The sequence below is a fragment of the Chlorocebus sabaeus genome, chromosome 18 (assembly GCF_047675955.1).
Source record: "Chlorocebus sabaeus isolate Y175 chromosome 18, mChlSab1.0.hap1, whole genome shotgun sequence".
Classification (NCBI taxonomy): domain Eukaryota; kingdom Metazoa; phylum Chordata; class Mammalia; order Primates; family Cercopithecidae; genus Chlorocebus; species Chlorocebus sabaeus.
The window spans coordinates 27,363,693-27,652,050 of NC_132921.1; positions in this window are offsets into that span (position 1 = coordinate 27,363,693).

The window sequence follows — 288,358 nt, forward strand, 5'->3', positions numbered from 1 at the left end:
GGGCTTCCAAATATCACTTTGCCAATTCCACAAGAACAGCCTTAGCGAAAGGCTTCTTGAAGGGAAAGATGTAACTCTGTTAGATGAATTAACAGTACACAGAGCAGTTTCTCAGAAAGCTTCTTTCCAGTTTTGAACGGAAGATATTTCGTTTTTCACCATAGCCCTCTATGGGCTTCCAAATATCCCTTTGCCAATTCCACAAGAACAGCCTTAGCGAAAGGATTCTTGAAGGGAAAGATTTAGCTCTGTGAGATGAATTAACAGAACACAGAGCAGTTTCTCAGAAAGCTTCTTTCCAGTTTTGAACGGAAGATATTTCCTTTTTCACCATAGCCCTCTATGGGCTTCCTAATATCCCTTTGCCAATTCCACAAGAACAGCCTTAGCGAAAGGCTTCTTGAAGGGAAAGATGTAACTCTGTGAGATGAATTAACAGAACACAGAGCAGTTTCTCAGAAAGCTTCTTTCCAGTTTTGAACGGAAGGTATTTCCTTTTTAACTGTCGCCCTCTATGGACTTCCAAATATCCCTTTGCCAATTCCACAAGAACAGCCTTAGCGAAATGCTAATTGAAGGGAAAGTTGTAACTCTGTGAGATGTATTAACAGAACACAGAGCAGTTTCTCAGAATGGTTCTTTCCAGTTTTGAACAGAAGATATTTGCTTTTTCACCATAGCCCTCTATGGGCTTCCAAATATCACTTTGCCCATTCCACAAGAACCTCCTTAGTGATAGGCTTCTTGAAGGGAAAGATGTAACTCTGTGAGATGAATTAACAGAACACAGAGCAGTTTCTCAGAAAGCTTCTTTCCAGCTTTGAACGGAAGATATTTCCTTTTTCACCATAGCCCTCTATGGGCTTCCAAATATCACTTTGCCAATTGCACAAGAATAGCCTTAGCGAACGGCTTCTTGAAGGGAAAGATGTAACTCTGTGAGATGAATTAACAGAACACAGAGCAGTTTCTCAGAAAGCTTCTTTCCACTTTTGAACCGAAGATATTTCCTTTTTCACCATAGCCCTCTATGTGCTTCCAAATATCACTATGCCAATTCCACAAGAACAGCCATAGCGAAAGGCTTCTTGAAGGGAAAGATGTAACTCTGTGAGATGAATTAACAGAACACAGAGCAGTTTCTCAGAAAGCTTCTTTCCAGTTTTGAACGGAAGATATTTCCTTTTTCACCATAGCCCTCTATGGGCTTCCAAATATCCCTTTGCCTATTCCACAAGAACAGCCTTAGCGAAAGGCTAATTGAAGGGAAAGATGTAACTCTGTGAGATGAATTTACAGAACACAGAGCAGTTTCTCAGCATGCTTCTTTCCAGTTTTGAACAGAAGATATTTGCTTTTTCACCATAACCCTCTATGGGCTTCCAAATATCACTTTGCCAATTCCACAAGAACAGCCTTAGCGAAAGGCTTCTTGAAGGGAAAGATGTAACTCTGTGAGATGAATTTACAGAACACAGAGCAGTTTCTCAGAAAGCTTCTTTCCAGTTTTGAACGGAAGATATTTCCTTTTTCACCATAGCCCTCTATGGGCTTCCAAATATCACTTTGCCAATTCCACAAGAACAGCCTTAGCGAAAGGCTTCTTGAAGGGAAAGATGTAACTCTGTGAGATGAATTAACAGAACACAGAGCAGTTTCTCAGAAAGCTTCTTTCCAGTTCTGAACGGAAGATATTTCCTTTTTCACCATAGCCCTCTATAGGCTTCCAAATATCCCTTTGCCAATTCCAAAAGCATAGCCTTAGCGAAAGGCTTCTTGAAGGGAAAGATGTAACTCTGTGAGATGAATTAACAGAACACAGAGCAGTTTCTCAGAAAGCTTCTTTCCAGTTTTGAACGGAAGATAATTCCTTTTTCACCATAGCCCTCTATGGCCTTCCAAATATCCCTTTGCCAATTCCACAAGAACATCCTTAGCGAAAGGCTTCTTGAAGAGAAAGATGTAATTCTGTGAGATGAATTAACAGAACACAGAGCAGTTTTTCAGAAAGTTCTTTCCAGTTTTGAACGGAAGATATTTCCTTTTTGACCATACCCCTCTATGTGCTTCCAAATATCACTTTGCCAATTCCACAAGATCAGCCTTAGCGAAAGGATTCTTGAAGGGAAAGATGTAACTCTGTGAGATGAATTAACAGAACACAGAGCAGTTTCTCAGAAAGCTTCTCTCCAGTTTTGCACGGATGATATTTCCTTTTTCACCGTAGCCCTCTGTGGGCTTCAAAAATAAAACTTTGCCAATTCCACAAGAACAGCCTTAGGGAAAGGCTTCTGGAAGGGAAAGATGTAACTCTGTGAGATGAATTAACAGAACACAGAGCAGTTTCTCAGAAAGCTTCTTTCCAGTTTTGACGCAAGATATTTCCTTTTTCACCATAGCCCTATATGGGTTCCAAATATCACTTTGCCAATTCCACAAGAACAGCCTTAGCGAAAGGCTTCTTGAAGGGAAAGATGTAACTCTGTGAGATGAATGAACAGAACACAGAGCAGTTTCTCAGAAAGATTCTTTCCATTTTTGAACGGAAGATATTTCCTTTTTCACCATAGCCCTCTATGGGCTTCCAAATATCACTTTGCCAATTCCACAAGAACAGCCTTAGCGAAAGGATTCTCGAAGTGAAAGATGTATCTCTGTGAGATGAATTAACAAAACACAGAGCAGTTTCTCAGAAAGCTTCTTTCCAGTTTTGAACGGAAGATATTTCCTTTTTCACCGTAGCCCTCTATGGGCTTCCAAATATCCCTTTGCCAATTCCACAATAACAGCCTTAGCGAAAGGCTTCTTGAAGGGAAAGATGTAACTCTGTGAGATGAATTAACAGAGCACAGAGCAGTTTCTCAAAAAGCTTCTTTCCAGTTTTGAACGGAAGATATTTCCTTTTTCACCGTAGCCCTCTGTGGGCTTCCAAATATCACGTTGCCAGTTCCACAAGAACAGCCTTAGCAAAAGACTTCTTGAAGTGAAAGATGTAACTCTGTGAGATGAATTAACAGAACACTGAGCAGTTTCTCAGAAAGTTCTTTCCAGTTTTGAACGGAAGATATATCCTTTTTCACCATAGCCCACTATGGGCTTCCAAATATCCCTTTGCCAATTCCACAAGGACAGCCTTAGCGAAAGGCTTCTTGAAGGGAAAGATGTAACTCTGAGAGATGAATTAACAGAACACAGAGCAGTTTCTCAGAAAGCTTCTTTCCAGTTTTGAACGTAAGATATTTCCTTTTTCTCCATGGCCCTCCTTGGGCTTCCAAATAACCCTTTGCAATTCCACAAGAGCAGCCTTACTGAAAGGCTTCTTGAAGGGAAAGCTGTAACTCTGTGAGATGAATTAACAGAACACAGAGCAGTTTCTCAAAAAGCTTCTTTCCCGTTTTGAACGGAAGATATTTCCTTTTTCACCGTAGCCCTCTGTAGGCTTCCAAATATCACTTTGCCAATTCCACAAGAACAGTATTAGCGAAAGGCTTCTTGAAGGGAAAGATGTAACTCTGTGAGATGAATTAACAGTACACAGAGCAGTTTCTCAGAATGCTTCTTTCCAGTTTTGAAAGGAAGATATTTCCTTTTTCACCATAGCCCTCTATGGGCTTCCAAATATCACTTTGCCAATTCCACAAGAAAAGCCTTAGCGAAAGGCTTCTTGAAGGAAAAGATATAATTTTGTGAGATGAATTTACAGAACACAGAGCAGTTTCTCAGAAAGCTTCTTTCCAGTTTTGAACGGAAGATATTTCCTTTTTCACCATAGCCCTCTATGGGCTTCCAAATATCCCTTTGCCAATTCCAGAAGAACAGCCTTAGCGAAAGGCTTCTTGAAGGGAAAGATGTAACTCTGTGAGTTGAATTAACACAATACAGAGCAGTTTCTCAGAAAGCTTCTTTCCAGTTTTGAACGGAAGATATTTCCTTTTTCACCACAGCCCTCTATGGGATTCCAAATATCCCTTTGCCAATTCCACCAGAACAGCCTTAGCGAAAGGCTTCTAGAAGGGAAAGATGTAACTCTGTGAGATGAATTAACAGAACACAGAGCAGTTTCTCAGAAAGCTTCTTTCCAGCTTTGAACGGAAGATATTTCCTTTTTCACCGTAGCCCTCTGTGGGCTTCCAAATATCACTTTGCCAGTTGCACAAGAACAGCCTTAGCGAAAGGCTTCTTGAAGGGAAAGATGTAACTCTGTGAGATGAATTAACAGAACACAGAGCAGTTTTTCAGAATGCTTCTTTCCAGTTTTTAACGGAAGATATTTCCTTTTTCACCATAGCCCTCTATAGGCTTCCAAATATCCCTTTGCCAATTGCACAAGAACAGCCTTAGCGAAAGGCTTCTTGAAGGGAAAGATGTAACTCTGTGAGAAGAATTAACAGAACACAGAGCAGTTTCTCAGAAAGCTTCTTTCCAGTTTTGAACGGAAGATATTTCCTTTTTCACCATAGCCCTCTAAGGGCTTCCAAATATCCCTTTGCCAATTACACAAGAACATCCTTAGCGAATGGCTTCTTGAATTGAAAGATGTAACTCTGTGAGATGAATTAAGAGAACACAGAGCAGTTTCTCAGAAAGCTTCTTTCCAGTTTTGAACGGAAGATATTTCCTTTTTCACAATAGCCCTCTATGGGCTTCCAAATATCACTTTGCAAATTCCACAAGAACAGCCTTAGCGAAAGGCTTCTTGAAGGGAAAGATGTAACTCTGTGAGATGAATTAACAGAACACAGAGCAGTCTCTCAGAAACCTTCTTTCCAGTTTTGAACGGAAGGTATTTCCTTTTTCACCATAGCCCTCTATTGGCTTCCAAATATCATTTTGCCAATTCCACAAGAACAGCCTTAGCGAAAGGTTTCTTGAAGAAAAAGATGTAACTCTGTTAGATGAATTAAAGGAACACAGAGCAGTTTCTCAGAAAGCTTCTTTCCAGTATTGAACGGAAGATATTTAATTTTTCACATAGGCCCACTCTGGGCTTCCAAATATCACTTTGCCAATTCCAAAAGAACAGCCTAAGCGAAAGGCTTCTTGAAGGGAAAGATGTAACTCTGTGAGATGAATTAACAGAACACAGAGCAGTTTCTCAGAAAGCTTCTTTCCAGTTTTGAACGAAAGATATTTCCTTTTTCTCCATGGAACTCCTTGGGCTTCCAAATATCCCTTTGCAATTCCACAAGAACAGCCTTAGTGAAAGGCTTCTTGAAGGGAAAACTGTAACTCTGTGAGAGGAATTAACAGAACACAGAACAGTTTCTCAAAAAGCTTCTTTCCAGTTTTGAACGGAAGATATTTCCTTTTTCTCCATGGAACTCCTTGGGCTTCCAAATATCCCTTTGCAATTCCACAAGAACAGCATTAGTGAAAGGCTTCTTGAAGGGAAAGCTGTAACTCTGTGAGAGGAATTAACAGAACACAGAACAGTTTCTCAAAAAGCTTCTTTCCAGTTTTGAACGGAAGATATTTCCTTTTTCACCGTTGCCCTCTGTAGGCTTCCAAATATCACTTTGCCAATTCCACAAGAACAGCCTTAGCGAAAGGCTGCTTGAAGGGAAAGATGTAACTCTTTGAGATGAATTAACAGAACACAGAGCAGTTTCTCAGAAAGCTTCTTTCCAGTTTTGAACGGAAGTTATTTCCTTTTTCTCCATGGCCCTCCTTGGGCTTCCAAATATCCCTTTGCCAATTCCACAAGAACAGCCTTAGTGAAAGGCTTCTTGAAGGGAAAGATGTAACTCTGTGAGATGAATTAACAGAACACAGAGCAGTTTCTCAAAAAGCTTCTTTCCAGTTTTGAACGGAAGATATTTCCTTTTTCACCATACCCCTCTATGTGCTTCCAAATATCACTTTGCCAATTAAACAAGAACAGCCTTAGCGAAAGGCTTCTTGAAGGGAAAGATGTAACTCTGTGAGATGAATTAATAAAACACAGAGCAGTTTCTCAGAAAGCTTCTTTCCACTTTTGAACGGAAGATATTTCCTTTTTCACCATAGCCCTATCTGGGCTTCCAAATATCCCTTTGCCAATTCTACAAGAACAGCCTTAGCGAAAGGCTTCTTGAAGGGAAAGATGTAACTCTGTGAGATGAATTAACAGAACACAAAGCAGTTTCTCAGAAAGCTTCTCTCCAGTTTTGAACGGAAGATATTTCCTTTTTCACCGAAGCCCTCTGTGGGCTTCCAATTATCACTTTGCCAATTCCACAAGCACAGCCTTAGCGAAAGGCTTCTTGAAGGTAAATATGTAACACTATTAGATGAATTAACAGAACACAGAGCAGTTTCTCAGAAAGCTTCTTTCCAGTTTTGACGGAAGATATTTACTTTTTCACCATAGCCCTCTATGGGTTCCAAATATCACTTTGCCAATTCCACAAGAACAGCCTTAGCGAAAGGCTTCTTGAAGGGAAAGATGTAACTCTGTGAGATGAATGAACAGAACACAGAGCAGTTTCTGAGAAAGCTTCTTTCCAGTTTTGAACGGAAGATATTTCCTTTTTCACCATAGCCCTCTATGGGCTTCCAAATATCACTTTGCCAATTGCACAACAATAGCCTTAGCGAAAGGATTCTTGAAGGGAAAGATGTAACTCTGTGAGATGAATTAACAGAACACAGAGCAGTTTCTCAGAAAGCATCTTTACAGTTTTGAACCGAAGATATTTCCTTTTTCACCATAGCCCTCTATGTGGTTCCAAATATCACTATGCCAATTCCACAAGAACAGCCTTAGCGAAAGGCTTCTTGAAGGGAAAGATGTAACTCTGTGAGATGAATTAACAGAACACAGAGCAGTTGCTCAGAAAGCTTCCTTCCAGTTTTGAACGGAAGATATTTCCTTTTTCACCATAGACCTCTATGGGCTTCCAAATATCCCTTTGCCAATTCCACAAGAACAGCCTTAGCGAAAGGCTAATTGAAGGGAAAGATGTAACGCTGTGAGATGAATTAACAGAGCACAGAGCACTTTCTCAAAAAGCTTCTTTCCAGTTTTGAACGGAAGATATTTCCTTTTCACCGTAGCCCTCTGTGGGCTTCCAAATATCACTTTGCCAGTTCCACAAGAACAGCTTTAGCGAAAGGCTTCTTGAAGGGAAAGATGTAACTCTGTGAGATGAATTAACAGAACACAGAGCAGTTTCTCAGAAAGCTTCTTTACAGTTTTGAACCGAAGATATTTCCTTTTTCATCATAGCCCTCTATGTGCTTCCAAATATCACTATGCCAATTCCACAAGAAAAGCATTAGCGAAAGGCTTCTAGAAGGGAAAGATGTTACTCTGTGAGATGAATTAACAGAATACAGAGCAGTTTCTCAGAAAGCTTCTTTCCAGTTTTGAACGGAAGATATTTCCTTTTTCACCATAGCCCTCTATGGGCTTCCAAATATCCCTTTGCCAAATCCACAAGAACAGCCTTAGCGAAAGGCTAATTGAAGGGAAAGATGTAACTCTGTGAGATGAATTAACAGAACACAGAGCAGTTTCTCAGAACGCTTCTTTCCAGTTTTGAACGGAAGATATTTCCTTTTTCACCAAAGCCCTCTATGGGCTTCCAAATATCCCTTTGCCAATTCCACAAGAACAGCCTTAGCGAAAGGCTTCTTGAAGGTAAAGATGTAACTCTGTGAGAGGAATTAACAGAGCACAGAGCAGTTTCTCAAAAAGCTTCTTTCCAGTTTTGAACGGAAGATATTTCCTTTTTCACCGTAGCCCTCTGTGGGCTTCCAAATATCACTTTGCCAGTTCCACAAGAACAGCCTTAGCGAAAGACTTCTTGAAGGGAAAGATGTAACTCTGTGAGATGAATTAACAGAACACAGAGCAGTTTCTCAGAAAGCTTCTTTCCAGTTTTGAACGGAAGATATTTCCTTTTTTACCATAGCCCTCTATGGGCTTCCAAATATACCTTTGCCAATTCCACAAGAAAAGCCTTAGCGAAAGGTTAATTGAAGGGAAAGATGTAACTCTGTGAGATGAATTAACAGAACACAGAGCAGTTTCTCAGAATGCTTCTTTCCAGTTTTGAACAGAAGATATTTGCTTTTTCACCGTAGCCCTCTATGGGCTTCCAAATATCACTTTGCCAATTCCAGAAGAACAGCCTTAGCGAAAGGCTTCTTGAAGGGAAAGATGTAGCTCTGTGAGATGAATTAACAGAATACAGAGCAGTTTCTCAGAAAGTTCTTTCCAGTTTTGAACGGAAGATATTTCCTTTTTCACCATAGACCTCTATGGGCTTCCAAATATCACTTTGCCAATTCCACAAGAACAGCCTTAGCGAAAGGCTTCTTGAAGGGAAAGATGTAACTCTGTGAATTGAATTAACAGAACACAGAGCAGTTTCTCAGAAAGCTTCTTTCCAGTTTTGAACGGAACATATTTCGTTTTTCACCATACACCTCTATGTGCTTCCAAATCTCACTTTGCCAATTCCACAAGAACAGCCTTAGCAAAAGGCTTCTTGAAGGGAAAGATGTAACTCTGTGAGTTGAATTAACAGAACACAGAGCAGTATCTCAGAAAGCTCCTTTCCAGTTTTGAACAGAACATATTTCGTTTTTCACCATAGCCCTCTATGGGATTTCAAATATCCCTTTGCCAATTCAACCAGAACAGCCTTAGCGAAAGGCTTCTAGAAGGGAAAGATGTAACTCTGTGAGATGAATTAACAGAACACAGAGCAGTTTCTCAGAAAGCTTCTTTCCAGTTTTGATCGGAAGATATTTCCTCTTTCACCATAGCCCTCTATGGGCTTCCAAATCTCCCTTTGCCAATTGCACAAGAACAGCCTTAGCGAAAGGCTAATTGAAGGGAAAGATGTAACTCTGTGAAATGAATTAACAGAACACAGAGTAGTTTCTCAGAAAGCTTCTTTCCAGTTTTGAACGGAAGATATTTCCTTTTTCACCATAGCCCTCTATGTGCTAACAAATATCACTATGCCAATTCCACAAGAACAGCCTTAGCGAAAGGCTTCTTGAAGGGAAAGATGTAACTCTGTGAGATGAATTAACAGAACACAGAACAGTTTCTCAAAAAGCTTCTTTCCAGTTTTGAACGGAAGATATTTCCTTTTTCACCATAGCCCTCTACGGGCTTCCAAATATCACTTTGTCAATTGCACAAGAACAGCCTTAGCGAAAGGCTTCTTGAAGGGAAAGATGTAACTCTGTGAGATGAATTAACAGAACACAGAGCAGTTTCTCAGAAAGCTTCGTTCCAGTTTTGAATGGAAGATATTTCCTTTTTCACCGTAGCCCTCTATGGGCTTCCAAATATCTCTTTGCCAATTGCACAAGAACAGCCTTAGCGAAAGGCTTCTTGAAGGGAAAGATGTAACTCTGTGAGATGAATTAACAGAACACAGAGCAGTTTCTCAGAAAGCTTCTTTCCAGTTTTGAACCGAAGATATTTCCTTTTTCACCATAGCCCTCTATGTGCTTCCTAATATCACTATGCCAATTCCCCAAGAACAGCCGTAGCGAAAGGCTTCTTGAAGGGAAAGATGTAACTCTGTGAGATGAATTAACAGAACACAGAGCAGTTTCTCAGAAAGCTTCTTTCCAGTTTTGAACGGAAGGTATTTCCTTTTACACTGTCGCCCTCTATGGGCTTCCAAATATCCCTTTGCCAATTCCACAAGAACAGACTTAGCGAAATGCTAATTGAAGGGAAAGATGTAACTCTGTGAGATGAATTAACAGAACACAGAGCAGTTGCTCAGAAAGCTTCCTTCCAGTTTTGAACGGAAGATATTTCCTTTTTCACCATAGACCTCTATGGGCTTTCAAATATCCCTTTGCCAATTACACAAGAACAGCCTTAGCGAAAGGCTAATTGAAGGGAAAGATGTAACGCTGTGAGATGAATTAACAGAACACAGAGCAGTTTCTCAGAATGCTTCTTTCCAGTTTTGAACATTAGATATTTGCTTTTTCAGCATAGCCCTCTATGGGCTTCCAAATATCACTTTGCCAATTCCACAAGAACAGCCTTAGCGAAAGGCTTCTTGAAGGGAAAGTTGTAGCTCTGTGAGAATGAATTAACAGAACACAGAGCAGTTTCTCAGAAAGCTTCTTTCCAGTTTTGAACGGAAGATATTTCCTTTTTCACCATAGCCCTCTATGGGCTTCCAAATATCACTTTGCCAATTCCACAAGAACAGCCTTAGCGAAAGGCTTCTTGAAGGGAAAGATGTAACTCTGTGAGATGAATTAACAGAACACAGAGCTGTTTCTCAGAAAGCTTCTTTCCAGTTTTGAACGGAAGATATTTCCTTTTTCACCATAGCCCTCTATGGGCTTCCAAATATCACTTTGCCAATTCCACAAGAACAGCCTTAGCGACAGGATTCTTGAAGGGAAAGATGTAACCCTGTGAGATGAATTAACAGAGCACCGAGCAGTTTCTCAAAAAGCTTCTTTCCAGTTTTGAACGGAAGATATTTGCTTTTTCACCGTAGCCCTCTGTGGGCTTCCAAATATCACTTTGCCAGTTCCACAAGAACAGCCTTAGCGAAAGGCTTCTTGAAGGGAAAGATGTAACTCGGTGAAATGAATTAACAGAACACAGAGTAGTTTCTCAGAAAGCTTCTTTCCAGTTTTGAACCGAAGATATTTCCTTTTTCACCATAGCCCTCTATGTGCTTTCAAATATCACTATGGTAATTCCACAAGAACAGCCTTAGCGAAAGGCTTCTTGAAGGGAAAGATGTAACTCTGTGAGATGAATTAACAGAACACAGAGCAGTTTCTCAGAAAGCTTCTTTCCAGTTTTGAACGGAAGATATTTCCTTTTTCACCATAGCCCTCTACGGGCTTCCAAATATCACTTTGTCAATTGCACAAGAACAGCCTTAGCGAAAGGCTTCTTGAAGGGAAAGATGTAACTCTGTGAGATGAATTAACCGAACACAGAGCAGTTTCTCAGAAAGCTTCGTTCCAGTTTTGAACAGAAGATATTTGCTTTTTCACCATAGCCCTCTAAGGGCTTCCAAATATCACTTTGCCCATTCCACAAGAACAGCCTTAGTGATAGGCTTCTTGAAGGGAAAGATGTAACTCTGTGAGATGAATTAACAGAACATAGAGCAGTTTCTCAGAAAGCTTCTTTCCAGCTTTGAACGGAAGATATTTCCTTTTTCACCATAGCCCTCTATGGGCTTCCAAATATCACTTTGCCAATTGCACAAGAATAGCCTTAGCGAACGGCTTCTTGAAGGGAAAGATGTAACTCTGTGAGATGAATTAACAGAACACAGAGCAGTTTCTCAGAATGCTTCTTTCCACTGTGAACCGAAGATATTTCCTTTTTCACCATAGCCCTCTATGTGCTTCCAAATATCACTATGCCAATTCCACAAGAACAGCCTCAGCGAAAGGCTTCTTGAAGGGAAAGATGTAACTCTGTGAGATGAATTAACAGAACACAGAGCAGTTTCTCAGAAAGCTTCTTTCCAGTTTTGAACGGAAGGTATTTCCTTTTTCACCATAGCACTCTATGGGCCTCCAAATATCCCTTTGCCTATTCCACAAGAACAGCCTTAGCGAAAGGCTAATTGAAGGGAAAGATGTAACTCTGTGAGATGAATTAACAGAACACAGAGCAGTTTCTCAGAATGCTTCTTTCCAGTTTTGAACAGAAGATATTTGCTTTTTCACCATAGCCCTCTATGGGCTTCCAAATATCACTTTGCCAATTCCACAAGAACAGCCTTAGCGAAAGGCTTCTTGAAGGGAAAGATGTAACTCTGTGAGATGAATTTACAGAACACAGAGCAGTTTCTCAGAAAGCTTCTTTCCAGTTTTGAACGGAAGATATTTCCTTTTTCACCATAGCCCTCTATGGGCTTCCAAATATCACTTTGCCAATTCCACAAGAACAGCCTTAGCGAAAGGCTTCTTGAAGGGAAAGATGTAACCCTGTGAGATGAATTAACAGAACACAGAGCAGTTTCTCAGAAAGCTTCTTTCCAGTTTTGAACCGAAGATATTTCCTTTTTCACCATAGCCCTCTATGGGCTTCCAAATATCCCTTTGCCAATTCCCAAGTAAAGCCTTAGCGAAAGGCTTCTTGAAGGGAAAGATGTAACTCTGTGAGATGAATTAACAGAACAGAGAGCAGTTTCTCAGAATGCTTCTTTCCAGTTTTGAACAGAAGATATTTGCTTTTTCACCATGGCCCTCAATGGGCTTCCAAATATCCCTTTGCCAATTCCACAAGAACAGCCTTAGCGAAAGGCTTCTTGAAGGGAAAGATGTAACCCTGTGAGATGAATGAACAGAGCACAGAGCAGTTTCTCAAAAAGCTTCTTTCCAGTTTTGAACGGAAGATATTTGCTTTTTAACCGTAGCCCTCTGTGGGCTTCCAAATATCACTTTGCCAGTTCCACAAGAACAGCCTTAGCGAAAGGCTTCTTGAAGTGAAAGATGTAACTCTGTGAGATGAATTAACAGAACACAGAGCAGTTTCTCAGAAAGTTCTTTCCAGTTTTGAACGGAAGATAATTCCTTTTTCACCATAGCCCTCTAAGGGCTTCCAAATATCACTTTGCCAATTCCACAAGAACAGCCTTAGCGAAAGGCTTCTTGAAGGGGAAGATGTAACTCTGTGAGATGAATTAACAGAACACAGATCAGTTTCTCAGAAAGCTTCTTTCCAGTTTTGAACGGAACATATTTCCTTTTTCGCCGTAGCCCTCTGTGGGCTTCCAAATATCACTTTGCCAATTCCACAAGAACAGCCTTAGCGAAAGGCTTCTTGAAGGGAAAGATGTAATTCTGTGAGATGAATTAACAGAACACAGAGCAGTTTTTCAGAAAGTTCTTTCCAGTTTTGAACGGAAGATATTTCCTTTTTCACCATACCCCTCTATGTGCTTCCAAATATCACTTTGCCAATTCCACAAGAACAGCCTTAGCGAAAGGCTTCTTGAAGGGAAAGATGTAACTCTGTGAGATGAATTAACAGAACACAGAGCAGTTTCTCAGAAAGCTTCTTTCCAGTTTTGAACCGAAGATATTTCCTTTTTCACCATAGCCCTCTATGTGCTTCCTAATATCACTATGCCAATTCCCCAAGAACAGCCGTAGCGAAAGGCTTCTTGAAGGGAAAGATGTAACTCTGTGAGATGAATTAACAGAACACAGAGCAGTTTCTCAGAAAGCTTCTTTTCAGTTTTGAACGGAAGGTATTTCCTTTTTCACTGTCGCCCTCTATGGGCTTCCAAATATCCCTTTGCCAATTAAACAAGAACAGCCTTAGCGAAATGCTAATTGAAGGGAAAGATGTAACTCTGTGAGATGAATTAACAGAACACAGAGCAGTTTCTCAGAAAGCTTCTTTCCACTTTTGAACCGAAGATATTTCCTTTTTCACCATAGCCCTCTATGTGCTTCCAAATATCACTATGCCAATTCCACAAGAACAGCCTTAGCGAAAGGCTTCTTGAAGGGAAAGATGTTACTCTGTGAGATGAATTAACAGAACACAGAGCAGTTTCTCAGAAAGCTTCTTTCCAGTTTTGAACGGAAGATATTTCCTTTTTCACCATAGCCCTCTATGGGCTTCCAAATATCACTTTGCCAATTCCACAAGAACAGCCTTAGCGAAAGGCTCCTTGAAGGGAAAGATGTAACTCTGTGAGATGAATTAACAGAACACAGATCAGTTTCTCAGAAAGCTTCTTTCCAGTTTTGAACGGAACATATTTCCTTTTTCGCCGTAGCCCTCTGTGGGCTTCCAAATATCACTTTGCCAATTCCACAAGAACAGCCTTAGCGAAAGGCTTCTTGAAGGGAAAGATGTAACTCTGTGAGATGAATTAACAGTACACAGAGCAGTTTCTCAGAAAGCTTCTTTCCAGTTTTGAACGGAAGATATTTCGTTTTTCACCATAGCCCTCTATGGGCTTCCAAATATCCCTTTGCCAATTCCACAAGAACAGCCTTAGCGAAAGGATTCTTGAAGGGAAAGATTTAGCTCTGTGAGATGAATTAACAGAACACAGAGCAGTTTCTCAGAAAGCTTCTTTCCAGTTTTGAACGGAAGATATTTCCTTTTTCACCATAGCCCTCTATGGGCTTCCTAATATCCCTTTGCCAATTCCACAAGAACAGCCTTAGCGAAAGGCTTCTTGAAGGGAAAGATGTAACTCTGTGAGATGAATTAACAGAACACAGAGCAGTTTCTCAGAAAGCTTCTTTCCAGTTTTGAACGGAAGGTATTTCCTTTTTAACTGTCGCCCTCTATGGGCTTCCAAATATCCCTTTGCCAATTCCACAAGAACAGCCTTAGCGAAATGCTAATTGAAGGGAAAGTTGTAACTCTGTGAGATGTATTAACAGAACACAGAGCAGTTTCTCAGAATGGTTCTTTCCAGTTTTGAACAGAAGATATTTGCTTTTTCACCATAGCCCTCTATGGGCTTCCAAATATCACTTTGCCCATTCCACAAGAACCTCCTTAGTGATAGGCTTCTTGAAGGGAAAGATGTAACTCTGTGAGATGAATTAACAGAACACAGAGCAGTTTCTCAGAAAGCTTCTTTCCAGCTTTGAACGGAAGATATTTCCTTTTTCACCATAGCCCTCTATGGGCTTCCAAATATCACTTTGCCAATTGCACAAGAATAGCCTTAGCGAACGGCTTCTTGAAGGGAAAGATGTAACTCTGTGAGATGAATTAACAGAACACAGAGCAGTTTCTCAGAAAGCTTCTTTCCACTTTTGAACCGAAGATATTTCCTTTTTCACCATAGCCCTCTATGTGCTTCCAAATATCACTATGCCAATTCCACAAGAACAGCCATAGCGAAAGGCTTCTTGAAGGGAAAGATGTAACTCTGTGAGATGAATTAACAGAACACAGAGCAGTTTCTCAGAAAGCTTCTTTCCAGTTTTGAACGGAAGATATTTCCTTTTTCACCATAGCCCTCTATGGGCTTCCAAATATCCCTTTGCCTATTCCACAAGAACAGCCTTAGCGAAAGGCTAATTGAAGGGAAAGATGTAACTCTGTGAGATGAATTTACAGAACACAGAGCAGTTTCTCAGCATGCTTCTTTCCAGTTTTGAACAGAAGATATTTGCTTTTTCACCATAACCCTCTATGGGCTTCCAAATATCACTTTGCCAATTCCACAAGAACAGCCTTAGCGAAAGGCTTCTTGAAGGGAAAGATGTAACTCTGTGAGATGAATTTACAGAACACAGAGCAGTTTCTCAGAAAGCTTCTTTCCAGTTTTGAACGGAAGATATTTCCTTTTTCACCATAGCCCTCTATGGGCTTCCAAATATCACTTTGCCAATTCCACAAGAACAGCCTTAGCGAAAGGCTTCTTGAAGGGAAAGATGTAACTCTGTGAGATGAATTAACAGAACACAGAGCAGTTTCTCAGAAAGCTTCTTTCCAGTTCTGAACGGAAGATATTTCCTTTTTCACCATAGCCCTCTATAGGCTTCCAAATATCCCTTTGCCAATTCCAAAAGCATAGCCTTAGCGAAAGGCTTCTTGAAGGGAAAGATGTAACTCTGTGAGATGAATTAACAGAACACAGAGCAGTTTCTCAGAAAGCTTCTTTCCAGTTTTGAACGGAAGATAATTCCTTTTTCACCATAGCCCTCTATGGCCTTCCAAATATCCCTTTGCCAATTCCACAAGAACATCCTTAGCGAAAGGCTTCTTGAAGAGAAAGATGTAATTCTGTGAGATGAATTAACAGAACACAGAGCAGTTTTTCAGAAAGTTCTTTCCAGTTTTGAACGGAAGATATTTCCTTTTTGACCATACCCCTCTATGTGCTTCCAAATATCACTTTGCCAATTCCACAAGATCAGCCTTAGCGAAAGGATTCTTGAAGGGAAAGATGTAACTCTGTGAGATGAATTAACAGAACACAGAGCAGTTTCTCAGAAAGCTTCTCTCCAGTTTTGCACGGATGATATTTCCTTTTTCACCGTAGCCCTCTGTGGGCTTCCAAATATAACTTTGCCAATTCCACAAGAACAGCCTTAGGGAAAGGCTTCTGGAAGGGAAAGATGTAACTCTGTGAGATGAATTAACAGAACACAGAGCAGTTTCTCAGAAAGCTTCTTTCCAGTTTTGACGCAAGATATTTCCTTTTTCACCATAGCCCTATATGGGTTCCAAATATCACTTTGCCAATTCCACAAGAACAGCCTTAGCGAAAGGCTTCTTGAAGGGAAAGATGTAACTCTGTGAGATGAATGAACAGAACACAGAGCAGTTTCTCAGAAAGATTCTTTCCATTTTTGAACGGAAGATATTTCCTTTTTCACCATAGCCCTCTATGGGCTTCCAAATATCACTTTGCCAATTCCACAAGAACAGCCTTAGCGAAAGGATTCTCGAAGTGAAAGATGTATCTCTGTGAGATGAATTAACAAAACACAGAGCAGTTTCTCAGAAAGCTTCTTTCCAGTTTTGAACGGAAGATATTTCCTTTTTCACCGTAGCCCTCTATGGGCTTCCAAATATCCCTTTGCCAATTCCACAATAACAGCCTTAGCGAAAGGCTTCTTGAAGGGAAAGATGTAACTCTGTGAGATGAATTAACAGAGCACAGAGCAGTTTCTCAAAAAGCTTCTTTCCAGTTTTGAACGGAAGATATTTCCTTTTTCACCGTAGCCCTCTGTGGGCTTCCAAATATCACGTTGCCAGTTCCACAAGAACAGCCTTAGCAAAAGACTTCTTGAAGTGAAAGATGTAACTCTGTGAGATGAATTAACAGAACACTGAGCAGTTTCTCAGAAAGTTCTTTCCAGTTTTGAACGGAAGATATATCCTTTTTCACCATAGCCCACTATGGGCTTCCAAATATCCCTTTGCCAATTCCACAAGGACAGCCTTAGCGAAAGGCTTCTTGAAGGGAAAGATGTAACTCTGAGAGATGAATTAACAGAACACAGAGCAGTTTCTCAGAAAGCTTCTTTCCAGTTTTGAACGTAAGATATTTCCTTTTTCTCCATGGCCCTCCTTGGGCTTCCAAATAACCCTTTGCAATTCCACAAGAGCAGCCTTACTGAAAGGCTTCTTGAAGGGAAAGCTGTAACTCTGTGAGATGAATTAACAGAACACAGAGCAGTATCTCAAAAAGCTTCTTTCCAGTTTTGAACGGAAGATATTTCCTTTTTCACCGTAGCCCTCTGTAGGCTTCCAAATATCACTTTGCCAATTCCACAAGAACAGTATTAGCGAAAGGCTTCTTGAAGGGAAAGATGTAACTCTGTGAGATGAATTAACAGTACACAGAGCAGTTTCTCAGAATGCTTCTTTCCAGTTTTGAAAGGAAGATATTTCCTTTTTCACCATAGCCCTCTATGGGCTTCCAAATATCACTTTGCCAATTCCACAAGAAAAGCCTTAGCGAAAGGCTTCTTGAAGGAAAAGATATAATTTTGTGAGATGAATTTACAGAACACAGAGCAGTTTCTCAGAAAGCTTCTTTCCAGTTTTGAACGGAAGATATTTCCTTTTTCACCATAGCCCTCTATGGGCTTCCAAATATCCCTTTGCCAATTCCAGAAGAACAGCCTTAGCGAAAGGCTTCTTGAAGGGAAAGATGTAACTCTGTGAGTTGAATTAACACAATACAGAGCAGTTTCTCAGAAAGCTTCTTTCCAGTTTTGAACGGAAGATATTTCCTTTTTCACCACAGCCCTCTATGGGATTCCAAATATCCCTTTGCCAATTCCACCAGAACAGCCTTAGCGAAAGGCTTCTAGAAGGGAAAGATGTAACTCTGTGAGATGAATTAACAGAACACAGAGCAGTTTCTCAGAAAGCTTCTTTCCAGCTTTGAACGGAAGATATTTCCTTTTTCACCGTAGCCCTCTGTGGGCTTCCAAATATCACTTTGCCAGTTGCACAAGAACAGCCTTAGCGAAAGGCTTCTTGAAGGGAAAGATGTAACTCTGTGAGATGAATTAACAGAACACAGAGCAGTTTCTCAGAATGCTTCTTTCCAGTTTTTAACGGAAGATATTTCCTTTTTCACCATAGCCCTCTATAGGCTTCCAAATATCCCTTTGCCAATTGCACAAGAACAGCCTTAGCGAAAGGCTTCTTGAAGGGAAAGATGTAACTCTGTGAGAAGAATTAACAGAACACAGAGCAGTTTCTCAGAAAGCTTCTTTCCAGTTTTGAACGGAAGATATTTCCTTTTTCACCATAGCCCTCTAAGGGCTTCCAAATATCCCTTTGCCAATTACACAAGAACATTCTTAGCGAATGGCTTCTTGAATGGAAAGATGTAACTCTGTGAGATGAATTAAGAGAACACAGAGCAGTTTCTCAGAAAGCTTCTTTCCAGTTTTGAACGGAAGATATTTCCTTTTTCACAATAGCCCTCTATGGGCTTCCAAATATCACTTTGCAAATTCCACAAGAACAGCCTTAGCGAAAGGCTTCTTGAAGGGAAAGATGTAACTCTGTGAGATGAATTAACAGAACACAGAGCAGTCTCTCAGAAACCTTCTTTCCAGTTTTGAACGGAAGGTATTTCCTTTTTCACCATAGCCCTCTATTGGCTTCCAAATATCATTTTGCCAATTCCACAAGAACAGCCTTAGCGAAAGGTTTCTTGAAGAAAAAGATGTAACTCTGTTAGATGAATTAAAGGAACACAGAGCAGTTTCTCAGAAAGCTTCTTTCCAGTATTGAACGGAAGATATTTAATTTTTCACATTGGCCCACTCTGGGCTTCCAAATATCACTTTGCCAATTCCAAAAGAACAGCCTAAGCGAAAGGCTTCTTGAAGGGAAAGATGTAACTCTGTGAGATGAATTAACAGAACACAGAGCAGTTTCTCAGAAAGCTTCTTTCCAGTTTTGAACGGAAGATATTTCCTTTTTCTCCATGGAACTCCTTGGGCTTCCAAATATCCCTTTGCAATTCCACAAGAACAGCCTTAGTGAAAGGCTTCTTGAAGGGAAAACTGTAACTCTGTGAGAGGAATTAACAGAACACAGAACAGTTTCTCAAAAAGCTTCTTTCCAGTTTTGAACGGAAGATATTTCCTTTTTCTCCATGGAACTCCTTGGGCTTCCAAATATCCCTTTGCAATTCCACAAGAACAGCATTAGTGAAAGGCTTCTTGAAGGGAAAGCTGTAACTCTGTGAGAGGAATTAACAGAACACAGAACAGTTTCTCAAAAAGCTTCTTTCCAGTTTTGAACGGAAGATATTTCCTTTTTCACCGTTGCCCTCTGTAGGCTTCCAAATATCACTTTGCCAATACCACAAGAACAGCCTTAGCGAAAGGCTTCTTGAAGGGAAAGATGTAACCCTGTGAGATGAATTAACAGAACACAGAGCAGTTTCTCATAAAGCTTCTTTCCAGTTTTGAACGTAAGATATTTCCTTTTTCACCATAGCCCTCTATGGGTTTCCAAATATCACTTTGCCAATTCCACAAGAACAGTCTTAGCGAAAGGCTTCTTGAAGGGAAAGATGTAACTCTGTGAGATGAATTAACAGAACACAGAGCAGTTTCTCAGAAAGCTTCTTTCCAGTTTTGAACGGAAGATATTTCCTTTTTCTCCATGGCCCTCCTTGGGCTTCCAAATATCCCTTTGCAATTCCACAAGAACAGCCTTAGTGAAAGGCTTCTTGAAGGGAAAGATGTAACTCTGTGAGATGAATTAACAGAACACAGAGCAGTTTCTCAAAAAGCTTCTTTCCAGTTTTGAACGGAAGATATTTCCTTTTTCACCATACCCCTCTATGTGCTTCCAAATATCACTTTGCCAATTAAACAAGAACAGCCTTAGCGAAAGGCTTCTTGAAGGGAAAGATGTAACTCTGTGAGATGAATTAATAAAACACAGAGCAGTTTCTCAGAAAGCTTCTTTCCACTTTTGAACGGAAGATATTTCCTTTTTCACCATAGCCCTCTATGGGTTCCAAATATCACTTTGCCCATTCCACAAGAACAGCCTTAGCGAAAGGCTTCTTGAAGGGAAAGATGTAACTCTGTGAGATGAATGAACAGAACACAGAGCAGTTTCTGAGAAAGCTTCTTTCCAGTTTTGAACGGAAGATATTTCCTTTTTCACCATAGCCCTCTATGGGCTTCCAAATATCACTTTGCCAATTGCACAACAATAGCCTTAGCGAAAGGATTCTTGAAGGGAAAGATGTAACTCTGTGAGATGAATTAACAGAACACAGAGCAGTTTCTCAGAAAGCATCTTTACAGTTTTGAACCGAAGATATTTCCTTTTTCACCATAGCCCTCTATGTGGTTCCAAATATCACTATGCCAATTCCACAAGAACAGCCTTAGCGAAAGGCTTCTTGAAGGGAAAGATGTAACTCTGTGAGATGAATTAACAGAACACAGAGCAGTTGCTCAGAAAGCTTCCTTCCAGTTTTGAACGGAAGATATTTCCTTTTTCACCAAAGACCTCTATGGGCTTCCAAATATCCCTTTGCCAATTCCACAAGAACAGCCTTAGCGAAAGGCTTCTTGAAGGGAAAGATGTAGCTCTGTGAGATGAATTAACAGAACACAGAGCAGTTTATCAGAAAGCTTCTTTCCAGCTTTGAACGGAAGATATTTCCTTCTTCACCATAGCCCTCTTTGGGCTCCCAAATATCACTTTGCCAATTGCACAAGAATAGCCTTAGCGAACGGCTTCTTGAAGTGAAAGATGTAACTCTGTGAGATGAATTAACAGAACACAGAGCAGTTTCTCAGAAAGCTTCTTTCCAGTTTTGAACGGAAGATATTTCCTTTTTCACCATAGCCCTCTATGGGCTTCCAAATATCCCTTTGCCAATTCCACAAGAACAGCCTTAGCGAAAGGCTAATTGAAGGGAAAGATGTAACTCTGTGAGATGAATTAACAGAACACAGAGCAGTTTCTCGGAAAGCTTCTTTCCAGTTTTGAACGGAAGATATTTCCTTTTTCACCATAGCCCTCTATGGGCTTCCAAATATCACTTTGCCAATTCCACAAGAACAGCCTTATCGAAAGGCTTCTTGAAGGGAAAGATGTAACTCTGTGAGATGAATTAACAGAACACAGAGCAGTTTCTCAGAAAGCTTCTTTCCAGTTTTGAACGGAAGATATTTCCTTTTTCACCATAGCCCTCTATGGGCTTCCAAATATCACTTTGCCAATTCCACAAGAACAGCCTTAGGGAAAGGATTCTTGAAGGGAAAGATGTAACTCTGTGAGATGAATTAACAGAACACAGAGCAGTTTCTCAGAAAGCTTCTTTCCAGTTTTGAACGGAAGATATTTCCTTTTTCACCATAGCCCTCTATGGGCTTCCAAATATCCCTTTGCCAATTCCACAAGAACAGCCTTAGCGAAAGGCTTCTTGAATGGAAAGATGTAACCCTGTGAGATGAATTAACAGAGCACAGAGCAGTTTCTCAAAAAGCTTCTTTCCAGTTTTGAACGGAAGATATTTGCTTTTTCACCGTAGCCCTCTGTGGGCTTCCAAATATCACTTTGCCAGTTCCACAAGAACAGCCTTAGCGAAAGGCTTCTTGAAGTGAAAGATGTAACTCTGTGAGATGAATTAACAGAACACAGATCAGTTTCTCAGAAAGCTTCTTTCCAGTTTTGAACGGAACATATTTCGTTTTTCACCATACCCCTCTATGTGCTTCCAAATATCACTTTGCCAATTCCACAAGAACAGTCTTAGCAAAAGGCTTCTTGAAGGGAAAGATGTAACTCTGTGAGTTGAATTAACAGAACACAGAGCAGTATCTCAGAAAGCTCCTTTCCAGTTTTGAACAGAAGATATTTCGTTTTTCACCATAGCCCTCTATGGGATTCCAAATATCCCTTTGCCAATTCAACCAGAACAGCCTTAGCGAAAGGCTTCTAGAAGGGAAAGATGTAACTCTGTGAGATGAATTAACAGAACACAGAGCAGTTTCTCAGAAAGCTTCTTTCCAGTTTTGATCGGAAGATATTTCCTCTTTCACCATAGCCCTCTATGGGCTTCCAAATCTCCCTTTGCCAATTGCACAAGAACAGCCTTAGCGAAAGGCTTCTTGAAGGGAAAGATGTAACTTTGTGAAATGAATTAACAGAACACAGAGTAGTTTCTCAGAAAGCTTCTTTCCAGTTTTGAACCGAAGATATTTCCTTTTTCACCATAGCCCTCTGTGTGCTAACAAATATCACTATGCCAATTCCACAAGAACAGCCTTAGCAAAAGGCTTCTTGAAGGGAAAGATGTAACTCTGTGAGATGAATTAACAGAACACAGAACAGTTTCTCAGAAAGCTTCTTTCCAGTTTTGAACGGAAGATATTTCCTTTTTCACCATAGCCCTCTACGGGCTTCCAAATATCACTTTGTCAATTGCACAAGAACAGCCTTAGCGAAAGGCTTCTTGAAGGGAAAGATGTAACTCTGTGAGATGAATTAACAGAACACAGAGCAGTTTCTCAGAAAGCTTCGTTCCAGTTTTGAATGGAAGATATTTCCTTTTTTACCGTAGCCCTCTATGGGCTTCCAAATATCTCTTTGCCAATTGCACAAGAACAGCCTTAGCGAAAGGCTTCTTGAAGGTAAAGATGTAACTCTGTGAGATGAATTAACAGAACACAGAGAAGTTTCTCAGAAAGCTTCTTTCCAGTTTTGAACCGAAGATATTTCCTTTTTCACCATAGCCCTCTATGTGCTTCCTAATATCACTATGCCAATTCCCCAAGAACAGCCGTAGCGAAAGGCTTCTTGAAGGGAAAGATGTAACTCTGTGAGATGAATTAACAGAACACAGAGCAGTTTCTCAGAAAGCTTCTTTCCAGTTTTGAACGGAAGGTATTTCCTTTTTCACTGTCGCCCTCTATGGGCTTCCAAATATCCCTTTGCCAATTCCACAAGAACAGCCTTAGCGAAATGCTAATTGAAGGGAAAGATGTAACTCTGTGAGATGAATTAACAGAACACAGAGCAGTTTCTCAGAAAGCTTCTTTCCACTTTTGAACCGAAGATATTTCCTTTTTCACCATAGCCCTCTATGTGCTTCCAAATATCACTATGCCAATTCCACAAGAACAGCCTTAGCGAAAGGCTTCTTGAAGGGAAAGATGTAACTCTGTGAGATGAATTAACAGAGCACAGAGCAGTTTCTCAAAAAGCTTCTTTCCAGTTTTGAACGGAAGATATTTCCTTTTTCACCGTAGCCCTCTGTGGGCTTCCAAATATCACTTTGCCAGTTCCACAAGAACAGCCTTAGCGAAAGGCTTCTTGAAGTGAAAGATGTAACTCTGTGAGATGAATTAACAGAACACAGAGCAGTTTCTCAGAAAGCTTCTTTCCAGTTTTGAACCGAAGATATTTCCTTTTTCACCATAGCCCTCTATGTGCTTCCAAATATCACTATGCCAGTTCCACAAGAAAAGCCTTAGCGAAAGACTTCTTGAAGGGAAAGATGTAACTCTGTGAGATGAATTAACAGAACACAGAGCAGTTTCTCAGAAAGCTTCTTTCCAGTTTTGAACGGAAGATATTTCCTTTTTCACCATAGCCCTCTATGGGCTTCCAAATATACCTTTGCCAATTCCACAAGAAAAGCCTTAGCGAAAGGTTAATTGAAGGGAAAGATGTAACTCTGTGAGATGAATTAACAGAACACAGAGCAGTTTCTCAGAATGCTTCTTTCCAGTTTTGAACAGAAGATATTTGCTTTTTCACCGTAGCCCTCTATGGGCTTCCAAATATCACTTTGCCAATTGCACAAGAATAGCCTTAGCGAACGGCTTCTTGAAGGGAAATATGTAACTGTGTGAGATGAATTAACAGAACACAGAGCAGGTTCTCAGAAAGCTTCTTTCCACTTTTGAACCGAAGATATTTCCTTTTTCACCATAGACCTCTATGGGCTTCCAAATATCACTTTGCCAATTCCACAAGAACAGCCTTAGCGAAAAGATTCTTGAAGTGAAAGATGTAACTCTGTGAGATGAATTAACAGAACACAGAGCAGTTTCTCAGAAAGCTTCTTTCCAGTTTTGAACGGAAGATATTTCCTTTTTCAGCATAGCCCTCTAGGGGCTTCCAAATATCACTTTGCCAATTCCACAAGAACAGCCTTAGCGAAAGGCTTCTTGAAGGGAAAGATGTAACTGTGTGAGATGAATTAACAGAACACAGAGCAGGTTCTCAGAAAGCTTCTTTCCACTTTTGAACCGAAGATATTTCCTTTTTCACCATAGACCTCTATGGGCTTCCAAATATCACTTTGCCAATTCCACAAGAACAGCCTTAGCGAAAAGATTCTTGAAGTGAAAGATGTAACTCTGTGAGATGAATTAACAGAACACAGAGCAGTTTCTCAGAAAGCTTCTTTCCAGTTTTGAACGGAAGATATTTCCTTTTTCAGCATAGCCCTCTAGGGGCTTCCAAATATCACTTTGCCAATTCCACAAGAACAGCCTTAGCGAAAGGCTTCTTGAAGGGAAAGATGTAACTCTGTGAGATGAATTAACAGAGCACAGAGCAGTTTCTCAAAAAGCTTCTTTCCAGTTTTGAACGGAAGATATTTCCTTTTTCACCATAGCCCTCTATGGGCTTCCAAATATCCCTTTGCCAATTCCACAAGAACAGCCTTAGCGAAAGGCTAATTGAAGGGAAAGATGTAACTCTGTGAGATGAATTAACAGAACACAGAGCAGTTTCTCAGAATGCTTCTTTCCAGTTTTGAACGGAAGATATTTCCTTTTTCACCAAAGCCCTCTATGGGCTTCCAAATATCCCTTTGCCAATTCCACAAGAACAGCCTTAGCGAAAGGCTTCTTGAAGGTAAAGATGTAACTCTGTGAGATGAATTAACAGAGCACAGAGCAGTTTCTCAAAAAGCTTCTTTCCAGTTTTGAACGGAAGATATTTCCTTTTTCACCGTAGCCCTCTGTTTGCTTCCAAATATCACTTTGCCAGTTCCACAAGAACAGCCTTAGCGAAAGGCTTCTTGAAGTGAAAGATGTAACTCTGTGAGATGAATTAACAGAACACAGAGCAGTTTCTCAGAAAGCTTCTTTCCAGTTTTGAACCGAAGATATTTCCTTTTTCACCATAGCCCTCTATGTGCTTCCAAATATCACTATGCCAGTTCCACAAGAAAAGCCTTAGCGAAAGACTTCTTGAAGGGAAAGATGTAACTCTGTGAGATGAATTAACAGAACACAGAGCAGTTTCTCAGAAAGCTTCTTTCCAGTTTTGAACGGAAGATATTTCCTTTTTCACCATAGCCCTCTATGGGCTTCCAAATATACCTTTGCCAATTCCACAAGAAAAGCCTTAGCGAAAGGTTAATTGAAGGGAAAGATGTAACTCTGTGAGATGAATTAACAGAACACAGAGCAGTTTCTCAGAATGCTTCTTTCCAGTTTTGAACAGAAGATATTTGCTTTTTCACCGTAGCCCTCTATGGGCTTCCAAATATCACTTTGCCAATTCCACAAGAACAGCCTTAGCGAAAGGCTTCTTGAAGGGAAAGATGTAGCTCTGTGAGATGAATTAACAGAACACAGAGCAGTTTCTCAGAAAGCTTCTTTCCAGTTTTGAACGGAAGATATTTCCTTTTTCACCATAGAACTCTATGGGCTTCCAAATATCACTTTGCCAATTCCACAAGAACAGCCTTATCGAAAGACTTCTTGAAGGGAAAGATGTAACTCTGTGAGATGAATTAACAGAACACAGAGCAGTTTCTTAGAAAGCTTCTTTCCAGTTTTGAACGGAAGATATTTCCTTTTTCACCATAGCCCTCTATGGGCTTCCAAATATCACTTTGCCAATTCCACAAGAACAGCCTTAGGGAAAGGATTCTTGAAGGGAAAGATGTAACTCTGTGAGATGAATTAACAGAACACAGAGCAGTTTCTCAGAAAGCTTCTTTCCAGTTTTGAACGGAAGATATTTCCTTTTTCACCATAGCCCTCTATGGGCTTCCAAATATCCCTTTGCCAATTCCACAAGAACAGCCTTAGCGAAAGGCTTCTTGAATGGAAAGATGTAACCCTGTGAGATGAATTAACAGAGCACAGAGCAGTTTCTCAAAAAGCTTCTTTCCAGTTTTGAACGGAAGATATTTGCTTTTTCACCGTAGCCCTCTGTGGGCTTCCAAATATCACTTTGCCAGTTCCACAAGAACAGCCTTAGCGAAAGGCTTCTTGAAGTGAAAGATGTAACTCTGTGAGATGAATTAACAGAACACAGAGCAGTTTCTTAGAAAGTTCTTTCCAGTTTTGAACGGAAGATATTTCCTTTTTCACCATAGACCTCTATGGGCTTCCAAATATCACTTTGCCAATTCCACAAGAACAGCCTTAGCGAAAGCCTTCTTGAAGGGAAAGATGTAACTCTGTGAGATGAATTAACAGAACACAGAGCAGTTTCTCAGAAAGCTTCTTTCCAGTTTTGAACCGAAGATATTTCCTTTTTCACCATAGCCCTCTATGTGCTTCCAAATATCACTATGCCAATTCCACAAGAAAAGCCTTAGCGAAAGGCTTCTTGAAGGGAAAGATGTAACTCTGGGAGATGAATTAACAGAACACAGAGCAGTTTCTCAGAAAGCTTCTTTCCAGTTTTGAACCGAAGATATTTCCTTTTTCACCATAGCCCTCTATGGGCTTCCAAATATCCCTTTGCCAATTCCACAAGTAAAGCCTTAGGGAAAGGCTTCTTGAAGGGAAAGATGTAACTCTGTGAGATGAATTAACAGAACACAGAGCAGTTTCTCAGAATGCTTCTTTCCAGTTTTGAACAGAAGATATTTGCTTTTTCACCATGGCCCTCTATGGGCTTCCAAATATCCCTTTGCCAATTCCACAAGAACAGCCTTAGCGAAAGGCTTCTTGAAGGGAAAGATGTAACCCTGTGAGATGAATTAACAGAGCACAGAGCAGTTTCTCAAAAAGCTTCTTTCCAGTTTTGAACGGAAGATATTTGCTTTTTAACCGTAGCCCTCTGTGGGCTTCCAAATATCACTTTGCCAGTTCCACAAGAACAGCCTTAGCGAAAGGCTTCTTGAAGTGAAAGATGTAACTCTGTGAGATGAATTAACAGAACACAGAGCAGTTTCTCAGAAAGTTCTTTCCAGTTTTGAACGGAAGATAATTCCTTTTTCACCATAGCCCTCTAAGGGCTTCCAAATATCACTTTGCCAGTTCCACAAGAACAGCCTTAGCGAAAGGCTTCTTGAAGGGGAAGATGTAACTCTGTGAGATGAATTAACAGAACACAGATCAGTTTATCAGAAAGCTTCTTTCCAGTTTTGAACGGAACATATTTCCTTTTTCGCCTTAGCCCTCTGTGGGCTTCCAAATATCACTTTGCCAATTCCACAAGAACAGCCTTAGCGAAAGGCTTCTTGAAGGGAAAGATGTAACTCTGTGAGATGAATTAACAGTACACAGAGCAGTTTCTCAAAAAGCTTCTTTCCAGTTTTGAACGGGAGATATTTCGTTTTTCACCATAGCCCTCTATGGGCTTCCAAATATCCCTTTGCCAATTCCACAAGAACAGCCTTAGCGAAAGGCTTCTTGAAGGGAAAGATGTAACTCTGTGAGATGAATTAACAGAACACAGAGCAGTTTCTCAGAATGCTTCTTTCCAGTTTTGATCGGAAGATATTTCCTCTTTCACCATAGCCCTCTATGGGCTTCCAAATCTCCCTTTTCCAATTGCACAAGAACAGCCTTAGCGAAAGGCTTCTTGAAGGGAAAGATGTAACTCGGTGAAATGAATTAACAGAACACAGAGTAGTTTCTCAGAAAGCTTCTTTCCAGTTTTGAACCGAAGATATTTCCTTTTTCACCATAGCCCTCTATGTGCTTCCAAATATCACTATGGTAATTCCACAAGAACAGCCTTAGCGAAAGGCTTCTTGAAGGGAAAGATGTAACTCTGTGAGATGAATTAACAGAACACAGAGCAGTTTCTCAGAAAGCTTCTTTCCAGTTTTGAACGGAAGATATTTCCTTTTTCACCATAGCCCTCTACGGGCTTCCAAATATCACTTTGTCAATTGCAGAAGAACAGCCTTAGCGAAAGGCTTCTTGAAGGGAAAGATGTAACTCTGTGAGATGAATTAACAGAACACGGAGCAGTTTCTCAGAAAGCTTCGTTCCAGTTTTGAACGGAAGATATTTCCTTTTTCACCGTAGCCCTCTATGGGCTTCCAAATATCTCTTTGCCAATTGCACAAGAACAGCCTTAGCGAAAGGCTTCTTGAAGGGAAAGATGTAACTCTGTGAGATGAATTAACAGAACACAGAGCAGTTTCTCAGAAAGCTTCTTTCCAGCTTTGAACGGAAGATATTTCCTATTTCACCATAGCCCTCTACGGACTTCCAAATATCACTTTGCCAATTGCACAAGAATAGCCTTAGCGAACGGCTTCTTGAAGGGAAAGATGTAACTCTGTGAGATGAATTAACAGAACACAGAGCAGTTTCTCAGAAAGCTTCTTTACAGTTTTGAACCGAAGATATTTCCTTTTTCACCATAGCCCTCTATGTGCTTCCAAATATCACTATGCCAATTCCACAAGAACAGCCTTAGCGAAAGGCTTCTTGAAGGGAAAAATGTAACTCTGTGAGATGAATTAACAGAACACAGAGCAGTTGCTCAGAAAGCTTCCTTCCAGTTTTGAACGGAAGATATTTCCTTTTTCACCTTAGAACTCTATGGGCTTCCAAATATCCCTTTGCCAATTCCACAAGAACAGCCTTAGCGAAAGGCTAATTGAAGGGAAAGATGTAACGCTGTGAGATGAATTAACAGAACACAGAGCAGTTTCTCAGAATGCTTCTTTCCAGTTTTGAAGAGAAGATATTTGCTTTTTCACCATAGCCCTCTATGGGCTTCCAAATATCACTTTGCCAATTCCACAAGAACAGCCTTAGCGAAAGGCTTCTTGAAGGGAAAGATGTAGCTCTGTGAGATGAATTAACAGAACACAGAGCAGTTTATCAGAAAGCTTCTTTCCAGCTTTGAACGAAAGATATTTCCTTTTTCACCATAGCCCTCTTTGGGCTCCCAAATATCACTTTGCCAATTGCACAAGAATAGCCTTAGCGAACGGCTTCTTGAAGGGAAATATGTAACTGTGTGAGATGAATTAACAGAACACAGAGCAGGTTCTCAGAAAGCTTCTTTCCACTTTTGAACCGAAGATATTTCCTTTTTCACCATAGACCTCTATGGGCTTCCAAATATCACTTTGCCAATTCCACAAGAACAGCCTTAGCGAAAAGATTCTTGAAGTGAAAGATGTAACTCTGTGAGATGAATTAACAGAACACAGAGCAGTTTCTCAGAAAGCTTCTTTCCAGTTTTGAACGGAAGATATTTCCTTTTTCAGCATAGCCCTCTAGGGGCTTCCAAATATCACTTTGCCAATTCCACAAGAACAGCCTTAGCGAAAGGCTTCTTGAAGGGAAAGATGTAACTCTGTGAGATGAATTAACAGAGCACAGAGCAGTTTCTCAAAAAGCTTCTTTCCAGTTTTGAACGGAAGATATTTCCTTTTTCACCATAGCCCTCTATGGGCTTCCAAATATCCCTTTGCCAATTCCACAAGAACAGCCTTAGCGAAAGGCTAATTGAAGGGAAAGATGTAACTCTGTGAGATGAATTAACAGAACACAGAGCAGTTTCTCAGAATGCTTCTTTCCAGTTTTGAACGGAAGATATTTCCTTTTTCACCAAAGCCCTCTATGGGCTTCCAAATATCCCTTTGCCAATTCCACAAGAACAGCCTTAGCGAAAGGCTTCTTGAAGGTAAAGATGTAACTCTGTGAGATGAATTAACAGAGCACAGAGCAGTTTCTCAAAAAGCTTCTTTCCAGTTTTGAACGGAAGATATTTCCTTTTTCACCGTAGCCCTCTGTTTGCTTCCAAATATCACTTTGCCAGTTCCACAAGAACAGCCTTAGCGAAAGGCTTCTTGAAGTGAAAGATGTAACTCTGTGAGATGAATTAACAGAACACAGAGCAGTTTCTCAGAAAGCTTCTTTCCAGTTTTGAACCGAAGATATTTCCTTTTTCACCATAGCCCTCTATGTGCTTACAAATATCACTATGCCAGTTCCACAAGAAAAGCCTTAGCGAAAGACTTCTTGAAGGGAAAGATGTAACTCTGTGAGATGAATTAACAGAACACAGAGCAGTTTCTCAGAAAGCTTCTTTCCAGTTTTGAACGGAAGATATTTCCTTTTTCACCATAGCCCTCTATGGGCTTCCAAATATACCTTTGCCAATTCCACAAGAAAAGCCTTAGCGAAAGGTTAATTGAAGGGAAAGATGTAACTCTGTGAGATGAAATAACAGAACACAGAGCAGTTTCTCAGAATGCTTCTTTCCAGTTTTGAACAGAAGATATTTGCTTTTTCACCGTAGCCCTCTATGGGCTTCCAAATATCACTTTGCCAATTCCACAAGAACAGCCTTAGCGAAAGGCTTCTTGAAGGGAAAGATGTAGCTCTGTGAGATGAATTAACAGAACACAGAGCAGTTTCTCAGAAAGCTTCTTTCCAGTTTTGAACGGAAGATATTTCCTTTTTCACCATAGAACTCTATGGGCTTCCAAATATCACTTTGCCAATTCCACAAGAACAGCCTTATCGAAAGACTTCTTGAAGGGAAAGATGTAACTCTGTGAGATGAATTAACAGAACACAGAGCAGTTTCTCAGAAAGCTTCTTTCCAGTTTTGAACGGAAGATATTTCCTTTTTCACCATAGCCCTCTATGGGCTTCCAAATATCACTTTGCCAATTCCACAAGAACAGCCTTAGGGAAAGGATTCTTGAAGGGAAAGATGTAACTCTGTGAGATGAATTAACAGAACACAGAGCAGTTTCTCAGAAAGCTTCTTTCCAGTTTTGAACGGAAGATATTTCCTTTTTCACCATAGCCCTCTATGGGCTTCCAAATATCCCTTTGCCAATTCCACAAGAACAGCCTTAGCGAAAGGCTTCTTGAATGGAAAGATGTAACCCTGTGAGATGAATTAACAGAGCACAGAGCAGTTTCTCAAAAAGCTTCTTTCCAGTTTTGAACGGAAGATATTTGCTTTTTCACCGTAGCCCTCTGTGGGCTTCCAAATATCACTTTGCCAGTTCCACAAGAACAGCCTTAGCGAAAGGCTTCTTGAAGTGAAAGATGTAACTCTGTGAGATGAATTAACAGAACACAGAGCAGTTTCTTAGAAAGTTCTTTCCAGTTTTGAACGGAAGATATTTCCTTTTTCACCATAGACCTCTATGGGCTTCCAAATATCACTTTGCCAATTCCACAAGAACAGCCTTAGCGAAAGCCTTCTTGAAGGGAAAGATGTAACTCTGTGAGATGAATTAACAGAACACAGAGCAGTTTCTCAGAAAGCTTCTTTCCAGTTTTGAACCGAAGATATTTCCTTTTTCACCATAGCCCTCTATGTGCTTCCAAATATCACTATGCCAATTCCACAAGAAAAGCCTTAGCGAAAGGCTTCTTGAAGGGAAAGATGTAACTCTGGGAGATGAATTAACAGAACACAGAGCAGTTTCTCAGAAAGCTTCTTTCCAGTTTTGAACCGAAGATATTTCCTTTTTCACCATAGCCCTCTATGGGCTTCCAAATATCCCTTTGCCAATTCCACAAGTAAAGCCTTAGGGAAAGGCTTCTTGAAGGGAAAGATGTAACTCTGTGAGATGAATTAACAGAACACAGAGCACTTTCTCAGAATGCTTCTTTCCAGTTTTGAACAGAAGATATTTGCTTTTTCACCATGGCCCTCTATGGGCTTCCAAATATCCCTTTGCCAATTCCACAAGAACAGCCTTAGCGAAAGGCTTCTTGAAGGGAAAGATGTAACCCTGTGAGATGAATTAACAGAGCACAGAGCAGTTTCTCAAAAAGCTTCTTTCCAGTTTTGAACGGAAGATATTTGCTTTTTAACCGTAGCCCTCTGTGGGCTTCCAAATATCACTTTGCCAGTTCCACAAGAACAGCCTTAGCGAAAGGCTTCTTGAAGTGAAAGATGTAACTCTGTGAGATGAATTAACAGAACACAGAGCAGTTTCTCAGAAAGTTCTTTCCAGTTTTGAACGGAAGATAATTCCTTTTTCACCATAGCCCTCTAAGGGCTTCCAAATATCACTTTGCCAGTTCCACAAGAACAGCCTTAGCGAAAGGCTTCTTGAAGGGGAAGATGTAACTCTGTGAGATGAATTAACAGAACACAGATCAGTTTCTCAGAAAGCTTCTTTCCAGTTTTGAACGGAACATATTTCCTTTTTCGCCTTAGCCCTCTGTGGGCTTCCAAATATCACTTTGCCAATTCCACAAGAACAGCCTTAGCGAAAGGCTTCTTGAAGGGAAAGATGTAACTCTGTGAGATGAATTAACAGTACACAGAGCAGTTTCTCAAAAAGCTTCTTTCCAGTTTTGAACGGGAGATATTTCGTTTTTCACCATAGCCCTCTATGGGCTTCCAAATATCCCTTTGCCAATTCCACAAGAACAGCCTTAGCGAAAGGCTTCTTGAAGGGAAAGATATAATTTTGTGAGATGAATTTACAGAACACAGAGCAGTTTCTCAGAAAGCTTCTTTCCAGTTTTGAACGGAAGATATTTCCTTTTTCACCATAGCCCTCTATGGGCTTCCAAATATCCGTTTGCCAATTCCAGAAGAACAGCCTTAGCAAAAGGCTTCTTGAAGGGAAAGATGTAACACTGTGAGTTGAATTAACAGAACACAGAGCAGTTTCTCAGAAATCTTCTTTCCAGTTTTGAACGGAAGATGTTTCCTTTTTCACCATAGTCCTCTATGGGATTCCAAATATCCCTTTGCCAATTCAACCAGAACAGCCTTAGCGAAAGGCATCTAGAAGGGAAAGATGTAACTCTGTGAGATGAATTAACAGAACACAGAGCAGTTTCTCAGAAAGCTTCTTTCCAGTTTTGATCGGAAGATATTTCCTCTTTCACCATAGCCCTCTATGGGCTTCCAAATCTCCCTTTGCCAATTGCACAAGAACAGCCTTAGCGAAAGGCTTCTTGAAGGGAAAGATGTAACTCTGTGAAATGAATTAACAGAACACAGAGTAGTTTCTCAGAAAGCTTCTTTCCAGTTTTGAACCGAAGATATTTCCTTTTTCACCATAGCCCTCTATGTGCTAACAAATATCACTATGCCAATTCCACAAGAACAGCCTTAGCGAAAGGCTTCTTGAAGGGAAAGATGTAACTCTGTGAGATGAATTAACAGAACACAGAGCAGTTTCTCAGAAAGTTCTTTCCAGTTTTGAACGGAAGATAATTCCTTTTTCACCATAGCCCTCTATGGGCTTCCAAATATCCGTTTGCCAATTCCAGAAGAACAGCCTTAGCGAAAGGCTTCTTGAAGGGAAAGATGTAACACTGTGAGTTGAATTAACAGAACACAGAGCAGTTTCTCAGAAATCTTCTTTCCAGTTTTGAACAGAAGATGTTTCCTTTTTCACCATAGTCCTCTATGGGATTCCAAATATCCCTTTGCCAATTCAACCAGAACAGCCTTAGCGAAAGGTTTCTAGAAGGGAAAGATGTAACTCTGTGAGATGAATTAACAGAACACAGAGCAGTCTCTCAGAAAGCTTCTTTCCAGTTTTGGACGGAAGGTATTTCCTTTTTCACCATACCCTTCTATGGGCTTCCAAATATCACTTTGCCAATTCCACAAGAACAGCCTTAGCGAAAGGCTTATTGAAGGGAAAGATGTAACTCTGTGAGATGAATTAACAGAACACAGAGCAGTTTCTCAGAAAGCTTCTTTCCAGTTTTGACGGAAGATATTTCCTTTTTCACCATAGCTCTCTAAGGGTTCCAAATATCACTTTGCCAATTCCACAAGAACAGCCTTAGCGAAAGGCTTCTTGAAGGGAAAGATGTAACTCTGTGAGATGAATTAACAGAACACAGAGCAGTTTCTCAGAAAGCTTCTTTCCAGTTTTGATCGGAAGATATTTCCTTTTTCACCATAGCCCTCTATGGGCTTCCAAATCTCCCTTTGCCAATTGCACAAGAACAGCCTTAGCGAAAGGCTTCTTGAAGGGAAAGATGTAACTCTGTGACATGAATTAACAGAACACAGAGTAGTTTCTCAGAAAGTTTCTTTCCAGTTTTGAACTGAAGATATTTCCTTTTTCACCATAGCCATCTACGGGCTTCCAAATATCACTTTGTCAATTGCACAAGAACAGCCTTAGCGAAAGGCTTCTTGAAGGGAAAGATGTAACTCTGTGAGATGAATTAACAGAACACGGAGCAGTTTCTCAGAAAGCTTCGTTCCAGTTTTGAACGGAAGATATTTCCTTTTTCAACATAGCCCTCTATGGGCTTCCAAATATCACTATGCCAATTCCACAAGAACAGCCTTAGCGAAAGGCTTCTTGAAGTGAAAGATGTAACTCTGTGAGATGAATTAAGAGAACACAGAGCAGTTTCTCAGAAAGCTTCTTTCCAGTTTTGAACGGAAGATATTTCCTTTTTCACCATAGCCCTCTACGGGCTTCCAAATATCACTTTGTCAATTGCACAAGAACAGCCTTAGCGAAAGGCTTCTTGAAGGGAAAGATGTAACTCTGTGAGATGAATTAACAGAACACGGAGCAGTTTCTCAGAAAGCTTCGTTCCAGTTTTGTACGGAAGATATTTCCTTTTTCAACATAGCCCTCTATGGGCTTCCAAATATCTCTTTGCCAATTGCACAAGAACAGCCTTAGCGAAAGGATTCTTGAAGGGAAAGATGTAACTCTGTGAGATGAATTAACAGAACACAGAGCAGTTTCTCAGAAAGCTTCTTTCCAGTTTTGAACCGAAGATATTTCCTTTTTCACCATAGCCCTCTATGTGCTTCCTAATATCACTATGCCAATTCGACAAGAACAGCCTTAGCGAAAGGCTTCTTGAAGGTAAAGATGTAACTCTGTGAGATGAATTAACAGAACACAGAGCAGTTTCTCAGAAAGCTTCTTTCCAGTTTTGAACGGAAGATATTTCCTTTTTCACCGTAGCCCTCTGTGGGCTTCCAAATATCACTTTGCCATTTCGACAAGAACAGCCCTAGCGAAAGGCTTCTTGAAGGGAAAGATGTAACTCTGTGAGATGAATTAACAGAACACAGAGCAGATTCTCAGAAAGTTCTTTCCAGTTTTGAACGGAAGATATTTCCTTTTTCACCATAGCCCTCTATGTGCTTCCAAATATCACTCTGCCAATTCCACAAGAACAGCCTTAGCGAAAGGGTTCTTGAAGGGAAAGATGTAACTCTGTGAGATGAATTAACAGAACACAGATCAGTTTCTCAGAAAGCTTCTTTCCAGTTTTGAACGGAACATATTTCCTTTTTCACCGTAGCCCTCTGTGGGCTTCCAAATATCATTTTGCCAATTCCACAAAAACAGCCTTAGCAAAAGGCTTCTTGAAGGGAAAGATGTAACTCTGGGAGATGAATTAACAGAACACAGAGCAGTTTCTCAGAATGGTTCTTTCCAGTTTTGAACAGAAGATATTTGGTTTTTCACCATAGCCCTCTATGGGCTTCCAAATATCACTTTGCCCATTCCACAAGAACAGCCTTAGTGATAGGCTTCTTGAAGGGAAAGATGTAACTCTGTGAGATGAATTAACAGAACACAGAGTAGTTTATCAGAAAGCTTCTTTCCAGCTTTGAACGGAAGATATTTCCTTTTTCACCATAGCCCTCTATGGGCTTCCAAATATCACTTTGCCAATTGCACAAGAATAGCCTTAGCGAACGGCTTCTTGAAGGGAAAGATGTAACTCTGTGAGATGAATTAACAGAACACAGAGCAGTTTCTCAGAAAGCTTCTTTCCAGTTTTGAACGGAAGATATTTTATTTTCACCAAAGACCTCTATGGGCTTCCAAATATCCCTTTGCCAATTCCACAAGAACAGCCTTAGCGAAAGGGTAATTGAAGGGAAAGATGTAACTCTGTGAGATGAATTAACAGAACACAGAGCAGTTTCTCAGAATGCTTCTTTCCAGTTTTGAACAGAAGATATTTGCTTTTTCACCATAGCCCTCTATGGGCTTCCAAATATCACTTTGCCAATTCCACAAGAACAGCCTTAGCGAAAGGCTTCTTGAAGGTAAAGATGTAGCTCTGTGAGATGAATTAACAGAACACAGAGCAGTTTCTCAGAAAGCTTCTTTCCAGTTTTGAACGGAAGATATTTCCTTTTTCACAATAGCCCTCTATGGGCTTCCAAATATCACTTTGCCAATTCCACAAGAACAGCCTTAGCGAAAGGCTTCTTGAAGGGAAAGATGTAACTCTGTGAGATGAATTAACAGAACACAGAGCTGTTTCTCAGAAAGCTTCTTTCCAGTTTTGAACGGAAGATATTTCCTTTTTCACCATAGCCCTCTATGGGCTTCCAAATATCACTTTGCCAATTCCAGAAGAACAGCCTTAGCGAAAGGATTCTTGAAGGGAAAGATGTAACACTGTGAGATGAATTAACAGAACACAGAGCAGTTTCTCAGAAAGCTTCTTTCCAGTTTTGAACGGAAGATATTTCCTTTTTCACCATAGCCCTCTATGGGCTTCCAAATATCCCTTTGCCAATTCCACAAGAACAGCCTTAGCGAAAGGCTTCTTGAAGGGAAAGATGTAACCCTGTGAGATGAATTAACAGAGCACAGAGCAGTTTCTCAAAAAGCTTCTTTCCAGTTTTGAACGGAAGATATTTGCTTTTTCACCGTAGCCCTCTTTGGGCTTCCAAATATCACTTTGCCAATTCCACAATAACAGCCTTAGCGAAAGGCTTCTTGAAGGGAAAGATGTAACTCTGTGAGATGAATTAACAGAACACAGAGCAGTTTCTCAGAAAGTTCTTTCCAGTTTTGAACGGAAGATATTTCCTTTTTCACCATAGCCCTCTATGGGCTTCCAAATATCACTTTGCCAATTGCACAAGAACAGCCTTAGCGAAAGTCTTATTGAAGGGAAAGATGTAACTCTGTGAGATGAATTAACAGAACACAGAGCAGTCTCTCAGGAAGCTTCTTTCCAGTTTTGAACGGAAGATATTTCCTTTTTCACCATAGCCCTCTATGGGCTTCCAGATCTCCCTTTGCCAATTGCACAAGAACAGCCTTAGCGAAAGGCTTCTTGAAGGGAAAGATGTAACTCTGTGAAATGAATTAACAGAATACAGAGTAGTTTCTCAGAAAGCTTCTTTCCAGTTTTGAACGGAAGATATTTCCTTTTTCACCATAGCCCTCTATGTGCTTCCAAATATCACTATGCCAATTCCACAAGAACAGCCTTAGCGAAAGGCTTCTTGAAGGGAAAGATGTAACTCTGTGAGATGAATTAACAGAACACAGAGCAGTTTCTCAGAAAGCTTCTTTCTAGTTTTGAACGGAAGATATTTCCTTTTTCACCATAGCCCTCTACGGGCTTCCAAATATCACTTTGTCAATTGCACAAGAACAGCCTTAGCGAAAGGCTTCTTGAAGGGAAAGATGTAACTCTGTGAGATGTATTAACAAAACACGGAGCAGTTTCTCAGAAAGCTTCGTTCCAGTTTTGAACGGAAGATATTTCCTTTTTCACCGTAGCCCTCTATGTGCTTCCAAATATCACTTTGCCAATTGCACAAGAACAGCCTTAGCGAAAGGCTTCTTGAAGGGAAAGATGTAACACTGTGAGATGTACTAACAGAACACAGAGCAGTTTCTCAGAAAGCTTCTTTCCAGTTTTGAACCGAAGATATTTCCTTTTTCACCATAGCCCTCTATGTGCTTCCTAATATCACTATGCCAATTCCACAAGAACAGCCTTAGCGAAAGGCTTCTTGAAGGGAAAGATGTTACTCTGTGAGATGAATTAACAGAACACAGAGCAGTTTCTCAGAAAGCTTCTTTCCAGTTTTGAACGGAAGATATTTCCTTTTTCATCATAGCCCTCTATGGGCTTCCAAATATCCCTTTGCCAATTCCACAAGAACAGCCTTAGCGAAAGGCTAATTGAAGGGAAAGATGTAACTTTGTGAGATGAATTAACAGAACACAGAGCAGTTTCTCAGAATGCTTCTTTCCAGTTTTGAACGGAAGATATTTCCTTTTTCACCAAAGCCCTCTATGGGCTTCCAAATATCCCTTTGCCAATTCCACAAGAACAGCCTTAGCGAAAGGCTTCTTGAAGGTAAAGATGTAATTCTGTGAGATGAATTAACAGAGCACAGAGCAGTTTCTCAAAATGCTTCTTTCCAGTTTTGAACGGAAGATATTTCCTTTTTCACCGTAGCCCTTTGTGGGCTTCCAAATATCACTTTGCCAGTTCCACAAGAACTGCCTTAGCGAAAGGCTTCTTGAAGGGAAAGATGTAACTCTGTGAGATGAATTAACAGAACACAGAGCAGTTTCTCAGAAAGCTTCTTTCCAGTTTTGAACCGAAGATATTTCCTTTTTCACCATAGCCCTCTATGTGCTTCCAAATATCACTATGCCAATTCCACAAGAAAAGCCTTAGCGAAAGGCTTCTTGAAGGGAAAGATGTAACTCTGTGAGATGAATTAACAGAACACAGAGCAGTTTCTCAGAAAGCTTCTTTCCAGTTTTGAACGGAAGATATTTCCTTTTTCACCATAGCCCTCTATGGGCTTCCAAATATCCCTTTGCCAATTCAACAAGTAAAGCCTTAGCGAAAGGCTTCTTGAAGGGAAAGATGTAACTCTGTGAGATGAATTAACAGAACACAGAGCAGTTTCTCAGAATGCTTCTTTCCAGTTTTGAACAGAAGATATTTGCTTTTTCACCATAGCCCTCTGTGGGCTTCCAAATATCCCTTTGCCAGTTCCACAAGAATAGCCTTAGCGAAAGGCTTCTTGAAGTGAAAGATGTAACTCTGTGAGATGAATTAACAGAACACAGAGCAGTTTCTCAGAAAGTTCTTTCCAGTTTTGAACGGAAGATAATTCCTTTTTCACCATAGCCCTCTATGGGCTTCCAAATATCACTTTGCCAATTCCACAAGAACAGCCTTAGCAAAGGCTTCTTGAAGGGGAAGATGTAACTCTGTGAGATGAATTAACAGAACACAGATCATTTTCTCAGAAAGCTTCTTTCCAGTTTTGAACGGAACATATTTCCTTTTTCGCCGTAGCCCTCTGTGGGCTTCCAAATATCACTTTGCCAATTCCACAAGAACAGCCTTAGCGAAAGGCTTCTTGAAGGGAAAGATGTAACTCTGTGAGATGAATTAACAGTACACAGAGCAGTTTCTCAGAAAGCTTCTTTCCAGTTTTGAAAGGGAGATATTTCGTTTTTCACCATAGCCCTCTATGGGCTTCCAAATATCCCTTTGCCAATTCCACAAGAAGAGCCTTAGCGAAAGGCTTCTTGAAGGGAAAGATATAATTTTGTGAGATGAATTTACAGAACACAGAGCAGTTTCTCAGAAAGCTTCTTTCCAGTTTTGAACGGAAGATATTTCCTTTTTCACCATAGCCCTCTATGGGCGTCCAAATATCCGTTTGCCAATTCCAGAAGAACAGCCTTAGCAAAAGGCTTCTTGAAGGGAAAGATGTAACACTGTGAGTTGAATTAACAGAACACAGAGCAGTTTCTCAGAAATCTTCTTTCCAGTTTTGAACAGAAGATGTTTCCTTTTTCACCATAGTCCTCTATGGGATTCCAAATATCCCTTTGCCAATTCAACCAGAACAGCCTTAGCGAAAGGTTTCTAGAAGGGAAAGATGTAACTCTGTGAGATGAATTAACAGAACACAGAGCAGTCTCTCAGAAAGCTTCTTTCCAGTTTTGAACGGAAGATATTTCCTTTTTCACCATAGCCCTCTATGTGCTTCCAAATATCACTTTGCCAATTCCACAAGAACAGCCTTAGCGAAAGGCTTCTTGAAGTGAAACATGTAACTCTGTGAGATGAATTAACAGAACACAGAGCAGTTTATCAGAAAGCTTCTTTCCAGCTTTGAGCGGAAGATATTTCCTTTTTCACCATAGCCCTCTATGGGCTTCCAAATATCACTTTGCCAATTGCACAAGAATAGCCTTAGCGAACGGCTTCTTGAAGGGAAAGATGTAACTCTGTGAGATGAATTAACAGAACACAGAGCAGTTTCTCAGAAAGCTTCTTTCCACTTTTGAACCGAAGATATTTCCTTTTTCACCATAGCCCTCTACGTGCTTCCAAATATTACTATGCCAATTCCACAAGAACAGCCTTGGCGAAAGGCTTCTTATAAGGAAAGATGTAACTCTGTGAGATGAATTAACAGAATACAGAGCAGTTTCTCAGAAAGCTTCTTTCCAGTTTTGAACGGAAGATATTTCCTTTTTCACCGTAACCCTGTATGGGCTTCCAAATATCCCTTTGCCAATTCCACAAGAACAGCCTTAGCGAAATGCTAATTGAAGGGAAAGATGTAACTCTGTGAGATGAATTAACAGAACACAGAGCAGTTTCTCAGAAAGCTTCTTTCCAGTTTTGAACGGAAGATATTTCCTTTTTCACCATAGCCCTCTACGGGCTTCCAAATATCACTTTGTCAATTGCACAAGAACAGCCTTAGCGAAAGGCTTCTTGAAGGGAAAGATGTAACTCTGTGAGATGAATTAACAGAACACAGAGCAGTTTCTCAGAAAGCTTCGTTCCAGTTTTGAACGGAAGATATTTCCTTTTTCATCGTAGCCCTCTATGGGCTTCCAAATATCTCTTTGCCAATTGCACAAGAACATCCTTAGCGAAAGGCTTCTTGAAGGGAAAGATGTAACTCTGTGAGATGAATTAACAGAACACAGAGCAGATTCTCAGAAAGCTTCTTTCCAGTTTTGAACCGAAGATATTTCCTTTTTCACCATAGCCCTCTATGTGCTTCCTAATATCACTTTGCCAATTCCACAAGAACAGCCTTAGCGAAAGGCTTCTTGAAGGGAAAGATGTAACTCTGTGAGATGAGTTAACAGAACACAGAGCAGTTTCTCAGAAAGCTTCTTTCCAGTTTTGAACGGAAGGTATTTCCTTTTTCACTGTCGCCCTCTATGGGCTTCCAAATATCACTTTGCCAATTCCACAAGAACAGCCTTAGCGAAATGCTAATTGAAGGGAAAGATGTAACTCTGTGAGATGAATTAACAGAACACAGAGCAGTTTCTCAGAAAGTTCTTTCCAGTTTTGAACGGAAGATATTTCCTTTTTCACCATAGCCCTCTATGGGCTTCCAAATATCACTTTGCCAATTGCACAAGAACAGCCTTAGCGAAAGTCTTCTTGAAGGGAAAGATGTAACTCTGTGAGATGAATTAACAGAACACAGAGCAGTCTCTCAGGAAGCTTCTTTCCAGTTTTGAACGGAAGGTATTTCCTTTTTCAACATACCCTTCTATGGGCTTCCAAATATCACTTTGCCAATTCCACAAGAACAGCCTTAGCGAAAGGCTTCTTGAAGGGAAAGATGTAACTCTGTGAGATGAATTAACAGAACACAGAGCAGTTTCTCAGAAAGCTTGTTTCCAGTTTTGACGGAAGATATTTCCTTTTTCACCATAGCCCTCTATGAGTTCCAAATATCACTTTGCCAATTCCTCAAGAACAGCCTTAGCGAAAGGCTTCTTGAAGGGAAAGATGTAACTCTGTGAGATGAATTAACAGAACACAGAGCAGTTTCTCAGAAAGCTTCTTTCCAGTTTTGATCGGAAGATATTTCCTTTTTCACCATAGCCCTCTATGGGCTTCCAGATCTCCCTTTGCCAATTGCACAAGAACAGCCTTACCGAAAGGCTTCTTGAAGGGAAAGATGTAACTCTGCGAAATGAATTAACAGAACACAGAGCAGTTTCTCAGAAAGCTTCTTTCCAGTTTTGAACCGAAGATATTTCCTTTTTCACCATAGCCCTCTATGTGCTTCCTAATGTCACTTTGCCAATTCCACAAGAACAGCCTTAGCGAAAGGCTTCTTGAAGGGAAAGATGTAACTCTGTGACATGAGTTAACAGAACACAGAGCAGTTTCTCAGAAAGCTTCTTTATAGTTTTGAACGGAAGGTATTTCCTTTTTCACTGTCGCCCTCTATGGGCTTCCAAATATCACTTTGCCAATTCCACAAGAACAGCCTTAGCGAAATGCTAATTGAAGGGAAAGATGTAACTCTGTGAGATGAATTAACAGAACACAGAGCAGTTTCTCAGAATGGTTCTTTCCAGTTTTGAACAGAAGATATTTGGTTTTTCACCATAGCCCTCTATGGGCTTCCAAATATCACTTTGCCCATTCCACAAGAACAGCCTTAGTGATAGGCTTCTTGAAGGGAAAGATGTAACTCTGTGAGATGAATTAACAGAACACAGAGTAGTTTATCAGAAAGCTTCTTTCCAGCTTTGAACGGAAGATATTTCCTTTTTCACCATAGCCCTCTATGGGCTTCCAAATATCACTTTGCCAATTGCACAAGAATAGCCTTAGCGAACGGCTTCATGAAGGGAAAGATGTAACTCTGTGAGATGAATTAACAGAACACAGAGCAGTTTCTCAGAAAGCTTCTTTCCAGTTTTGAACGGAAGATATTTTATTTTCACCAAAGACCTCTATGGGCTTCCAAATATCCCTTTGCCAATTCCACAAGAACAGCCTTAGCGAAAGGGTAATTGAAGGGAAAGATGTAACTCTGTGAGATGAATTAACAGAACACAGAGCAGTTTCTCAGAATGCTTCTTTCCAGTTTTGAACAGAAGATATTTGCTTTTTCATCAAGCCCTCTATGGGCTTCCAAATATCACTTTGCCAATTCCACAAGAACAGCCTTAGCGAAAGGCTTCTTGAAGGGAAAGATGTAACTCTGTGAAATGAAATAACAGAACACAGAGCAGTTTCTCAGAAAGCTTCTTTCCAGTTTTGACGGAAGATATTTCCTTTTTCACCATAGCCCTCTATGAGTTCCAAATATCACTTTGCCAATTCCTCAAGAACAGCCTTAGCGAAAGGCTTCTTGAAGGGAAAGATGTAACTCTGTGAGATGAGTTAACAGAACACAGAGCAGTTTCTCAGAAAGCTTCTTTCCAGTTTTGATCGGAAGATATTTCCTTTTTCACCATAGCCCTCTATGGGCTTCCAGATCTGCCTTTGCCAATTGCACAAGAACAGCCTTAGCGAAAGGCTTCTTGAAGGGAAAGATGTAACTCTGTGAAATGAATTAACAGAACACAGAGTAGTTTCTCAGAAAGCTTCTTTCCAGTTTTGAACCGAAGATATTTCCTTTTTCACCATAGCCCTCTATGTGCTTCCAAATATCACTATGGAATTCCACAAGAACAGCCTTAGCGAAAGGCTTCTTGAAGGGAAAGATGTAACTCTGTGAGATGAATTAACAGAACACAGAGCAGTTTCTCAGAAAGCTTCTTTCCAGTTTTGAACGGAAGATATTTCCTTTTTCACCATAGCCCTCTACGGGCTTCCAAATATCACTTTGTCAATTGCACAAGAACAGCCTTAGCGAAAGGCTTCTTGAAGGGAAAGATGTAACTCTGTGAGATGAATTAACAGAACACGGAGCAGTTTCTCAGAAAGCTTCGTTCCAGTTTTGAACGGAAGATATTTCCTTTTTCACCGTAGCCCTCTATGGGCTTCCAAATATCTCTTTGCCAATTGCACAAGAACAGCCTTAGCGAAAGGCTTCTTGAAGGGAAAGATGTAACTCTGTGAGATGAATTAACAGAACACAGAGCAGTCTCTCAGAAAGCTTCTTTCCAGTTTTGAACCGAAGATATTTCCTTTTTCACCATAGCCCTCTATGTGCTTCCTAATATCACTATGCCAATTCCACAAGAACAACCTTAGCGAAAGGCTTCTTGAAGGGAAAGATGTTACTCTGTGAGATGAATTAACAGAACACAGAGCAGTTTCTCAGAAAGATTCTTTCCAGTTTTGAACGGAAGATATTTCCTTTTTCACCATAGCCCTCTATGGGCTTCCAAATATCCCTTTGCCAATTCCACAAGAACAGCCTTAGCGAAAGGCTAATTGAAGGGAAAGATGTAACTTTGTGAGATGAATTAACAGAACACAGAGCAGTTTCTCAGAATGCTTCTTTCCAGTTTTGAACGGAAGATATTTCCTTTTTCACCAAAGCCCTCTATGGGCTTCCAAATATCCCTTTGCCAATTCCACAAGAACAGCCTTAGCGAAAGGCTTCTTGAAGGTAAAGATGTAATTCTGTGAGATGAATTAACAGAGCACAGAGCAGTTTCTCAAAAAGCTTCTTTCCAGTTTTGAACGGAAGATATTTCCTTTTTCACCGTAGCCCTCTGTGGGCTTCCAAATATCACTATGCCAATTCCACAAGAACAGCCTTAGCGAAAGGCTTCTTGAAGGGAAAGATGTAACTCTGTGAGATGAATTAACAGAACACAGAGCAGTTTCTCAGAAAGCTTCTTTCCAGTTTTGAACCGAAGATATTTCCTTTTTCACCATAGCCCTCTATGTGCTTCCTAATATCACTATGCCAATTCGACAAGAACAGCCTTAGCGAAAGGCTTCTTGAAGGTAAAGATGTAACTCTGTGAGATGAATTAACAGAACACAGAGCAGTTTCTCAGAAAGCTTCTTTCCAGTTTTGAACGGAAGATATTTCCTTTTTCACCGTAGCCCTCTGTGGGCTTCCAAATATCACTTTGCCATTTCGACAAGAACAGCCCTAGCGAAAGGCTTCTTGAAGGGAAAGATGTAACTCTGTGAGATGAATTAACAGAACACAGAGCAGATTCTCAGAAAGTTCTTTCCAGTTTTGAACGGAAGATATTTCCTTTTTCACCATAGCCCTCTATGTGCTTCCAAATATCACTCTGCCAATTCCACAAGAACAGCCTTAGCGAAAGGGTTCTTGAAGGGAAAGATGTAACTCTGTGAGATGAATTAACAGAACACAGATCAGTTTCTCAGAAAGCTTCTTTCCAGTTTTGAACGGAACATATTTCCTTTTTCACCGTAGCCCTCTGTGGGCTTCAAAATATCATTTTGCCAATTCCACAAAAACAGCCTTAGCAAAAGGCTTCTTGAAGGGAAAGATGTAACTCTGGGAGATGAATTAACAGAACACAGAGCAGTTTCTCAGAATGGTTCTTTCCAGTTTTGAACAGAAGATATTTGGTTTTTCACCATAGCCCTCTATGGGCTTCCAAATATCACTTTGCCCATTCCACAAGAACAGCCTTAGTGATAGGCTTCTTGAAGGGAAAGATGTAACTCTGTGAGATGAATTAACAGAACACAGAGTAGTTTATCAGAAAGCTTCTTTCCAGCTTTGAACGGAAGATATTTCCTTTTTCACCATAGCCCTCTATGGGCTTCCAAATATCACTTTGCCAATTGCACAAGAATAGCCTTAGCGAACGGCTTCTTGAAGGGAAAGATGTAACTCTGTGAGATGAATTAACAGAACACAGAGCAGTTTCTCAGAAAGCTTCTTTCCAGTTTTGAACGGAAGATATTTTATTTTCACCAAAGACCTCTATGGGCTTCCAAATATCCCTTTGCCAATTCCACAAGAACAGCCTTAGCGAAAGGGTAATTGAAGGGAAAGATGTAACTCTGTGAGATGAATTAACAGAACACAGAGCAGTTTCTCAGAATGCTTCTTTCCAGTTTTGAACAGAAGATATTTGCTTTTTCACCATAGCCCTCTATGGGCTTCCAAATATCACTTTGCCAATTCCACAAGAACAGCCTTAGCGAAAGGCTTCTTGAAGGTAAAGATGTAGCTCTGTGAGATGAATTAACAGAACACAGAGCAGTTTCTCAGAAAGCTTCTTTCCAGTTTTGAACGGAAGATATTCCTTTTTCACAATAGCCCTCTATGGGCTTCCAAATATCACTTTGCCAATTCCACAAGAACAGCCTTAGCGAAAGGCTTCTTGAAGGGAAAGATGTAACTCTGTGAGATGAATTAACAGAACACAGAGCTGTTTCTCAGAAAGCTTCTTTCCAGTTTTGAACGGAAGATATTTCCTTTTTCACCATAGCCCTCTATGGGCTTCCAAATATCACTTTGCCAATTCCAGAAGAACAGCCTTAGCGAAAGGATTCTTGAAGGGAAAGATGTAACACTGTGAGATGAATTAACAGAACACAGAGCAGTTTCTCAGAAAGCTTCTTTCCAGTTTTGAACGGAAGATATTTCCTTTTTCACCATAGCCCTCTATGGGCTTCCAAATATCCCTTTGCCAATTCCACAAGAACAGCCTTAGCGAAAGGCTTCTTGAAGGGAAAGATGTAACCCTGTGAGATGAATTAACAGAGCACAGAGCAGTTTCTCAAAAAGCTTCTTTCCAGTTTTGAACGGAAGATATTTGCTTTTTCACCGTAGCCCTCTTTGGGCTTCCAAATATCACTTTGCCAATTCCACAATAACAGCCTTAGCGAAAGGCTTCTTGAAGGGAAAGATGTAACTCTGTGAGATGAATTAACAGAACACAGAGCAGTTTCTCAGAAAGTTCTTTCCAGTTTTGAACGGAAGATATTTCCTTTTTCACCATAGCCCTCTATGGGCTTCCAAATATCACTTTGCCAATTGCACAAGAACAGCCTTAGCGAAAGTCTTATTGAAGGGAAAGATGTAACTCTGTGAGATGAATTAACAGAACACAGAGCAGTTTCTCAGAAAGCTTCTTTATAGTTTTGAACGGAAGGTATTTCCTTTTTCACTGTCGCCCTCTATGGGCTTCCAAATATCACTTTGCCAATTCCACAAGAACAGCCTTAGCGAAATGCTAATTGAAGGGAAAGATGTAACTCTGTGAGATGAATTAACAGAACACAGAGCAGTTTCTCAGAATGGTTCTTTCCAGTTTTGAACAGAAGATATTTGGTTTTTCACCATAGCCCTCTATGGGCTTCCAAATATCACTTTGCCCATTCCACAAGAACAGCCTTAGTGATAGGCTTCTTGAAGGGAAAGATGTAACTCTGTGAGATGAATTAACAGAACACAGAGTAGTTTATCAGAAAGCTTCTTTCCAGCTTTGAACGGAAGATATTTCCTTTTTCACCATAGCCCTCTATGGGCTTCCAAATATCACTTTGCCAATTGCACAAGAATAGCCTTAGCGAACGGCTTCATGAAGGGAAAGATGTAACTCTGTGAGATGAATTAACAGAACACAGAGCAGTTTCTCAGAAAGCTTCTTTCCAGTTTTGAACGGAAGATATTTTATTTTCACCAAAGACCTCTATGGGCTTCCAAATATCCCTTTGCCAATTCCACAAGAACAGCCTTAGCGAAAGGGTAATTGAAGGGAAAGATGTAACTCTGTGAGATGAATTAACAGAACACAGAGCAGTTTCTCAGAATGCTTCTTTCCAGTTTTGAACAGAAGATATTTGCTTTTTCATCAAGCCCTCTATGGGCTTCCAAATATCACTTTGCCAATTCCACAAGAACAGCCTTAGCGAAAGGCTTCTTGAAGGGAAAGATGTAACTCTGTGAAATGAAATAACAGAACACAGAGCAGTTTCTCAGAAAGCTTCTTTCCAGTTTTGACGGAAGATATTTCCTTTTTCACCATAGCCCTCTATGAGTTCCAAATATCACTTTGCCAATTCCTCAAGAACAGCCTTAGCGAAAGGCTTCTTGAAGGGAAAGATGTAACTCTGTGAGATGAGTTAACAGAACACAGAGCAGTTTCTCAGAAAGCTTCTTTCCAGTTTTGATCGGAAGATATTTCCTTTTTCACCATAGCCCTCTATGGGCTTCCAGATCTGCCTTTGCCAATTGCACAAGAACAGCCTTAGCGAAAGGCTTCTTGAAGGGAAAGATGTAACTCTGTGAAATGAATTAACAGAACACAGAGTAGTTTCTCAGAAAGCTTCTTTCCAGTTTTGAACCGAAGATATTTCCTTTTTCACCATAGCCCTCTATGTGCTTCCAAATATCACTATGGAATTCCACAAGAACAGCCTTAGCGAAAGGCTTCTTGAAGGGAAAGATGTAACTCTGTGAGATGAATTAACAGAACACAGAGCAGTTTCTCAGAAAGCTTCTTTCCAGTTTTGAACGGAAGATATTTCCTTTTTCACCATAGCCCTCTACGGGCTTCCAAATATCACTTTGTCAATTGCACAAGAACAGCCTTAGCGAAAGGCTTCTTGAAGGGAAAGATGTAACTCTGTGAGATGAATTAACAGAACACGGAGCAGTTTCTCAGAAAGCTTCGTTCCAGTTTTGAACGGAAGATATTTCCTTTTTCACCGTAGCCCTCTATGGGCTTCCAAATATCTCTTTGCCAATTGCACAAGAACAGCCTTAGCGAAAGGCTTCTTGAAGGGAAAGATGTAACTCTGTGAGATGAATTAACAGAACACAGAGCAGTCTCTCAGAAAGCTTCTTTCCAGTTTTGAACCGAAGATATTTCCTTTTTCACCATAGCCCTCTATGTGCTTCCTAATATCACTATGCCAATTCCACAAGAACAACCTTAGCGAAAGGCTTCTTGAAGGGAAAGATGTTACTCTGTGAGATGAATTAACAGAACACAGAGCAGTTTCTCAGAAAGATTCTTTCCAGTTTTGAACGGAAGATATTTCCTTTTTCACCATAGCCCTCTATGGGCTTCCAAATATCCCTTTGCCAATTCCACAAGAACAGCCTTAGCGAAAGGCTAATTGAAGGGAAAGATGTAACTTTGTGAGATGAATTAACAGAACACAGAGCAGTTTCTCAGAATGCTTCTTTCCAGTTTTGAACGGAAGATATTTCCTTTTTCACCAAAGCCCTCTATGGGCTTCCAAATATCCCTTTGCCAATTCCACAAGAACAGCCTTAGCGAAAGGCTTCTTGAAGGTAAAGATGTAATTCTGTGAGATGAATTAACAGAGCACAGAGCAGTTTCTCAAAAAGCTTCTTTCCAGTTTTGAACGGAAGATATTTCCTTTTTCACCGTAGCCCTCTGTGGGCTTCCAAATATCACTATGCCAATTCCACAAGAACAGCCTTAGCGAAAGGCTTCTTGAAGGGAAAGATGTAACTCTGTGAGATGAATTAACAGAACACAGAGCAGTTTCTCAGAAAGCTTCTTTCCAGTTTTGAAACGAAGATATTTCCTTTTTCACCATAGCCCTCTATGTGCTTCCTAATATCACTATGCCAATTCGACAAGAACAGCCTTAGCGAAAGGCTTCTTGAAGGTAAAGATGTAACTCTGTGAGATGAATTAACAGAACACAGAGCAGTTTCTCAGAAAGCTTCTTTCCAGTTTTGAACGGAAGATATTTCCTTTTTCACCGTAGCCCTCTGTGGGCTTCCAAATATCACTTTGCCATTTCGACAAGAACAGCCCTAGCGAAAGGCTTCTTGAAGGGAAAGATGTAACTCTGTGAGATGAATTAACAGAACACAGAGCAGATTCTCAGAAAGTTCTTTCCAGTTTTGAACGGAAGATATTTCCTTTTTCACCATAGCCCTCTATGTGCTTCCAAATATCACTCTGCCAATTCCACAAGAACAGCCTTAGCGAAAGGGTTCTTGAAGGGAAAGATGTAACTCTGTGAGATGAATTAACAGAACACAGATCAGTTTCTCAGAAAGCTTCTTTCCAGTTTTGAACGGAACATATTTCCTTTTTCACCGTAGCCCTCTGTGGGCTTCAAAATATCATTTTGCCAATTCCACAAAAACAGCCTTAGCAAAAGGCTTCTTGAAGGGAAAGATGTAACTCTGGGAGATGAATTAACAGAACACAGAGCAGTTTCTCAGAATGGTTCTTTCCAGTTTTGAACAGAAGATATTTGGTTTTTCACCATAGCCCTCTATGGGCTTCCAAATATCACTTTGCCCATTCCACAAGAACAGCCTTAGTGATAGGCTTCTTGAAGGGAAAGATGTAACTCTGTGAGATGAATTAACAGAACACAGAGTAGTTTATCAGAAAGCTTCTTTCCAGCTTTGAACGGAAGATATTTCCTTTTTCACCATAGCCCTCTATGGGCTTCCAAATATCACTTTGCCAATTGCACAAGAATAGCCTTAGCGAACGGCTTCTTGAAGGGAAAGATGTAACTCTGTGAGATGAATTAACAGAACACAGAGCAGTTTCTCAGAAAGCTTCTTTCCAGTTTTGAACGGAAGATATTTTATTTTCACCAAAGACCTCTATGGGCTTCCAAATATCCCTTTGCCAATTCCACAAGAACAGCCTTAGCGAAAGGGTAATTGAAGGGAAAGATGTAACTCTGTGAGATGAATTAACAGAACACAGAGCAGTTTCTCAGAATGCTTCTTTCCAGTTTTGAACAGAAGATATTTGCTTTTTCACCATAGCCCTCTATGGGCTTCCAAATATCACTTTGCCAATTCCACAAGAACAGCCTTAGCGAAAGGCTTCTTGAAGGTAAAGATGTAGCTCTGTGAGATGAATTAACAGAACACAGAGCAGTTTCTCAGAAAGCTTCTTTCCAGTTTTGAACGGAAGATATTCCTTTTTCACAATAGCCCTCTATGGGCTTCCAAATATCACTTTGCCAATTCCACAAGAACAGCCTTAGCGAAAGGCTTCTTGAAGGGAAAGATGTAACTCTGTGAGATGAATTAACAGAACACAGAGCTGTTTCTCAGAAAGCTTCTTTCCAGTTTTGAACGGAAGATATTTCCTTTTTCACCATAGCCCTCTATGGGCTTCCAAATATCACTTTGCCAATTCCAGAAGAACAGCCTTAGCGAAAGGATTCTTGAAGGGAAAGATGTAACACTGTGAGATGAATTAACAGAACACAGAGCAGTTTCTCAGAAAGCTTCTTTCCAGTTTTGAACGGAAGATATTTCCTTTTTCACCATAGCCCTCTATGGGCTTCCAAATATCCCTTTGCCAATTCCACAAGAACAGCCTTAGCGAAAGGCTTCTTGAAGGGAAAGATGTAACCCTGTGAGATGAATTAACAGAGCACAGAGCAGTTTCTCAAAAAGCTTCTTTCCAGTTTTGAACGGAAGATATTTGCTTTTTCACCGTAGCCCTCTTTGGGCTTCCAAATATCACTTTGCCAATTCCACAATAACAGCCTTAGCGAAAGGCTTCTTGAAGGGAAAGATGTAACTCTGTGAGATGAATTAACAGAACACAGAGCAGTTTCTCAGAAAGTTCTTTCCAGTTTTGAACGGAAGATATTTCCTTTTTCACCATAGCCCTCTATGGGCTTCCAAATATCACTTTGCCAATTGCACAAGAACAGCCTTAGCGAAAGTCTTATTGAAGGGAAAGATGTAACTCTGTGAGATGAATTAACAGAACACAGAGCAGTCTCTCAGGAAGCTTCTTTCCAGTTTTGAACGGAAGGTATTTCCTTTTTCACCATACCCTTCTATGGGCTTCCAAATATCTCTTTGCCAATTCCACAAGAACAGCCTTAGCGAAAGGCTTCTTGAAGGGAAAGATGTAACTCTGTGAGATGAATTAACAGAACACAGAGCAGTTTCTCAGAAAGCTTGTTTCCAGTTTTGACGGAAGATATTTCCTTTTTCACCATAGCCCTCTATGAGTTCCAAATATCACTTTGCCAATTCCTCAAGAACAGCCTGAGCGAAAGGCTTCTTGAAGGGAAAGATGTAACTCTGTGAGATGAATTAACAGAACGCAGAGCAGTTTCTCAGAAAGCTTCTTTCCAGTTTTGATCGGAAGATATTTCCTTTTTCACCATAGCCCTCTATGGGCTTCCAGATCTCCCTTTGCCAATTGCACAAGAACAGCCTTAGCGAAAGGCTTCTTGAAGGGAAAGATGTAACTCTGTGAAATGAATTAACAGAATACAGAGTAGTTTCTCAGAAAGCTTCTTTCCAGTTTTGAACGGAAGATATTTCCTTTTTCACCATAGCCCTCTATGTGCTTCCAAATATCACTATGCCAATTCCACAAGAACAGCCTTAGCGAAAGGCTTCTTGAAGGGAAAGATGTAACTCTGTGAGATGAATTAACAGAACACAGAGCAGTTTCTCAGAATGCTTCTTTCCAGTTTTGAACAGAAGATATTTGCTTTTTCACCATAGCCCTCTATGGGCTTCCAAATATCCCTTTGCCAGTTCCACAAGAACAGCCTTAGCGAAAGGCTTCTTGAAGTGAAAGATGTAACTCTGTGAGATGAATTAACAGAACACAGAGCAGTTTCTCAGAAAGTTCTTTCCAGTTTTGAACGGAAGATAATTCCTTTTTCACCATAGCCCTCTATGGGCTTCCAAATATCACTTTGCCAATTCCACAAGAACAGCCTTAGCGAAAGGCTTCTTGAAGGGGAAGATGTAACTCTGTGAGATGAATTAACAGAACACAGATCATTTTCTCAGAAAGCTTCTTTCCAGTTTTGAACGGAACATATTTCCTTTTTCGCCGTAGCCCTCTGTGGGCTTCCAAATATCACTTTGCCAATTCCACAAGAACAGACTTAGCGAAAGGCTTCTTGAAGGGAAAGATGTAACTCTGTGAGATGAATTAACAGAACACAGAGCAGTTTCTCAGAAAGCTTCTTTCCAGTTTTGAAAGGGAGATATTTCGTTTTTCACCATAGCCCTCTATGGGCTTCCAAATATCCCTTTGCCAATTCCACAAGAAGAGCCTTAGCGAAAGGCTTCTTGAAGGGAAAGATATAATTTTGTGAGATGAACTAACAGAACACAGAGCAGTTTCTCAGAAATCTTCTTTCCAGTTTTGAACAGAAGATATTTCCTTTTTCACCATAGCCCTCTACGGGCTTCCAGATCTCCCTTTGCCAATTGCACAAGAACAGCCTTAGCGAAAGGCTTCTTGAAGGGAAAGATGTAACTCTGTGAAATGAATTAACAGAACACAGAGTAGTTTCTCAGAAAGCTTCCTTCCAGTTTTGAACCGAAGATATTTCCTTTTTCACCATAGCCCTCTATGTGCTTCCAAATATCACTATGCCAATTCCACAAGAACAGCCTTAGCGAAAGGCTTCTTGAAGGAAAAGATGTAACTCTGTGAGATGAATTAACAGAACACGGAGCAGTTTCTCAGAAAGCTTCGTTCCAGTTTTGAACGGAAGATATTTCCTTTTTCACCGTAGCCCTCTATGGGCTTCCAAATATCACTTTGCCAATTGCACAAGAACAGCCTTAGCGAAAGGCTTCTTGAAGGGAAAGATGTAACTCTGTGAGATGAATTAACAGAACACAGAGCAGTTTCTCAGAAAGCTTCTTTCCAGTTTTGAACCGAAGATATTTCCTTTTTCACCATAGCACTCTATGTGCTTCCTAATATCACTATGCCAATTCCACAAGAACAGCCTTAGCGAAAGGCTTCTTGAAGGGAAAGATGTTACTCTGTGAGATGAATTAACAGAACACAGAGCAGTTTCTCAGAAAGATTCTTTCCAGTTTTGAACGGAAGATATTTCCTTTTTCACCATAGCCCTCTATGGGCTTCCAAATATCCCTTTGCCAATGCCACAAGAACAGCCTTAGCGAAAGGCTAATTGAAGGGAAAGATGTAACTTTGTGAGATGAATTAACAGAACACAGAGCAGTTTCTCAGAATGCTTCTTTCCAGTTTTGAACGGAAGATATTTCCTTTTTCACCAAAGCCCTCTATGGGCTTCCAAATATCCCTTTGCCAATTCCACAAGAACAGCCTTAGCGAAAGGCTTCTTGAAGGTAAAGATGTAATTCTGTGAGATGAATTAACAGAGCACAGAGCAGTTTCTCAAAAAGCTTCTTTCCAGTTTTGAACGGTAGATATTTCCTTTTTCACCGTAGCCCTCTGTGGGCTTCCAAATATCACTTTGCCAATTCCAGAAGAACAGCCTTAGCAAAAGGCTTCTTGAAGGGAAAGATGTAACACTGTGAGTTGAATTAACAGAACACAGAGCAGTTTCTCAGAAATCTTCTTTCCAGTTTTGAACAGAAGATGTTTCCTTTTTCACCATAGCCCTCTATGGGATTCCAAATATCCCTTTGCCAATTCAACCAGAACAGCCTTAGCGAAAGGTTTCTAGAAGGGAAGAATGTAACTCTGTGAGATGAATTAACAGAACACAGAGCAGTCTCTCAGAAAGCTTCTTTCCAGTTTTGAACGGAAGGTATTTCCTTTTTCACCATACCCTTCTATGGGCTTCCAAATATCACTTTGCCAATTCCACAAGAACAGCCTTAGCGAAAGGCTTCTTGAAGGGAAAGATATAACTCTGTGAAATGAATTAACAGAACACAGAGTAGTTTCTCAGAAAGCTTCTTTCCAGTTATGAACGGAAGATATTTCCTTTTTCACCATAGCCCTCTATGTGCTTCCAAATATCACTATGCCAATTCCACAAGAACAGCCTTAGCGAAAGGCTTCTTGAAGGGAAAGATGTAACTCTGTGATATGAATTAACAGAACACAGAGCAGTTTCTCAGAAAGCTTCTTTCCAGTTTTGAACGGAAGATATTTCCTTTTTCACCATAGCAATCTACGGGCTTCCAAATATCACTTTGTCAATTGCACACGAACAGCCTTAGCAAAAGGCTTCTTGAAGGGAAAGATGTAACTCTGTGAGATGAATTAACAGAACACAGAGCAGTTTCTCAGAATACTTCTTTCCAGTTTTGAACGGAAGATATTTCCTTTTTCACCGTAGCCCTCTATGGGCTTCCAAATATCTCTTTGCCAATTGCACAAGAACAGCCTTAGCGAAAGTCTTCTTGAAGGGAAAGATGTAACTCTGTGAGATGAATTAACAGAACACAGAGCAGTTTCTCAGAAAGCTTCTTTCCAGTTTTGAACGGAAGATATTTCCATTTATACCATAGCCCTCTATGGGTTCCAAATATCACTTTGCCAATTCCACAAGAACAGCCTTAGCGAAAGGCTTCTTGATGGGAAAGATGTAACTCTGTGAGATGAATGAACAGAACACAGAGCAGTTTCTCAGAAAGCTTCTTTCCAGTTTTGAACGGAAGATATTTCCTTTTTCACCATAGCCCTCTATAGGCTTCCAAATATCCCTTTGCCAATTGCACAAGAACAGCCTTAGCGAAAGGCTTCTTGAAGGGAAAGATGTAACTCTGTGAGAAGAATTAACAGAACACAGAGCAGTTTCTCAGAAAGCTTCTTTCCAGTTTTGAACGGAAGATATTTCCTTTTACACCATAGCCCTCTATGGGCTTCCAAATATCCCTTTGCCAATTCCACAAGAACATCCTTAGCGAAAGGCTTCTTGAAGGGAAAGATGTAATTCCGTGAGATGAATTAACAGAACACAGAGCAGTTTCTCAGAAAGTTCTTTCCAATTTTGAACGGAAGATATTTCCTTTTTCACCATAGACCTCTATGTGCTTCCAAATATCCCTTTGCCAATTCCACAAGAACAGCCTTAGCGAAAGGCTTCTTGAAGGGAAAGATGTAACTCTGTGAGATGAATTAACAGAACACAGAGCAGTTTCTCAGAAAGCTTCTTTACAGTTTTGAACGGAAGATATTTCCTTTTTCACCTTAGCCCTCTATGGGCTTCCAAATATCACTTTGCTCATTCCACAAGAACAGCCTTAGCGAAAGGCTTCTTGAAGGGAAAGATGTAACTCTGTGAGATGAATTAACAGAACACAGAGCAGTTTCTCAGAAAGCTTCTTTCCAGTTTTGAACGGAAGATATTTCCTTTTTCACCATAGCCCTCTAAGGGCTTCCAAATATCCCTTTGCCAATTCCACAAGAACAGCCTTAGGGAAAGGATTCTTTAAGGAAAAGATGTAACTCTGTGAGATGAATTAACAGAGCACAGAGCAGTTTCCAAAAAGCTTCTTTCCCGTTTGGAACGGAGGATATTTCCTTTTTCACCATAGCACTCTGTGGGCTTCCAAATATCACTTTGCCAATTCGACAAGAACAGCCTTAGCGAAAGGCTTCTTGAAGGGAAAGATGTAACTCTGTGAGATGTATTAACAGAACACAGAGCAGTTTCATAGAAAGCTTCTTTCCAGTTTTGAACGGAAGATATTTCCTTTTTCACCATAGCCCTCTATGGTTTCCAAATATCACTTTGCCAATTCCACAAGAACAGCCTTAGCTAAAGGCTTCTTTAAGGAAAAGATGTAACTCTGTGAGATGAATTAACAGAACACAGAGCAGTTTCTCAGAAAGCTTCTTTCCAGTTATGAACTGAAGATATTTCCTTTATCACCGTAGCCCTCTATGGGCTTCCAAATCTCCCTTTACCAATTGCACAAGAACAGCCTTAGCGAAAGGCTTCTTGAAGTGAAAGATGTAACTCTGTGAGATGAATTAACAGAACACAGAGCAGTTTCTCAGAAAGCTTCTTTGCAGTTTTGAACTGAAGATATTTCCTTTTTCACCATAGCCCTCTATGGGCTTCCAAATATTCCTTTGCCAATTCCACAAGAACAGCCGCAGCGAAAGGCTTCTTGAAGGGAAAGATGTAACTCTGTGAGATGAATTAACAGAACACAGAGCAGTTTCTCAGAAAGCTTCTTTCCAGTTTTTAACGGAATATATTTCCTTTTTCACCATAGCCCTCTATGGGCTTCCCAATATCCCTTTGCAATTCCACAAGAACAGCCTTAGCGAAAAGCTTCTTGAAGGGAAAGATGTTACTCTGTGAGATGAATTAACAGAACACAGAGCAGTTTCTCAGAAAGCTTCTCTCCAGTTTTGAACGGAAGATATTTCCTTTTTCACCGTAGCCCTCTATGGGCTTCCAAATATCACTTTGCCAATTCCACAAGAACAGCCTTAGCGAAAGACTTCTTGAAGGGAAAGATGTAGCTCTGTGAGATGAATTAACAGAACACAGTGCAGTTTCTCAGAAAGCTTCTTTCCAGTTTTGAACGGAAGATATTTCCTTTTTCACCATAGCCCTCTATGGGCTTCCAAATATCCCTTTGCCAATTCCACAAGAACAGCCTTAGCGAAAGGCTTCTTGAAGGTAAGGATGTAACTCTGTAAGATGAATTAACAGAACACAGAGCAGTTTCTCAGAAAGCTTCTTTCCAGTTTTGACGGAAGATATTTACTTTTTCACCATAGCCCTCTATGGGTTCCAAATATCACTTTGCCAATTCCACAAGAACAGCCTTAGCGAAAGGCTTCTTGAAGGGAAAGATGTAACTCTGTGAGATGAATGAACAGAACACAGAGCAGTTTCTGAGAAAGCTTCTTTCCAGTTTTGAACGGAAGATATTTCCTTTTTCACCATAGCCCTCTATGGGCTTCCAAATATCACTTTGCCAATTGCACAAGAATAGCCTTAGCGAAAGGATTCCGGAAGGAAAAGATGTAACTCTGTGAGATGAATTAACAGAACACAGAGCAGTTTCTCAGAAAGCTTCTTTCCAGTTTTGAACGGAAGATATTTCCTTTTTCACCATAGACCTCTATGGGCTTCCAAATATCCCTTTGCCAATTCCACAAGAACAGCCTTAGCGAAAGGCTAATTGAAGGGAAAGATGTAACGCTGTGAGATGAATTAACAGAACACAGAGCAGTTTCTCAGAATGCTTCCTTCCAGTTTTGAACAGAAGATATTTGCTTTTTCACCATAGCCCTCTATGGGCTTCCAAATATCACTTTGCCAATTCCACAAGAACAGCCTTAGCGAAAGGCTTCTTGAAGGTAAAGATGTAATTCTGTGAGATGAATTAACAGAGCACAGAGCAGTTTCTCAAAAAGCTTCTTTCCAGTTTTGAACGGAAGATATTTCCTTTTTCACCGTAGCCCTCTGTGGGCTTCCAAATATCACTTTGCCAGTTCCACAAGAACTGCCTTAGCGAAAGGCTTCTTGAAGTGAAAGATGTAACTCTGTGAGATGAATTAACAGAACACAGAGCAGTTTCTCAGAAAGCTTCTTTCCAGTTTTGAACCGAAGATATTTCCTTTTTCACCATAGCCCTCTATGTGCTTCCAAATATCACTATGCCAATTCCACAAGAAAAGCCTTAGCGAAAGGCTTCTTGAAGGGAAAGATGTAACTCTGTGAGATGAATTAACAGAACACAGAGCAGTTTCTCAGAAAGCTTCTTTCCAGTTTTGAACGGAAGATATTTCCTTTTTCACCATAGCCCTCTATGGGCTTCCAAATATCCCTTTGCCAATTCAACAAGTAAAGCCTTAGCGAAAGGCTTCTTGAAGGGAAAGATGTAACACTGTGAGTTGAATTAACAGAACACAGAGCAGTTTCTCAGAAATCTTCTTTCCAGTTTTGAACAGAAGATGTTTCCTTTTTCACCGTAGTCCTCTATGGGATTCCAAATATCCCTTTGCCAATTCAACCAGAACAGCCTTAGCGAAAGGTTTCTAGAAGGGAAAGGTGTAACTCTGTGAGATGAATTAACAGAACACAGAGCAGTCTCTCAGAAAGCTTCTTTCCAGTTTTGAACGGAAGGTATTTCCTTTTTCACCATACCCTTCTATGGGCTTCCAAATATCACTTTGCCAATTCCACAAGAACAGCCTTAGCGAAAGGCTTCTTGAAGGGAAAGATGTAACTCTGTGAAATGAATTAACAGAACACAGATTAGTTTCTCAGAAAGCTTCTTTCCAGTTTTGAACCGAAGATATTTCCTTTTTCACCATAGCCCTCTATGTGCTTCCAAATATCACTATGCCAATTCCACAAGAACAGCCTTAGCGAAAGGCTTCTTGAAGGGAAAGATGTAACTCTGTGATATGAATTAACAGAACACAGAGCAGTTTCTCAGAAAGCTTCTTTCCAGTTTTGAACGGAAGATATTTCCTTTTTCACCATAGCAATCTACGGGCTTCCAAATATCACTTTGTCAATTGCACAAGAACAGCCTTAGCGAAAGGCTTCTTGAAGGGAAAGATGTAACTCTGTGAGATGAATTAACAGAACACAGAGCAGTTTCTCAGAATGCTTCTTTCCAGTTTTGAACGGAAGATATTTCCTTTTTCACCGTAGCCCTCTATGGGCTTCCAAATATCTCTTTGCCAATTGCACAAGAACAGCCTTAGCGAAAGACTTCTTGAAGGGAAAGATGTAACTCTGTGAGATGAATTAACAGTACACAGAGCAGTTTCTCAGAAAGCTTCTTTCCAGTTTTGAACAGAAGATGTTTCCTTTTTCACCATAGTCCTCTAAGGGATTCCAAATATCCCTTTGCCAATTCAACCAGAACAGCCTTAGCGAAAGGTTTCTAGAAGGGAAAGATGTAACTCTGTGAGATGAATTAACAGAACACAGAGCAGTCTCTCAGAAAGCTTCTTTCCAGTTTTGAACGGAAGGTATTTCCTTTTTCACCATACCCTTCTATGGGCTTCCAAATATCACTTTGCCAATTCCACAAGAACAGCCGTAGCGAAAGGCTTCTTGAAGGGAAAGATGTCACTGTGAGATGAATTATCAGAACATAGAGCAGTTTCTCAGAAAGCTTCTTTCCAGTTTTGAACCGAAGATATTTCCTTTTTCACCATAGCCCTCTATGTGCTTCCTAATATCACTATGCCAATTCCACAAGAACAGCCTTAGCGAAAGGCTTCTTGAAGGGAAAGATGTTACTCTGTGAGATGAATTAACAGAACACAGAGCAGTTTCTCAGAAAGATTCTTTCCAGTTTTGAACGGAAGATATTTCCTTTTTCACCATAGCCCTCTATGGGCTTCCAAATATCCCTTTGCCAATTCCACAAGAACAGCCTTAGCGAAAGGCTAATTGAAGGGAAAGATGTAACTTTTTGAGATGAATTAACAGAACACAGAGCAGTTTCTCAGAATGCTTCTTTCCATTTTTGAACGGAAGATATTTCCTTTTTCACCAAAGCCCTCTATGGGCTTCCAAATATCCCTTTGCCAATTCCACAAGAACAGCCTTAGCGAAAGGCTTCTTGAAGGTAAAGATGTAATTCTGTGAGATGAATTAACAGAGCACAGAGCAGTTTCTCAAAAAGCTTCTTTCCAGTTTCGAACGGAAGATATTTCCTTTTTCACCGTAGCCCTCTGTGGGCTTCCAAATATCACTTTGCCAGTTCCACAAGAAATGCCTTAGAGAAAGGCTTCTTGAAGTGAAAGATGTAACTCTGTGAGATGAATTAACAGAACACAGAGCAGTTTCTCAGAAAGCTTCTTTCCAGTTTTGAACCGAAGATATTTCCTTTTTCACCATAGCCCTCTATGTGCTTCCAAATATCACTATGCCAATTCCACAAGAAAAGCCTTAGCGAAAGGCTTCTTGAAGGGAAAGATGTAACTCTGTGAGATGAATTAACAGAACACAGAGCAGTTTCTCAGAAAGCTTCTTTCCAGTTTTGAACGGAAGATATTTCCTTTTTCACCATTGCCCTCTATGGGCTTCCAAATATCCCTTTGCCAATTCAACAAGTAAAGCCTTAGCGAAAGGCTTCTTGAAGGGAAAGATGTAACTCTGTGAGATGAATTAACAGAACACAGAGCAGTTTCTCAGAATGCTTCTTTCCAGTTTTGAACAGAACATATTTGCTTTTTCACCATAGCCCTCTATGGGCTTCCAAATATCCCTTTGCCAGTTCCACAAGAACAGCCTTAGCGAAAGGCTTCTTGAAGTGAAAGATGTAACTCTGTGAGATGAATTAACAGAACACACAGCAGTTTCTCAGAAAGTTCTTTCCAGTTTTGAACGGAAGATAATTCCTTTTTCACCATAGCCCTCTATGGGCTTCCAAATATCACTTTGCCAATTCCACAAGAACAGCCTTAGCGAAAGGCTTCTTGAAGGGGAAGATGTAACTCTGTGAGATGAATTAACAGAACACAGATCAGTTTCTCAGAAAGCTTCTTTCCAGTTTTGAACGGAACATATTTCCTTTTTCGCCGTAGCCCTCTGTGGGCTTCCAAATATCACTTTGCCAATTCCACAAGAACAGCCTTAGCGAAAGGCTTCTTGAAGGGAAAGATGTAACTCTGTGAGATGAATTAACAGTACACAGAGCAGTTTCTCAGAAAGCTTCTTTCCAGTTTTGAACGGGAGATATTTCGTTTTTCACCATAGCCCTCTATGGGCTTCCAAATATCCCTTTGCCAATTCCACAAGAAGAGCCTTAGCGAAAGGCTTGTTGAAGGGAAAGATATAATTTTGTGAGATGAATTTACAGAACACAGAGCAGTTTCTCAGAAAGCTTCTTTCCAGTTTTGAACGGAAGATATTTCCTTTTTCACCATAGCCCTCTATGGGCTTCCAAATATCACTTTGCCAATTCCAGAAGAACAGCCTTAGCAAAAGGCTTCTTGAAGGGAAAGATGTAACACTGTGAGTTGAATTAACAGAACACAGAGCAGTTTCTCAGAAATCTTCTTTCCACTTTTGAACCGAAGGTATTTCCTTTTTCACCATAGCCCTCTATGTGCTTCCAAATATCACTATGCCAATTCCACAAGAACAGCCTTAGCGAAAGGCTTCCTGAAGGGAAACATGTAACTCTGTGAGATGAATGAGCAGAACACAGAGCAGTTTCTAAGAAAGCTTCTTTCCAGTTTTGAACGGAAGATAATTCCTTTTTCACCATAGCCCTCTATAGGCTTCCAAATATCCAATTGCCAATTCCACAAGAACAGCCTTAGCGAAAGGCTTCTTGAAGGGAAAGATGTAACCCTGTGAGATGAATTAACAGAGCACAGAGCAGTTTCTCAAAAAGCTTCTTTCCAGTTTTGAACGGAAGATATTTGCTTTTTCACCGTAGCCCTCTGTGGGCTTCCAAATATCACATTGCCAGTTCCACAAGAACAGCCTTAGCGAAAGGCTTCTTGAAGTGAAAGATGTAACTCTCTGAGATGAATTAACAGAACACAGAGCAGTTTCTCAGAAAGTTCTTTCCAGTTTTGAACGGAAGATATTTCGTTTTTCACCATAGCCCTCTATGGGCTTCCAAATATCCCTTTGCCAAATCTACAAGAACAGCCTTAGCGAAAGGCTTCTTGAAGGGAAAGATATAATTTTGTGAGATGAATTTACAGAACACAGAGCAGTCTCTCAGAAAGCTTCTTTCCAGTTTTGAACGGAAGGTAATTCCTTTTTCACCATACCCCTCTATGGGCTTCCAAATATCACTTTGCCAATTCCACAAGAACAGCCTTAGCGAAAGGCTTCTTGAAGGGAAAGATGTAACTCTGTGAGATGAATTAACAGAACACAGAGCAGTTTCTCAGAAAGCTTCTTTCCAGTTTTGACGGAAGATATTTCCTTTTTCACCATAGCCCTCTATGGGTTCCAAATCTCCCTTTGCCAATTGCACAAGAACAGCCTTAGCGAAAGGCTTCTTGAAGGGAAAGATGTAACTCTGTGAAATGAATTAACAGAACACAGAGTAGTTTCTCAGAAAGCTTCTTTCCAGTTTTGAACCGAAGATATTTCCTTTTTCACCATAGCCCTCTATGTGCTTCCAAATATCACTATGCCAATTCCACAAGAACAGCCTTAGCGAAAGGCTTCTTGAAGGGAAAGATGTAACTCTGTGAGATGAATTAACAGAACACAGAGCAGTTTCTCAGAAAGCTTCTTTCCAGTTTTGAACGGAAGATATTTCCTTTTTCACCATAGCCCTCTACGGGCTTCCAAATATCACTTTGTCAATTGCACAAGAACAGCCTTAGCGAAAGGCTTCTTGAAGGGAAAGATGTAACTCTGTGAGATGAATTAACAGAACACGGAGCAGTTTCTCAGAAAGTTCGTTCCAGTTTTGAACGGAAGATATTTCCTTTTTCACCGTAGCCCTCTATGGGCTTCCAAATATCTTTTTGCCAATTGCACAAGAACAGCCTTAGCGAAAGGCTTTTTGAAGGGAAAGATGTAACTCTGTGAGATGAATTAACAGAACACAGAGCAGTTTCTCAGAAAGCTTCTTTCCAGTTTTGAACCGAAGATATTTCCTTTTTCACCGTAGCCCTCTATGTGCTTCCTAATATCACTATGCCAATTCCACAAGAACAGCCTTAGCGAAAGGCTTCTTGAAGGGAAAGATGTAACTTTGTGAGATGAATTAACAGAACACAGAGCAGTTTCTCAGAAAGCTTCTTTCCAGTTTTGAACGGAAGATATTTCCTTTTTCACCATAGCCCTCTATGGGCTTCCAAATATCACTTTGCCAATTCCACAGGGACAGCCTTAGCGAAAGGCTTCTTGAAGGGAAAGATGTAACTCTGTGAGATGAATTAACAGTACACAGAGCAGTTTCTGAGAAAGCTTCTTTCCAGTTTTGAACGGAAGATATTTCGTTTTTCACCATAGCCCTCTATGGGCTTCCAAATATCCCTATGCCAAGTCCACAAGAACAGCCTTAGCAAAAGGCTTCTTGAAGGGAAAGATGTAACACTGTGAGTTGAATTAACAGAACACAGAGCAGTTTCTCAGAAAGCTCCTTTCCAGTTTTGAACAGAAGATATTTCTTTTTCACCATAGCCCTCTATGGGATTCCAAATATCCCTTTGCCAATTCAATCAGAACAGCCTTAGCGAAAGGCTTCTAGAAGGGAAAGATGTAACTCTGTGAGATGAATTAACAGAACACAGAGCAGTTTCTCAGAAAGCTTCTTTCCAGTTTTGAACGGAAGGTATTTTCTTTTTCACCATACCCCTCTATGGGCTTCCAAATATCACTTTGCCAATTCCACAAGAACAGCCTTAGCGAAAGGCTTCTTGAAGGGAAAGATGTAACTCTGTGAGATGAATTAACAGAACACAGAGCAGTTTCTCAGAAAGCTTCTTTGCAGTTTTGACGGAAGATATTTCCTTTTTCACCATAGCCCTCTAAGGGTTCCAAATATCACTTTGCCAATTCCACAAGAACAGCCTTAGCGAAAGGCTTCTTGAAGGGAAAGATGTAACTCTGTGAGATGAATTAACAGAACACAGAGCAGTTTCTCAGAAAGCTTCTTTCCAGTTTTGATCGTAAGATATTTCCTTTTTCACCATAGCCCTCTATGGGCTTCCAAATCTCACTTTGCCAATTGCACAAGAACAGCCTTAGCGAAAGGCTTCTTGAAGGGAAAGATGTAACTCTGTGAAATGAATTAACAGAACACAGAGTAGTTTCTCAGAAAGCTTCTTTCCAGTTTTGAACCGAAGATATTTACTTTTTCACCATAGCCCTCTATGTGCTTCCAAATATCACTATGCCAATTCCACAAGAACAGCCTTAGCGAAAGGCTTCTTGAAGGGAAAGATGTAACTCTGTGAGATGAATTAACAGAACACAGAGCAGTTTCTCAGAAAGCTTCTTTCCAGTTTTGAACGGAAGATATTTCCTTTTTCACCATAGCCCTCTACGGGCTTCCAAATATCACTTTGTCAATTGCACAAGAACAGCCTTAGCGAAAGGCTTCTTGAAGGGAAAGATGTAACTCTGTGAGATGAATTAACAGAACACAGAGCAGTTTCTCAGAAAGCTTCCTTCCAGTTTTGAACGGAAGATATTTCCTTTTTCACCGTAGCCCTCTATGGACTTCCAAATATCTCTTTGCCAATTGCACAAGAACAGCCTTCGCGAAAGGCTTCTTGAAGGGAAAGATGTAACTCTGTGAGATGAATTAACAGAACACAGAGCAGTTTCTCAGAAAGCTTCTTTCCAGTTTTGAACCGAAGGTATTTCCTTTTTCACCATAGCCCTCTATGTGCTTCCAAATATCACTATGCCAATTCCAAAAGAACAGCCTTAGCGAAAGGATTCTTGAAGGGAAAGATGTAACTCTGTGAGATGAATTAACAGAACACAGAGCAGTTTCTCAGAAAGCTTCTTTCCAGTTTTGAACGGAAGATATTTCCTTTTTCACCATAGCCCTCTATGGGCTTCCAAATATCCCTTTGCCAATTCCACAAGAACAGCCTTAGCGAAAGGCTAATTGAAGGGAAAGATGTGACTCTGTGAGATGAATTAACAGAACACAGAGCAGATTCTCACAATGCTTCTTTCCAGTTTTGAACAGAAGATATTTGCTTTTTCACCATAGCCCTCTATGGGCTTCCAAATATCACTTTGCAAATTCCACAAGAACAGCCTTAGCGAAAGGCTTCTTGAAGGGAAAGATGTAACTCTGTGAGATGAATTTACAGAACACAGAGCAGTTTCTCAGAAAGCTTCTTTCCAGTTTTGAACGGAAGATATTTCCTTTTTCACCATAGCCCTCTATGGGCTTCCAAATATCACTTTGCCAATTCCACAAGAACAGCCTTAGCGAAAGGCTTCTTGAAGAGAAAGATGTAACTCTGTGAGATGAATTAACAGAACACTGAGCAGTTTCTCAGAAAGCTTCTTTCCAGTTTTGAACGGAAGATATTTCCTTTTTCACCATAGCCCTCTATGTGCTTCCAAATATCACTATGCCAATTCCACAAGAAAAGCCTTAGCGAAAGACTTCTTGAAGGGAAAGATGTAACTCTGTGAGATGAATTAACAGAACACAGAGCAGTTTCTCAGAAAGTTTCTTTCCAGTTTTGAACGGAAGATATTTCCTTTTTCACCATAGCCCTCTATGGGCTTCCAAATATCCCTTTGCCAATTCCACAAGAAAAGCCTTAGCGAAAGGTTAATTGAAGGGAAAGATGTAACTCTGTGAGATGAATTAACAGAACACAGAGCAGTTTCTCTGAATGCTTCTTTCCAGTTTTGAACAGAAGATATTTGCTTTTTCACCATAGCCCTCTATGGGCTTCCAAATATCACTTTGCCAATTCCACAAGAACACCCTTAGCGAAAGGCTTCTTGAAGGGAAAGATGTAGCTCTGTGAGATGAATTAACAGAACACAGAGCAGTTTCTCAGAAAGCTTCTTTCCAGTTTTGATCGGAAGATATTTCCTTTTTCACCATAGCCCTCTATGGGCTTCCAAATATCACTTTGCCAATTCCACAAGAACAGCCTTAGCGAAAGGCTTCTTGAAGGGAAAGATGTAACTCTGTGAGATGAATTAACAGAACACAGAGCAGTTTCTCAGAAAGCTTCTTTCCAGTTTTGAACGGAAGATATTTCCTTTTTCACCGTAGCCCTCTATGGGCTTCCAAATATCCCTTTACCAATTCCACAAGAACAGCCTTAGCGAAAGGCTTCTTGAAGGGAAAGATGTAACCCTGTGAGATGAATTAACAGAGCACAGAGCAGTTTCTGAAAAAGCTTCTTTCCAGTTTTGAACGGAAGATATTTGCCTTTTCACCGTAGCTCTCTGTGGGCTTCCAAATATCACTTTGCCAGTTCCACAAGAACAGCCTTAGCGAAAGGCTTCTTGAAGTGAAAGATGTAACTCTGTGAGATGAATTAGCAGAACACAGAGCAGTTTCTCAGAAACTTCTTTCCAGTTTATAACGGAAGATACTTCCTTTTTCACCATAGCCCTCTATGGGCTTCCAAATATCACTTTGCCAATTCCACAGGGACAGCCTTAGCGAAAGGCTTCTTGAAGGGAAAGATGTAACTCTGTGAGATGAATTAACAGTACACAGAGCAGTTTCTGAGAAAGCTTCTTTCCAGTTTTGAACGGAAGATATTTCGTTTTTCACCATAGCCCTCTATGGGCTTGCAAATATCCCTATGCCAAGTCCACAAGAACAGCCTTAGCAAAAGGCTTCTTGAAGGGAAAGATGTAACACTGTGAGTTGAATTAACAGAACACAGAGCAGTTTCTCAGAAAGCTCCTTTCCAGTTTTGAACAGAAGATATTTCTTTTTCACCATAGCCCTCTATGGGATTCCAAATATCCCTTTGCCAATTCAATTAGAACAGCCTTAGCGAAAGGCTTCTAGAAGGGAAAGATGTAACTCTGTGAGATGAATTAACAGAACACAGAGCAGTTTCTCAGAAAGCTTCTTTCCAGTTTTGAACGGAAGGTATTTTCTTTTTCACCATACCCCTCTATGGGCTTCCAAATATCACTTTGCCAATTCCCCAAGAACAGCCTTAGCGAAAGGCTTCTTGAAGGGAAAGATGTAACTCTGTGAGCTGAATTAACAGAACACAGAGCAGTTTCTCAGAAAGCTTCTTTGCAGTTTTGACGGAAGATATTTCCTTTTTCACCATAGCCCTCTAAGGGTTCCAAATATCACTTTGCCAATTCCACAAGAACAGCCTTAGCGAAAGGCTTCTTGAAGGGAAAGATGTAACTCTGTGAGATGAATTAACAGAACACAGAGCAGTTTCTCAGAAAGCTTCTTTCCAGTTTTGATCGTAAGATATTTCCTTTTTCACCATAGCCCTCTATGGGCTTCCAAATCTCACTTTGCCAATTGCACAAGAACAGCCTTAGCGAAAGGCTTCTTGAAGGGAAAGATGTAACTCTGTGAAATGAATTAACAGAACACAGAGTAGTTTCTCAGAAAGCTTCTTTCCAGTTTTGAACCGAAGATATTTACTTTTTCACCATAGCCCTCTATGTGCTTCCAAATATCACTATGCCAATTCCACAAGAACAGCCTTAGCGAAAGGCTTCTTGAAGGGAAAGATGTAACTCTGTGAGATGAATTAACAGAACACAGAGCAGTTTCTCAGAAAGCTTCTTTCCAGTTTTGAACGGAAGATATTTCCTTTTTCACCATAGCCCTCTACGGGCTTCCAAATATCACTTTGTCAATTGCACAAGAACAGCCTTAGCGAAAGGCTTCTTGAAGGGAAAGATGTAACTCTGTGAGATGAATTAACAGAACACAGAGCAGTTTCTCAGAAAGCTTCGTTCCAGTTTTGAACGGAAGATATTTCCTTTTTCACCGTAGCCCTCTATGGACTTCCAAATATCTCTTTGCCAATTGCACAAGAACAGCCTTCGCGAAAGGCTTCTTGAAGGGAAAGATGTAACTCTGTGAGATGAATTAACAGAACACAGAGCAGTTTCTCAGAAAGCTTCTTTCCAGTTTTGAACCGAAGGTATTTCCTTTTTCACCATAGCCCTCTATGTGCTTCCAAATATCACTATGCCAATTCCAAAAGAACAGCCTTAGCGAAAGGATTCTTGAAGGGAAAGATGTAACTCTGTGAGATGAATTAACAGAACACAGAGCAGTTTATCAGAAAGCTTCTTTCCAGTTTTGAACGGAAGATATTTCCTTTTTCACCATAGCCCTCTATGGGCTTCCAAATATCCCTTTGCCAATTCCACAAGAACAGCCTTAGCGAAAGGCTAATTGAAGGGAAAGATGTGACTCTGTGAGATGAATTAACAGAACACAGAGCAGTTTCTCACAATGCTTCTTTCCAGTTTTGAACAGAAGATATTTGCTTTTTCACCATAGCCCTCTATGGGCTTCCAAATATCACTTTGCAAATTCCACAAGAACAGCCTTAGCGAAAGGCTTCTTGAAGGGAAAGATGTAACTCTGTGAGATGAATTAACAGAACACAGAGCAGTTTCTCAGAAAGCTTCTTTCCAGTTTTGAACGGAAGATATTTCCTTTTTCACCATAGCCCTCTATGGGCTTCCAAATATCACTTTGCCAATTCCACAAGAACAGCCTTAGCGAAAGGCTTCTTGAAGTGAAAGATGTAACTCTGTGAGATGAATTAACAGAACACTGAGCAGTTTCTCAGAAAGCTTCTTTCCAGTTTTGAACGGAAGATATTTCCTTTTTCACCATAGCCCTCTATGTGCTTCCAAATATCACTATGCCAATTCCACAAGAAAAGCCTTAGCGAAAGACTTCTTGAAGGGAAAGATGTAACTCTGTGAGATGAATTAACAGAACACAGAGCAGTTTCTCAGAAAGTTTCTTTCCAGTTTTGAACGGAAGATATTTCCTTTTTCACCATAGCCCTCTATGGGCTTCCAAATATCCCTTTGCCAATTCCACAAGAAAAGCCTTAGCGAAAGGTTAATTGAAGGGAAAGATGTAACTCTGTGAGACGAATTAACAGAACACAGAGCAGTTTCTCTGAATGCTTCTTTCCAGTTTTGAACAGAAGATATTTGCTTTTTCACCATAGCCCTCTATGGGCTTCCAAATATCACTTTGCCAATTCCACAAGAACACCCTTAGCGAAAGGCTTCTTGAAGGGAAAGATGTAGCTCTGTGAGATGAATTAACAGAACACAGAGCAGTTTCTCAGAAAGCTTCTTTCCAGTTTTGATCGGAAGATATTTCCTTTTTCACCATAGCCCTCTATGGGCTTCCAAATATCACTTTGCCAATTACACAAGAACAGCCTTAGCGAAAGGCTTCTTGAAGGGAAAGATGTAACTCTGTGAGATGAATTAACAGAACACAGAGCAGTTTCTCAGAAAGCTTCTTTCCAGTTTTGAACGGAAGATATTTCCTTTTTCACCATAGCCCTCTATGGGCTTCCAAATATCACTTTGCGAATTCCACAAGAACAGCCTTAGCGAAAGGGTTCTTGAAGGGAAAGATGTAACTCTGTGAGATGAATTAACAGAACACAGAGCAGTTTCTCAGAAAGCTTCTTTCCAGTTTTGAACGGAAGATATTTCCTTTTTCACCATAGCCCTCTATGGGCTTCCAAATATCCCTTTACCAATTCCACAAGAACAGCCTTAGCGAAAGGCTTCTTGAAGGGAAAGATGTAACCCTGTGAGATGAATTAACAGAGCACAGAGCAGTTTCTGAAAAAGCTTCTTTCCAGTTTTGAACGGAAGATATTTGCCTTTTCACCGTAGCTCTCTGTGGGCTTCCAAATATCACTTTGCCAGTTCCACAAGAACAGCCTTAGCGAAAGGCTTCTTGAAGTGAAAGATGTAACTCTGTGAGATGAATTAACAGAACACAGAGCAGTTTCTCAGAAAGTTCTTTCCAGTTTATAACGGAAGATACTTCCTTTTTCACCATAGCCCTCTATGTGCTTCCAAATATCACTTTGCCAATTCCACAAGGACAGCCTTAGCGAAAGGCTTCTTGAAGGGAAAGATGTAACTCTGTGAGATGAATTAACAGTACACAGAGCAGTTTCTGAGAAAGCTTCTTTCCAGTTTTGAACGGAAGATATTTCGTTTTTCACCATAGCCCTCTATGGGCTTCCAAATATCCCTATGCCAATTCCACAAGAACAGCCTTAGCAAAAGGCTTCTTGAAGGGAAAAATGTAACACTGTGAGTTGAATTAACAGAACACAGAGCAGTTTCTCAGAAAGCTTCTTTCCAGTTTTGAACAGAAGATATTTCTTTTTCACCATAGCCCTCTATGGGATTCCAAATGTCCCTTTGCCAATTCAATCAGAACAGCCTTAACGAAAGGCTTCTAGAAGGGAAAGATGTAACTCTGTGAGATGAATTAACAGAACACAGAGCAGTCTCTCAGAAAGCTTCTTTCCAGTTTTGAACGGAAGGTATTTTCTTTTTCACCATACCCCTCTATGGGCTTCCAAATATCACTTTGCCAATTCCACAAGAACAGCCTTAGCGAAAGGCTTCTTGAAGGGAAAGATGTAACTCTGTGAGCTGAATTAACAGAACACAGAGCAGTTTCTCAGAAAGCTTCTTTGCAGTTTTGACGGAAGATATTTCCTTTTTCACCATAGCCCTCTAAGGGTTCCAAATATCACTTTGCCAATTCCACAAGAACAGCCTTAGCGAAAGGCTTCTTGAAGGGAAAGATGTAACTCTGTGAGATGAATTAACAGAACACAGAGCAGCTTCTCAGAAAGCTTCTTTCCAGTTTTGATCGTAAGATATTTCCTTTTTCACCATAGCCCTCTATGGGCTTCCAAATCTCACTTTGCCAATTGCACAAGAACAGCCTTAGCGAAAGGCTTCTTGAAGGGAAAGATGTAACTCTGTGAAATGAATTAACAGAACACAGAGTAGTTTCTCAGAAAGCTTCTTTCTAGTTTTGAACCGAAGATATTTACTTTTTCACCATAGCCCTCTATGTGCTTCCAAATATCACTATGCCAATTCCACAAGAACAGCCTTAGCGAAAGGCTTCTTGAAGGGAAAGATGTAACTCTGTGAGATGAATTAACAGAACACAGAGCAGTTTCTCAGAAAGCTTCTTTCCAGTTTTGAACGGAAGATATTTCCTTTTTCACCATAGCCCTCTACGGGCTTCCAAATATCACTTTGTCAATTGCACAAGAACAGCCTTAGCGAAAGGCTTCTTGAAGGGAAAGATGTAACTCTGTGAGATGAATTAACAGAACACAGAGCAGTCTCTCAGAAAGCTTCGTTCCAGTTTTGAACGGAAGATATTTCCTTTTTCACCGTAGCCCTCTATGGACTTCCAAATATCTCTTTGCCAATTGCACAAGAACAGCCTTCGCGAAAGGCTTCTTGAAGGGAAAGATGTAACTCTGTGAGATGAATTAACAGAACACAGAGCAGTTTCTCAGAAAGCTTCTTTCCAGTTTTGAACCGAAGGTATTTCCTTTTTCACCATAGCCCTCTATGTGCTTCCAAATATCACTATGCCAATTCCAAAAGAACAGCCTTAGCGAAAGGATTCTTGAAGGGAAAGATGTAACTCTGTGAGATGAATTAACAGAACACAGAGCAGTTTATCAGAAAGCTTCTTTCCAGTTTTGAACGGAAGATATTTCGTTTTTCACCATAGCCCTCTATGGGCTTCCAAATATCCCTTTGCCAAATCTACAAGAACAGCCTTAGCGAAAGGCTTCTTGAAGGGAAAGATATAATTTTGTGAGATGAATTTACAGAACACAGAGCAGTCTCTCAGAAAGCTTCTTTCCAGTTTTGAACGGAAGGTAATTCCTTTTTCACCATACCCCTCTATGGGCTTCCAAATATCACTTTGCCAATTCCACAAGAACAGCGTTAGCGAAAGGCTTCTTGAAGGGAAAGATGTAACTCTGTGAGATGAATTAACAGAACACAGAGCAGTTTCTCAGAAAGCTTCTTTCCAGTTTTGACGGAAGATATTTCCTTTTTCACCATAGCCCTCTATGGGTTCCAAATCTCCCTTTGCCAATTGCACAAGAACAGCCTTAGCGAAAGGCTTCTTGAAAAGAAAGATGTAACTCTGTGAAATGAATTAACAGAACACAGAGTAGTTTCTCAGAAAGCTTCTTTCCAGTTTTGAACCGAAGATATTTCCTTTTTCACCATAGCCCTCTATGTGCTTCCAAATATCACTATGCCAATAACACAAGAACAGCCTTAGCGAAAGGCTTCTTGAAGGGAAAGATGTAACTCTGTGAGATGAATTAACAGAACACAGAGCAGTTTCTCAGAAAGCTTCTTTCCACTTTTGAACGGAAGATATTTCCTTTTTCACCATAGCCCTCTACGGGCTTCCAAATATCACTTTGTCAATTGCACAAGAACAGCCTTAGCGAAAGGCTTCTTGAAGGGAAAGATGTAACTCTGTGAGATGAATTAACAGAACACGGAGCAGTTTCTCAGAAAGTTCGTTCCAGTTTTGAACGGAAGATATTTCCTTTTTCACCGTAGCCCTCTATGGGCTTCCAAATATCTTTTTGCCAATTGCACAAGAACAGCCTTAGCGAAAGGCTTTTTGAAGGGAAAGATGTAACTCTGTGAGATGAATTAACAGAACACAGAGCAGTTTCTCAGAAAGCTTCTTTCCAGTTTTGAACCGAAGATATTTCCTTTTTCACCGTAGCCCTCTATGTGCTTCCTAATATCACTATGCCAATTCCACAAGAAAAGCCTTAGCGAAAGGCTTCTTGAAGGGAAAGATGTAACTTTGTGGGATGAATTAACAGAACACAGAGCAGTTTCTCAGAAAGCTTCTTTCCAGTTTTGAACGGAAGATATTTCCTTTTTCACCATAGCCCTCTATGGGCTTCCAAATATCACTTTGCCAATTCCAAAAGAACAGCCTTAGCGAAAGGGTTCTTGAAGGGAAAGATGTAACTCTGTGAGATGAATTAACAGAACACAGAGCAGTTTCTCAGAAAGCTTCTTTCCAGTTTTGAACGGAAGATATTTCCTTTTTCACCATAGCCCTCTATGGGCTTCCAAATATCCCTTTACCAATTCCACAAGAACAGCCTTAGCGAAAGGCTTCTTGAAGGGAAAGATGTAACCCTGTGAGATGAATTAACAGAGCACAGAGCAGTTTCTGAAAAAGCTTCTTTCCAGTTTTGAACGGAAGATATTTGCCTTTTCACCGTAGCTCTCTGTGGGCTTCCAAATATCACTTTGCCAGTTCCACAAGAACAGCCTTAGCGAAAGGCTTCTTGAAGTGAAAGATGTAACTCTGTGAGATGAATTAACAGAACACAGAGCAGTTTCTCAGAAAGTTCTTTCCAGTTTATAACGGAAGATACTTCCTTTTTCACCATAGCCCTCTATGGGCTTCCAAATATCACTTTGCCAATTCCACAGGGACAGCCTTAGCGAAAGGCTTCTTGAAGGGAAAGATGTAACTCTGTGAGATGAATTAACAGTACACAGAGCAGTTTCTGAGAAAGCTTCTTTCCAGTTTTGAACGGAAGATATTTCGTTTTTCACCATAGCCCTCTATGGGCTTCCAAATATCCCTATGCCAAGTCCACAAGAACAGCCTTAGCAAAAGGCTTCTTGAAGGGAAAGATGTAACACTGTGAGTTGAATTAACAGAACACAGAGCAGTTTCTCAGAAAGCTCCTTTCCAGTTTTGAACAGAAGATATTTCTTTTTCACCATAGCCCTCTATGGGATTCCAAATATCCCTTTGCCAATTCAATCAGAACAGCCTTAGCGAAAGGCTTCTAGAAGGGAAAGATGTAACTCTGTGAGATGAATTAACAGAACACAGAGCAGTTTCTCAGAAAGCTTCTTTCCAGTTTTGAACGGAAGGTATTTTCTTTTTCACCATACCCCTCTATGGGCTTCCAAATATCACTTTGCCAATTCCACAAGAACAGCCTTAGCGAAAGGCTTCTTGAAGGGAAAGATGTAACTCTGTGAGCTGAATTAACAGAACACAGAGCAGTTTCTCAGAAAGCTTCTTTGCAGTTTTGACGGAAGATATTTCCTTTTTCACCATAGCCCTCTAAGGGTTCCAAATATCACTTTGCCAATTCCACAAGAACAGCCTTAGCGAAAGGCTTCTTGAAGGGAAAGATGTAACTCTGTGAGATGAATTAACAGAACACAGAGCAGTTTCTCAGAAAGCTTCTTTCCAGTTTTGATCGTAAGATATTTCCTTTTTCACCATAGCCCTCTATGGGCTTCCAAATCTCACTTTGCCAATTGCACAAGAACAGCCTTAGCGAAAGGCTTCTTGAAGGGAAAGATGTAACTCTGTGAAATGAATTAACAGAACACAGAGTAGTTTCTCAGAAAGCTTCTTTCCAGTTTTGAACCGAAGATATTTACTTTTTCACCATAGCCCTCTATGTGCTTCCAAATATCACTATGCCAATTCCACAAGAACAGCCTTAGCGAAAGGCTTCTTGAAGGGAAAGATGTAACTCTGTGAGATGAATTAACAGAACACAGAGCAGTTTCTCAGAAAGCTTCTTTCCAGTTTTGAACGGAAGATATTTCCTTTTTCACCATAGCCCTCTACGGGCTTCCAAATATCACTTTGTCAATTGCACAAGAACAGCCTTAGCGAAAGGCTTCTTGAAGGGAAAGATGTAACTCTGTGAGATGAATTAACAGAACACAGAGCAGTTTCTCAGAAAGCTTCGTTCCAGTTTTGAACGGAAGATATTTCCTTTTTCACCGTAGCCCTCTATGGACTTCCAAATATCTCTTTGCCAATTGCACAAGAACAGCCTTCGCGAAAGGCTTCTTGAAGGGAAAGATGTAACTCTGTGAGATGAATTAACAGAACACAGAGCAGTTTCTCAGAAAGCTTCTTTCCAGTTTTGAACGGAAGATATTTCCTTTTTCACCATAGCCCTCTATGTGCTTCCAAATATCACTATGCCAATTCCAAAAGAACAGCCTTAGCGAAAGGATTCTTGAAGGGAAAGATGTAACTCTGTGAGATGAATTAACAGAACACAGAGCAGTTTATCAGAAAGCTTCTTTCCAGTTTTGAACGGAAGATATTTCCTTTTTCACCATAGCCCTCTATGGGCTTCCAAATATCCCTTTGCGAATTCCACAAGAACAGCCTTAGCGAAAGGCTAATTGAAGGGAAAGATGTGACTCTGTGAGATGAATTAACAGAACACAGAGCAGTTTCTCACAATGCTTCTTTCCAGTTTTGAACAGAAGATATTTGCTTTTTCACCATAGCCCTCTATGGGCTTCCAAATATCACTTTGCAAATTCCACAAGAACAGCCTTAGCGAAAGGCTTCTTGAAGGGAAAGATGTAACTCTGTGAGATGAATTTACAGAACACAGAGCAGTTTCTCAGAAAGCTTCTTTCCAGTTTTGAACGGAAGATATTTCCTTTTTCACCATAGCCCTCTATGGGCTTCCAAATATCACTTTGCCAATTCCACAAGAACAGCCTTAGCGAAAGGCTTCTTGAAGTGAAAGATGTAACTCTGTGAGATGAATTAACAGAACACTGAGCAGTTTCTCAGAAAGCTTCTTTCCAGTTTTGAACGGAAGATATTTCCTTTTTCACCATAGTCCTCTATGTGCTTCCAAATATCACTATGCCAATTCCACAAGAAAAGCCTTAGCGAAAGACTTCTTGAAGGGAAAGATGTAACTCTGTGAGATGAATTAACAGAACACAGAGCAGTTTCTCAGAAAGTTTCTTTCCAGTTTTGAACGGAAGATATTTCCTTTTTCCCATAGCCCTCTATGGGCTTCCAAATATCCCTTTGCCAATTCCACAAGAAAAGCCTTAGCGAAAGGTTAATTGAAGGGAAAGATGTAACTCTGTGAGATGAATTAACAGAACACAGAGCAGTTTCTCTGAATGCTTCTTTCCAGTTTTGAACAGAAGATATTTGCTTTTTCACCATAGCCCTCTATGGGCTTCCAAATATCACTTTGCCAATTCCACAAGAACACCCTTAGCGAAAGGCTTCTTGAAGGGAAAGATGTAGCTCTGTGAGATGAATTAACAGAACACAGAGCAGTTTCTCAGAAAGCTTCTTTCCAGTTTTGATCGGAAGATATTTCCTTTTTCACCATAGCCCTCTATGGGCTTCCAAATATCCCTTTGCCAATTCCACAAGAACAGCCTTAGCGAAAGGCTTCTTGAAGGGAAAGATGTAACTCTGTGAGATGAATTAACAGAACACAGAGCAGTTTCTCAGAAAGCTTCTTTCCAGTTTTGAACGGAAGATATTTCCTTTTTCACCATAGCCATCTATGGGCTTCCAAATATCACTTTGCGAATTCCACAAGAACAGCCTTAGCGAAAGGGTTCTTGAAGGGAAAGATGTAACTCTGTGAGATGAATTAACAGAACACAGAGCAGTTTCTCAGAAAGCTTCTTTCCAGTTTTGAACGGAAGATATTTGCCTTTTCACCGTAGCTCTCTGTGGGCTTCCAAATATCACTTTGCCAGTTCCACAAGAACAGCCTTAGCGAAAGGCTTCTTGAAGTGAAAGATGTAACTCTGTGAGATGAATTAACAGAACACAGAGCAGTTTCTCAGAAAGTTCTTTCCAGTTTATAACGGAAGATACTTCCTTTTTCACCATAGCCCTCTATGGGCTTCCAAATATCACTTTGCCAATTCCACAAGGACAGCCTTAGCGAAAGGCTTCTTGAAAGGAAAGATGTAACTCTGTGAGATGAATTAACAGTACACAGAGCAGTTTCTGAGAAAGCTTCTTTCCAGTTTTGAACGGAAGATATTTCGTTTTTCACCATAGCCCTCTATGGGCTTCCAAATATCCCTATGCCAATTCCACAAGAACAGCCTTAGCAAAAGGCTTCTTGAAGGGAAAGATGTAACACTGTGAGTTGAATTAACAGAACACAGAGCAGTTTCTCAGAAAGCTTCTTTCCAGTTTTGAACAGAAGATATTTCTTTTTCACCATAGCCCTCTATGGGATTCCTAATATCCCTTTGCCAATTCAATCAGAAGAGCCTTAGCGAAAGGCTTCTAGAAGGGAAAGATGTAACTCTGTGAGATGAATTAACAGAACACAGAGCAGTTTCTCACAATGCTTCTTTCCAGTTTTGAACAGAAGATATATGCTTTTTCACCATAGCCCTCTATGGGCTTCCAAATATCACTTTGCAAATTCCACAAGAACAGCCTTAGCGAAAGGCTTCTTGAAGGGAAAGATGTAACTCTGTGAGATGAATTTACAGAACACAGAGCAGTTTCTCAGAAAGCTTCTTTCCAGTTTTGAACGGAAGATATTTCCTTTTTCACCATAGCCCTCTATGGGCTTCCAAATATCACTTTGCCAATTCCACAAGAACAGCCTTAGCGAAAGGCTTCTTGAAGGGAAAGATGTAACTCTGTGAGATGAAGTAACAGAACACTGAGCAGTTTCTCAGAATGCTTCTTTCCAGTTTTGAACGGAAGATATTTCCTTTTTCACCATAGCCCTCTATGTGCTTCCAAATATCACTATGCCAATTCCACAAGAAAAGCCTTAGCGAAAGACTTCTTGAAGGGAAAGATGTAACTCTGTGAGATGAATTAACAGAACACAGAGCAGTTTCTCAGAAATTTTCTTTCCAGTTTTGAACGGAGGATATTTCCTTTTTCACCATAGCCCTCTATGGGCTTCCAAATATCCCTTTGCCAATTACACAAGAAAAGCCTTAGCGAAAGGTTAATTGAAGGGAAAGATGTAACTCTGTGAGATGAATTAACAGAACACAGAGCAGTTTCTCTGAATGCTTCTTTCCAGTTTTGAACAGAAGATATTTGCTTTTTCACCATAGCCCTCTATGGGCTTCCAAATATCACTTTGCCAATTCCACAAGAACACCCTTAGCGAAAGGCTTCTTGAAGGGAAAGATGTAGCTCTGTGAGATGAATTAACAGAACACAGAGCAGTTTCTCAGAAAGCGTCTTTCCAGTTTTGATCGGAAGATATTTCCTTTTTCACCATAGCCCTCTATGGGCTCCAAATATCACTTTGCCAATTCCACAAGAACAGCCTTAGCGAAAGGCTTCTTGAAGGGAAAGATGTAACTCTGTGAGATGAATTAACAGAACACAGAGCAGTTTCTCAGAAAGCTTCTTTCCAGTTTTGAACGGAAGATATTTCCTTTTTCACCATAGCCCTCTATGGGCTTCCAAATATCACTTTGCGAATTCCACAAGAACAGCCTTAGCGAAAGGGTTCTTGAAGGGAAAGATGTAACTCTGTGAGATGAATTAACAGAACACAGAGCAGTTTCTCAGAAAGCTTCTTTCCAGTTTTGAACGGAAGATATTTCCTTTTTCACCATAGCCCTCTATGGGCTTCCAAATATCCCTTTACCAATTCCACAAGAACAGCCTTAGCGAAAGGCTTCTTGAAGGGAAAGATGTAACCCTGTGAGATGAATTAACAGAGCACAGAGCAGTTTCTGAAAAAGCTTCTTTCCAGTTTTGAACGGAAGATATTTGCCTTTTCACCGTAGCTCTCTGTGGGCTTCCAAATATCACTTTGCCAGTTCCACAAGAACAGCCTTAGCGAAAGGCTTCTTGAAGTGAAAGATGTAACTCTGTGAGATGAATTAACAGAACACAGAGCAGTTTCTCAGAAAGTTCTTTCCAGTTTATAACGGAAGATACTTCCTTTTTCACCATAGCCCTCTATGGGCTTCCAAATATCACTTTGCCAATTCCACAAGGACAGCCTTAGCGAAAGGCTTCTTGAAGGGAAAGATGTAACTCTGTGAGATGAATTAACAGTACACAGAGCAGTTTCTGAGAAAGCTTCTTTCCAGTTTTGAACGGAAGATATTTCGTTTTTCACCATAGCCCTCTATGGGCTTCCAAATATCCCTATGCCAATTCCACAAGAACAGCCTTAGCAAAAGGCTTCTTGAAGGGAAAGATGTAACACTGTGAGTTGAATTAACAGAACACAGAGCAGTTTCTCAGAAAGCTTCTTTCCAGTTTTGAACAGAAGATATTTCTTTTTCACCATAGCCCTCTATGGGATTCCAAATATCCCTTTGCCAATTCAATCAGAACAGCCTTAGCGAAAGGCTTCTAGAAGGGAAAGATGTAAATCTGTGAGATGAATTAACAGAACACAGAGCAGTCTCTCAGAAAGCTTCTTTCCAGTTTTGAACGGAAGGTATTTTCTTTTTCACCATACCCCTCTATGGGCTTCCAAATATCACTTTGCCAATTCCACAAGAACAGCCTTAGCGAAAGGCTTCTTGAAGGGAAAGATGTAACTCTGTGAGCTGAATTAACAGAACACAGAGCAGTTTCTCAGAAAGCTTCTTTGCAGTTTTGACGGAAGATATTTCCTTTTTCACCATAGCCCTCTAAGGGTTCCAAATATCACTTTGCCAATTCCACAAGAACAGCCTTAGCGAAAGGCTTCTTGAAGGGAAAGATGTAACTCTGTGAGATGAATTAACAGAACACAGAGCAGTTTCTCAGAAAGCTTCTTTCCAGTTTTGATCGTAAGATATTTCCTTTTTCACCATAGCCCTCTATGGGCTTCCAAATCTCACTTTGCCAATTGCACAAGAACAGCCTTAGCGAAAGGCTTCTTGAAGGGAAAGATGTAACTCTGTGAAATGAATTAACAGAACACAGAGTAGTTTCTCAGAAAGCTTCTTTCCAGTTTTGAACCGAAGATATTTACTTTTTCACCATAGCCCTCTATGTGCTTCCAAATATCACTATGCCAATTCCACAAGAACAGCCTTAGCGAAAGGCTTCTTGAAGGGAAAGATGTAACTCTGTGAGATGAATTAACAGAACACAGAGCAGTTTCTCAGAAAGCTTCTTTCCAGTTTTGAACGGAAGATATTTCCTTTTTCACCATAGCCCTCTACGGGCTTCCAAATATCACTTTGTCAATTGCACAAGAACAGCCTTAGCGAAAGGCTTCTTGAAGGGAAAGATGTAACTCTGTGAGATGAATTAACAGAACACAGAGCAGTTTCTCAGAAAGCTTCGTTCCAGTTTTGAACGGAAGATATTTCCTTTTTCACCATAGCCCTCTATGGGCTTCCAAATATCACTTTGCCAATTACACAAGAACAGTCTTAGCGAAAGGCTTCTTGAAGTGAAAGATGTAACTCTGTGAGATGAATTAACAGAACACTGAGCAGTTTCTCAGAAAGCTTCTTTCCAGTTTTGAACGGAAGATATTTCCTTTTTCACCATAGCCCTCTATGTGCTTCCAAATATCACTATGCCAATTCCACAAGAAAAGCCTTAGCGAAAGACTTCTTGAAGGGAAAGATGTAACTCTGTGAGATGAATTAACAGAACACAGAGCAGTTTCTCAGAAAGTTTCTTTCCAGTTTTGAACGGAAGATATTTCCTTTTTCACCATAGCCCTCTATGGGCTTCCAAATATCCCTTTGCCAATTCCACAAGAAAAGCCTTAGCGAAAGGTTAATTGAAGGGAAAGATGTAACTCTGTGAGATGAATTAACAGAACACAGAGCAGATTCTCTGAATGCTTCTTTCCAGTTTTGAACAGAAGATATTTGCTTTTTCACCATAGCCCTCTTTGGGCTTCCAAATATCACTTTGCCAATTCCACAAGAACAGCCTTAGCGAAAGGCTTCTTGAAGGGAAAGATGTAGCTCTGTGAGATGAATTAACAGAACACAGAGCAGTTTCTCAGAAAGCTTCTTTCCAGTTTTGATCGGAAGATATTTCCTTTTTCACCATAGCCCTCTATGGGCTTCCAAATATCACTTTGCCAATTCCACAAGAACAGCCTTAGCGAAAGGCTTCTTGAAGGGAAAGATGTAACTCTGTGAGATGAATTAACAGAACACAGAGCAGTTTCTCAGAATGCTTCTTTCCAGTTTTGAACAGAAGATATTTGCTTTTTCACCATAGCCCTCTATGGGCTTCCAAATATCCCTTTGCCAGTTCCACAAGAACAGCCTTAGCGAAAGGCTTCTTGAAGTGAAAGATGTAACTCTGTGAGATTAATTAACAGAACACAGAGCAGTTTCTCAGAAAGTTCTTTCCAGTTTTGAACGGAAGATAATTCCTTTTTCACCATAGCCCTCTATGGGCTTCCAAATATCACTTTGCCAATTCCACAAGAACAGCCTTAGCGAAAGGCTTCTTGAAGGGGAAGATGTAACTCTGTGAGATGAATTAACAGAACCCAGATCAGTTTCTCAGAAAGCTTCTTTCCAGTTTTGAACGGAACATATTTACTTTTTCGCCGTAGCCCTCTGTGGGCTTCCAAATATCACTTTGCCAATTCCACAAGAACAGCCTTAGCGAAAGGCTTCTTGAAGGGAAAGATGTAACTCTGTGAGATGAATTAACAGAACACGGAGCAGTTTCTCAGAAAGCTTCTTTCCAGTTTTGAAAGGGAGATATTTCGTTTTTCACCATAGCCCTCTATGGGCTTCCAAATATCCCTTTGCCAATTCCACAAGAAGAGCCTTAGCGAAAGGCTTCTTGAAGGGAAAGATATAATTTTGTGAGATGAATTTACAGAACACAGAGCAGTTTCTCAGAAAGCTTCTTTCCAGTTTTGAACGGAAGATATTTCCTTTTTCACCATAGCCCTCTATGGGCTTCCAAATATCCGTTTGCCAATTCCAGAAGAACAGCCTTAGCAAAAGGCTTCTTGAAGGGAAAGATGTAACACTGTGAGTTGAATTAACAGAACACAGAGCAGTTTCTCAGAAATCTTCTTTCCAGTTTTGAACAGAAGATGTTTCCTTTTTCACCATAGTCCTCTATGGGATTCCAAATATCCCTTTGCCAATTCAACCAGAACTGCCTTAGCGAAAGGTTTCTAGAAGGGAAAGATGTAACTCTGTGAGATGAATTAACAGAACACAGAGCAGTCTCTCAGAAAGCTTCTTTCCAGTTTTGAACGGAAGATATTTCCTTTTTCACCATAGCCCTCTATGTGCTTCCAAATATCACTTTGCCAATTCCACAAGAACAGCCTTAGCGAAAGGCTTCTTGAAGGGAAAGATGTAACTCTGTGAGATGAATTAACAGAACACAGAGCAGTCTCTCAGAAAGCTTCTTTCCAGTTTTGAACGGAAGGTATTTCCTTTTTCACCATACCCCTCTATGGGCTTCCAAATATCACTTTGCCAATTCCACAGGAACAGCCTTAGCGAAAGGCTTCTTGAAGGGAAAGATGTAACTCTGTGAGATGAATTAACAGAACACAGAGCAGTTTCTCAGATAGCTTCTTTCCAGTTTTGACGGAAGATATTTCCTTTTTCACCATAGCCCTCTATGTGCTTCCTAATATCACTATGCCAATTCCACAAGAACAGCCTTAGCGAAAGGCTTCTTGAAGGTAAAGATGTAACTCTGTGAGATGAATTAACAGAACACAGAGCAGTTTCTCAGAAATCTTCTTTCCAGTTTTGAACGGAAGATATTTCCTTTTTCACCGTAGCCCTCTGTGGGCTTCCAAATATCACTTTGCCAGTTCCACAAGAACAGCCTTAGCGAAAGGCTTCTTGAAGGGAAAGATGTAACTCTGTGAGATGAATTAACAGAACACAGAGCAGATTCTCAGAAAGTTCTTTCCAGTTTTGAACTGAAGATATTTCCTTTTTCACCATAGCCCTCTATGTGCTTCCAAATATCACTTTGCCAATTCCACAAGAACAGCCTTAGCGAAAGGCTTCTTGAAGGGAAAGATGTAACTCCGTGAGATGAATTAACAGAACATAGATCAGTTTCTCAGAAAGCTTCTTTCCAGTTTTGAACGGAACATATTTCCTTTTTCACCGTAGCCCTCTATGGGCTTCCAAATATCACTTTGCCTATTCCACAACGACAGCCTTAGCGAAAGGCTTCTTGAAGGGAAAGATGTAACTCTGTGAGATGAATTAACAGAACACAGAGCAGTTTCTCAGAATGGTTCTTTCCAGTTTTGAACAGAAGATATTTGGTTTTTCACCATAGCCCTCTATGGGCTTCAAAATATCACTTTGCCCATTCCACAAGAACAGCCTTAGTGATAGGCTTCTTGAAGGGAAAGATGTAACTCTGTGAGATGAATTAACAGAACACAGAGCAGTTTATCAGAAAGCTTCTTTCCAGCTTTGAACGGAAGATATTTCCTTTTTCACCATAGCCCTCTATGGGCTTCCAAATATCACTTTGCCAATTGCACAAGAATAGCCTTAGCGAACGGCTTCTTGAAGGGAAAGATGTAACTCTGTGAGATGAATTAACAGAACACAGAGCAGTTTCTCAGAAAGCTTCTTTCCACTTTTGAACCGAAGATATTTCCTTTTTCACCATAGCCCTCTATGTGCTTCCAAATATCACTATGCCAATTCCACAAGAACAGCCTTAGCGAAAGGCTTCTTGAAGGGAAAGATGTAACTCTGTGAGATGAATTAACAGAATACAGAGCAGTTTCTCAGAAAGCTTCTTTCCAGTTTTGAACGGAAGATATTTCCTTTTTCACCGTAGCCCTGTATGGGGTTCCAAATATCCCTTTGCCAATTCCACAAGAACAGCCTTAGCGAAAGGCTAATTGAAGGGAAAGATGTAACTCTGTGAGATGAATTAACAGAACACAGAGCAGTATCTCAGAAAGCTTCTTTCCAGTTTTGAACGGAAGATATTTCCTTTTTCACCATAGCCCTCTACGGTCTTCCAAATATCACTTTGTCAATTGCACAAGAACAGCCTTAGCGAAAGGCTTCTTGAAGGGAAAGATGTAACTCTGTGAGATGAATTAACAGAACACAGAGCAGTTTCTCAGAAAGCTTCGTTCCAGTTTTGAACGGAAGATATTTCCTTTTTCATCGTAGCCCTCTATGGGCTTCCAAATATCTCTTTGCCAATTCCACAAGAACAGCCTTAGCGAAAGGCTTCTTGAAGGGAAAGATGTAACTCTGTGAGATGAATTAACAGAACACAGAGCAGTTTCTCAGAAAGCTTCTTTCCAGTTTTGAACCGAAGATATTTCCTTTTTCACCATAGCCCTCTATGTGCTTCCTAATATCACTTTGCCAATTCCACAAGAACAGCCTTAGCGAAAGGCTTCTTGAAGGGAAAGATGTAACTCTGTGAGATGAGTTAACAGAACACAGAGCAGTTTCTCAGAAAGCTTCTTTCCAGTTTTGAACGGAAGGTATTTCCTTTTTCACTGTCGCCCTCTATGGGCTTCCAAATATCACTTTGCCAATTCCACAAGAACAGCCTTAGCGAAATGCTAATTGAAGGGAAAGATGTAACTCTGTGAGATGAATTAACAGAACACAGAGCAGTTTCTCAGAATGGTTCTTTCCAGTTTTGAACAGAAGATATTTGGTTTTTCACCATAGCCCTCTATGGGCTTCCAAATATCACTTTGCCCATTCGACAAGAACAGCCTTAGTGATAGGCTTCTTGAAGGGAAAGATGTAACTCTGTGAGATGAATTAATAGAACACAGAGTAGTTTATCAGAAAGCTTCTTTCCAGCTTTGAACGGAAGATATTTCCTTTTTCACCATAGCCCTCTATGGGCTTCCAAATATCACTTTTCCAATTGCACAAGAATAGCTTTAGCGAACGGCTTCTTGAAGGGAAAGATGTAACTCTGTGAGATGAATTAACAGAACACAGAGCAGTTTCTCAGAAAGCTTCTTTCCAGTTTTGAACGGAAGATATTTTATTTTCACCAAAGACCTCTATGGGCTTCCAAATATCCCTTTGCCAATTCCACAAGAACAGCCTTAGCGAAAGGGTAATTGAAGGGAAAGATGTAACTCTGTGAGATGAATTAACAGAACACAGAGCAGTTTCTCAGAATGCTTCTTTCCAGTTTTGAACAGAAGATATTTGCTTTTTCACCATAGCCCTCTATGGGCTTCCAAATATCACTTTGCCAATTCCACAAGAACAGCCTTAGCGAAAGGCTTCTTGAAGGGAAAGATGTAGCTCTGTGAGATGAATTAACAGAACACAGAGCAGTTTCTCAGAAAGCTTCTTTCCAGTTTTGAACGGAAGATATTTCCTTTTTCACAATAGCCCTCTATGGGCTTCCAAATATCACTTTGCCAATTCCACAAGAACAGCCTAAGCGAAAGTCTTCTTGAAGGGAAAGATGTAACTCTGTGAGATGAATTAACAGAACACAGAGCAGTCTCTCAGGAAGCTTCTTTCCAGTTTTGAACAGAAGGTATTTCCTTTTTCACCGTAGCCCTCTATGGGCTTCCAAATATCACTTTGCCAATTGCACAAGAACAGCCTTAGCGAAAGGCTTCTTCAAGGGAAAGATGTAACTCTGGGAGATGAATTAACAGAACACAGAGCAGTTTCTCAGAAAGCTTCTTTCCAGTTTTGAACCGAAGATATTTCCTTTTTCACCATAGCCCTCTATGTGCTTCCTAATATCACTATGCCAATTCCACAAGAACAGCCTTAGCGAAAGGCTTCTTGAAGGGAAAGATGTTACTCTGTGAGATGAATTAACAGAACACAGAGCAGTTTCTCAGAAAGATTCTTTCCAGTTTTGAACGGAAGATATTTCCTTTTTCACCATAGCCCTCTATGGGCTTCCAAATATCCCTTTGCCAATTCCACAAGAACAGCCTTAGCGAAAGGCTTCTTGAAGGTAAAGATGTAATTCTGTGAGATGAATTAACAGAGCACAGAGCAGTTTCTCAAAAAGCTTCTTTCCAGTTTTGAACGGAAGATATTTCCTTTTTCACCGTAGCCCTCTGTGGGCTTCCAAATATCACTTTGCCAGTTCCACAAGAACTGCCTTAGCGAAAGGCTTCTTGAAGTGAAAGATGTAACTCTGTGAGATGAATTAACAGAACACAGAGCAGTTTCTCAGAAAGCTTCTTTCCAGTTTTGAACCGAAGATATTTCCTTTTTCACCATAGCCCTCTATGTGCTTCCAAATATCACTATGCCAATTCCACAAGAAAAGCCTTAGCGAAAGGCTTCTTGAAGGGAAAGATGTAACTCTGTGAGATGAATTAACAGAACACAGAGCAGTTTCTCAGAAAGCTTCTTTCCAGTTTTGAACGGAAGATATTTCCTTTTTCACCATAGCCCTCTATGGGCTTCCAAATATCCCTTTGCCAATTCAACAAGTAAAGCCTTAGCGAAAGGCTTCTTGAAGGGAAAGATGTAACTCTGTGAGATGAATTAACAGAACACAGAGCAGTTTCTCAGAATGCTTCTTTCCATTTTTGAACAGAAGATATTTGCTTTTTCACCATAGCCCTCTATGGGCTTCCAAATATCCCTTTGCCAGTTCCACAAGAACAGCCTTAGCGAAAGGCTTCTTGAAGTGAAAGATGTAACTCTGTGAGATTAATTAACAGAACACAGAGCAGTTTCTCAGAAAGTTCTTTCCAGTTTTGAACGGAAGATAATTCCTTTTTCACCATAGCCCTCTATGGGCTTCCAAATATCACTTTGCCAATTCCACAAGAACAGCCTTAGCGAAAGGCTTCTTGAAGGGGAAGATGTAACTCTGTGAGATGAATTAACAGAACCCAGATCAGTTTCTCAGAAAGCTTCTTTCCAGTTTTGAACGGAACATATTTACTTTTTCGCCGTAGCCCTCTGTGGGCTTCCAAATATCACTTTGCCAATTCCACAAGAACAGCCTTAGCGAAAGGCTTCTTGAAGGGAAAGATGTAACTCTGTGAGATGAATTAACAGAACACGGAGCAGTTTCTCAGAAAGCTTCTTTCCAGTTTTGAAAGGGAGATATTTCGTTTTTCACCATAGCCCTCTATGGGCTTCCAAATATCCCTTTGCCAATTCCACAAGAAGAGCCTTAGCGAAAGGCTTCTTGAAGGGAAAGTTATAATTTTGTGAGATGAATTTACAGAACACAGAGCAGTTTCTCAGAAAGCTTCTTTCCAGTTTTGAACGGAAGATATTTCCTTTTTCACCATAGCCCTCTATGGGCTTCCAAATATCCGTTTGCCAATTCCAGAAGAACAGCCTTAGCAAAAGGCTTCTTGAAGGGAAAGATGTAACACTGTGAGTTGAATTAACAGAACACAGAGCAGTTTCTCAGAAATCTTCTTTCCAGTTTTGAACAGAAGATGTTTCCTTTTTCACCATAGTCCTCTATGGGATTCCAAATATCCCTTTGCCAATTCAACCAGAACTGCCTTAGCGAAAGGTTTCTAGAAGGGAAAGATGTAACTCTGTGAGATGAATTAACAGAACACAGAGCAGTCTCTCAGAAAGCTTCTTTCCAGTTTTGAACGGAAGGTATTTCCTTTTTCACCATACCCTTCTATGGGCTTCCAAATATCACTTTGCCAATTCCACAAGAACAGCCTTAGCGAAAGGCTTCTTGAAGGGAAAGATGTAACTCTGTGAAATGAATTAACAGAACACAGAGTAGTTTCTCAGAAAGCTTCTTTCCAGTTTTGAACCGAAGATATTTCCTTTTTCACCATAGCCCTCTATGTGCTTCCAAATATCACTATGCCAATTCCACAAGAACAGCCTTAGCGAAAGGCTTCTTGAAGGGAAAGATGTAACTCTGTGAGATGAATTAACAGAACACAGAGCAGTCTCTCAGGAGGCTTCTTTCCAGTTTTGAACGGAAGGTATTTCCTTTTTCACCATACCCCTCTATGGGCTTCCAAATATCACTTTGCCAATACCACAAGAACAGCCTTAGCGAAAGGCTTCTTGAAGGGAAAGATGTAACTCTGTGAGATGAATTAACAGAACACAGAGCAGTTTCTCAGAAAGCTTCTTTCCAGTTTTGACGGAAGATATTTCCTTTTTCACCATAGCCCTCTATGAGTTCCAAATATCACTTTGCCAATTCCTCAAGAACAGCCTTAGCGAAAGGCTTCTTGAAGGGAAAGATGTAACTCTGTGAGATGAATTAACAGAACACAGAGCAGTTTCTCAGAAAGCTTCTTTCCAGTTTTGATCGGAAGATATTTCCTTTTTCACCATAGCCCTCTATGGGCTTCCAGATCTCCCTTTGCCAATTGCACAAGAACAGCCTTAGCGAAAGGCTTCTTGAAGGGAAAGATGTAACTCTGTGAAATGAATTAACAGAACACAGAGTAGTTTCTCAGAAAGCTTCTTTCCAGTTTTGAACCGAAGATATTTCCTTTTTCACCATAGCCCTCTATGTGCTTCCAAATATCACTATGCCAATTCCACAAGAACAGCCTTAGCGAAAGGCTTCTTGAAGGGAAAGATGTAACTCTGTGAGATGAATTAACAGAACACAGAGCACTTTCTCAGAAAGCTTCTTTCCAGTTTTGAACGGAAGATATTTCCTTTTTCACCATAGCCCTCTACGGGCTTCCAAATATCACTTTGTCAATTGCATAAGAACAGCCTTAGCGAAAGGCTTATTGAAGGGAAAGATGTAACTCTGTGAGATGAATTAACAGAACACGGAGCAGTTTCTCAGAAAGCTTCGTTCCAGTTTTGAACGGTAGATATTTCCTTTTTCACCGTAGCCCTCTATGGACTTCCAAATATCTCCTTGCCAATTGCACAAGAACAGCCTTCGCGAAAGGCTTCTTGAAGGGAAAGATGTAACTCTGTGAGATGAATTAACAGAACACAGAGCAGTTTCTCAGAAAGCTTCTTTCCAGTTTTGAACCGAAGATATTTCCTTTTTCACCATAGCCCTCTATGTGCTTCCTAATATCACTATGCCAATTCCACAAGAACAGCCTTAGCGAAAGGCTTCTTGAAGGGAAAGATGTAACTCTGTGAGATGGATTAACAGAACACAGAGCAGTCTCTCAGAAAGCTTCTTTCCAGTTTTGAACGGAAGGTATTTTCTTTTTCACCATACCCCTCTATGGGCTTCCAAATATCACTTTGCCAATTCCACAAGAACAGCCTTAGCGAAAGGCTTCTTGAAGGGAAAGATGTAACTCTGTGAGCTGAATTAACAGAACACAGAGCAGTTTCTCAGAAAGCTTCTTTGCAGTTTTGACGGAAGATATTTCCTTTTTCACCATAGCCCTCTAAGGGTTCCAAATATCACTTTGCCAATTCCACAAGAACAGCCTTAGCGAAAGGCTTCTTGAAGGGAAAGATGTAACTCTGTGAGATGAATTAACAGAACACAGAGCAGTTTCTCAGAAAGCTTCTTTCCAGTTTTGATCGTAAGATATTTCCTTTTTCACCATAGCCCTCTATGGGCTTCCAAATCTCACTTTGCCAATTGCACAAGAACAGCCTTAGCGAAAGGCTTCTTGAAGGGAAAGATGTAACTCTGTGAAATGAATTAACAGAACACAGAGTAGTTTCTCAGAAAGCTTCTTTCCAGTTTTGAACCGAAGATATTTCCTTTTTCACCATAGCCCTCTATGTGCTTCCAAATATCACTATGCCAATTCCACAAGAACAGCCTTAGCGAAAGGCTTCTTGAAGGGAAAGATGTAACTCTGTGAGATGAATTAACAGAACACAGAGCACTTTCTCAGAAAGCTTCTTTCCAGTTTTGAACGGAAGATATTTCCTTTTTCACCATAGCCCTCTACGGGCTTCCAAATATCACTTTGTCAATTGCACAAGAACAGCCTTAGCGAAAGGCTTCTTGAAGGGAAAGATGTAACTCTGTGAGATGAATTAACAGAACACAGAGCAGTTTCTCAGAAAGCTTCGTTCCAGTTTTGAACGGAAGATATTTCCTTTTTCACCATAGCCCTCTATGGGCTTCCAAATATCACTTTGCCAATTCCACAAGAACAGTCTTAGCGAAAGGCTTCTTGAAGTGAAAGATGTAACTCTGTGAGATGAATTAACAGAACACTGAGCAGTTTCTCAGAAAGCTTCTTTCCAGTTTTGAACGGAAGATATTTCCTTTTTCACCATAGCCCTCTATGTGCTTCCAAATATCACTATGCCAATTCCACAAGAAAAGCCTTAGCGAAAGACTTCTTGAAGGGAAAGATGTAACTCTGTGAGATGAATTAACAGAACACAGAGCAGTTTCTCAGAAAGTTTCTTTCCAGTTTTGAACGGAAGATATTTCCTTTTTCACCATAGCCCTCTATGGGCTTCCAAATATCCCTTTGCCAATTCCACAAGAAAAGCCTTAGCGAAAGGTTAATTGAAGGGAAAGATGTAACTCTGTGAGATGAATTAACAGAACACAGAGCAGTTTCTCTGAATGCTTCTTTCCAGTTTTGAACAGAAGATATTTGCTTTTTCACCATAGCCCTCTTTGGGCTTCCAAATATCACTTTGCCAATTCCACAAGAACAGCCTTAGCGAAAGGCTTCTTGAAGGGAAAGATGTAGCTCTGTGAGATGAATTAACAGAACACAGAGCAGTTTCTCAGAAAGCTTCTTTCCAGTTTTGATCGGAAGATATTTCCTTTTTCACCATAGCCCTCTATGGGCTTCCAAATATCACTTTGCCAATTCCACAAGAACAGCCTTAGCGAAAGGCTTCTTGAAGGGAAAGATGTAACTCTGTGAGATGAATTAACAGAACACAGAGCAGTTTCTCAGAAAGCTTCTTTCCAGTTTTGAACGGAAGATATTTCCTTTTTCACCACAGCCCTCTATGGGCTTCCAAATATCACTTTGCGAATTCCACAAGAACAGCCTTAGCGAATGGATTCTTGAAGGGAAAGATGTAACTCTGTGAGATGAATTAACAGAACACAGAGCAGTTTCTCAGAAAGCTTCTTTCCAGTTTGAACGGAAGATATTTCCTTTTTCACCATAGCCCTATATGGGCTTCCAATTATCCCTTTGCCAATTCCACAAGAACAGCCTTAGCGAAACGCTATTTGAAGGGAAAGATGTAACTATGTGAGATGAATTAACAGAACACAGAGCATTTTCTCAGAATGCTTCTTTCCAGTTTTGAACAGAAGATATTTGCTTTTTCACCATAGCCCTCTATGGGCTTCCAAATATCACTTTGCCCATTCCACAAGAACAGCCTTAGTGATAGGCTTCTTGAAGGGAAAGATGTAACTCTGTGAGATGAATTCACAGAACACAGAGCAGTTTATCAGAAAGCTTCTTTCCAGCTTTGAACGGAAGATATTTCCTTTTTCACCATAGCCCTCTATGGGCTTCCAAATATCACTTTGCCAATTGCACAAGAACAGCCTTAGCGAACGGCTTCTTGAAGGGAAAGATGTAACTCTGTGAGATGAATTAACAGAACACAGAGCAGTTTCTCAGAAAGCTTCTTTCCACTTTTGAACCGAAGGTATTTCCTTTTTCACCATAGCCCTCTATGTGCTTCCAAATATCACTATGCCAATTCCACAAGAACAGCCTTAGCGAAAGGCTTCTTGAAGGGAAACATGTAACTCTGTGAGATGAATGAACAGAACACAGAGCAGTTTCTCAGAAAGCTTCTTTCCGGTTTTGAACGGAAGATATTTCCTTTTTCACCATAGCCTTCAATGGGCTTCCAAATATCCGTTTGCCAATTCCAGAAGAACAGCCTTAGCAAAAGGCTTCTTGAAGGGAAAGATGTAACACTGTGAGTTGAATTAACAGAACACAGAGCAGTTTCTCAGAAAGCTTCTTCCAGTTTTGAACAGAAGATATTTCCTTTTTCACCATAGCCCTCTATGGGATTCCAAATATCCCTTTGCCAATTCCACAAGAAGAGCCTTAGCGAAAGGCTTCTTGAAGGGAAAGATGTAACTCTGTGAGATGAATTAACAGAACACAGAGCAGTCTCTCAGAAAGCTTCTTTCCAGTTTTGAACGGAAGATATTTCCTTTTTCACCATAGCCCTCTATGGGCTTCCAAATATCACTTTGCCAATTCCACAAGAACAGCCTTAGCGAAAGGCTTCTTGAAGGGAAAGATGTAACTCTGTGAGATGAATTAACAGTACACAGAGCAGTTTCTCAGAAAGCTTCTTTCCGGTTTTGAACGGAAGATATTCCCTTTTTCACCATAGCCCTCTATGGGCTTCCAAATATCCCTTTGCCAATTCCACAAGAACAGCCTTAGCGAAAGGCTTCTTGAAGGGAAAGATGTAGCTCTGTGAGATGAATAAACAGAACACAGAGCAGTTTCTCAGAAAGCTTCTTTCCAGTTTTGATCGGAAGATATTTCCTTTTTCACCATAGCCCTCTATGTGCTTCCAAATATCCCTTTGCCAATTCCACAAGAACAGCCTTAGCGAAAGGCTAATTGAAGAGAAAAATGTAACTCTGTGAGATGAATTAACAGAACACAGAGCAGTTTCTCAGAATGCTTCTTTCCAGTTTTGAACAGAAGATATTTGCTTTTTCACCATAGCCCTCTATGGGCTTCCAAATATCACTTTGCCCATTCCACAAGAACAGCCTTAGTGATAGGCTTCTTGAAGGGAAAGATGTGAATCTGTGAGATGAATTAACAGAACACAGAGCAGTTTATCAGAAAGCTTCTTTCCAGCTTTGAACGGAAGATATTTCCTTTTTCACCATAGCCCTCTATGGGCTTCCAAATATCACTTTGCCAATTGCACAAGAATAGCCTTAGCGAACGGCTTGTTGAAGGGAAAGATGTGACTCTGTGAGATGAATTAACAGAACACAGAGCAGTTTCTCAGAAAGTTCTTTCCACTTTTGAACCGAAGGCATTTCCTTTTTCACCATAGCCCTCTATGTGCTTCCAAATATCACTATGCCAATTCCACAAGAACAGCCTTAGCGAAAGGCTTCTTGAAGGGAAACATGTAACTCTGTGAGATGAATGAACAGAACACAGAGCAGTTTCTCAGAAAGCTTCTTTCCAGTTTTGAACGGAAGATATTTCCTTTTTCACCATAGCCCTCTAGAGGCTTCCAAATATCCCTTTGCCAATTCCCCAAGAACAGCCTTAGCGAAAGGCTTCTTGAAGGGAAAGATGTAACCCTGTGAGATGAATTAACAGAGCACAGAGCAGTTTCTCAAAAAGCTTCTTTCCAGTTTTGAACGGAAGATATTTGCTTTTTCACCGTAGCCCTCTGTGGGCTTCCAAATATCACTTTGCCAGTTCCACAAGAACAGCCTTAGCGAAAGGCTTCTTGAAGTGAAAGATGTAACTCTGTGAGATGAATTAACAGAACACAGAGCAGTTTCTCACAAAGCTTCTTTCCGGTTTTGAACGGAAGATATTTCGTTTTTCACCATAGCCCTCTATGGGCTTCCAAATATCCCTTTGCCAAATCTACAAGAACAGCCTTAGCGAAAGGCTTCTTGAAGGGAAAGATATAATTTTGTGAGATGAATTTACAGAACACAGAGCAGTTTCTCAGAAAGCTTCTTTCCGGTTTTGAACGGAAGATATTTCCTTTTTCACCATAGCCCTCTATGGGATTCCAAATATCCCTTTGCCAATTCAACCAGAACAGCCTTAGCGAAAGGCTTCTAGAAGGGAAAGATGTAACTCTGTGAGATGAATTAACAGAACACAGAGCAGTCTCTCAGAAAGCTTCTTTCCAGTTTTGAACGGAAGGTATTTCCTTTTTCACCATACCCCTCTATGGGCTTCCAAATATCACTTTGCCAATTCCACAAGAACAGCCTTAGCGAAAGGCTTCTTGAAGGGAAAGATGTAACTCTGTGAGATGAATTAACAGAACACAGAGCAGTTTCTCAGATAGCTTCTTTCCAGTTTTGACGGAAGATATTTCCTTTTTCACCATAGCCCTCTATGTGCTTCCTAATATCACTATGCCAATTCCACAAGAACAGCCTTAGCGAAAGGCTTCTTGAAGGTAAAGATGTAACTCTGTGAGATGAATTAACAGAACACAGAGCAGTTTCTCAGAAATCTTCTTTCCAGTTTTGAACGGAAGATATTTCCTTTTTCACCGTAGCCCTCTGTGGGCTTCCAAATATCACTTTGCCAGTTCCACAAGAACAGCCTTAGCGAAAGGCTTCTTGAAGGGAAAGATGTAACTCTGTGAGATGAATTAACAGAACACAGAGCAGATTCTCAGAAAGTTCTTTCCAGTTTTGAACGGAAGATATTTCCTTTTTCACCATAGCCCTCTATGTGCTTCCAAATATCACTTTGCCAATTCCACAAGAACAGCCTTAGCGAAAGGCTTCTTGAAGGGAAAGATGTAACTCCGTGAGATGAATTAACAGAACATAGATCAGTTTCTCAGAAAGCTTCTTTCCAGTTTTGAACGGAACATATTTCCTTTTTCACCGTAGCCCTCTATGGGCTTCCAAATATCACTTTGCCTATTCCACAAGGACAGCCTTAGCGAAAGGCTTCTTGAAGGGAAAGATGTAACTCTGTGAGATGAGTTAACAGAACACAGAGCAGTTTCTCAGAAAGCTTCTTTCCAGTTTTGAACGGAAGGTATTTCCTTTTTCACTGTCGCCCTCTATGGGCTTCCAAATATCACTTTGCCAATTCCACAAGAACAGCCTTAGCGAAATGCTAATTGAAGGGAAAGATGTAACTCTGTGAGATGAATTAACAGAACACAGAGCAGTTTCTCAGAATGGTTCTTTCCAGTTTTGAACAGAAGATATTTGGTTTTTCACCATAGCCCTCTATGGGCTTCCAAATATCACTTTGCCCATTCCACAAGAACAGCCTTAGTGATAGGCTTCTTGAAGGGAAAGATGTAACTCTGTGAGATGAATTAATAGAACACAGAGTAGTTTATCAGAAAGCTTCTTTCCAGCTTTGAACGGAAGATATTTCCTTTTTCACCATAGCCCTCTATGGGCTTCCAAATATCACTTTTCCAATTGCACAAGAATAGCCTTAGCGAACGGCTTCTTGAAGGGAAAGATGTAACTCTGTGAGATGAATTAACAGAACACAGAGCAGTTTCTCAGAAAGCTTCTTTCCAGTTTTGAACGGAAGATATTTTATTTTCACCAAAGACCTCTATGGGCTTCCAAATATCCCTTTGCCAATTCCACAAGAACAGCCTTAGCGAAAGGGTAATTGAAGGGAAAGATGTAACTCTGTGAGATGAATTAACAGAACACAGAGCAGTTTCTCAGAATGCTTCTTTCCAGTTTTGAACAGAAGATATTTGCTTTTTCACCATAGCCCTCTATGGGCTTCCAAATATCACTTTGCCAATTCCACAAGAACAGCCTTAGCGAAAGGCTTCTTGAAGGGAAAGATGTAGCTCTGTGAGATGAATTAACAGAACACAGAGCAGTTTCTCAGAAAGCTTCTTTCCAGTTTTGAACGGAAGATATTTCCTTTTTCACAATAGCCCTCTATGGGCTTCCAAATATCACTTTGCCAATTCCACAAGAACAGCCTTAGCGAAAGTCTTCTTGAAGGGAAAGATGTAACTCTGTGAGATGAATTAACAGAACACAGAGCAGTCTCTCAGGAAGCTTCTTTCCAGTTTTGAACAGAAGGTATTTCCTTTTTCACCATACCCTTCTATGGGCTTCCAAATATCACTTTGCCAATTCCACAAGAACAGCCTTAGCGAAAGGCTTCTTGAAGGGAAAGATGTAACTCTGTGAGATGAATTAACAGAACACAGAGCAGTTTCTCAGAAAGCTTCTTTCCAGTTTTGACGGAAGATATTTCCTTTTTCACCATAGCCCTCTATGAGTTCCAAATATCACTTTGCCAAATCCTCAAGAACAGCCTTAGCGAAAGGCTTCTTGAAGGGAAAGATGTAACTCTGTGAGATGAATTAACAGAACACAGAGCAGTTTCTCAGAAAGCTTCTTTCCAGTTTTGAACGGAAGATATTTCCTTTTTCACCATAGCCCTCTACGGGCTTCCAAATATCACTTTGTCAATTGCACAAGAACAGCCTTAGCGAAAGGCTTCTTGAAGGGAAAGATGTAACTCTGTGAGATGAATTAACAGATCACGGAGCAGTTTCTCAGAAAGCTTCGTTCCAGTTTTGAACGGAAGATATTTCCTTTTTCACCGTAGCCCTCTATGGGCTTCCAAATATCACTTTGCCAATTGCACAAGAACAGCCTTAGCGAAAGGCTTCTTCAAGGGAAAGATGTAACTCTGGGAGATGAATTAACAGAACACAGAGCAGTTTCTCAGAAAGCTTCTTTCCAGTTTTGAACCGAAGATATTTCCTTTTTCACCATAGCCCTCTATGTGCTTCCTAATATCACTATGCCAATTCCACAAGAACAGCCTTAGCGAAAGGCTTCTTGAAAGGAAAGATGTTACTCTGTGAGATGAATTAACAGAACACAGAGCAGTTTCTCAGAAAGATTCTTTCCAGTTTTGAACGGAAGATATTTCCTTTTTCACCATAGCCCTCTATGGGCTTCCAAATATCCCTTTGCCAATTCCACAAGAACAGCCTTAGCGAAAGGCTTCTTGAAGGTAAAGATGTAATTCTGTGAGATGAATTAACAGAGCACAGAGCAGTTTCTCAAAAAGCTTCTTTCCAGTTTTGAACGGAAGATATTTCCTTTTTCACCGTAGCCCTCTGTGGGCTTCCAAATATCACTTTGCCAGTTCCACAAGAACTGCCTTAGCGAAAGGCTTCTTGAAGTGAAAGATGTAACTCTGTGAGATGAATTAACAGAACACAGAGCAGTTTCTCAGAAAGCTTCTTTCCAGTTTTGAAGCGAAGATATTTCCTTTTTCACCATAGCCCTCTATGTGCTTCCAAATATCACTATGCCAATTCCACAAGAAAAGCCTTAGCGAAAGGCTTCTTGAAGGGAAAGATGTAACTCTGTGAGATGAATTAACAGAACACAGAGCAGTTTCTCAGAAAGCTTCTTTCCAGTTTTGAACGGAAGATATTTCCTTTTTCACCATAGCCCTCTATGGGCTTCCAAATATCCCTTTGCCAATTCAACAAGTAAAGCCTTAGCGAAAGGCTTCTTGAAGGGAAAGATGTAACTCTGTGAGATGAATTAACAGAACACAGAGCAGTTTCTCAGAATGCTTCTTTCCATTTTTGAACAGAAGATATTTGCTTTTTCACCATAGCCCTCTATGAGCTTCCAAATATCCCTTTGCCAGTTCCACAAGAACAGCCTTAGCGAAAGGCTTCTTGAAGTGAAAGATGTAACTCTGTGAGATTAATTAACAGAACACAGAGCAGTTTCTCAGAAAGTTCTTTCCAGTTTTGAACGGAAGATAATTCCTTTTTCACCATAGCCCTCTATGGGCTTCCAAATATCACTTTGCCAATTCCACAAGAACAGCCTTAGCGAAAGGCTTCTTGAAGGGGAAGATGTAACTCTGTGAGATGAATTAACAGAACACAGATCAGTTTCTCAGAAAGCTTCTTTCCAGTTTTGAACGGAACATATTTACTTTTTCGCCGTAGCCCTCTGTGGGCTTCCAAATATCACTTTGCCAATTCCACAAGAACAGCCTTAGCGAAAGGCTTCTTGAAGGGAAAGATGTAACTCTGTGAGATGAATTAACAGTACACAGAGCAGTTTCTCAGAAAGCTTCTTTCCAGTTTTGAAAGGGAGATATTTCGTTTTTCACCATAGCCCTCTATGGGCTTCCAAATATCCCTTTGCCAATTCCACAAGAAGAGCCTTAGCGAAAGGCTTCTTGAAGGGAAAGATATAATTTTGTGAGATGAATTTACAGAACACAGAGCAGTTTCTCAGAAAGCTTCTTTCCAGTTTTGAACGGAAGATATTTCCTTTTTCACCATAGCCCTCTATGGGCTTCCAAATATCCGTTTGCCAATTCCAGAAGAACAGCCTTAGCAAAAGGCTTCTTGAAGGGAAAGATGTAACACTGTGAGTTGAATTAACAGAACACAGAGCAGTTTCTCAGAAATCTTCTTTCCAGTTTTGAACAGAAGATGTTTCCTTTTTCACCATAGTCCTCTATGGGATTCCAAATATCCCTTTGCCAATTCAACCAGAACTGCCTTAGCGAAAGGTTTCTAGAAGGGAAAGATGTAACTCTGTGAGATGAATTAACAGAACACAGAGCAGTCTCTCAGAAAGCTTCTTTCCAGTTTTGAACGGAAGATATTTCCTTTTTCACCATAGCCCTCTATGTGCTTCCAAATATCACTTTGCCAATTCCACAAGAACAGCCTTAGCGAAAGGCTTCTTGAAGGGAAAGATGTAACTCTGTGAGATGAATTAACAGAACACAGATCAGTTTCTCAGAAAGCTTCTTTCCGGTTTTGAACGGAACATATTTCCTTTTTCACCGTAGCCCTCTGTGGGCTTCAAATATCACTTTGCCAATTCCACAAGAACAGCCTTAGCGAAAGGCTTCTTGAAGGGAAAGATGTAACTCTGTGAGATGAATTAACAGAACACAGAGCAGTTTCTCAGAATGGTTCTTTCCAGTTTTGAACAGAAGATATTTGGTTTTTCACCATAGCCCTCTATGGGCTTCCAAATATCACTTTGCCCATTCCACAAGAACAGCCTTAGTGATAGGCTTCTTCAAGGGAAAGATGTAACTCTGTGAGATGAATTAACAGAACACAGAGCAGTTTATCAGAAAGCTTCTTTCCAGCTTTGAACGGAAGATATTTCCTTTTTCACCATAGCCCTCTATGGGCTTCCAAATATCACTTTGCCAATTGCACAAGAACAGCCTTAGCGAACGGCTTCTTGAAGGGAAAGATGTAACTCTGTGAGATGAATTAACAGAACACAGAGCAGTTTCTCAGAAAGCTTCTTTCCACTTTTGAACGGAAGATATTTCCTTTTTCATCGTAGGCCTCTATGGGCTTCCAAATATCTCTTTGCCAGTTGCACAAGAACAGCCTTAGCGAAAGGCTTCTTGAAGGGAAAGATGTAACTCTGTGAGATGAATTAACAGAACACAGAGCAGTTTCTCAGAAAGCTTCTTTCCAGTTTTGAACCGAAGATATTTCCTTTTTCACCATAGCCCTCTATGTGCTTCCTAATATCACTTTGCCAATTCCACAAGAACAGCCTTAGCGAAAGGCTTCTTGAAGGGAAAGATGTAACTCTGTAAGATGAGTTAACAGAACACAGAGCAGTTTCTCAGAAAGCTTCTTTCCAGTTTTGAACGGAAGGTATTTCCTTTTTCACTGTCGCCCTCTATGGGCTTCCAAATATCACTTTGCCAATTCCACAAGAACAGCCTTAGCGAAATGCTAATTGAAGGGAAAGATGTAACTCTCTGAGATGAATTAACAGAACACAGAGCAGTTTCTCAGAATGGTTCTTTCCAGTTTTGAACAGAAGATATTTGGTTTTTCACCATAGCCCTCTATGGGCTTCCAAATATCACTTTGCCCATTCCACAAGAACAGCCTTAGTGATAGGCTTCTTGAAGGGAAAGATGTAACTCTGTGAGATGAATTAACAGAACACAGAGTAGTTTATCAGAAAGCTTCTTTCCAGCTTTGAACAGAAGATATTTCCTTTTTCACCATAGCCCTCTATGGGCTTCCAAATATCACTTTGCCAATTGAACAAGAATAGCCTTAGCGAACGGCTTCTTGAAGGGAAAGATGTAACTCTGTGAGATGAATTAACAGAACACAGAGCAGTTTCTCAGAAAGCTTCTTTCCAGTTTTGAACGGAAGATATTTTATTTTCACCAAAGACCTCTATGGGCTTCCAAATATCCCTTTGCCAATTCCACAAGAACAGCCTTAGCGAAAGGCTTCTTGAAGGGAAAGATGTAACACTGTGAGATGAATTAACAGAACACAGAGCAGTTTCTCAGAAAGCTTCTTTCCAGTTTTGAACGGAAGATATTTCCTTTTTCACCATAGCCCTCTATGGGCTTCCAAATATCCCTTTGCCAATTCCACAAGAACAGCCTTAGCGAAAGGCTTCTTGAAGGGAAAGATGTAACCCTGTGAGATGAATTAACAGAGCACAGAGCAGTTTCTCAAAAAGCTTCTTTCCAGTTTTGAACTGAAGATATTTGCTTTTTCACCGTAGCCCTCTTTGGGCTTCCAAATATCACTTTGCCAGTTCCACAAGAACAGCCTTAGCGAAAGGCTTCTTGAAGTGAAAGATGTAACTCTGTGAGATGAATTAACAGAACACAGAGCAGTTTCTCAGAAAGTTCTTTCCAGTTTTGAACGGAAGATATTTCCTTTTTCACCATAGCCCTCTATGGGCTTCCAAATATCACTTTGCCAATTGCACAAGAACAGGCTTAGCGAAAGTCTTCTTGAAGGGAAAGATGTAACTCTGTGAGATGAATTAACAGAACACAGAGCAGTCTCTCAGGATGCTTCTTTCCAGTTTTGAACGGAAGGTATTTCCTTTTTCACCATACCCTTCTATGGGCTTCCAAATATCACTTTGCCAATTCCACAAGAACAGCCTTAGCGAAAGGCTTCTTGAAGGGAAAGATGTAACTCTGTGAGATGAATTAACAGAACACAGAGCAGTTTCTCAGAAAGCTTCTTTCCAGTTTTGACGGAAGATATTTCCTTTTTCACCATAGCCCTCTATGAGTTCCAAATATCACTTTGCCAATTCCTCAAGAACAGCCTTAGCGAAAGGCTTCTTGAAGGGAAAGATGTAACTCTGTGAGATGAATTAACAGAACACAGAGCAGTTTCTCAGAAAGCTTCTTTCCAGTTTTGATCGGAAGATATTTCCTTTTTCACCATAGCCCTCTATGGGCTTCCAGATCTCCCTTTGCCAATTGCACAAGAACAGCCTTAGCGAAAGGCTTCTTGAAGGGAAAGATGTAACTCTGTGAAATGAATTAACAGATCACAGAGTAGTTTCTCAGAAAGCTTCTTTCCAGTTTTGAACCGAAGATAATTCCTTTTTCACCATAGCCCTCTATGTGCTTCCAAATATCACTATGCCAATTCCACAAGAACAGCCTTAGCGAAAGGCTTCTTGAAGGGAAAGATGTAACTCTGTGAGATGAATTAACAGAACACAGAGCAGTTTCTCAGAAAGCTTCTTTCCAGTTTTGAACGGAAGATATTTCCTTTTTCACCATAGCCCTCTACGGGCTTCCAAATATCACTTTGTCAATTGCACAAGAACAGCCTTAGCGAAAGGCTTCTTGAAGGGAAAGATGTAACTCTGTGAGATGAATTAAGAGAACACGGAGCAGTTTCTCAGAAAGCTTCGTTCCAGTTTTGAACGGAAGATATTTCCTTTTTCACCGTAGCCCTCTATGGGCTTCCAAATATCACTTTGCCAATTGCACAAGAACAGCCTTAGCGAAAGGCTTCTTGAAGGGAAAGATGTAACTCTGTGAGATGAATTAACAGAACCAGAGCAGTTTCTCAGAAAGCTTCTTTCCAGTTTTGAACCGAAGATATTTCCTTTTTCACCAGAGCCCTCTATGTGCTTCCTAATATCACTATGCCAATTCCACAAGAACAGCCTTAGCGAAAGACTTCTTGAAGGGAAAGATGTTACTCTGTGAGATGAATTAACAGAACACAGAGCAGTTTCTCAGAAAGATTCTTTCCAGTTTTGAACGGAAGATATTTCCTTTTTCACCATAGCCCTCTATGGGCTTCCAAATATCCCTTTGCCAATTCCACAAGAACAGCATTAGCGAAACGCTAATTGAAGGGAAAGATGTAACTTTGTGAGATGAATTAACAGAACACAGAGCAGTTTCTCAGAATGCTTCTTTACAGTTTTGAACGGAAGATATTTCCTTTTTCACCAAAGCCGTCTATGGGCTTCCAAATATCCCTTTGCCAATTCCACAAGAACAGCCTTAGCGAAAGGCTTCTTGAAGGTAAAGATGTAATTCTGTGAGATGAATTAACAGAGCACAGAGCAGTTTCTCAAAAAGCTTCTTTCCAGTTTTGAACGGAAGATATTTCCTTTTTCACCGTAGCCCACTGTGGGCTTCCAAATATCACTTTGCCAGTTCCACAAGAACTTCCTTAGCGAAAGGCTTCTTGAAGTGAAAGATGTAACTCTGTGAGATGAATTAACAGAACACAGAGCAGTTTCTCAGAAAGCTTCTTTCCAGTTTTGAACCGAAGATATTTCCTTTTTCACCATAGCCCTCTATGTGCTTCCAAATATCACTATGCCAATTCCACAAGAACAGCCTTAGCGAAAGGCTTCTTGAAGGGAAAGATGTAACTCTGTGAGATGAATTAACAGAACACAGAGCAGTTTCTCAGAAAGCTTCTTTCCAGTTTTGAACGGAAGATATTTCCTTTTTCACCATAGCCCTCTATGGGCTTCCAAATATCCCTTTGCCAATTCAACAAGTAAAGCCTTAGCGAAAGGCTTCTTGAAGGGAAAGATGTAACTCTGTGAGATGAATTAACAGAACACAGAGCAGTTTCTCAGAATGCTTCTTTCCAGTTTTGAACAGAAGATATTTGCTTTTTCACCATAGCCCTCTATGGGCTTCCAAATATCCCTTTGCCAGTTCCACAAGAACAGCCTTAGCGAAAGGCTTCTTGAAGTGAAAGATGTAACTCTGTGAGATGAATTAACAGAACACAGAGCAGTTTCTCAGAAAGTTCTTTCCAGTTTTGAACGGAAGATAATTCCTTTTTCACCATAGCCCTCTATGGGCTTCCAAATATCACTTTGCCAATTCCACAAGAACAGCCTTAGCGAAAGGCTTCTTGAAGGGGAAGATGTAACTCTGTGAGATGAATTAACAGAACACAGATCAGTTTCTCAGAAAGCTTCTTTCCAGTTTTGAACGGAACATATTTCCTTTTTCGCCGTAGCCCTCTGTGGGCTTCCAAATATCACTTTGCCAATTCCACAAGAACAGCCTTAGCGAAAGGCTTCTTGAAGGGAAAGATGTAACTCAGTGAGATGAATTAACAGTACACAGAGCAGTTTCTCAGAAAGCTTCTTTCCAGTTTTGAAGGGAGATATTTCGTTTTTCACCATAGCCCTCTATGGGCTTCCAAATATCCCTTTGCCAATTCCACAAGAAGAGCCTTAGCGAAAGGCTTCTTGAAGGCAAAGATATAATTTTGTGAGATGAATTTACAGAACACAGAGCAGTTTCTCAGAAAGCTTCTTTCCAGTTTTGAACGGAAGATATTTCCCTTTTCACCATAGCCCTCTATGGGCTTCCAAATATCCGTTTGCCAATTCCAGAAGAACAGCCTTAGCAAAAGGCTTCTTGAAGGGAAAGATGTAACACTGTGAGTTGAATTAACAGAACACAGAGCAGTTTCTCAGAAATCTTCTTTCCAGTTTTGAACAGAAGATGTTTCATTTTTCACCATAGTCCTCTATGGGATTCCAAATATCCCTTTACCAATTCAACCAGAACAGCCTTAGCGAAAGGTTTCTAGAAGGGAAAGATGTAACTCTGTGAGATGAATTAACAGAACACAGAGCAGTCTCTCAGAAAGCTTCTTTCCAGTTTTGAACGGAAGGTATTTCCTTTTTCACCATACCCTTCTATGGGCTTCCAAATATCACTTTGCCAATTCCACAAGAACAGCCTTAGCGAAAGGCTTCTTGAAGGGAAAGATGTAACTCTGTGAGATGAATTAACAGAACACAGAGCAGTCTCTCAGGAAGCTTCTTTCCAGTTTTGAACGGAAGGTATTTCCTTTTTCACCATACCCCTCTATGGGCTTCCAAATATCACTTTGCCAATTCCACAAGAACAGCCTTAGCGAAAGGCTTCTTGAAGGGAAAGATGTAACTCTGTGAGATGAATTAACAGAACACAGAGCAGTTTCTCAGAAAGCTTCTTTCCAGTTTTGACGAAAGATATTTCCTTTTTCACCATAGCCCTCTATGAGTTCCAAATATCACTTTGCCAATTCCTCAAGAACAGCCTTAGCGAAAGGCTTCTTGAAGGGAAAGATGTAACTCTGTGAGATGAATTAACAGAACACAGAGCAGTTTCTCAGAAAGCTTCTTTCCAGTTTTGATCGGAAGATATTTCCTTTTTCACCATAGCCCTCTATGGGCTTCCAGATCTCCCTTTGCCAATTGCACAAGAACAGCCTTAGCGAAAGGCTTCTTGAAGGGAAAGATGTAACTCTGTGAAATGAATTAACAGAACACAGAGTAGTTTCTCAGAAAGCTTCTTTCCAGTTTTGAACCGAAGATATTTCCTTTTTCACCATAGCCCTCTATGTGCTTCCAGATATCACTATGCCAATTCCACAAGAACAGCCTTAGCGAAAGGCTTCTTGAGGGGAAAGATGTAACTCTGTGAGATGAATTAACAGAACACAGAGCACTTTCTCAGAAAGCTTCTTTCCAGTTTTGAACGGAAGATATTTCCTTTTTCACCATAGCCCTCTACGGGCTTCCAAATATCACTTTGTCAATTGCATAAGAACAGCCTTAGCGAAAGGCTTATTGAAGGGAAAGATGTAACTCTGTGAGATGAATTAACAGAACACGGAGCAGTTTCTCAGAAAGCTTCGTTCCAGTTTTGAACGGTAGATATTTCCTTTTTCACCGTAGCCCTCTATGGACTTCCAAATATCTCCTTGCCAATTGCACAAGAACAGCCTTCGCGAAAGGCTTCTTGAAGGGAAAGATGTAACTCTGTGAGATGAATTAACAGAACACAGAGCAGGTTCTCACAATGCTTCTTTCCAGTTTTGAACAGAAGATATTTGCTTTTTCACCATAGCCCTCTATGGGCTTCCAAATATCACTTTGCAAATTCCACAAGAACAGCCTTAGCGAAAGGCTTCTTGAAGGGAAAGATGTAACTCTGTGAGATGAATTTACAGAACACAGAGCAGTTTCTCAGAAAGCTTCTTTCCAGTTTTGAACGGAAGATATTTCCTTTTTCACCATAGCCCTCTATGGGCTTCCAAATATCACTTTGCCAATTCCACAAGAACAGCCTTAGCGAAAGGCTTCTTGAAGTGAAAGATGTAACTCTGTGAGATGAATTAACAGAACACAGAGCAGTTTCTCACAAAGCTTCTTTCCAGTTTTGAACGGAAGATATTTCGTTTTTCACCATAGCCCTCTATGGGCTTCCAAATATCCCTTTGCCAAAACTACAAGAACAGCCTTAGCGAAAGGCTTCTTGAAGGGAAAGATATAATTTTGTGAGATGAATTTACAGAACACAGAGCAGTTTCTCAGAAAGCTTCTTTCCGGTTTTGAACGGAAGATATTTCCTTTTTCACCATAGCCCTCTATGGGCTTCCAAATATCCGTTTGCCAATTCCAGAAGAACAGCCTTAGCAAAAGGCTTCTTGAAGGGAAAGATGTAACTCTGTGAGATGAATTAACAGAACACAGAGCAGTTTCTCAGTAAGCTTCTTTCCAGTTTTGACGGAAGATATTTCCTTTTTCACCATAGCCCTCTATGGGTTCCAAATATCACTTTGCCAATTCCACAAGAACAGCCTTAGCGAAAGGCTTCTTGAAGGGAAAGATGTAACTCTGTGAAATGAATTAACAGAACACAGAGTAGTTTCTCAGAAAGCTTCTTTCCAGTTTTGAACCGAAGATATTTCCTTTTTCACCATAGCCCTGTATGGGCTTCCAAATATCACTTTGCCAATTGCACAAGAATAGCCTTAGCGAACGGCTTCTTGAAGGGAAAGATGTAACTCTGTGAGATGAATTAACAGAACACAGAGCAGTTTCTCAGAAAGCTTCTTTCCAGTTTTGAACGGAAGATATTTCCTTTTTCACCATATACCTCTATGGGCTTCCAAATATCCCTTTGCCAATTCCACAAGAACAGCCTTAGCGAAAGGCTAATTGAAGGGAAAGATGTAACTCTGTGAGATGAATTAACAGAACACAGAGCAGTTTCTCAGAAAGCTTCTTTCCAGTTTTGAACGGAAGATTTTTCCTTTTTCACCATAGCCCTCTATGGGCTTCCAAATATCCCTTTGAAAATTCCACAAGAAAAGCCTTAGCGAAAGGTTAATTGAAGGGAAATATGTAACTCTGTGAGATGAATTAACAGAACACAGAGCAGTTTCTCAGAATGCTTCTTTCCAGTTTTGAACAGAAGATATTTGCTTTTTCACCATAGCCCTCTATGGGCTTCCAAATATCACTTTGCCAATTCCACAAGAACAGCCTTAGCGAAAGGCTTCTTGAAGGGAAAGATGTAACTCTGTGAGATGAATTAACAGAACACAGAGTAGGTTCTCAGAAAGCTTCTTTCCACTTTTGAACCGAAGATATTTCCTTTTTCACCATAGCCCTCTATGTGCTCCAAATATCCCTTTGCCAATTCCACAAGAACAGCCTTAGCGAAAGGCTAATTGAAGGGAAAGATGTAACTCTGTGAGATGAATTAACAGAACACAGAGCAGTTTCTCACAATGCTCCTTTCCAGTTTTGAACAGAAGATATTTGCTTTTTCACCATAGCCCTCTATGGGCTTCCAAATATCACTTTGCAAATTCCACAAGAACAGCCTTAGCGAAAGGCTTCTTGAAGGGAAAGATGTACCTCTGTGAGATGAATTTACAGAACACAGAGCAGTTCCTCAGAAAGCTTCTTTCCAGTTTTGAACGGAAGATATTTCCTTTTTCACCATAGCCCTCTATGGGCTTCCAAATATCACTTTGCCAATTCCACAAGAACAGCCTTAGCGAAAGGCTTCTTGAAGTGAAAGATGTAACTCTGTGAGATGAATTAACAGAACACAGAGCAGTTTCTCCGAAAGCTTCTTTCCAGTTTTGAACGGAAGATATTTCCTTTTTCACCATAGCCCTCTATGTGCTTCCAAATATCACTATGCCAAATCCACAAGAAAAGCCTTAGCGAAAGACTTCTTGAAGGGAAAGATGTAACTCTGTGAGATGGATTAACAGAACGCAGAGCAGTTTCTCAGAAAGCTTCTTTCCAGTTTTGAACGGAAGATATTTCCTTTTTCACCATAGCCCTCTATGGGCTTCCAAATATCCCTTTGCCAATTCCACAAGAAAAGCCTTAGCGAAAGGTTAATTGAAGGGAAAGATGTAACTCTGTGAGATGAATTAACAGAACACAGAGCAGTTTCTCAGAATGCTTCTTTCCAGTTTTGAACAGAAGATATTTGCTTTTTCACCATAGCCCTCTAAGGGCTTCCAAATATCACTTTGCCAATTCCACAAGAACAGCCTTAGCGAAAGGCTTCTTGAAGTTAAAGATGTAGCTCTGTGAGATGAATTAACAGAACACAGAGCAGTTTCTCCGAAAGCTTCTTTCCAGTTTTGAACGGAAGATATTTCCTTTTTCACCATAGCCCTCTATGGGCTTCCAAATATCACTTTGCCAATTCCACAAGAACAGCCTTAGCGAAAGGCTTCTTGAAGGGAAAGATGGAACTCTGTGAGATGAATTAACACAACACAGAGCAGTTTCTCAGAAAGCTTCTTTCCAGTTTTGAACGGAAGATATTTCCTTTTTCACCATAGCCCTCTATGGGCTTCCAAATATCACTTTGCGAATTCCACAAGAACAGCCTTAGCGAATGGATTCTTGAAGGGAAAGATGTAACTCTGTGAGATGAATTAACAGAACACAGAGCAGTTTCTCAGAAAGCTTCTTTCCAGTTTTAAACGGAAGATATTTCCTTTTTCACCATAGCCCTCTATGGGCTTCCAAATATCCCTTTGTCAGTTCCACAAGAACAGCCTTAGCGAAAGGCTAATTGAAGGGAAAGATGTAACTCTGTGAGATGAATTAACAGAACACAGAGCAGTTTCTCAGAAAGCTTCTTTCCACTTTTGAACCGAAGGTATTTCCTTTTTCAGCATAGCCCTCTATGTGCTTCCAAATATCACTATGACAATTCCACAAGAACAGCCTTAGTGAAAGGCTTCTTGAAGGGAAACATGTAACTCTGTGAGATGAATGAACAGAACACAGAGCAGTTTCTCAGAAAGCTTCTTTCCAGTTTTGAACGGAAGATATTTCCTTTTTCAACATAGCCCTCTATGGGCTTCCAAATATCCCTTTGCCAATTCCAAAAGAACAGCCTTAGCGAAAGGCTTCTTGAAGGGAAAGATGTAACCCTGTGAGATGAATTAACAGAGCACAGAGCAGTTTCTCAAAAAGCTTCTTTCCAGTTTTGAACGGAAGATATTTGCTTTTTCACCGTAGCCCTCTGTGGGCTTCCAAATATCACTTTGCCATTTCCACAAGAACAGCCTTAGCGAAAGGCTTCTTGAAGTGAAAGATGTAACTCTGTGAGATGAATTAACAGAACACAGAGCAGTTTCTCACAAAGCTTCTTTCCAGTTTTGAACGGAAGATATTTCGTTTTTCACCATAGCCCTCTATGGGCTTCCAAATATCCCTTTGCCAAAACTACAAGAACAGCCTTAGCGAAAGGGTTCTTGAAGGGAAAGATATAATTTTGTGAGATGAATTTACAGAACACAGAGCAGTTTCTCAGAAAGCTTCTTTCCGGTTTTGAACGGAAGATATTTCCATTTTCACCATAGCCCTCTAAGGGCTTCCAAATATCCGTTTGCCAATTCCAGAAGAACAGCCTTAGCAAAAGGCTTCTTGAAGGGAAAGATGTAACACTGTGAGTTGAATTAACAGAACACAGAGCAGTTTCTCAGAAAGCTTCTTTCCAGTTTTGAACAGAAGATATTTCCTTTTTCACCATAGCCCTCTATGGGATTCCAAATATCCCTTTGCCAATTCAACCAGAACAGCATTAGCGAAAGGCTTCTAGAAGGGAAAGATGTAACTCTGTGAGATGAATTAACAGAACACAGAGCAGTCTCTCAGAAAGCTTCTTTCCAGTTTTGAACGGAAGGTATTTCCTTTTTCACCATACCCCTCTATGGGCTTCCAAATATCACTTTGCCAATTCCACAAGAACAGCCTTAGCGAAAGGCTTCTTGAAGGGAAAGATGTAACTCTGTGAGATGAATTAACAGAACACAGAGCAGTTTCTCAGAAAGCTTCTTTCCAGTTTTGATCGGAAGATATTTCCTTTTTCACCATAGCCCTCTATGGGCTTCCAAATTTCCCTTTGCCAATTGCACAAGAACAGCCTTAGCGAAAGGCTTCTTGAAGGGAAAGATGTAACTCTGTGAAATGAATTAACAGAACACAGAGTAGTTTCTCAGAAAGCTTCTTTCCAGTTTTGAACCGAAGATATTTCCTTTTTCACCATAGCCCTCTATGGGCTTCCAAATATCACTTTGCCAATTGCACAAGAATAGCCTTAGCGAACGGCTTCTTGAAGGGAAAGATGTAACTCTGTGAGATGAATTAACAGAACACACAGCAGTTTCTCAGAAAGCTTCTTTCCAGTTTTGAACGGAAGATATTTCCTTTTTCACCATATACCTCTATGGGCTTCCAAATATCCCTTTGCCAATTCCACAAGAACAGCCTTAGCGAAAGGCTAATTGAAAGGAAAGATGTAACTCTGTGAGATGAATTAACAGAACACAGAGCAGTTTCTCAGAAAGCTTCTTTCCAGTTTTGAACGGAAGATATTTCCTTTTTCACCATAGCCCTCTATGGGCTTCCAAATATCCCTTTGACAATTCCACAAGAAAAGCCTTAGCGAAAGGTTAATTGAAGAGAAAGATGTAACTCTGTGAGATGAATTAACAGAACACAGAGCAGTTTATCAGAATGCTTCTTTCCAGTTTTGAACAGAAGATATTTGCTTTTTCACCATAGTCCTCTATGGGCTTCCAAATATCACTTTGCCAATTCCACAAGAACAGCCTTAGCGAAAGGCTTCTTGAAGGGAAAGATGTAACTCTGTGAGATGAATTAACAGAACACAGAGTAGGTTCTCAGAAAGCTTCTTTCCACTTTTGAACCGAAGATATTTCCTTTTTCACCATAGCCCTCTATGTGCTCCAAATATCACTATGCCAATTCCAAAAGAACAGCCTTAGCGAAAGGATTCTTGAAGGGAAAGATGTAACTCTGTGAGATGAATTAACAGAACACAGAGCAGTTTCTCAGAAAGCTTCTTTCCAGTTTTGAACGGAAGATATTTCCTTTTTCACCATAGCCCTCTATGGGCTTCCAAATATCCCTTTGCCAATTCCACAAGAACAGCCTTAGCGAAAGGCTAATTGAAGGGAAAGATGTAACTCTGTGAGATGAATTAACAGAACACAGAGCAGTTTCTCACAATGCTTCTTTCCAGTTTTGAACAGAAGATATTTGCTTTTTCACCATAGCCCTCTATGGGCTTCCAAATATCACTTTGCAAATTCCACAAGAACAGCCTTAGCGAAAGGCTTCTTGAAGGGAAAGATGTACCTCTGTGAGATGAATTAACAGAACACAGAGCAGGTTCTCACAATGCTTCTTTCCAGTTTTGAACAGAAGATATTTGCTTTTTCACCATAGCCCTCTATGGGCTTCCAAATATCACTTTGCAAATTCCACAAGAACAGCCTTAGCGAAAGGCTTCTTGAAGGGAAAGATGTAACTCTGTGAGATGAATTTACAGAACACAGAGCAGTTTCTCAGAAAGCTTCTTTCCGGTTTTGAACGGAAGATATTTCCTTTTTCACCATAGCCCTCTATGGGCTTCCAAATATCCGTTTGCCAATTCCAGAAGAACAGCCTTAGCAAAAGGCTTCTTGAAGGGAAAGATGTAACTCTGTGAGATGAATTAACAGAACACAGAGCAGTTTCTCAGTAAGCTTCTTTCCAGTTTTGAACCGAAGATATTTCCTTTTTCACCATAGCCCTCTATGGGTTCCAAATATCACTTTGCCAATTCCACAAGAACAGCCTTAGCGAAAGGCTTCTTGAAGGGAAAGATGTAACTCTGTGAAATGAATTAACAGAACACAGAGTAGTTTCTCAGAAAGCTTCTTTCCAGTTTTGAACCGAAGATATTTCCTTTTTCACCATAGCCCTGTATGGGCTTCCAAATATCACTTTGCCAATTGCACAAGAATAGCCTTAGCGAACGGCTTCTTGAAGGGAAAGATGTAACTCTGTGAGATGAATTAACAGAACACAGAGCAGTTTCTCAGAAAGCTTCTTTCCAGTTTTGAACGGAAGATATTTCCTTTTTCACCATATACCTCTATGGGCTTCCAAATATCCCTTTGCCAATTCCACAAGAACAGCCTTAGCGAAAGGCTAATTGAAGGGAAAGATGTAACTCTGTGAGATGAATTAACAGAACACAGAGCAGTTTCTCAGAAAGCTTCTTTCCAGTTTTGAACGGAAGATATTTCCTTTTTCACCATAGCCCTCTATGGGCTTCCAAATATCCCTTTGAAAATTCCACAAGAAAAGCCTTAGCGAAAGGTTAATTGAAGGGAAATATGTAACTCTGTGAGATGAATTAACAGAACACAGAGCAGTTTCTCACAATGCTTCTTTCCAGTTTTGAACAGAAGATATTTGCTTTTTCACCATAGCCCTCTATGGGCTTCCAAATATCCCTTTGCCAATTCCACAAGAACAGCCTTAGCGAAAGGCTTCTTGAAGGGAAAGATGTAACTCTGTGAGATGAATTAACAGAACACAGAGTAGGTTCTCAGAAAGCTTCTTTCCACTTTTGAACCGAAGATATTTCCTTTTTCACCATAGCCCTCTATGTGCTCCAAATATCACTATGCCAATTCCAAAAGAACAGCCTTAGCGAAAGGATTCTTGAAGGGAAAGATGTAACTCTGTGAGATGAATTAACAGAACACAGAGCAGTTTCTCAGAAAGCTTCTTTCCAGTTTTGAACGGAAGATATTTCCTTTTTCACCATAGCCCTCTATGGGCTTCCAAATATCCCTTTGCCAATTCCACAAGAACAGCCTTAGCGAAAGGCTAATTGAAGGGAAAGATGTAACTCTGTGAGATGAATTAACAGAACACAGAGCAGTTTCTCACAATGCTTCTTTCCAGTTTTGAACAGAAGATATTTGCTTTTTCACCATAGCCCTCTATGGGCTTCCAAATATCACTTTGCAAATTCCACAAGAACAGCCTTAGCGAAAGGCTTCTTGAAGGGAAAGATGTACCTCTGTGAGATGAATTTACAGAACACAGAGCAGTTCCTCAGAAAGCTTCTTTCCAGTTTTGAACGGAAGATATTTCCTTTTTCACCATAGCCCTCTATGGGCTTCCAAATATCACTTTGCCAATTCCACAAGAACAGCCTTAGCGAAAGGCTTCTTGAAGTGAAAGATGTAACTCTGTGAGATGAATTAACAGAACACAGAGCAGTTTCTCCGAAAGCTTCTTTCCAGTTTTGAACGGAAGATATTTCCTTTTTCACCATAGCCCTCTATGTGCTTCCAAATATCACTATGCCAAATCCACAAGAAAAGCCTTAGCGAAAGACTTCTTGAAGGGAAAGATGTAACTCTGTGAGATGAATTAACAGAACGCAGAGCAGTTTCTCAGAAAGCTTCTTTCAGTTTTGAACGGAAGATATTTCCTTTTTCACCATAGCCCTCTATGGGCTTCCAAATATCCCTTTGCCAATTCCACAAGAAAAGCCTTAGCGAAAGGTTAATTGAAGGGAAAGATGTAACTCTGTGAGATGAATTAACAGAACACAGAGCAGTTTCTCAGAATGCTTCTTTCCAGTTTTGAACAGAAGATATTTGCTTTTTCACCATAGCCCTCTAAGGGCTTCCAAATATCACTTTGCCATTTCCACAAGAACAGCCTTAGCGAAAGGCTTCTTGAAGTGAAAGATGTAACTCTGTGAGATGAATTAACAGAACACAGAGCAGTTTCTCACAAAGCTTCTTTCCAGTTTTGAACGGAAGATATTTCGTTTTTCACCATAGCCCTCTATGGGCTTCCAAATATCCCTTTGCCAAAACTACAAGAACAGCCTTAGCGAAAGGCTTCTTGAAGGGAAAGATATAATTTTGTGAGATGAATTTACAGAACACAGAGCAGTTTCTCAGAAAGCTTCTTTCCGGTTTTGAACGGAAGATATTTCCTTTTTCACCATAGCCCTCTATGGGCTTCCAAATATCCGTTTGCCAATTCCAGAAGAACAGCCTTAGCAAAAGGCTTCTTGAAGGGAAAGATGTAACACTGTGAGTTGAATTAACAGAACACAGAGCAGTTTCTCAGAAAGCTTCTTTCCAGTTTTGAACAGAAGATATTTCCTTTTTCACCATAGCCCTCTATGGGATTCCAAATATCCCTTTGCCAATTCAACCAGAACAGCATTAGCGAAAGGCTTCTAGAAGGGAAAGATGTAACTCTGTGAGATGAATTAACAGAACACAGAGCAGTCTCTCAGAAAGCTTCTTTCCAGTTTTGAACGGAAGGTATTTCCTTTTTCACCATACCCCTCTATGGGCTTCCAAATATCACTTTGCCAATTCCACAAGAACAGCCTTAGCGAAAGGCTTCTTGAAGGGAAAGATGTAACTCTGTGAGATGAATTAACAGAACACAGAGCAGTTTCTCAGAAAGATTCTTTCCAGTTTTGATCGGAAGATATTTCCTTTTTCACCATAGCCCTCTATGGGCTTCCAAATTTCCCTTTGCCAATTGCACAAGAACAGCCTTAGCGAAAGGCTTCTTGAAGGGAAAGATGTAACTCTGTGAAATGAATTAACAGAACACAGAGTAGTTTCTCAGAAAGCTTCTTTCCAGTTTTGAACCGAAGATATTTCCTTTTTCACCATAGCCCTCTATGGGCTTCCAAATATCACTTTGCCAATTGCACAAGAATAGCCTTAGCGAACGGCTTCTTGAAGGGAAAGATGTAACTCTGTGAGATGAATTAACAGAACACAGAGCAGTTTCTCAGAAAGCTTCTTTCCAGTTTTGAACGGAAGATATTTCCTTTTTCACCATATACCTCTATGGGCTTCCAAATATCCCTTTGCCAATTCCACAAGAACAGCCTTAGCGAAAGGCTAATTGAAGGGAAAGATGTAACTCTGTGAGATGAATTAACAGAACACAGAGCAGTTTCTCAGAAAGCTTCTTTCCAGTTTTGAACGGAAGATATTTCCTTTTTCACCATAGCCCTCTATGGGCTTCCAAATATCCCTTTGACAATTCCACAAGAAAAGCCTTAGCGAAAGGTTAATTGAAGGGAAAGATGTAACTCTGTGAGATGAATTAACAGAACACAGAGCAGTTTCTCAGAATGCTTCTTTCCAGTTTTGAACAGAAGATATTTGCTTTTTCACCATAGTCCTCTATGGGCTTCCAAATATCACTTTGCCAATTCCACAAGAACAGCCTTAGCGAAAGGCTTCTTGAAGGGAAAGATGTAACTCTGTGAGATGAATTAACAGAACACAGAGTAGGTTCTCAGAAAGCTTCTTTCCACTTTTGAACCGAAGATATTTCCTTTTTCACCATAGCCCTCTATGTGCTCCAAATATCACTATGCCAATTCCAAAAGAACAGCCTTAGCGAAAGGATTCTTGAAGGGAAAGATGTAACTCTGTGAGATGAATTAACAGAACACAGAGTAGTTTCTCAGAAAGCTTCTTTCCAGTTTTGAACGGAAGATATTTCCTTTTTCACCATAGCCCTCTATGGGCTTCCAAATATCCCTTTGCCAATTCCACAAGAACAGCCTTAGCGAAAGGCTAATTGAAGGGAAAGATGTAACTCTGTGAGATGAATTAACAGAACACAGAGCAGTTTCTCACAATGCTTCTTTCCAGTTTTGAACAGAAGATATTTGCTTTTTCACCATAGCCCTCTATGGGCTTCCAAATATCACTTTGCAAATTCCACAAGAACAGCCTTAGCGAAAGGCTTCTTGAAGGGAAAGATGTAACTCTGTGAGATGAATTTACAGAACACAGAGCAGTTTCTCAGAAAGCTTCTTTCCAGTTTTGAACGGAAGATATTTCCTTTTTCACCATAGCCCTCTATGGGCTTCCAAATATCACTTTGCCAATTCCACAAGAACAGCCTTAGCGAAAGGCTTCTTGCAGTGAAAGATGTAAGTCTGTGAGATGAATTAACAGAACACAGAGCAGTTTCTCCGAAAGCTTCTTTCCAGTTTTGAACGGAAGATATTTCCTTTTTCACCATAGCCCTCTATGTGCTTCCAAATATCACTATGCCAAATCCACAAGAACAGCCTTATCGAAAGACTTCTTGAAGGGAAAGATGTAACTCTGTGAGATGAATTAACAGAACGCAGAGAAGTTTCTCAGAAAGCTTCTTTCCAGTTTTGAACGGAAGATATTTCCTTTTTCACCATAGCCCTCTACGGGCTTCCAAATATCCCTTTGCCAATTCCACAAGAAAAGCCTTAGCGAAAGGTTAATTGAAGGGAAAGATGTAACTCTGTGAGATGAATTAACAGAACACAGAGCAGTTTCTCAGAATGCTTCTTTCCAGTTTTGAACAGAAGATATTTGCTTTTTCACCATAGCCCTCTAAGGGCTTCCAAATATCACTTTTCCAATTCCACAAGAACAGCCTTAGCGATAGGCTTCTTGAAGTTAAAGATGTAGCTCTGTGAGATGAATTAACAGAACACAGAGCAGTTTCTCAGAAAGCTTCTTTCCAGTTTTGAACGGAAGATATTTCCTTTTTCACCATAGCCCTCTATGGGCTTCCAAATATCACTTTGCCAATTCCACAAGAACAGCCTTAGCGAAAGGCTTCTTGAAGGGAAAGATGTAACTCTGTGAGATGAATTAACACAACACAGAGCAGTTTCTCAGAAAGCTTCTTTCCAGTTTTGAACGGAAGATATTTCCTTTTTCACCATAGCCCTCTATGGGCTTCCAAATATCACTTTGCGAATTCCACAAGAACAGCCTTAGCGAAAGGCTTCTTGAAGGGAAAGATGTAACTCTGTGAGATGAATTAACAGAACACAGAGCAGTTTCTCAGAAAGCTTCTATCCAGTTTTGAACGGAAGATATTTCCTTTTTCACCATAGCCCTCTATGTGCTTCCAAATATCACTATGCCAATTCCACAAGAACAGCCTTAGCGAAAGGCTAATTGAAGGGAAAGATGTAACTCTGTGAGATGAATTAACAGAACACAGAGCAGTTTCTCAGAAAGCTTCTTTCCACTTTTGAACCGAAGGTATTTCCTTTTTCACCATAGCCCTCTATGTGCTTCCAAATATCACTATGCCAATTCCACAAGAACAGCCTTAGTGAAAGGCTTCTTGAAGGGAAACATGTAACTCTGTGAGATGAATGAACAGAACACAGAGCAGTTTCTCAGAAAGCTTCTTTCCAGTTTTGAACGGAAGATATTTCCTTTTTCACCATAGCCCTCTATGGGCTTCCAAATATCCCTTTGCCAATTCCACAAGAACAGCCTTAGCGAAAGGCTTCTTGAAGGGAAAGATGTAACCCTGTGAGATGAATTAACAGAGCACAGAGCAGTTTCTCAAAAAGCTTCTTTCCAGTTTTGAACGGAAGATATTTGCTTTTTCACCGTAGCCCTCTGTGGGCTTCCAAATATCACTTTGCCAGTTCCACAAGAACAGCCTTAGCGAAAGGCTTCTTGAAGTGAAAGATGTAACTCTGTGAGATGAATTAACAGAACACAGAGCAGTTTCTCACAAAGCTTCTTTCCAGTTTTGAACGGAAGATATTTCGTTTTTCACCATAGCCCTCTATGGGCTTCCAAATATCCCTTTGCCAAAACTACAAGAACAGCCTTAGCGAAAGGCTTCTTGAAGGGAAAGATATAATTTTGTGAGATGAATTTACAGAACACAGAGCAGTTTCTCAGAAAGCTTCTTTCCAGTTTTGAACAGAAGATATTTCCTTTTTCACCATAGCCCTCTATGGGATTCCAAATATCCCTTTGCCAATTCAACCAGAACAGCCTTAGCGAAAGGCTTCTAGAAGGGAAAGATGTAACTCTGTGAGATGAATTAACAGAACACAGAGCAGTCTCTCAGAAAGCTTCTTTCCAGTTTTGAACGGAAGGTATTTCCTTTTTCACCATACCCCTCTATGGGCTTCCAAATATCACTTTGCCAATTCCACAAGAACAGCCTTAGCGAAAGGCTTCTTGAAGGGAAAGATGTAACTCTGTGAGATGAATTAACAGAACACAGAGCAGTTTCTCAGAAAGCTTCTTTCCAGTTTTGATCGGAAGATATTTCCTTTTTCACCATAGCCCTCTATGGGCTTCCAAATTTCCCTTTGCCAATTGCACAAGAACAGCCTTAGCGAAAGGCTTCTTGAAGGGAAAGATGTAACTCTGTGAAATGAATTAACAGAACACAGAGTAGTTTCTCAGAAAGCTTCTTTCCAGTTTTGAACGGAAGATATTTCCTTTTTCACCATAGCCCTCTATGGGCTTCCAAATATCACTTTGCCAATTGCACAAGAATAGCCTTAGCGAACGGCTTCTTGAAGGGAAAGATGTAACTCTGTGAGATGAATTAACAGAACACAGAGCAGTTTCTCAGAAAGCTTCTTTCCAGTTTTGAACGGAAGATATTTCCTTTTTCACCATATACCTCTATGGGATTCCAAATATCCCTTTGCCAATTCTACAAGAACAGCCTTAGCGAAAGGCTAATTGAAGGGAAAGATGTAACTCTGTGAGATGAATTAACAGAACACAGAGCAGTTTCTCAGAAAGCTTCTTTCCAGTTTTGAACGGAAGATATTTCCTTTTTCACCATAGCCCTCTATGGGCTTCCAAATATCCCTTTGCCAATTCCACAAGAACAGCCTTAGCGAAAGGCTAATTGAAGGGAAAGATGTAACTCTGTGAGATGAATTAACAGAACACAGAGCAGTTTCTCACAATGCTTCTTTCCAGTTTTGAACAGAAGATATTTGCTTTTTCACCATAGCCCTCTATGGGCTTCCAAATATCACTTTGCAAATTCCACAAGAACAGCCTTAGCGAAAGGCTTCTTGAAGGGAAAGATGTAACTCTGTGAGATGAATTTACAGAACACAGAGCAGTTTCTCTGAAAGCTTCTTTCCAGTTTTGAACGGAAGATATTTCCTTTTTCATCATAGCCCTCTATGGGCTTCCAAATATCACTTTGCCAATTCCACAAGAACAGCCTTAGCGAAAGGCTTCTTGCAGTGAAAGATGTAACTCTGTGAGATGAATTAACAGAACACAGAGCAGTTTCTCCGAAAGCTTCTTTCCAGTTTTGAACGGAAGATATTTCCTTTTTCACCATAGCCCTCTATGTGCTTCCAAATATCACTATGGCAAATCCACAAGAAAAGCCTTAGCGAAAGACTTCTTGAAGGGAAAGATGTAACTCTGTGAGATGAATTAACAGAACGCAGAGCAGTTTCTCAGAAAGCTTCTTTCCAGTTTTGAACCGAAGATATTTCCTTTTTCACATTGGCCCTCTATGGGCTTCCAAATATCCCTTTGCCAATTCCACAAGAAAAGCCTTAGCGAAAGGTTAATTGAAGGGAAAGATGTAACTCTGTGAGATGAATTAACAGAACACAGAGCAGTTTCTCAGAATGCTTCTTTCCAGTTTTGAACAGAAGATATTTGCTTTTTCACCATAGCCCTCTAAGGGCTTCCAAATAACACTTTGCCAATTCCACAAGAACAGCCTTAGCGAAAGGCTTCTTGAAGTTAAAGATGTAGCTCTGTGAGATGAATTAACAGAACACAGAGCAGTTTCTCAGAAAGCTTCTTTCCAGTTTTGAACGGAAGATATTTCCTTTTTCACCATAGCCCTCTATGGGCTTCCAAATATCACTTTGCGAATTCCACAAGAACAGCCTTAGCGAAAGGCTTCTTGAAGGGAAAGATGTAACTCTGTGAGATGAATTAACAGAACACAGAGCAGTTTCTCAGAAAGCTTCTATCCAGTTTTGAACGGAAGATATTTCCTTTTTCACCATAGCCCTCTATGGGCTTCCAAATATCACTTTGCCAATTCCACAAGAACAGCCTTAGCGAAAGGCTAATTGAAGGGAAAGATGTAACTCTGTGAGATGAATTAACAGAACACAGAGCAGTTTCTCAGAAAGCTTCTTTCCACTTTTGAACCGAAGGTATTTCCTTTTTCACCATAGCCCTCTATGTGCTTCCAAATATCACTATGCCAATTCCACAAGAACAGCCTTAGTGAAAGGCTTCTTGAAGGGAAACATGTAACTCTGTGAGATGAATGAACAGAACACAGAGCAGTTTCTCAGAAAGCTTCTTTCCAGTTTTGAACGGAAGATATTTCCTTTTTCACCATAGCCCTCTATGGGCTTCCAAATATCCCTTTGCCAATTCCACAAGAACAGCTTTAGCGAAAGGCTTCTTGAAGGGAAAGATGTAACCCTGTGAGATGAATTAACAGAGCACAGAGCAGTTTCTCAAAAAGCTTCTTTCCAGTTTTGAACGGAAGATATTTGCTTTTTCACCGTAGCCCTCTGTGGGCTTCCAAATATCACTTTGCCAGTTCCACAAGAACAGCCTTAGCGAAAGGCTTCTTGAAGTGAAAGATGTAACTCTGTGAGATGAATTAACAGAACACAGAGCAGTTTCTCACAAAGCTTCTTTCCAGTTTTGAACGGAAGATATTTCGTTTTTCACCATAGCCCTCTATGGGCTTCCAAATATCCCTTTGCCAAAACTACAAGAACAGCCTTAGCGAAAGGCTTCTTGAAGGGAAAGATATAATTTTGTGAGATGAATTTACAGAACACAGAGCAGTTTCTCAGAAAGCTTCTTTCCGGTTTTGAACGGAAGATATTTCCTTTTTCACCATAGCCCTCTATGGGCTTCCAAATATCCGTTTGCCAATTCCAGAAGAACAGCCTTAGCAAAAGGCTTCTTGAAGGGAAAGATGTAACACTGTGAGTTGAATTAACAGAACACAGAGCAGTTTCTCAGAAAGCTTCTTTCCAGTTTTGAACAGAAGATATTTCCTTTTTCACCATAGCCCTCTATGGGATTCCAAATATCCCTTTGCCAATTCAACCAGAACAGCCTTAGCGAAAGGCTTCTAGAAGGGAAAGATGTAACTCTGTGAGATGAATTAACAGAACACAGAGCAGTCTCTCAGAAAGCTTCTTTCCAGTTTTGAACGGAAGGTATTTCCTTTTTCACCATACCCCTCTATGGGCTTCCAAATATCACTTTGCCAATTCCACAAGAACAGCCTTAGCGAAAGGCTTCTTGAAGGGAAAGATGTAACTCTGTGAGATGAATTAACAGAACACAGAGCAGTTTCTCAGAAAGCTTCTTTCCAGTTTTGATCGGAAGATATTTCCTTTTTCACCATAGCCCTCTATGGGCTTCCAAATTTCCCTTTGCCAATTGCACAAGAACAGCCTTAGCGAAAGGCTTCTTGAAGGGAAAGATGTAACTCTGTGAAATGAATTAACAGAACACAGAGTAGTTTCTCAGAAAGCTTCTTTCCAGTTTTGAACCGAAGATATTTCCTTTTTCACCATAGCCCTCTATGGGCTTCCAAATATCACTTTGCCAATTGCACAAGAATAGCCTTAGCGAACGGCTTCTTGAAGGGAAAGATGTAACTCTGTGAGATGAATTAACAGAACACAGAGCAGTTTCTCAGAAAGCTTCTTTCCAGTTTTGAACGGAAGATATTTCCTTTTTCACCATATACCTCTATGGGATTCCAAATATCCCTTTGCCAATTCCACAAGAACAGCCTTAGCGAAAGGCTAATTGAAGGGAAAGATGTAACTCTGTGAGATGAATTAAGAGAACACAGAGCAGTTTCTCAGAAAGCTTCTTTCCAGTTTTGAACGGAAGATATTTCCTTTTTCACCATAGCCCTCTATGGGCTTCCAACTATCCCTTTGACAATTCCATAAGAAAAGCCTTAGCGAAAGGTTAATTGAAGGGAAAGATGTAACTCTGTGAGATGAATTAACAGAACACAGAGCAGTTTCTCAGAATGCTTCTTTCCAGTTTTGAACAGAAGATATTTGCTTTTTCACCATAGTCCTCTATGGGCTTCCAAATATCACTTTGCCAATTCCACAAGAACAGCCTTAGCGAAAGGCTTCTTGAAGGGAAAGATGTAACTCTGTGAGATGAATTAACAGAACACAGAGTAGGTTCTCAGAAAGCTTCTTTCCACTTTTGAACCGAAGATATTTCCTTTTTCACCATAGCCCTCTATGTGCTCCAAATATCACTATGCCAATTCCAAAAGAACAGCCTTAGCGAAAGGATTCTTGAAGGGAAAGATGTAACTCTGTGAGATGAATTAACAGAACACAGAGCAGTTTCTCAGAAAGCTTCTTTCCAGTTTTGAACGGAAGATATTTCCTTTTTCACCATAGCCCTCTATGGGCTTCCAAATATCCCTTTGCCAATTCCACAAGAACAGCCTTAGCGAAAGGCTAATTGAAGGGAAAGATGTAACTCTGTGAGATGAATTAACAGAACACAGAGCAGTTTCTCACAATGCTTCTTTCCAGTTTTGAACAGAAGATATTTGCTTTTTCACCATAACCCTCTATGGGCTTCCAAATATCACTTTGCAAATTCCACAAGAACAGCCTTAGCGAAAGGCTTCTTGAAGGGAAAGATGTAACTCTGTGAGATGAATTTACAGAACACAGAGCAGTTTCTCAGAAAGCTTCTTTCCAGTTTTGAACGGAAGATATTTCCTTTTTCACCATAGCCCTCTATGGGCTTCCAAATATCACTTTGCCAATTCCACAAGAACAGCCTTAGCGAAAGGCTTCTTGCAGTGAAAGATGTAACTCTGTGAGATGAATTAACAGAACACAGAGCAGTTTCTCCGAAAGCTTCTTTCCAGTTTTGAACGGAAGATATTTCCTTTTTCACCATAGCCCTCTATGTGCTTCCAAATATCACTATGCCAAATCCACAAGAAAAGCCTTAGCGAAAGACTTCTTGAAGGGAAAGATGTAACTCTGTGAGATGAATTAACAGAACGCAGAGCAGTTTCTCAGAAAGCTTCTTTCCAGTTTTGAACCGAAGATATTTCCTTTTTCACATTGGCCCTCTATGGGCTTCCAAATATCCCTTTGCCAATTCCACAAGAAAAGCCTTAGCGAAAGGTTAATTGAAGGGAAAGACGTAACTCTGTGAGATGAATTAACAGAACACAGAGCAGTTTCTCAGAATGCTTCTTTCCAGTTTTGAACAGAAGATATTTGCTTTTTCACCATAGCCCTCTAAGGGCTTCCAAATAACACTTTGCCAATTCCACAAGAACAGCCTTAGCGAAAGGCTTCTTGAAGTTAAAGATGTAGCTCTGTGAGATGAATTAACAGAACACAGAGCAGTTTCTCAGAAAGCTTCTTTCCAGTTTTGAACGGAAGATATTTCCTTTTTCACCATAGCCCTCTATGGGCTTCCAAATATCACTTTGCCAATTCCACAAGAACAGCCTTAGCGAAAGACTTCTTGAAGGGAAAGATGTAACTCTGTGAGATGAATTAACAGAACGCAGAGCAGTTTCTCAGAAAGCTTCTTTCCAGTTTTGAACGGAAGATATTTCCTTTTTCACCATAGCCCTCTATGGGCTTCCAAATATCCGTTTGCCAATTCCAGAAGAACAGCCTTAGCAAAAGGCTTCTTGAAGGGAAAGATGTAACACTGTGAGTTGAATTAACAGAACACAGAGCAGTTTCTCAGAAAGCTTCTTTCCAGTTTTGAACAGAAGATATTTCCTTTTTCACCGTAGCCCTCTATGGGATTCCAAATATCCCTTTGCCAATTCAACCAGAACAGCCTTAGCGAAAGGCTTCTAGAAGGGAAAGATGTAACTCTGTGAGATGAATTAACAGAACACAGAGCAGTCTCTCAGAAAGCTTCTTTCCAGTTTTGAACGGAAGGTATTTCCTTTTTCACCATACCCCTCTATGGGCTTCCAAATATCACTTTGCCAATTCCACAAGAACAGCCTTAGCGAAAGGCTTCTTGAAGGGAAAGATGTAACTCTGTGAGATGAATTAACAGAACACAGAGCAGTTTCTCAGAAAGCTTCTTTCCAGTTTTGACGGAAGATATTTCCTTTTTCAACATAGCCCTCTATGGGTTCCAAATATCACTTTGCCAATTCCACAAGAACAGCCTTAGCGAAAGGCTTCTTGAAGGGAAAGATGTAACTCTGTGAGATGAATTAACAGAACACAGAGCAGTTTCTCATAAAGCTTCTTTCCAGTTTTGATCGGAAGATATTTCCTTTTTCACCATAGCCCTCTATGGGCTTCCAAATCTCCCTTTGCCAATTGCACAAGAACAGCCTTAGGGAAAGGCTTCTTGAAGGGAAAGATGTAACTCTGTGAAATGAATTAACAGAACACAGAGTAGTTTCTCAGAAAGCTTCTTTCCAGTTTTGAACCGAAGATATTTCCTTTTTCACCATAGCCCTCTATGGGCTTCCAAATATCACTTTGCCAATTGCACAAGAATAGCCTTAGCGAACGGCTTCTTGAAGGGAAAGATGTAACTCTGTGAGATGAATTAACAGAACACAGAGCAGTTTCTCAGAAAGCTTCTTTCCAGTTTTGAACGGAAGATATTTTCTTTTTCACCATATACCTCTATGGGCTTCCAAATAACCCTTTGCCAATTCAACCAGAACAGCCTTAGCGAAAGGCTTCTAGAAGGGAAAGATGTAGCTCTGTGAGATGAATTAACAGAACACAGAGCAGTTTCTCAGAAAGCTTCTTTCCAGTTTTGAACGGAAGATATTTCCGTTTTCACAATAGCCCTCTATGGGCTTCCAAATATCACTTTGCCAATTCCACAAGAACAGCCTTAGCGAAAGGCTTCTTGAAGGGAAAGATGTAACTCTGTGAGATGAATTAACAGAACACAGAGCTGTTTCTCAGAAAGCTTCTTTCCAGTTTTGAAAGGAAGATATTTCCTTTTTCACCATAGCCCTCTATGGGCTTCCAAATATCACTTTGCCAATTCCACAAGAACAGCCTTAGCGAAAGGATTCTTGAAGGGAAAGATGGAACTCTGTGAGATGAATTAACAGAACACAGAGCAGTTTCTCAGAAAGCTTCTTTCCAGTTTTGAACGGAAGATATTTCCTTTTTCACCATAGCCCTCTATGGGCTTCCAAATATCCCTTTGCCAATTCCACAAGAACAGCCTTAGAGAAAGGCTTCTTGAAGGGAAAGATGTAACCCTCTGAGATGAATTAGCAGAGCACAGAGCAGTTTCTCAAAAAGCTTCTTTCCAGTTTTGAACGGAAGATATTTGCTTTTTCACCGTAGCCCTCTGTGGGCTTCCAAATATCACTTTGCCAGTTCCACAAGAACAGCCTTAGCGAAAGGCTTCTTGAAGTGAAAGATGTAACTCTGTGAGATGAATTAACAGAACACAGAGCAGTTTCTCCGAAAGCTTCTTTCCAGTTTTGAACGGAAGATATTTCCTTTTTCACCATAGCCCTCTATGTGCTTCCAAATATCACTATGGCAAATCCACAAGAAAAGCCTTAGAGAAAGACTTCTTGAAGGGAAAGATGTAACTCTGTGAGATGAATTAACAGAACGCAGAGCAGTTTCTCAGAAAGCTTCTTTCCAGTTTTGAACCGAAGATATTTCCTTTTTCACATTGGCCCTCTATGGGCTTCCAAATATCCCTTTGCCAATTCCACAAGAAAAGCCTTAGCGAAAGGTTAATTGAAGGGAAAGATGTAACTCTGTGAGATGAATTAACAGAACACAGAGCAGTTTCTCAGAATGCTTCTTTCCAGTTTTGAACAGAAGATATTTGCTTTTTCACCATAGCCCTCTAAGGGCTTCCAAATAACACTTTGCCAATTCCACAAGAACAGCCTTAGCGAAAGGCTTCTTGAAGTTAAAGATGTAGCTCTGTGAGATGAATTAACAGAACACAGAGCAGTTTCTCAGAAAGCTTCTTTCCAGTTTTGAACGGAAGATATTTCCTTTTTCACCATAGCCCTCTATGGGCTTCCAAATATCACTTTGCGAATTCCACAAGAACAGCCTTAGCGAAAGGCTTCTTGAAGGGAAAGATGTAACTCTGTGAGATGAATTAACAGAACACAGAGCAGTTTCTCAGAAAGCTTCTATCCAGTTTTGAACGGAAGATATTTCCTTTTTCACCATAGCCCTCTATGGGCTTCCAAATATCACTTTGCCAATTCCACAAGAACAGCCTTAGCGAAAGGCTAATTGAAGGGAAAGATGTAACTCTGTGAGATGAATTAACAGAACACAGAGCAGTTTCTCAGAAAGCTTCTTTCCACTTTTGAACCGAAGGTATTTCCTTTTTCACCATAGCCCTCTATGTGCTTCCAAATATCACTATGCCAATTCCACAAGAACAGCCTTAGTGAAAGGCTTCTTGAAGGGAAACATGTAACTCTGTGAGATGAATGAACAGAACACAGAGCAGTTTCTCAGAAAGCTTCTTTCCAGTTTTGAACGGAAGATATTTCCTTTTTCACCATAGCCCTCTATGGGCTTCCAAATATCCCTTTGCCAATTCCACAAGAACAGCTTTAGCGAAAGGCTTCTTGAAGGGAAAGATGTAACCCTGTGAGATGAATTAACAGAGCACAGAGCAGTTTCTCAAAAAGCTTCTTTCCAGTTTTGAACGGAAGATATTTGCTTTTTCACCGTAGCCCTCTGTGGGCTTCCAAATATCACTTTGCCAGTTCCACAAGAACAGCCTTAGCGAAAGGCTTCTTGAAGTGAAAGATGTAACTCTGTGAGATGAATTAACAGAACACAGAGCAGTTTCTCACAAAGCTTCTTTCCAGTTTTGAACGGAAGATATTTCGTTTTTCACCATAGCCCTCTATGGGCTTCCAAATATCCCTTTGCCAAAACTACAAGAACAGCCTTAGCGAAAGGCTTCTTGAAGGGAAAGATATAATTTTGTGAGATGAATTTACAGAACACAGAGCAGTTTCTCAGAAAGCTTCTTTCCGGTTTTGAACGGAAGATATTTCCTTTTTCACCATAGCCCTCTATGGGCTTCCAAATATCCGTTTGCCAATTCCAGAAGAACAGCCTTAGCAAAAGGCTTCTTGAAGGGAAAGATGTAACACTGTGAGTTGAATTAACAGAACACAGAGCAGTTTCTCAGAAAGCTTCTTTCCAGTTTTGAACAGAAGATATTTCCTTTTTCACCATAGCCCTCTATGGGATTCCAAATATCCCTTTGCCAATTCAACCAGAACAGCCTTAGCGAAAGGCTTCTAGAAGGGAAAGATGTAACTCTGTGAGATGAATTAACAGAACACAGAGCAGTCTCTCAGAAAGCTTCTTTCCAGTTTTGAACGGAAGGTATTTCCTTTTTCACCATACCCCTCTATGGGCTTCCAAATATCACTTTGCCAATTCCACAAGAACAGCCTTAGCGAAAGGCTTCTTGAAGGGAAAGATGTAACTCTGTGAGATGAATTAACAGAACACAGAGCAGTTTCTCAGAAAGCTTCTTTCCAGTTTTGATCGGAAGATATTTCCTTTTTCACCATAGCCCTCTATGGGCTTCCAAATTTCCCTTTGCCAATTGCACAAGAACAGCCTTAGCGAAAGGCTTCTTGAAGGGAAAGATGTAACTCTGTGAAATGAATTAACAGAACACAGAGTAGTTTCTCAGAAAGCTTCTTTCCAGTTTTGAACCGAAGATATTTCCTTTTTCACCATAGCCCTCTATGGGCTTCCAAATATCACTTTGCCAATTGCACAAGAATAGCCTTAGCGAACGGCTTCTTGAAGGGAAAGATGTAACTCTGTGAGATGAATTAACAGAACACAGAGCAGTTTCTCAGAAAGCTTCTTTCCAGTTTTGAACGGAAGATATTTCCTTTTTCACCATATACCTCTATGGGATTCCAAATATCCCTTTGCCAATTCCACAAGAACAGCCTTAGCGAAAGGCTAATTGAAGGGAAAGATGTAACTCTGTGAGATGAATTAACAGAACACAGAGCAGTTTCTCACAATGCTTCTTTCCAGTTTTGAACAGAAGATATTTGCTTTTTCACCATAACCCTCTATGGGCTTCCAAATATCACTTTGCAAATTCCACAAGAACAGCCTTAGCGAAAGGCTTCTTGAAGGGAAAGATGTAACTCTGTGAGATGAATTTACAGAACACAGAGCAGTTTCTCAGAAAGCTTCTTTCCAGTTTTGAACGGAAGATATTTCCTTTTTCACCATAGCCCTCTATGGGCTTCCAAATATCACTTTGCCAATTCCACAAGAACAGCCTTAGCGAAAGGCTTCTTGCAGTGAAAGATGTAACTCTGTGAGATGAATTAACAGAACACAGAGCAGTTTCTCCGAAAGCTTCTTTCCAGTTTTGAACGGAAGATATTTCCTTTTTCACCATAGCCCTCTATGTGCTTCCAAATATCACTATGCCAAATCCACAAGAAAAGCCTTAGCGAAAGACTTCTTGAAGGGAAAGATGTAACTCTGTGAGATGAATTAACAGAACGCAGAGCAGTTTCTCAGAAAGCTTCTTTCCAGTTTTGAACCGAAGATATTTCCTTTTTCACATTGGCCCTCTATGGGCTTCCAAATATCCCTTTGCCAATTCCACAAGAAAAGCCTTAGCGAAAGGTTAATTGAAGGGAAAGACGTAACTCTGTGAGATGAATTAACAGAACACAGAGCAGTTTCTCAGAATGCTTCTTTCCAGTTTTGAACAGAAGATATTTGCTTTTTCACCATAGCCCTCTAAGGGCTTCCAAATAACACTTTGCCAATTCCACAAGAACAGCCTTAGCGAAAGGCTTCTTGAAGTTAAAGATGTAGCTCTGTGAGATGAATTAACAGAACACAGAGCAGTTTCTCAGAAAGCTTCTTTCCAGTTTTGAACGGAAGATATTTCCTTTTTCACCATAGCCCTCTATGGGCTTCCAAATATCACTTTGCCAATTCCACAAGAACAGCCTTAGCGAAAGACTTCTTGAAGGGAAAGATGTAACTCTGTGAGATGAATTAACAGAACGCAGAGCAGTTTCTCAGAAAGCTTCTTTCCAGTTTTGAACGGAAGATATTTCCTTTTTCACCATAGCCCTCTATGGGCTTCCAAATATCCGTTTGCCAATTCCAGAAGAACAGCCTTAGCAAAAGGCTTCTTGAAGGGAAAGATGTAACACTGTGAGTTGAATTAACAGAACACAGAGCAGTTTCTCAGAAAGCTTCTTTCCAGTTTTGAACAGAAGATATTTCCTTTTTCACCGTAGCCCTCTATGGGATTCCAAATATCCCTTTGCCAATTCAACCAGAACAGCCTTAGCGAAAGGCTTCTAGAAGGGAAAGATGTAACTCTGTGAGATGAATTAACAGAACACAGAGCAGTCTCTCAGAAAGCTTCTTTCCAGTTTTGAACGGAAGGTATTTCCTTTTTCACCATACCCCTCTATGGGCTTCCAAATATCACTTTGCCAATTCCACAAGAACAGCCTTAGCGAAAGGCTTCTTGAAGGGAAAGATGTAACTCTGTGAGATGAATTAACAGAACACAGAGCAGTTTCTCAGAAAGCTTCTTTCCAGTTTTGACGGAAGATATTTCCTTTTTCAACATAGCCCTCTATGGGTTCCAAATATCACTTTGCCAATTCCACAAGAACAGCCTTAGCGAAAGGCTTCTTGAAGGGAAAGATGTAACTCTGTGAGATGAATTAACAGAACACAGAGCAGTTTCTCATAAAGCTTCTTTCCAGTTTTGATCGGAAGATATTTCCTTTTTCACCATAGCCCTCTATGGGCTTCCAAATCTCCCTTTGCCAATTGCACAAGAACAGCCTTAGGGAAAGGCTTCTTGAAGGGAAAGATGTAACTCTGTGAAATGAATTAACAGAACACAGAGTAGTTTCTCAGAAAGCTTCTTTCCAGTTTTGAACCGAAGATATTTCCTTTTTCACCATAGCCCTCTATGGGCTTCCAAATATCACTTTGCCAATTGCACAAGAATAGCCTTAGCGAACGGCTTCTTGAAGGGAAAGATGTAACTCTGTGAGATGAATTAACAGAACACAGAGCAGTTTCTCAGAAAGCTTCTTTCCAGTTTTGAACGGAAGATATTTTCTTTTTCACCATATACCTCTATGGGCTTCCAAATATCCCTTTGCCAATTCAACCAGAACAGCCTTAGCGAAAGGCTTCTAGAAGGGAAAGATGTAGCTCTGTGAGATGAATTAACAGAACACAGAGCAGTTTCTCAGAAAGCTTCTTTCCAGTTTTGAACGGAAGATATTTCCGTTTTCACAATAGCCCTCTATGGGCTTCCAAATATCACTTTGCCAATTCCACAAGAACAGCCTTAGCGAAAGGCTTCTTGAAGGGAAAGATGTAACTCTGTGAGATGAATTAACAGAACACAGAGCTGTTTCTCAGAAAGCTTCTTTCCAGTTTTGAACGGAAGATATTTCCTTTTTCACCATAGCCCTCTATGGGCTTCCAAATATCACTTTGCCAATTCCACAAGAACAGCCTTAGCGAAAGGATTCTTGAAGGGAAAGATGGAACTCTGTGAGATGAATTAACAGAACACAGAGCAGTTTCTCAGAAAGCTTCTTTCCAGTTTTGAACGGAAGATATTTCCTTTTTCACCATAGCCCTCTATGGGCTTCCAAATATCCCTTTGCCAATTCCACAAGAACAGCCTTAGAGAAAGGCTTCTTGAAGGGAAAGATGTAACCCTCTGAGATGAATTAGCAGAGCACAGAGCAGTTTCTCAAAAAGCTTCTTTCCAGTTTTGAACGGAAGATATTTGCTTTTTCACCGTAGCCCTCTGTGGGCTTCCAAATATCACTTTGCCAGTTCCACAAGAACAGCCTTAGCGAAAGGCTTCTTGAAGTGAAAGATGTAACTCTGTGAGATGAATTAACAGAACACAGAGCAGTTTCTCAGAAAGTTCTTTCCAGTTTTGAACGGAAGATATTTCCTTTTTCACCATAGAACTCTATGGGCTTCCAAATATCACTTTGCCAATTCCACAAGAACAGCCTTAGCGAAAGGCTTCTTGAAGGGAAAGATGTAACTCTGTGAGATGAATTAACAGAACACAGATCAGTTTCTCAGAAAGCTTCTTTCCAGTTTTGAACGGAACATATTTCCTTTTTCGCCGTAGCCCTCTGTGGGCTTCCAAATCTCCCTTTGCCAATTCCACAAGAACAGCCTTAGCGAAAGGCTTCTTGAAGGGAAAGATGTAACTCTGTTAGATGAATTAACAGTACACAGAGCAGTTTCTCAGAAAGCTTCTTTCCAGTTTTGAACGGAAGTTATTTCGTTTTTCACCATAGCCGTCTATGGGCTTCCAAATATCCCTTTGCCAATTCCACAAGAACAGCCTTAGCGAAAGGCTTCTTGAAGGGAAAGATATAATTTTGTGAGATGAATTTACAGAACCCAGAGCAGTTTCTCAGAAAGCTTCTTTCCAGTTTTGAACGGAAGATATTTCCTTTTTCATCATAGCCCTCTATGGGCTTCCAAATATCCGTTTGCCAATTCCAGAAGAACAGCCTTAGCAAAAGGCTTCTTGAAGGGAAAGATGTAACACTGTGAGTTGAATTAACAGAACACAGAGCAGTTTCTCAGAAAGCTTCTTTCCAGTTTTGAACAGAAGATATTTCCTTTTTCACCATAGCCCTCTATGGGATTCCAAATATCCCTTTGCCAATTCCAGAAGAACAGCCTTAGCGAAAGGCTTCTAGAAGGGAAAGATGTAACTCTGTGAGATGAATTAACAGAACACAGAGCAGTCTCTCAGAAAAATTCTTTCCAGTTTTGAACGGAAGTTATTTCCTTTTTCACCATACCCCTCTATGGGCTTCCAAATATCACTTTGCCAATTCCACAAGAACAGCCTTAGCGAAAGGCTTCTTGATGGGAAAGATGTAACTCTGTGAGATGAATTAACAGAACACAGAGCTGTTTCTCAGAAGGCTTCTTTCCAGTTTTGACGGAAGATATTTCCTTTTTCACCATAGCCCTCTATGGGTTCCAAATATCCCTTTGCCAATTAAACAAGAACAGCCTTAGCGAAAGGCTTCTTGAAGGGAAAGATGTAACTCTGTGAGATGAATTAACAGAACACGGAGCAGTTTCTCAGAAAGCTTCGTTCCAGTTTTGAACGGAAGATATTTCCTTTCTCACCGTAGCCCTCTATGGGCTTCCAAATATCTCTTTGCCAATTGCACAAGAACAGCCTTAGCGAAAGGCTTCTTGAAGGGAAAGATGTAACTCTGTGAGATGAATTAACAGAACACGGAGCAGTTTCTCAGAAAGCTTGTTTCCAGTTTTGAACCGAAGATATTTCCTTTTTCACCATAGTCCTCTATGTGCGTCATAATATCACTATGCCAATTCCACAAGAACAGCCTTAGCGAAAGGCTTCTTGAAGGGAAAGATGTAACTCTGTGAGATGAATTAACAGAACACAGAGAAGTTTCTCAGAAAGCTTCTTTCCAGTTTTGAACGGAAGGTATTTCCTTTTTCACTGTCGCCCTCTATGGGCTTCCAAATATCCCTTTGCCAATTCCACAAGAACAGCCTTAGCGAAATGCTAATTGAAGGGAAAGATGTAACTCTGTGAGATGAATTAACAGAAAACAGAGCAGTTTCTCAGAATGGTTCTTTAAAGTTTTGAACAGAAGATATTTGCTTTTTCACCGTAGCCCTCTATGGGCTTCCAAATATCACTTTGCCCATTCCACAGGAACAGCCTTAGTGATAGGCTTCTTGAAGGGAAAGATGTAACTCTGTGAGATGAATTAACAGAACACAGAGCAGTTTCTCAGAAAGCTTCTTTCCAGCTTTGAACGGAAGATATTTCCTTTTTCACCATAGACCTCTATGGGCTTCCAAATATCACTTTGCAAATTCCACAAGAACAGCCTTAGCGAAAGGCTTCTTGAAGGGAAAGATGTAACTCTGTGAGATGAATTTACAGAACACAGAGCAGTTTCTCAGAAAGCTTCTTTCCAGTTTTGAACGGAAGATATTTCCTTTTTCACCATAGCCCTCTATGGGCTTCCAAATATCACTTTGCCAATTCCACAAGAACAGCCTTAGCGAAAGGCTTCTTGCAGTGAAAGATGTAACTCTGTGAGATGAATTAACAGAACACAGAGCAGTTTCTCCGAAAGCTTCTTTCCAGTTTTGAACGGAAGATATTTCCTTTTTCACCATAGCCCTCTATGTGCTTCCAAATATCACTATGCCAAATCCACAAGAAAAGCCTTAGCGAAAGACTTCTTGAAGGGAAAGATGTAACTCTGTGAGATGAATTAACAGAACGCAGAGCAGTTTCTCAGAAAGCTTCTTTCCAGTTTTGAACCGAAGATATTTCCTTTTTCACATTGGCCCTCTATGGGCTTCCAAATATCCCTTTGCCAATTCCACAAGAAAAGCCTTAGCGAAAGGTTAATTGAAGGGAAAGATGTAACTCTGTGAGATGAATTAACAGAACACAGAGCAGTTTCTCAGAATGCTTCTTTCCAGTTTTGAACAGAAGATATTTGCTTTTTCACCATAGCCCTCTAAGGGCTTCCAAATAACACTTTGCCAATTCCACAAGAACAGCCTTAGCGAAAGGCTTCTTGAAGTTAAAGATGTAGCTCTGTGAGATGAATTAACAGAACACAGAGCAGTTTCTCAGAAAGCTTCTTTCCAGTTTTGAACGGAAGATATTTCCTTTTTCACCATAGCCCTCTATGGGCTTCCAAATATCACTTTGCCAATTCCACAAGAACAGCCTTAGCGAAAGACTTCTTGAAGGGAAAGATGTAACTCTGTGAGATGAATTAACAGAACGCAGAGCAGTTTCTCAGAAAGCTTCTTTCCAGTTTTGAACGGAAGATATTTCCTTTTTCACCATAGCCCTCTATGGGCTTCCAAATATCCCTTTGCCAATTCCACAAGAAAAGCCTTAGCGAAAGGTTAATTGAAGGGAAAGATGTAACTCTGTGAGATGAATTAACAGAACACAGAGCAGTTTCTCAGAAAGCTTCTTTCCACTTTTGAACCGAAGGTATTTCCTTTTTCACCATAGCCCTCTATGTGCTTCCAAATATCACTATGCCAATTCCACAAGAACAGCCTTAGTGAAAGGCTTCTTGAAGGGAAACATGTAACTCTGTGAGATGAATGAACAGAACACAGAGCAGTTTCTCAGAAAGCTTCTTTCCAGTTTTGAACGGAAGATATTTCCTTTTTCACCATTGCCCTCTATGGGCTTCCAAATATCCCTTTGCCAATTCCACAAGAACAGCCTTAGCGAAAGGCTTCTTGAAGGGAAAGATGTAACCCTGTGAGATGAATTAACAGAGCACAGAGCAGTTTCTCAAAAAGCTTCTTTCCAGTTTTGAACGGAAGATATTTGCTTTTTCACCGTAGCCCTCTGTGGGCTTCCAAATATCACTTTGCCAGTTCCACAAGAACAGCCTTAGCGAAAGGCTTCTTGAAGTGAAAGATGTAACTCTGTGAGATGAATTAACAGAACACAGAGCAGTTTCTCACAAAGCTTCTTTCCAGTTTTGAACGGAAGATATTTCGTTTTTCACCATAGCCCTCTATGGGCTTCCAAATATCCCTTTGCCAAAACTACAAGAACAGCCTTAGCGAAAGGCTTCTTGAAGGGAAAGATATAATTTTGTGAGATGAATTTACAGAACACAGAGCAGTTTCTCAGAAAGCTTCTTTCCGGTTTTGAACGGAAGATATTTCCTTTTTCACCATAGCCCTCTATGGGCTTCCAAATATCCGTTTGCCAATTCCAGAAGAACAGCCTTAGCAAAAGGCTTCTTGAAGGGAAAGATGTAACACTGTGAGTTGAATTAACAGAACACAGAGCAGTTTCTCAGAAAGCTTCTTTCCAGTTTTGAACAGAAGATATTTCCTTTTTCACCGTAGCCCTCTATGGGATTCCAAATATCCCTTTGCCAATTCAACCAGAACAGCCTTAGCGAAAGGCTTCTAGAAGGGAAAGATGTAACTCTGTGAGATGAATTAACAGAACACAGAGCAGTCTCTCAGAAAGCTTCTTTCCAGTTTTGAACGGAAGGTATTTCCTTTTTCACCATACCCCTCTATGGGCTTCCAAATATCACTTTGCCAATTCCACAAGAACAGCCTTAGCGAAAGGCTTCTTGAAGGGAAAGATGTAACTCTGTGAGATGAATTAACAGAACACAGAGCAGTTTCTCAGAAAGCTTCTTTCCAGTTTTGACGGAAGATATTTCCTTTTTCACCATAGCCCTCTATGGGTTCCAAATATCACTTTGCCAATTCCACAAGAACAGCCTTAGCGAAAGGCTTCTTGAAGGGAAAGATGTAACTCTGTGAGATGAATTAACAGAACACAGAGCAGTTTCTCATAAAGCTTCTTTCCAGTTTTGATCGGAAGATATTTCCTTTTTCACCATAGCCCTCTATGGGCTTCCAAATCTCCCTTTGCCAATTGCACAAGAACAGCCTTAGGGAAAGGCTTCTTGAAGGGAAAGATGTAACTCTGTGAAATAAATTAACAGAACACAGAGTAGTTTCTCAGAAAGCTTCTTTCCAGTTTTGAACCGAAGATATTTCCTTTTTCACCATAGCCCTCTATGGGCTTCCAAATATCACTTTGCCAATTGCACAAGAATAGCCTTAGCGAACGGCTTCTTGAAGGGAAAGATGTAACTCTGTGAGATGAATTAACACAACACAGAGCAGTTTCTCAGAAAGCTTCTTTCCAGTTTTGAACGGAAGATATTTTCTTTTTCACCATATACCTCTATGGGCTTCCAAATATCCCTTTGCCAATTCAACCAGAACAGCCTTAGCGAAAGGCTTCTAGAAGGGAAAGATGTAGCTCTGTGAGATGAATTAACAGAACACAGAGCAGTTTCTCAGAAAGCTTCTTTCCAGTTTTGAACGGAAGATATTTCCGTTTTCACAATAGCCCTCTATGGGCTTCCAAATATCACTTTGCCAATTCCACAAGAACAGCCTTAGCGAAAGGCTTCTTGAAGGGAAAGATGTAACTCTGTGAGATGAATTAACAGAACACAGAGCTGTTTCTCAGAAAGCTTCTTTCCAGTTTTGAACGGAAGATATTTCCTTTTTCACCATAGCCCTCTATGGGCTTCCAAATATCACTTTGCCAATTCCACAAGAACAGCCTTAGCGAAAGGATTCTTGAAGGGAAAGATGGAACTCTGTGAGATGAATTAACAGAACACAGAGCAGTTTCTCAGAAAGCTTCTTTCCAGTTTTGAACGGAAGATATTTCCTTTTTCACCATAGCCCTCTATGGGCTTCCAAATATCCCTTTGCCAATTCCACAAGAACAGCCTTAGAGAAAGGCTTCTTGAATGGAAAGATGTAACCCTCTGAGATGAATTAACAGAGCACAGAGCAGTTTCTCAAAAAGCTTCTTTCCAGTTTTGAACGGAAGATATTTGCTTTTTCACCGTAGCCCTCTGTGGGCTTCCAAATATCACTTTGCCAGTTCCACAAGAACAGCCTTAGCGAAAGGCTTCTTGAAGTGAAAGATGTAACTCTGTGAGATGAATTAACAGAACACAGAGCAGTTTCTCAGAAAGTTCTTTCCAGTTTTGAACGGAAGATATTTCCTTTTTCACCATAGAACTCTATGGGCTTCCAAATATCACTTTGCCAATTCCACAAGAACAGCCTTAGCGAAAGGCTTCTTGAAGGGAAAGATGTAACTCTGTGAGATGAATTAACAGAACACAGATCAGTTTCTCAGAAAGCTTCTTTCCAGTTTTGAACGGAACATATTTCCTTTTTCGCCGTAGCCCTCTGTGGGCTTCCAAATCTCCCTTTGCCAATTCCACAAGAACAGCCTTAGCGAAAGGCTTCTTGAAGGGAAAGATGTAACTCTGTTAGATGAATTAACAGTACACAGAGCAGTTTCTCAGAAAGCTTCTTTCCAGTTTTGAACGGAAGTTATTTCGTTTTTCACCATAGCCGTCTATGGGCTTCCAAATATCCCTTTGCCAATTCCACAAGAACAGCCTTAGCGAAAGGCTTCTTGAAGGGAAAGATATAATTTTGTGAGATGAATTTACAGAACCCAGAGCAGTTTCTCAGAAAGCTTCTTTCCAGTTTTGAACGGAAGATATTTCCTTTTTCATCATAGCCCTCTATGGGCTTCCAAATATCCGTTTGCCAATTCCAGAAGAACAGCCTTAGCAAAAGGCTTCTTGAAGGGAAAGATGTAACACTGTGAGTTGAATTAACAGAACACAGAGCAGTTTCTCAGAAAGCTTCTTTCCAGTTTTGAACAGAAGATATTTCCTTTTTCACCATAGCCCTCTATGGGATTCCAAATATCCCTTTGCCAATTCCAGAAGAACAGCCTTAGCGAAAGGCTTCTAGAAGGGAAAGATGTAACTCTGTGAGATGAATTAACAGAACACAGAGCAGTCTCTCAGAAAAATTCTTTCCAGTTTTGAACGGAAGGTATTTCCTTTTTCACCATACCCCTCTATGGGCTTCCAAATATCACTTTGCCAATTCCACAAGAACAGCCTTAGCGAAAGGCTTCTTGATGGGAAAGATGTAACTCTGTGAGATGAATTAACAGAACACAGAGCTGTTTCTCAGAAGGCTTCTTTCCAGTTTTGACGGAAGATATTTCCTTTTTCACCATAGCCCTCTATGGGTTCCAAATATCCCTTTGCCAATTAAACAAGAACAGCCTTAGCGAAAGGCTTCTTAAAGGGAAAGATGTAACTCTGTGAGATGAATTAACAGAACACGGAGCAGTTTCTCAGAAAGCTTCGTTCCAGTTTTGAACGGAAGATATTTCCTTTCTCACCGTAGCCCTCTATGGGCTTCCAAATATCTCTTTGCCAATTGCACAAGAACAGCCTTAGCGAAAGGCTTATTGAAGGGAAAGATGTAACTCTGTGAGATGAATTAACAGAACACGGAGCAGTTTCTCAGAAAGCTTCTTTCCAGTTTTGAACCGAAGATATTTCCTTTTTCACAATAGTCCTCTATGTGCTTCATAATATCACTATGCCAATTCCACAAGAACAGCCTTAGCGAAAGGCTTCTTGAAGGGAAAGATGTAACTCTGTGAGATGAATTAACAGAACACAGAGAAGTTTCTCAGAAAGCTTCTTTCCAGTTTTGAACGGAAGGTATTTCCTTTTTCACTGTCGCCCTCTATGGGCTTCCAAATATCCCTTTGCCAATGCCACAAGAACAGCCTTAGCGAAATGCTAATTGAAGGGAAAGATGTAACTCTGTGAGATGAATTAACAGAAAACAGAGCAGTTTCTCAGAATGGTTCTTTAAAGTTTTGAACAGAAGATATTTGCTTTTTCACCGTAGCCCTCTATGGGCTTCCAAATATCACTTTGCCCATTCCACAAGAACAGCCTTAGTGATAGGCTTCTTGAAGGGAAAGATGTAGCTCTGTGAGATGAATTAACAGAACACAGAGCAGTTTCTCAGAAAGCTTCTTTCCAGCTTTGAACGGAAGATATTTCCTTTTTCACCATAGACCTCTATGGGCTTCCAAATATCCCTTTGCCAATTCCACAAGAACAGCCTTAGCGAAAGGCTAATTGAAGGGAAAGATGTAACGCTGTGAGATGAATTAACAGAACACAGAGCAGTTTCTCAGAATGCTTCTTTCCAGTTTTGAACAGAAGATATTTGCTTTTTCACCATAGCCCTCTAGGGGTTCCAAATATCACTTTGCCCATTCCACAAGAACAGCCTTAGTGATAGGCTTCTTGAAGGGAAAGATGTAACTCTGTGAGATGAATTAACAGAACACAGAACAGTTTATCAGAAAGCTTCTTTCCAGCTTTCAACGGAAGATATTTCCTTTTTCACCATAGCCCTCTATGGGCTTCCAAATATCACTTTGCCAATTGCAGAAGAATAGCCTTAGCGAACGGCTTCTTGAAGGGAAAGATATTACTCTGTGAGATGAATTAACAGAACACAGAGTAGGTTCTCAGAAAGCTTCTTTCCACTTTTGAACTGAAGATATTTCCTTTTTCACCATAGCCCTCTATGTGCTCCAAATATCACTATGCCAATTCCAAAAGAACAGCCTTAGCGAAAGGCTTCTTGAAGGGAAAGATGTAAATCTGTGAGATGAATTAACAGAACACAGAGCAGTTTCTCAGAAAGCTTCTTTCCGGTTTTGAACGGAAGATATTTCCTTTTTCACCATAGCCCTCTATGGGCTTCCAAATATCCCTTTGCCAATTCCACAAGAACAGCCTTAGCGAAAGGCTAATGGAAGGGTAAGATGTAACTCCGTGAGATGAATTAACAGAACACAGAGCAGTTTCTCACAATGCTTCTTTCCAGTTTTGAACAGAAGATATTTGCTTTTTCACCATAGCCCTCTATGGGCTTCCAAATATCACTTTGCAAATTCCACAAGAACAGCCTTAGCGAAAGGCTTCTTGAAGTGAAAGATGTAACTCTGTGAGATGAATTTACAGAACACAGAGCAGTTTCTCAGAAAGCTTCTTTCCAGTTTTGATCGGAAGATATTTCCTTTTTCACCATAGCCCTCTATGGGCTTCCAAATATCACTTTGCCAATTCCACAAGAACAGCCTTAGCGAAAGGCTTCTTGAAGTGAAAGATGTAACTCTGTGAGATGAATTAACAGAACACAGAGCAGTTTCTCAGAAAGCTTCTTTCCAGTTTTGAACGGAAGATATTTCCTTTTTCACCATAGCCCTCTATGTGCTTCCAAATATCACTATGCCAAATCCACAAGAAAAGCCTTAGCGAAAGACTTCTTGAAGGGAAAGATGTAACTCTGTGAGATGAATTAACAGAACACAGAGCAGTTTCTCAGAAAGCTTCTTTCCAGTTTTGAACGGAAGATATTTCCTTTTTCACCATAGCCCTCTATGGGCTTCCAAATATCCCTTTGCCAATTCCACAAGAAAAGCCTTAGCGAAAGGTTAATTGAAGGGAAAGATGTAACTCTGTGAGATGAATTAACAGAACACAGAGCAGTTTCTCAGAATGCTTCTTTCCAGTTTTGAACAGAAATTATTTGCTTTTTCACCATAGCCCTCTATGGGCTTCCAAATATCACTTTGCCAATTCCACAAGAACAGCCTTAGCGAAAGGCTTCTTGAAGGGAAAGATGTAACTCTGTGAGATGAATTAACAGAACACAGAGCAGTTTCTCAGAAAGCTTCTTTCCACTTTTGAACCGAAGATATTTCCTTTTTCACCATAGCCCTCTATGTGCTCCAAATATCACTATGCCAATTCCAAAAGAACAGCCTTAGCGAAAGGATTCTTGAAGGGAAAGATGTAACTCTGTGAGATGAATTAACAGAACACAGAGCAGTTTCTCAGAAAGCTTCTTTCCAGTTTTGAACGGAAGATATTTCCTTTTTCACCATAGCCCTCTATGGGCTTCCAAATATCCCTTTGCCAATTCCACAAGAACAGCCTTAGCGAAAGGCTAATTGAAGGGAAAGATGTAACTCTGTGAGATGAATTAACAGAACACAGAGCAGTTTCTCACAATGCTTCTTTCCAGTTTTGAACAGAAGATATTTGCTTTTTCACCATAGCCCTCTATGGGCTTCCAAATATCACTTTGCCAATTCCACAAGAACAGCCTTAGCGAAAGGCTTCTTGAAGTTAAAGATGTAGCTCTGTGAGATGAATTAACAGAACACAGAGCAGTTTCTCAGAAAGCTTCTTTCCAGTTTTGATCGGAAGATATTTCCTTTTTCACCTTAGCCCTCTATGGGCTTCCAAATATCACTTTGCCAATTCCACAAGAACAGCCTTAGCGAAAGGCTTCTTGAAGGGAAAGATGTAACTCTGTGAGATGAATTAACACAACACAGAGCAGTTTCTCAGAAAGCTTCTTTCCAGTTTTGAACGGAAGATATTTCCTTTTTCACGATAGCCCTCTAGGGGCTTCCAAATATCACTTTGCGAATTCCACAAGAACAGCCTTAGCGAATGGATTCTTGAAGGGAAAGATGTAACTCTGTGAGATGAATTAACAGAACACAGAGCAGTTTCTCAGAAAGCTTCTTTCCGGTTTTGAACGGAAGATATTTCCTTTTTCACCATAGCCCTCTATGGGCTTCCAAATATCCCTTTGCCAATTCCACAAGAACAGCCTTAGCGAAAGGCTAATTGAAGGGAAAGATTTAACTCTGTGAGATGAATTAACAGAACACAGAGCAGTTTCTCAGAATGCTTCTTTCCAGTTTTGAACAGAAGATATTTGCTTTTTCACCATAGCCCTCTATGGGCTTCCAAATATCACTTTGCCCATTCCACAAGAACAGCCTTAGTGACAGGCTTCTTGAAGGGAAAGATGTAACTCTGTGAGATGAATTAACAGAACACAGAGCAGTTTATCAGAAAGCTTCTTTCCAGCTTTGAACGGAAGATATTTCCTTTTTCACCATAGCCCTCTATGGGCTTCCAAATATCACTTTGCCAATTGCACAAGAATAGCCTTAGCGAACGGCTTCTTGAAGGGAAAGATGTAACTCTGTGAGATGAATTAACAGAACACAGAGCAGTTTCTCAGAAAGCTTCTTTCCACTTTTGAACCGAAGGTATTTCCTTTTTCACCATAGCCCTCTATGTGCTTCCAAATATCACTATGCCAATTCCACAAGAACAGCCTTAGTGAAAGGCTTCTTGAAGGGAAACATGTAACTCTGTGAGATGAATGAACAGAACACAGAGCAGTTTCTCAGAAAGCTTCTTTCCAGTTTTGAACGGAAGATATTTCCTTTTTCACCATAGCCCTCTATGGGCTTCCAAATATCCCTTTGCCAATTCCACAAGAACAGCCTTAGCGAAAGGCTTCTTGAAGGGAAAGATGTAACCCAGTGAGATGAATTAACAGAGCACAGAGCAGTTTCTCAAAAAGCTTCTTTCCAGTTTTGAACGGAAGATATTTGCTTTTTCACCGTAGCCCTCTGTGGGCTTCCAAATATCACTTTGCCAGTTCCACAAGAACAGCCTTAGCGAAACGCTTCTTGAAGTGAAAGATGTAACTCTGTGAGATGAATTAACAGAACACAGAGCAGTTTCTCACAAAGCTTCTTTCCAGTTTTGAACGCAAGATATTTCGTTTTTCACCATAGCCCTCTATGGGCTTCCAAATATCCCTTTGCCAAAACTACAAGAACAGCCTTAGCGAAAGGCTTCTTGAAGGGAAAGATACAATTTTGTGAGATGAATTTACAGAACACAGAGCAGTTTCTCAGAAAGCTTCTTTCCGGTTTGGAACGGAAGATATTTCCTTTTTCACCATAGCCCTCTATGGGCTTCCAAATATCCGTTTGCCAATTCCAGAAGAACAGCCTTAGCAAAAGGCTTCTTGAAGGGAAAGATGTAACACTGTGAGTTGAATTAACAGAACACAGAGCAGTTTCTCAGAAAGCTTCTTTCCAGTTTTGAACAGAAGATATTTCCTTTTTCACCATAGCCCTCTATGGGATTCCAAATATCCCTTTGCCAATTTAACCAGAACAGCCTTAGCGAAAGGCTTCTAGAAGGGAAAGATGTAACTCTGTGAGATGAATTAACAGAACACAGAGCAGTCTCTCAGAAAGCTTCTTTCCAGTTTTGAATGGAAGGTATTTCCTTTTTCACCATACCCCTCTATGGGCTTCCAAATATCACTTTGCCAATTCCACAAGAACAGCCTTAGCGAAAGTCTTCTTGAAGGGAAAGATGTAACTCTGTGAGATGAATTAACAGAACACAGAGCAGTTTCTCAGAAAGCTTCTTTCCAGTTTTGACGGAAGATATTTCCTTTTTGACCATAGCCCTCTATGGGTTCAAATATCACTTTGCCAATTCCACAAGAACAGCCTTAGCGAAAGGCTTCTTGAAGATAAAGATGTAACTCTGTGAGATGAATTAACAGAACACAGAGCAGTTTCTCAGAAAGCTTCTTTCCAGTTTTGATCGGAAGATATTTCCTTTTTCACCATAGCCCTCTATGGGCTTCCAAATATCCCTTTGCCAATTCCACAAGAACAGCCTTAGCGAAAGGCTAATTGAAGGGAAAGATGTAACGCTGTGAGATGAATTAACAGAACACAGAGCAGTTTCTCAGAATGCTTCTTTCCAGTTTTGAACAGAAGATATTGCTTTTTCACCATAGCCCTCTAGGGGTTCCAAATATCACTTTGCCCATTCCACAAGAACAGCCTTAGTGATAGGCTTCTTGAAGGGAAAGATGTAACTCTGTGAGATGAATTAACAGAACACAGAACAGTTTATCAGAAAGATTCTTTCCAGCTTTCAACGGAAGATATTTCCTTTTTCACCATAGCCCTCTATGGGCTTCCAAATATCACTTTGCCAATTGCAGAAGAATAGCCTTAGCGAACGGCTTCTTGAAGGGAAAGGTATTACTCTGTGAGATGAATTAACAGAACACAGAGTAGGTTCTCAGAAAGCTTCTTTCCACTTTTGAACCGAAGATATTTCCTTTTTCACCATAGCCCTCTATGTGCTCCAAATATCACTATGCCAATTCCAAAAGAAGAGCCTTAGCGAAAGGCTTCTTGAAGGGAAAGATGTAACTCTGTGAGATGAATTAACAGAACACAGAGCAGTTTCTCAGAAAGCTTCTTTCCGGTTTTGAACGGAAGATATTTCCTTTTTCACCATAGCCCTCTATGGGCTTCCAAATATCCCTTTGCCAATTCCACAAGAACAGCCTTAGCGAAAGGCTAATGGAAGGGAAAGATGTAACTCTGTGAGATGAATTAACAGAACACAGAGCAGTTTCTCACAATGCTTCTTTCCAGTTTTGAACAGAAGATATTTGCTTTTTCACCATAGCCCTCTGTGGGCTTCCAAATATCACTTTGCAAATTCCACAAGAACAGCCTTAGCGAAAGGCTTCTTGAAGGGAAAGATGTAACTCTGTGAGATGAATTTACAGAACACAGAGCAGTTTCTCAGAAAGCTTCTTTCCAGTTTTGATCGGAAGATATTTCCTTTTTCACCATAGCCCTCTATGGGCTTCCAAATATCACTTTGCCAATTCCACAAGAACAGCCTTAGCGAAAGGCTTCTTGAAGTGAAAGATGTAACTCTGTGAGATGAATTAACAGAACACAGAGCAGTTTCTCAGAAAGCTTCTTTCCAGTTTTGAACGGAAGATATTTCCTTTTTCACCATAGCCCTCTATGTGCTTCCAAATATCACTATGCCAAATCCACAAGAAAAGCCTTAGCGAAAGACTTCTTGAAGGGAAAGATGTAACTCTGTGAGATGAATTAACAGAACACAGAGCAGTTTCTCAGAAAGCTTCTTTCCAGTTTTGAACGGAAGATATTTCCTTTTTCACCATAGCCCTCTATGGGCTTCCAAATATCCCTTTGCCAATTCCACAAGAAAAGCCTTAGCGAAAGGTTAATTGAAGGGAAAGATGTAACTCTGTGAGATGAATTAACAGAACACAGAGCAGTTTCTCAGAATGCTTCTTTCCAGTTTTGAACAGAAGATATTTGCTTTTTCACCATAGCCCTCTATGGGCTTCCAAATATCACTTTGCCAATTCCACAAGAACAGCCTTAGCGAAAGGCTTCTTGAAGGGAAAGATGTAACTCTGTGAGATGAATTAACAGAACACAGAGTAGGTTCTCAGAAAGCTTCTTTCCACTTTTGAACCGAAGATATTTCCTTTTTCACCATAGCCCTCTATGTGCTCCAAATATCACTATGCCAATTCCAAAAGAACAGCCTTAGCGAAAGGCTAATTGAAGGGAAAGATGTAACGCTGTGAGATGAATTAACAGAACACAGAGCAGTTTCTCAGAAAGCTTCTTTCCAGTTTTGAACGGAAGATATTTCCTTTTTCACCATAGCCCTCTATGGGCTTCCAAATATCCCTTTGCCAATTCCACAAGAACAGCCTTAGCGAAAGGCTAATTGAAGGCAAAGATGTAACTCTGTGAGATGAATTAACAGAACACAGAGCAGTTTCTCACAATGCTTCTTTCCAGTTTTGAACAGAAGATATTTGCTTTTTCACCATAGCCCTCTATGGGCTTCCAAATATCACTTTGCCAATTCCACAAGAACAGCCTTAGCGAAAGGCTTCTTGAAGTTAAAGATGTAGCTCTGTGAGATGAATTAACAGAACACAGAGCAGTTTCTCAGAAAGCTTCTTTCCAGTTTTGATCGGAAGATATTTCCTTTTTCACCTTAGCCCTCTATGGGCTTCCAAATATCACTTTGCCAATTCCACAAGAACAGCCTTAGCGAAAGGCTTCTTGAAGGGAAAGATGTAACTCTGTGAGATGAATTAACACAACACAGAGCAGTTTCTCAGAAAGCTTCTTTCCAGTTTTGAACGGAAGATATTTCCTTTTTCACGATAGCCCTCTATGGGCTTCCAAATATCACTTTGCGAATTCCACAAGAACAGCCTTAGCGAATGGATTCTTGAAGGGAAAGATGTAACTCTGTGAGATGAATTAACAGAACACAGAGCAGTTTCTCAGAAAGCTTCTTTCCGGTTTTGAACGGAAGATATTTCCTTTTTCACCATAGCCCTCTATGGGCTTCCAAATATCCCTTTGCCAATTCCACAAGAACAGCCTTAGCGAAAGGCTAATTGAAGGGAAAGATGTAACTCTGTGAGATGAATTAACAGAACACAGAGCAGTTTATCAGAAAGCTTCTTTCCAGCTTTGAACGGAAGATATTTCCTTTTTCACCATAGCCCTCTATGGGCTTCCAAATATCACTTTGCCAATTGCACAAGAATAGCCTTAGCGAACGGCTTCTTGAAGGGAAAGATGTAACTCTGTGAGATGAATTAACAGAACACAGAGCAGTTTCTCAGAAAGCTTCTTTCCACTTTTGAACCGAAGGTATTTCCTTTTTCACCATAGCCCTCTATGTGCTTCCAAATATCACTATGCCAATTCCACAAGAACAGCCTTAGTGAAAGGCTTCTTGAAGGGAAACATGTAACTCTGTGAGATGAATGAACAGAACACAGAGCAGTTTCTCAGAAAGCTTCTTTCCAGTTTTGAACGGAAGATATTTCCTTTTTCACCATAGCCCTCTATGGGCTTCCAAATATCCCTTTGCCAATTCCACAAGAACAGCCTTAGCGAAAGGCTTCTTGAAGGGAAAGATGTAACCCAGTGAGATGAATTAACAGAGCACAGAGCAGTTTCTCAAAAAGCTTCTTTCCAGTTTTGAACGGAAGATATTTGCTTTTTCACCGTAGCCCTCTGTGGGCTTCCAAATATCACTTTGCCAGTTCCACAAGAACAGCCTTAGCGAAACGCTTCTTGAAGTGAAAGATGTAACTCTGTGAGATGAATTAACAGAACACAGAGCAGTTTCTCACAAAGCTTCTTTCCAGTTTTGAACGCAAGATATTTCGTTTTTCACCATAGCCCTCTATGGGCTTCCAAATATCCCTTTGCCAAAACTACAACAACAGCCTTAGCGAAAGGCTTCTTGAAGGGAAAGATACAATTTTGTGAGATGAATTTACAGAACACAGAGCAGTTTCTCAGAAAGCTTCTTTCCAGTTTTGAACGGAAGATATTTCCTTTTTCACCATAGCCCTCTATGGGCTTCCAAATATCCGTTTGCCAATTCCAGAAGAACAGCCTTAGCAAAAGGCTTCTTGAAGGGAAAGATGTAACACTGTGAGTTGAATTAACAGAACACAGAGCAGTTTCTCAGAAAGCTTCTTTCCAGTTTTGAACAGAAGATATTTCCTTTTTCACCATAGCCCTCTATTGGATTCCAAATATCCCTTTGCCAATTTAACCAGAACAGCCTTAGCGAAAGGCTTCTAGAAGGGAAAGATGTAACTCTGTGAGATGAATTAACAGAACACAGAGCAGTCTCCCAGAAAGCTTCTTTCCAGTTTTGAACGGAAGGTATTTCCTATTTCACCATACCCCTCTATGGGCTTCCAAATATCACTTTGCCAATTCCACAAGAACAGCCTTAGCGAAAGGCTTCTTGAAGGGAAAGATGTAACTCTGTGAGATGAATTAACAGAACACAGAGCAGTTTCTCAGAAAGCTTCTTTCCAGTTTTGACGGAAGATATTTCCTTTTTGACCATAGCCCTCTATGGGTTCAAATATCACTTTGCCAATTCCACAAGAACAGCCTTAGCGAAAGGCTTCTTGAAGATAAAGATGTAACTCTGTGAGATGAATTAACAGAACACAGAGCAGTTTCTCAGAAAGATTCTTTCCAGTTTTGATCGGAAGATATTTCCTTTTTCACCATAGCCCTCTATGGGCTTCCAAATATCCCTTTGCCAATTCCACAAGAACAGCCTTAGCGAAAGGCTAATTGAAGGGAAAGATGTAACGCTGTGAGATGAATTAACAGAACACAGAGCAGTTTCTCAGAATGCTTCTTTCCAGTTTTGAACAGAAGATATTTGCTTTTTCACCATAGCCCTCTATGGGCTTACAAATATCACTTTGCCAATTCCACAAGAACAGCCTTAGCGAAAGGCTTCTTGAAGGGAAAGATGTAGCTCTGTGAGATGAATTAACAGAACGCAGAGCAGTTTCTCAGAAAGCTTCTTTCCAGTGTTGAACGGAAGATATTTCCTTTTTCACCATAGCCCTCTATGGGCTTCCAAATATCCCTTTGCCAATTCCACAAGAACAGCCTTAGCGAAAGGTTAATTGAAGGGAAAGATGTAACTCTGTGAGATGAATTAACAGAACACAGAGCAGTTTCTCAGAATGCTTCTTTCCAGTTTTGAACAGAAGATATTTGCTTTTTCACCATAGCCCTCTATGGGCTTCCAAATATCACTTTGCCAATTCCACAAGAACAGCCTTAGCGAAAGGCTTCTTGAAGTTAAAGATGTAGCTCTGTGAGATGAATTAACAGAACACAGAGCAGTTTCTCAGAAAGCTTCTTTCCAGTTTTGATCGGAAGATATTTCCTTTTTCACCATAGCCCTCTATGGGCTTCCAAATATCCCTTTGCCAATTCCACAAGAACAGCCTTAGCGAAAGGCTAATTGAAGGGAAAGATGTAACGCTGTGAGATGAATTAACAGAACACAGAGCAGTTTCTCAGAATGCTTCTTTCCAGTTTTGAACAGAAGATATTTGCTTTTTCACCATAGCCCTCTATGGGCTTCCAAATATCACTTTGCCAATTCCACAAGAACAGCCTTAGCGAAAGGCTTCTTGAAGGGAAAGATGTAGCTCTGTGAGATGAATTAACAGAACACAGAGCAGTTTCTCAGAAAGCTTCTTTCCAGTTTTGAACAGAAGATATTTCCTTTTTCACCATAGCCCTCTATGGGATTAAAAATATCCCTTTGCCAATTCAACCAGAACAGCCTTAGCGAAAGGCTTCTAGAAGAGAAAGATGTAGCTCTGTGAGATGAATTAACAGAACACAGAGCAGTTTCTCAGAAAGCTTCTTTCCAGTTTTGACGGAAGATATTTCCTTTTTCACAATAGCCCTCTATGGGCTTCCAAATATCACTTTGCCAATTCCACAAGAACAGCCTTAGCGAAAGGCTTCTTGAAGGGAAAGATGTAACTCTGTGAGATGAATTAACAGAACACAGAGCAGTTTCTCAGAAAGCTTCTTTCCAGTTTTGAACGGAAGATATTTCCTTTTTCACCATAGCCCTCTATGTGCTTCCAAATATCACTATGCCAAATCCACAAGAAAAGCCTTAGCGAAAGACTTCTTGAAGGGAAAGATGTAACTCTGTGAGATGAATTAACAGAACACAGAGCAGTTTCTCAGAAAGCTTCTTTCCAGTTTTGAACGGAAGATATTTCCTTTTTCACCATAGCCCTCTATGGGCTTCCAAATATCCCTTTGCCAATTCCACAAGAAAAGCCTTAGCGAAAGGTTAATTGAAGGGAAAGATGTAACTCTGTGAGATGAATTAACAGAACACAGAGCAGTTTCTCAGAATGCTTCTTTCCAGTTTTGAACAGAAGATATTTGCTTTTTCACCATAGCCCTCTATGGGCTTCCAAATATCACTTTGCCAATTCCTCAAGAACAGCCTTAGCGAAAGGCTTCTTGAAGGGAAAGATGTAACTCTGTGAGATGAATTAACAGAACACAGAGTAGGTTCTCAGAAAGCTTCTTTCCACTTTTGAACCGAAGATATTTCCTTTTTCACCATAGCCCTCTATGTGCTCCAAATATCACTATGCCAATTCCAAAAGAACAGCCTTAGCGAAAGGATTCTTGAAGGGAAAGATGTAACTCTGTGAGATGAATTAACAGAACACAGAGCAGTTTCTCAGAAAGCTTCTTTCCAGTTTTGAACGGAAGATATTTCCTTTTTCACCATAGCCCTCTATGGGCTTCCAAATATCCCTTTGCCAATTCCACAAGAACAGCCTTAGCGAAAGGCTAATTGAAGGGAAAGATGTAACCCTGTGAGATGAATTAACAGAGCACAGAGCAGTTTCTCAAAAAGCTTCTTTCCAGTTTTGAACGGAAGATATTTGCTTTTTCACCGTAGCCCTCTATGGGCTTCCAAATATCACCTTGCCAGTTCCACAAGAACAGCCTTAGCGAAAGGCTTCTTGAAGTGAAAGATGTAACTCTGTGAGATGAATTAACAGAACACAGAGCAGTTTCTCAGAAAGTTCTTTCCAGTTTTGAACGGAAGATATTTCCTTTTTCACCATAGAACTCTATGGGCTTCCAAATATCACGTTGCCAATTCCACAAGAACAGCCTTAGCGAAAGGCTTCTTGAAGGGAAAGATGTAACTCTGTGAGATGAATTAACAGAACACAGATCAGTTTCTCAGAAAGCTTCTTTCCAGTTTTGAACGGAACATATTTCCTTTTTCGCCATAGCCCTCTGTGGGCTTCCAAATCTCCCTTTGCCAATTCCACAAGAACAGCCTTAGCGAAAGGCTTCTTGAAGGGAAAGATGTATCTCTGTGAGATGAATTAACAGTACACAGAGCAGTTTCTCAGAAAGCTTCTTTCCAGTTTTGAACGGAAGATATTTCGTTTTTCACCATAGCCCTCTATGGGCTTCCCAATATCACTTTGCCAATTCCACAAGAACAGCCTTAGCGAAAGGCTTCTTGAAGGGAAAGATATAATTTTGTGAGATGAATTTACAGAACACAGAGCAGTTTCTCAGAAAGCTTCTTTCCAGTTTTGAACGGAAGATATTTCCTTTTTCATCATAGCCCTCTATGGGCTTCCAAATATCCGTTTGCCAATTCCAGAAGAACAGCCTTAGCAAAAGGCTTCTTGAAGGGAAAGATGTAACACTGTGAGTTGAATTAACAGAACACAGAGCAGTTTCTCAGAAAGCTTCTTTCCAGTTTTGAACAGAAGATATTTCCTTTTTCACCATAGCCCTCTATGGGATTCCAAATATCACTTTGCCAATTCCAGAAGAACAGCCTTAGCGAAAGGCTTCCAGAAGGGAAAGATGTAACTCTGTGAGATGAATTAACAGAACACAGAGCAGTCTCTCAGAAAGCTTCTTTCCAGTTTTGACGGAAGATATTTCCTTTTTCACCATAGCCCTCTAAGGGTTCCAAATATCCCTTTGCCAATTCCACAAGAACAGCCTTAGCGAAAGGCTTCTTGAAGGGAAAGATGTAACTCTGTGAGATGAATTAACAGAACACAGAGCAGTTTCTCAGAAAGTTTCTTTCCAGTTTTGAACGGAAGGTATTTCCTTTTTCACTGTCGCCCTCTATGGGCTTCCAAATATCCCTTTGCCAATTCCACAAGAACAGGCTTAGCGAAATGCTAATTGAAGGGAAAGATGTAACTCTGTGAGATGAATTAACAGAACACAGAGCAGTTTCTCAGACTGGTTCTTTAAAGTTTTGAACAGAAGATATTTGCTTTTTCACCGTAGCCCTCTATGGGCTTCCAAATATCACTTTGCCCATTCCACAAGAACAGCCTTAGCGAAAGGCTTCTTGAAGGGAAAGATGTAACTCTGTTAGATGAATTAACAGAACACAGAGCAGTTTCTCAGAAAGCTTCTTTCCAGTTTTGACGGAAGATATTTCCTTTTTCACCATAGCCCTCTATGGGTTCCACATATCACTTTGCCAATTCCACAAGAACAGCCTTAGCGAAAGGCTTCTTGAAGGGAAAGATGTAACTCTGTGAGATGAATTAACAGAACACAGAGCAGTTTCTCAGAAAGCTTCTTTCCAGTTTTGATCGGAAGATATTTCCTTTTTCACCATAGCCCTCTATGGGCTTCCAAATATCCCTTTGCCAATTCCACAAGAACAGCCTTAGCGAAAGGCTAATTGAAGGGAAAGATGTAACGCTGTGAGATGAATTAACAGAACACAGAGCAGTTTCTCAGAATGCTTCTTTCCAGTTTTGAACAGAAGATATTTGCTTTTTCACCATAGCCCTCTATGGGCTTCCAAATATCACTTTGCCAATTCCACAAGAACAGCCTTAGCGAAAGGCTTCTTGAAGGGAAAGATGTAGCTCTGTGAGATGAATTAACAGAACACAGAGCAGTTTCTCAGAAAGCTTCTTTCCAGTTTTGAACAGAAGATATTTCCTTTTTCACCATAGCCCTCTATGGGATTAAAAATATCCCTTTGCCAATTCAACCAGAACAGCCTTAGCGAAAGGCTTCTAGAAGGGAAAGATGTAGCCCTGTGAGATGAATTAACAGAACACAGAGCAGTTTCTCAGAAAGCTTCTTTCCAGTTTTGACGGAAGATATTTCCTTTTTCACAATAGCCCTCTATGGGCTTCCAAATATCACTTTGCCAATTCCACAAGAACAGCCTTAGCGAAAGGCTTCTTGAAGGGAAAGATGTAACTCTGTGAGATGAATTTACAGAACACAGAGGTGTTTCTCAGAAAGCTTCTTTCCAGTTTTGAACGGAAGATATTTCCTTTTTCACCATAGCCCTCTATGGGCTTCCAAATATCCCTTTGCCAATTCCACAAGAACAGCCTTAGCGAAAGGCTTCTTGAAGGGAAAGATGTAACCCTGTGAGATGAATTAACAGAGCACAGAGCAGTTTCTCAGAAAGCTTCTTTCCAGTTTTGAACGGAAGGTATTTCCTTTTTCACTGTCGCCCTCTATGGGCTTCCAAATATCCCTTTGCCAATTCCACAAGAACAGCCTTAGCGAAATGCTAATTGAAGGGAAAGATGTAACTCTGTGAGATGAATTAACAGAACACAGAGCAGTTTCTCAGAAAGCTTCTTTCCAGTTTTGAACGGAAGATATTTACTTTTTCACCATAGCCCTCTACGGACTTCAAAATATCACTTTGTCAATTGCACAAGAATAGCCTTAGCGAAAGGCTTCTTGAAGGGAAAGATGTAACTCTGTGAGATGAATTAACAGAACACGGAGCAGTTTCTCAGAAAGCTTCGTTCCAGTTTTGAACGGAAGATATTTCCTTTTTCACCGTAGCCCTCTATGGGCTTCCAAATATCTCTTTGCCAATTGCACAAGAACAGCCTTAGCGAAAGGCTTCTTGAAGGGAAAGATGTAACTCTGTGAGATGAATTAACAGAACACGGAGCAGTTTCTCAGAAAGCTTCTTTCCAGTTTTGAACCGAAGATATTTCCTTTTTCACCATAGCCCTCTATGTGTTTCATAATATCACTATGCCAATTCCACAAGAACAGCCTTAGCGAAAGGCTTCTTGAAGGGAAAGATGTAACTCTGTGAGATGAATTAACAGAACACAGAGCAGTTTCTCAGAAAGCTTCTTTCCAGTTTTGAACGGAAGGTATTTCCTTTTTCACTGTCGCCCTCTAGGGGCTTCCAAATATCCCTTTGCCAATTCCACAAGAACAGCCTTAGCGAAATGCTAATTGAAGGGAAAGATGTAACTCTGTGAGATGAATTAACAGAACACAGAGCAGTTTCTCAGACTGGTTCTTTAAAGTTTTGAACAGAAGATATTTGCTTTTTCACCGTAGCCCTCTATGGGCTTCTAAATATCACTTTGCCCATTCCACAAGAACAGCCTTAGTGATAGGCTTCTTGAAGGGAAAGATGTAACTCTGTGAGATGAATTAACAGAACACAGAGCAGTTTCTCAGAAAGCTTCTTTCCAGCTTTGAACGGAAGATATTTCCTTTTTCACCATAGCCCTCTATGGGCTTCCAAATATCACTTTGCCAATTGCACAAGAATAGCCTTAGCGAACGGCTTCTTGAAGGGAAAGATGTAACTCTGTGAGATGAATTAACAGAACACAGAGCAGTTTCTGAGAAAGCTTCTTTCCAGTTTTGAACGGAAGGTATTTCCTTTTTCACCATAGACCTCTATGGGCTTCCAAATATCCCTTTGCCAATTCCACAAGAACAGCCTTAGCGAAAGGCTAATTGAAGGGAAAGATGTAACGCTGTGAGATGAATTAACAGAACACAGAGCAGTTTCTCAGAATGCTTCTTTCCAGTTTTGAACAGAAGATATTTGCTTTTTCACCATAGCCCTCTATGGGCTTCCAAATATCACTTTGCCAATTCCACAAGAACAGCCTTAGCGAAAGGCTTCTTGAAGGGAAAGATGTAACTCTGTGAGATGAATTAACAGAACACAGAGCTGTTTCTCAGAAAGCTTCTTTCAAGTTTTGAACGGAAGATATTTCCTTTTTCACCATAGCCCTCTATGGGCTTCCAAATATCACTTTGCCAATTCCAGAAGAACAGCCTTAGCGAAAGGATTCTTGAAGGGAAAGATGTAACTCTGTGAGATGAATGAACAGAACACAGAGCAGTTTCTCAGAAAACTTCTTCCAGTTTTGAACGGAAGATATTTCCTTTTTCACCATAGCCCTCTATGGGCTTCCAAATATCCCTTTGCCAATTCTACAAGAACAGCCTTAGCGAAAGGCTTCTTGAAGGGAAAGATGTAACCCTCTGAGATGAATTAACAGAGCACAGAGCAGTTTCTCAGAAAGCTTCTTTCCAGTTTTGAACGGAAGATATTTGCTTTTTCACCGTAGCCCTCTGTGGGCTTCCAAATATCAGTTTGCCAGGTCCACAAGAACAGCCTTAGCGAAAGGCTTCTTGAAGGGAAAGATGTAACTCTGTGAGATGAATTAACAGAACACAGAGCAGTTTCTCAGAAAGTTCTTTCCAGTTTTGAACGGAAGATATTTCCTTTTTCACCATAGCCCTCTATGGGCTTCCAAATATCACTTTGCCAATTCCACAAGAACACACTTAGCGAAAGGCTTCTTGAAGGGAAAGATGTAACTCTGTGAGATGAATTAACAGAACACAGATCAGTTTCTCAGAAAGCTTCTTTCCAGTTTTGAACGGAACATATTTCCTTTTTCGCCGTAGCCCTCTGTGGGCTTCCAAATATCACTTTGCCAATTCCACAAGAACAGCCTTAGCGAAAGGATTCTTGAAGGGAAAGATGTAACTCTGTGAGATGAATTAACAGTACACAGAGCAGTTTCTCAGAATGCTTCTTTCCAGTTTTGAACGGAAGATATTTCGTTTTTCACCATAGCCCTCTATGGGCTTCCAAATATCCCTTTGCCAATTCCACAAGAACAGCCTTAGCGAAAGGCTTCTTGAAGGGAAAGATATAATTTTGTGAGATGAATTTACAGAACACAGAGCAGTGTCTCAGAAAGCTTCTTTCCAGTTTTGAACGGAAGATATTTCCTTTTTCATCATAGCCCTCTATGGGCTTCAAATATCCGTTTGCCAATTCCAGAAGAACAGCCTTAGCAAAAGGCTTCTTGAAGGGAAAGATGTAACACTGTGAGTTGAATTAACAGAACACAGAGCAGTTTCTCAGAAAGCTTCTTTCCAGTTTTGAACAGAAGATATTTCCTTTTTCACCATAGCCCTCTATGGGATTCCAAATGTCCCTTTGCCAATTCCACAAGAACAGCCTTAGCGAAAGGCTTCTAGAAGGGAAAGATGTAACTCTGTGAGATGAATTCACAGAACACAGAGCAGTCTCTCAGAAAGCTTCTTTCCAGTTTTGAATGGAAGGTATTTCCTTTTTCACCATACCCCTCTAAGGGCTTCCAAATATCACTTTGCCAATTCCACAAGAACAGCCTTAGCGAAAGGCTTCTTGAAGGGAAAGATGTAACTCTGTGAGATGAATTAACAGAACACAGAGCAGTTTCTCAGAAAGCTTCTTTCCAGTTTTGAACGGAAGATATTTCCTTTTTCACCATTGCCCTCTATGGGTTCCAAATATCCCTTTGCCAGTTCCACAAGAACAGCCTTAGCGAAAGGCTTCTTGAAGGGAAAGATGTAACTCTGTGAGATGAATTAACAGAACACAGAGCAGTTTCTCAGAAAGCTTCTTTCCAGTTTTGAACGGAAGATATTTCCTTTTTCACCATAACCCTCTACGGGCTTCCAAATATCACTTTGTCAATTGCACAAGAACAGCCTTAGCCAAAGGCTTCTTGAAGGGAAAGATGTAACTCTGTGAGATGAATTAACAGAACACGGAGCATTTTCTCAGAAAGCTTCGTTCCAGTTTTGAACGGAAGATATTTGCTTTTTCACCGTAGCCCTCTATGGGCTTCCAAATATCTCTTTGCCAATTGCACAAGAACAGCCTTAGCGAAAGGCTTCTTGAAGGGAAAGATGTAACTCTGTGAGATGAATTAACAGAACACAGAGCAGTTTCTCAGAAAGCTTCTTTCCAGTTTTGAACCGAAGATATTTCCTTTTTCACCATAGCCCTCTATGTGCTTCCTAATATCACTATGCCAATTCCACAAGAACAGCCTTAGCGAAAGTCTTCTTGAAGGGAAAGATGTAACTCTGTGAGATGAATTAACAGAACACAGAGCAGTTTCTCAGAAAGCTTCTTTCCAGTTTTGAACGGAAGGTATTTCCTTTTTCACTGTCGCCCTCGATGGGCTTCCAAATATCACTTTGCCAATTCCACAAGAACAGCCTTAGCGAAATGCTAATTGAAGGGAAAGATGTAACTCTGTGAGATGAATTAACAGAACACAGAGCAGTTTCTCAGAATGGTTCTTTCCAGTTTTGAACAGAAGATATTTGCTTTTTCACCATAGCCCTCTAGGGGCTTCCAAATATCACTTTGCCAATTCCACAAGAACATCCTTAGCGAAAGGCTTCTTGAAGGGAAAGATGTAACTCTGTGAAATGAATTAACAGAACACAGAGCAGTTTCTCAGAAAGCTTCTTTCCAGTTTTGAACGGAAGGTATTTCCTTTTTCACTGTCGCCCTCGATGGGCTTCCAAATATCACTTTGCCAATTCCACAAGAACAGCCTTAGCGAAAGGATTCTTGAAGGGAAAGATGTAACTCTGTGAGATGAATTAACAGAACACAGAGAAGTTTCTCAGAATGCTTCTTTCCAGTTTTGAACGGAAGATATTTCCTTTTTCACCATAGCCCTCTATGGGCTTCCAAATATCCCTTTGCCAATTCCACAAGAACAGCCTTAGCGAAAGGCTTCTTGAAGCGAAAGATGTAACCCTGTGAGATGAATTATCAAAGCACTGAGCAGTTTCTCAAAAAGCTTCTTTCCAGTTTTGAACGGAAGATATTTCCTTTTTCACCGTAGCCCTCTGGGGGTTCCAAATATCACTTTGCCAGTTCCACAAGAACAGCCTTAGCGAAAGGCTTCTTGAAGTGAAAGATGTAACTCTGTGAGATGAATTAACAGAACACAGAGCAGTTTCTCAGAAAGTTCTTTCCAGTTTTGAACGGAAGATATTTCCTTTTTCACCATAGCCCTCTATGGGCTTCCAAATATCACTTTGCCAATTCCACAAGAACAGCCTTAGCGAGAGGCTTCTTGAAGGGAGAGATGTAACTCTGTGAGATGAATTATCAGAACACAGATCAGTTTCTCAGAAAGCTTCTTTCCAGTTTTGAACGGAACATATTTCCTTTTTCGCCGTAGCCCTCTGTGGGCTTCCAAATATCACTTTGCCAATTCCACAAGAACAGCCTTAGCGAAAGGCTTCTTGAAGGGAAAGATGTAACTCTGTGAGATGAATTAACAGTACACAGAGCAGTTTCTCAGAAAGCTTCTTTCCAGTTTTGAACGGAAGATATTTCGTTTTTCACCATAGCCCTCTATGGGCTTCCAAATATCCCTTTGCCAATTCCACAAGAACAGCCTTAGCGAAAGGCTTCTTGAAGGGAAAGATATAATTTTGTGAGATGAATTTACAGAACACAGAGCAGTTTCTCAGAAAGCTTCTTTCCAGTTTTGAACGGAAGATATTTCCTTTTTCATCATAGCCCTCTATGGGCTTCCAAATATCCGTTTGCCAATTCCAGAAGAACAGCCTTAGCAAAAGGCTTCTTGAAGGGAAAGATGTAACTCTGTGAGATGAATTAACAGAACACAGAGCAGTTTCTCAGAAAGCTTCTTTCCAGTTTTGACGGAAGATATTTCCTTTTTCACCATAGCCCTCTATGGGTTCCAAATATCCCTTTGCCAATTCCACAAGAACAGCCTTAGCGAAAGGCTTCTTGAAGGGAAAGATGTAACTCTGTGAGATGAATTAACAGAACACAGAGCAGTTTCTCAGAAAGCTTCTTTCCAGTTTTGAACAGAAGATATTTGCTTTTTCACCATAGCCCTCTATGGGCTTCCAAATATCACTTTGCCCATTCCACAAGAACAGCCTTAGTGATAGGCTTCTTGAAGGGAAAGATGTAACTCTTTGAGATGAATTAACAGAACACAGAGCAGTTTCTCAGAAAGCTTCTTTCCAGCTTTGAACCGAAGATATTTCCTTTTTCAAAATAGCCCTCTATGGGCTTCCAAATATCACTTTACCAATTGCACAAGAATAGCCTTAGCGAACGGCTTCTTGAAGGGAAAGATGTAACTCTGTGAGATGAATTAACAGAACACAGAGCAGTTTCTCAGAAAGCTTCTTTCCAGTTTTGAACGGAAGGTATTTCCTTTTTCACTGTCGCCCTCTATGGGCTTCCAAATATCACTTTGCCAATTCCACAAGAACAGCCTTAGCGAAATGCTAATTGAAGGGAAAGATGTAACTCTGTGAGATGAATTAACAGAACACAGAGCAGTTTCTCAGAATGGTTCTTTCCAGTTTTGAACAGAAGATATTTGCTTTTTCACCATAGCCCTCTATGGGCTTCCAAATATCACTTTGCCAATTCCACAAGAACATCCTTAGCGAAAGGCTTCTTGAAGGGAAATATGTAACTCTGTGAGATGAATTAACAGAACACAGAGCAGTTTCTCAGAATGCTTCTTTCCAGTTTTGAACAGAAGATATTTGCTTTTTCACCATAGCCCTCTATGGGCTTCCAAATATCACTTTGCCAATTCCACAAGAACAGCCTTAGCGAAAGGATTCTTGAAGGGAAAGATGTAACTCTGTGAGATGAATTAACAGAACACAGAGAAGTTTCTCAGAAAGCTTTTTTCCAGTTTTGAACGGAAGATATTTCCTTTTTCACCATAGCCCTCTATGGGCTTCCAAATATCCCTTTGCCAATTCCACAAAAACAGCCTTAGCGAAAGGCTTCTTGAAGCGAAAGATGTAACCCTGTGAGATGAATTATCAAAGCACAGAGCAGTTTCTCAAAAAGCTTCTTTCCAGTTTTGAACGGAAGATATTTCCTTTTTCACCGTAGCCCTCTGGGGGTTCCAAATATCACTTTGCCAGTTCCACAAGAACAGCCTTAGCGAAAGGCTTCTTGAAGTGAAAGATGTAACTCTGTGAGATGAATTAACAGAACACAGAGCAGTTTCTCAGAAAGTTCTTTCCAGTTTTGAACGGAAGATATTTCCTTTTTCACCATAGCCCTCTATGGGCTTCCAAATATCACTTTGCGAATTCCACAAGAACAGCCTTAGCGAATGGATTCTTGAAGGGAAAGATGTAACTCTGTGAGATGAATTAACAGAACACAGAGCAGTTTCTCAGAAAGCTTCTTTCCAGTTTTGAACGGAAGATATTTCCTTTTTCACCATAGCCCTCTATGGGCTTCCAAATATCCCTTTGCCAATTCCACAAGAACAGCCTTAGCGAAAGGCTAATTGAAGGGAAAGATGTAACTCTGTGAGATGAATTAACAGAACACAGAGCAGTTTCTCAGAATGCTTCTTTCCAGTTTTGAACAGAAGATATTTGCTTTTTCACCATAGACCTCTATGGGCTTCCAAATATCACTTTGCCCATTCTATAAGAACAGCCTTAGTGACAGGCTTCTTGAAGGGAAAGATGTAACTCTGTGAGATGAATTAACAGAACACAGAGCAGTTTCTCAGAAAGCTTCTTTCCAGTTTTGACGGAAGATATTTCCTTTTTCACCATAGCCCTCTATGGGTTCCAAATATCACTTTGCCAATTCCACAAGAACAGCCTTAGCGAAAGGCTTCTTGAAGGGAAAGATGTAACTCTGTGAGATGAATTAACAGAACACAGAGCAGTTTCTCAGAAAGCTTCTTTCCAGTTTTGAACGGAAGGTATTTCCTTTTTCACTGTCGCCCTCTATGGGCTTCCAAATATCCCTTTGCCAATTCCACAAGAACAGCCTTAGCGAAATGCTAATTGAAGGGAAAGATGTAACTCTGTGAGATGAATTAACAGAACACAGAGCAGTTTCTCAGAAAGCTTCTTTCCAGTTTTGAACGGAAGATATTTCCTTTTTCACCATAGCCCTCTACGGACTTCAAAATATCACTTTGTCAATTGCACAAGAATAGCCTTAGCGAAAGGCTTCTTGAAGGGAAAGATGTAACTCTGTGAGATGAATTAACAGAACACGGAGCAGTTTCTCAGAAAGCTTCGTTCCAGTTTTGAACGGAAGATATTTCCTTTTTCACCGTAGCCCTCTATGGGCTTCCAAATATCTCTTTGCCAATTGCACAAGAACAGCCTTAGCGAAAGGCTTCTTGAAGGGAAAGATGTAACTCTGTGAGATGAATTAACAGAACACGGAGCAGTTTCTCAGAAAGCTTCTTTCCAGTTTTGAACCGAAGATATTTCCTTTTTCACCATAGCCCTCTATGTGTTTCATAATATCACTATGCCAATTCCACAAGAACAGCCTTAGCGAAAGGCTTCTTGAAGGGAAAGATGTAACTCTGTGAGATGAATTAACAGAACACAGAGCAGTTTCTCAGAAAGCTTCTTTCCAGTTTTGAACGGAAGGTATTTCCTTTTTCACTGTCGCCCTCTAGGGGCTTCCAAATATCCCTTTGCCAATTCCACAAGAACAGCCTTAGCGAAATGCTAATTGAAGGGAAAGATGTAACTCTGTGAGATGAATTAACAGAACACAGAGCAGTTTCTCAGACTGGTTCTTTAAAGTTTTGAACAGAAGATATTTGCTTTTTCACCGTAGCCCCCTATGGGCTTCCAAATATCACTTTGCCCATTCCACAAGAACAGCCTTAGTGATAGGCTTCTTGAAGGGAAAGATGTAACTCTGTGAGATGAATTAACAGAACACAGAGCAGTTTCTCAGAAAGCTTCTTTCCAGCTTTGAACGGAAGATATTTCCTTTTTCACCATAGCCCTCTATGGGCTTCCAAATATCACTTTGCCAATTGCACAAGAATAGCCTTAGCGAACGGCTTCTTGAAGGGAAAGATGTAACTCTGTGAGATGAATTAACAGAACACAGAGCAGTTTCTGAGAAAGCTTCTTTCCAGTTTTGAACGGAAGGTATTTCCTTTTTCACCATAGACCTCTATGGGCTTCCAAATATCCCTTTGCCAATTCCACAAGAACAGCCTTAGCGAAAGGCTAATTGAAGGGAAAGATGTAACGCTGTGAGATGAATTAACAGAACACAGAGCAGTTTCTCAGAATGCTTCTTTCCAGTTTTGAACAGAAGATATTTGCTTTTTCACCATAGCCCTCTATGGGCTTCCAAATATCACTTTGCCAATTCCACAAGAACAGCCTTAGCGAAAGGCTTCTTGAAGGGAAAGATGTAACTCTGTGAGATGAATTAACAGAACACAGAGCTGTTTCTCAGAAAGCTTCTTTCCAGTTTTGAACGGAAGATATTTCCTTTTTCACCATAGCCCTCTATGGGCTTCCAAATATCACTTTGCCAATTCCAGAAGAACAGCCTTAGCGAAAGGATTCTTGAAGGGAAAGATGTAACTCTGTGAGATGAATGAACAGAACACAGAGCAGTTTCTCAGAAAACTTCTTCCAGTTTTGAACGGAAGATATTTCCTTTTTCACCATAGCCCTCTATGGGCTTCCAAATATCCCTTTGCCAATTCTACAAGAACAGCCTTAGCGAAAGGCTTCTTGAAGGGAAAGATGTAACCCTCTGAGATGAATTAACAGAGCACAGAGCAGTTTCTCAGAAAGCTTCTTTCCAGTTTTGAACGGAAGATATTTGCTTTTTCACCGTAGCCCTCTGTGGGCTTCCAAATATCAGTTTGCCAGGTCCACAAGAACAGCCTTAGCGAAAGGCTTCTTGAAGGGAAAGATGTAACTCTGTGAGATGAATTAACAGAACACAGAGCAGTTTCTCAGAAAGTTCTTTCCAGTTTTGAACGGAAGATATTTCCTTTTTCACCATAGCCCTCTATGGGCTTCCAAATATCACTTTGCCAATTCCACAAGAACACACTTAGCGAAAGGCTTCTTGAAGGGAAAGATGTAACTCTGTGAGATGAATTAACAGAACACAGATCAGTTTCTCAGAAAGCTTCTTTCCAGTTTTGAACGGAACATATTTCCTTTTTCGCCGTAGCCCTCTGTGGGCTTCCAAATATCACTTTGCCAATTCCACAAGAACAGCCTTAGCGAAAGGATTCTTGAAGGGAAAGATGTAACTCTGTGAGATGAATTAACAGTACACAGAGCAGTTTCTCAGAATGCTTCTTTCCAGTTTTGAACGGAAGATATTTCGTTTTTCACCATAGCCCTCTATGGGCTTCCAAATATCCCTTTGCCAATTCCACAAGAACAGCCTTAGCGAAAGGCTTCTTGAAGGGAAAGATATAATTTTGTGAGATGAATTTACAGAACACAGAGCAGTGTCTCAGAAAGCTTCTTTCCAGTTTTGAACGGAAGATATTTCCTTTTTCATCATAGCCCTCTATGGGCTTCAAATATCCGTTTGCCAATTCCAGAAGAACAGCCTTAGCAAAAGGCTTCTTGAAGGGAAAGATGTAACACTGTGAGTTGAATTAACAGAACACAGAGCAGTTTCTCAGAAAGCTTCTTTCCAGTTTTGAACAGAAGATATTTCCTTTTTCACCATAGCCCTCTATGGGATTCCAAATGTCCCTTTGCCAATTCCACAAGAACAGCCTTAGCGAAAGGCTTCTAGAAGGGAAAGATGTAACTCTGTGAGATGAATTCACAGAACACAGAGCAGTCTCTCAGAAAGCTTCTTTCCAGTTTTGAATGGAAGGTATTTCCTTTTTCACCATACCCCTCTAAGGGCTTCCAAATATCACTTTGCCAATTCCACAAGAACAGCCTTAGCGAAAGGCTTCTTGAAGGGAAAGATGTAACTCTGTGAGATGAATTAACAGAACACAGAGCAGTTTCTCAGAAAGCTTCTTTCCAGTTTTGAACGGAAGATATTTCCTTTTTCACCATTGCCCTCTATGGGTTCCAAATATCCCTTTGCCAGTTCCACAAGAACAGCCTTAGCGAAAGGCTTCTTGAAGGGAAAGATGTAACTCTGTGAGATGAATTAACAGAACACAGAGCAGTTTCTCAGAAAGCTTCTTTCCAGTTTTGAACGGAAGATATTTCCTTTTTCACCATAACCCTCTACGGGCTTCCAAATATCACTTTGTCAATTGCACAAGAACAGCCTTAGCCAAAGGCTTCTTGAAGGGAAAGATGTAACTCTGTGAGATGAATTAACAGAACACGGAGCATTTTCTCAGAAAGCTTCGTTCCAGTTTTGAACGGAAGATATTTGCTTTTTCACCGTAGCCCTCTATGGGCTTCCAAATATCTCTTTGCCAATTGCACAAGAACAGCCTTAGCGAAAGGCTTCTTGAAGGGAAAGATGTAACTCTGTGAGATGAATTAACAGAACACAGAGCAGTTTCTCAGAAAGCTTCTTTCCAGTTTTGAACCGAAGATATTTCCTTTTTCACCATAGCCCTCTATGTGCTTCCTAATATCACTATGGCAATTCCACAAGAACAGCCTTAGCGAAAGTCTTCTTGAAGGGAAAGATGTAACTCTGTGAGATGAATTAACAGAACACAGAGCAGTTTCTCAGAAAGCTTCTTTCCAGTTTTGAACGGAAGGTATTTCCTTTTTCACTGTCGCCCTCGATGGGCTTCCAAATATCACTTTGCCAATTCCACAAGAACAGCCTTAGCGAAATGCTAATTGAAGGGAAAGATGTAACTCTGTGAGATGAATTAACAGAACACAGAGCAGTTTCTCAGAATGGTTCTTTCCAGTTTTGAACAGAAGATATTTGCTTTTTCACCATAGCCCTCTAGGGGCTTCCAAATATCACTTTGCCAATTCCACAAGAACATCCTTAGCGAAAGGCTTCTTGAAGGGAAAGATGTAACTCTGTGAAATGAATTAACAGAACACAGAGCAGTTTCTCAGAAAGCTTCTTTCCAGTTTTGAACGGAAGGTATTTCCTTTTTCACTGTCGCCCTCGATGGGCTTCCAAATATCACTTTGCCAATTCCACAAGAACAGCCTTAGCGAAAGGATTCTTGAAGGGAAAGATGTAACTCTGTGAGATGAATTAACAGAACACAGAGAAGTTTCTCAGAATGCTTCTTTCCAGTTTTGAACGGAAGATATTTCCATTTTCACCATAGCCCTCTATGGGCTTCCAAATATCCCTTTGCCAATTCCACAAGAACAGCCTTAGCGAAAGGCTTCTTGAAGCGAAAGATGTAACCCTGTGAGATGAATTATCAAAGCACTGAGCAGTTTCTCAAAAAGCTTCTTTCCAGTTTTGAACGGAAGATATTTCCTTTTTCACCGTAGCCCTCTGGGGGTTCCAAATATCACTTTGCCAGTTCCACAAGAACAGCCTTAGCGAAAGGCTTCTTGAAGTGAAAGATGTAACTCTGTGAGATGAATTAACAGAACACAGAGCAGTTTCTCAGAAAGTTCTTTCCAGTTTTGAACGGAAGATATTTCCTTTTTCACCATAGCCCTCTATGGGCTTCCAAATATCACTTTGCCAATTCCACAAGAACAGCCTTAGCGAGAGGCTTCTTGAAGGGAGAGATGTAACTCTGTGAGATGAATTATCAGAACACAGATCAGTTTCTCAGAAAGCTTCCTTCCAGTTTTGAACGGAACATATTTCCTTTTTCGCCGAAGCCCTCTGTGGGCTTCCAAATATCACTTTGCCAATTCCACAAGAACAGCCTTAGCGAAAGGCTTCTTGAAGGGAAAGATGTAACTCTGTGAGATGAATTAACAGTACACAGAGCAGTTTCTCAGAAAGCTTCTTTCCAGTTTTGAACGGAAGATATTTCGTTTTTCACCATAGCCCTCTATGGGCTTCCAAATATCCCTTTGCCAATTCCACAAGAACAGCCTTAGCGAAAGGCTTCTTGAAGGGAAAGATATAATTTTGTGAGATGAATTTACAGAACACAGAGCAGTTTCTCAGAAAGCTTCTTTCCAGTTTTGAACGGAAGATATTTCCTTTTTCATCATAGCCCTCTATGGGCTTCCAAATATCCGTTTGCCAATTCCAGAAGAACAGCCTTAGCAAAAGGCTTCTTGAAGGGAAAGATGTAACTCTGTGAGATGAATTAACAGAACACAGAGCAGTTTCTCAGAAAGCTTCTTTCCAGTTTTGACGGAAGATATTTCCTTTTTCACCATAGCCCTCTATGGGTTCCAAATATCCCTTTGCCAATTCCACAAGAACAGCCTTAGCGAAAGGCTTCTTGAAGGGAAAGATGTAACTCTGTGAGATGAATTAACAGAACACAGAGCAGTTTCTCAGAAAGCTTCTTTCCAGTTTTGAACAGAAGATATTTGCTTTTTCACCATAGCCCTCTATGGGCTTCCAAATATCACTTTGCCCATTCCACAAGAACAGCCTTAGTGATAGGCTTCTTGAAGGGAAAGATGTAACTCTTTGAGATGAATTAACAGAACACAGAGCAGTTTCTCAGAAAGCTTCTTTCCAGCTTTGAACCGAAGATATTTCCTTTTTCAAAATAGCCCTCTATGGGCTTCCAAATATCACTTTACCAATTGCACAAGAATAGCCTTAGCGAACGGCTTCTTGAAGGGAAAGATGTAACTCTGTGAGATGAATTAACAGAACACAGAGCAGTTTCTCAGAAAGCTTCTTTCCAGTTTTGAACGGAAGGTATTTCCTTTTTCACTGTCGCCCTCTATGGGCTTCCAAATATCACTTTGCCAATTCCACAAGAACAGCCTTAGCGAAATGCTAATTGAAGGGAAAGATGTAACTCTGTGAGATGAATTAACAGAACACAGAGCAGTTTCTCAGAATGGTTCTTTCCAGTTTTGAACAGAAGATATTTGCTTTTTCACCATAGCCCTCTATGGGCTTCCAAATATCACTTTGCCAATTCCACAAGAACATCCTTAGCGAAAGGCTTCTTGAAGGGAAATATGTAACTCTGTGAGATGAATTAACAGAACACAGAGCAGTTTCTCAGAATGCTTCTTTCCAGTTTTGAACAGAAGATATTTGCTTTTTCACCATAGCCCTCTATGGGCTTCCAAATATCACTTTGCCAATTCCACAAGAACAGCCTTAGCGAAAGGATTCTTGAAGGGAAAGATGTAACTCTGTGAGATGAATTAACAGAACACAGAGAAGTTTCTCAGAAAGCTTTTTTCCAGTTTTGAACGGAAGATATTTCCTTTTTCACCATAGCCCTCTATGGGCTTCCAAATATCCCTTTGCCAATTCCACAAAAACAGCCTTAGCGAAAGGCTTCTTGAAGCGAAAGATGTAACCCTGTGAGATGAATTATCAAAGCACAGAGCAGTTTCTCAAAAAGCTTCTTTCCAGTTTTGAACGGAAGATATTTCCTTTTTCACCGTAGCCCTCTGGGGGTTCCAAATATCACTTTGCCAGTTCCACAAGAACAGCCTTAGCGAAAGGCTTCTTGAAGTGAAAGATGTAACTCTGTGAGATGAATTAACAGAACACAGAGCAGTTTCTCAGAAAGTTCTTTCCAGTTTTGAACGGAAGATATTTCCTTTTTCACCATAGCCCTCTATGGGCTTCCAAATATCACTTTGCGAATTCCACAAGAACAGCCTTAGCGAATGGATTCTTGAAGGGAAAGATGTAACTCTGTGAGATGAATTAACAGAACACAGAGCAGTTTCTCAGAAAGCTTCTTTCCAGTTTTGAACGGAAGATATTTCCTTTTTCACCATAGCCCTCTATGGGCTTCCAAATATCCCTTTGCCAATTCCACAAGAACAGCCTTAGCGAAAGGCTAATTGAAGGGAAAGATGTAACTCTGTGAGATGAATTAACAGAACACAGAGCAGTTTCTCAGAATGCTTCTTTCCAGTTTTGAACAGAAGATATTTGCTTTTTCACCATAGCCCTCTATGGGCTTCCAAATATCACTTTGCCAATTCCACAAGAACAGCCTTAGGAAAGGCTTCTTGAAGGGAAAGATGTAGCTCTGTGAGATGAATTAACAGAACACAGAGCAGTTTCTCAGAAAGCTTCTTTCCAGTTTTGAACGGAAGATATTTCCTTTTTCACCATAGCCCTCTATGGACTTCCAAATATCCGTTTGCCAATTCCAGAAGAACAGCCTTAGCAAAAGGCTTCTTGAAGGGAAAGATGTAACACTGTGAGTTGAATTAACAGAACACAGAGCAGTTTCTCAGAAAGCTTCTTTCCAGTTTTGAACAGAAGATATTTCCTTTTTCACCATAGCCCTCTATGGGATTCCAAATATCCCTTTGCCAATTCCAGAAGAACAGCCTTAGCGAAAGGCTTCTAGAAGGGAAAGATGTAACTCTGTGAGATGAATTAACAGAACACAGAGCAGTCTCTCAGAAAGCTTCTTTCCAGTTTTGAACGGAAGGTATTTCCTTTTTCACCATACCCCTCTATGGGCTTCCAAATATCACTTTGCCAATTCCACAAGAACAGCCTTAGCGAAAGGCTTCTTGAAGGGAAAGATGTAACTCTGTGAGATGAATTAACAGAACACAGAGCTGTTTCTCAGAAAGCTTCTTTCCAGTTTTGATGGAAGATATTTCCTTTTTCACCATAGCCCTCTATGGGTTCCAAATATCCCTTTGCCAATTCCACAAGAACAGCCTTAGCGAAAGGCTTCTTGAAGGGAAAGATGTAACTCTGTGAGATGAATTAACAGAACACAGAGCAGTTTCTCAGAAAGCTTCTTTCCAGTTTTGAACGGAAGATATTTTCTTTTTCACCATAGCCCTCTACGGGCTTCAAAATATCACTTTGTCAATTGCACAAGAAGAGCCTTAGCGAAAGGCTTCTTGAAGGGAAAGATGTAACACTGTGAGATGAATTAACAGAACACGGAGCAGTTTCTCAGAAAGCTTCTTTCCAGTTTTGAACCGAAGATATTTCCTTTTTCACCATAGCCCTCTATGTGCTTCATAATATCACTATGCCAATTCCACAAGAACAGCCTTAGCGAAAGGCTTCTTGAAGGGAAAGATGTAACTCTGTGAGATGAATTAACAGAACACAGAGCAGTTTCTCAGAAAGCTTCTTTCCAGTTTTGAACGGAAGGTATTTCCTTTTTCACTGTCGCCCTCTATGGGCTTCCAAATATCCCTTTGCCAATTCCACAAGAACAGCCTTAGCGAAATGCTAATTGAAGGGAAAGATGTAACTCTGTGAGATGAACTAACAGAACACAGAGCAGTTTCTCAGACTGGTTCTTTAAAGTTTTGAACAGAAGATATTTGCTTTTTCACCGTAGCCCTCTATGGGCTTCCAAATATCACTTTGCCCATTCCACAAGAACAGCCTTAGTGATAGGCTTCTTGAAGGGAAAGATGTAACTCTGTGAGATGAATTAACAGAACACAGAGCAGTTTCTCAGAAAACTTCTTTCCAGCTTTGAACGGAAGATATTTCCTTTTTCACCATAGCCCTCTATGGGCTTCCAAATATCCCTTTGCCAATTCTACAAGAACAGCCTTAGCGAAAGGCTTCTTGAAGGGAAAGATGTAACCCTCTGAGATGAATTAACAGAGCACAGAGCAGTTTCTCAGAAAGCTTCTTTCCAGTTTTGAACGGAAGATATTTGCTTTTTCACCGTAGCCCTCTGTGGGCTTCCAAATATCCGTTTGCCAATTCTAGAAGAACAGCCTTAGCAAAAGGCATCTTGAAGGGAAAGATGTAACACTGTGAGTTGAATTAACAGAACACAGAGCAGTTTCTCAGAAAGCTTCTTTCCAGTTTTGAACAGAAGATATTTCCTTTTTCACCATAGCCCTCTATGGGACTCCAAATATCCCTTTGCCAATTCCACAAGAACAGCCTTAGCGAAAGGCTTCTAGAAGGGAAAGATGTAACTCTGTGAGATGAATTAACAGAACACAGAGCAGTCTCTCAGAAAGCTTGTTTCCAGTTTTGAACGGAAGGTATTTCCTTTTTCACCATACCCCTCTAAGGGCTTCCAAATATCACTTTGCCAATTCCACAAGAACAGCCTTAGCGAAAGACTTCTTGAAGGGAAAGATGTAACTCTGTGAGATGAATTAACAGAACACAGAGCAGTTTCTCAGAAAGCTTCTTTCCAGTTTTGAACGGAAGATATTTCCTTTTTCACCATTGCCCTCTATGGGTTCCAAATATCCCTTTGCCAATTCCACAAGAACAGCCTTACCGAAAGGCTTCTTGAAGGGAAAGATGTAACTCTGTGAGATGAATTAACAGAACACAGAGCAGTTTCTCAGAAAGCTTCTTTCGAGTTTTGAACGGAAGATATTTCCTTTTTCACCATAGCCCTCTACGGGCTTCCAAATATCACTTTGTCAATTGCACAAGAACAGCCTTATCCAAAGGCTTCTTGAAGGGAAAGATGTAACTCTGTGAGATGAATTAACAGAACACAGAACAGTTTCTCAGAAAGCTTCGTTCCAGTTTTGAACGGAAGATATTTGCTTTTTCACCGTAGCCCTCTATGGGCTTCCAAATATCTCTTTGCCAATTGCACAAGAACAGCCTTAGCGAAAGGCTTCTTGAAGGGAAAGATATAATTTTGTGAGATGAATTTACAGAACACAGAGCAGTGTCTCAGAAAGCTTCTTTCCAGTTTTGAACGGAAGATATTTCCTTTTTCATCATAGCCCTCTATGGGCTTCCAAATATCCGTTTGCCAATTCCAGAAGAACAGCCTTAGCAAAAGGCATCTTGAAGGGAAAGATGTAACACTGTGAGTTGAATTAACAGAACACAGAGCAGTTTCTCAGAAAGCTTCTTTCCAGTTTTGAACAGAAGATATTTCCTTTTTCACCATAGCCCTCTATGGGACTCCAAATATCCCTTTGCCAATTCCACAAGAACAGCCTTAGCGAAAGGCTTCTTGAAGGGAAAGATGTAACTCTGTGAGATGAATTAACAGAGCACAGAGCAGTTTCTCAGAAAGCTTCTTTCCAGTTTTGAACGGAAGGTATTTCCTTTTTCACTGTCGCCCTCTATGGGCTTCCAAATATCACTTTGCCAATTCCACAAGAACAGCCTTAGCGAAATGCTAATTTAAGGGAAAGATGTAACTCTGTGAGATGAATTAACAGAACACAGAGCAGTTTCTCAGAATGGTTCTTTCCAGTTTTGAATAGAAGATATTTGCTTTTTCACCATAGCCCTCTATGGGCTTCCAAATATCACTTTGCCAATTCCACAAGAACATCCTTAGCGAAAGGCTTCTTGAAGGGAAAGATGTAACTCTGTGAGATGAATTAACAGAACACAGAGCAGTTTCTCAGAATGCTTCTTTCCAGTTTTGAACAGAATATATTTGCTTTTTCAACATAGCCCTCTATGGGCTTCCAAATATCACTTTGCCCATTCCACAAGAACAGCCTTAGCGAAAGGATTCTTGAAGGGAAAGATGTAACTCTGTGAGATGAATTAACAGAACACAGAGCAGTTTCTCAGAAAGCTTCTTTCGAGTTTTGAACGGAAGATATTTCCTTTTTCACCATAGCCCTCTACGGGCTTCCAAATATCACTTTGTCAATTGCACAAGAACAGCCTTAGCCAAAGGCTTCTTGAAGGGAAAGATGTAACTCTGTGAGATGAATTAACAGAACACAGAGCAGTTTCTCAGAAAGCTTAGTTCCAGTTTTGAACGGAAGATATTTGCTTTTTCACCGTAGCCCTTTATGGGCTTCCAAATATCTCTTTGCCAATTGCACAAGAACAGCCTTAGCGAAAGGCTTCTTGAAGGGAAAGATGTAACTCTGTGAGATGAATTAACAGAACACAGAGCAGTTTCTCAGAAAGCTTCTTTCCAGTTTTGAACGGAAGATATTTCCTTTTTCACCATAGCCCTCTATGGGCTTCCAAATATCACTTTGCCAATTCCACAAGAACACCCTTAGCGAAAGGCTTCTTGAAGGGAAAGATGTAACTCTGTGAGATGAATTAACAGAACACAGATCAGTTTCTCAGAAAGCTTCTTTCCAGTTTTGAACGGAACATATTTCCTTTTTCGCCGTAGCCCTCTTTGGGCTTGCAAATATCACTTTGCCAATTCCACAAGAACAGCCTTAGCGAAAGGATTCTTGAAGGCAAAGATGTAACTCTGTGAGATGAATTAACAGTACACAGAGCAGTTTCTCAGAATGCTTCTTTCCAGTTTTGAACGGAAGATATTTCGTTTTTCACCATAGCCCTCTATGGGCTTCCAAATATCCCTTTGCCAATTCCACAAGAACAGCCTTAGCGAAAGGCTTCTTGAAGGGAAAGATATAATTTTGTGAGATGAATTTACAGAACACAGAGCAGTGTCTCAGAAAGCTTCTTTCCAGTTTTGAACGGAAGATATTTCCTTTTTCATCATAGCCCTCTATGGGCTTCCAAATATCCGTTTGCCAATTCCAGAAGAACAGCCTTAGCAAAAGGCATCTTGAAGGGAAAGATGTAACACTGTGAGTTGAATTAACAGAACACAGAGCAGTTTCTCAGAAAGCTTCTTTCCAGTTTTGAACAGAAGATATTTCCTTTTTCACCATAGCCCTCTATGGGACTCCAAATATCCCTTTGCCAATTCCACAAGAACAGCCTTAGCGAAAGGCTTCTAGAAGGGAAAGATGTAACTCTGTGAGATGAATTAACAGAACACAGAGCAGTCTCTCAGAAAGCTTGTTTCCAGTTTTGAACGGAAGGTATTTCCTTTTTCACCATACCCCTCTAAGGGCTTCCAAATATCACTTTGCCAATTCCACAAGAACAGCCTTAGCGAAAGGCTTCTTGAAGGGAAAGATGTAACTCTGTGAGATGAATTAACAGAACACAGAGCAGTTTCTCAGAAAGCTTCTTTCCAGTTTTGAACGGAAGTTATTTCCTTTTTCTCCATTGCCCTCTATGGGTTCCAAATATCCCTTTGCCAATTCCACAAGAACAGCCTTAGCGAAAGGCTTCTTGAAGGGAAAGATGTAACTCTGTGAGATGAATTAACAGAACACAGAGCAGTTTCTCAGAAAGCTTCTTTCGAGTTTTGAACGGAAGATATTTCCTTTTTCACCATAGCCCTCTACGGGCTTCCAAATATCACTTTGTCAATTGCACAAGAACAGCCTTAGCCAAAGGCTTCTTGAAGGGAAAGATGTAACTCTGTGAGATGAATTAACAGAACACGGAGCATTTTCTCAGAAAGCTTCGTTCCAGTTTTGAACGGAAGATATTTGCTTTTTCACCGTAGCCCTCTATGGGCTTCCAAATATCTCTTTGCCAATTGCACAAGAACAGCCTTAGCGAAAGGCTTCTTGAAGGGAAAGATGTAACTCTGTGAGATGAATTAACAGAACACAGAGCAGTTTCTCAGAAAGCTTCTTTCCAGTTTTGAACCGAAGATATTTCCTTTTTCACCATAGCCCTCTATGTGCTTCCTAATATCACTATGCCAATTCCACAAGAACAGCCTTAGCGAAAGTCTTCTTGAAGGGAAAGATGTAACTCTGTGAGATGAATTAACAGAACACAGAGCAGTTTCTCAGAAAGCTTCTTTCCAGTTTTGAACGGAAGGTATTTCCTTTTTCACTGTCGCCCTCTATGGGCTTCCAAATATCACTTTGCCAATTCCACAAGAACAGCCTTAGCGAAATGCTAATTTAAGGGAAAGATGTAACTCTGTGAGATGAATTAACAGAACACAGAGCAGTTTCTCAGAATGGTTCTTTCCAGTTTTGAACAGAAGATATTTGCTTTTTCACCATAGCCCTCTATGGGCTTCCAAATATCACTTTGCCAATTCCACAAGAACATCCTTAGCGAAAGGCTTCTTGAAGGGAAAGATGTAACTCTGTGAGATGAATTAACAGAACACAGAGCAGTTTCTCAGAATGCTTCTTTCCAGTTTTGAACAGAATATATTTGCTTTTTCAACATAGCCCTCTATGGGCTTCCAAATATCACTTTGCCAATTCCACAAGAACAGCCTTAGCGAAAGGATTCTTGAAGGGAAAGATGTAACTCTGTGAGATGAATTAACAGAACACAGAGCAGTTTCTCAGAAAGCTTCTTTCGAGTTTTGAACGGAAGATATTTCCTTTTTCACCATACCCCTCTACGGGCTTCCAAATATCCCTTTGCCAATTCCACAAGAACAGCCTTAGCGAAAGGCTTTTGAAGGGAAAGATGTAACTCTGTGAGATGAATTAACAGAGCACCGAGCAGTTTCTCAAAAAGCTTCTTTCCAGTTTTGAACGGAAGATATTTCGTTTTCACCGTAGCCCTTTGTGGGCTTCCAAATATCACTTTGCCAGTTCCACAAGAACAGCTTTAGCGAAAGGCTTCTTGAAGTGAAAGATGTAACTCTGTGAGATGAATTAACAGAACACAGAGCAGTTTCTCAGAAAGCTTCTTTCCAGTTTTGAACCGAAGATATTTCCTTTTTCATCATAGCCCTCTATGTGCTTCCAAATATCACTATGCCAATTCCACAAGAAAAGCCTTAGCGAAAGGCTTCTTGAAGGGAAAGATGTTACTCTGTGAGATGAATTAACAGAACACAGAGCAGTTTCTCAGAAAGCTTCTTTCCAGTTTTGAACGGAAGATATTTCCTTTTTCACCATAGCCCTCTATGGGCTTCTAAATATCCCTTTGCCAATTCCACAAGAACAGCCTTAGCGAAAGGCTACTTGAAGGGAAAGATGTAACTCTGTGAGATGAATTAACAGAGCACAGAGCAGTTTCTCAGAAAGCTTCTTTCCAGTTTTGAACGGAAGATATTTCCTTTTTCACCATAGCCCTCTATGGGCTTCCAAATATCCCTTTGCCAATTCCACAAGAACAGCCTTAGCGAAAGGTTTCTTGAAGGGAAAGATGTAACTCTGTGAGTTGAATTAACAGAACACAGAGCAGTTTCTCAGAAAGCTTCTTTCCAGTTTTGAACGGAAGATATTTCCTTTTTCAGCAAAGCCCTCTATGGGTTTCCAAATATCCCTTTGCCAATTCCACAAGAACAGCCTTAGCGAAAGGCTTCTTGAAGGGAAAGATGTAACTCTGTGAGATGAATTAACAGAGCACAGAGCAGTTTCTCAAAAAGCTTCTTTCCAGTTTTGAACGGAAGATATTTCCTTTTTCACCGTAGCCCTCTGTGGGCTTCCAAATATCCCTTTGCCAGTTCCACAAGAACAGCCTTAGCGAAAGGCTTCTTGAAGTGAAAGATGTAACTCTGTGAGATGAATTAACAGAACACAGAGCAGTTTCTCAGAAAGCTTCTTTCCAGTTTTGAACCGAAGATATTTCCTTTTTCACCATAGCCCTCTATGTTCTTCCAAATATCACTATGCCAATTCCACAAGAAAAGCCTTAGTGAAAGGCTTCTTGAAGGGAAAGATGTAACTCTGTGAGATGAATTAACAGAACACAGAGCAGTTTCTCAGAAAGCTTCTTTCCAGTTTTGAACGGAAGATATTTCCTTTTTCACCATAGCCCTCTTTGGGCTTCCAAATATCCCTTTGCCAATTCCAGAAGAACAGCCTTAGCGAAAGGCTTCTTCAAGGGAAAGATGTAACTCTGTGAGTTGAATTAACACAACACAGAGCAGTTTCTCAGAAAGCTTCTTTCCAGTTTTGAACGGAAGATATTTCCTTTTTCACCATAGCCCTCTATGGGATTCCAAATATCCCTTTGCCAATTCCACCAGAACAGCCTTAGCGAAAGGCTTCTAGAAGGGAAAGATGTAACTCTGTGAGATGAATTAACAGAACACAGAGCAGTTTCTCAGAAAGCTTCTTTCCAGTTTTGAACGGAAGGTATTTCCTTTTTCACCATAGCCCTCTATGGGCTTCCAAATATCACTTTGCCAATTCCACAAGAACAGCCTTAGCGAAAGGCTTCTTGAAGGGAAAGAAGTAATTCTGTGAGATGAATTAACAGAACACAGAGCAGTTTCTAAGAAAGCTTCTTTCCAGTTTTGAACGGAAGATATTTCCTTTTTCACCGTAGCCCTCTATGGGCTTCCAAATATCACTTTGCCAATTCCACAAGAACAGCCTTAGCGAAAGGCTTCTTGAAGGGAAAGATGTAACTCTGTGAGATGAATTAACAGAACACAGAGCAGTTTCTCAGAAAGCTTCTTTCCAGTTTTGAACGGAAGATATTTCCTTTTTCACCATAGCCCTCTACGGGCTTCCAAATATCACTATGCCAATTCCACAAGAAAAGCCTTAGCGAAAGGCTTCTTAAAGGGAAAGATGTAATTCTGTGAGATGAATTAACAGAACACAGAGCAGTTTCTAAGAAAGCTTCTTTCCAGTTTTGAACGGAAGATATTTCCTTTTTCACCGTAGCCCTCTATGGGCTTCCAAATATCCCTTTACCAATTCCACAAGAACAGCCTTAGCGAAAGGCTAATTGAAGGGAAAGATGTAACACTGTAAGATGAATTAACAGAACACAGAGCAGTTTCTCAGAATGCTTCTTTCCAGTTTTGAACAGAAGATATTTGCTTTTTCACCATAGCCCTCTATGGGCTTCTAAATATCACTTTGCCAATTCCACAAGAACAGCCTTAGCGAAAGGCTTCTTGAAGGGAAAGATGTAACTCTGTGAGATGAATTAACAGAGCACAGAGCAGTTTCTCAGAAAGCTTCTTTCCAGTTTTGAACGGAAGATATTTCCTTTTTCACCATAGCCCTCTATGGGCTTCCAAATATCACTTTGCCAATTCCACAACAACAGCCTTAGCGAAAGGCTTCTTGAAGGGAAAGATGTCACTCTGTGAGATGAATTAACAGAACACAGAGCAGTTTCTCAGAAAGCTTCTTTCCAGTTTTGAACGGAAGATATTTCCTTTTTCACCATAGCCCTCTACGGGCTTCCAAATATCACTTTGCCAATTCCACAAGAACAGACTTAGCGAAAGGATTCTTGAAGGGAAAGATGAAACTCTGTGAGATGAATTAACAGAACACAGAGCAGTTTCTCAGAAAGCTTCTTTCCAGTTTTGAACGGAAGATATTTCCTTTTTCACCATAGCCCTCTATGGGCTTCCAAATATCCCTTTGCAAATTCCACAAGAACAGCCTTAGCGAAAGGCTACTTGAAGGGAAAGATAAAATTTTGTGAGATGAATTTAGAGAACACAGAGCAGTTTCTCAGAAAGCTTCTTTCCAGTTTTGAACGGAAGATATTTCCTTTTTCACCATAGCCCTCTATGGGCTTCCAAATATCCCTTTGCCAATTCCACAAGAACAGCCTTAGCGAAAGGCTTCTTGAAGGGAAAGATGTAACTCTGTGAGTTGAATTAACACAACACAGAGCAGTCTCTCAGAAAGCTTCTTTCCAATTTTGAACGGAAGATATTTAGTTTTTCAGCATAGCCCTCTATGGGCTTCCAAATATCCCTTTGCCAATTCCGCAAGAACAGCCTTAGGGAAAGGCTAATTGAAGGGAAAGATGTAACTCTGTGAGATGAATTAACAGAACACAGAGCAGTTTCTCAGAAAGCTTCTTTCCAGTTTTGAACGGAAGATATTTCCTTTTTCACCATAGCCCTCTATGGTCTTCCAAATATCACTTTGCCAATTCCACAAGAACAGACTTAGCAAAAGGCTTCTTGAAGGGAAAGATGTAACTATGTGAGATGAATTTACAGAACACAGAGCAGTTTCTCAGAAAGCTTCTTTCCAGTTTTGAACGGAAGTTATTTCCTTTTTCACCATAGCCCTCTATGGGCTTCCAAATATCCCTTTGCCAATTCCACAAGAACAGCCTTAGCGAAAGGTTTCTTGAAGGGAAAGATATAATTTTGTGAGATGAATTTACAGAACACAGAGCAGTTTCTCAGAAAGCGTCTTTCCAGTTTTGAACGGAAGATATTTCCTTTTTCACCATAGCCCTCTATGGGCTTCCAAATATCCCTTTGCCAATTCCACAAGAACAGCCTTAGCGAAAGGTTTCTTGAAGGGAAAGATGTAACTCTGTGAGTTGAATTAACAGAACACAGAGCAGTTTCTCAGAAAGCTTCTTTCCAGCTTTGAACGGAAGATATTTCCTTTTTCAGCAAGGCCCTCTATGGGTTTCCAAATATCCCTTTGCCAATTCCACAAGAACAGCCTTAGCGAAAGGCTTCTTGAAGGGAAAGATGTAACTCTGTGAGATGAATTAACAGAGCACAGAGCAGTTTCTCAAAAAGCTTCTTTCCAGTTTTGAACGGAAGATATTTCCTTTTTCACCGTAGCCCTCTGTGGGCTTCCAAATATCACTTTGCCAGTTCCACAAGAACAGCCTTAGCGAAAGGCTTCTTGAAGTGAAAGATGTAACTCTGTGAGATGAATTAACAGAACACAGAGCAGTTTCTCAGAAAGCTTCTTTCCAGTTTTGAACCGAAGATATTTCCTTTTTCACGATAGCCCTCTATGTTCTTCCAAATATCACTATGCCAATTCCACAAGAAAAGCCTTAGTGAAAGGCTTCTTGAAGGGAAAGATGTAACTCTGTGAGATGAATTAACAGAACACAGAGCAGTTTCTCAGAAAGCTTCTTTCCAGTTTTGAACGGAAGATATTTCCTTTTTCACCATAGCCCTCTTTGGGCTTCCAAATATCCCTTTGCCAATTCCAGAAGAACAGCCTTAGCGAAAGGCTTCTTCAAGGGAAAGATGTAACTCTGTGAGTTGAATTAACACAACACAGAGCAGTTTCTCAGAAAGCTTCTTTCCAGTTTTGAACGGAAGATATTTCCTTTTTCACCATAGCCCTCTATGGGATTCCAAATATCCCTTTGCCAATTCCACCAGAACAGCCTTAGCGAAAGGCTTCTAGAAGGGAAAGATGTAACTCTGTGAGATGAATTAACAGAGCACAGAACAGTTTCTCAGAAAGCTTCTTTCCAGTTTTGAACGGAAGATATTTCCTTTTTCACCATAGCCCTCTATGGGCTTCCAAATATCACTTTGCCAATTCCACAAGAACAGCCTTAGCGAAAGGCTTCTTTAAGGGAAAGAAGTAATTCTGTGAGATGAATTAACAGAACACAGAGCAGTTTCTAAGAAAGCTTCTTTCCAGTTTTGAACGGAAGATATTTCCTTTTTCACCATAGCCCTCTATGGGCTTCCAAATATCACTTTGCCAATTCCACAAGAACAGCCTTAGCGAAAGGCTTCTTGAAGGGAAATATGTAACTCTGTGAGATGAATTAACAGAACACAGAGCAGTTTCTCAGAAAGCTTCTTTCCAGTTTTGAACGGAAGATATTTCCTTTTTCACCATAGCCCTCTATGGGCTTCCAAATATCACTATGCCAATTCCACAAGAAAAGCCTTAGCGAAAGGCTTCTTGAAGGGAAAGATGTAATTCTGTGAGATGAATTAACAGAACACAGAGCAGTTTCTCAGAAAGCTTCTTTCCAGTTTTGAACGGAAGATATTTCCTTTTTCACCGTAGCCCTCTATGGGCTTCCAAATATCCCTTTACCAATTCCACAAGAACAGCCTTAGCGAAAGGCTAATTGAAGGGAAAGATGTAACTCTGTGAGATGAATTAACAGAACACAGAGCAGTTTCTCAGAATGCTTCTTTCCAGTTTTGAACAGAAGATATTTGCTTTTTCACCAGAGCCCTCTATGGGCTTCCAAATATCACTTTCCCAATTCCACAAGAACAGCCTTAGCGAAAGGCTTCTTGAAGGGAAAGATGTAACTCTGTGAGATGAATTAACAGAGCACAGAGCAGTTTCTCAGAAAGCTTCTTTCCAGTTTTGAACGGAAGATATTTCCTTTTTCACCATAGCCCTCTATGGGCTTCCAAATATCACTTTGCCAATTCCACAACAACAGCCTTAGCGAAAGGCTTCTTGAAGGGAAAGATGTCACTCTGTGAGATGAATTAACAGAACACAGAGCAGTTTCTCAGAAAGCTTCTTTCCAGTTTTGAACGGAAGATATTTCCTTTTTCACCATAGCCCTCTATGGGCTTCCAAATATCACTTTGCCAATTCCACAAGAACAGACTTAGCGAAACGATTCTTGAAGGGAAAGATGAAACTCTGTGAGATGAATTAACAGAACACAGAGCAGTTTCTCAGAAAGCTTCTTTCCAGTTTTGAACCGAAGATATTTCCTTTTTCACCATAGCCCTCTATGTTCTTCCAAATATCACTATGCCAATTCCACAAGAAAAGCCTTAGTGAAAGGCTTCTTGAAGGGAAAGATGTAACTCTGTGAGATGAATTAACAGAACACAGAGCAGTTTCTCAGAAAGCTTCTTTCCAGTTTTGAACGGAAGATATTTCCTTTTTCACCATAGCCCTCTATGGGCTTCAAAATATCACTTTGCCAATTCCACAAGAACAGCCTTAGCGAAAGGCTTCTTGAAGGGAAATATGTAACTCTGTGAGATGAATTAACAGAACACAGAGCAGTTTCTCAGAAAGCTTCTTTCCAGTTTTGAACCGAAGATATTTCCTTTTTCACCATAGCCCTCTATGTTCTTCCAAATATCACTATGCAAATTCCACAAGAAAAGCCTTAGCGAAAGGCTTCTTGAAGGGAAAGATGTAATTCTGTGAGATGAATTAACAGAACACAGAGCAGTTTCTCAGAAAGCTTCTTTCCAGTTTTGAACGGAAGATATTTCCTTTTTCACCGTAGCCCTCTATGGGCTTCCAAATATCCCTTTACCAATTCCACAAGAACAGCCTTAGCGAAAGGCTAATTGAAGGGAAAGATGTAACTCTGTGAGATGAATTAACAGAGCACAGAGCAGTTTCTCAGAAAGCTTCTTTCCAGTTTTGAACGGAAGATATTTCCTTTTTCACCATAGCCCTCTATGGGCTTCCAAATATCACTTTGCCAATCCCACAACAACAGCCTTAGCGAAAGGCTTCTTGAAGGGAAAGATGAAACTCTGTGAGATGAATTAACAGAACACAGAGCAGTTTCTCAGAAAGCTTCTTTCCAGTTTTGAACGGAAGATATTTCCTTTTTCACCATAGCCCTCTATGGGCTTCCAAATATCCCTTTGCAAATTCCACAAGAACAGCCTTAGCGAAAGGCTACTTGAAGGGAAAGATATAATTTTGTGAGATGAATTTACAGAACACAGAACAGTTTCTCAGAAAGCTTCTTTCCAGTTTTGAACGGAAGATATTTCCTTTTTCACCATAGCCCTCTAGGGGCTTCCAAATATCCCTTTGCCAATTCCAGAAGAACAGCCTTAGCGAAAGGCTTCTTGAAGGGAAAGATGTAACTCTGTGAGTTGAATTAACACAACACAGAGCAGTCTCTCAGAAAGCTTCTTTCCAATTTTGAACGGAAGATATTTAGTTTTTCAGCATAGCCCTCTATGGGCTTCCAAATATCCCTTTGCCAATTCCACAAGAACAGCCTTAGCGAAAGGCTTCTTGAAGGGACAGATGTAACTCTGTGAGATGAATTAACAGAGCACAGAGCAGTTTCTCAAAAAGCTTCTTTCCAGTTTTGAACGGAAGATATTTCCTTTTTCACCGTAGCCCTCTGTGGGCTTCCAAATATCACTTTGCCAGTTCCACAAGAACAGCCTTAGCGAAAGGCTTCTTGAAGTGAAAGATGTAACTCTGTGAGATGAATTAACAGAACACAGAGCAGTTTCTCAGAAAGCTTCTTTCCAGTTTTGAACCGAAGATATTTCCTTTTTCACCATAGCCCTCTATGTTCTTCCAAATATCACTATGCCAATTCCACAAGAAAAGCCTTAGTGAAAGGCTTCTTGAAGGGAAAGATGTAACTCTGTGAGATGAATTAACAGAACACAGAGCAGTTTCTCAGAAAGCTTCTTTCCAGTTTTGAACGGAAGATATTTCCTTTTTCACCATAGCCCTCTTTGGGCTTCCAAATATCCCTTTGCCAATTCCAGAAGAACAGCCTTAGCGAAAGGCTTCTTCAAGGGAAAGATGTAACTCTGTGAGTTGAATTAACACAACACAGAGCAGTTTCTCAGAAAGCTTCTTTCCAGTTTTGAACGGAAGATATTTCCTTTTTCACCATAGCCCTCTATGGGATTCCAAATATCCCTTTGCCAATTCCACCAGAACAGCCTTAGCGAAAGGCTTCTAGAAGGGAAAGATGTAACTCTGTGAGATGAATTAACAGAACACAGAGCAGTTTCTCAGAAAGCTTCTTTCCAGTTTTGAACGGAAGGTATTTCCTTTTTCACCATAGCCCTCTATGGGCTTCCAAATATCACTTTGCCAATTCCACAAGAACAGCCTTAGCGAAAGGCTTCTTGAAGGGAAAGAAGTAATTCTGTGAGATGAATTAACAGAACACAGAGCAGTTTCTAAGAAAGCTTCTTTCCAGTTTTGAACGGAAGATATTTCCTTTTTCACCATAGCCCTCTATGGGCTTCCAAATATCACTTTGCCAATTCCACAAGAACAGCCTTAGCGAAAGGCTTCTTGAAGGGAAAGATGTAACTCTGTGAGATGAATTAACAGAACACAGAGCAGTTTCTCAGAAAGCTTCTTTCCAGTTTTGAACGGAAGATATTTCCTTTTTCACCATAGCCCTCTATGGGCTTCCAAATATCACTATGCCAATTCCACAAGAAAAGCCTTAGCGAAAGGCTTCTTAAAGGGAAAGATGTAATTCTGTGAGATGAATTAACAGAACACAGAGCAGTTTCTCAGAAAGCTTCTTTCCAGTTTTGAACGGAAGATATTTCCTTTTTCACCGTAGCCCTCTATGGGCTTCCAAATATCCCTTTACCAATTCCACAAGAACAGCCTTAGCGAAAGGCTAATTGAAGGGAAAGATGTAACACTGTAAGATGAATTAACAGAACACAGAGCAGTCTCTCAGAAAGCTTCTTTCCAATTTTGAACGGAAGATATTTAGTTTTTCAGCATAGCCCTCTATGGGCTTCCAAATATCCCTTTGCCAATTCCACAAGAACAGCCTTAGCGAAAGGCTTCTTGAAGGGACAGATGTAACTCTGTGAGATAAATTAACAGAGCACAGAGCAGTTTCTCAAAAAGCTTCTTTCCAGTTTTGAACGGAAGATAATTCCTTTTTCACCGTAGCCCTCTGTGGGCTTCCAAATATCACTTTGCCAGTTCCACAAGAACAGCCTTAGCGAAAGGCTTCTTGAAGTGAAAGATGTAACTCTGTGAGATGAATTAACAGAACACAGAGCAGTTTCTCAGAAAGCTTCTTTCCAGTTTTGAACGGAAGATATTTCCTTTTTCACCATAGTCCTCTATGTGCTTCGAAATATCACTATGCCAATTCCACAAGAAAAGCAATAGCGAAAGGCTTCTTGAAGGCAAAGATGTTACTCTGTGAGATGAATTAACAGAACACAGAGCAGTTTCTCAGAAAGCTTCTTTCCTGTTTTGAACGGAAGATATCTCCTTTTTCACCATAGCCCTCTATGGGCTTCCAAATATCCCTTTGCCAATTCCACAAGAACAGCCTTAGCGAAAGGCTAATTGAAGGGAAAGATGTAACTCTGTGAGATGAATTAACAGAACACAGAACAGTTTCTCAGAATGCTTCTTTCCAGTTTTGAACAGAAGATATTTGCTTTTTCACCATAGCCCTCTATGGGCTTCCAAATATCACTTTGCCAATTCCACAAGAACAGCTTTAGCGAAAGGCTTCTTGAAGGGAAAGATGTAACTCTGTGAGATGAATTTACAGAACACAGAGCAGTTTCTTAGAAAGCTTCTTTCCAGTTTTGAACGGAAGATATTTCCCTTTTCACCATAGCCCTCTATGGGCTTCCAAATATCAGTTTGCCAATTCCACAAGAACAGACTTAGCGAAAGGATTCTTGAAGGGAAAGATGTAACTCTGTGAGATGAATTTACAGAACACAGAGCAGTTTCTCAGAAAGCTTCTTTCCAGTATTGAACGGAAGTTATTTCCTTTTTCACCATAGCCCTCTATGGGCTTCCAAATATCCCTTTGCCAATTCCACAAGAACAGCCTTAGCGAAAGGTTTCTTGAAGGGAAAGATATAATTTTGTGAGATGAATTTACAGAACACAGAGCAGTTTCTCAGAAAGCTTCTTTCCAGTTTTGAACGGAAGATATTTCCTTTTTCACCATAGCCCTCTATGGGCGTCCAAATATCCCTTTGCCAATTCCAGAAGAACAGCCTTAGCGAAAGGCTTCTTGAAGGGAAAGATGTAACTCTGTGAGTTGAATTAACACAACACAGAGCAGTTTCTCAGAAAGCTTCTTTCCAGTTTTGAACGGAAGATATTTCCTTTTTCACCGTAGCCCTCTGTGGGCTTCCAAATATCACTTTGCCAGTTCCACAAGAACAGCCTTAGCGAAAGGCTTCTTGAAGTGAAAGATGTAACTCTGTGACATGAATTAACAGAACACAGAGCAATTTCTCAGAAAGCTTCTTTCCAGTTTTGAACGGAAGATATTTCCTTTTTCACCATAGCCCTCTATGAGCATCCAAATATCACTATGCCATTTCCACAAGAAAAGCCTTAGCGAAAGGCTTCTTGAAGGGAAAGATGTAACTCTGTGAGGTGAATTAACAGAACACTGAGCTGTTTCTCAGAAAGCTTCTTTCCAGTTTTGAACGGAACATATTTCCTTTTTCTCCATAGACCTCTATGGTCTTCCAAATATCCCTTTGCCAATTCCGCAAGAACAGCCTTAGGGAAAGGCTAATTGAAGGGAAAGATGTAACTCTGTGAGATGAATTAACAGAACACAGAGCAGTTTCTCAGAATGCTTCTTTCCAGTTTTGAACAGAAGATATTTGCTTTTTCACCATAGCCCTCTATGGGCTTCCAAATATCACTTTCCCAATTCCACAAGAACAGCCTTAGCGAAAGGCTTCTTGAAGGGAAAGATGTAACTCTGTGAGATGAATTAACAGAACACAGAGCAGTTTCTCAGAAAGCTTCTTTCCAGTTTTGAACGGAAGATATTTCCTTTTTCACCATAGCCCTCTATGGGCTTCCAAATATCACTTTGCCAATTCCACAACAACAGCCTTAGCGAAAGGCTTCTTGAAGGGAAAGATGTAACTCTGTGAGATGAATTAACAGAACACAGAGCAGTTTCTCAGAAAGCTTCTTTCCAGTTTTGAACGGAAGATATTTCCTTTTTCACCATAGCCCTCTATGGGCTTCCAAATATCATCTTGCCAATTCCACAAGAACAGCCTTAGCGAAAGGATTCTTGAAGGGAAAGATGTAACTCTGTGAGATGAATTAACAGAACACAGAGCAGTTTCTCAGAAAGCTTCTTTCCAGTTTTGAACGGAAGATATTTCCTTTTTCACCATAGCCCTCTATGGTCTTCCAAATATCACTTTGCCAATTCCACAAGAACAGACTTAGCAAAAGGCTTCTTGAAGGGAAAGATGTAACTATGTGAGATGAATTTACAGAACACAGAGCAGTTTCTCAGAAAGCTTCTTTCCAGTTTTGAACGGAAGTTATTTCCTTTTTCACCATAGCCCTCTATGGGCTTCCAAATATACCTTTGCCAATTCCACAAGAACAGCCTTAGCGAAAGGTTTCTTGAAGGGAAAGATGTAACTCTGTGAGTTGAATTAACAGAACACAGAGCAGTTTCTCAGAAAGCTTCTTTCCAGCTTTGAACGGAAGATATTTCCTTTTTCAGCAAAGCCCTCTATGGGTTTCCAAATATCCCTTTGCCAATTCCACAAGAACAGCCTTAGCGAAAGGCTTCTTGAAGGGAAAGATGTAACTCTGTGAGATGAATTAACAGAGCACAGAGCAGTTTCTCAAAAAGCTTCTTTCCAGTTTTGAACGGAAGATATTTCCTTTTTCACCGTAGCCCTCTGTGGGCTTCCAAATATCACTTTGCCAGTTCCACAAGAACAGCCTTAGCGAAAGGCTTCTTGAAGTGAAAGATGTAACTCTGTGAGATGAATTAACAGAACACAGAGCAGTTTCTCAGAAAGCTTCTTTCCAGTTTTGAACCGAAGATATTTCCTTTTTCACGATAGCCCTCTATGTTCTTCCAAATATCACTATGCCAATTCCACAAGAAAAGCCTTAGTGAAAGGCTTCTTGAAGGGAAAGATGTAACTCTGTGAGATGAATTAACAGAACACAGAGCAGTTTCTCAGAAAGCTTCTTTCCAGTTTTGAACGGAAGATATTTCCTTTTTCACCATAGCCCTCTTTGGGCTTCCAAATATCCCTTTGCCAATTCCAGAAGAACAGCCTTAGCGAAAGGCTTCTTCAAGGGAAAGATGTAACTCTGTGAGTTGAATTAACACAACACAGAGCAGTTTCTGAGAAAGCTTCTTTCCAGTTTTGAACGGAAGATATTTCCTTTTTCACCATAGCCCTCTATGGGATTCCAAATATCCCTTTGCCAATTCCACCAGAACAGCCTTAGCGAAAGGCTTCTAGAAGGGAAAGATGTAACTCTGTGAGATGAATTAACAGAGCACAGAACAGTTTCTCAGAAAGCTTCTTTCCAGTTTTGAACGGAAGATATTTCCTTTTTCACCATAGCCCTCTATGGGCTTCCAAATATCACTTTGCCAATTCCACAAGAACAGCCTTAGCGAAAGGCTTCTTTAAGGGAAAGAAGTAATTCTGTGAGATGAATTAGCAGAACACAGAGCAGTTTCTAAGAAAGCTTCTTTCCAGTTTTGAACGGAAGATATTTCCTTTTTCACCATAGCCCTCTATGGGCTTCCAAATATCACTTTGCCAATTCCACAAGAACAGCCTTAGCGAAAGGCTTCTTGAAGGGAAATATGTAACTCTGTGAGATGAATTAACAGAACACAGAGCAGTTTCTCAGAAAGCTTCTTTCCAGTTTTGAACGGAAGATATTTCCTTTTTCACCATAGCCCTCTATGGGCTTCCAAATATCACTATGCCAATTCCACAAGAAAAGCCTTAGCGAAAGGCTTCTTGAAGGGAAAGATGTAATTCTGTGAGATGAATTAACAGAACACAGAGCAGTTTCTCAGAAAGCTTCTTTCCAGTTTTGAACGGAAGATATTTCCTTTTTCACCGTAGCCCTCTATGGGCTTCCAAATATCCCTTTACCAATTCCACAAGAACAGCCTTAGCGAAAGGCTAATTGAAGGGAAAGATGTAACTCTGTGAGATGAATTAACAGAACACAGAGCAGTTTCTCAGAATGCTTCTTTCCAGTTTTGAACAGAAGATATTTGCTTTTTCACCATAGCCCTCTATGGGCTTCCAAATATCACTTTCCCAATTCCACAAGAACAGCCTTAGCGAAAGGCTTCTTGAAGGGAAAGATGTAACTCTGTGAGATGAATTAACAGAGCACAGAGCAGTTTCTCAGAAAGCTTCTTTCCAGTTTTGAACGGAAGATATTTCCTTTTTCACCATAGCCCTCTATGGGCTTCCAAATATCACTTTGCCAATTCCACAACAACAGCCTTAGCGAAAGGCTTCTTGAAGGGAAAGATGTCACTCTGTGAGATGAATTAACAGAACACAGAGCAGTTTCTCAGAAAGCTTCTTTCCAGTTTTGAACGGAAGATATTTCCTTTTTCACCATAGCCCTCTATGGGCTTCCAAATATCACTTTGCCAATTCCACAAGAACAGACTTAGCGAAACGATTCTTGAAGGGAAAGATGAAACTCTGTGAGATGAATTAACAGAACACAGAGCAGTTTCTCAGAAAGCTTCTTTCCAGTTTTGAACCGAAGATATTTCCTTTTTCACCATAGCCCTCTATGTTCTTCCAAATATCACTATGCCAATTCCACAAGAAAAGCCTTAGTGAAAGGCTTCTTGAAGGGAAAGATGTAACTCTGTGAGATGAATTAACAGAACACAGAGCAGTTTCTCTGAAAGCTTCTTTCCAGTTTTGAACGGAAGATATTTCCTTTTTCACCATAGCCCTCTATGGGCTTCAAAATATCACTTTGCCAATTCCACAAGAACAGCCTTAGCGAAAGGCTTCTTGAAGGGAAATATGTAACTCTGTGAGATGAATTAACAGAACACAGAGCAGTTTCTCAGAAAGCTTCTTTCCAGTTTTGAACGGAAGATATTTCCTTTTTCACCATAGCCCTCTATGTTCTTCCAAATATCACTATGCAAATTCCACAAGAAAAGCCTTAGCGAAAGGCTTCTTGAAGGGAAAGATGTAATTCTGTGAGATGAATTAACAGAACACAGAGCAGTTTCTCAGAAAGCTTCTTTCCAGTTTTGAACGGAAGATATTTCCTTTTTCACCGTAGCCCTCTATGGGCTTCCAAATATCCCTTTACCAATTCCACAAGAACAGCCTTAGCGAAAGGCTAATTGAAGGGAAAGATGTAACTCTGTGAGATGAATTAACAGAACACAGAGCAGTTTCTCAGAATGCTTCTTTCCAGTTTTGAACAGAAGATATTTGCTTTTTCACCATAGCCCTCTATGGGCTTCCAAATATCACTTTGCCAATTCCACAAGAACAGCCTTAGCGAAAGGCTTCTTGAAGGGAAAGATGTAACTCTGTGAGATGAATTAACAGAGCACAGAGCAGTTTCTCAGAAAGCTTCTTTCCAGTTTTGAACGGAAGATATTTCCTTTTTCACCATAGCCCTCTATGGGCTTCCAAATATCACTTTGCCAATCCCACAACAACAGCCTTAGCGAAAGGCTTCTTGAAGGGAAAGATGTCACTCTGTGAGATGAATTAACAGAACACAGAGCAGTTTCTCAGAAAGCTTCTTTCCAGTTTTGAACGGAAGATATTTCCTTTTTCACCATAGCCCTCTATGGGCTTCCAAATATCACTTTGCCAATTCCACAAGAAGAGACTTAGCGAAAGGATTCTTGAAGGGAAATATGAAACTCTGTGAGATGAATTAACAGAACACAGAGCAGTTTCTCAGAAAGCTTTTTCCAGTTTTGAACGGAAGATATTTCCTTTTTCACCATAGCCCTCTATGGGCTTCCAAATATCCCTTTGCAAATTCCACAAGAACAGCCTTAGCGAAAGGCTACTTGAAGGGAAAGATATAATTTTGTGAGATGAATTTACAGAACACAGAACAGTTTCTCAGAAAGCTTCTTTCCAGTTTTGAACGGAAGATATTTCCTTTTTCACCATAGCCCTCTAGGGGCTTCCAAATATCCCTTTGCCAATTCCAGAAGAACAGCCTTAGCGAAAGGCTCCTTGAAGGGAAAGATGTAACTCTGTGAGTTGAATTAACACAACACAGAGCAGTCTCTCGGAAAGCTTCTTTCCAATTTTGAACGGAAGATATTTAGTTTTTCAGCATAGCCCTCTATGGGCTTCCAAATATCCCTTTGCCAATTCCACAAGAACAGCCTTAGCGAAAGGCTTCTTGAAGGGACAGATGTAACTCTGTGAGATGAATTAACAGAGCACAGAGCAGTTTCTCAAAAAGCTTCTTTCCAGTTTTGAACGGAAGATAATTCCTTTTTCACCGTAGCCCTCTGTGGGCTTCCAAATATCCCTTTGCCAATTCCAGAAGAACAGCCTTAGCGAAAGGCTTCTTGAAGGGAAAGATGTAACTCTGTGAGTTGAATTAACACAACACAGAGCAGTTTCTCAGAAAGCTTCTTTCCAGTTTTGAACGGAAGATATTTCCTTTTTCACCGTAGCCCTCTATGGGATTCCAAATATCCCTTTGCCAATTCCACCAGAACAGCCTTAGCGAAAGGCTTCTAGAAGGGAAAGATGTAACTCTGTGAGATGAATTAACAGAACACAGAGCAGTTTCTCAGAAAGTTTCTTTCCAGTTTTGAACGGAAGATATTTCCTTTTTCACCGTAGCCCTCTGTGGGCTTCCAAATATCACTTTGCCAGTTCCACAAGAACAGCCTTAGCGAAAGGCTTCTTGAAGGGAAAGATGTAACTCTGTGAGATGAATTAACAGAACACAGAGCAGTTTCTCAGAAAGCTTCTTTCCAGTTTTTAACGGAAGATATTTCCTTTTTCACCATAGCCCTCTATGGGCTTCCAAATATCCCTTTGCCAATTCCACAAGAACAGCCTTAGCGAAAGGATTCTTGAAGGGAAAGATGTAACTCTGTGAGATGAATTAACAGAACACAGAGCAGTTTCTCAGAAAGCTTCTTTCCAGTTTTGAACCGAAGATATTTCCTTTTTCACCATAGCCCTCTATGTTCTTCCAAATATCACTATGCCAATTTCACAAGAAAAGCCTTAGTGAAAGGCTTCTTGAAGGGAAAGATGTAACTCTGTGAGATGAATTAACAGAACACAGAGCAGTTTCTCAGAAAGCTTCTTTCCAGTTTTGAACGGAAGATATTTCCTTTTTCTCCATAGCCCTCTTTGGGCTTCCAAATATCCCTTTGCCAATTCCAGAAGAACAGCCTTAGCGAAAGGCTTCTTCAAGGGAAAGATGTAACTCTGTGAGTTGAATTAACACAACACAGAGCAGTTTCTCAGAAAGCTTCTTTCCAGTTTTGAACGGAAGATATTTCCTTTTTCACCATAGCCCTCTATGGGATTCCAAATATCCCTTTGCCAATTCCACCAGAACAGCCTTAGCGAAAGGCTTCTAGAAGGGAAAGATGTAACTCTGTGAGATGAATTAACAGAACACAGAGCAGTTTCTCAGAAAGCTTCTTTCCAGTTTTGAACGGAAGATATTTCCTTTTTCACCATAGCCCTCTATGGGCTTCCAAATATCACTTTGCCAATTCCACAAGAACAGCCTTAGCGAAAGGCTTCTTGAAGGGAAAGAAGTAATTCTGTGAGATGAATTAACAGAACACAGAGCAGTTTCTAAGAAAGCTTCTTTCCAGTTTTGAACGGAAGATATTTCCTTTTTCACCATAGCCCTCTATGGGCTTCCAAATATCACTTTGCCAATTCCACAAGAACAGCCTTAGCGAAAGGCTTCTTGAAGGGAAATATGTAACTCTGTGAGATGAATTAACAGAACACAGAGCAGTTTCTCAGAAAGCTTCTTTCCAGTTTTGAACGGAAGATATTTCCTTTTTCACCATAGCCCTCTATGGGCTTCCAAATATCACTATGCCAATTCCACAAGAAAAGCCTTAGCGAAAGGCTTCTTGAAGGGAAAGATGTAATTCTGTGAGATGAATTAACAGAACACAGAGCAGTTTCTCAGAAAGCTTCTTTCCAGTTTTGAACGGAAGATATTTCCTTTTTCACCGTAGCCCTCTATGGGCTCCCAAATATCCCTTTACCAATTCCACAAGAACAGCCTTAGCGAAAGGCTAATTGAAGGGAAAGATGTAACTCTGTGAGATGAATTAACAGAACACAGAGCAGTTTCTCAGAATGCTTCTTTCCAGTTTTGAACGGAAGATATTTGCTTTTTCACCATAGCCCTCTATGGGCTTCCAAATATCACTTTGCCAATTCCACAAGAACAGCCTTAGCGAAAGGCTGCTTGAAGGGAAAGATGTAACTCTGTGAGATGAATTAACAGAGCACAGAGCAGTTTCTCAGAAAGCTTCTTTCCAGTTTTGAACGGAAGATATTTCCTTTTTCACCGTAGCCCTCTATGGGCTTCCAAATATCACTTTGCCAATTCCACAACAACAGCCTTAGCGAAAGGCTTCTTGAAGGGAAAGATGTCACTCTGTGAGATGAATTAACAGAACACAGAGCAGTTTCTCAGAAAGCTTCTTTCCAGTTTTGAACGGAAGATATTTCCTTTTTCACCATAGCCCTCTATGGGCTTCCAAATATCCCTTTGCAAATTCCACAAGAACAGCCTTAGCGAAAGGCTACTTGAAGGGAAAGATATAATTTTGTGAGATGAATTTACAGAACACAGAGCAGTTTCTCAGAAAGCTTCTTTCCAGTTTTGAACGGAAGATATTTCCTTTTTCACCATAGCCCTCTATGGGCTTCCAAATATCCCTTTGCCAATTCCAGAAGAACAGCCTTAGCGAAAGGCTTCTTGAAGGGAAAGATGTAACTCTGTGAGTTGAATTAACACAACACAGAGCAGTCTCTCAGAAAGCTTCTTTCCAATTTTGAACGAAAGATATTTAGTTTTTCAGCATAGCCCTCTATGGGCTTCCAAATATCCCTTTGCCAATTCCACAAGAACAGCCTTAGCGAAAGGCTTCTTGAAGGGACAGATGTAACTCTGTGAGATGAATTAACAGAGCACAGAGCAGTTTCTCAAAAAGCTTCTTTCCAGTTTTGAACGGAAGATAATTCCTTTTTCACCGTAGCCCTCTGTGGGCTTCCAAATATCACTTTGCCAGTTCCACAAGAACAGCCTTAGCGAAAGGCTTCTTGAAGTGAAAGATGTAACTCTGTGAGATGAATTAACAGAACACAGAGCAGTTTCTCAGAAAGCTTCTTTCCAGTTTTGAACGGAAGATATTTCCTTTTTCACCATAGTCCTCTATGTGCTTCCAAATATCACTATGCCAATTCCACAAGAAAAGCCATAGCGAAAGGCTTCTTGAAGGCAAAGATGTTACTCTGTGAGATGAATTAACAGAACACAGAGCAGTTTCTCAGAAAGCTTCTTTCCTGTTTTGAACGGAAGATATCTCCTTTTTCACCATAGCCCTCTATGGGCTTCCAAATATCCCTTTGCCAATTCCACAAGAACAGCCTTAGCGAAAGGCTAATTGAAGGGAAAGATGTAACTCTGTGAGATGAATTAACAGAACACAGAACAGTTTCTCAGAATGCTTCTTTCCAGTTTTGAACAGAAGATATTTGCTTTTTCACCATAGCCCTCTATGGGCTTCCAAATATCACTTTGCCAATTCCACAAGAACAGCCTTAGCGAAAGGCTTCTTGAAGGGAAAGATGTAACTCTTTGAGATGAATTAACAGAACACAGAGCAGTTTCTTAGAAAGCTTCTTTCCAGTTTTGAACGGAAGATATTTCCCTTTTCACCATAGCCCTCTTTGGGCTTCCAAATATCAGTTTGCCAATTCCACAAGAACAGACATAGCGAAAGGATTCTTGAAGGGAAAGATGTAACTCTGTGAGATGAATTTACAGAACACAGAGCAGTTTCTCAGAAAGCTTCTTTCCAGTATTGAACGGAAGTTATTTCCTTTTTCACTATAGCCCTCTATGGGCTTCCAAATATCCCTTTGCCAATTCCACAAGAACAGCCTTAGCGAAAGGTTTCTTGAAGGGAAAGATATAATTTTGTGAGATGAATTTACAGAACACAGAGCAGTTTCTCAGAAAGCTTCTTTCCAGTTTTGAACGGAAGATATTTCCTTTTTCACCATAGCCCTCTATGGGCTTCCAAATATCCCTTTGCCAATTCCAGAAGAACAGCCCTAGCGAAAGGCTTCTTGAAGGAAAAGATGTAACTCTGTGAGTTGAATTAACACAACACAGAGCAGTTTCTCAGAAAGCTTCTTTCCAGTTTTGAACGGAAGATATTTCCTTTTTCACCGTAGCCCTCTATGGGCTTCCAAATATCACTTTGCCAATTCCACAAGAACAGCCTTAGCGAAAGGCTTCTTGAAGGGAAAGATGTAACTCTGTGAGATGAATTAACAGAACACAGAGCAGTTTCTCAGAAAGCTTCTTTCCAGTTTTGAACGGAAGATATTTCCTTTTTCACCATAGCCCTCTATGGGCTTCCAAATATCACCTTGCCAATTCCACAAGAATAGCCTTAGCGAAAGGCTTCTTGAAGGGAAAGATGTAACTCTGTGAGATGAATTAACAGAGCACAAAGCAGTTTCTCAAAAAGCTTCTTTCCAGTTTTGAACGGAAGATATTTCCTTTTTCACCGTAGCCCTCTATGGGCTTCCAAATATCACCTTGCCAGTTCCACAAGAACAGCCTTAGCGAAATGCTTCTTGAAGTGAAAGATGTAACTCTGTGAGATGAATTAACAGAACACAGAGCAATTTCTCAGAAAGCTTCTTTCCAGTTTTAAACCGAAGATATTTCCTTTTTCACCATAGCCCTCTAGGTGCTTCCAAATATCACTATGCCAGTTACACAAGAAAAGCCTTAGCGAAAGGCGTCTTAAAGGGAAAGATGTAACTCTGTGAGATAAATTAACAGAACACCGAGCTGTTTCTCAGAAAGCTTCTTTCCAGTTTTGAACGGAAGATACTTCCTTTTTCACCATAGCCCTCTATGGGCTTCCAAATATCCCTTTGCCAATTCCACAAGAACAGCCTTAGCGAAAGGCTAATTGAAGGGAAAGATGTAACTCTGTGAGATGAATTTACAGAACACAGAGCAGTTTCTCAGAAAGCTTCTTTCCAGTTTTGAACGGAAGATATTTCCTTTTTCACCATAGCCCTCTATGGTCTTCCAAATATCCCTTTGCCAATTCCACAAGAACAGCATTAGCGAAAGGCTTCTTGAAGGGAAAGATGTAACTCTGTGAGTTGAATTAACACAACACAGAGCAGTTTCTCAGAAAGCTTCTTTCCAGTTTTGAACGGAAGATATTTCCTTTTTCAACATAGACCTCTATGGGCTTCCAAATATCCCTTTGCCAATTCCACCAGAACAGCCTTAGCGAAATTCTTCTAGAAGGGAAAGATGTAACTCTGTGAGATGAATTAAGAGAACACAGAGCAGTTTCTCAGAAAGCTTCTTTCCAGTTTTGAACGGAAGATATTTCCTTTTTCACCGAAGCCCTCTGTGGGCTTCCAAATATCACTTTGCCAGTTCCACAAGAACAGCCTTAGCGAAAGGCTTCTTGAAGGGAAAGATGTAACTCTGTGAGATAAATTAACAGAACACAGAGCAGTTTCTCAGAAAGCTTCTTTCCAGTTTTTAACGGAAGATATTTCCTTTTTCACCATAGCCCTCTGTGGGCTTCCAAATATCACCTTGCCAATTCCACAAGAACAGCCTTAGCGAAAGGCTTATTGAAGGGAAAGATGTAACTCTGTGAGATGAATTAACAGAGCACAAAGCAGTTTCTCAAAAAGCTTCTTTCCAGTTTTGAACGGAAGATATTTCCTTTTTAACCGTAGCCCTCTATGGGCTTCCAAATATCACCTTGCCAGTTCCACAAGAACAGCCTTAGCGAAATGCTTCTTGAAGTGAAAGATGTATCTCTGTGAGATGAATTAACAGAACACAGAGCAGTTTCTCAGAAAGCTTCTTTCCAGTTTTGAACCGAAGATATTTCCTTTTTCACCAGAGCCCTCTATGTGCTTCCAAATATCACTATGCCAATTCCACAAGAAAAGCCTTAGCGAAAGGCTAATTGAAGGGAAAGATATAATTTTGTGAGATGAATTAACAGAACACAGAGCAGTTTCTCAGAAAGCTTCTTTCCACTTTTGAACGGAAGATATTTCCTTTTTCACCATTGCCCTCTACGGGCTTCCAAATATCCCTTTGCCAATTCCACAAGAACAGCCTTAGCGAAAGGGTTCTTGAAGGGAAAGATGTAACTCTGTGAGATGAATTAACAGAACACAGAACAGTTTCTCAGAAAGCTTCTTTTCAGTTTTTAAAAGAAGATTTTTCCTTTTTCACCATAGCCCTTTATGGGTTTCGAAATATCACTTTGCCAATTCCACAAGAACAAACTTAGCGAAAGGCTTCTTGAAGGGAAAGATGTAACTCTGTGAGATGAATTAAGAGAACACAGAGCAGTTTCTCAGAAAGCTTCTTTCCAGTTTTAAACGGAAGATATTTCCTTTTTCACCATAGCCCTCTATGGGCTTCCAAATATCACTTTGCCTATTCCACCAGAACAGCCTTAGCGAAACGCTTCTTGAAGGGAAAGATGTAACTCAGTGAGATGACTTAATAGAACACAGAGCAGTGTCTCAGAAAGCTTCTTTCCAGTTTTGAACGGAAGATTTTTCCTTTTTCACAATAGCCCTCGATGGGCTTCCAAATATCACTTTGCCAATTCCAGAAGAACAGCTTTATCGAAAGGCGTCTTGAATGGAAAGATATAACTCTGTGAGATGAATTAACAGAACACAGAGCAGTTTTTCAGAAAGCTTCTTTCCACTTTTGAACGGAAGATATTTCCTTCTTCACCATTCCAAATATCACTTTGCAAATTCCACAAGAACAGCCTTAGCGGAAGGCTTCTTGAAGGGAAAGATGTAACTCTGTGAGATGAATTAACAGAACACAGACCAGATTTTCAGAAAGCTTCTTTCCAGTTTTATACGGAAGATATTTCCTTTTGCACCATAGACCTCTGTGGGCTTCGAAATATCACTTTGCCAATTCCACAAGAACAACCTTAGCGAAAGGCTTCTTGAAGGGAAAGATGTAACTCTGTGATATGAATTAACAGAACACAGAGCAGTGTCTCAGAATGATTCTTTCCAGTTTTGAACGGAAGATATTTCCTTTTTCACCATGGCCATCTATGCGCTTCCAAATATCACTTTTCCAATTCCACAAGAACAGCCTTAGCGAAAGGCTTCTTGAAGGGAAAGAGGTAACTCTGTATGATGAATTAACAGAACACAGAGCAGTTTCTCAGAAAGCTTCTTTCCAGTTTCGAACGTAAGATATTTCCTTTTTCACCATAGCCTTCTACGGGATTCGAAATATCACTTTGCCAATTCCACAAGAACAGCCTTAGCGAAAGGCTTCTTGAAGGGAAAGATGTAACTCTGTGAGATGAATTAACAGAACACAGAGCAGTTTCTCAGAAAGGTTCTTTCCAGTTTTGAAGTAAGATATTTCCTTTTTCACCATAGCCCTCTATGGGCTTCAATATATCACTTTGCAAATTCCACAGGAACAGCCCTAGCGAAAGGTTTCTTGAAGGGAAAGATGTAACTCTGTGAGATGAATTAACAGAACACAGAGCAGTTTCTCAGAAAGCTTCTTTCCAGTTTTGAACGGAAGATATTTCCTTTTTCACCATAGCCCTCTGTGGGCTTCCAAATATCCCTTTGCCAATTCCACAAGAACAGCCTTAGCGAAAGGCTTCTTGAAGGGAAAGATGTAACTGTGTGAGATGAATTAACAGAACACAGAGCAGTTTCTCAGAAAGCTTCTTTCCAGTTTTGAGCGGAATATATTTCCTTTTTCACCAGAGCCGTCTATGGACTTCCAAATATCACTTTGCCAATTCCACAAGAACAGCCTTAGCGAAAGGCTTCTTGAAGGGAACGATGTAACTCTGTGAGATGAATTAACAGAACACAGAGCAGTTTCTCAGAAAGCTTCTTCCCAGTTTTGAACGGAAGATATTTCCTTTTTCACCGTAGCCCTCTATGGGCTTCCAAATATCCCTTTGCCAATTCCACCAGAACAGCCTTAGTGAAAGGCTTCTTGACGGGAAAGATGTAACTCTGTGAGATGAATTAACAGAACACAGAGCAGTTTCTCAGAAAGCTTCTTTCCAGTTTTGAACGGAAGATATTTCCTTTTTCACCATTGCCTTTTATGGGCTTCCAAATATCCCTTTGCCAGTTCCACAGGAACAGACTTAGCGAAAGGCTTCTTGAAGGGAAAGATGTAACTCTGTGAGATGAATTAGCAGAACACAGAGGAGTTTCTCAGAAAGCTTCTTTACACTTTTTTAAAGAAGACATTTCCTTTTTCACCATAGCCCTCTATGGGCTTCGAAATATCACTTTGCCCATTCCACAAGAACAACCTTAGCGAAAGGCTTCTTCAAGGGAAAGATGTAACTCTTTGAGATGAGTTAACAGAACACAGAGCAGTTTCTCAGAAAGCTTTTTTCCAGTTGTGAACGGAAGATATTTCCTTTTTCACAATTCCACTCTATGGGCTTTCAAATATCACTTTGCCAATTGAACAAGAACAGCCTTAGCTAAAGGCTTCTTGAAGGGAAAGATGTAACTCTGTGAGATGAATTAACAGAACACAGAGCAGTTTCTCAGAAAGCTTCTTTAAAGTTTTGGACGGAAGATATTTCCTTTTGCACCATAGCCCTCTAGGGGCTTCCAAATATCACTTTGCCAATTCCACAAGAACAGCCTTAGCGAGAGGCTTCCTGAAGGGAAAGATGTAACTCTGTGAGATGAATTAACAGAACACAGAGCAGTTTCTCAGAAAGCTTCTTTAAAGTTTTGGACGGAAGATATTTCCTTTTGCACCATAGCCCTCTATGGGCTTCCAAATATCACTTTGCCAATTTCACAAGAACAGCCTTAGCGAAAGGCTTCTTGAAGGGAAAGACGTAACTCTGTGAGATGAATAAACAGAACACAGAGCAGTTTCTCAGAAAGCTTCTTTCCAGTTTTGAACGGAAGATATTTCCTTTTTCACCATAGCCCTCTATGGGCTTCCAAATATCACTTTGCCAATTCCACAAGAACAGTCTTTGCGAAAGGCTTCTTGAAGGGAAAGATGTAACTCTGTGAGATGAATTGACAGAACACAGAGCAGTTTTTCAGAAAGCTTCTTTCCAGTTTTGAACGGAAGATATTTCGTTTTTCACCGTAGTCCTCTAGGGGCTTCCAAATATCACTTTGCCAATTCCACAAGAACAGCCTTAGCGAAAGGCTTCTTTAAGGGAAAGATGTAACTCTGTGAGAAGAATTAACAGAACCCAGAGCAGTTTCTCAGAAAGCTTTTTTCCAGTTTTGAACGGAAGATATTACCTTTTTCACCATAGCCCTCTATGGGCTTCCAAATATCCCTTTGCCAATTCCACAAGAACCGCCTTAGCGAATGGCTTCTTGAAAGGAAAGATTTAACTCTGTGAGATGAATTAACAGAACACAGAGCAGTTTCTCAGAAAGCTTCTTTCCAGTTTTGAACGGAAGATATTTCCTTTTTCACCATAGCCCTCTATGAGCTTCCATATATCACTTTGCAAATTCCACAAGAATAGCCCTAGCGAAAGGCTTCTTGAAGGGAAAGATGTAACTCTGTGAGATGAATTAACAGAACACAGAGGAGTTTCTCAGAAGCTTCTTTCCAGTTTTGAACGGAAGATATTTCCTTTTTCACCATAGCCCTCTATGGGCTTCCAAATATCACTTTGCCAATTCCACAAGAACAGCCTTAGCGAAAGGCTTCTTGAAGGGAAAGATGTAACTCTGTGAGATGAATTAACAGAGCACAGAGCAGTTTCTCAGAAAGCTTCTTTCCAGTTTTGAACGGAAGATATTTCCTTTTTCACCATAGCCCTCTATGGGCTTCCAAATATCACTTTGCCAATCCCACAACAACAGCCTTAGCGAAAGGCTTCTTGAAGGGAAAGATGTCACTCTGTGAGATGAATTAACAGAACACAGAGCAGTTTCTCAGAAAGCTTCTTTCCAGTTTTGAACAGAAGATATTTCCTTTTTCACCATAGCCCTCTATGGGCTTCCAAATATCACTTTGCCAATTCCACAAGAACAGACTTAGCGAAAGGATTCTTGAAGGGAAAGATGAAACTCTGTGAGATGAATTAACAGAACACAGAGCAGTTTCTCAGAAAGCTTCTTTCCAGTTTTGAACGGAAGATATTTCCTTTTTCACCATAGCCCTCTATGGGCTTCCAAATATCCCTTTGCAAATTCCACAAGAACAGCCTTAGCGAAAGGCTACTTGAAGGGAAAGATATAATTTTGTGAGATGAATTTACAGAACACAGAACAGTTTCTCAGAAAGCTTCTTTCCAGTTTTGAACGGAAGATATTTCCTTTTTCACCATAGCCCTCTAGGGGCTTCCAAATATCCCTTTGCCAATTCCAGAAGAACAGCCTTAGCGAAAGGCTTCTTGAAGGGAAAGATGTAACTCTGTGAGTTGAATTAACACAACACAGAGCAGTCTCTCAGAAAGCTTCTTTCCAATTTTGAACGGAAGATATTTAGTTTTTCAGCATAGCCCTCTATGGGCTTCCAAATATCCCTTTGCCAATTCCACAAGAACAGCCTTAGCGAAAGGCTTCTTGAAGGGACAGATGTAACTCTGTGAGATGAATTAACAGAGCACAGAGCAGTTTCTCAAAAAGCTCCTTTCCAGTTTTGAACGGAAGATAATTCCTTTTTCACCGTAGCCCTCTGTGGGCTTCCAAATATCACTTTGCCAGTTCCACAAGAACAGCCTTAGCGAAAGGCTTCTTGAAGTGAAAGATGTAACTCTGTGAGATGAATTAACAGAACACAGAGCAGTTTCTCAGAAAGCTTCTTTCCAGTTTTGAACGGAAGATATTTCCTTTTTCACCATAGTCCTCTATGTGCTTCCAAATATCACTATGCCAATTCCACAAGAAAAGCCATAGCGAAAGGCTTCTTGAAGGCAAAGATGTTACTCTGTGAGATGAATTAACAGAACACAGAGCAGTTTCTCAGAAAGCTTCTTTCCTGTTTTGAACGGAAGATATCTCCTTTTTCACCATAGCCCTCTATGGGCTTCCAAATATCCCTTTGCCAATTCCACAAGAACAGCCTTAGCGAAAGGCTAATTGAAGGGAAAGATGTAACTCTGTGAGATAAATTAACAGAACACAGAACAGTTTCTCAGAATGCTTCTTTCCAGTTTTGAACAGAAGATATTTGCTTTTTCACCATAGCCCTCTATGGGCTTCCAAATATCACTTTGCCAATTCCACAAGAACAGCCTTAGCGAAAGGCTTCTTGAAGGGAAAGATGTAACTCTGTGAGATGAATTAACAGAACACAGAGCAGTTTCTTAGAAAGCTTCTTTCCAGTTTTGAACGGAAGATATTTCCTTTTTCACCATAGCCCTCTATGGGCTTCCAAATATCCCTTTGCCAATTCCAGAAGAACAGCCTTAGCGAAAGGCTTCTTGAAGGGAAAGATGTAACTCTGTGAGTTGAATTAACACAACACAGAGCAGTTTCTCAGAAAGCTTCTTTCCAGTTTTGAACGGAAGATATTTCCTTTTTCACCATAGCCCTCTATGGGATTCCAAATATCCCTTTGCCAATTCCACCAGAACAGCCTTAGCGAAAGGCTTCTAGAAGGGAAAGATGTAACTCTGTGAGATGAATTAACAGAACACAGAGCAGTTTCTCAGAAAGTTTCTTTCCAGTTTTGAACGGAAGATATTTCCTTTTTCACCGTAGCCCTCTGTGGGCTTCCAAATATCACTTTGCCAGTTCCACAAGAACAGCCTTAGCGAAAGGCTTCTTGAAGGGAAAGATGTAACTCTGTGAGATGAATTAACAGAACACAGAGCAGTTTCTCAGAAAGCTTCTTTCCAGTTTTTAACGGAAGATATTTCCTTTTTCACCATAGCCCTCTATGGGCTTCCAAATATCCCTTTGCCAATTCCACAAGAACAGCCTTAGCGAAAGGATTCTTGAAGGGAAAGATGTAACTCTGTGAGATGAATTAACAGAACACAGAGCAGTTTCTCAGAAAGCTTCTTTCCAGTTTTGAACCGAAGATATTTCCTTTTTCACCATAGCCCTCTATGTTCTTCCAAATATCACTATGCCAATTCCACAAGAAAAGCCTTAGCGAAAGGCTTCTTGAAGGGAAAGATGTAATTCTGTGAGATGAATTAACAGAACACAGAGCAGTTTCTCAGAAAGCTTCTTTCCAGTTTTGAACGGAAGATATTTCCTTTTTCACCGTAGCCCTCTATGGGCTCCCAAATATCCCTTTACCAATTCCACAAGAACAGCCTTAGCGAAATGCTAATTGAAGGGAAAGATGTAACTCTGTGAGATGAATTAACAGAACACAGAGCAGTTTCTCAGAATGCTTCTTTCCAGTTTTGAACAGAAGATATTTGCTTTTTCACCATAGCCCTCTATGGGCTTCCAAATATCACTTTGCCAATTGCACAAGAACAGCCTTAGCGAAAGGCTGCTTGAAGGGAAAGATGTAACTCTGTGAGATGAATTAACAGAGCACAGAGCAGTTTCTCAGAAAGCTTCTTTCCAGTTTTGAACGGAAGATATTTCCTTTTTCACCATAGCCCTCTATGGGCTTCCAAATATCACTTTGCCAATTCCACAACAACAGCCTTAGCGAAAGGCTTCTTGAAGGGAAAGATGTCACTCTGTGAGATGAATTAACAGAACACAGAGCAGTTTCTCAGAAAGCTTCTTTCCAGTTTTGAACGGAAGATATTTCCTTTTTCACCATAGCCCTCTATGGGCTTCCAAATATCCCTTTGCAAATTCCACAAGAACAGCCTTAGCGAAAGGCTACTTGAAGGGAAAGATATAATTTTGTGAGATGAATTTACAGAACACAGAGCAGTTTCTCAGAAAGCTTCTTTCCAGTTTTGAACGGAAGATATTTCCTTTTTCACCATAGCCCTCTATGGGCTTCCAAATATCCCTTTGCCAATTCCAGAAGAACAGCCTTAGCGAAAGGCTTCTTGAAGGGAAAGATGTAACTCTGTGAGTTGAATTAACACAACACAGAGCAGTCTCTCAGAATGCTTCTTTCCAATTTTGAACGGAAGATATTTAGTTTTTCAGCATAGCCCTCTATGGGCTTCCAAATATCCCTTTGCCAATTCCACAAGAACAGCCTTAGCGAAAGGCTTCTTGAAGGGACAGATGTAACTCTGTGAGATGAATTAACAGAGCACAGAGCAGTTTCTCAAAAAGCTTCTTTCCAGTTTTGAACGGAAGATAATTCCTTTTTCACCGTAGCCCTCTGTGGGCTTCCAAATATCACTTTGCCAGTTCCACAAGAACAGCCTTAGCGAAAGGCTTCTTGAAGTGAAAGATGTAACTCTGTGAGATGAATTAACAGAACACAGAGCAGTTTCTCAGAAAGCTTCTTTCCAGTTTTGAACGGAAGATATTTCCTTTTTCACCATAGTCCTCTATGTGCTTCCAAATATCACTATGCCAATTCCACAAGAAAAGCCATAGCGAAAGGCTTCTTGAAGGCAAAGATGTTACTCTGTGAGATGAATTAACAGAACACAGAGCAGTTTCTCAGAAAGCTTCTTTTCTGTTTTGAACGGAAGATATCTCCTTTTTCACCATAGCCCTCTATGGGCTTCCAAATATCCCTTTGCCAATTCCACAAGAACAGCCTTAGCGAAAGGCTAATTGAAGGGAAAGATGTAACTCTGTGAGATGAATTAACAGAACACAGAACAGTTTCTCAGAATGCTTCTTTCCAGTTTTGAACAGAAGATATTTGCTTTTTCACCATAGCCCTCTATGGGCTTCCAAATATCACTTTGCCAATTCCACAAGAACAGCCTTAGCGAAAGGCTTCTTGAAGGGAAAGATGTAACTCTTTGAGATGAATTAACAGAACAGAGAGCAGTTTCTTAGAAAGCTTCTTTCCAGTTTTGAACGGAAGATATTTCCCTTTTCACCATAGCCCTCTTTGGGCTTCCAAATATCAGTTTGGCAATTCCACAAGAACAGACATAGCGAAAGGATTCTTGAAGGGAAAGATGTAACTCTGTGAGATGAATTTACAGAACACAGAGCAGTTTCTCAGAAAGCTTCTTTCCAGTATTGAACGGAAGTTATTTCCTTTTTCACTATAGCCCTCTATGGGCTTCCAAATATCCCTTTGCCAATTCCACAAGAACAGCCTTAGCGAAAGGTTTCTTGAAGGGAAAGATATAATTTTGTGAGATGAATTTACAGAACACAGAGCAGTTTCTCAGAAAGCTTCTTTCCAGTTGTGAACGGAAGATATTTCCTTTTTCACCATAGCCCTCTATGGGCTTCCAAATATCACTTTGTCAATTCCACAACAACAGCCTTAGCGAAAGGCTTCTTGAAGGGAAAGATGTAACTCTGTGAGATGAATTAACAGAACACAGAGCAGTTTCTCAGAAAGCTTCTTTCCAGTTTTGAACGGAAGATATTTCCTTTTTCACCATAGCCCTCTATGGGCTTCCAAATATCACCTTGCCAATTCAACAAGAACAGCCTTAGCGAAAGGATTCTTGAAGGGAAAGATGTAACTCTGTGAGATGAATTAACAGAACACAGAGCAGTTTCTCAGAAAGCTTCTTTCCAGTTTTGAACGGAAGATATTTCCTTTTTTACCATAGCCCTCTATGGGCTTCCGAATATCCCTTTGCCAATTCCACAAGAACAGCCTTAGCGAAAGGCTACTTGAAGGGAAAGATATAATTTTGTGAGATGAATTAACAGAACACAGAGCAGTTTCTCAGAAAGCTTCTTTCCAGTTTTGAACGGAAGATATTTCCTTTTTTACCATAGCCCTCTATGGGCTTCCGAATATCCCTTTGCCAATTCCACAAGAACAGCCTTAGCGAAAGGCTTCTTGAAGGGAAAGATGTAACTCTGTGAGTTGAATTAACACAACACAGAGCAGTTTCTCAGAAAGCTTCTTTCCAGTTTTGAACGGAAGATTTTTCCTTTTTCACCATAGACCTCTATGGGCTTCCAAATATCCCTTTGCCAATTCCACCAGAACAGCCTTAGCGAAATTCTTCTAGAAGGGAAAGATGTAACCCTGTGAGATGAATTAAGAGAACACAGAGCAGTTTCTCAGAAAGCTTCTTTCCAGTTTTGAACGGAAGATATTTCCTTTTTCACCGAAGCCCTCTGTGGGCTTCCAAATATCACTTTGCCAGTTCCACAAGAACAGCCTTAGCGAAAGGCTTCTTGAAGGGAAAGATGTAACTCTGTGAGATGAATTAACAGAACACAGAGCAGTTTCTCAGAAAGCTTCTTTCCAGTTTTTAACGGAAGATATTTCCTTTTTCACCATAGCCCTCTGTGGGCTTCCAAATATCACCTTGCCAATTCCACAAGAACAGCCTTAGCGAAAGGCTTATTGAAGGGAAAGATGTAACTCTGTGAGATGAATTAACAGAGCACAAAGCAGTTTCTCAAAAAGCTTCTTTCCAGTTTTGAACGGAAGATATTTCCTTTTTAACCGTAGCCCTCTATGGGCTTCCAAATATCACCTTGCCAGTTCCACAAGAACAGCCTTAGCGAAATGCTTCTTGAAGTGAAAGATGTATCTCTGTGAGATGAATTAACAGAACACAGAGCAATTTCTCAGAAAGCTTCTTTCCAGTTTTAAACCGAAGATAATTCCTTTTTCACCATAGCCCTCTATTGGCTTCCAAATATCACCTCGCCAATTCCACAAGAACAGCCTTAGCGAAAGGATTCTTGAAGGGAAAGATGTAACTCTGTGAGATGAATTAACAGAGCACAGAGCAGTTTCTCAGAAAGCTTCTTTCCAGTTTTGAACGGAAGATATTTCCTTTTTCACCATAGCCCTCTATGGGCTTCCAAATATCCCTTTGCCAATTCCACAAGAACAGCCTTAGCGAAAGGTTTCTTGAAGGGAAAGATGTAACTCTGTGAGTTGAATTAACAGAACACAGAGCAGTTTCTCAGAAAGCTTCTTTCCAGTTTTGAACGGAAGATATTTCCTTTTTCAGCAAAGCCCTCTATGGGTTTCCAAATATCCCTTTGCCAATTCCACAAGAACAGCCTTAGCGAAAGGCTTCTTGAAGGGAAAGATGTAACTCTGTGAGATGAATTAACAGAGCACAGAGCAGTTTCTCAAAAAGCTTCTTTCCAGTTTTGAACGGAAGATATTTCCTTTTTCACCGTAGCCCTCTGTGGGCTTCCAAATATCACTTTGTCAGTTCCACAAGAACAGCCTTAGCGAAAGGCTTCTTGAAGTGAAAGATGTAACTCTGTGAGATGAATTAACAGAACACAGAGCAGTTTCTCAGAAAGCTTCTTTCCAGTTTTGAACCGAAGATATTTCCTTTTTCACCATAGCCCTCTATGTTCTTCCAAATATCACTATGCCAATTCCACAAGAAAATCCTTAGTGAAAGGCTTCTTGAAGGGAAAGATGTAACTCTGTGAGATGAATTAACAGAACACAGAGCAATTTCTCAGAAAGCTTCTTTCCAGTTTTGAACGGAAGATATTTCCTTTTTCACCATAGCCCTCTTTGGGCTTCCAAATATCCCTTTGCCAATTCCAGAAGAACAGCCTTAGCGAAAGGCTTCTTCAAGGGAAAGATCTAACTCTGTGAGTTGAATTAACACAACACAGAGCAGTTTCTCAGAAAGCTTCTTTCCAGTTTTGAACGGAAGGTATTTCCTTTTTCACCATAGCCCTCTATGGGATTCCAAATATCCCTTTGCCAATTCCACCAGAACAGCCTTAGCGAAAGGCTTCTAGAAGGGAAAGATGTAACTCTGTGAGATGAATTAACAGAACACAGAGCAGTTTCTCAGAAAGCTTGTTTCCAGTTTTGAACGGAAGATATTTCCTTTTTCACCATAGCCCTCTATGGGCTTCCAAATATCACTTTGCCAATTCCACAAGAACAGCCTTAGCGAAAGGCTTCTTTAAGGGAAAGAAGTAATTCTGTGAGATGAATTAACAGAACACAGAGCAGTTTCTAAGAAAGATTCTTTCCAGTTTTGAACGGAAGATATTTCCTTTTTCTCCATAGCCCTCTATGGGCTTCCAAATATCACTTTGCCAATTCCACAAGAACAGCCTTAGCGAAAGGCTTCTTGAAGGGAAATATGTAACTCTGTGAGATGAATTAACAGAACACAGAGCAGTTTCTCAGAAAGCTTCTTTCCAGTTTTGAACGGAAGATATTTCCTTTTTCACCATAGCCCTCTATGGGCTTCCAAATATCACTATGCCAATTCCACAAGAAAAGCCTTAGCGAAAGGCTTCTTGAAGGGAAAGATGTAATTCTGTGAGATGAATTAACAGAACACAGAGCAGTTTCTCAGAAAGCTTCTTTCCAGTTTTGAACGGAAGATATTTCCTTTTTCACCGTAGCCCTCTATGGGCTTCCAAATATCCCTTTACCAATTAACAAGAACAGCCTTAGCGAAAGGCTAATTGAAGGGAAAGATGTAACTCTGTGAGATGAATTAACAGAACACAGAGCAGTTTCTCAGAATGCTTCTTTCCAGTTTTGAACAGAAGATATTTGCTTTTTCACCATAGCCCTCTATGGGCTTCCAAATATCACTTTGCCAATTCCACAAGAACAGCCTTAGCGAAAGGCTTCTTGAAGGGAAAGATGTAACTCTGTGAGATGAATTAACGGAGCACAGAGCAGTTTCTCAGAAAGCTTCTTTCCAGTTTTGAACGGAAGATATTTCCTTTTTCACCATAGTCCTCTATGTGCTTCCAAATATCACTATGCCAATTCCACAAGAAAAGCCATAGCGAAAGGCTTCTTGAAGGCAAAGATGTTACTCTGTGAGATGAATTAACAGAACACAGAGCAGTTTCTCAGAAAGCTTCTTTCCTGTTTTGAACGGAAGATATCTCCTTTTTCACCATAGCCCTCTATGGGCTTCCAAATATCCCTTTGCCAATTCCACAAGAACAGCCTTAGCGAAAGGCTAATTGAAGGGAAAGATGTAACTCTGTGAGATGAATTAACAGAACACAGAACAGTTTCTCAGAATGCTTCTTTCCAGTTTTGAACAGAAGATATTTGCTTTTTCACCATAGCCCTCTATGGGCTTCCAAATATCACTTTGCCAATTCCACAAGAACAGCCTTAGCGAAAGGCTTCTTGAAGGGAAAGATGTAACTCTTTGAGATGAATTAACAGAACACAGAGCAGTTTCTTAGAAAGCTTCTTTCCAGTTTTGAACGGAGGATATTTCCCTTTTCACCATAGCCCTCTATGGGCTTCCAAATATCAGTTTGCCAATTCCACAAGAACAGACTTAGCGAAAGGATTCTTGAAGGGAAAGATGTAACTCTGTGAGATGAATTTACAGAACACAGAGCAGTTTCTCAGAAAGCTTCTTTCCAGTATTGAACGGAAGTTATTTCCTTTTTCACTATAGCCCTCTATGGGCTTCCAAATATCCCTTTGCCAATTCCAGAAGAACAGCCTTAGCGAAAGGTTTCTTGAAGGGAAAGATATAATTTTGTGAGATGAATTTACAGAACACAGAGCTGTTTCTCAGAAAGCTTCTTTCCAGTTTTGAACGGAAGATATTTCCTTTTTCACCATAGCCCTCTATGGGCTTCCAAATATCCCTTTGCCAATTCCAGAAGAACAGCCTTAGCGAAAGGCTTCTTGAAGGGAAAGATGTAACTCTGTGAGTTGAATTAACACAACACAGAGCAGTTTCTCAGAAAGCTTCTTTCCAGTTTTGAACGGAAGATATTTCCTTTTTCACCATAGCCCTCTATGGGATTCCAAATATCCCTTTGCCAATTCCACCAGAACAGCCTTAGCGAAAGGCTTCTAGAAGGGAAAGATGTAACTCTGTGAGATGAATTAACAGAACACAGAGCAGTTTCTCAGAAAGCTTCTTTCCAGTTTTGAACGGAAGATATTTCCTTTTTCACCGTAGCCCTCTGTGGGCTTCCAAATATCACTTTGCCAGTTCCACAAAAACAGCCTTAGCGAAAGGCTTCTTGAAGGGAAAGATGTAACTCTGTGAGATGAATTAACAGAACACAGAGCAGTTTCTCAGAAAGCTTCTTTCCAGTTTTTAACGGAAGATATTTCCTTTTTCACCATAGCCCTCTATGGGCTTCCAAATATCCCTTTGCCAATTCCACAAGAACAGCCTTAGCGAAAGGCTTCTTGAAGGGAAAGATGTAACTCTGTGAGATGAATTAACAGAGCACAAAGCAGTTTCTCAAAAAGCTTCTTTCCAGTTTTGAACGGAAGATATTTCCTTTTTCACCGTAGCCCACTGTGGGCTTCCAAATATCACTTTGCCAGTTCCACAAGAACAGCCTTACCGAAAGGCTTCTTGAAGTGAAAGATGTAACTCTGTGAGATGAATTAACAGAACACAGAGCAATTTCTCAGAAAGCTTCTTTCCAGTTTTGAACAGAAGATATTTCCTTTTTCACCATAGCCCTCTATGTGCTTCCAAATATCACTATGCCATTTCCACAAGAAAAGCCTTAGCGAAAGGCTTCTTGAAGGGAAAGATGTAACTCTGTGAGATGAATTAACAGAACACTGAGCTGTTTCTCAGAAAGCTTCCTTCCAGTTTTGAACGGAACATATTTCCTTTTTCACCATAGCCCTCTATGGTCTTCCAAATATCCCTTTGCCAATTCCGCGAGAAAAGCCTTAGGGAAAGGCTAATTGAAGGGAAAGATGTAACTCTGTGAGATGAATTAACAGAACACAGAGCAGTTTCTCAGAATGCTTCTTTCCAGTTTTGAACAGAAGATATTTGCTTTTTCACCATAGCCCTCTATGGGCTTCCAAATATCACTTTCCCAATTCCACAAGAACAGCCTTAGCGAAAGGCTTCTTGAAGGGAAAGATGTAACTCTGTGAGATGAATTAACAGAACACAGAGCAGTTTCTCAGAAAGCTTCTTTCCAGTTTTGAACGGAAGATATTTCCTTTTTCACCATAGCCCTCTATGGGCTTCCAAATATCACTTTGCCAATTCCACAAGAACAGCATTAGCGAAAGGCTTCTTGAAGGGAAAGATGTAACTCTGTGAGATGAATTAACAGAACACAGAGCAGTTTCTCAGAAAGCTTCTTTCCAGTTTTGAACGGAAGATATTTCCTTTTTCACCATAGCCCTCTATGGGCTTCCAAATATCACCTTGCCAATTCCACAAGAACAGCCTTAGCGAAAGGCTTCTTGAAGGGAAAGATGTAACTCTGTGAGATGAATTAACAGAGCACAAAGCAGTTTCTCAAAAAGCTTCTTTCCAGTTTTGAACGGAAGATATTTCCTTTTTCACCGTAGCCCTCTATGGGCTTCCAAATATCACCTTGCCAGTTCCACAAGAACAGCCTTAGCGAAATGCTTCTTGAAGTGAAAGATGTAACTCTGTGAGATGAATTAACAGAACACAGAACAATTTCTCAGAAAGCTTCTTTCCAGTTTTAAACCGAAGATATTTCCTTTTTCACCATAACCCTCTAGGTGCTTCCAAATATCACTATGCCAGTTCCACAAGAAAAGCCTTAGCGAAAGGCTTCTTTAAGGGAAAGATGTAACTCTGTGAGAAGAATTAATAGAACCCAGAGCAGTTTCTCAGAAAGCTTTTTTCCAGTTTTGAACGGAAGATATTTCCTTTTTCACCATAGCCCTCTATGGGCTTCCAAATATCCCTTTGCCAATTCCACAAGAACAGCCTTAGCGAATGGCTTCTTGAAAGGAAAGATTTAACTCTGTGAGATGAATTAACAGAACACAGAGCAGTTTCTCAGAAAGCTTCTTTCCAGTTTTGAACGGTAGATATTTCCTTTTTCACCATAGCCCTCTATGAGCTTCCATATATCACTTTGCAAATTCCACAAGAATAGCCCTAGCGAAAGGCTTCTTGAAGGGAAAGATGTAACTCTGTGAGATGAATTAACAGAACACAGAGCAGTTTCTCAGAAGCTTCTTTCCAGTTTTGAACGGAAGATATTTCCTTTTTCACCATAGCCCTCTATGGGCTTCCAAATATCACTTTACAAATTCCACAAGAACAGCCTTAGCGAAAGGTTTCTTGAAGGGATAGAGGTAACTCAGGGAGATGAATTAATAGAACACAGAGCAGTTTCTCAGAAAGCTTCTTTCCAGTTTTAAACGGAAGATATTTCCTTTTTCACCATAGCCCTCTATGGGCTTCCAAATACCCCTTTGCCAATTCCACAAGAACAGCCTTAGCGAAAGGCTTCTTGAAGGGAAAGATGTAACTGTGTGAGATGAATTAACAGAACACAGAGCAGTTTCTCAGAAAGCTTCTTTCCAGTTTTGAACGGAAGATATTTTCTTTTTCACCATAGCCCTCTATGGGCTTCCAAATATCACTTTGCCAATTCCACAAGAACAGCCTTAGCGAAAGGCTTCTTGTAGGGAAATATGTATCTCTGTGAGATGAATTAACAGAACACAGAGCAGTTTCTCAGAAAGCTTCTTTCCAGTTTTGAACGGAAGATATTTCCTTTTTCACCATAGCCCTCTACGCTCTTCCAAATATCACTTTGCCAATTAAACCAGAACAGCCTTAGGGAAACGCTTCTTGAAGGGAAAGATGTAACTCTGTGAGATGAATTAACAAACACAGAGCAGTTTCTCAGAAAGCTTCTTTCCAGTTTTGAACGGAAGATATTTCCTTTTTCACCATAGCCCTCTATGTGCTTAAAAATATCACTTTGTCTATTCCACAAGAACAGCTTTAGCGAAAGGCGTCTTGAATGGAAAGATATAACTCTGTGAGATGAATTAACAGAACACAGAGCAGTTTTTCAGAAAGCTTCTTTCCACTTTTGAACGGAAGATATTTCCTTCTTCACCATAGCCCTCTACGGGCTTCCAAATATCACTTTGCCAATTCCACAAGAACAGCCTTAGCGAAAGACTTCTTAAAGGGAAAGATGTGACTCTCTGAGATGAATTAACAGAACACAGAGCAGTTTCTTAGAAAGCTTCTTTCCAGTTTTGAACGGAAGATATTTCCTTTGGCACCATGCCCTTTATGGGCTTCCTAATATCTCTTTGCCAATTCCACAAGAACAGCCTTAGCGAAAGGCTTCTTGAAGGGAAAGATGTAACTCTGTGAGATGAATTAACAGAACACAGAGCAGTTTCTCAGAAAGCTTCTTTCCAGTTTTGAACGGAAGATATTTCGTTTTTCACCATAGTCCTCTCTGGGCTTCCAAATATCCCTTTGCCAATTCCACAAGAACACCCTTAGCGAAAGGCTAATTGAAGGGAAAGATGTAACTCTGTGAGATGAATTAACAGAACACAGAGCAGTTTCTCAGAATGCTTCTTTCCAGTTTTGAACGGAAGATTTTTCCTTTTTTACCATAGCCCTCTATGGGCTTCCATTTATCCCTTTGCAAATTCCACAAGAACAGCCCTAGCGAAAGGCTTCTTGAAGGGAAAGATGTAACTCTGTGAGATGAATTAACAGAACACAGAGCAGTTTCTCAGAAAGCTTCTTTCCGCTTTTGAACGGAAGATATTTCCTTTTTCACCATAGCCCTCTAAGGGCTTCCAAATATCACTTTGTCAATTCCAGAAGAACGCCTTTAGCGAAAGGCTAATTGAAGGGGAAATTGTAACTCTGTGAGATGAAATAACAGAACACAGAGCAGTTTCTCAGAAAGCTTCTTTCCAGTATTGAACGGAAGATTTTTCCTTTTTCACCATAGCCCTCTATGGGCTTCCAAATATCACTTTGCCAATTACACCAGAACAGCCTTAGCGAAAGACTTCTTGAAGGAAAAGATGTAACTCTGTGAGATTAATTAACACAACACAGGGCAGTTTCTCAGAAACCTTCATTCCGGTTTTGAACGGAAAATATTTCCTTTTTCACCATAACCCTCTAGGGGATTCCAAATATCACTTTGCCAATTCCACAAGAACAGCCTTAGATAAAGGCTTCTTGAAAGTAATGATGTAACTCTGTGAGATTAATTTTCAGAACACAGAGCAGTTTCTCCGAAAGCTTCTTGCCAGTTTAGAACGGAAGATATTTCCTTTTTCACCATAGCCCTCTATGGGCTTCCAAATATCCCTTTGCCAATTCCACAAGAACAGCCTTAGCGAAAGGCTTCTTGAAGTTAAAGATGTAACTTTGTGAGTTGAATTAACACAACACAGAGCAGTTTCTCAGAAAGCTTCTTTCCAGTTTTGAACGGAAGATATTTCCTTTTTCACCATAGCCCTCTTTGTGATTCCAAATATCCCTTTGCCAATTCCACCAGAACAGCCTTAGCGAAAGGCTTCTAGAAGGGAAAGATGTAACTCTGTGAGATGAATTAACAGAACACAGAGCAGTTTCTCAGAAAGCTTCTTTCCAGTTTAAACGGAAGATATTTCCTTTTTCACCGTAGCCCTTTGTCGGCTTCCAAATATCACTTTGCCAGTTCCACAAGAACAGCCTTAGCGAAAGGCTTCTTGAAGGGAAAGATGTAACTCTGTGAGATGAATTAACAGAACACAGAGCAGTTTCTCAGAAAGCTTCTTTCCAGTTTTGAACGGAAGATATTTCCTTTTTCACCAGAGCCCTCTATTGTCTTCCAAATATCACTTTGCCAATTCCACAAGAACAGCCTTAGCGAAAGGCTTCTTGAAGGGAAAGATGTAACTCTGTGAGATGAATTAACAGAACACAATGCAGATTCTCAGAAAGCTTCTTTCCAGTTTTGAACGGAAGATATTTCCTTTTTCACCATAGAGATATATGGGCTTCCAAATATCCTTTTGCCAATTCCACAAGAACAGCCATAGAGAAAGGCTTCTTGAAGGGAAAGATGTCACTCTGTGAGATGAATTAACAGAACACAGAGCAGTTTCTCAGAAAGCTTCTTTCCAGTTTTGAAAGGAAGATATTTCCTTTTTCACCAGAGCCCTCTATGGGTTTCCAAACATCACTTTGCCAATTCCACAAGAACAGCCTTAGCGAAAGGCTTCCTGAAGGGAAAGATGTCACTCTGTGAGATGAATTAACAGAACACAATGCGGATTCTCAGAAAGCTTCTTTCCAGTTTTGAACGGAAGTTATTTCCTTTTTCACCATAGAGATCTATGGGCTTCCAAATATCCTTTTGCCAATTCCACAAGAACAGCCATAGAGAAAGGCTTCTTGAAGGGAAAGATGTCACTCCGTGAGATGAATTAACAGAACACAGAGCAGTTTCTCAGAAAGCTTCTTTCCAGTTTTAAGCAGAAGATATTTCCTTTTTCACCATGGCCCTCTATGGTCTTCCAAATATCACTTTGCCAATTCCACAAGAATAGCCTTAGCGAAAGGCTTTTTGAAGGGAAAGACGTAACTCTGTGAGATGAATTAACAGAACACAGAGCAATTTCTCAGAAAGCTTCTTTCCAGTTTTGAACTTAAGATATTTCCTTTTTCAACGTAGCCCTCTATGGGCTTCCAAATACCCCTTTGCCCATTCCACAAGAAATGCCTTAGCGAAAGGCTAATTGAAGGGAAAGATGTAACTCTGTGACATGAATTAACAGAACACAGAGCAGTTTCTCAGAAAGCTTCTTTCCAGTTTTGAAGGGAAGATACTTCCTTTTTCACCATAGGCATCTATGGGCTTCCAAATATCCCTTTGCCAATCCACAAGAACAGCCTTAGCGAAAAGATTCTTGAAGGGAAAGATGTAATTCTGTGAGATGAATTAACAGAACACAAAGTAGTTTCTCAGAAAGCTTCTTTCCAGTTTTGAACGGAAGATATTTCCATTTTAACCTTAGCCCTCTATGGGCTTACAAATATCACTTTGCCAATTCCACAAGAACAGCCTTAGCGAAAGGCTTCTTGAAGGGAAGGATGTAAATCTGTGAGATGAATTAACAGAACACAAAGCTGTTTTTCAGAAAGCTTCTTTCCAGTTTTGAACGGAAGATATTTCCTTTTTCACCGTAGCCCTCTATGGGATTCCAAATATCACTTCGCCAATTCCACAAGAACAGCCTTAGCGAAAGGCTTCTTGAAGGGAAAGATGTAACTCTGTGAGATGAATTAACAGAACACAGAGCAGTTTCTCAGAAAGCTTCTTTCCAGTTTTGAAGGCAAGATATTTCCTTTTTCACCATAGCCCTCTATGGGCTTCCAAACATCACTTTGAAAATTCCACAAGAACAGCCTTAGCGAAAGGCTACTTGAAGGGAAAGATGTAACACTGTGAGATGAATTAACAGAACACAGATCAGTTTCACAGAAAGCTTCTTTCCACTTTTGAACGGAAGATACTTCCTTTTCCACCATAGCCATTTACGGGCTTCCAAATATCACTTTGACAATTCCACAAGAAGAGCCTTAGCGAAAGGCTTCTTGAAGGGAAAGATGTAACTCTGTGAGATGAATTAACAGAACACAGAGCAGTTTCTCAGAAAGCTTCTTTCCAGTTTTGAACGGAAGATATTTCCTTTTTCACCATAACCCTCTATGGGCTTCCAAATATCACTTTGCCAATTCCACAAGAACAGCCTTAGCGAAAGCCTTTTGAAGGGAAAGATGTAACTCTGTGAGATGAATTAACAGAACACAGAGCAATTTCTCAGAAAGCTTCTTTACAGTATTGAACGGAAGATATTTCCTTTTTAACTGAAGCCCTCTATGGGCTTCCAAATATCACTTTGCCAATTACACAAGAACAGCCTTAGCCAAAGGATTCTTAAAGGGAAAGATTTAACTGTGTGAGATGAATTAACAGAACACAGAGCAGTTTCTCAGAAGTCTTCTTTCCAGTTTTGAAGGGGAGATATTTCCTTTTCACCATAGCCCTCTATGGGCTTCCAAATAACACACTGCCCATTCCAAAAGAACAGCCTTAGCGAACGGCTTCTTGAAGGGAAAGATGTAACTCTGTGAGATTAATTAACAGAACACAGAGCAGTTTCTCATAAAGCTTCTTTCCAGTTTTGAACGGAAGTTATTTCCTTTTTCACCATAGCCCTCTATGGGCTTCCAAATATCCCTTTGCCAATTCCACCAGAACAGCCTTAGCGAAAGGCTTCTTGAAGGGAAAGATGTAACTCTGTCAGATGAATTAACAGAACACAGAGCAGTTTCTCAGAAAGCTTCTTTCCAGTTTTGAACGGAAGATATTTCCTTTTTCACCATAGCTCTTTTTGGGCTTCCAAATATCCCTTTGCCAATTCCACAAGAACAGCCTTAGCCAAAGGCTTCTTGAAGGGAAAGATGTAACTCTGTGAGATGAATTAACAGAACACAGAGCAGTTTCTCAGAAAGCTTCTTTCCAGTTTTGTACGGAAGATATTTCCTTTTTCACCATAACCCTCTATGGGCTTCCAAATATCGCTTTGCCCATTCCACAACAAATGCCTTAGCGAAAGGCTTCTTGAAGGGAAAGTTGTAACTCTGTGAGATGAATTAGCAGAACACAGAGCAGTTTCTCAGAAAGCTTCTTTCCAGTTTTGAACGGAAGATAATTCCTTTTTCACCATAGCCCTCTATGGGCTTCGAAATATCACTTTGCCAATTCCACAAGAACAGCCTTAGCGAAAGGCTTCTTGAAGGGAAAGATGTAACTCTGTGAGATGAATTAACAGAATACAGAGCAGTTTCTGAGAAAGTTTCTTTCCAGTTTTGAACGGAAGATACTTCCTTTTTCACCATAGCCATCTATGGGATTCCAAATATCACTTTGCCAATTCTCAAGAACAGCCTTAGGGAAAGGCTTCTTGTAGGGAAAGCTGTAACTCTGTAAGATGAATTAAGAGAACACAAAGCAGTTTCTCAGAAAGCTTCATTCTAGTTTTTAATGGAAGATATTTCCTTTTTCACCAGAGACCTCTATGGGTTTCCAGATATCACTTTGCAAATTCCACAAGAACAGTTTTAGCGAAAGGCTTCTTGAGGGGAAACCTGTAAATCTGTGAGATGAATTAACAGAACACAAAGCAGTTTCTCAGAAACCTTCTTTCCAGTTTTTAACGGAAGATATCTCCTTTTTCACCATAGCCCTCTATGGGCTTCCAAATATCACTGCCAATTCCACAAGAACAGCCTTAGCGAAAGGCATCTTGAAGGGAAAGCTGTAACTGTCTAAGATGAATTAAGAGAACACAAAGGAATTTCTCAGAACGCTTCTTTCCAGTTTTTAACGGAAGATATTTCCTTTTACAGCATAGCCCTCTAAGGGCTTCCTATTATCACTTTGCCAATTCCACAAGAACAGACTTGGCGAAAAGTTTCTTGAAGGGAAAGATGTAACTATCTGAGATGTATTAAGAGAACACAAAGCAGTTTCTCTGAAAGTTTCTTTCCAGTTTTTAAAGGCGATATTTCCGTTTTCACCATAGCCCTCTATTGTCTTCCAAGTATCACTTTACCAATTCCACAAAGGCAGCCTTAGTGAAAGGCTTCTTGAAATGAAAGATGTAATTCTGTGTGATGAATTAAGAGAACACAAAGCAGTTTCTCAGAAAGCTTCTTTCCAGTTATTAACATAAGATATTTTCTTTTTCACAATAGCCCTCTATAGGCTTCCAAATATCACTTTGCCAATTCCACAAGAACAGCCTTAGAGAAAGGCTTCTTGAAGGGATTGATGGAACTCTGTTAGATGAATTAAGAGAACACAAAGCAGTTTCTCAGAATGTTTCCTTCCAGTTTTTAACAGAAGATATTTCCTTTTTCACCATTGTCGTCTACGGGCTTCCAATTATCACTTAGCCAGTTCCACAAAAACAGCCTTAGCGAAAGGCTTCTTGAAGGGAAAGCTGTAACTGTCTAAGATGAATTAAGAGAACACAAAGTAGTTTCTCAGAAATCTTCTTTCCAGTTTTAAACGGAAGATATTTCCTTCTTCACCAGAGCCCACTATGGGCTTCCAAATATCACTTTGCCAATTCCACAAGAACAGCCTTAGCGAAAGGAATATTGAAGGGAAAGATGTAACTCTGTGAAATGAATTAACAGAACACAAAGCAGTTTTTAGAAAACTTCTTTCCAGTTTTTATTGGAAGATATTTTCTTTTCAGGCATAGCCCTCTATGGGCTTCCAAATATCACTTTGCCAATTCCACAAGAACAGTCTTAGCGAGAGGTTTCTTGAGTGGAAAGCTGTAACTCTGTGAGATGAGTTAACAGAAAACAAGGCAGTTTCTCAGAAAGCTTCTTTCCAGTTTTTAACGGAAGATATTTCCTTTTTCACCATTGCCCTCTATGGGCATCCAAATATCACTTTGCCAATTCCACAAGAACAGCCTTAGCGAAAGGATTCTTGAAGGGAAAGATGTAACTCTGTGAGATGAATTAACAGAACACAAAGCAGTTTCTCAGAAAACTTCTTTCCAGTTTTTATCGGAAGATATTTCATTTTCCAGCATAGCCCTCTATGGGCTTCCAAATATCACTTTGCCAATTCCACAAGAACAGTATTACCGAAAGACTTCTTGAGTGGAAAGCTGTAACTCTGTGAGATGAATTAACAAAACACAAAGCAGTTTCTCAGAAAGCTTCTTTCCAGTTTTTAACGGAAGTTATTTCCTTTTTCACCATAGCCCTCTAAGGGCTTCCAAATATCACTTTGCCAATTCCACAAGAGCAGCCTTAGCGAGAGGCTTCTGGAAGTGAAAGATGTAATTCTGTGAGATGAATTAATAGAACACAAAGCCGTTTCTCAGAAAGCTTCTTTGCAGTTATTTACGGAAGATATTTTCTTTTTCACCATAGCCCTCTATAGGCTTCCAAATATCACTTTGCCAATTACACAAGAACAGCCTTAGCGAAAGGCTTCTTGAAGGGATTGATGTAACTCTGTTAGATGAATTAAGAGAACAAAAAGCAGTTTCTCAGAAAGTTTCTTTCCAGTTTTTAACAGAAGATATTTCCTTTTTCACCATTGTCGTCTACGGGCTTCCAAATATCACTTAGCCAGTTCCACAAGAACAGCCTTAGCGAAAGGCTTCTTGAAGGGAAAGCTGTAACTGTCTAAGATGAATTAAGAGAACACAAAGTAGTTTCTCAGAAAGCTTCTTTCCAGTTTTAAACGGAAGATATTTCCTTTTTCACCAGAGCCCTCTAAGTGGTTCCAAATATCACTTTGCCAATTCCACAAGAAAAGCCTTAGCGAAAGGAATCTTGAAGGGAACGAGGTTACTCTGTGAGATGAATTAACAGAACACAAAGCAGTTTCGCAGAAAGCTTCTTTCCAGTTTTTAAAGGAAAATATTTCCATTTTCACCATATCCCTGTATGGGCTTCCAAATATCACTTTGCCAATTCCACAAGAACAGCCTTAGCGAAAGGCTTCTTGAAGCGAAAGATGTAAATCAATGAGATGAAATTACAGAATACAAAGCAGTTTCTCAGAAAGCTTCTTTCCTGTTTTTAACGGAAGTTATTTCCTTTTTCACCATTGCCCTCTAAGGGCTTCCAAGTATCACCTTGCCAATTCCACAAGAAGAGCCTTAGCGCAAGGCGTCTTGAAGCGAAAGATCTAACTCTGTGAGATGAATTAACAGAACACAAAGGAGTTTCTCAGAAAGCTTCTTTCCAGTATTTAACGGAAGATATTTCCTTTTTCACCATAGCGCTCTATAGGCTTCCAAATATCACTTTGCCAATTCCACAAGAACAGCCTTAGCAAAAGGAATCTTGAAGGGAAAGATATTACTATGTGAGATGAATCATCAGAACACAAAGTAGGTTCTCAGAAAGCTTCTTTCCAGTTTTTAACGGAAGATATTTCCTTTTTCACCATAGGCCTCTACGGGCTTCCAAATATCACTTTGCCAATTCCACAAGAACAGCCTTAGCGAAAGGCTTTTTGAAGGGAAAGATGTAACTCTGTGAAATGAAGTAACAGAACACAAAGCAGTTTCTCAGAAAGCTTCTTTCCAGGATTTAACGGAAGATATTTCCTTTTTTACCATCGACCTCTATGGGCTTGCAAATATCACTTTGCCAATTAAACAAGAACAGCCTTAGCGAAAGGCTTCCTGAAGGGAAAGATGTAAGTCAGTGAGATGAAATAACAGAACATAAAGCAGTTTCTCAGAACGCTTCTTTCCAGTTTTTAATGGAAGATATTTACTTTTTCGCCATAGTCCTCTAAGGACTTCCAAATATCACTTTGCCAATTCCACAAGAACAGACTTAGCGAAAGACTTCCGGAGTGGAAAGCTGTAACCCTGTGAGATGAATTAACAGAACACAAAGCAGTTTCTCAGAAAACTTCTTTCCAGTATTTAACGGAAGATATTTCCTTTTTCAAAAGAGCCCGCTATGGGCTTCCAAATATCACTTTGCCAATTCCACAAGAACAGCCTTAGCGAAAGGAATCTTGAAGGGAAAAATATTACTCTGTGAGATGGATTAACAGAACACAAAGCAGTTTCTCAGAATGTTTCTTTCCAGTTTTTATCTGAAGATATTTCCTTTTTCACCATAGCCCTCTTTGGGCTTCCAATATCCCTTTGCCAATTCCAAAAGAACAGCCTTTGCGAAAGGCTTCTTGAAGGGATAGATGTAACTCTGTGAGATGAATTAACAGAACACAAAGCAGTTTCTCTGAAAGCTTATTTCCTGTTTCTAACGGTAGATATTTCTTTTTTCACCTGAGCCCTCTATGGGCCTCCAAATATCACTTTCCCAATTACAAAAGAACAGCCTTAGTGAAAGGAATCTTGAAGGAAAAGATGTAACTCTGTGAGATGAATTAACAGAACACAAAGCACTTTCTCAGAAAGCTTCTATCCAGTTTTCAACGGAAGATGTTTCCTTTTTCACCATAGCCATCTATGGGTTTCCAAATATCACTTTGCCAATTCCACAATAAGAGACTTAGCAAAAGGCTTCTTGAAGGGAAAGATGTAACTCTGTGAGGTGAATTAACAGAGTACAAAGTAGTTTCTCAGAAGATTCTTTCCAGTTTTTAATTGAAGATACTTCCTTTTTCACCGTAGCCCTCTATGGGCTTCCAAATATCAGTTTGCCAATTCCACAAGAACAGCCTTAGCGAAAGGCTTCTGGAAGGGAAATGTGTAAGTGTGTAAGATGAATTAAGAGAACACAAAGCAATTTCTCAGAAAGCTTTTTTCAGGTTTTTAACGGAAGATATTTCCTTTTTCACCATAGCCCCCTATGGGCTTCCAAATATCACATTGTCAATTCCACAAGAACAGACTTAGCGAAAGGAATCTTGAAGGGAAAGATGTAACTCTGTAAAGAGAATTAAGAGAACACTAAACAGTTTCTCAGAAAGCTTCTTTCCAGTTTTTAACGGAAGATATTTCCTTTTTCACCATAGCCCTCTATGGGCTTACAAATATCACTTTGCCAATTCCACAAGAACAGCCTTAGCGAAAGGCTTCTTGAAGGGAAAGATGTAACTCTCTGAGATGAATTAACAGAACAAAAAGCAGTTACTCACAAAACTTCTTTCCAGTTTTTACGGAAGATATTTCCTTTTTCACCATGGCCCTCTATGGTCTTCCAAATATCCCTTTGGCAATTCCACAAAAACAGCCTTAGCGAAAGGCTTCTTGAAGGGAAAGATGTATCTCTGTGAGATGAATTAACAGAACACAAAGAAGTTTCTCAGAAGGCTTCTTTCCAGTTTTTAACGGAAGATATTTCCTTTTTCACCGTAGCCCTCTATGGGCTTCCTAATATCACTTTGCCAATTCCACAAGAACAGCCTTAGCAAAAAGAATATTGAAGGGAAAGAAGATACTCTGTGAGATGAATTAAAAGAACACAAAATAGTTTCTCAGAAAGCTTCTTCCCAGTTTTTAACGGAAGTTATTTCCTTTTTCACCATAGCCCTCCATGGGCCGCCAAATATCACTATGCGAATTTCAGAAGAACAGCCTTAGCGAAAGGCTAATTGAAGGGAAAGATGTAACTCTGTGAGATGAATTAACAGAACACAAAGCAGTTTCTCAGAAAGCTTCTTACCAGTTTTTAACGGAAGATATTTCCTTTTTCACCATAGCCCTCAATGGGCTTCCAAATATCAGTTTGCCAATTCCACAAGAACAGCCTTAGAGAAAGGCTTCTTGAAGGGAAAGGTGTAACTCTGTGAGATGAATTAAGAGAACACAAAGCAGTTTCTCAGAAAGTTTCTTTCCAGATTTTAACGGAAGATATTTCATTTTTAACCATAGCCCTCTATGGGCCTCCAAATATCACTTTGCCAATTCCACAAGAACAGCCTTAGCGAAAAGATTCTAGAAGGGAAAGATGCAACTCTTTGAGATGAATTAACGCAACACAAACCAGTTTCTCAGAAAGCTTCTTTCCAGTTTTTAACCTTAGATATTTCCTTTTTCACCATAGTCCTCTATGGGCTCCCAAATATCACTTTGCCAATTCCACAAGAACAGCCTTAGCGAAAGGCTTCTTGAAGGGAAAGATGTAACTCTGTGAGATGAATTAACGAAACACAAAGCAGTTTCTCAGAAAGCTTCTTTCCAGTTTTTACGGGAGATATTTCCTTGTTCACCATAGCCCTCTAAGGCTTCCAAATATCACTTTGCCAATCCCACAAGAATAGCCTTAGCGAAAGGGTTCTGGAGTGGAAATCTGTAAGTCTGTGAGATGAATAAACAGAACACAAAGCAGTTTCTCAGAAAGCTTCTTTCCAGTTTTTAACGGAATATATTTCTTTTTTCACCATAGAACTCTAAGGGCTTCCAAATATCACTTTGCCAATTCCACAAGAACAGCCTTAGCGAAAGGCTTCTTGAAGGGAAAGATGTAACTCTGTGAGATGAATTAAGAGAACACAAAGCAGATTCTCAGAAAGCTTCATTCCAGTTTTTAACGGAATATATTTCCTTTTTCACCACAGCCCTCTATGGGCTTCCAAATATCACTTTGCAAATTCCACAAGAACAGTCTTAGCGAAAGCCTTCTTGAGGGGTAACCTGTAACTTTGTGAGATGAAATAACAGAACACAAAGCAGTTTCTCAGAAAGTTTCTTTCCAGTTTTTAACGAAAGATATTTCCTTTTTCACCATAGCCCTCTATGGGCTTACAAATGTCACTTTGCCAATTCCACAAGAACAGTCTTAGCGAAAGGCTTCTTGAAGGGAAAGATGTAACTCTGTGAGATGAATTAACAGAAAACAAAGCAGTTTCTCAAAAGGATTCTTTCCAGTTTTTAACGGAAGATATTTCCTTTTTCACCATAGCTCTCTATGGGCTTCCAAATATCACTTTGACAATTCCACATCAACAACCTTAGCGAAAGGAACCTTGAAGGGAAAGATGTAACTCTGTGAGATGAATTTACAGAACACAGAGCAGATTCTCAGAAAGCTTCTTTCAAGTTTTTAACGGAAGATATTTCCTTTTTCACCACAGCCCTCTAAGGGCTTCCAAATATCACCTTGCCAATTCCACAAGAACAGCCTTAGCGAAAGACTTCTTGAAGAGAAAGATATAGCTCTGTGAGATTAATTTACAGAACCCGAAGCAGTTTCTCAGAAAGCTTCTTTCCAGTTTTTTATGGAAGATAATTCCTTTTTCACCATAGCCCTCTATGGTTTTCCAAATATCACTTTGCCAATTTCACAAGAACAGCCTTAGCGAAAGGAATCTTGAAGGGAAAGATGTAACTGTGTGGATGAATTAACACAACACAAAGCAGTTTCTCAGAAAGTTTCTTTCCAGTTTTTAACGGAAGATATTTCCTTTTTCACCAGATCCCTCTATGGGCTTCCAAATATCGCTTTGCCAATTCCACAAGAACGGCCTTAGCGAAAGGCTTCTTGAAGGGAAAGATGTAACTCTGTGAGATGTATTAAAAGAACACAAAGCAGATTCTCGAAAAGCTTCTTTCCAGTTTTTAACAGAAGATATTTCCTTTTTCACCAGAGCCCTCTAAGAGCTTCCAAATATCACTTTGACAATTCCAAAAGATCGGCCTTAGGGAAAGGCTTCTTGAGGAAAGATGTAACTCTGTGAGATGAATTAACAGAACACGAAGTAGTTTCTCAGAAAGCTTCTTTCCAGTTTTTAACGGGAGATAATTCCTTTTTCACCGAAGCCCTCTAAGGGCTTCCAAATATCACTTTGCCAATTCCAAAAGAACAGCCTTAGCGAAAGGCTTCTTGAAGGGAAAGATGTAACTCTGTGACATCAACTAACAGAACACAAAGCAGTTTCTCTGAAAGCTTCCTTCCAGTTTTTAACGGAAGATATTTCCTTTTTCACCCTAGCCCTCTATGGGCTTCCAAATATCACTTTTCCAATTCCACAAGAACAGCCTTAGAGAAAGGCTTCTTGTATGGAAAGCTGTAACTCGGTAAGATGAATTAAGAGAACACAAATAGGTTTCTTAGAAAGCTTCTTTCCACTTTTTAACGGAAGATATTGCCTTTTTCACCATAGCCCTCTTTGGGCTTCGAAATATCACTTTGGCAATTCCACAATAACAGCCTTAGAGAAAGTAATCTTCAAGGGAAAGATGTAACACTGTAAGATGAATTAACAGAACACAAAGCAGTTTCTCAGATTGTTTTTACCCAGTTTTTAACGGAAGATATTTCCTTTTCAACGTAGACCTCTATGGGCTTCCAAATATCACTTTGCATATTCCACAAGAACAGCCTTAGCGAAAGGCTTCTTGAAGGGAAAGCTGTAACGCTGTGAGATGAATTAACAGAACACAAAGCAGCATCTCAAAAAGCTTCTTTCCAGTTCTTAAAGGAAGATATTTCCTTTTTCACCATAGCACTCTATGTGCTTCCAAATATCACTTTGCAAATTCCACAAGAACAGCCATATCGAAAGGCTTCATGAAGGGAAAGCTGAAACTCCGTGAGATGAATTAGCAGAACGCAAAGCAGTTTCTCAGAAAGCTTCATTCCAGTTTTTAACAGAAGATATTTCCATTTTCACCATAGCCCTCTGTGGGCTTCAAAATATCACTATCCAAATTCCACAAGACCAACCTTAGCGAAAGGCCTCATGAAGGGAAAGCTGTAACTCTGTGAGATGAATTAACAGAACACAAAGAAGTTTCTCAGAAAGATTCTTTCCAGTTTTTAACTGAAGATATTTCCTTTTTCACCATAGCGCATTATTGGCTTCCAATGATCACTTTGCAAATTCCACAAGAACAGTCCTAGCGAAAAGACTCTTGAGGGTAAAGATGTAACTCTGTGAGATGAATTAACAGAACACAAAGCAGTTTCTCAGAAAGCTTCCTTTTAGTTTTGAACGGAAGATATTTCCTTTTTCACCGTAGCCCTCTTTGGACTTCAAAATATCACTTTGCAAATTCCACAAGAACAGTCTTAGCGAATGGCTTCTTGATGGAAAATCTGTAACCCTGTGAGATGAATTAACAGAACACAAAGCGGTTTCTCAGAAAGCTTCTTTTCAGTTTTTAACGGAAGATATTTCCTTTTTCTCCATAGCCCTCTATGGGCTTCCAGCAGTTTCTCAGAAATCTTCTTTCCCGTTTTTTTTTTAAAAAAAATTTCCTTTTTCACCGTAGCCGTCTATGGGCTTCAAAATATCACTTTGCAAATTCCACAAGAACCGTCTTAGAGAAAGGTTTCCTCAAGGGAAAGCTGTAACTCTGTGAGCTGAATTAACAGAATACAAAGCAGTTTCTCAGAAAGCTTCTTTCCCGTTTTTCATAAAAGATAATTCCTTTTTCATCATAGTCCTCTATGGGCTTCAAATTATCACATTGCAAATTCCTCAAGAACCATCTTAGAGAAACGTTTCTTGAGGGGAAAACTGTATCTCTGTGAGATGAATTAACAGAACACAAAGCAGTTTCTCAGAAAGCTTCTTTGCAGTTTTTAACTGAAGATATTTCTTTTTCACTATAGCACTCTATGGGCTCCCAAATATCACTTTGCAAATTTCACAAGAACAGCCTTAGCGAAAGGCTTCTTGAATGGGAATCTGTAATCCTGTGAGATGAATTAACAGAACACAGAGCAGTTTCTCAGAAAGCTTCTTTTCAGTTTTTATCTAAGGATATTTCTTTTTTCATCATAGCCCTCTATGGATTTCCAAATATCGCTTTGCAAATTCCACAAGAACAGTATTAGCAAAAGGCTTCCTATGGGGAGAGCTGTAACTCTGTGAGATGAATTAACAGAACAAAAACCAGTTTCTCAGAAAGCTTTTTTCCAGATTTTCTCTGAAGATATTTCCTTTTTCACCATAGCCCTTTCTGGGCTTCCAAATATCACTTTGAAAATTCCACAGGAACTGTCTTGGCGAAAGGCTTCTTGAGGGGAATGTTGTAACTCTGTGGGATGAATTAAGAGAAAACAAAGCACTTTCTCAGAAAACTTCTTCCCAATTTTTAACGGAAGATATTTCCTTTTTCACCATACCCCTCTGTAGGCTTCCATATATCACTTTGCAAATTCCACAAGAAGCGTCTTAGCGAAAGGATTCTTGAGGGGGAAGATGTAACCCTGTGAGATGAATTAACAGAACACAAAGCAGTTTCCCAGAAAGCTTCTTTCCAGTTTTTAACTGAAGGTATTTCCTTTTTCACCATAGCCATCTATGGGCTTCCAAATATCTCTTTGCAAATTCGACAAGAAGAGTCTTAGCGAAAGGATATTGAGGGGAAATCTGTAACTCAGTGAGGTGAATTAACAGAACACAAAGCAGTTCCTCAGAAAGCTTCTTTTCAGTTTTTATCTTAGGATATTTCCTTTTTCACAATAACCCTCTAAGGGCTTCCAAATACCACTTTGCAAATTCCAGACCAACAGTCTAAGTGAAAGTCTTCTTGAGGGTAAAGCTGTAACTCTGTGAGATGAATTAGCACAACAAAAAGCAGTTTCTCAGAAAGCTTCTTTCCAATTTTTAACTGAAGATATTTCCTTTTTCACAATAGCCCTCTAAGGACTTCCAAATATCGCTTTTCAAATTCCACATGAAGAGTCTTAGCCAAAGGACTCTTGAGGGTAAAGCTGTAACTCTGTGAGATGAATTAACAGACCACAAAGCAGTTTCTCAGAAAGCTTCTTTCCTGTTTTTAACGGAAGATATTTCTTTTCACTGTAGCCCTCCCTGGGCTTCAAAATATCACTTTGCCAATTACACATGAACAGCCTTAGCCAAAGGCTTCTTGAAGGGAAAGATGTAACTCTGTGAGATGAATTAACAGAACACAAAGCAGTTTCCCAGATAGCTTCTTTCCATTTTTTAACGGAAGATATTTCCTTTTTCACCGTAGCCCTCTATGGGCTTCCAAATATCTCTTTGCAAATTCCACAGGAACAAATTTAGTGAAAGGCTTCTTGAGGGTAAAGCTGTAACTCTGTGAGATGAAATAACAGTACACAAAGCAGTTTCTCAGAAAGCTTCCTTTCAGTTTTTTTAGGACGATATTTATTTTTTCACCATATCCCTTTTGGGCTTCCAAATAACATTTTTCAAATACAAGAAGAACAGTCTTAGCGAAAGGCTTCTTGAGGGGAATGCTGTAACACTGTGAAATGAATTAACAGAACACAAAGCAGTTTCTCAGAAAGCTTTTTTTCAGTTTTTAATGGAAGGTATTTCCTTTTTCACCAGAGCCCTCTATAAGCTTCCAAATATCGCTTTGCAAATTCCACAAGAACAGTCTTAGTGAATCACTTCTTGAGGGGAAAGCTGTAACTCTGTGAGACGAATTAGCAGAACAGAAAGCAGTTTCTCAGAAAACTTCTTTCTCGTTTTTATCTGAAGATTTTTTTTTTTCACTATAGCCCTCTATTGGCTTCCAAATATCACTTTGCAAATTACAGAAGAACAGTCTTAGTGAATGGCTGCTTGAGGAGAAAGCTGTGAATCTGTGAGATGAACTAAGAGAATAAAAAGCAGCTTTTCAGAAAACTTCTTTCCAGTTTTATCTGAAGACATTTCCTTTTTCACCATAGCCCTCTTTGGGCTTCGAAACATCACTTTACAAATTGCACAAGAACAGTCTTAGTGAACGGCTTCTTGAAGTGAATGCTGTAACTCTGTGAGATGAACTAACAGAATACAAAGCAGTTTCTCACAAAGGTTCTTTCCAGTTTTTATCTGCAGATATTTCCTTATTTATCATGCCCTCTATGGGCTTTCAACCTGTTCAAACAGGACCAGACCGGCTCAAACGGATCTGAACGGCTCCAACCTGTTTTGACCGGACCAAACCAGCTAAAACCGGTTTTGACCGGCTCAAACCGGACCAGACCATCTCAAACCGGTTTTGAACGCCTCTAACTGGACCAAACCGGATCAAACCGGTTTTGAAAGGCTCAAATCGTTCCACACCGGATGACACCGGGTCAAACTGAACCAAACCAGCTCAAACCGGAGCAGACTGGCTAAAACCTGAAGAAACCAGACCAGACCGGCTCAAACCAGGCCAGACCGGCTCAAACCGGTTCTAACCGGACTAGACCGCCTCAAACCGATTTTTACCGGCTCAAACCGGTCCAGATTGGCTCAAACCGGCTCAAACCAGACCAGACTGGCTCAAACCGGTTTTGACCGGCTCAAACCGAACCAGACCGGCTCCAACCGGCTCAAACCAAACCAGACCGGATCAACCTGTTTTGTTTTTACCAGACCGGCTCAAAGTGGTTTTGACCTTCTCAAACCGGACTGAAACCGGACCAGACTAGCTCAAACCAGTTTTGAATGGCTCAAACCATACCAGACTGGCTCAAACCGGTTTTGACCGCTACAAACTGAACCAGAGCGGCTCAAACCGTTTTTGAACGGCTGAAACCGGTCCAGACTGGCTGAAACCGGTTTTGACTGGCTCAAACCGGACCAGAGCACCTCAAACCGGACCAGACCGACTCAAACCGGTTTCGAACCAGACCAGACTGTATCAAACCGGTATTGAGCGGCTGTAACCGGACCAGACCGTATTTGAATGGATCAAACTGGACCAGACTGTTTCAAACCGGTTTTGAAAGGCTCGAACCGCACCAGATCGTATTGAACCGGATCAAACTGGACGAGACCGGGTCAAATCGGAGCAGACCGGCTCACACCGGATTAAACCCGACCAGACCGGCTCTAACCAGTTTTGACCGCCTCAAACCGGACCAGACCAGCTCAAACCTGTTTTGTTTGGACCAGTCCGGCTCAAAGCGGATTTGACCAGCTCAAACTGGACCAGACCGGATCAAACCAGCTTTGATCGGATCATACTAGACCACACCAGGTCAAACTGGTTTTGACCAACTCAAAGCGGACCAGAACGGCTCAAACCGGAACAAACCGGAACAGACCGGCTCAAAACGGTTGTGACCAGCTCAAACCAGACCACACCGACTCAATCCGGTCCAGACCGGCTCAAACCGGTTTTGAAAGGCTCAAACCAGACCAGATTCTATCAAACCGGTTTTGAACGGCTACCGGCTCAAACCGGAGCAGACCGGCGCAATCTGGACCACACTGGCTCAAACTGGTTTTGAACACCTCAAACCGGACCAGACCGTATCAAACCGGTTTTGAACAGCTCGAACCGGACCTGACCAGCTCAAACCAGCTCAAACTGTATCAGACCAGCTCAAACTGGTTTTGACCGGCTCAAACTGGACCAGACAGTCTCAAACCGGTTTTGACCGGCTCAAACCGGACCAGACAGTCTCAAACCGGTTTTGAACGGCTCAAACTGGACCAGACCATATCAAAACGGTTTTGAACGGCTCGAACCGGACCAGACCGTATTGGACCGGATTAATCCAGACCAGACCAGCTCAAATTGGACCAGACCGGCTCAAAACTGATCAAACCCGACCAGACCGGCTAAAACCGGTTTTGACTGGCTCAAACCGGACCAGAACGGCTCAAACCTGTTTGGTTCAGACAGACCGGCTCAAAGCGGCTTTGACCGGTTCAAACCAGACTCAAACCAGACCAAACCAGCTCAAACCTATTTGAACAGCTAAAACCAGACCAGACCGTATCAAACCGGTTTTGAACAGCTTGAACCGGACCAGACCATATTAGACCAGATCAAACTGGACCAGACCGGCTCAAATCGGATCAGACCGGCTGAAACTGGTTTTGAGCGGCTCAAACTGGACCATGGTGACTCAAACCGGCTCAAACCGGATCATACCGCACCAGACCGGTTCAAACCGGTTTTGACCGGCTCAAACCAGACCAGACCGGCTCAAACCAGATCAAACCGGACCAGAATCGCTCAAACCGGTTTTGACCGGCTCAAACCGGACCAGACCTTCTCAAACCTCTTTTGTTCTGACCAGACCGGCTCAAAGCGGTTTTCACCGGCTCAAACCGGACTCAAACCAGACCACACCATCTCAAACCTGTTTTGAAAGGCTCAAACCGGACCGGACCAGCTCAAACCAGTTTTGAACGGCTCAAACCGGACCAGACAGGCTCAAACCGGTTTTGACTGGCTCAAACCGGACCAGACAAGCTCAAACCGGTTTTGACCGGACCAGATCAGCTAAAATCGGTTTTGACCAGCTCAAACCAGACCAGACCGGCTCAAACCGGTTTTGAACGGCTCAAACCGGACCAGACCGTATCAAACCAGTATTGAATGGCTCGAACCGGACCAGATCGTATTGGACTGGATCAAACTGGACCAGACCGTCTCAAACCGGAACAGACCGGCTCAAACCTGTTTTGTTCGGACCAGACCATCTCAAAGCGGTTTTGAACGGCTCAAACAGGACTCAAACCGGACCAGACAAGCTCAAACGTGTTTTGAACGGCTCAAACCGGACCAGACGGGATCAAACCGGTTTTGACCAGCTCAAACCGGACCAGACCGGCTCAAACCGGTTTTGAACAGCTCAAACCAGACCAGACCATATCAAAACAGTTTTGAACGGCTCAAACCGGACCAGATCGTATTAGACCGGGTCAAACTGGACCAGACCGGCTCAAATAGGACCAGACCGGCTCAAACCGGTTTTGAACGGCTCAAACCGGACCAGACTGGCTAAAACCTGTTGTGTTCTGACCAGACCGGCTCAAAGCGGTTTTGACCAGCTCAAACAGGACACAAACCGGTCCAGACCAGCTCAAACCTGTTTCGAACAGCTCAAACCGGACCACACTGTATCAAACCGGTTTTGAATGGCTCAAACCAGACCAGAATGGCTCAGACCAGATCAAACCAGACCAGACCGGACCAGACCGGCTCAAACAGGTTTTATCCGGTTCAAACCAGACCAGACCGGCAAAAACCAGACCCGACCAGCTCCAACCTGTTTTGACCGGACCAGATCGGCTCAAACCGGTTTTGACCAGCTGAAACTGGACCAGACCGGCTCAAACCAGAGCAGACCTGCTCAAACCGGTTTTGAACGGCTCATACCGGACCAGACCGTATCAAACCGGTTTTGAACAGCTACTGGCTCAAACCAGACCAGACCAGCTCAAAACGGACCAGACACGCTCAAACCAGTTTTGAATGGCTCAAACCGGACCATACCGTATCAAACCAGTTTTGAACGGCTCGAACCGGAACAGACCAGCTGAAACCGGCTCAAACCAGACCAGACCGGCTCAAACCGGTTTTGACTGGCTCAAACAGGACCAGACCAGCTCAAACCGGTTTTGAACGGCTCAAACTGGACCACTCCATATCAAGCTGGTTTTGAATGGCTTGAACCCGACCCGACCGTATATGACTGGATCAAACTGGACCAGAACGGCTCAATCCGGAAGAAACCCAAAGAGAACAGCTCAAACCGGTTTTCACCATCTCAAACCGGACCAGACCGGCACAAACGTGTTTTGTCCGGACAGACCGGCTCAAAGCGGTTTTGACCAGCTCAAACCAGAATCAAACCGGACCAGACCAGCTCAAACCAGTTTTGAACGACTCAAACCGGACCAGACAGGATCAAACCGGTTTTGAACAGCTCAAACCGGACCAGACCGTATCAAACCAGTTGTGAACGGCTCAAACCGAACCAGACCGTATTAGACCGGCTCAAACTGGACCAGACCGGCTCCAATCGGACCAGACCAGCTCAAAACGGATCATACTGGACCAGACCAGTTCAAACCGGTTTTGACTGGCTCAAACCGTTCCAGACCGGCTCAAACCGGCTCAAACCGGATCATACCGGACCAGACCGGCTCAAACCAGTTTTGACCAGCACAAACCAGACCAGACCAGCTGAAACCGGATCATAATGGACCAGACCGGCTCAAACCGGTTTTGAACGGCTCTAACCGGATCAGACCCTATGAAACAGGTTTTGAATGGCTACCGGATCAAACCAGGGCAGAACGTCTCAAACCGGACCTGACCGGCTCAAACCGGTTTTGAACGTCTCAAATCGGACCAGACCATATCAAACTGGTTTTAAACGGCTCGAACCAAACCAGACCAGCTCAAACTGGCTCAAACCGTACCAGACCATCTGAAACTGGACAAGACCAGCTCAAACCTGTTTTAACTGGACCAGGCTGGCTCAAACCGGTTTTGACCGGCTCAAACCGGACCAGACCGGCTCAAACCGGTTTTGAACAGATCAAACCGGACCAGACCGTATCAATCCGGTTTTGAATGGCTCAAACTGGACCAGACCGGCTCAAACCAGTTTTGAACGGCTCGAACCAGATCAGACCGTATTGGACCGGAACAAACTGGACCAAACCGGCTCAAATCACACCAGACCGGCTCAAACTGCATCAAACCCGACCAGACCGGCTCAAACCGGTTTTGATCGCCTCAAACCGGACTAGACCAACTCAAACCAGTTTTGTTCGGAACACACCGGCTCAAAGCGGTTTTCTCCGGCTCAAACTGGACTCAAACCGGACCAGACCAGCTCAAAGCTGTTTTGAACGGCTCAAACCGGACCAGATGCTATCAAACCGGTTTTGAATGGCTACCGGCTCAAACCGGACCAGAACGGCCTAAACCGGAGCAGACCGGATCAAACGGGATCAAAACGGACCAGACCCGCTCAAACCGGTTTTGAGCGGCTGAAACCAGACCAGACCTTTTCAAACCTCTTTTGTACGGACCAGGCCGACTCAAACGTGTTTTGACCAGACCAGATCGGCTCAAACCGGTTTTGAACGGCTCAAACCGGACCAGAACGTATCAAATCGGTTTTGAATGGCTACCGGCTCAAACCGGACCAAACTGGCTCAAACCAGACCAGACTGGCTCAATCCGGTTTTGAACAGCTTGAACTGGACCAGACCATATTGGACCGGATCAAACTGGACCACACCGGCTTAAATCGGACCAGACTGGCTCAAACCGGATCAAACCCGACCAGACCGGCTCAAACTGGTTTTGACCACCTCAAACCGGACTAGACCGACTCAAACCAGTTTTGTTCGGACCAGACCAGCTCAAAGCGGTTTTGACCAGCTCAAATTGGACTCCAACCGGACCAGACCAGCTCAAAGCTGTTTTGAACCACTCAAACCGGACCAGACCCTATCAAACCGGTTTTGACTGGACCAGATTGGTTCAAACCGGTTTTCACAGGCTCAAACCGGACCAGACCGGCTCATACCAGTTTCGATCGGCTCAAACTGGATCAGATCGGATTAGACCGGATCAAACTGGACTAGACTGGCTCAAACCGGATCAAACCCGACCAGACAGGCTCAAACCGGTTTTGAACAGCTCAAACAGGACCAAACCAGCTCAAACAGGTTTTGAACGGCTTGGACCGGACCAGACGGTATTAGACCTGATCAAACTGGACCAGACCGGCTCAAACCGGACGAGACTGGATCAAACCGGTTTTGAGCGGCTCAAATGGGACCAGACCGGCTCAAACCAATTTTGACCAGCTCAAACCGGACCAGACCATATCAAACCTCTTTTGTTCGGACCAGACCAGCTCAAACTGGTTTTACCTGGCTCAAACCAGGCCAGACGGGCTCAAACAGGCTCAAACCGGATCATACCGGACCAGACCAGCTCAAACCAGTTTTGACCTGCTCAAACCAGACGAGACCAGCTGAAACTGGATCAAACCGGAACAGACCGGCTCAAACCGGTTTTGACCAGCACAAACTGGATTAGACTGGCTCAAACCGGCTCAAACCCGACCAGACCGGCTTAAACCGGTTTTGACCAGCTCAAACCGGACCAGACCGTCTCAAATCTGTTTTGTTCGGACCAGACCGGCTCAAAGCGGTCTTTCCCGGCTCTAACCGGACTCAAACCAGACTAGACAATCTCAAACCTGTTTTGAACGGCAGAAACCGGACCAGACCGGCTCAAACCGGTTTTGAACGGCTCGAACCGGACGAGACACTCTCAAACCAGCTCAAACCAGACTAGACCTGCTCAAACCGGTATTGACCAGCTCAAACCGGACCAGACCAGCTCAAACCGGTTGTGAATGGCTCAAACCAGACCAGACGATATCAAACCGGTTTTGAACGGCTCAAACCGGACCACACAGGCTCAAACCGGCTCAAACCGGATCATGCCAGACCAGATCGGCTCAATCCGGTTTTGACCAGAGCAAACCGGACCAGACCTTCTCAAACCTTTTTCCTTCAGACCAGACCAGCTCAAAGTGGATTTGACCGGCTCAAACAGGACTCAAATCGGACCAGACCAGCTCAAACCAGTTTGAACGGCTCAAACAGGACCAGACTGGATCAAACCGGTTTTGACTGCCTCAAACCGGACCAGACCGGCTCAAACCTGTTTTGAAAGGCTCAAACCAGACCAGACCGGCTCAAACCGGACCGGACCTTCTCAAACCACTTTTGTTCGAACGAGACCAGCTCATAGCGGTTTTTTCAGCTCAAACCGCACTCAAACCGGAGCAGACCATCTCAAACCTGTTTTGAACGGCTCAAACCGGACCAGACCGGATCAAACCGGTTTTGACCGGCTCACCAGACCAGAACGGATCAAACCAGTTTTCAACAGCTCAAACCGGACAAGACCGTATCAAACCAGTTTTGAACGGCTCAAACCGGACCAGACCAGCTCAAACCTCTTTGGTTCGGACCAGACCAGTTCCAAGCGGTTTTGACCGGCTCAAATCGGACTCAAAACGGATCAGACAAGCTCAAACCTGTTTTGAACGACTCAAACCGGAACAGACCGGATGAAACCGGTTTTGACCGGCTCAAACTGGACCAGATTGGCTCAAACCGGTCTTGAACAGCTCAAACCGGACCATACCGTATCAAACTGGTTTTGAAGAGCTCGAACCAGACCAGACCTTATTAGACCGGATCAAACAGGACCAGACCGGCTCAAATCAGACCATACCGGACCAGACCATATCAAACCGGTTTTGACCGGCTCAAACCGGACCAGACAGGCTCAAACCAGCTCAAAATGGACCAGACAGACTCAAACCGGACCAGAACGGCTCAAACCTCTTTTGACCGGACCAGAATGGCTCAAACTGGTTTTGACCGGCTCAAACTGGACCAGACCGGCTCAAACTGGACCAGACAGGCTCACACAGGTTTTGAACAGCACATACCAGACCAGACCGTATCAAACCGGTTTTGAACGGCTACCGGCTCAAACCGGACCAGACTGGCTCAAACCGGACCAGATGGGCTCAAACCGGTTTTGAATGGCTCAAACCGGACCAGATTGGCTCAAACTGGTTTTGACCGGCTCAAACCAGACCAGACCGGCTCAAAGTGGTTTTGAACGGCACATACCGGACCAGACCGTGTCAAACTGGTTTTGAATGGCTCGAACTGGACCAGACTGGCTCAATCCAACTCAAACCGGACTAGACCGGCTCAAACCAGTTTTGACCGGCTCAAACCGGACCAGACCGTATCAAAACGGTTTTGAACGGCTTGAACGGGAGCAGACCGTATTGGACCGGATCAAACTGGACCAGACCGTATCAAACTGGTTTTGAACGGCTCGAACCAAACCAGGCCAGCTCAAACCGGCTCAAACCAGACCAGACCGGCTCCAACCAGTTTTCACCAGCTCAAATCGGACCAGACCGGCTCAAACCGGTTTTGATCGGCTCAAACCGGACCAGACTGGCTCAAAACTGTTTTGCTCGTACCAGACCGGCTCCAAGCAGTTTTGACCAGCTCAAACCGGACTCAAACAGGACCAGAGCAGCTCAAACCAGTTTTCAACGGCTCAAACCGGACCAGACCGGATCAAACCGGTTTTGACCGGCTCAAAACAGACCAGAACGGATCAAACCAGTTTTCAACAGCTCAAACCGGACAAGACCGGCTCAAACCGGATTTGAACGGCTCAAACCGGACCAGACCGGCTCAAACCGGTTTTGACTGGCTCAATCCAGACCAGACCAGTCTGGCTCAAACCGGTTATGAACAGCTCAAAGCGGACCAGACGGCATCAAAACGGTTTTGAATGGCTCGAACCAGACCGTATTAGACCGGATCAAACAGCACCAGACTGGCACAAATCGGACCAGACCGGCTCAAACCGGATCAAACACGACCAGACCGGATCAAACCGGTTTTCACCGGCTCAAACCGGACCAGACCGGCTCAAAACTTTTGCTCGGACCAGACCGGCTCAAAGCAGTTTTGACCAGATCAAACCGGGCTCAATCCGGACCAGAGCAGCTCAAACCAGTTTTGAACGGCTCAAACTGGACCAAACCAGATCAAACCGGTTTTGACCGGCTCAAACCAGACCAGAACGGATCAAACCAGTTTTCAACAGCTCAAACCGGACAAGACCGTATCAAACTGGTTTAGAACAGCTCAAACCGGACGAGACTGTATCGGATCGGTTTTGAACGGCTCGAACGGGACCAGACCGTATTAGACCGGATCAAACTGGACCAGACCAGCTCAAACCATACCAGACCGGCTCAAACCGGCTCAAACCTGACCAGACCGGATCTAACCAGTATTGACCGGCTCAAACCGGACCAGACTGGCTCAACCCGGCTCAAACCGGACCAGACCGGCTCCAACTGGCTGAAACTGGACCAGACCGGCTCAAACCGGTTTTGAACAACTCAAACCAGACCACACCATATCAAACCAGTTTTGAATGGCTCGAACCGAACCAGACCGTATTACACTGGCTCAAACTGGATCAGACCGGCTCAAATCGGACCAGACCAGCGCAAAACGGATCATACCGCACCAGACCGGCTCAAACCAGTTTTGACCGGCTCAAACCGTTCCAGACCGGCTCAAACCGGCTCAAACCAGATCATACCAGACCAGACCAGCTCAAACCGATTTTGACCAGCTCAAAGCAGACCAGACCGGCACAAACCGGATCATACCGGACCACACCGGCTCAAACCGGTTTTGAACGGCTCAAACCAGACCAGACTGTACCAAAAAGGTTTTGAACGGCTTGAACGAGAGCAGACCATATTGGACCAGATCAAACTGGACCAGACCGTATCAAACTGGTTTTGAACGGCTCGAACCAAACCAGACCAGCTAAAACCGGCTCAAATCGGACCAGACCGGCTCAAACTGGTTTTGATCGGGGCAAACCGGATCAAACACTACCAGACCGTCTCAAACCAGTTTTGACCAGCTCAAACCGGACCAGACCGGCTCAAACCTGTTTTCTTCGGACCAGACCGGCTCAAAGCGGTTTTGACCGGCTCAAACGGGACTCAAACCGAACCAGACCAGCTCAAACCTATTTTGAATGGCTCAAACCAGACCAGACCGGATAAAACTGGTTTTGACTGGCTCAAACCGGACCAGACCGGCTCAAAACGGTTTTGAACAGCTCAAACCGGACCAGACCATATCAAACCGCTTTTGAACGGCTCGAACTGAACCAGACCGTATTAGACCGGATCAAACAGGACCAGACCGGCTCAAATCGGACCAGAACGGCTCAAACCGGATCAAACCGGACCAGACCGGCACAAACCGGTTTTGACCAGCTCAAACCGGACCAGACCAGCTCAAACTGGCTCAAACCGGCTCAAATCGGATCATACCGGACCACACCGACTCAATCCGGTTTTGACCGGCTCAAAACGGACCAGAGCAGCTCAAAACGGCTCAAATCGGAACAGAACGTCTCAAACCGGCTCCAACCGGACCAGACCGGCTCTAACCGCTTTTGACCAGCTCAAACCAGACCAGAACCGCTCAAACTGGCTCAAACCGGAACAGACCGGCTCAAACTGGTTTTAAACGGCTCAAACCGGAGCAGACCGGCTCAAACCGGTTTTAAACGGCTCAAACCTGACCAGACGGTATTAGACCGAATCAAACTGGACCAGACCATCTCAAACTGGACCAGACCAGCTCAAATCTCTTTTAACCGGACCAGACCGGCTCACACCGGTTTTGAACAGCTCAAACCGGACCAGACCGGCTCAAACCGGATCAAACCAGACCAGTCCGGCTCAAACCGGTTTTGACCGGCTGAAACCGGACCACACCAGCTCAAACCGGTTTTGACCAGCTCAAACCGGACCAGACCGGCTCAAACTGGACCAGACAGGCACACACAGGTTTTGAATAGCTCATACCGGACCAGACCATATCAAACCGGTTTTGAATGGCTACCGGCTCAAACCGGACCAGACCGGCTCAAACCGGATGAGACGGGCTCAAACCGGTTTTGACCGGCTCCAACCAGACCAGACCGGCTCAAACCAGTTTTGAATGGCTCAAACCGGACCAGACCGTATCGAACCGGTTTTGAACGTCTCGAACCGGACCAGATGGTATTGGACTGGATCAAACCGGACCAGACAGGCACAAACCGGCTCATACCGGACCAGACCAGATCTAACCAGTATTGACCGGCTCAAACCGGACCAGACCGGCTCAACCCAGCTCCAGCTGGCTGAAACCGGACCAGACCGGCTCAAACCGGACCAGATCGGCTCAAACCTGTTTTGACCGGGCCAGACCGGCTCAAACCGGTTTTGACCAGCTAAAACCGGACCAGACCGGCTCAAACCGGTTTTGACCGCCTCAAACCATACCAGACCAGCTCAATCCGGTTTTGAACAGCTCAAACCAGACCAGACCGTATCAAAGAAGTTTTGAATGGCTCAAACCGATCCAGACCGTATTAGACCGGCTCAAACTGGACCAGACCGGCTCCAATAGGACCAGACCAGCTCAAACAAGATCATACCGGTCCAGACCGGCTCAAACCGGTTTTGACCGGCTGATACCAGACCAGACCAGCTCAAACTGGCTCAAACCGGCTCAAATCGGATCATACCGGACAACACGGACTCAATCCGGTTTTGACCGGCTCAAAACGGACCAGACCAGCTCAAAATGGCTCAAATCGGACCATAATGTCTCAAACCGGCTCCTACTGGAGCAGACCGGCTCTAACCGGTTTTGACCAGGTCAAACTGAACCAGACCCGCTCAAATTGGCTCAAACCGGAACAGACCAGATCAAACCGGCTCAAACCAGACCACACCAGCTCAAACTAGCTCAAACCGGACCAGACCGGCTCAAACTGGTTTTAAACGGCTCAAACCAGAGCAGACCGGCTCAAACCAGTTTTAAACGGCTCAAACCTGACCAGACGGTATTAGACCGAATCAAACTGGACCAGACCGTCTCAAACTGGACCAGACCGGCTCAAATCTCTTTTAACCGGACCAGACCGGCTCACACCGGTTTGGAATGGCTGAAACCGGACCAGACCGGCTCAAAACTGTTTTGCTCGTACCAGACCGGCTCCAAGCAGTTTTGACCAGCTCAAACTGGACTCAAACCGGACCAGAGCAGCTCAAACCAGTTTTGAATGGCTCAAACAGGACCAGATGGATCAAACCAGTTTGACCAGCTCAAACCAGACCAGAACGGATCAAACCAGTTTTCAACAGCTCATACCAGACAAGACCGTATCAAACCGGTTTTGAACGGCTCAAAGTGGACCAGACCGTATCAAACTGGTTTTGAACAGCTCGAACGGGACCAGAACGTATTAGACCGGATCAAACTGGACCAGACCGGCTCAAACCGGACCAGACCGGCTCAAACAGGCTCACACCCGACCAGACCGGATCTAACCAGTATTGACGGGCTCAAACCGGACCAGACCGGCTCAACCTGGCTCAAACCGGACCAGACCGGCTCCAGCTGGCTGAAACCGGACCAGACCGGCTCCAACTGGCTGAAACCGGACCAGACCGGCTCAAACCGGTTTTGAACAGCTCAAACCGGACCACACTGTATCAAACCAGCTTTGAATGACTCGAACCGAACCAGACCGTATTAGACTGGCTCAAACTGGACCAGACCGGCTCAAATCGGACCAGAACGGCTCAAACCAGATCATACTGGACCAGACTGGGCCAAACCGGTTTTGACCGGCTCAAACTGTTCCAGACCGGCTCAAACTGGCTCATACCGGATCATAATGGACCAGACCAGCTCAAACCGATTTTGACCGGCTCAAACCAGACCAGACCGGATCAAACCGGATCATACCAGACCACACCAGCTCAAACCGGTTTTGTACAGCTCAAACCGGACCAGACCGTATCAAAACGGTTTTGAACGGCTTGAACCGGAACAGACCGTATTGGACCGGATCAAACTGGACCAGACCGTATCAAACCGGTTTTGAATGGCTCGAACCAAATCAGACCGGCTCAAACCGGTTTTCACCACCTCAAATAGGACCAGACCGGCTCAAACCGGATTTGATCAGCTCAAACCGGATCAAACCCTACCAGACAGTCTCAAACCGGTTTTGACCAGCTCAAACCGGAACAGACCAGCTCAAACCTGTTTTGTTCGGACAAGACCGGCTCAAAGCCGTTTTGACCAGCTCAAGCAGGACTCAAACCAGACCAGACCAGCTCAAACTGGCTCAAACCGGACCAGACCGGCTCACACTGGTTTTAAACGGCTCAAACCAGAGCAGACCGGCTCAAACCGGTTTTGAACGGCTCAAACCTGACCAGACGGTATTAGACCAAATCAAACTGGACCAGCGTCTCAAACTGGACCAGACCGGCTCAAATCTCTTTTAACCGGACCAGACCAGCTCACACCGGTTTTGAATGGCTCTAACTGGACCAGACCGGCTCAAACCAGATCAAACGAGACCAGTCCGGCTCAAACCGGGTTTGACCGGCTGAAACCGGAACAGACCAGCTCATACCGGTTTTGACCAGCTCAAACCGGACCAGACCGGCTCAAACTGGACCAGACAGACACACACAGGTTTTGAACAGCTCATACCGTACCAGACCGTATCAAACTGGTTTTGAATGGCTACTGGCTCAAACCGGACCAGACCGGCTCAAACCGGACGAGACGGGCTCAAACCGGTTTTGAACGGCTCAAACCGGATCATACCGGACCAGACCGGATCAAACCGGTTTTGACCGGCTCAAACCGGACCAGACTGGCTCAAACCGGATTTGATCAGCTCAAACCGGCTCAAACCGGACCAGAACGGATCTAACCAGTATTGACCGGCTCAAACCGGACCAGACCGGCTCAACCTGGCTCCAACTAGCTGAAACCGGACCAGACCGGTTCAAACCGGACCAGATTGGCTCAAACCTGTTTTGACCATGCCAGACTGGCTCAAACCAGTTTTGACCAGCTAAAACTGGAGAAGACCGGCTCAACCCAGATCAGACCGGCACAAACCGGTTTTGAACAGCTCAAACCGGATCATACCGGACCAGACCGGATCAAACCGGTTTTGACCGGCTCAAACCGGACCAGACCGGTTCAATCCTGTTTTGAACAGCTCAAAGCAGACCAGACCGTATCAAACCAGTTTTGAATGGCTCAAACCGAACCAGACCGTATTAGACCGGCTCAAACTGGACCAGACCGGCTCCAATAGGACCAGACCAGCTCAAAACGGATCATACCGGACGAGACCTGCTAAAACCGGTTTTGACCGGCTCAAAACGTTCCAGAGCTGCTCAAACCATCACAAACCGGATCATACCGTACCAGACCGGATAAAACCGGTTTTGACCAGCTCAAACCGGACCAGACCGGTTCAAACCGGCTCAAACCGAACCAGACCTTCTCAAACCTCTTTTGTTCCGACCAGATCGGCTCAAAGAGGTTTTTACTGGCTAAAACTGGACTCACACCGGACCAGACAATCTCAAACCTGCATTGAACGTCTCCAACCGTACCAGACCAGCTCAAAACGGCTCAATCCGGACGAGACCGGCTCAAACCGGTTTTGACCAGCTCAATCCAGACCAGACCGGCTCAAACCGGTTATGAACGGCTCAAAGCGGACCAGACCTCATCAAAACGGTTTTGAATGGCTCAAACCGGACCAGACCGTATTGGACCAGATCAAACAGCACCAGACTGGTTCAAATCGGACCAGACCGGCTCAAACCAGATCAAACCCGACCAGACCGGCTCAAACCGGTTTTCACCGGCTCAAACCAGACCAGACCAGCTCAAACCGGTTTTGAACAGCTCAAACCGGACCAGACTGTATCAAACCAGTTTTGAATTGCTCAAGCTGAACCAGACCATATTAGACCGGCTCAAACTGGACCAGACTGGCTCCAATCGGACCAGACCAGCTCAAAACGGATCATACCGGACCAGACCGGCTCAAAACAGTTTTGACCGGCTCAAACCGGAGCAGACCGGTTCAAACCGGCTCAAACCGGACCAGACCTTCTCAAACGTCTTTTGTTCTGACCAGATTGGCTGAATGAGGATTTTACCAGCTCAAACTGGACTCAAACCAGACCAGACCATCTCAAACCTGTTTTGAACGTCTCCAACCGTACCAGACCAGCTCAAAATGGCTCAAACCGGACCAGACCGACTCAAACCGGTTTTGACCAGCTCAATCCAGACCAGACCGGCTCAAACCGGTTATGAATGGCTCAAAGCGGATCAGACTGCATCAAAACGGTTTTGAATGGCTCGAACCGGACCAGACCATATTGGACCAGATCAAACAGCACCAGACTGGCTCAAATCGGACAAGACCGGCTCAATCCGGATCGAACCTGACCAGACCGGCTCAAACCGGTTTTCACCAGCTCAAACCGGACCAGACTGGCTCAAAACTGTTTTGCTCAGACGAGACTTGCTCAAAGCAGTTTTGACCGGCTCAAACTGGACTCAAACCGGACCAGAGCAGCTCAAACCTGTTTTGAACGGCTCAAACCGGACCGGAGCGGATCAAACCGGTTTTGACCGGCTCAAACCAGACCAGAACGGATCAAACCGGTTTTGAGCAGCTCAAACCAGACCAGAACGGATCAAACCGATTTTGAACGGCTCAAACCGGACCAGACTGTATCAAACCGGTTATCAACGGCTCGAACCGGAGCAGACCGTATTAGACCAGATAAAACTGGACCAGACCGGCTAAAATTGGAGCAGACCGGCTCAAATCGGCTCACACCGGACCAGACAGGCTCAAACCGGCTCAAAACGGACCAGAACAGCTCAAACCTGTTTTGACCGGACCAGACCGGCACAATCGGTTTTCCCCGGCTCCAACCGGATCAAACCGGACCAGAATGGATCAAACGGGTTTTGAACGGCTCGAACCGGACCAGACCATTTTAGACCGGCTCAAACCGGACAAGACCGGCTCAAACTGGACCGGACCCTATCAAACCGGTTTTGAACGGCTACCGGCTCAAACCGGACCAGACCGGCACAAACCGGACCAGACCGGATCAAACCGGTTTTGAACGGCTCAAACCGGACCAGACCATATCAAACCGGTTTTGAACGGCTCGAACCGGACCAGACCGTATTAGACCGCATCAAACTGTACCAGACCTCCTCAAATCGGACCAGACCGGCTCAAACCGGCTCACACCGGACCAGACAGGCTCAAACCGGCTCAAAACGGACCAGACCGGCTGACACCGGACCAGACCGGCTCAAACCTGTTTTGACCGGACCAGACCGGCACAATCGGTTTTCACCAGCTCAAACCGGATCAAACCAGACCAGAACGGATCAAACCGGTTTTCACCGGCTCAAACCGGACCAGACCGGCTCAAAACGGAACATACCTGACCAGACCAGCTCAAACCAGTTTTGACCGGCTCAAACCGTTCCAGACCGGCTCAAACTGTCTGAAACCGGATCATGCCGGACCAGACCGGCTCCAACCGGTTTTGACCGGCTCAAACCAGACCAGACTGGCTCAAACCGGATTATACCGGACCACACTGGCTGAAACCGGTTTTGAGCAGCTCAAACTGGACCAGACCATATGAAAACGGTTTTCAACGGATTGATCTGGAACAGATCGTATTGGATCTTATCAAACCGGACCAGACCATATCAAACCGGTTTTGAATGGCTCGAACCAAACCAGACTGACTCAAACCAGCTCAAACCGGACCAGACCGGCTCAAACCGGTTTTGACCAGCTCAAATCGGACCAGACAGGCTCAAACCGGTTTTGATCGGCTCAAACCGGATCAAACCCTACCAGACCGTCTCAAACCAGTTTTGACCAGCTCAAACCGGACCAGACCGGCTCAAACCTGTTTTGTTTGGATCCGACTGGCTCAAAGCGGTTTTGACCGGCTCAAACCGGACCAGAGCAGCTCAAACCAGCTCAAACCTGACCAGAACGTCTCAAACTGGCTCCAACCGGACCAGACCGGCTCTAACCGGTTTTGACCGGCTCAAACCAGACCAGACCAGCTCAAACAGGCTCAAACCGGCTCAAACCAGATCACACCAGACCACACCGTCTCAATCCGGTTTTGACTGGCTCAAAACGGACCAGACCAGCTTAAACCGGCTCAAACCGGACCAGAACGTGTCAAACCGTCTCCAACCAGACCAGACCGGCTCTAATCGGTTTTGACCAGCTCAAACTGGAGCAGACCGGCTCAAACCGTCTCAACCCGGACCAGACAGGCTCAAACTGGCTGAAACCGGACCAGACGAGCTCATACCGGTTTTGAACGGCACAAACCGGACCAGACCCTATCAAACCAGTAACGAACGGACACCGGCTCAAACCGGACCTGACTGGCTCAAAGCGGACCAGACCGGCTCAAACCAGTTTTGAACGTCTCAAACCTGACCAGACCGTATTGGACCGGATCAAACTGGACCAGACGAGCTCAAACATGTTTTGTCCGGTCAGACCAGCTCAAAGCTGTTTTGACCGGCTCAAACCGGACTCAAACCGGACCAGACCAGCTCAAACCTGTTTTCAATGGCTCAAACCGGATCAGTCCAGCTCAAAACGTTTTTGACTGCCTCAAACTGGACCAGACCGGCTCAAACCGCTTTGAACCACTCAAACCGGACCAGACCGTATCAAACCGGTTTTGAACGGCTCGAACCGGACCAGACCGTATTAGACCAGTTCAATCTGGACCAGACCGGCTCAAATCGGACCAGACCGGCTCAAACCGGCTCAAACCGGACCAGACAGGCTCAAACCGGTTTTGAACAGCTCAAACCAGACCACACCGTATCAAACAAGTTTTGAATGGCTTGAACCGAACCAGACCGTATTAGACTGGCTCAAACTGGATCAGACCGGCTCATATCAGACCAGACCAGCTCAAAACGGATTATACCGGACCAGACCGGCTCAAATCGGTTTTGACCGATTCAATCCGTTCCAGACCGTCTCAAACCGGCTCAAACAGGATCATACGGGACCAGACCGGCTCAATCCGGTTTTCACCGGCTCAAACCGGACCACACCGGCTCAAAACTGTTTTGCTCGGACCAGACCGGCTCCAAGCAGTTTTGACCGGCTCAAACCGGACTCAAACCAGACCAGAGCAGCTCAAACCTGTTTTGAACGGATCAAACCAGAACAGACCGGATCAAACGGGTTTTGACAGGCTCAAACCGGACCAGAACGGATCAAACCGGTTTTGACCGGCTCAATCCAGACCAGACCGGCTCAAACCGCTTATGAATGCCTCAAAGAGGACCAGACCGCATCAAAACGGTTTGGAACGGCTAGAACCGGACCAGACCGTATTGGACTGGATCAAACAGCACCAGACTGGCTCAAATCGGACCAGACCAGCTCAAACCGGATCAAACCCGACCACACCGGCTCAAACCGGTTTTCACCAGCTCAAACCACACCAGACCGGCTCAAAACTGTTTTGCTCGGACCAGACCGGCTTAAAGCAGTTTTGACCGGCTCAAACCGGACTCAAACCAGACCAGAGCAGCTCAAACCTGCTTTGAACGGCTCAAACCAGACCAGACCGGATCAAACCAGTTTTGACCGGCTCAAACCGGACCAGAATGGATGAAACCGGTTTTGAACAGCTCAAACCGGACAAGACCGCATCAAACCGCTTTTGAACATCTCGAACCGGACCAGACCGTATTACACTGGCTCAAACTGGACCAGACGGGCTCAAATCGGACCAGACCAGCTCAAAACAGATCACACCGGACCAGACCGGCTCAAACCGGTTTTGACCGGCTCAAACCGTTCCAGACCGGCTCAAACCGGCTCAAACCGGATCATACCGGACCAGACCGGCTCAAACCGATTTTGACCGGCTCAAACCAGACCAGACCGTCTCAAACCGGATCATACCGGACCACACCGGCTCAAACCGGTTTTGAACGGCTCAAACCGGACCAGATCGTATCAAAACGGTTTTGAACGGCTTGAACGGGAGCAGACCGTGTTGGACCGGATCAAACTGGACCAGACCGTATCAAACTTGTTTTGAACGGCTCGAACCAAACCAGACCAGCTCAAACCGGCTCAAATCGGACCAGACCGGCTCAAACCGGTTTTGATCGGCGCAAACCGGATCAAACCCTACCAGACAGTCTCAAACCGGTTTTGACCAGCTCAAACCGGACCAGACCGGCTCAAACCTGTTTTCTTCGGACCAGACTGGCTCAAAGCGGTTTTGACCGGCTCAAACAGGACTCAAACCGAACCAGACCTGCTCAAACCTGTTTTGAACGGCTCAAACCGGACCAGACCGGATAAAACCGGTTTTGACTGGCTCAAACCGGACCAGACCGGCTCAAAACGGTTTTGAACAGCTCAAACCGGACCAGACCATATCAAACCGCTTTTGAACGGCTCAAACCGAACCAGACCGTATTAGACCAGATCAAACCGGACCAGACCGGCTCAAATCGGACCAGAATGGCTTAAACCGGATCATACCGGACCAGACCGGCACAAACCGGTTTTGACCAGCTCAAACCGGACCAGACCAGCTCAAATTGGCTCAAATCGGCTCAAACCGGATCATACCGGACCACACCGACTCAATCCAGTTTTGACCGGCTCAAAACGGACCAGACCAGCTCAAAACGGCTCAAATCAGAACAGAACGTCTCAAACCGGCTCCAACCGGACCAGACCGGCTCTAACCGGTTTTGACCAGCTCAAACCGGACGAGACCCGCTCAAACTGGCTCAAACCGGACCAGACCGGCTCAAACTGGTTTTAATCGGCTCAAACCGGAGCAGACCGGCTCAAACCAGTTTTAAACGGCTCAAACCTGACCAGACGGTATTAGACCGAACCAAACTGGACCAGACTGTCTCAAACTGGACCAGACCGGCTCAAATCTCATTTAACCGGAACAGACCGGCTCACACTGGTTTTGAACGGCTCAAACCAGATCAGACCGACTCAAACCGGATCAAACCAGACCAGTCCGGCTCAAACCGGTTTTGACCGGCTGAAACCGGACCAGACCAGCTCAAACCGGTTTTCACCGGCTCAAACCGGACCAGACCGGCTCAAACTGGACCAGACAGGCACACACAGGTTTTGAACAGCTCATACCAGACCAGACCGTATCAAACCGGTTTTGAACGGCTACCGGCTCAAACCGGACCAGACCGGCTCAAACCGGACGAGACGGGCTCAAACCGGTTTTGAACGGCTCGAACCGGACCAGATGGTATTGGACCGGATCAAACAGGACCAGACCGGCACAAACCAGCTCAAACCCGACCAGACTGGATCTAACCAGTATTGACCGGCTCAAACCGGACCAGACCGGCTTAACCCAGCTCCAACTGGCTGAAACCGGACCAGACCGTCTCAAACCGGACCAGATTGGCTCAAACCTGTTTTGACCGGGCCAGACCAGCTCAAACCGGTTTTGACCAGCTAAAACCGGACCAGATTGGCTCAAACGGGATCAGACCGGCTCAAACCGGTTTTGACTGGCTCAAACCGGACCAGACTGGCTCAATCCGGTTTTGAACAGCTCAAACCGGACCAGACCGTATCAAAGAAGTTTTGAATGGCTCAAACCGATCCAGACCGTATTAGACCGGCTCAAACTGGACCAGACCGGCTCCAATAGGACCAGACCAGCTCAAACCGGATCATACCGGTCCAGACCGGCTCAAACCGGTTTTGATTGGCTGAAACCGGACCACACCAGCTCACACTGGCTCAAACTGGCTCAAACTGGATCATACTGGACCACAGCGACTCAATCCGGTTTTCAGTGGCTCAAAACGGACCAGACCAGCTCAAAACGGCTCAAATCGGACCAGAACGTTTCAAACCGGCTCCTACCGGACCAGACCGGCTCTAACCGCTTTTGACCAGGTCAAACTGGACCAGACCCACTCAAACTGGCTCATACCGGAACAGACCGGATCAAACCGGCTCAAACCAGACCACACCAGCTCAAACTGGCTCAAACCGGACCAGACCATCTCAAACTGGTTTTAAACGGCTCAAACCAGAGCAGACCGGCTCAAACCGGTTTTAAACGGCTCAAACCTGACCAGACGGTATTAGACCGAATCAAACTGGACGAGACCGTCTCAAACTGGACCAGACCCGCTCAAATCTCTTTTAACTGGACCAGTCCGGCTCACACCGGTTTGGAATGGCTCAAACCGGACCAAACCGGCTCAAAACTGTTTTGCTCGTACCAGACCGGCTCCAAGCAGTTTTGACCAGCTCAAACCGGACTCAAACCGGACCAGAGCAGCTCAAACCAGTTTTGAATGGCTCAAACCAGACGAGACCGGATCAAACCGGTTTTGACCAGCTCAAACCGGACCAGAAGGGATCAAACCAGCTTTCTACAGCTCAAACCGGACAAGACTGTATCAAACTGGTTTTGAACGGCTCAAACCGGACCAGACCGTATCAAACCGGTTTTGAACGGCTCAAACGGGACCAGAACGTATTAGACCGGATCAAACTGGACCAGACCGGCTCAAACCAGATCAGACCGGCTCAAACAGGCTCAAACCCGTCCAGACCGGGTCTAACCAGTATTGACCGGCTCAAACTGGACCAGACGGGCTCAACTCGGCTCAAACAGTACCAGACAGGCTCCAACTGGCTGAAACCGGACCAGAACGGCTCAAACCGGTTTTGAACAGCTCAAACCGGACCACACCGTATCAAACCAGTTTTGAATGGCTCGAACCGAACCAGACCGTATTAGACTGGCTCAAACTGGACCAGACCGGCTCAAATCGGACCAGAACGGGTCAAACCGGATCACACTGGACAAGACCGGGCCAAACCGGTTTTAACCAGCTCAAACCATTAAAGACCGGCTCAAACCGGCTCAAACTGGATCATACTGGACCACACCGGCTCAAACCGGTTTTGACCGGCTCAAACCAGACCAGACCGGATCAAACCGTATCATACCAGACCACACCGGCTCAAACTGGTTTTGAACAGCTCAAATCAGACCAGACCGTATCAAAACGGTTTTGAACGGCTTCGACTGGAACAGACCGTATTGGACCAGATCAAACTGGACCAGAACGTATCAAACCGGTTTTGAACGTCTCGAACCAAATCAGACCGGCTCAAACCGTCTCAAACCGGACCAGACCGCCTCAAACCGGTTTTCACCACCTCAAATCGGACCAGACCGGCTCAAACCGAATTTGATCAGCTGAAACCGGATCAAACCCTATCAGACAGTCTCAAACCGGTTTTGACCAGCTCAAACCGGACCAGACCGGCTCAAACCTGTTTTGTTCGGACAAGACCGGCTCAAAGTGGTTTTGACCAGCTCAAACAGGACTCAAACCGGACCAGACCAGCTCTAAATGGATCAAACTGGACCAGACCGGCTCACACTGGTTTTAAATGGCTCAAACCAGAGCAGACCGTCTCAAACCTGACCAGACGGTATTAGACCGAATCAAACTGGACCAGCGTCTCAAACTGGGCCAGACCAGCTCAAATCTCTTTTAACCGGACCAGACAGGCTCACACGGGTTCTGAATGGTTCTAACCGGACCAGACCGGCTCAAACCGGATTAAACCAGACCAGTCCGGCTCAAACCGGGTTTGACCGGCTGAAACCAGACCAGACCAGCTCAAACCAGTTTTGACCGGCTCAAACCTGACCAGACCGGCTCAAAGCGGTTTTGACTGGCTCAAACAGGACTCAAACCGGACCAGACCAGCTCAAACCTGTTTTGAACGGCTCAAACCGGACCAGACCGGATAAAACCGGTTTTGACTGGCTCAAACCGGACTAGACCTGCTGAAAACGGTTTTGAACAGCTCAAACCGGACCAGACCATATCAAACCGCTTTTTAACGGCTCGAACCGAACCATGCCGTATTAGACCGGATCAAACTGGACCAGACCAGCTCAAATCGGACTAGAACGGCTCAAACGGGATCATACTGGACCGGACCGGCTCAAACCGGTTTTGGCCAGCTCAAACCGGACCAGACCAGCTCAAACTGGCTCAAATCGGCTCAAACCGGATCATACCGGACCACACCAACTCAATCCGGTTTTGTCCAGCTCAAAACGGACCAGAGCATCTCAAAACGGCTCAAACCGAACCAGAACGTCTCAAACCGGCTCCACCCGGACCAGACCGGCTCTAACCGATTTTGACCAGCTCAAACCGGACCAGACCCGCTCAAACTGGCTCAAACCGGAACAGACCGGATCAAACCGGCTCAAACCGGACCACACCAGCTCAAACTGGCTCAAACCGGACCAGACCGGCTCACACTGGTTTTAAACGGCTCAAACCGCAGCAGACTGGCTCAAACCGGTTTTGAACGGCTCAAACCTGACCAGACGGTATTAGACCAAATCAAACTGGACCAGCGTCTCAAACTGGACCAGACTGGCTCAAGTCTCTTTTAACTGGACCAGACCGGCTCACACTGGTTTTGAACGGCTCAAACCAGACCAGTCCGGCTCAAACCGGATCAAACCAGACCAGTCCGGCTCAAACCAGTTTTGACCGGCTGAAACCGGACCAGACCAGCTCAAACCGGTTTTGAAAGGCTCAAACCGGACCAGACCGGCTCAAACTGGACCAGATAGGCACACACAGGTTTTGAACAGCTCATACCGGACCAGACCGTATCAAACCGGTTTTGTTTGGCTACCGGCTCAAACCAGACCAGACCGGCTCAAACCGGACGAGACGGGCTCAAACCGGTTTGAACGGCTCAAACCGGAACAGACCGGCTCAAACTGGTTTTGACTGGCTCAAACCGGACCAGACCGGCTTAAACCGGTTTTGAACGGCTCAAACTGGAACAGACCAGCAAAACCGGTTTTGAATGCATCGAACCGGACCAGACTGGCTCAATCCGACTCAAACCAGACTAGACTGGATCAAACCGGTTTTGACCGGCTCAAACCGAACCAGACCGGCTCAAACCGGTTTTGAATGGCTCAAACTGGCCCAGACCGTATCAAACCGGTTTTGAGCGGCTTGAACCGGACCACATGGTATTGGACGGGATCAAACCAGACCAGATAGGCTCAAACGGGCTCAAACCCGACCAGACCGGATCTAACCAGTATTCACCGGCTCAAACCGGACCAGACCGGCTCAACCCGGCTCCAACTGGCTGAAACCGGACCAGACAGGCTAAAACCGGACCAGATCGGCTCAAACTTGTTTTGACCGTGCCAGACTGGCTCAAAACGGTTTTGACCAGCTAAAACCGGACCAGACCGGCTCAACCCGGATCAGACCGGCTCAAACCGGTTTTGAACGGCTCAAACCGGATCATACCGGACCAGACCGGATCAAACCGGTTTTGACCGGCTCAAACGGGACCAGATCGGCTCAATCCGGTTTTGAACAGCTCAAAGCGGACCAGACCGTATCAAACCAGTTTTGAATGGCTCAAACCGAACCATAGACCAGCTCAAAACGGATCATACCGGACCAGACCTGCTAAAACCGGTTTTGACCGGCTCAAACCATTCCAGAGCTGCTCAAACCGTCACAAACCGGATCATACCGTAGCAGACCGGATAAAACCGGTTTTGACCAGCTCAAACCGGACCAGACCGGTTCAAACCGGCTCAAACGGGACTAGACCTTCTCAAATCTCTTTTGTTCCGACCAGATCGGCTCAAAGAGGTTTTTACTGGCTCAAACTGGACTCACACCGGACCAGACAATCTCAAACCTGCTTTGAACGTCTCCAACCGTACCAGACCAGCTCAAAACGGCTCAATCCGGACCAGACCGGCTCAAACCAGTTTTGACCGGCTCAATCCAGACCAGACCGGCTCAAACCGGTTATGAACGGCTCAAAGCGGACCAGACCTCATCAAAACGGTTTTGAACGGCTCGAACCGGACCAGACCGTATTGGACCAGATCAAACAGCACCAGACTGGTTCAAATCGGACCAGACCAGCTCAAACCAGGTCAAACCCGACCAGACTGGCTCAAACCGGTTTTCACCGGCTCAAACCGGACCAGACCGGCTCAAACCGGTTTTGAACAGCTCAAACCGGACTAGACTGTATCAAACCAGTTTTGAATTGCTCAAGCCGAACCAGACCATATTAGACCGGCTCAAACTGGACAAGACCGGCTCCAATCGGACCAGACCAGCTCAAAACGGATCATACCGGATCAGACCGGCTAAAACCGGTTTTGACCGGCTCAAACCGTTCCAGAGTGGCTCAAACCGTCTGAAACTGGATCATACCGGACCAGACCGGCTCAAACCGGTTTTGACCGGCTCAAACCGGACCAGACCGGTTGAAACCGGCTCAAACTGGACCAGATCTTCTCAAACCTCTTTTGTTCTGACCAGATCGGCTGAAAGAGGATTTTACCGGCTCAAACTGGACTCAAACCAGACCAGACAATCTCAAACCTGTTTTGAACGTCTCCAACCGTACCAGACCTGCTCAAAATGGCTCAAACTGGACCTGACCGGCTCAAACCGGTTTTGACCAGCTCAATCCAGACCAGACCGGCTCAAACCAGTTATGAATGGCTCAAAGCGGACAAGACTGCATCAAAACGGTTTTGAATGGCTCGAACCGGACCAGACCATATTGGACCAGATCAAACAGCACCAGACTGGCTCAAATCGGACCAGACCAGCTCAAACCGGATAAAACCTGACCAGACCGGCTCAAAACTGTTTTGCTCAGACCAGACCTGCTCAAAGCAGTTTTCACCGGCTCAAACGGGACTCAAACCGGACCAGAGCAGCTCAAACCTGTTTTGAACGGCTCAAACTGGACCAGAACGGATCAAACCGGTTTTGACTGGCTCAAACCGGACCAGAACGGATCAATCCGGTTTTGAACAGCTCAAACCGGACCAGAACGGATCAAACCAGTTTTGAACGGCTCAAACCGGACCAGACCGTATCAAACCGGTTTTGAACGGCTCGAACCGGAGCAGACTGTATTAGACCGGAAAAAACTGGACCAGACCGGCTAAAATTAGAGCAGACCGGCTCAAACCGTCTCACACCTGACCAGACAGGCTCAAACCGGCTCAAAACGGACCAGACCGGCTGAAACCGGACCAGACCGGCTCAAACCTGTTTTGACCGGACCAGACCAGCACAATCGGTTTTCACCGGCTCCAACCGGATCAAACTGGACCAGAATGGATGAAACCGGTTTTGAACGGCTCGAACCGGACCAGACCATTTTAGACCGGCTCAAACCGGACAAGACCGGCTCAAACCGGACCGGACCCCATCAAACCGGTTTTGAACGGCTACTGGCTCAAACCGGACCAAACCGGCTCAAACCAGTTTAGAACGGCTCGAACCGGACCAGACCATATCAAACCGGTTTTGAACGGCTCGAAGTGGACCAGACCGTATTAGACCGGATCAAACTGGACCAGACCGGCTCAAATCGGAACACACCAGCTCAAACCGGCTCACACCGGACCAGACAGGCTCAAACCGGCTCAAAACGGACCAGATCGGCTGAAACCGGACCAGACCAGCTCAAACCTGTTTTGACCGGACCAGGCCGGCATAATCTATTTACACCAGCTCAAACCGGACCAGAACGGATCAAACCAGTTTTCGCCGGCTCAAACCGAACCAGACCGGCTCAAAACGGATCATACCGGACCAGACCAGCTCAAACCGGTTTTGACCGGCTCAAACCGTTCCAGACCGGCTCAAACTGGCTTAAACTGGATCATACCGGACCAGACCGGCTCAAACCGGTTTTGACCGGCTCAAACCGGGCCAGACCGGTTGAAACCGGCTCAAACCGGACCAGACCTTCTCAAACCTCTTTTGTTCTGACCAGATCGGCTGAAAGAGGATTTTACCGGCTCAAACTGGACTCAAACCAGACTAGACAATCTCAAACCTGTTTTGAACGTCTCCAACCGTACCAGACCAGCTCAAAATGGCTCAAACCGGACCAGACCGGCTCAAACCCGTTTTGACCAGCTCAATCCAGACCAGACCGGCTCAAACCAGTTATGAATGGCTCAAAGCGGATCAGACTGCATCAAAACGGTTTTGAATGGCTCGAACCGGACCAGACCGTATTGGACCAGAACAAACAGCACCAGACTGGCTCAAATCGGACCAGACCAGCTCAAACCGGATCAAACCTGACCAGACCGGCTCAAAACTGTTTTGCTCAGACCAGACCTGCTCAAAGCAGTTTTCACCGGCTCAAACGGGACTCAAACCGGACCAGAGCAGCTCAAACCTGTTTTGAACGGCTCAAACTGGACCAGAACGGATCAAACCGGTTTTGACTGGCTCAAACCGGACCAGAACGGATCAACCCGGTTTTGAGCAGCTCAAACCGGACCAGAACAGATCAAACCGGTTTTGAACGGCTCAAACTGGACCAGACCGTATCAAACCGGTTTTGAACGGCTCGAACCGGAGCAGACTGTATTAGACCGGATAAAACTGGACCAGACCAGCTAAAATTAGAGCAGACCGGCTCAAACCGTCTCACACCGGACCAGACAGGCTCAAACCGGCTCAAAACGGACCAGACCGGCTGAAACCGGACCAGACCATCTCAAACCTGTTTTGACCGGACCAGACCAGCACAATCGGTTTTCGCCGGCTCCAACCGGATCAAACTGGACCAGAATGGATCAAACCGGTTTTGAACGGCTCGAACCGGACCAGACCATTTTAGACCGGCTCAAACCGGACAAGACCGGCTCAAACCGGACCGGACCCCATCAAACCGGTTTTGAATGGCTACCGGCTCAAACTGGACCAGACCGGCTCAAACCGGACTAAACCGGCTCAAACCGGTTTTGAACGGCTCAAACCGGACCAGACCATATCAAACCGGTTTTGAACGGCTCGAACTGGACCAGACCGTATTAGACCGGATCAAACTGGACCAGACCGGCTCAAATCGGAACAGACCAGCTCAAACCGGCTCACACCAGACCAGACAGGCTCAAACTGGCTCAAAACGGACCAGACCGGCTCAAACCTGTTTTGACCAGACCAGACCGGCACAATCTATTTTCACCAGCTCAAACCGGACCAGAACGGATCAAACCGGTTTTCACCAGCTCAAACCGAACCAGACCGGCTCAAAACGGATCATACCGGACCAGACCAGCTCAAACCGGTTTTGACCGGCTCAAACCGTTCCAGACTGGCTCAAACTGGCTCAAACCGGATCATACCGGACCAGATCGGCTCCAACCGGTTTTGACCGGCTCAAACCAGACCAGACCGGCTCAAACCGGATCATACCGGACCACACCGGCTGAAACCGGTTTTGAGCGTCTCAAACCGGACCAGACCATATGAAAACGGTTTTGAACGGATTGAACCGGAACAGATCGTATTGGATCGGATCAAACCAGACCAGACCGTATCAAACTGGTTTTGAACGGTTCGAACCAAACCAGACCGACTCAAACCGGCTCAAACCGGACCAGACCGACTCAAACCGGTTTTGACCAGCTCAAATCGGACCAGACAGGCTCAAACCAGTTTTGATCGGCTCAAACCGGATCAAACCCTACCAGACCATCTCAAACCGGTTTTGACCAGCTCAAACCGGACCAGACTGGCTCAAACCTGTTTTATTCGGACCCGACTGGCTCAAAGCGGTTTTGACCGGCTCAAACCGGACCAGACCAGCTCAAACCAGCTCAAACCGGACCAGAAGATCTCAAACCGGCTCGAACCGGACCAGACCGGCTCTAACCGGTTTTGACCGACTCAAACCGGACCAGACCAGCTCAAACCGGCTCAAACCGGCTCAAATCGGATCATACCGGACCACAATGTCTCAATCCAGTTTTGACTGGCTCAAAACGGACCAGACCAGCTCAAACCGCCTCAAACCGGACCAGAACATGTCAAACCATCTCCAACCAGACCAGACCGGCTCTAACCGGTTTTGACCAGCTTAAACCGGACCAGACCGGCTCAAACCTTCTCAACCCGGACCAGACCGGCTCAAACTGGCTGAAACCGGAGCAGACCAGCTCATACCAGTTTTGAACGGCACAAACCGGACCAGACCGGCTCAACCCAGCTCCAACTGGCTGAAACCGGACCAGACCGGCTCAAACCGGACCAGATCGACTCAAACCTGTTTTGACCGGGCCAGACTGGCTCAAATCGGTTTTGACCAGCTAAAACCGGAGCAGACCGTCTCAAACCGGATCAGACCGGCTCAAACCGGTTTTGACCGGCTCAAACCGTACCAGACCGGCTCAATCCGGTTTTGAACAGCTCAAACCGGACCAGACCGTATCAAAGAAGTTTTGAGTGGCTCAAACCGATCCAGACCGTATTAGACCGGCTCAAACTGGACCAGACCGGCTCCAATAGGACCAGACCAGCTCAAACCGGATCATACTGGTCCAGACCGGCTCAAACCGGTTTTGACCGGCTGAAACAGGACCAGACCAGCTCAAACTGGCTCAAACCGGCTCAAACTGGATCATACTGGACCACACCGACTCAATCTGGTTTTGACCGACTCAAAACGGACCAGACCAGGTCAAAACGGCTCAAATCGGACCAGAACGTCTCAAACCGGCTCCTACCGGACCAGACCAGCTCTAACCGGTTTTGACCAGCTCAAACTGGACCAGACCCAGTCAAACTGGCTCAAACCGGAACAGACCGTATCAAACCGGCTCAAACCAGACCACACCAGCTCAAACTGGCTCAATCCGGACCAGACCGGCTCAAACTGGTTTTATACGGCTCAAACCGGAGCAGACCGGCTCAAACCGGTTTTAAACGGCTCAAACCTGACCAGACGGTATTAGACCGAATCAAACTGGACCAGACCGTCTCAAACTGGACCAGACCGGCTCAAATCTCTTTTAACCGGACCAGACCGGCTCACACTGGTTTGGAATGGCTCAAACCGGACCAGACCGGCTCAAAACTGTTTTGCTCGGACCAGACTGGCTCCAAGCAGTTTGGACCAGCTCAAACCGGACTCAAACCGGACCAGAGCAGCTCAAACAAGTTTTGAACGGCTCAAACCGCACCAGACCGGATCAAACCGGTTTTGACCGGCTCAAACCAGACCAGAAGGGATCAAACCAGCTTTCTACAGCTCAAACAGGACAAGACTGCATCAAACTGGTTTTGAACAGCTCAAACCGGACCAGACCGTATCAAACCGGTTTTGAACGGCTCGAACGGGACCAGAACATATTAGACCGGATCAAACTGGACCAGACCGGCTCAAACCGGAACAGACTGGCTCAAACCGGCTCAAACCCGACCAGACCGGATCTAACCAGTATTGACTGGCTCAAACCGGACCAGACCAGCTCAACCCGGCTCAAACAGTACCAGACCGGCTCCAACTGGCTGAAACCGGACCAGACCGCCTCAAACCGATTTTGAACAGCTCAAACCGGACCACACCGTATCAAACCAGTTTTGAATGGCTCGAACCGAACCAGACTGTATTAGACTGGCTCAGATCGGACCAGAACGGCTCAAACCGGATCATACTGGACCAGACCGGGCCAAACCGGTTTTGACCAGCTCAAACTGTTCCAGAACAGCTCAAACCGGCTCAAACTGGATCATACTGGACCACACCAGCTCAAACCGGTTTTGACCGGCTCAAACCAAACCATACCGGATCAAACCGGATCATACCGGACCACACCGGCTCAAACCGGTTTTGAACAGCTCAAACCGAACCAGACCGTATCAAAACGGTTTTGAACGGCTTGAACCGGAACAGAACGTATTGGACCAGATCAAACTGGACCAGAACGTATCAAACCGGTTTTGAACAGCTCAAACCAAATCAGACCGGCTCAAACCGTCTCAAACCAGACCAGACCGGCTCAAACCGGTTTTCACCATCTCAAATCGGACCAGACCGGCTCAAACCGGATTTGATCAGCTCAAACCGGATCAAACCCTACCAGACAGTCTCAAACCGGTTTTGACCAGCTCAAACCGGACCAGACCAGCTCAAACCTGTTTGTTCGGACAAGACCGGCTCAAAGCGGTTTTGACCAGCTCAAACAGGACTCAAACCGGACCAGACCAGCTCAAACTGGCTCAAACCGGACCAGACCGGCTCACACTGGTTTTAAATGGCTCAAACCAGAGCAGACTGGCTCAAACCGGTTTTGAACGGCTCAAACCTGACCAGACGGTATTAGACCGAATCAAACTGGACCAGCGTCTCAAACTGGACCAGACCGGCTCAAATCTCTTTTAACCGGACCAGACCGGCTCACACCGGTTTTGAACAGCTCTAACCGAACCAGACCGGCTCAAACCGGATCAAACCTGACCAGTCCGGCTCAAACTGGTTTTGACCAGCTGAAACCGGACCAGACCAGCTCAAACCGGTTTTGACCAGCTCAAACCGGACCAGACCGGCTCAAACTGGACCAGACAGGCTCACACAGGTTTTGAAAAGCTCATACCGTACCAGATCATATCAAAACGGTTTTGAATGGCTACCAGCTCAAACCGGACCAGACCGGCTCAAACCGGATGAGACGGGCTCAAACCGGTTTTGAACGGCTCAAACCGGATCATACCGGACCAGACCGTATCAAACCGGTTTTGACCGGCTCAAACCGGACCAGACCGGCTCAATCCGGTTGTGAACAGCTCAAACCGGACCAGACCGTATAAAACCAGTTTTGAATGGCTCAAACCGAACCAGACCGTATTAGACTGGCTCAAACTGGACCAGACCGGCTCCAATAGGACCAGACCAGCTCAAAACGGATCATACCGGACCAGACCTGCTAAAACCGGTCTTGACCGGCTCAAACCGTTCCAGAGCTGCTCAAACCGTCACAAACTGGATCATACCGTAGCAGACCGGATAAAACCGGTTTTGACCAGCTCAAACCGTTGCAGAGTGGCTCAAACCGTCTCAAATCGGAGCATACCAGACCAGACTGGCTCAAACCGGTTTTGATCGGCTCAAACCGTTCCAGACCGGCTCAAACAGGCTCAAAACGGATCATACCGGACCAGACTGGCTCAAACCGGTTTTGACCGGCTGAAACCGTTCCAGACCAGCTCAAACTGGCTCAAACCGTATCATACCGGACCAGACCTGCTCAAACCGGTTTTGACCGGCTCAAAGCAGACCAGACTGGATCAAACCGTATCATAACGGACCACACCAGCTCAAACTGGTTTTGAAGAGCTCAAACCGGACCAGACCGTATCAAAACGGTTTTGAATGGCTTGAACCGGAACAGACCGTATTGGACCGTATCAAACTGGACCAGACCGTATCAAACTGGTTTTGAACGGCTCGAACCAAACCAGACTGGCTCAAACCGTCTCAAACCGGACCAGACCGGCTCAAACCAGTTTTCACCGGCTCAAATCGGACCAGACCGGCTCAAACCAGCTTTGATCAGCTCAAACCGGATCAAACCCTACCAGACAGTCTCAAACCGGTTTTGACCAGCTCAAACAGGACCAGACCTGCTCAAACCTGTTTTGACCGGGCCAGACCGGCTCAAACCGGTTTTGACCGGCTCAAACAGGACTCAAACCGGACCAGACCAGTTCAAACCTGTTTTGAACGGCTCAAACCGGACCAGACCAGATAAAACCGGTTTTGACTGGCTCAAACTGGACCAGACCTGCTGAAAACGGTTTTGAACAGCTCAAACCGGACCAGACCATATCAAACCGCTTTTGAACGGCTCGAACTGAACCATACCGTATTAGACTGGATCAAACTGGACCAGACCAGCTCAAATCGGACCAGAAGGGCTCAAACCAGATCATACCGGACCAGACCGGCTCAAACCGGTTTTGGCCGGCTCAAACCGGACCAGACCAGCTCAAACCGGCTCAAACCGGCTCAAACCGGATCATACCAGACCACACCAACTCAATCCGGTTTTGTCCAGCTCAAAACGGACCAGAGCATCTCAAAACGGCTCAAACCGAACCAGAACGTCTCAAACCGGCTCCACCCGGACCAGACCGGCTCTAACCGGTTTTGACCAGCTCAAACCGGACCAGACCCGATCTAACTGGCTGAAACCGGAGCAGATCGGATCAAACCGGCTCAAACCGGACCACACCAGCAAAAACTGGCTCAAACCGGACCAGACCGGCTCACACTGGTTTTAAACGGCTCAAACCGGAGCAGACCGGCTCAAACCGATTTTGAACAGCTCAAACCTGACCAGACGGTATTAGACCAAATCAAACTGGACCAGCGTCTCAAACTGGACCAGACTGGCTCAAATCTCTTTTAACCGGACCAGACCGGCTCACACCGGTTTGGAACGGCTCAAACCGGGCTAGACCGGCTCAAACTGGACCAGACAGGCACACACAGGTTTTGAACAGCTCATACCGGACCAGACCGTATCAAACCGGTTTTGATTGGCTGCCGGCTCAAACCAGATCACACCAGCTCAAACCGGACGAGACGGGCTCAAACTGGTTTGACCGGCTCAAACCGGACCAGACCGGCTCAAACTGGTTTTGACCGGCTCAAACCGGACCAGACAGGCTCAAAACTGTTTTACTCGGACCAGACCGGGTCCAAGCAGTTTTGACCAGCTCAAACCAGACTCAAACCCGACCAGAGCAGCTCTAACCAGTTTTGAATGGCTCAAACCGGACCAGACCGGATCAAACCGGTTTTGACTGGCTCAAACCGGACCACAACGGCTCAAACCGCTTTTGAACAGCTCAAACCGGACCAGACCGTATCAAAACGGTTTTGAACGGCTTGAACCGGAACAGACCGTATTGGACCGGATCAAACTGGACCAGACCGTATCAAACCGGTTTTGAACGGCTCGAACCAAACCAGACCGGCTCAAACCATCTTAAACCGGACCAGACCGGCTCAAACCGGTTTTCACCAGCTCAAATCGGACCAGACCGGCTCAAACCAGTTTTGATCAGCTCAAATTGGATCAAACCCTACCAGACAGTCTCAAACCGGTTTTGACCAGCTCAAACTGGACCAGACCTGCTCAAACCTGTTTTCTTCGGACCAGACCTGCTCAAAGCGGTTTTGACCGGCTCAAACAGGACTCAAACCGGATCAGACCAGCTCAAACCTGTTTTGAACGGCTCAAAACGGACCAGACCGGATAAAACCGGTTTTGACTGGCTCAAACCGGACCAGACTTGCGCAAAACGGTTTTGAACAGCTGAAACCGTACCGGACCATATCAAACCGCTTTTGAACGGCTCGAACCGAACCATACCGTATTAGACCGGATCAAACTGGACCAGACCAGCTCAAATTGGAACAGAACGGCTCAAACCGGATCATACCGGACCAGACTGGCTCAAACCGGTTTTGGCCGGCTCAACCAGACCAGAACAGCTCAAACTGGCTCAAACCGGCTCAAACCGGATCATACCGGACCACACCAACTCATTCCGGTTTTGACCAGCTGAAAACGGACCAGAGCAGCTCAAAACGGCTCAAACCGGACCAGAACGTCTCAAACCGGCTCCAACCGGACCAGACCGGCTCTAACCGGTTTTGACCAGCTCAAACCGGACCAGACCCGCTCAAACTGGCTCAAACCGGAACAGACCGGATCAAACCGGCTCAAACCAGACCACACCAGCTCAAACTGGCTCAAACCAGACCAAACCAGCTCACACTGGTTTTAAACGGCTCAAACCTGAGCAGACCGGCTCAAACCAGTTTTGAACGGCTCAAACCTGACCAGACGGTATTAGACCAAATCAAGCTGGACCAGCGTCTCAAACTGGACCAGACTGGCTCAAATCTCTTTTAACCGGACCAGACCGGCTCACACCGGTTTTGAATGGCTCAAACCAGACCAGTCCGGCTCAAACCGGTTTTGACCGGCTGAAGCCAGACCAGAAAAGCTCAAACCGGTTTTGACTGGCTCAAACCGGACCAGACCAGCTCAAACTGGACGAGACAGGCACACACAGATTTTGAACAGATCATACTAGACCAGAGCGTATCAAACTGGTTTTGAATGGCTACCGGCTCAAACCAGACCAGACCGGCTCAAACCGGATGAGACGGGCTCAAACCAGTTTGAACGGCTCAAACCGGAACAGACCGGCTCAAACTGGTTTTGACCGGCTCAAACCGGACCAGACTGGCTCAAACCGGTTTTGAATGGCTCAAACTGGAACAGATCAGCTCAAACCGGTTTTGAATGCCTCGAACCGGACCAGACTGGCTCAATCCGACTCAAACCGGACTAGACCGGATCAAACCCGTTTTGACTGGCTCAAACCGAACCAGACCAGCTCAAACTGGTTTTGAACGGCTCAAACTGGCCCAGACCGTATCAAACCGGTTTTGAGCGGCTCGAACCGGACCACATGATATTGGACCGGATCAAACCGGACCAGACAGGCTCAAACCAGCTCAAACCCGACCAGACCGGATCTAACCAGTATTCACCGGCTCAAACCGGACCAGACCGGCTCAACCTGGCTCCAACTGGCTGAAACCGGACCAGACCGGCTCAAACCGGACCAGATCGGCTCAAACCTGTTTTGACCGTGCCAGACCGGCTCAAAACGGTTGTGACCAGCAAAAACCGGACCAGACTGGCTCAAACCGGATCAGACTGGCTCAAACCGGTTTTGACCAGCTCAATCAAGACCAGACCGGCTCAAAACAGTTATGAATGGCTCAAAGCGGACCAGACTGCATCAAAACGGTTTTGAATGGCTCGAACCGGACCAGACCGTATTGGACCAGATCAAACAGCACCAGACTGGCTCAAATCGGACCAGACCAGCTCAAACCGGATAAAACCTGACCAGACCGGCTCAAAACTGTTTTGCTCAGACCAGACCTGCTCAAAGCAGTTTTGACCGGCTCAAACGGGACTCAAACCGGACCAGAGCAGCTCAAACCTGTTTTGAACGGCTCAAACTGGACCAGAACGTATCAAACCGGTTTTGACTGGCTCAAACCGGACCAGAACGGATCAAACCGGTTTTGAATGGCTCAAACCAGACCAGACCGTAACAAACCGGTTTTGAACGGCTCGAACCGGAGCAGACTGTATTAGACCGGATAAAACTGGACCAGACCGGCTAAAATTAGAGCAGACCGGCTCAAACCGTCTCACACCGGACCATATAGGCTCAAACCGGCTCAAAACGGACCAGACCGTCTGAAACTGGACCAGACCGGCTCAAACTTGTTTTGACCGGACCAGACCAGCACAATCGGTTTTCACCGGCTCCAACCGGATCAAACTGGACCAGAATGGATGAAACCGGTTTTGAACGACTCGAACCGGACCAGACCATTTTAGACCGGGTCAAACCGGAGAAGACCGGCTCAAACCGGACCGGACTCCATCAAACCGGTTTTGAACGGCTACCGGCTCAAACTGGACCAGACCAGCTCAAACCGGACCAGACCGGCTCAAACCGGTTTTGAACGGCTCAAAGCGGACCAGACCATATCAAACCGGTTTTGAACGGCTTGAACCGGACCAGACCCTACCAGACCGTATCAAACCGGTTTTGACCAGCTCAAACCGGACTAGACCGGCTCAAACTGGTTTTGACTGGCTCAAACCGGATCAGACCAGCTCAAACTGGCTCAAACCGGCTCAAACCGGATCATACCGGATCACACCGACTCAATCCGGTTTTGACCGGCTCAAAACGGACCAGACCAGCTCAAAATGGCTGAAATCGGACCAGAACATCTCAAACCGGCGCCAACCGGACCAGAACGGCTCTAGCCGGTTTTGACCAGCTCAAACCGGACCAGACCCGCTCAAACTGGCTCAAACCGGAACAGACCGGACCAAACCAGCTCAAACCAGACCACACCAGCTCAAACTGCCTCAAACCGGACCAGACCGGCTCACACCAGTTTTGAACGGCTCAAACCGGACCAGACCGGCTCAAAACTGTTTTGCTCGGACCAGACCGGCTCCAAGCAGTTTTGACCAGCTCAAATTGGACTCAAACCGGACCAGAGCAGCTCAAACCAGTTTTGAACGGCTCAAACCGGACCAGACTGGATCAAACCGGTTTTGACCGGCTCAAACCAGACCAGAACGGATCAAATCAGTTTTCAACAGCTCAAACCGGACAAGACCGTATCAAATTGGTTTTCAACGGCTCAAACCGGACCAGACCGTATCAAACCGGTTTTGAACGGTTCGAACGGGACCAGACCGTATTAGACCGGATCAAACTGCACCAGACTGGCTCAAACCGGACCAGACCGGCTCAAACTGGCTCAAACCCGATCATACCGGACCTAACCAGTATTGACCAGCTCAAACCGGACCAGACCGGCTCAACCCGGCTCAAACCGGAACAGACCGGCTCCAACTGGCTGAAACTGGACCAGAAGGGCTCAAACCGGTTTTGAACAGCTCAACCCGGACCAGACCGGCTCAAACCTGTTTTGTTCGACCCGACTGGCTCAAAACGGTTTTGACCGGCTCAAACCGGACCAGACCAGGTCAAACCGGCACAAACCGGACCAGAATGTCTCAAACCGGCTCAAACCGGACCAGACTGGCTCTAACCGGATTTGACCGGCTCAAATCGGACCGGACCAGCTCAAACCAGCTCCAACCGGATCAAACCGGATCATACCGGACCACACCGACTCAATCCGGTTTTGACTGGCTCAAAACGGACCAGACCAGCTCAAACCGGCTCAAACCGGACCAGAATGTTTCAAACCATCTCCAAGCGGACCAGACCAGCTCTAACCGGTTTTGACCAGCTCAAACCGGACCAGACCGGCTCAAACCGGCTCAACACGGACCAGACCGGCTCAAACCGGCTGAAACCGGACCAGACCAGCTCATACCGGTTTTGAACGGCTCAAACCGGACCAGACCCTATCAAACCAGTATCGAACGGATACTGGTTCAAACCGGACTTGACTGGCTCAAAGCGGACCAGACCGGCTCAAACCAGTTTTGAACGGTTCGAACCCGACCAGACCGTATTGGACCGGATCAAACTGGACCAGACCGGCTCAAACATGTTTTGTCCGGTCATACCGGCTCAAAACTGTTTTGACCGGCTCAAACCGGACTCAAACCGGACCAGAACAGCTCAAACCTGTTTCCAATGGCTCAAACCGGAGCAGACCGGATCTAACCAGTATTGACCGGCTCAAACCGGACCAGACCGGCTCCAACTGGCTGAAACCGGATAAGACCGGCTCAAACCGGTTTTGAACAGCTCAAACCGGACCGCACCGTATCAAACCAGTTTTGAATGGCTCGAACCGAGCCAGACCGTATTAGACCGGATCAAACTGGACAAGACCGGCTCAAATCAGACTAGACCGGCTCAATCCGGCTCACACCGGACCAGACAGGCTCAAACCAGCTCAAAACGGACCACACCAGATGAAACAGGACCAGACTGGCTCAAACCTGTTTTGACCGGACCAGACCGGCACAATCGGTTTTCAATGGCTCAAACCGGACCAGAACGGATCAAACCAGTTTTGAACGGCTCGAACCGTACCAGACCATTTTAGACCGGCTCAAACCGGACAAGACCGGCTCAAACCGGACCGGACCTATCAAACCGGTTTTGAACGGCTACCGGCTCAAACCGGACCAGACCGGCTCAAACCGGTTTTGAATGGCTCAAACCGGACCAGACCGTATCAAACCGATTTTGAACAGCTCGAACCAGACCAGACCGTATTAGACCGGATCAAACTGGACCAGACGGGCTCAAATCGGACCAGACCGGCTCAAAGCAGTTTTGACCGGCTCAAATCGGACCAGACCGGCTCAAACCGGGTTTGATCAGCTCAAACTGGATCAAACCCTACCAGACCATCTCAAACCGGTTTTGACCAGCTCAAACCGGACCAGACCTGCTCAAACTTGTTTTGTTTGGACCAGACCGGCTCAAAGCGGTTTTGACCAGCTCAAACAGGACTCAAACCGGAAGAGACCAGCTCAAACCTGTTTTGAACGGTTCAAACCAGATCAGACCGGATACAACCGGTTTTGACCGGCTCAAACCAGAACACACCGGCTCAAAACGGTTTTGAACAGCTCAAACCGGACCAGACCATATTAAACGGCTTTTGAATGGCTCGAACCAAACCAGTCCGTATTAGATCAGATCAAACTGGACCAGACTGGCTCAAATCGGACCAGAACGGCTCAAACCGGATCATACCGGACAAGACCGGCTCAAACCGGTTTTGACCAGCTCAAAACGGACCAGACGAGCTCAAACCGGCTCAAGCCAGACCAGAACGTCTCAAACCCATTCCAACCGGACCAGAACGGCTCTAACCGGTTTTGACCAGCTCAAACCGGACCAGACCGGCTCAAACCAGCTCAACACGGACCAGACCGGCTCAAACCGGCTCAAACCAGACAAGACCAGTTCATACTGGTTTTGAACGGCTCAAACCATACCATACCCTATCAAACCAGTATCGAAAGGATACCGGTTCAATCCGGACCTGACTGGCTCAAAGCGGACCAGAGCGGCTCAAACCAGTATTGAACGGCTCGAAACTGACCAGTCCGTATTGGACCGGATCAAAATGGACCAGACCGGCTCAAATCGGACCACACCGGCTCAAACCGGGTCAAACCCGACCAGACTGGCTAAAACCTGTTTTGACCAGCTCAAACCGGACCAGACTGGCTCAAACCTCTTTGGTTCGGACCACACCGGCTCCAAGCGGTTTTGACTGGCTCAAATCGGACTCAACGGACCAGAGCAGCTCAAACCAGTTTTGAACGACTCAAACCAAAACAGACTGGAAGAAACCGGTTTTGACCGGCTCAAACCGGACCAGACCGGCTCAAATTGGTCTTGAACAGCTCAAACCGGACCAGACCGTATAAAACCGGTTTTGAACAGCTCGAACCAGACCAGACCGTATTAGACCGGATCAAACAGGACCAGACCAGCTCAAATCGGACCATACCGGACCAGACCATATCAAACCACTTTTGACGGGCTCAAACCGGACCAGACAGGCTCAAACCAGCTCAAAATGGACCAGACAGTCTCAAACCAGACCAGAATGGCTCAAACCTCTTTTGACCGGACCAGACTGGCTCAAACCGGTTTTGACCGGCTCAAACTGGACCAGACCGGCTCAAACTGGACCAGACAGGCTCACACAGGTTTTGAACAGCTCATACCAGACCAGACTGTATCAAACCGGTTTTGAACGGCTACCGGCTCAAATCGGACCAGACCGGCTCAAACCGGACCAGACGGGCTCAAACCGGTTTTGAACGGATCAAACAGGACCAGACTGGCTCAAACTGGTTTTGACCGGCTCAAACCAGACCAGACCGGCTCAAAGCGGTTTTGAACAACACGTACCGGACCGGACCATGTCAAACCGGTTTTGAATGGCTCGAACCGGAGCAGACTGGCTCAATCCGACTCAAAATGGACTAGACCAGCTCAAATCGGTTTTGACCGGCTCAAACCGGACCAGACCGGTCCAAACCGGCTCAAACCGGACCCGACCTTCTCAAACCTCTTTTGTTCAGACCAGATCGGCTGAAAGAGGTTTTTACTGGCTCAAAGTGGATTCAAACCGGACCAGACAATCTCAAACCTGTTTTGAACCTCTCCAACCGTACCAGACCAGCTCAAAACGGCTCAAACCGGACCAGACCGGCTCAAACCGGTTTTGACCGGCTCTATCCAGACCAGACCGGCTCAAACCGGTTATGAACGGCTCAAAGCGGACCAGACCTCATCAAAACGGTTTTGAACGGCTCGAACCGGACCAGACCGTATTGGACCGGATCAAACAGCACCAGACTGGCTCAAACCGGATCAAACCCGACCAGACCGGCTCAAACTGGTTTTCACCGGCTCAAACTGGACCAGACCGGCTCAATTCGGTTTCGAACAGCTCAAACTGGACTAGACCGTATCAAACCAGTTTTGAATGGCTCAAACCCAACCAGACCGTATTAGACAAGCACAAACTGGACCAGACCGGCTCCAATCAGACCAGACCAGCTCAAAACGGATCATACCAGACCAGACCGGCTAAAACCGGTTTTGACCGGCTCAAACTGGACCAGACCGGCTCAAACTGGACCAGACAGGCTCACACAGGTTTTGAACAGCTCATACCAGACCAGCCCGTATCAAACCGGTTTTGAACGGCTAAAGGCTCAAACTAGACCAGACCGGCTCAAACTGGACCAGACGGGCTCAAATCGGTTTTGAACGGATCAAACCGGACCACACTGGCTCAAACTGGTTTTGACCAGCTCAAACCAGACCAGACCGGCTCAAAGCGGTTTTGAACGGCACATACCGGACTGGACCGTGTCAAACCGGTTTTGAATGTCTCGAACCGGACCAGACTGGCTCAATCCGACTCAAACTGGACTAGACCGGCTCAAACCGGTTTTGACCGGCTCAAACCATTCCAATGCGGATCAAACCGTCTCAAACCGGATCATACTGGACCAGACCGGCTCAAACCGGTTTTGACCGGCTCAAACCGGACCAGACCGGTTCAAACCGGCTCAAACTGGTCCAGACCTTCTCAAACCTCTTTTGTTCGGACCAGATCGGCTCAACGAGGTTTTTACCGGCTCAAACTGGACTCAAACCGGACCAGACAATCTCAAACCTGTTTTGAACGTCTCCAACCGTACCAGACCAGCTCAAAACGGCTCAACCCGGACCAGACCGGCTCAAACCGGTTTTGACCGGCTCTATCCAGACGAGACCGGCTCAAACCAGTTATGAACGGCTCAAAGCGGACCAGACCGCATCAAAACGGTTTGAAACAGCTTGAACCGGACCAGATCGTATTGGACCAGATCAAACAGCACCAGACTGGCTCAAATCGGACAAGACCGGCTTAACCCGGATCAAACCCGACCACACCGGCTCAAACCGGGTTTCACCGGCTCAAACCGGACCAGACCAGCTCAAAACTGTTTTGCTCGGACCAGACCGGCTCAAAGCAGTTTTGACCGGCTCAAACCGGACTCAAACCGGACCAGAGCAGCTCAAACCTGTTTTGAATGGCTCAAACCGGACCAGACCAGAACAAACCGGTTTTGACCGGCTCAAACCGGACCAGAACGGATCAATCCGGTTTTGAACAGCTCAAACCGGACAAGACCATATCAATCCGGTTTTGAACGGCTCAAACCGGACCAAACCCTATCAAACCGGTTTTGAACGGCACGAACCGGACCAGACGGTATTAGACCGGATCAAACTGGACCAGACCAGCTCAAATCGGACCAGACCGGCTCAAACCGGCTCACACCGGACCAGACAGACTCAAACCGACTCAAAACGGACCAGACCGGCTAAAACCGGACCAGACCGGCTCAAACTTGTTTTGACTGGACCAGACCGGCACAATCGGTTTTCACCGGCTCAAACCAGATCAAACCGGACCAGAACCGATCAAACAGGTTTTGAACGGCTCGAACCGTACCAGACCGTTTTAGACCGGCTCAAACTAGACAAGACCGGCTCAAACCGGACCGCACCCTATCAAACCGGTTTTGAACGGCTACCGGCTCAAACCGGACCAGACCGGCTCAAACCGGTCTTGAACGGCTCCAACCGGACCAGACCGTATCAAACCGGTTTTGACTGGCTCAAACCAGACCAGACCAGCTCAAACCATTTTGAACAGCTCAAATCGAACCAGACCGTATCAAACCGGTTTTGAACAGCTGGAACCGGACCAGACCGTATTAGACCGGATCAAACAGGACCAGACCGGCTCAAATCGGACCATACCGGAAAAGACAAACTCAAACCGGTACCAGCTCAAACCGGATCAGACCAGCTCAAACCAGCTCAAAATGGACCAGACAGTCTCAAACCGGACCAGAACGGTTCAAACCTCTTTTGACCAAACCAGACCGGCTCAAACCGGTTTTGACTGGCTCAAACCAGACCAGACTGGCTCAAACTGGACCAGACAGGCTCACACAGGTTTTGAACAGCTAAAACCGGACCAGACCGTATCAAACCGGTTTTGAACGGCTCGAACCGGACCAGATCGTATTGGAACGGATCAAACTGGACCAGACCGGCTCAAACTGGACCAGACCGGCTCAAACCGGCTCCAACCTGACCAGACCGGATATAACCAGTATTGACCGGCTCAAACCGGACCAGACCGGCTCAACCCGGCTCAAACCGGACCAGACCGGCTCAAACTGGCTGAAACCGGACCAGACCGGCTCAAACCAGATTTGAATAACTCAAACAGGAAAACACCGTATCAAACCAGTTTTGAATGGCTCAAACCGAACCAGACCATATGAGACTGGCTCAAACTGGACCAGACCGGCTCAAACCGGACCAGCCCGGCTCAAACAGGCTCAAACCGGACCAGACCGGCTCAAACCGGTTTTGATCGGCTCAAACCGGATCAAACCCTACCAGACAGTCTCAAACCGGTTTTGACCAGCTCAAACCGGACCACACTGGCTCAAACCTGTTTTGTTCGGACCAGACCAGTTCAAAGCGGTTTTGACCGGCTCAAACAGGACTCAAACCGGACCAGAACAGCTCAAACCTGTTTTGAACGGTTCAAACCGGACCAGACCGGATAAAACCGGTTTTGAACGGCTCAAGCCAGACCAGACTGGCTCAAAATGGTTTTGAAGAGCTCAAACCGGACCAGACCATATCAAACCGCTTTTGAACGGCCCGAACTGAACCAGACCGTATTAGACCGGATCAAACTGGACCAGACCGGCTCAAATCGGACCAGAATGGCTCAAACCGGATCATACCGGACCAGACCGGCTCAAACCGGTTTTGACCGGCTCAAAACGGACCAGACCATATCAAACCGGCTCAAACCGGCGCAAATTGGATCATAACGGACCAGACCGACTCAATCCGGTTATGACCGGCTCCAAACGGACCAGACAAGCTCAAACCGGCTAAAACCGGACGAGAACGTCTCTAACCGGCTCCAACTGGACCAGACCGGCTCTAACCGGTATTGACCAGCTCAAACCGGACCAGACCGGCTCAAACTGGCTCAACCCGGACCAGACCAGCTCAAACTGGCTCAAACCGAACCAGACCAGCTCATAAAGGTTTTGAACGGCTCAAACCGGACCAGACCCGCTCAAACCGGTTTTGAACGGCTCTATCCAGACCAGACCGGCTCAAACCGGTTATGAACGGCTCTAAGCGGACCAGACCTCATCAAAAGGGTTTTGAACGGCTCGAACCGGACCAGACCTTATTGGACCGGATCAAACAGCACCAGACTGGCTCAAATCAGACCAGACCGGCTCAAACTGGATCAAACCCGACCAGACCGGCTCAAACTGGTTTTCACCGGCTCAAACTGGACCAGACCGGCTCAATTGAGTTTTGAACAGCTCAAACTGGACCAGACCGTATCAAACCAGTTTTGAATGGCTCAAACCCAACCAGACCGTATTAGACCGGCTCAAACTGGACCAGACCGGCTCCAATCAGACCAGACCAGCTCAAAACGGATCATACCAGACCAGATCGGCTAAAACCGGTTTTGACCGACTCAAACTGGACCAGACCTTCTCAAACTGGACCAGACAGGCTCACACAGGTTTTGAACAGCTCATACCAGACCAGCCCGTATCAAACCGGTTTTGAACGGCTACCGGCTCAAACCGGACCAGACCGGCTCAAACCGGACCAGATGGGCTCAAACCGGTTTTGAACGGATCAAACCGGACCAGACTGGCTCAAACTGGTTTTGACCGGCTCAAACCAGACCAGACCGGCTCAAAGCGGTTTCGAACGGCACATACCGGACCGGACCGTGTCAAACCGGTTTTGAATGTCTCGAACCGGACCAGACTGGCTCAATCCAACTCAAACTGGACTAGACTGGCTCAAACTGGTTTTGACCGGCTCAAACCATTCCAGTGCGGCTCAAACCGTCTCAAACCAGATCATACCAGACCAGACCGGCTCAAACCGGTTTTGAACGGCTCAAACCGGACCAGACCGGTTCAAACCAGCTCAAACTGGTCCAGACCTTCTCAAACCTCTTTTGTACGGACCAGATCGGCTCAACGAGGTTTTTAGCGGCTCAAACTGGACTCAAACCGGACCAGACAATCTCAAACCTGTTTTGAACGTCTCCAACCGTACCAGAGCAGCTCAGAACGGCTCAACCCGCACCAGACCGGCTCAAACCGGTTTTGACCGTCTCAATCCAGACCAGACTGGCTCAAACCTGTTTTGAACGGCTCAAACCGGACCAGACCGGATCAAACCAGTTTTGATCGGTCAAACCGGACCAGAACGGATCAAACCGGTTTTGAACAGCTCAAACCGGACAAGACCGTGTCAAAGCGGATTTGAACAGCTCAAACTGGACCAGACCGTATCAAACCGGTTTTGAATGGATCGAACCAGACCAGACCGTATTACACCGGATCAAACTGGACAAGACCGGCTCAAATCAGACTAGACCGGCTCAAACCGGCTCACACCGGACCAGACAGGCTCAAACCAGCTCAAAATGGACCATACCGGCTGAAACAGGACCAGACTGGCTCAAACCTGTTTTGACCGCACCAGACCGGCACAATCGGTTTTCACTGGCTCAAACCGGACCAGAACGGATCAAACCAGATTTGAACGGCTCGAACCGTACCAGACAATTTTAGACCAGCTCAAACCGGACAAGACCGGCTCAAACCGGACCGGACCTATCAAACCGGTTTTGAATGGCTACCGGCTCAAACCGGACCAGACCGGCCCAAACTGGTTTTGAACGGCTCAAACCGGACCAGACCGTATGAAACCGGTTTTGAACGGCTCGAACCAGACCAGACCGTATTAGACCGGCTCAAATCGGACGAGACCGGCTCAAACCAATTTTGACCGGCTCAAATCGGACCAAACCGGCTCAAACCGGGTTTGATCGGCTCAAACCGGATCAAACCCTACCAGACCGTCTCACATCGGTTTTGACCAGCTCAAACCGGACCAGACCTGCTGAAACTTGTTTTGTTTGGACCAGACCGGCTCAAAGCGGTTTTGACCAGCTCAAACAGGACTCAAACCGGAAGAGACCAGCTCAAACCTGTTTTGAACAGTTCAAACCGGATCAGACCGGATAAAACCGGTTTTGACCGGCTCAAACCAGAACAGACCGGCTCAAAACGGTTTTGAACAGCTCAAACCGGACCAGAGCAGAACAAACCAGCTCAAACCGGCTCAAACCGGATCATACCGGACCAGACCGACTCAATCCGGTTTTGACCGGCTCCAAACGGACCAGACCAGCTCAAACAGGCTCAAGCCAGACCAGAACGTCTCAAACCCGTTCCAACCTTACCAGAACGGCTCTAACCGGTTTTGACCAGCTCAAACCGGACCAAACCGGCTCAAACCGGCTCAACCCGGACCAGACCGGCTCAAACCGGCTCAAACCAGACCAGACCAGCTCATACCGCTTTTGAACGGCTCAAACCGTACCATACCCTATCAAACCAGTATCGAAAGGATACCGGCTCAATCCGGACCTGACTGGATCAAAGCGGACCGGGGCAGCTCAAACCAGTTTTGAATGGCTCGAAACTGACCAGTCCGTATTGGACCAGATCAAACTGGACCAGACCTGCTGAAATCGGACCACACCGGCTCAAACCGGGTCAAACCCGACCAGACTGGCTAAAACCGGTTTTGACCAGCTCAAACCGGACCAGACCGGCTCAAACCTCTTTGGTTCGGACCACACCAGCTCCAAGCGGTTTTGACTGGCTCAAATCGGAATCAAAATGGACCAGACCAGCCCAAACCAGTTTTGAACGACTCAAACCGAAACAGACTGGATGAAACCGGTTTTGACCGGCTCAAACCAGACCAGACTGGCTCAAACTGGTCTTGAACAGCTCAAACCGGACCAGACCGTATAAAACCGGTTTTGAACAGCTCGAACTGACCAGACCTTATTAGATCGGATCAAACAGGACCAGACCGGCTCAAATCGGACCATACCGGACCAGACCATATCAAACCGGTTTTGACCGGCTCAAACCGGACCAGACAGGCTCAATCCAGCTCAAAATGGACCAGACAGTCTCAAACCGGACCAGAATGGCTCAAACCTCTTTTGACCGGACCAGACTGGCTCAAACCAGTTTTGACCGGCTCAAACTGGACCAGACCGGCTCAAACTGGACCAGACAGGCTCACACAGGTTTTGAACAGCTCATACCAGACCAGACCGTATCAAACCAGTTTTGAAGGGCTACCGGCTCAAACCGGACCAGACCGGCTCAAACTGGACCAGACGGGCTCAAACCGGTTTTGAACGGATGAAACCGGACCAGACTGGCTCAAACTGGTTTTGACCGGCTCAAACCAGACCAGACCGGATCAAAGCATTTTGAACGGCACATACCGGACCGGACCGTGTCAAACCAGTTTTGAATGTCTCGAACCGGACCAGACTGGCTCAATCCGACTCAAACTGGACTAGACCGGCTCAAACCGGTTTTGAACGGCTCATACCGGACAAGACCGTGTCAAACCAGTTTTGAATGGCTCAAACCGGACCAGACTTGCTCAATCCGACTCAAACTAGGCTAGAACGGGTCAAACCGGTTTTCACCGGCTCAAACCGAAACAGACCGGCTCAAACCGGTTTTGAACGGCTCACACCGGACCAGACTGTATCAAACTGGTTTTGAACGGCTCGAAGCGGACCAGATGGTATTGGACCGGATCCAACTGGACCAGACCGGATCAAACCAGACCAGATAGGCTCAAACCGGCGCAAACCCGACCAGACTGGATCTAACCAGTATTGCCCGGCTCAAACCGGAGCAGACCGGCTCAACCCAGCTCAAACCAGACCAAACTGGCTCAAACCGGCTCAAACTGGACCAGACTGGCTCAAACCAGTTTTGAACGGCTCAAACCGGACCAGACCGGCTCAAACCGGTTTTGATCAGCTCAAAACGGATCAAACCCTACCAGACCGTCTCAATCCGATTTTGACAAGCTCAAACCGGACCAGACCGGCTGAAACCTGTTTTCTCCGGACCAGACTGGCTCAAAGCGGTTTTGACTGGCTCAAACAGGCCTGAAACTGGACCAGACCAGCTCAAACCTGTTTTGAACGGCTCCAACCGGACCAGACTGGATAAAACCGGTTTTGACTGGCTCAAACCATACCAGACCGGCTCAAAACGGTTTTGAACAGCTCAAACCGGACCAGACCATATCAAACCGCTTTTGAACGGCTCGAACTGTACCAGACCGTATTAGACCGGATCAAACTGGACCAGACCGGCTCAAATCGGACCAGAACGGCTGAAACCGGATCATACCGGACCAGATTGGCTCAAGCTGGTTTTGACTGGCTCAAACCGGGCCAGAACAGATTAAACGGGCTGAAACCAGCTCAAACCGGATCATACCGGACCAGACCGACTCAATCCGGTTATGACCGTCTCCAAACGGACCAGACCAGCTCAAACTGGCTCAAACCGGAACAGAACGTCTCAAACAGGCTCCAACCGGACCAGACCGGCTCTAACCGGTTTTGACGAGCTCAAACCGGACCAGACCGGCTCAAACCGGCTCAACCCGGACCAGACCGGCTCAAACCGGCTCACACCGGACCAGACCAGCTCACACCGGCTTTGAACGGCTCAAACCGGACCAGACCCTATCAAACCAGTATCAAAAGGATACCGGCTCAAACTGGACCTGACTGGCTCGAAGTGGACCAGACCGCCTTAAACCAGTTTTCAACGGCTCGAAACTGACCAGACCGTATTGGACCGGATCAAACTGGACCAGACCGGATCAAATCGGGCCACACTGGCTCAAACCAGGTCAAACCCGACCAGACCGGCTAAAACCGGGTTTGACCGGCTCAAATCGGGCCAGACCGGGTCAAACCTCTTTGGTTCAGACCAGACCAGCTCAAACCTGTTTTGAACAGCTCAAACCAGAACAGACCGGATGAAACCGGTTTTGACCGGCTCAAACGGGACCACACCGGCTCAAATCAGTCTTAAACAGCTGATCCCGAACCAGAACTTATCAAACCGGTTTTGAACAGCTCGAACCGGACCAGACCGTATTAGACCAGATCAAACAGGACCGGACCGGCTCAAACATGTTTTGTCCGGACAGACCGGCTCAAAGCGGTTTTGACCGGCTCAAACCGGACTCAAACCGGAGCAGATCAGCTCAAACCTGTTTTAAACGGCACAAACCGGACCAGACCGGCTCAAACCGGTTTTGACTGGCTCATATCTTTCCAGACCGGCTCAAACTGGCTCAAAGCAGATCATACCATACCAGACCGGCTCAAACCGATTTTGACCGGCTCAAACCAGACCAGACCGGCTCAAACCGGATCATACCGGACCACACCGGCTCAAACCCGTTTTGAATGGCTCAAACCGGACCAGATCATATCAAAATGGTTTTGAACTGCTTGAACGGGAGCAGACCATATTGGACCGGATCAAACTGGACCACACCGTATCAAACCAGTTTTGAACGGCTCGAACCAAACCAGACCAGCTCAAACCGGCTCAAACCGGTTTTCACTGGCTCAAATGGGACCAGACCGGCTCAAACCGGTTTTGATCGGCTCAAACCGGATCAAACCCTACCAGACCGTCTCCAACCGGTTTTGACCAGCTCAAACCGGACCAGACTGGCTCAAACCTGTTTTGTTCGGACCAGACTGGCTCAAAGCGGTTTTGACCGGCTCAAACAGGACTCAAACCGGAGCAGACCAGCTCAAACCTGTTTTGAACGGCTCAAAAGGGACCAGACCGGATAAAACCGGGTTTGGCTGGCTCAAACCGGACCAGACCGGTTCAAAACGGTTTTGAACAGCTCAAACCGGACCAGACCATATCAAACCGCTTTTGAACAGCTCGAACCGAACCAGACCGCATTAGACCGGATCAAACAGGACCAGACCGGCTCAAACCGGTTTTGACCGGCTCAAACCGGACCAGGCCGGCTCAAACTGGCTCAAACCGGCTCAAACCGTATCACACCGGATGAGACAGACTCAATCCGCTTTTGACCGGCTCAAAACGGACCAGACCAGCTCAAACCGGCTCAAACCGGACCAGAATATCTCAAACCGGCTCCAACCGGACCAGACCGACTCTAACCGGTTTTGACCAGCTCAAACCGGACCAGACCGGCTCAAACCGGCTCAACCCGGACCAGACCGGCTCAAACCGGCTCAAACCAGACCAGACCAGCTCATACCGCTTTTGAACGGCTCAAACAGTACCATACCCTATCAAACCAGTATCGAAAGGATACCGGTTCAATCCGGACCTGACTGGCTCAAAGCGGACCAGAGCGGCTCAAACCAGTTTTGAACGGCTCGAAACTGACCAGTCCGTTTTGGACCAGATCAAACTGGACCAGACCTGCTCAAATCGGACCACACCGGCTCAAACCGGGTCAAACCCGACCAGACTGGCTAAAACCGGTTTTGACCGGCTCAAACCAGACCAGACCGGCTCAAACCTCTTTGGTTCGGACCACACCAGCTCCAAGCGGTTTTGACTGGCTCAAATCGGACTCAAAATGGACCAGACCAGCCCAAACCAGTTTTGAACGACTCAAACCGAAACAGACTGGATGAAACCGGGTTTGACCGGCTCAAACCGGACCAGACCGGCTCAAACTGGTCTTGAACATCTCAAACCGGACCAGACCGTATAAAACCGGTTTTGAACAGCTCGAACCAGACCAGACCTTATTAGACCGGATCAAACAGGACCAGACCGGCTCAAATCGGACCATACCGGACCAGACCATATCAAACCGGTTTTGACCGGCTCAAACCGGACCAGACAGGCTCAAACCAGCTCAAAATGGACCAGACAGTCTCAAACCGGACCAGAATGGCTCAAACCTCTTTTGACCGGACCAGACTGGCTCAAACCGGTTTTGACCGGCTCAAACTGGACCAGACCGGCTCAAACTGGACCAGACAGGCTCACACAGGTTTTGAACAGCTCATACCAGACCAGACCGTATCAAATCAGTTTTGAATGGCTACCGGCTCAAACCGGACCAGACCGGCTCAACCGGACCAGACGGGCTCAAACCGGTTTTGAACGGATCAAACCGGACCAGACTGGCTCAAACTGGTTTTGACCGGCTCAAACCAGACCAGACCAGCTCAAAGCAGTTTTGAACGGCACATACCGGACCGGACCGTGTCAAACCGGTTTTGAATGTCTCGAACCGGACCAGACTGGCTCAATCCGACTCAAACTGGACTAGACCGGCTCAAACCGGTTTTGAACGGCTCATACCGGACAAGACCGTGTCAAACCAGTTTTGAATGGCTCAAACCCGGCCAGACTTGCTCAATCCGACTCAAACTAGGCTAGAACGGGTCAAACCGGTTTTCACCGGCTCAAACCGAAACAGACCGGCTCAAACCGGTTTTGAACGGCTCAAACCGGACCAGACTGTATCAAATCGGTTTTGAACGGCTCGAAGCGGACCAAATGGTATTGGACCGCATCCAACTGGACCAGACCGGATCAAACCAGACCAGACAGGCTCAAACCGGCGCAAACCCGACCAGATCGGATCTAACCAGTATTGCCCGACTCAAACCGGAGCAGACCGGCTCAACCCAGCTCAAACCGGACCAAACCGGCTCAAACCGGCTCAAACTGGACCAGACTGGCTCAAACCAGTTTTGAACGGCTCAAACCGGACCAGACCGGCTCAAACCGGTTTTGATCGGCTCAAAACGGATCAAACCCTACCAGACCGTCTCAATCCGGTTTTGACCAGCTCAAATCGGACCAGACCGGCTGAAACCTGTTTTCTCCGGACCAGACTGGCTCAAAGCGGTTTTGTCCGGCTCAAACAGGACTCAAACCGGACCAGACCAGCTCAAACCTGTTTTGAACGGCTCCAACCGGACCAGACCGGATAAAACCGGTTTTGACTGGCTCAAACCATACCAGACCGGCTCAAAACGGTTTTGAACAGCTCAAACCGGACCAGACCATATCAAACCGCTTTTGAACGGCTCGAACTGTACCAGACCGTATTAGACCGGATCAAACTGGACCAGACCGGCTCAAATCGGACCAGAACAGCTCAAACCGGATCATACCGGACCAGATTGGCTCAAGCCGGTTTTGACTGGCTCAAACCGGGCCAGAACAGATTAAACGGGCTGAAAACAGCTCAAACCGTATTATACCGGACCAGACCGACTCAATCCGGTTATGACCGTCTCCAAACGGACCAGACCAGCTCAAACCGGCTCAAACCAGAACAGAACGTCTCAAACAGGCTCCAACCGGACCAGACCGGCTCTAACCGGTTTTGACGAGCTCAAACCGGACCAGACCGGCTCAAACCGGCTCAACCCGGACCAGACCGGCTCAAACCGGCTCACACCGGACCAGACCAGCTCACACCGGCTTTGAACGGCTCAAACCGGACCAGACCCTATCAAACCAGTATCAAAAGTATACTGGCTCAAACTGGACCTGACTGGCTCGAAGTGGACCAGACCGCCTTAAACCAGTTTTCAACGGCTCGAAACTGACCAGACCGTATTGGACCGGATCAAACTGGACCAGACCGGATCAAATCGGGCCACACTGGCTCAAACCAGGTCAAACCCGACCAGACCGGCTAAAACCGGGTTTGACCGGCTCAAATCGGGCCAGACCGGGTCAAACCTCTTTGGTTCAGACCAGACCAGCTCAAACCTGTTTTGAACAACTCAAACCAGAACAGACCGGATGAAACCGGTTTTGACCGGCTCAAACGGGACCACACCGGCTCAAACCAGTCTTAAACAGCTGATCCCGAACCAGAACTTATCAAACCGGTTTTGAACAGCTCGAACCGGACCAGACCGTATTAGACCGGATCAAACAGGACCAGACCGGCTCAAACATGTTTTGTCCGGACAGACCGGCTCAAAGCGGTTTTGACCGGCTCAAACCGGACTCAAACCGGAGCAGATCAGCTCAAACCTGTTTTAAACGGCACAAACCGGACCAGACCGGCTCAAACCGGTTTTGACTGGCTCAAACCGGACCAGACCGTCTCAAACCGGTTTGAACAGCTCAAACCGGACCAGACCGGCTCAAACCGGTTTTGACCGGCTCATATCTTTCCAGACCGGCTCAAACTGGCTCAAACCAGATCACCCCATACCAGACCGGCTCAAACCGATTTTGACCGGCTCAAACCAGACCAGACCGGCTCAAACCGGATCATACCAGACCACACCGGCTCAAACCCGTTTTGAATGGCTCAAACCGGACCAGATCATATCAAAACGGTTTTGAACTGCTTGAACGGGAGCAGACCATATTGGACCGGATCAAACTGGACCACACCGTATCAAACCAGTTTTGAACGGCTCGAACCAAATCAGACCAGCTCAAACCGGCTCAAACCGGTTTTCACTGGCTCAAATGGGACCAGACCGGCTCAAACCGGTTTTGATCGGCTCAAACCGGATCAAACCCTACCAGACCGTCTCCAACCGGTTTTGACCAGCTCAAACCGGACCAGACTGGCTCAAACCTGTTTTGTTCGGACCAGACTGGCTCAAAGCGGTTTTGACCGGCTCAAACAGGACTCAAACCGGAGCAGACCAGCTCAAACCTGTTTTGAACGGCTCAAAAGGGACCAGACCGGATAAAACCGGGTTTGGCTGGCTCAAACCGGACCAGACCGGCTCAAAACGGTTTTGAACAAGTCAAACCGGACCAGACCATATCAAACTGCTTTTGAACGGCTCGAACCGAACCAGACCGCATTAGACCGGATCAAACAGGACCAGACCGGCTCAAACCGGTTTTGACCGGCTCAAACCGGACCAGACCAGCTCAAACTGGCTCAAACCGGCTCAAACCGTATCACACCGGATGAGACAGACTCAATCCGCTTTTGACCGGCTCAAAACGGACCAGACCAACTCAAACCGGCTCAAACCGGACCAGAATATCTCAAACCGGCTCCAACCGGACCAGACCGACTCTAATCGGTTTTGACCAGCTCAAACCGGACCAGACCTGCTCAAACCGGCTCAACCCATACCAGACCAGCTCATACCGGTTTTGAACGGCTCAAACCGGACCAGTCCCTATCAAACCAGTATTGAACGGATACCGGTTCAAACCGGACCTGACTGGCTCAAAGCGGACCAGACCAGCTCAAACCAGTTTGAACGGCTCGAAACTGACCAGACCGTATTTGACCGGATCAAACTGGACCGTACCAGCTCAAATCGGACCACACCGGCTCAAACTGGGTCAAACCCGACCAGACCGGCTAAAACCGGTTTTGACCGGCTCAAACCGGACCAGACCGTATCAAACAGGTTTTGAACGGCTCGAACCGGACCAGATGGTATTGGACCAGATGAAACTGAACCAGAGCGGCTCAAACCGGACCAGACCGGCTCAAACCGGCACAAACCCAACCAGACCGGATCTAACCAGTATTGACTGGCTCAAACCGGACCAGCCTGGCTCAACCCGGCTCAAACTGGACCAGACTGGCTCCAACTGGCTGAAAACGGACCAGACCGGCTCAAACCGGACCAGACCGGCTCAAACTAGTTTTGACTGGCTCAAACCGGACCAGACCGGCTCAAACCGGATCATACCGGACCAGACGGCCTCAAAGAAGTTTTGAAAGGCTCGAAACTGACCAATCCATATTGGTCCGGATCAAACTGGACCAGACCGGCTCAAATCGGACCACACTGGCTCAAACCGGGTCAAACCCAACCAGACCGGCTAAAACCGGTTTTGACCGGCTCAAACCGGACCAGACCGGCTGAAACCTCTTTGCTTCGGACCAGACCGGCTCCAAGCGGATGTGACCGGCTCAAAACTGACTCAAAACGCACCAGACCAGCTCAAACCTGTTTTGAATGGCTCAAACCGGAACAGACCGGATGAAACCGGTTTTGACCAGCTCAAACGGGACCAGACCGGCTCAAATCGGTCGTAAACAGCTCAAACCAAATCAGAACGTATCAAACCGGTTTTGAACAGCTCGAACCGGACCAGACCGTATTAGACCGGATCAAACAGGACCAGATCGGCTCAAACCGGACCAGACCGGCTCAAACATGTTTTGTCCGGACAGACCGGCTCAAAGCGGTTTTGACCGGTTCAAACCGGACTCAAACCGGACCAGACCAGCTCAAACCTGTTTTGAACGGCACAAACCAGACCAGACCGACTCAAACCGATTTTGACTGGCTTCAACCGGACCAGACCGGCTCAAACGGGTTTGAACAGCTCAAACCGGACCAGACCGTATCAAACCGGTTTTGAACGGCTAGAAGCGGACCAGACCGTATTACACCGGATCAAACTGGACAAGACCAGCTCAAATCGGACCAGACCGGCTCCAACTGGTTCATACCAGACCAGAGCGGCTCAAACTGGTTTTGACCGACTCAAACCGGACCAGACCGGCTCAAACCGGTTTTGACCAGCTCAAACCGGACCAGACCGGCTCAAACCTGTTTTCTTCGGACCAGACCGGCTCAAAGCGGTTTTGACCGGCTCAAACAGGACTCAAACCGGACCAGACCAGCTCAAACCTGTTTTGAACGGCTCAAACCGGACCAGACCGGATAAAATCGGTTTTGACCAGCTCAAACTGTACCAGACCAGCTCAAATCGGACCAGACCAGCTCAAACCAGATCAACCCGGACCAGACCAGCTCAAACTGGCTCAAACCGGACCAGACCAGCTCATATCGGTTTTGAACGGCTCTAACCGGACCAGACAAGCTCAAAACAGTTTTGAAATGCTCAAACTGGACCAGACCGGATAAAACCGGTTTTGACCGGCTCAAACCGGACCAGACCGGCTCAAAACGGTTTTGAACAGCTAAAACCGGACCAGACCATATCAAACCGCTTTTGAACGGCTCAAACTGAACCAGACCGTATTAGACCTGATCAAACTTTACCAGACCGGCTCAAATCGGACCAGAACGGCTCAAACCGGATCATACCGGACCAGACCGCCTCAAACCAGTTTTGAACGGCTCGAAACTGACCAGTCTGTATTGGACCGGATCAAACTGGACCAGAACGGCTCAAATCGGACCAGACCGGCTCAAACCGGATCATACCGGACCAGAGCGGCTCAAACCGGTTTTGACTGGCTTAAACCAGACCAGACCGGCTCAAACCGGTTTTGATCGATTCAAAATGGATCAAACCCTACCAGACCGTCTCAAACCGGTTTTGACCAGCTCAAACCGGACCAGACCGGCTCAAACCTGTTTTCTTCGGACCAGACCGGCTCAAAGCGGTTTTGACCAGCTCAAACAGGACTCAAACCGGACCAGACCGGCTCAAACCTGTTTTCGCCGGACCAGACAGCCTCAAACCAGTTTTGAACGGCTCGAAACTGACCCGTCCGTATTGGACTGGATCCAACTGGACCAGACCGGCTCAAATCGGACCCCACTGGCCCAAACCGGGCAAACCAAACCAGACCGGCTAAAACCGGTTTTGACCAGCTCAAACCGGACCAGACCGGCTCAAACCTGTTTGGTTCGGACCAGACCAGCTGAAAGCGGCTCAAACTGGATCATACTGGTCCAGACCGGCTCAAAACGATTTTGACCGGCTCAAACCAGACCAGACCGGCTCAAACCGGATCATACCGGACCACACCGTCTCAAACCAGTTTTAAACGGCTCAAATCGGACAAGACCGTACCAAAACGGTTTTAAACGGCCTGAACGGGTGCAGACCGTACTGGACCGGATCAAACTGGATCAGACCGTATCAAACCGGTTTTGAACGGCTCAAACCAAACCAGACTGGCTCAAACTGGCTCAAACCAGACCAGACCGGCTCAAACCGGTTTTCACCGGCTCAAATCGGACCAGACCGGCTCAAACAGGTTTTGATCGGCGCAAACCGGATCAAACCCTACCACACCATCTCAAACCGGTTTTGACCAGCTCAAACCGGACCAGACCGGCTGAAACCTGTTTTGTTTGGAAAAGACTGGCTCAAAGCGGTTTTGACCGGCTCAAACAGGACTCAAACCGGACCAGACCAGCTCAAACCTGTTTTGAATGGCTCAAACCGGACCAGACCGGATAAAACCGGGTTTGAATGGCTCAAACCGGACCAGACCAGCTCAAACCGGCTCAAACCGGACCAGAACGTCTCAAACCGGCTCCAACCGGACCAGACCAGCTCTAACCGGTTTTGACCAGCTCAAACCGCACCAGACCTGCTCATACCGGCTCAACCCATACCAGACCAGCTCATACCGGTTTTGAACAGCTCAACCAGGACCAGTCCCTATCAAACCAGTATTGAACAGATACCGGTTCAATCCGGACCTGACTGGCTCAAAGGGGACCAGACTGCCTCAAACCAGTTTTGAACGGCTCAAAACTGACAAGACCGTATTGGACCGGATCAAACTGGACCAGACCATATCAAACCGGTTTTGAACGGCTCGAACCGGACCAGACCGTATCAAACCAGTTTTGAACGGCTCGAACCGGACCAGATGGTACGGGACCAGATCAAACTGAACCAGAGCGGCTCAAACTGGACCAGACTGGCTCAAACCAGCACAAAGCCGACCAGACCGGATCTAACCAGTATTGACCGGCTCAAACCGGAGCAGCCCGGCTCAAACCGGCACAAACCCGACCAGACCGGATCTAATCAGTATTGACCGGCTCAAACTGGACCAGCCAGACTCAACCCGGCTCAAATTGGACCAGACTGGCTCCAACTGGCTGAAACCGGACCAGACCGGCTCAAACCAGACCAGATCGGCTGAAACCTGTTTTGACCGGACCAGACCGGCTCAAACCGGTTTTGACCAGCTAAAACTGGAGCAGACTGGCTAAAACCAGACCAGACCGGCTCAAACCGGTTTTAAACGGCTCAAACTGGACCAGACCGGCTCAAACCGGTTTTGAACGGCTCAAACTGGACCAGACCATATCAAACCGGTTTTGAACGGCTCGAACCGGACCAGACCGTATTGGACCGGATCAAACTGGACCAGACTTGCTCAAATCGGACCAGACCGGCTCAATGCAGATGAAACCCGAACAGAACGGCTCAAACCGGTTTTCACCAGCTCAAACTGGACCAGACCGGCTCAAACATGTTTTGTCCGGACAGACCGGCTCAAAGCGGTTTTGACCGGCTCAAACCGGACTCAAACCGGACCAGACCTGCTCAAACCTGTTTTGAACGGCTCAAACTGGACCAAAGCAGATCAAACTGGTTTTGACTGGCTCAAACCGGACCAGACCGGATCAAACCGGATTGAACAGCTCAAACCGAACCAGATCGTATCAAACCGGTTTTGAACGGATCGAACCGGACCAGACCGTATTAGACCAGATCAAACTGGACCAAACCGGCTCAAATCGGACGAGACCGACTCAAACCGGAACATACCGGACCAGACCGGATCAAACCGGTTTTGACCGGCTCAACCAGACCAGACCGGCTCAAACCGTTTTTGAACAGCTCAAAATGGACTACACCGTATCAAACAAGTTTTGAATGGCTCAAACCGAACCGGACCATATTATACTGGCTCAAACTGGATCAGACCGGCTCAAATCGGATCAGACCAGCTCAAAACGGATCATACCTGACCAGACCGGCTCAAAGCGGTTTTGACCGGCTCAAACCAATCCAGACCGGCTCAAACCGGCTCAAACCGGATCATACTGAACCACACCGGCTCAAACCGGTTTTGAACGGCTCAAACCGGACCAGACCGTATCAAAACGGTTTTAATCGGCTTGAACCGGAACAGACTGTATTGGAACTGATCAAACTGGACCAGACCGTATCAAACCAGTTTTGAAAGGCTCAAACCAAAACAGACCGGCTCAAACCGCTTTCGACTGGCTCAAACCGTATTTCACCGGCTCAAACCAGACGGGACCAGATCAAACCGGCTAAAACCGGCTCAAACCGGATCATACCGGACCAGACCGCCTCAATCCGGTTTTGACCGGCTCAAAACGGACCAGACCACCTCAAACCGGCTCAAACCGGACCAGAACGTCTCAAATCGGCTCCAACCGGACCACACCGGCTCTAACCGGTATTGACCAGCTCAAACCGGACCAGACCAGCTCAAACCGGCTCAACCTGGACCAGACCGGCTCAAACCGGCTCAAACCGGACCAGACCAGCTCATATCAGTTTTGAACTGCTCAAACCGGACCTGACCCTATCAAACCAGTATCAAAAGGAAACCGGCTCAAACCCGACCTGACTGGCTCAAAGCGGACCAGTCCGCCTCAAACCAGTTTTGAACGGTTCAAAACTGACCAGTCCGTACTGGACCGGATCAAACTGGACCAGACCGGCTCAAATCGGACCACACTGGCTCAAACCGGGTCAATCCCGACCAGACCAGCTAAAACCGGTTTTGACCGGCTCAAACCGGACCAGACCGGCTCAAATCTCTTTGGTTCGGACCAGACCGGCTCAAAGCGGTTGTGACCGGCTCAAACCTGACTCAAAACGCACCAGACCGGCTCAAACCTGTTTTGAACAGCTCAAACCGGAACAGATGGGATGAAACCGGTTTTGACCAGCTCAAACGGAAGCAGACCGGCTCAAACCGGTCTCAAACAGCTCACACCGAACCAAAACGTATCAAACCGGTATTGAACAGCTCGAACCGGACCAGACCGTATTAGACCGGATCAAACAGGACCATACCGGCTCAAACTGGACCAGACTGGCTCAAACATGTTTTGTCCGGACAGACCGGCTCAAAGCAGTTTTGACCAGTTCAAACCGGACTCAAACCGGACCAGACCAGCTCAAACCTGTTTTAAACGGCTCAAACCAGACCAGACCTACTCAAACCGATTTTGACTGGCTCCAACCGGACCAGACCGGCTCAAACCGGTTTGAAGAGCTCAAACCGGACCAGACCGTATCAAACCTGCTTTGAACGGCTCGAACCAGACCAGACCGTATTAGACCGGATCAAACGGGACCAGACTGGCTCAAATCGGACCAGACCGGCTCAAACCGGATCATACCGGACCAGAGCGGCTCAAACCGGTTTTGACCGGCTCAAACCAGACCACACCGGCTCAAAACGGTTTTGATCGACTCAAACTGGATCAAACCCTACCAGACCGTCTCAAACCGGTTTTGACCAGCTCAAACTGGACCAGACCGGCTCAAACCTGTTTTCTTCGGACCAGACCGGCTCAAAGCGGTTTTGACCGGCTCAAACAGGACTCAAACCGGACCAGACCAGCTCAAACCTCTTTTGAACGTCTCAAACTGGACTAGACCGGATAAAACCGGTTTTGACCGGCTCAAACCGGACCAGATCGGCTCAAAACCGTTTTGAACAGCTCAAACCGGACCAGACCATATCAAACCGCTTTTGAATGGCTCATACCGAACCACACCATATTAGACCTGATCAAACCTGACCAGACCGGCTAAAATCGGACCAGAACGGCTCAAACCGGATCATACCGGACCAGACCGCCTCAAACCAGTTTTGAACGGCTCGAAACTGACCAGTATGTATTGGACCAGATCAAACTGGACCAGACCGTCTCAAATCGGACCACACTGGCTCAAACCGTGTCAAACCCGACCAGACCGGCTAAAACCGGTTTTGACCGGCTCAAACCGGACCAGACCGGCTCAAACCTATTTGGTTTGGACAAGACCGGCTCAAAGCGGTTGTGACCGGCTCAAACCTGACTCAAAACGCACCAGACCAGCTCAAACCTGTTTTGAACGGCTCAAACCGGAACAAACCGGATGAAACCGGTTTTGACCAGCTCAAACGGGACCAGACCGGCTCAAATCAGTCTTAAACAGCTCAAACCGAACCAGAATGTATCAAACCGGTTTTGAACAGCTCGAACCGGACCAGATCGTATTAGTCCAGATCAAACAGGACCAGACCGGCTCAAACCGGACCAGACCGGCTCAAACAAGTTTTGTCCGGACAGACCGGTTCAAAGCGGTTTTGACCGGTTCAAACCGGACTCAAACCGGACCAGACCAGCTCAAACCTGTTTTGAACGGCTCAAACCGTTCCAGACCGGCTCAAAGCGGTTTTGACTGGCTCCAACCGGACCAGACCGGCTCAAACCGGTTTGAACAGCTCAAACCGGACCAGACTGTATCAAACCAGTTTTGAACGGCTCGAACTGGACCAGACCGTATTAGACCGGATCAAACTGGACCAGACCGGCTCAAATCGGACCAGACCGGCTCAAACCGGATCATGCCGAAACAGAGTGGCTCAAACCGGTTTTGGCCGGCTCAAACCGGTTTTGATCGACTCAAACCGGATCAACCCTACCAGACCGTCTCAAACCGGTTTTCAACAGCTCAAACCGGACCAGACCGGCTCAAACCTGTTTTGAATGGCTCAAACCGGACCAGACCGGATAAAACCTGTTTTGACCGGCTCAAACCGGACCAGACCAGCTCAAAACGGTTTTGAACAGCTCAAACCGGACCAGACCATATCAAACCGCATTTGAAGGACTCGAAGCGAACCAGACCGTATTAGACCTGATCAAAGTGGACCAGACCAGCTCAAATTGGACTAGAACGGCTCAAACCGGACTCAAACCAGACCAGAGCAGCTCAAACCTGTTTTGAACGGCTCAAACCAGACCAGACCGACTCAAACCGATTTTGACTGGCTTCAACCGGACCATACCGGCTCAAACCGGTTTGAACAGCTCAAACTGGACCAGACCGTATCAAACCGGTTTTGACCGGCTCAAACCAGACCAGACCGGCTCAAACCGGTTTTGATCGACTCAAACCGGATCAAACCCTACCAGACCGCCTCAAACCGGTTTTGACCAGCTCAAACCGGACCAGAACGGCTCAAACCTGTTTTCTTCGGACCAGACCGGGTCAAAGTGGTTTTGACCGGCTCAAACAGGACTCAAACCGTACCAGACCAGCTCAAACCTGTTTTGAACTGCTCAAACTGGACCAGACCAGATAAAACCTGTTTTGACCGTCTCAAACCAGACCAGACCGGCTCAAAACGGTTTTGAACAGCTCAAACCGGACCAGACCATATCAAACCACTTTTGAACGACTCAAACCGAACCAGACCATATTAGACCTGATCAAACAGGACCAGACAGGCTCAAATTGGACCAGAACGGCTCAAACCTGAACATACCAGACCAGACCGGCTCAAAGCGGTTTTGACAGGCTCAAACCGGACCGGACCACATCAAACCGGCTAAAACCGGCTCAAACCGGATCATACCAGACCAGACCGACTCATTCCGGTTTTGACCGGCTCAAAACGGACCAGACCAGCTCAAACCGGCTCAAACCGGACAAGAACATCACAAACCGGCTCCAACCGGACCGGCTCTAACCGGTATTGACCAGCTCAAACCGGACCAGACCGGCTCAAACTGGCTTAACCCGGACCAGACCGGCTCAAACCGGCTCAAACTGGACCAGACCAGCTCATACCAGTTTTGAACGGCTCTAACCGGACCAGACCAGCTCATACCGGGTTTGAACGGCTCAAACCGGACCAGACCAGCTCATGCCGGTTTTGAACGGCTCAAACCGGACCAGACCCTATCAAACCAGTATCAAAAGGATACCGCTCAAACCCGACCTGACTGGCACAAAGAGGACCAGACCGCCTCAAACCAGTTTTGAACGGCTCAAAACTGACCAGTCCGTATTGGACTGGATCAAACTGGACCAGACCGTCTCAAATCGGAACACACTGGCTCAAACCGTGTCAAGCCCGACCAGACCGGCTAAAACCGGTTTTGACCGGCTCAAACCGGACCAGAACGGCTCAAACCTCTTTGGTTCGGACCAAACCGGCTCAAAGCGGTTGTGACCGGCTCAAACCTGACTCAAAATGCACCAGACCAGCTCAAACCTGTTTTGAACGGCTCAAACCGGAACAAACCGGATGAAACCGGTTTTGACCAGCTCAAACGGGACCAGACCGGCTCAAATTGGTCTTAAACAGCTCAAACCGAACCAGAATGTATCAAACCGGTTTTGAACAGCACGAACCGGACCAGATCGTATTAGTCCAGATCAAACAGGACCAGACCAGCTCAAACCGGACCAGACCGGCTCAAACAAGTTTTGTCTGGACAGACCAGCTCAAAGCGGTTTTGACCGGTTCAAACCAGACTCAAACCGGACCAGACCGGCTCAAATCGCTTTTGACTGGCTCCAACCGGACCAGACTGGCTCAAACCGGTTTGAACAGCTCAAACCGGACCAGACCGTATCAAACCGGTTTTGAACGGCTCGAACCAGACCAGACCGTATTAGACCAGATCAAACTGGACCAGAACGTCTCAAATCGGACCAGACCGGCTCAAACCGGATCATACCGAAACAGAGTGGCTCAAACCGGTTTTGACCGGCTCAAACCGGTTTTGATCGACTCAAACCGGATCAACCCTACCAGACCGTCTCAAACCGGTTTTGAACAGCTCAAACCGGACCAGACCGGCTCAAACCTGTTTTGAATGGCTCAAACCGGACCAGACCGGATAAAACCTCTTTTGACCGTCTCAAACCGGACCAGACTGGCTCAAAATGGTTTTGAACAGCTCAAACCGGACCAGACCATATCAAACCGCTTTTGAACGGCTCAATCCGAACCAGACCATATTAGACCAGATCAAACTGGTCCAGACCGGCTCAAATCGGACCAGAACAGCTCAAACGGGATCATACCGGACCAGACCGGCTCAAACCGCTTTTGACCGGCTCAAACCGGACCGGACCATATCAAACCGGCTAAAACCGGCTCAAACCGGATCATACCATACCAGACCGACTCAGTCAGGTTTTGACCAGGTCAAAACGGACAAGACCAGCTCACACCGGCTCAAACCGGACCAGAACGTCTCAAACCGGCTCCAACCGGACCAGACCAGCTCTAACCGGTATTGACCAGCTCAAACCGGACCAGACCGGCTCAAACCGGCTCAACCCGGACCAGACCGGCTCAAACCGGCTCAAACCGGACCAGACCAGCTCATACCAGTTTTGAACGGCACAAACCGGACCAGACCGGCTCAAACCGGTTTGAACAGCTCAAACCGGACCAGACCGTATCAAACCAGTTTTGAACGGTTCGAACCAGACCAGACAGTACTAGACCAGATCAAACTGGACCAGACCGGCTCAAATCGGACCAGACCTGCTCAAACCGGCTCATACCGGACCAGACCGCCTCAAACAAGTTTTGAACGGCTCGAAACTGAACAGTCCGTATTGGACCGGATCAAACTGGACCAGACCGGCTCAAATCTTACCTCACTGCCTCAAACCGTGTCAAACTTGACTAGACCGGCTAAAACCGGTTTTGATCTGCTCAAACCACACCAGACCACCTCAAACTTCTTTGGTTCGGACCAGACCGGCTCAAAGCGGTTGTGACCAGTTCAAACAGGACTCAAACCATACCAGACCAGCTCAAACCTGTTTTGAATGGCTCAAACCGGACCAGACTGGCTCGAACCAGTTTTGACTGATTCCAACGCGACCAGA